The 245,697-nt window shown below is 50.3% G+C and overlaps 5 protein-coding genes, 1 long non-coding RNA gene, 1 other non-coding gene and 2 pseudogenes across 12 annotated transcripts; 5 read left to right on the top strand and 4 right to left on the bottom strand.

The window, feature by feature from the left end:
* Positions 1-3,613: 3,613 nt before the first annotated feature.
* On the top strand, positions 3,614-31,351 carry IP6K3 (inositol hexakisphosphate kinase 3). The gene is made up of 9 exons (XM_037052778.1): positions 3,614-3,708; positions 5,028-5,200; positions 7,265-7,382; positions 10,579-10,722; positions 19,932-20,271; positions 26,093-26,306; positions 27,448-27,623; positions 28,779-28,954; positions 30,843-31,351. The coding sequence occupies exons 5-9, from the start codon at positions 20,073-20,075 to the stop codon at positions 31,302-31,304; spliced, it is 1,227 nt and encodes a 408-aa protein (XP_036908673.1). The 5' UTR covers positions 3,614-3,708; positions 5,028-5,200; positions 7,265-7,382; positions 10,579-10,722; positions 19,932-20,072; the 3' UTR covers positions 31,305-31,351.
* On the bottom strand, positions 27,898-42,242 carry LOC118991503 (uncharacterized). 5 transcript variants are annotated; one of them, XR_005067431.1, is made up of 7 exons: positions 42,098-42,242; positions 37,026-37,077; positions 36,179-36,291; positions 33,888-33,922; positions 31,491-32,594; positions 28,640-28,871; positions 27,898-28,495 (listed from the first exon to the last, which is right to left on the bottom strand). It is a non-coding gene; the product is annotated as an uncharacterized LOC118991503 (long non-coding RNA). The 5 variants fall into 5 exon arrangements; XR_005067432.1 differs by lacking the exon at positions 27,898-28,495 and having other exon boundaries at positions 28,790-28,871; positions 31,798-32,594; XR_005067433.1 differs by lacking the exons at positions 27,898-28,495; positions 28,640-28,871 and having other exon boundaries at positions 31,347-31,660; positions 31,798-32,594.
* On the top strand, positions 41,961-55,755 carry UQCC2 (ubiquinol-cytochrome c reductase complex assembly factor 2). Its single transcript, XM_037052779.1, has 4 exons — positions 41,961-42,145; positions 51,123-51,197; positions 52,102-52,171; positions 54,805-55,755. The coding sequence occupies exons 1-4, from the start codon at positions 42,008-42,010 to the stop codon at positions 54,930-54,932; spliced, it is 411 nt and encodes a 136-aa protein (XP_036908674.1). The 5' UTR covers positions 41,961-42,007; the 3' UTR covers positions 54,933-55,755.
* Positions 55,756-55,921: 166 nt separating this feature from the next.
* ITPR3 (inositol 1,4,5-trisphosphate receptor type 3) lies at positions 55,922-127,019 on the bottom strand. Its single transcript, XM_037052781.1, has 58 exons — positions 126,624-127,019; positions 111,786-111,856; positions 96,656-96,777; positions 94,864-94,950; positions 94,161-94,319; positions 93,872-93,970; positions 93,505-93,588; positions 91,139-91,285; positions 90,806-90,901; positions 90,283-90,333; positions 89,948-90,090; positions 87,041-87,140; positions 86,583-86,743; positions 85,804-85,945; positions 83,967-84,128; positions 82,828-83,000; positions 82,220-82,339; positions 81,616-81,798; positions 80,439-80,690; positions 80,209-80,353; positions 79,560-79,701; positions 78,685-78,884; positions 77,484-77,613; positions 76,923-76,980; positions 75,785-75,950; positions 74,722-74,886; positions 74,566-74,640; positions 74,041-74,166; positions 73,243-73,365; positions 72,958-73,158; positions 71,783-72,034; positions 71,391-71,516; positions 71,144-71,269; positions 69,723-69,843; positions 69,050-69,240; positions 68,278-68,426; positions 68,033-68,141; positions 67,842-67,932; positions 67,571-67,740; positions 66,237-66,411; positions 65,896-66,080; positions 65,615-65,815; positions 65,373-65,483; positions 64,853-64,948; positions 64,625-64,726; positions 64,449-64,535; positions 63,858-63,968; positions 63,568-63,760; positions 63,228-63,353; positions 62,625-62,797; positions 61,843-62,007; positions 60,998-61,190; positions 60,439-60,543; positions 60,222-60,349; positions 59,276-59,441; positions 58,472-58,632; positions 57,303-57,464; positions 55,922-56,766 (listed from the first exon to the last, which is right to left on the bottom strand). The coding sequence occupies exons 1-58, from the start codon at positions 126,710-126,712 to the stop codon at positions 56,698-56,700; spliced, it is 8,016 nt and encodes a 2,671-aa protein (XP_036908676.1). The 5' UTR covers positions 126,713-127,019; the 3' UTR covers positions 55,922-56,697.
* A 22,835-nt stretch (positions 127,020-149,854) lies between these two features.
* Positions 149,855-155,814, bottom strand: LOC118991498 (gametogenetin-binding protein 1-like). 2 transcript variants are annotated; one of them, XM_037052775.1, is made up of 7 exons: positions 154,444-155,814; positions 153,774-153,880; positions 153,197-153,291; positions 152,855-152,972; positions 151,751-151,890; positions 150,395-150,541; positions 149,855-150,119 (listed from the first exon to the last, which is right to left on the bottom strand). In XM_037052775.1, the coding sequence occupies exons 1-7, from the start codon at positions 154,830-154,832 to the stop codon at positions 150,069-150,071; spliced, it is 1,047 nt and encodes a 348-aa protein (XP_036908670.1). In that variant the 5' UTR covers positions 154,833-155,814; the 3' UTR covers positions 149,855-150,068. The 2 variants fall into 2 exon arrangements, with proteins under 2 accessions (XP_036908670.1, XP_036908671.1); XM_037052776.1 differs by lacking the exon at positions 151,751-151,890 and having other exon boundaries at positions 152,855-153,001.
* Positions 155,815-155,836: 22 nt separating this feature from the next.
* Positions 155,837-162,149, top strand: BAK1 (BCL2 antagonist/killer 1). The gene is made up of 6 exons (XM_037052777.1): positions 155,837-156,059; positions 157,921-158,021; positions 158,903-159,038; positions 159,354-159,497; positions 160,568-160,748; positions 160,881-162,149. The coding sequence occupies exons 2-6, from the start codon at positions 157,952-157,954 to the stop codon at positions 160,983-160,985; spliced, it is 636 nt and encodes a 211-aa protein (XP_036908672.1). The 5' UTR covers positions 155,837-156,059; positions 157,921-157,951; the 3' UTR covers positions 160,986-162,149.
* Positions 162,150-164,146: 1,997 nt separating this feature from the next.
* LOC118991562 (small nucleolar RNA U3) lies at positions 164,147-164,360 on the top strand. Its single transcript, XR_005067443.1, has one exon. It is a non-coding gene; the product is annotated as a small nucleolar RNA U3 (small nucleolar RNA).
* A 50,596-nt stretch (positions 164,361-214,956) lies between these two features.
* Positions 214,957-215,660, top strand: LOC118991559 (translationally-controlled tumor protein-like; annotated as a pseudogene).
* Positions 215,661-229,298: 13,638 nt separating this feature from the next.
* Positions 229,299-230,606, bottom strand: LOC118991558 (septin-10-like; annotated as a pseudogene).
* Between the last annotated feature and the right edge of the window lie 15,091 nt (positions 230,607-245,697).

The following is a 245,697-nucleotide window of genomic DNA, read 5'->3' as shown; positions in this document are numbered from 1 at the left end:
AGATGCAGCAACAGGACAGTGCCAGCCTGGGACCAGGCTGGGGAGGGGTGTGCCTGCACCTCCCCCTGGGTCAGGGTCAGACACCTCCCTGCTCCTAGAATCACGGACCACAGGCCCTCCCCCGAACGGAGGCAGCTGGGCGTCAGTGGGCTACCACTGTGCGTCTGCCAAAGCCGAGTGTCTTGCCTGCAGCGCCCTCCTCTCCCTCTTGTGTCCTGTGGACACGCACCTGTGACCCAGGGGGATCAGACACAGTGTTCACTCTACCACGTGGGTTAACTGGAAACCCATCTCCAACTCGTTTTTATAAATCATGTCAGACCCAGCCCAGTGCCTGGTACACAGCAGGTGCCATGTGCATAAATGGATGAGGGAAAGGAGACACGGTCCTCCCATCAGAGAGCTCACAGCCCAGGTGGCCGGAGGCTGCAGCTTGGAGGGAAAAGAAAGCAAGTATGTGCATACCTGCATCAGAACTCTGAATGAGGCAGTGCAGACAGCAGCAGGGCAGCCAACACCCAGCACAAGCATGGAGGGTGGGCGGACACAGGCCAGGTGTGGAGGGAGGCTGCACAGGCCATCTGGGCCATGTGGGAGCAGAGCCTGCCTGTGGAGTTCCAGTGTGAGATGGCGAGCCTGGAACTGCACCCGCCCTCTAACCCCCGACACCGGGCCCCGATACCGAGGCCCTGCCAGAGCCCGAGTGAGGATGTGAGGAGGGCTGTGTCTCGGGGGGCCAGGTGCACAGAGAGGATGGGGGTGTCCTCCACGTGAGAGGTGAGGGCTGATACCAGTGTGGGGGTGCAGGTTCAGCCAGGAGCAGGGAGGAGGCAGTAGTCAGGGGTTCCGGCAGCTGCTGAGAGCAGTGCAGTTAAACCAGGACAGAGGTTAGGGTGGGAGGCTTGCAGTGGCTTTCAGCTCTGACAGCTCCAGACACTAGTGGCTCCTGTGCTGGGGCCAAAGAGCCAGCAAGAAGCCCCCAGCGCCCTACGGTGGGCTGGCAGGCCAGAGACCTGTGTGGAGCAGAGCAGGGCTCCCACCTTTGGCTGGGTTCTCCTTTGGCTTGACCTCTTACTGGCTGTACAGTCGGGCTAGTTACTTACAGTCCCTCAGGCTCAGTTTCCCCACCTTCAAAATGGGGATAACTTGGCCTCCTCTCTCCACCTCCACTGCTTGCACCCCTGTCACCTCCAGCCTGACAACCTCCTGCTTTTGCCTGCAACCCCGGGGCCAGCTTGTTGCTACACGGCCCGAGTGGTCGGCGGCACAGGGCCCTGTGCTCGGCCTAATGCTCCGCCATTGCCGTCTTGAAATTCTTTTTCCTTTTTTTAAATCCTCACCCAAGGACATTTTCCACTGCTTTTTTTAGGAGAGAAAGGAAGGAAGAGAAAGGAAGGAAGAGAGGAAAGGAGAGAGGGAAACATCGATGTGAGAGAGAAACAGATTGGTTGCCTCCCATACATGCCTGGGCCCAGGATCAACCCGCAACCTTTCTATTACAGGACAATGCTCCAACCGAGACTCACTGGCCAGGGCTCTGTCTTGAAATTCCTAATAATTTAACAAGGGTCCCACTATTTCATTTTGCACTGGGCTTTGCAAATTATGTAGCTGATCCAGCCCCCAACTGCCGGTTCCCTACTCAGTCACAAAAGCAATCTTGTTAAAACCAAAGTCAGACCACATCCCTTCTGGATTAGGCTTGCCTCCCATCCACCCAAAGTAGAAGTCAAAATCTCTCTCTCTCCCTCTCTCTCTCCGCCCCCCTCACATAAACACACTTCTGACCACATTTCCTGTCACTCTCCCCTCTTCCCTCTGCTTGGCCTTCTCCTTCCTGCCCCTGGGCCTCTGCACTTGCCCTGCCTCTCCAGGGCATCCTCTCCCCCTGGGCCACACTGCAGCAAATCTCATCTCAAGTCTCTGCTCAGAAGACACCTTCTCAGCGAGGCCTTTCCTGACCTCTGTGTCTAAAATGGGAGTTCCCAATGCTCCCCAGCTGTCCCCGCTGTTTTTTTCTCCAGCACTCTCCATCCACCCTCTACTTCAGGGGGTCAAACTCATTTTCACAGGGGGCCACATCAGCCTCGCGGTTGCCTTCAAAGGACCGAATGTAATTTTCGGACTGTGTAAATGTAACTGCTCCTTAACAGTTGCCAGAGCTCAGCGCTGCCACTGGGTAGAAACAAGGTGGAGGGCCGGGTTCAGCCCACAGACCTTGTGTTTGCCACCTGTGTGATACTTGGTTTACGCATTTTACCTGAAGGTCCCCCAGGTAACATAAGGGATTCTTGTTGTGTGTGTTCCCTGCTCAGTCCCCACTGCCCAGATCTGCGCGCGGCACTCAACGAACTTGTTCAGAATCAACAACTGACTGAACCATAGCCCATCAGTCCCTTGTGAGCCTTTGTCGGCATCACAGATCCAGAACACTTAGCGCGCAGTGGGTGCTCAGGAAAGAGGAGCCCCTCTTGACTCTGAAGCCCCTCCCTACGGGGCACCCAGTGAGTGTGTCAGGGAGCATTCACATTGGTGTGACAGCACAAAAGTGAGGCCCAGGGCCACAGGAAGCCCGGGAAGTGCCCGAGCTCACCTGCACTTTGAGTCTAGATCCAGCCCCAGACTTGCTCTGGCCCCTCCGGTCAGCCTTCCTGGCATTGCCCTGGGGCCATCGTGACTGCCCAACCTGGGAAGATGAACTGGCTTCTCACATTCTGGGCCTAATTTTATCTGCCTCCTCAGAGGGACTTTAAAGGGCACCAGAGGAGCCAGGGCCAGAGCTCTGGGGACTGAGGTGGACAAGCCTGACGGGCCTCCTCCCCGCTCTGAACTTAGGTCTTGCGTGGAGGGGCAGGTAGTGGTGCCAGCGAGGCTGAAATGGCACAGGAGGTGAGGACGCTTGCAGGGCCAGGTCCTAACTGCGTCTCTCTGCTGCAGCGCCTGGGGAGCCCCACAGATGCTCAGCCTTCCCGGGCTTCTCAATCCAGTGCCAGCAGTTAGAGCCCTACCTCAGTTTCTTTGGCTGTGAAACCAGGGGTAATAAAAGCACTCCGCTCAGCAGGGTGATTGGAAGGTTCACTGAGCTGATACAGTTAGTGACTAAAACAGCTCCTGGCACATGAAGGGCTTTTGTGTGACTCTGGTTCCAATTGTTGTGACCTGAGCCCCTGCCTCTGTGGCCAAGGCCCGGGCACCCCTTGTGCCCCAGGTTCCTCATAGTGCCCTCACTGTCCGGTACAGCCTCCAAGGGCCTTCCTGCAGCAGAGAATGGGGCATGGGGCGTGCGCTCCAGAGAACAAACTCCTTGACCACTGACCTTCTCAGGCCCTGCCAGCATGGGAAGGGCGGTTGGGGCGCAGGGTGTGGCAGGCCAAGGATAGATGGCCACTCCAGCCCCAATCACCCAGCTCAGCAGAAAGCGGGGCCAGTGGTAATGGGCTGGCAGCCCCCAGCTGCAACCAACTTAATTTTCTGCCACAATTAAATGATCACCTGCATTTGCTCATACTCACTTATTCAATTACCTTTTGGGCCCTGAAGGACTCACAGAGAAGCAGGCATAAATAACTTGTCAGTGCCCCCAGGCTGTCATCCCTGCCCACCCCTCCCCCAGGCCCAGCCCAGAGCTTCCTGTGAGCACAGGAGCACCGCCTGTGTATCCAGTTCCCCATGGAAACCCTCCCTGGCTCCCACCACCCACGCCTGAAGGTCAGTCTCTAGCCTAAGAGTCAGCAGGACAGGCTGGCTCCACCTGCCCCGCTGAGGGTGTCTGGGGAGCCACCCCCTCTGCAGGCCTGTGGCTCCTCCTCTGTGAAATGAAAGGAAAGTCTGTGTGAGCTATCAGGTGTTGCTTTTGCAAGAGGCCATGGTCCTGGCTTCACAGTCAAAATGTGAGCATTTCTGAAAGGGAGGAGAGATGAGTGTCCCCTCCCCACCTGCCTGCACACCCACCCCTTCTGCAGCCACCTGCGTTTCCAGAAATGCCATGTCCTCCTATGCCTCTCTCTGTGCCATTGCAATGCTGTTTCCTTCCTTCACTCCACTGCCCGGGGACTCCTCTGCACCTTCAAGGCCCACCCTGGAAGCCACCTCCCCTGGGAAGCCCGCAGCCCAGCCCCCATGGCAGGCAGGTTGACCTCTCCCTCTTTATGTTCCCACTGAGCCCTGCATGTGCCTCTGTGGTACCTGAGGGTCCTGCATCGGGGGGACAGTCCCAGACTTAAATCCTGTGGGCCACTGTCGCCATAGCCATGTGAAGGTATGAATCTGAGTTCAAGGTTGGCAAGTATAGCAGCCACTGTGGCTCCCTCCTGGCCTGAGGCCCATCCCGTGAGGCCTTGCTACGCACTAATAGCTATCACAACAATAGCCAACATTTCGAAGTCCTGTGTCAGACACTGTGCTAAATGGTTTTAACTTTCATTATGTCATTGAAATGTCACAATAACCCTAAGAAAATTATCCCCATCGTATAGATGAGGAAACTGAGGCTCAGTGAGGTTAAGATGCTTGTCCAAAGTCACAGCACCAGGAAATGGCAGGGCTAGGCCTCAAACCAGGTGTGCCCACACCCACGCCCCACGCCCTCGCCAGCCCCCGTCCTGTGCAGCAGAAACATCGGCAGTCCCGGAATTGGGTTCAAGTGCAGCTCTTTCCACTGGAGCTGTGCCACTGAGTAGGTCCTGTCCTCTCTTGGAAGCCTGTTGGTCTCTCCTTTCCTTTAAAATGAAAAGATTGCAGTAGGCAGCCTCCGAGGGACCCTCTACTCTGATATTCTGGGATTTCTTTCATTTTGTAAAGCACCGCTCCGACCGGTGGGACTGGCAAAGCTGTGAAAACTAGAGACAGGAGCGGTGGGTTTTCCCCTGGGTGGATGCTCTGTGGCAGGGCCCTCTCCATGCCTCGCCCCTCATGCCAGAAAGACAGGTGGCAGTCTGTTCCCTTGAGGAGATCGGGGTGGCCATGTTCTCTGGAGATTCACAGGCAGGGCAGGGCCTTCCTCTGACAGCCTTTATTGTCAGCCACAGGGGAGCCCTCAGAAATGTCACCCACAGATCGCTGAAAGAGATGCACACAAGACTGATGGCCTGTGACTGGGGTCTCAGTCTGCACACTGGCTCTTCCTCAGATTAACAGCCGTAGATGCCTGCCCTCCTGAGAGCTATGTTGGGGTGGTGTCCTCTCTGAGCTTTAGCCAGAGGTGAGCTGGGGGACGGGGCTCAGAACCTAGCCCTGCTGGGAGCACCAGCCCATGCCAAGTCTCCTACCTCTATTCATTTCTCATGTGGGGACCAGCCAACACCTCCGCCCCCCACCACCCATCCCCCACCCCTGGGCTTGGCTGGGGAAGGGAGGGCTGACCCCTGCTTTCCCCTGGCGCACATGTGTTCTTGCACTGGTGTGTAACCTGGGGCAGAGGCACTGCCTGGTGAATGATAATGGTTGAAAGGGGGCCCAGGTCTGAATCCCAGCTCTGCCACCTACTAGCCGTGTAACCTGAGGCCTGTCTGGGCCTCCGTTTCTCAGCTATAATATGAGGATAGTGTCCCAACCTCACATTTGAGTCAGGATCAGATCAGGAATTGTGTGCCTGTGAAGAGTCCCTGCTGGACGGTGGCCGTGCTGGCACTGTGGCTGTGGTGGCTCCCTGAGCGCCTCCCCCCCGCCCCTACCCAGTCCCACCAGCACCTGGCCAGAGTGTCCGGTGCCCCTGACTTGGCTCCCAGGGCTGGCTGATGACATCCTGTGGCTTCTTCCTCAAGGGAGCCCTGTTCATCAACAGAGGGCCTAACACCTGCCCCTGGGCACAGTCTCCCCAGATTTTGGGGCAGGCTGAAGCTGAGGAGTGGGGAGTGGCTTCCATAGCCTGGGGCCCCCCCTCCCCTGGGGGAGCCCAACATGAGCCCACTGACCCTGGGGCAGAGGCCTGGCAGGGATCCAGGCCAGAGGTTCCCAGGCAGGGTCCGGAACTGGGAGCTGGGTCAGGCTGGCACAACCACAATTCTGGGGAGCTGCCAGCTGGCAGGCCGAGAGCCTCCTCTCTGACTGCAAGGGACTGGACTGCAACCGGCCTCAGCCTACGCTCCATCCTGGCTTTTTAGAGAGCGGGTGGCTGCCGATGGAGGAGGTGGCTGACCACCAGATGGCCCAGGGCACTGCCATCCAGGGAGAGGCTCAGGGGGAACTGGGAAGGCAGGTGAGTGAGATCAGTGTGTCACCCATTTCTCGGACCTTGCTCTGGGAGTCAGTTTGGGTCACCCAGTGCTTGTGTGAGGTCCCTCAGTGCCCAAGTCTCTGGGCAGTACCCCATGCCCTGCCCCCCACAGTCCCCATCCCCAAGGGCTCACTAATTAAGACACTCCTGTTCAGCTCAACACCCTCCCTGCATCAGGCACTCTCATGATTCAATGCACACTCACACACACTTTGCACTTGTGCACACATGCACATGTGCACACACACACTTGCACTCACATCCACACATACACTTGCATACATACTTGTGCACACACATACAAACATGCAGGCACACTCACACACATGCACACTAGCACTCGTGCACACATGTACACTCAAACCACACTCACATGTGGCTGGACACAGCAGAATGAGAACAAGAAACATCAGCAAAACAGAAAAGGTGGTAAGAGAATGTGAGAGAGAGAAGAGCAATCAGAGAAAAGCCAAGACCACAGAGGACATGATGAACAGGCAGGGAAGGAGTGGGCAGAGAGAACTCTTGGGTGTCACTGGACGGTGCTTTCCCTTTGAGCCATCCTAGGGGAGGGGCTAGTGGATGGGCCCCTCTGCACACTGGTCTTGGAGGTATTCACACAGCCAGGAAAGAGAGAGGGGAGGGCTGTATGCCCAGCTGGGATGCAGCAAGAGGGAGCCTCACCAGGGAAGGAGGGGCTTGTGCTGGAATGGAACCTGGACGGTTTGGCAACAGCAGGGTGGCCACACTGTTTACACCAGGGGAAGGGGGTGATGACAAGTCCTGGAACACAGAGGGTTGTTGTGGTCTCTGGAGTGGAAAAACCGGGTTATGAGGGCAGTTGTGTGGGGAGGAGAGCAGCTAAGAAGGTTTCACAGGGTGGCTGCAATCAGGCCAAGGTCTGGAAGAGGGAAGGAAATCCGAGGACCCCAGCTACAGGTGGCTTCTGACTCTATACACCCTTGGTTGCCAAAGCCACAGCATGGAGATGATGGGAGGGGACGCCAGAAACCCAGAATAAGTCTACACATTTATTCATTCACCAAACAGGTACTGGGAAGCTGGCTTTGTGCTACATGCTGGGGATACATTGTGGAGCAAAATAAGCGAGTCACCATCCTTGAGGAAGGAAAACACTCAAGGAGCAAATAATGCAACTGTGTCTGGGGTAAGTGCTTCTAAAGAAGGGTGCTGGAGGCAGACATGCCAGTAAAATCAAGGAGGACTTCTTGAAGGAGGTGATGCTTGAGCTGGCATTTGAAAGAGGAAGAGGAATTAGCCAGGTGGAAGGGTGAGGGCAAGGCATCCCAGGTGGAAAGGACAGCCAGCATAAAGGCCCGTGCAAGCTGTGGCTGGACCACAGAGGCCAGGAAACATCCAGTGAGATGGGGCTGAGGAGGTGGGCAGGGCTCAGCCCTGGGGAGAGCTTTGGATTATATTCTAAGGACAAGGAGTCACTGAAGAATATTAAGAAGGTAAGTGCCATGACCCAAATTATTTGAAAACATCACTCTGGGGAGAATGGAGTGTAGGAGCAGGGGCGTGGGGAGAAGGGAGGACACCACGGGAAATCATCCAAGGTGCAGAAGGTGGAGGTGGTGGGACAGGGTGGTGGCTGGGGGGATGGAGAGCATTTGGAGCATGAAATCCACAGGGTGGACGTATGACGAATGAACTGCCAGGGAAGGCAGTAGTGAAGGGGCAGGTCCTAGATGGTCAGTCAGGCTGGGGTGGGAGAGGAAAAGGGGAGCCCCCAGCGGGGAACCAGTCCACTCCTCATCCTCAAGTAGCTGGTGTGCTTATGAGCCCCAAGCATTTTCTGCCCCCAAGTGGTGGTATCTAAGAGCTGGTCTGAAATGCTGCCCACAAAAGAGCCAATCTGGTCAGGGCTGATTTCCAGGTGGAAGGACAGGGGCCAGGCCCAGGTGGGCCGCAGGTGGTCATGGGGCAGAGGCGGGTCAAAGACACGGCTGTGGAAAGAGGATTCACAGCAGGCATCTTGCACACAAAGCTGGGTTTCGGAAAATGACCATGGAGGGAACTTGGCTGCAGCCAGGAAACAGAAATAAAGTATCCTGTTTGCGTAATGGGAAACACGAGATCCCAGGCTCTGGGGCAGCTGGGCCTGTGTGTTTTATTTACTGCCATGCATCATGGGTCACAGACTAGGGGCTCAGAACTGCTGATAAATGAATGGATGAATAAGAAGGCAGTATGGAGTCTTGCTCCTTACAGCAACCAAACAAAAACAGAAACCAGGCACTGGTATGTGGACTGACCCTCCCTGAACCCCGATTCACTCAGGCTCAGCCCTCACTGGCCACCCATCTTAGGTGAAGGTCCCATCCCCTTTACACCCCTAAAGGTCTCGCAGCTCAGCCCAGAGGTGGCTCTAGGGCTCCCAGGTCAGCGACTTTCCAGGCCAGGTGGGAAAGGGGAGGTAAGTGGGTGAGGGCTGGGGGGGGGAAGGAGCTCACGCATTCTTTTCCAGGGCCAGGTAACCGGAGCCCAGCACAGGGCTGGGCAGTGTGAGGGGCCAAGCAGGTTGGAGGCTCCCAGGGCAGCCTGGCCTCTGCCTTCCCGGTGAAATGCGATCCTCTGCCCTGGGCTGGGGAGTGAGAGGGGAACTATGCATGGGATCCTCAACCCACTTTATATCAGACCTCTGGACACCAGGAATCCCTGTCATGCCTGCAGACTCTACCCTGTCTGGGCGTGCAGAGGGGACAGGATGTTCGCCACAGGAAGGGAGCTGGGCTGGCAGGTGGGCGGACCTCAAATCTGCTGTGGCCACCCCAGGACACCTTGTACTTTGCCACTATGACAGCCGGCGGGGGCCGGGGCGGGGGGTGCAGGGCACGCCAAGCAGACAGTGTCAGAGTACCTCTGGGACAAGGGCCAGGAGACCTGCATGCTTGTCCCACACTCAGAACCCGGGCTCCCTGCTCGGCAATGAGCAGAGACAGGGAAGGGCTGTCTGTGAAGTGAGCTCTCCATGGACACATGGAATTGCCAAGAGGGGACATAGAAATTGCAGTGTGACTTGGTGCTGAAGCAACAGGTCTGGGGGGTGCCGTTGGAACGAGCAGATGGGGAAGTGGACCCTGAAATCAAGGATGTGGGGGCATGGCCCAGAGTCAGAGGCTGGACCAGAACAGGGGGCAAATGGGGGCTGAGCCTCTGGGGGCGGAACACCCACGCAGAGAAGCCCAGGAAGGGACAGCTGGGCCCCAAGCAAGCAGGGTGCCCGGTGCCAAGGGGAACTGAAGCCATAGGCCCAGGTAACCCGAGTTTCCTAAAGGGCAGACTTCAGACCTTCCTAGTGTTTGTCCAGGCTCACTCAGACCTGAAGCCTGTCCCTGGACAACTCCTGTCCTTCGTGTTTATTACATCTGTCCCTGTCCAGTGTCACCAGACCTAATCAAGGCTGACTCCTCAATATCTCCCTCCTACCCCACTACCCTCTTCCCCCTCAGGCCAGATTCACCTGGAGGTCAGAACCTGGGGTCTTACTACCTACCTGATCCATGGTATCCAATGGGGTACCGCGAAGTAGGGAGCTCGGAACCAAACCTGGGTAGGCCTGAAGCTTCCTGGCAGGAAGAGCTGAGGAGAGTTCTGGGAGGCCCGCCTTCCTCATCCCCTCCGCCCCTGCCCTTGTCTGTCATCGCTGCCCCCTCCTTGCATGCTCCAGCTGCTCTGAGTGCCTATGCCTCTCTGCCCCACCCCCATCACTGCCTCTGGGCGTTTGGGAGCTCTTCCCTTACCTGGACCACTCTTCTCACTCCCCCACCCAAACCCAACGGGGGTGCGTTTCCTCCAGGATGCCTTCTCTGCTCCCCCCACAGCAGGTGAGGAGACCCACTAAGCCCAATTGTCTTTTGACTTGCTGAACACCCTCACCCCACCCCCTACGCACATCCCTGACAGCAGACACTGGTCTGGCAGGTCCCAGGGTCAGCCTGTCTTCAAGCAGATTGTTGATCGGCTGTCCTGTTGCACAACTTTCCCTCCCTCAGGTGGCCACAGCCTGGGGAAAATGGAGAGTGAGGTGGTGGGGAATGGGGTGCAGGCAGGGAGACTAGGGGAAGGGGAATATGAACAAGGGGTCAAAAAATAACCAGGCGCCTTTGGCAATGGCCCTTAGTGGCCAGGGCCTGACATCTATCTCCAGGCATAGAGCAGAACTCTTCCCTGCTGGTCCACTCCTCCTCTTCCTCCTCGTCCTTCCCCTCCCTGCCCAGAGCAGCAAATACCAATGGACAGCTGGACAGGCCAGCCCCTGCCAGCCCGTCCCCAGGGTCAGGTGACCTCCCCTCCCCAGGCCACTATAGCCTGGCCTTCTGGGCAGCCCTCTCCCCCAGTGCCACAGTGCACAGTGACTTCTCCACACTGGGACTCCAGAAAGGCCTTCACCCAGCACCTGTGGTCGGCAGACACTGAGAGGGTTACTTCCCCTGGACCCTCCCATCTACACACTCCTGGGACCCACCAGGGAGGAGGCCCTGGTGAGTGCTTCCCTGGGGGACAGGGACGGGGGTGGGCTTGCTGAACCCCGGTGGTGCCACAGAGCTGGAAGGGTGGGCCCCATCTCCATCCCGTGCTGGTTAAGGACCTGCCTGGGGAGGTGTCTGTCTGAATGTATGAGGGGCAAGTCACAACAGTTCAGCAACATAGAAATTCTGTCATTTGCTCCTCTCCCCTCCACTAGAGAAATTCCACCCCTCTGCTCCTCATGGCCCCTAAAGGCAAGCAGGGCCCTGGGGGTGTTGGGGTGAGCTAGAGCGACAGAGGAAGCTGTAGGGACAGGTGCAGGCATTGGAGCTGATGTTTCATACCCCACACTGTCCCAGGAGAAGCAGCTGTCCCAGGACTAGTGGGTCCCACCCGCTGAGCCCAGGAATGTCCTGTCCCAGCATGTCCTGTCCCAGCAGCCTCACCTTCCACCCAGCAGGACCACAGGGTGAGGATGACATCAGTGCCTGTGGGCAGTGGCCTGGGCACTGGGTGCCCCATGGATTGGGGTGTAGTGGGCCCTGGGCATCAGAGACGTGTCACCACCAGGGCCCCCTGTCCTGGGCAGTGGCAGAGTCTTTGGGTCGCCTCTCCCATGGGCTCTACTGGACTCTCCATGCACCTGAGACCCGAGCCTGAGTCTGCCACGTTCTTCAGAATCTCTGGGGATGTAAACACATCCATGCCAAGCCCCTTCCCCAGAGACTCGGACCTGGGGGTCAGGACCCAGGCTTCTACAGCTCTTAAAAGCTACCAGTTTATTTTTGACCTGATACTATGAAAAACTTTCAGCCTACGGGAAAAGGCCGAGGGACTGATATAAGCCTGCATCTGGGTCTAAGCAGTTGTTCGAGGTTTGCCTATGCGCTTCATCAGCTACACTCAGATAGCCCTGCAATCCCCACCCCAGGCCGGTTCTTACAGAGCCCTACCTCCATCATCCCACTGACAGAATTAACAACTCTCTGAGAATGTCTATATCTAGCCCATACTCACATTTCCCCAGTTGCCCTCTAAATGTTTTTAAGGCTTTGTTTAGACCAGGATCAAAGTGCATCTATCTGGTCAGTATGCCTTCTGACTCTCAATCTGGAAGGATCTCAGCCGACCACCCCCACCTGATTTTCCCCACATCAACTTGCTGAACTAAGGGGCCAGTTGTCCCATAGGAGAGTAAGAACATGGCTGAGTCAGAGAACTCTCAGTACAGATAAGGAAACTGAGGCCCAGAGAGGAAAGGGCTGGGACGCTAGGGCAGAACGAGGTCTCCTGGCCCCGCTCCCCCACCGTGCTCCCCCAGAGCCAGCTCCTTATCAGGGATCTGAGAAACCCCTGTGAAGGGCCTGTGGCCCTGGGACCCTCCTGGTCTTCCTCCCCAGGGTACTCTGGGGGTGCAAGTCACACTGAGCCCAGCCAGTGGCCAGCAGCTTGCCCCTGCTTTCTCCCGCTCTGAGCAGGGCACAGGGACAGACCCTCCCCAAGCCGGAACCTGGGCGTTACTGCCTTGCGGACCAGCAGCCATGGGAGCACCAATTAACTTTACAGCGTGAGTGCTATCACAAAGGGACATTCAGAGCAGCGGCTGCAGTGAGAGGTGGGGAGGGCAGGGTGGCCCACACCAGCGCCACATTGGCAGCCCCTACATGTCATGCTGGTTTCTCCTCCTCCTCCAGCCCTGGGTGCACCTGGCCTAGGAGGGACCTGTTGGGTGGAGGTGCTGAAGATCGTGGTCCACTCTGCTCACATGTGTCTCCAGCACCCTCAGCTCTCCACACCCTCTCCAGCCAGCCCTGTCCCCGGTTTTTGGGTCCCTCCCCCATGAATCTAGCCAGGCACTGCTCTTCTCAGAATGTGCCTCATCCAGGGCAAGAAGCTTCCCAGTGAGACAACCTTTAGAAAAATAAGAGGGTGGCAAAAAGGGAATGTGGGGTGACCAATCTTGATAACTTCTGAGGCAAAAACAGTTGTCTGCAAAGGCAGAGACCCTTCGCTCTCTGGGCTGAGGACAGGCCTGGCAAACCCAGGGTGGCTCAGGATGTGTATCCCCTGGTAACCAGGCCAGGAAGGGCTTGCTGGCTGTAGGTTTTGGCCCCTCTGGGTGGCTGTGTGTGCCTGCTGCTGCCCTCTGCCGGGCTTGCTCACTCCCATTCTTCCAGAAGACGATCTCTCTTCAGTTGGCCAGTCTGCTCTGTGGCCTCAAGAACCATGATACCACACACACACACACACACACGCACACTCGCACCCTCATTCACACACTTGCTCACACACTTGCTCCATCCCACTATTTTGTTTTGACCCTAAAAGAATGGTTTCTTCTTGTAGTCATAAAGTTGCCATACTAACCATGGGCCAGACCTTCCATCTCTGGCTCAGAAGTCTCTTCCACAAGGCAGGTGACTGGTCATATTCCTTGGAGAAAGGGGAAGGTGTATTGCAGGGTGTCTGAGGCTGGGACATGTGCGGGTCTGAGTCTGGCAATATCTAAGATCCTGGCTGCAGCCTCAAGGGATGTGCCTTGGAGGGGCCAGTGGAATGGTTACTGGTACCCAAGGACCCAGGGCACTGTCCTGAGGTCGGAATCTGTTAGGGCCTGGGAAGGCTGGAACCCCTGCCAGCCTCTGCCCTCTGCAGAGCAGCCTTTCCAGCGGCTCGGCTTTCTGAGTCATCTCCGCCCCATGCGTCTCCTGCCCCGACAGCACGCTCAAAACAGTGCCACCGCTGCTGAGGACATCTGGCTGTGGTCGAAGGGCTTCTAAACTAATAATCACTGTATTTAAATCACATTTGGTGCTCAGGCTGGAGGAACATTGGGAGATTTTAAATGTTAAGAGAAAAGAACAGGAAAAAAAATCTTCCCTCAAAGGATAAAATCAGCCTCTAAATAAGTTGCTGCAACTGAGGAATATGAAGCATTGCTCTGTGATTCTGGAGCTCAAGCCTTCCCGGAAAACAGACACTCCAAAGCCACGTGTCTCAGCCACAGCTGGAAGGTGATGTGTCAAGCCCCCTAGCATTCAGTATTGACCCCACCAGGCTGGGGGCCATGCGGACAGAGGACACATGGGCCTATAGCCCTTGAGTCATTTTAGAATGGATTTTAACATGTGATTTTTCTCCAGAAAATAACCTTGTGTTTTCCCAACCTGGATGACCCCAGATGATACACAGTCCTCCACCACACGAGAACCACAAAATCCTGCCCATAACAACCTAAGTGCCTTTAAATGGTTTTCTGGTCCTTTCTTCTCTAACAGATTAAATCAACGCTCCCCTTGGCCTTGCAAAGACGTGGAGTGGTGCTTGTGCCAGGCCCCTGGCTCCCAGAGGCCTGCAAATGGACGTTAGAGTTTCAGAGGCGAGAGGGCAGGCCATCTCCATGCTGCCCTTCAATCTCTGGTCTGCAGCCTGACACGCTTTGTATCGGGCTTCTTTGGATTACCTCCCTGCAGACTGCCTGCTCTCCCCAGACCTCCTAGGAGGTGGCCGCAAAGGCTTCCACGCCCCAGTGATCTCAGGTGATTCCCTCTTCCCTACAGTGAGCTGGAACCAGAGAGTCACCCCCCATCAGCATGGCCAGGTGCCCTCTCTGTCCCCTCCATGCCGAGGCCCCAGCCCAGTGTGGGGCACATGAACCTGGGCCAGGCCCACCCAGCATCCTGCCTCTGCCTCCCCATGCTGCCCTCCCTCTTGCCTATGGCTCCCTCACACACACTCCTCAGGCAGGCCCTCCTCAGGGTGCCCCAAGCCAGGCTGCCATCCCTCCCCCCTCACATGCCCTGCCAGCCCCCTCATACCACCACCGTCTCAGGGACAGCACTCTTTATCCTCACCTTCTCAACTAGAACCCATTTGTTCAACATGATTTCTCCCTATGAGTCCCACTGTGATACTCATTATATTTTTAGTATCTGTTGATTGAGAAAACAGATGATGATAAAAACTACTAGGAACACACGTAATGCCTTTAAATGAATTTGTTTTCAGTAACCACCGAAGTGTCTGCATACACTTAAGAAATGATTGTGTTCCGTGGGTGTTTCGTTTGGAGTCTGCAGAGAATGCTGGTGTTGGTGTGATCTGGGTAAGATCACACCCAGCGGCCCTCGAGGGCGCCCTTCACCCAGGGCGCCATTACCCGCCTCCTGTGCAGCGCCTGGTTGAGCCACCACTGCAGCTGCCCCTGGCTGTTGTGCCCTCACAGCTAGCTGAGGCACAGGACTCTGGCCTGAGAGCCTGACATGGGTCTCAAGACCCAGAGGAAGACTGCTGTGGGGCAGGCCCAGCAGCAGCCTGAGAGAATCCCAGCTCCAGCACTTAAGCTCTGGACCTTGGGAAAGCTCTTCTTCCCTCCTCTCTGCCTGAAAGGGATTCTCTTGAAAAACAGAGGTGGGAACTAAGCCAGTGGACCGCAGTGAATGCTCAACAGGAGTGGCCATTATTGCACAGGTGTCTTTGTGCAATGAAATCTCTGAGTGTCTCACTCCAATGAGGTTGCTTTCAACCTAAGAACCCTGTACTGGGTATGTGGCTGTGAGCCGGTGACAGGCCAGGCTGTGCTGCATAACAAACCATCCCCAAATCTTAGTGGCCTGGGATGACAAAGATCGAGTTTTTGGTCACACTACGTATTCAACATGCAGTCCATCAGGGAGCCACTGTGCTTCCGGGGTGACCGCAGCCAGGGAAGGAGAAGGTGGGAACTGCTTGCTCTAAGAGCTCCCAGTGGAAGTGACCCATCACTCTCACACACACTAGGCCAGCCACAGCAGACCACGTGGCCGCACTCACCTTCTACGTGCAAGGGAGGAGCAGCAGGGCCGTGTTCCCGAGAGGGACACCAGGAACCAGGCATTTGTGAGTTGCCCGACAATGGCCATAGCCAGCCACCTTGTTCCCGGAACTGACAGGCTTTAATAAGAGACAGTCCATGGCTGATTTAGTCCCAGTTTAAACCTTGACAAGCTTGATTTGTAGTTTCGCCTGCCATCTTTCCTGAAATGGGAGTAGCAAGTTTGAAACAGAAACCAAAGATGTTCTGCAGCTTCAATGAACTTGGGTCTAGCGTGTGGCTGGGGTCAAGTGCACACAGGCCCTCAGGGAGGAAGGCGTGCCAGCTGGTCGTGCAGCCACGAGGCACTCACCTGCCTCGGTGAGACGATGGCATCTGTCATTGTACCTGGCACCCTTGGTGTTGTCGTCCATCCCCACTCTGGCAGCCAAATATAACTGCAGACCTGTTGCTCGTGACCCTGAGTGTCCTGCAACCCCACGGCAGACTGGTTGTCACTCAGGCCTCACAGGCTCTGCTGACACAGGCCGCCCAGAAACTCTTTTAACAGCCAGCTCAGTGACCGGGCCCCCCAAAGAAATCAGCCCTTGAATCTCCTGGAGTGAGGCCCAGAGTTATGCCACTCAGGACATGACCCAGTGACAGGCCAGGAAGACACCAACCTGGGGCCATCTGTCCATCCTTCATGGGGGCAAGGGGCTTTAAGCTGAACTCTGGCTGGGGCATCGTGCCGCTTACCTCCCTCCCTCATCCTAACTCCCTCTTGTCCCTCTACAAGGAACACTAGGAGGACAGTGGGCACCACATCTGGGCTGTGAGACTGTGAGAGGGAGCATGGACTGGAAAGAGGGATATTTGTCTCCCTTCAAAGCAATAAAGGGAACCCAGGGTACTCAGCAAATGTGTCAGAGGGGGTATGATGTCCTACCTCAGGCAAGAACCTCACCTGCCTTCCCAGCACCCAAGCTGAGTCAGTCTTGAGAATCACCCACGCAGTGACAAACCTGACGGGGGAGATGCTTGGGAAGAGGCCTCCACAAAGGAATGCTGTGTCTTTTGTCTTTTGAGCATCATGACAAGCCTGTGGCAGTGGGTGGGAAATCAAGCTCAGGGTCCTTGTTCAGTGTGTCTGGGGGCTTTGGCAAGCTGGTGGGAACACCTGCAACAGAGCTGGACTCCTGTCTCCTTGCCCAGCGCTGTTAGGAAATAGACACGGACTCAGAGGCCAAGGCCCATGCCAGTGACAGAAGTGACTGCTTGTGGCAAAAGGAAGGTCTGGGTTGAGAAATGTCTGTGGAGTTTAATTACCTATGCGGGACTTCCAAGATAGGAACAGAAGAACGGAACTTCCTAGCTCTGTCCCACAGAGCGGGAGGCTGCACAGACAGAGACGGAAAACCTCAAGCTTCCAGGGTAGGCGTCGGTGCCAACTCGAGGCCACAGAACGCCTCCCTGAGCAACAGCAAAGCCCACCTGCCCAGCTCAGTCAGGCGCTCTGGTGCTGATGCCCCTGCCCATCTGCCCTCCCTCCACCCCTTCCCACCAAACTGTCAGAACCACAGCCACACAGCCCAGGAGCAGGGGGAGTCTGAGGAGATGTCGCCTAATATAGCCCCTAAGATGACCCTTGAGGAAAAGAGCCTGTTTCTCCACCTGTTAAGCCCAGCTTTTTGAAAAGCTCAGGTGACTATGCAATAGACCTCCCATTGCTACCAACCCATCCCAAATTAAGGGTGAGAGTTTGTGTCTCATGCTGAGGGCTGTCTTGGAGACCCGGGGCCATCCTGGCTCAGTCTGTGCTCTCGAAGTGCGAAGGTTCAGCCAGGGCTCCTGAGAATGGGAATGACAGTGTCTCTCGGGTCTGGCTGGTACCTGCAGATACCTGGTCAATACCACGCCCAGCTCTACATGGACTGAACCCTTCTGATGGTTTCTGAGGTGTGGAGCCCTAGGGCATGTACTCACTATTGTTAGGGTTGGAGAGACCAGGGCTGGGGGACAAGAAAACCTGGGTTCTGTCCCAGCACAGCCAGTGACTTGTAGGTGGCTTTGGTCAAGTCCCAGCCTCCTTGGGGCTCAAATTCCTGACTCTCAAAGTCAATAAACAAGAGCCCTCAGGCTCCCCGCAGTGTGGCAGGTAAGTATACTCTGGGGCTAATGTTCAAATCCCTGCTCTCCCCACATTAGGTGGGTGCACACAGGCAAGTTATTAACCTCTCTGTGCATTTTCCTCATCTGTAAAATGGGCTGACAACACCACCTCCTAGAGTAGGTGTGAAGCTTTATTGGGTTCATCTATATAAAACACCTAGAACACTGCCTGACACATGGCAAGCACTACATGTGTTAGTATTTATTATTAATTCCTTCTTATGCTGCCACTGTGAGGCGACATCCGTGTCCTCAGAGCTCCTTAGGGAGATGAAGGCATGAGGAAAGAAAGGCAGTGGACAGCCCAGCGTGGGACACATGCTGCTGCTGGGACATTGCCTGGGTGCTTGGGGAGTGGGCGCACTGAGCTGGGCCAGCTCTGTGCCTGGGCCAGGGAGCTGGTGTGAAGGACAGGGCCCAGGATCCTTCCAGGAGCGGTTATGAATAAATTTTACAGCATGCTGTCCCTGTGGTTACCGGGAGAGTCTCTGTCTCCCTTTCCCCAGGGACAGGTCAGCAGCTGGTAAACAGTGACGTATAAGTGAACCCAGAGGGGGAAGCCATGTTGGGCCACCTTGATTTTTCTTTCTTCCTTCTGGCCTTCACAAAATTTGCAAGTAGGACTGGGTTTGCCAAGTATTGGGGACATCAACTTATTCCTGGGCCAACTGCTGATTTCCCTCCCAATCTAGATGTCTCCCACCAGCTTCTTTTCTCAGTGCCCAGAACAGGCTCCCAGGAGGGCTCACCTCTGTGCAGTCTTGGAGCAGAGCTGGGAAAGGCTGGGACTGTGGTCTCAGGCACAACCCCAGCACTATCAGGCCTTGGCAACCCCGTCCTCCCCAGCCAGGCTCCAGCCACACAGGCAGCTCCTGAAGCTATACCCTGCACACCTTGAAGCAAATGCACAAACCAGAGGGAACACCCCTTCCCCTTCCTGAAGGGCGGAGTGCTCTGTGGCCTGCACAAGTAAACAAAGCAGGAGAGGCTGCCTGACGGGGAAGGGCTGAGCTAGACTGAGGATTTCAATGCACCCTGGTGCTGGAGGTCTGGACTGGTGGCAGGAGCCTCTCTGAGCCAGGATGCTGAACAAATTGACAGGCACTGCTGTGCCTGGGGCCGGACAACTATGTCCACGGTCTGGACTGAAGGTCACATAGAGGGTTCATCGTGCCTGGCGCTGCCCAGCCTGATCACATCCTCCACTGGGAGTCCAGCAGAGGAGAGTATTAATAACTCGGCAGTGACGAGCACTGCTGTGAGAATGTCCTCTCAGACACGATATGGCTGGCAGAGCTTCTCTCGAAGTGTCTCTTCGGCACTCTCCTGACACGAAGTCAGGACATCTCTGGGAGCTAGATTTCCAGCCCAGAGTCCTAGCATTTGCCTGCTATCCAGCAAGCTGGCCCTTGGGAAGAAGAGAGAGTAGCAGGCAGCGGGGGATGAGGCCCAGAGACAGGGAGCCCGCTTTACTTCCATCTCTGCTCCTGGACCCCACTGGCCCATAGGCAAGGTGTTTCAGGCCTTGCTTTCCTCCTTTGCAAGGTGGTGGTGAGAGAGCCTGCCTTCCCCACAACCCAGGTGGGAAAATGTGACCCACCAAGGCAATAATGCTAGAAGTGATAATGATTAATCACATTTATTAAGCACTCAGCTCTGGGCCCTGGGCTAACCTTTTCACAGGCTTTATCGCAATTCTGTCCTTAACTCCACGAGGCAGGCACCCTTATCGTCCCATTCCAAAGACGGGAACACTGAGGCCAAAGAGGTTCAGGAACTCCCCAAGGTCACAAAGCCGTGATGAAAATCAGTGGAGCACAGCTATGCTATACAAAAGGGAAGCACCCCTGCACCCCAAGCCCTGCTAGATGCTGAGTGCCCCAATGACAGAGATTGCTCTCTTCTTGGGCCTGGAATCAATGTTCCCCAAGGCAGGCACGCAACACGGCATGAGAATTCAGGACACAGTCCCCCACCATGGAAGCCTATGTTTGTGTGTATTGTTTGATTTTTTAAAAAGTGTTTGAATATTTAAATGTGCAAGGTACAAAACTCTACTTGGAGAAGTCCTCCTTTCAGCCCTGCTCCCTGGGGGCAACCACTGTCAGTGGTTTTGTGTAACAGACACCGCAGCAGTGACCCATGCCTGTTTAGAGTCTGGTTTAGCCCCGTGGCTGGGGGCCGGGGGCCATGGCGCGTCTGAGCACTGCCGCCACCACTGCCTCGTTCACGTCATTTCCACCCACCTCTGCTTTCCAGGGACCCTGCTGAGAGCCCACAGCTAGAAAGAAAATTATGCTATGACAACAACAAACGACAAGGAGAAAGTTGAGGACCTCTGACAGCCCTGCCTCTTGTCTACCTCTACCAAGTGGAGCTGCCACTTGTCTACCTCAGGCCATGGTTGTGCAGGACAGTGTGGAAGGTGGGGACACCAGGATGGGTGTGCAACTGGAGCCCTTCCTCCACCAGGTCGGGGGACACCTGAGTGTGATGAAGTATGACGAGGACACAGTGTGCAAGCCTCTCGTGTCCCAGGAGCAGAGGTTCTATGAATCCCTGCCACTGGCCATGAAGCAGTTCACCCCACAGTACAAAGGTGAGTGTCTAGGCAGCAGACGTGACCCAGGCCACCACACAGGGCCAGGCTTGTCTGCACGCACCCACTGCTTCCTCAAGCACTGTGGTATGTGTGGTGGTTGCCATGGAGACATGCCCCTCTTCTGCAGCCCAGCTGGCCTTCGCTGTCCTAGTTTCTCTGAACTCTTCATGTCCCCAGGTCTGCAGTATAATAGCATTTGGAGTCCTTCCAAATTAGCTCAAGCCACCCAGCTTTGAGGAATTAAGAACAGAATAAAATGGGGCATCCTGGCCTGTGCTTTAGGAGCACATGGCTGGGTTCTGTGACCACGGCTGGTAAACACAGGACAAGCGGAGGTTTCCTTTACCTCATGCTAGAGACTCAGGTGGGTGGCAGGAGTCTTCCTTGGGCCTAGGACATGACAGAGAAGAGCTGGGCCACAGCAGATTGAGGAAACCAGAATTCCTGCCCTCTCACCCAGTGGCACAGCCAGAGGCATTGGCTGCCTTGCAGGGGGACCCAGGGAAATTGGGCATGAAACAGTGTGCGTCCTGATCTGAGCTCGAGGGGGGTTCTACGGGAAGAAGGCTGTGGGGAGGCCGCCTATTCTGGCCCTTCAGGAAGGGCCTCTGGACTGTTCTGTTCACGCCCAGCCTTCTGTGGACAGCTCTGCCAGCCACAAGCCCAAGTGGCATGGGTGTTCAGAGAAAAGACCTCCTCTAAAGGATTTTAGATGTTGTGACTGCAAGCTTCTGTCCTCCTTGCCCAAGTATCTATAGTGAAGGCAACGATAACACCCAAAGCAGTCAGTCAAAACTCACTTGCATTGCAATGACTGACATAACTGGGAAGGCTGGAGCTTGTCTACATCAGCGTTTCTCAGTGTGATCTGAGATCGACCAACTTGACCAGACTCACTGGAAAGTGTGTGAGTGTGTGTGTGTTTGTGTGTACATATATGCAGGTTCCCAGGCCCCATCCTAGACCTGGCAATCAGAATCCCTGGATTTAGGGCCCAGGAATCGGTACTCAACATGTTACAAATTAAGACCCACTGGTAGGGGGCCAAGGCCAGAGCCCTAGGAGGCATCCTTCAGTCCTGGTCTGCTGGGCCCCCCCAAGAATCTGAAACAGGACAGATGAGCATCATACACCAAGACAGGGGTGCACAGCTGGACTGCAGCCTGAACAGGACTCCCCTGGGGCCCTCTGGGGCTCAGGCAGTGTTGACCATGGCTTGTGGGTCACTGCTCATCTTGTCAGAGCACCCACTGGAATTAACGTCTATCCTTTCAACTGATCTCACCCTGACAAAAGGGTGGCAGGTCCTTGTGTGGAGTGGCCTCCTGCCTGCGGCATTTCACGCTTCCCTGACACAGCTCTGGAGCTGAGAGACTGCCAGGGCCGGCACAGACAAAGCAGCAGAGTGAGGGAGGCTGCTCGGTCTCCAGACCTGATCCTGCCGCTCCCCTGCACCCTGTCCGCACGTGCCCATTCCTCCCGGGGTAAGACCGCATCACACTCGGGCCCTCTCGGGCACAGGCTTACTGTCTAGACCCTTCCTCAGCCCTGCTTCCCCCTTCAGGATGGGCCATCCCCAGAACCAACCACCCTGAGGCTCTGCTAAGGTAGGAGATTAATTTGAACCGAGGCTGATAGCCACGCACATCACTGGCCATGGAGAATGCTTCAGTCTCTGCCTTGGGCTTCACTCGGGAGGTGGTGTTTGCAAACTGCATCAGGGTACTGCAGATACCCCCAGGTGAGACCATGTGGTCCTGCTGAGGGTGAGGCAGAGTCCCTGGGCTCCAATAACTTCCAAATATGAGGTTCCAGTGACACAGAAATGAATCCACTCACTAGCCACAGTGCAGGCCCACTAAGGAAATGCAAGTCTAAGACACTGGAATACCAGACACCAGGGCAGGACACTCACTCTCAGACACTTGGGGCAGGAAGCTAAGGTAAGGTTTTAGTGGGAAAGAGACCCTCAAAGGGCCCTTAGACTGTGTAGCCGCCTGGTCTCACATGGTAAGAAAAGTAACATTGCCTAACCCTTAGAGCTCCCTCACTGCCCAGATGCCTATAAGTAGTTTGCAGGTGCCACAGCCCTCTGAGATGGGGACTATTATTATCCCCATTTCACAGGTAAGGAAACTGAGGCACAGAGAGGTTACCTAATTTGTCAGGGCACACAGCCAGTGAGGGGAGGAGCTAGGGTTCAAAGCTCCCAGCTCTGAGTCCCAAGTGTGGCTTTTGGCTCCACCAGCTACTCATAGTGGAGATGGACTGCTTGGATGCCAGTGCCCAGGGGCTCATCTAGGCCAGTGCGGAAGGGCCACTGAGCTGAGACTTCAGGTCAAGGGCACTCGAGTACCTACAAGGCTGCCACAGGGATCTCTTTTTTCTCTGCATGGGAACAGCTCCAGAGCTATTCTGAAGTGGTCACTACATACCATGGTGCACACCTCTCTCCCTGTCACCACCCAGCACTGGGATGGCCTCAGGGGATGCTGGGCAGTTATATCATTCCCAAGGACAACCTCCCTGAGCCAGGAACTCACCCTGGACTTTCTCCAGGACTGCTCAGGTATGACAGCATCTTGGGCTGCGTCCCTCTGCCTCCCAGTCTGCCTGCCTGTTGGCTTTGGGTGAGGATATGCTCCTAGGTCTAGTGGGTTAATGGAGGAGCCAGATTCATATTATAAACAGCAACAGATAAACTCTCCCATGAGCTTAAAAATAAACACTTAACAGAATATTCAGAGGCTGAGGAAGCTGCTTGGCCAAGCTAAAATTGCTGAGATGCTCTGGGAGTGTCAATTGTGGTAGTAAGCGCTCGCCCTGGCACAGTGGCAGGTTGAGGTGCCTGAGGAGGGCTGGCAAGCAGGCAGCCAGGGCTCCCACTCTACAGGCAGGGACGGCGGAGTTCTGGGGACCCATGAGCCTCTGAGGCCTAGTCCCCACGGACACACACAGTGAGCTGGAGACCAGGTAAGGGCACTTGACAAAAAGAACAATCCAAGTCCCTAGCAGTCTGGATTCCACTGATGTGCTGCTCTTGTCAGAGACGGGCTGCTCGAGACTTTGCAAGGCCCTGTGTGTGCTGGATACCAGGCTTCCTGAGGGCTGGGCTGAACCACAGAGGGGTGTGCGAGAGGGAGAGGAGACAGATAAGTGGAGACAGAGCCAGAGATGTGCAGGAAGATGGAGCGAGAAAGCAGAGACATGGAGCCTGGCTGTGTAGCTCTGACATATGAGAAAAAGAAATGACTTTTGGATTTTATTGGCTTGGGGGTTTTTGCACCTCCGCTCATCTCCATTTATTTAGACACTCGAAATGGAAGAGATCAGACAAAAGCTGGAGCCTGGAAAAGTGGGTGAAGGTCACATTTCTTGCCTCTCAGACCCAGGCTTCCTGAGAGCATGGTTTCTGGTATGGCCATCACCACAGCCTCAGGAGTGGGAAAGGCCAGGGGCCATCGGACGGTAACTCGGACATTACAAGAAGCAGAAGGGCCCACGTAGCCAGGGGGTCCTGAGCAGCCCAAGGACGATCACAGAGGCCAGTGAGGTCTTCCCTTCTCACACAGGAGGGTGGGCCTGGAGCCTGAGGTGGTTTCCAGGTCAGTGCCCCTCCCTAGAACAAGCACAGGGACTCTACCCCTACCCCCGAGGAAACAGGGCTGGCAATATAAACCCCACGTCTGTGGGCTTCCTGGGCTCCCAGCACCTGCACTGATGGCCCCCACAGGATGGTGGGATCATAGCTTCTCTGCTCCATAGGACAGAATGACTGAAACAAACACAACTGAGGACACAGCAAGGGTGTTCTCATCCACATGTGGGTAAACACAGTGTGACAACCCAGAGTCTCCCTATGAAGTCCTCAGTTCCATGTCACAGCTTGTTCCTTCTTCCACATCTAGATCTGGTGTGGCCTTCTCAGAGCACTACACCTGTGTGACCTGGGGCAACGTATTCATTCTCTCTGAACCCCAATGGCCAGAGTCAGGCTGCTACAGCACAGTGACAACAAATGAAAAGCACACGGCGCTGGTGCACAGTAGGCGTGGAGGTCATGGCAGTGACTATCACTATGCAGTCACCTCCCTTGCCTGCTGCCAACCCTGCTCTCATGAGCAGGCTGCTTCGATGAGCTTGCTTTAGGGATGCGCACTGGTCTTCAGATAAACTACAAATGTTAGGTCCAGGAGCAGCATTACAGGTGTATCATCGTTACTTTACAGGGTGCAGGGCCCTGGCATGAGTGAGGAAATGCAGAGTTTTAGGAGCTGGCGAAAGCTGAATATCACTCTCAGGCTACAAAATTAGGACACTGGGAATCTGAGATGACAGGACCGGCCTGGGGAGACCGCTGAGCTAGGCACAGATGGCTCTGAAGAGCAGCTTGCTGAATTACAGAGCAGGTGGAAAACAGGTGTCTGCACTGACCAGCCCTGGAGGGCCGGGCAGGATGCAGACAGGAACTCAGCTGCCTGAGAGCTTATTCAGCAGAAATTACCACTTATGCTGAGAAGGTGATCAAGTGGCCAGGGAAGGAAATAAATATCTTGGAGGACAGAATCACATGCAACCCACCCTCTCAGTTGGGGGCCCAGCAGACAGGTTCAAATGAAGAAGGCTTTCTAAAGGACCTGTTAGCATAAGGGTTGAGGAAACAACTGGGGACGCGAGGTACCAGGGACCAGCAGCACTGAAAAGCTGCCACCCCCCAGGCCTGAAGGGCCAATGTGAGGGGACAGTGGAACTGACTGGGTGAGAGGGAAGCCACAAGCACTCAGAAACCTGGTTCTCTCAGAACATTTGTGAGGTGGTCTCCTGTGCCACTGCCAGGAGGATCGTTCCCTCTCTGCCAGGACTTTGGGGAGACAGGGTGCCCACTGGCTGCCCAGCCCAGAGAGGAAGTCCTGGACTCTGCCTTCCTCATGCACCCTGAGTGAAGAATACAAAGGGAGCAGCCACAGAGCAGTGAACGGACATGCCAGGACTGATACCAGGTCTGGCCACCGTCCTGGAGGAGGAGCCCTAGTAGCACATGTTCATGGGGTGTCCTCACACTCTTCCCTTTTACTGTGGAGAAGGAGGTCCTGGAAGTTGAGGAAATCTCACAAGTCATCTTTTTATGTCAGAGAGCCACGTTCCACCAACAGTCTTAATGTGCTATGTGTCTAACCAAAGCAGACAGCAAGCACCATTGTCAAAGCCAGAGGGCGGGGATGGGGAGGGCAGATGAAGGCGTGACAGGAGTCCAGAGCCCCTGCAGGCTGTCTGAGGAGGCTTCCTGGGAGCAACTGGTCAGATAGAGACAAATGGAGGGGAGAGAAAGCATGACGATGGAGACAGACAATGGAAGGAATGTGTGGGCCCCCACTTCCATAACTGCTGCTCTGGGAGGGAACCCTTCTTTGCAAACCAGTTCTGATGCCCCAAGCTTGGGCCAGTTGGTGCAGCTGTGGTGTGACTGGGAAGGTGTGACTGTGCACAAAGGAACTGGAATGCAAGCACAGAATGTACAGGCGGGCTTTGTTAAAGCACGAAGGGGCAGAGAAGTGCCACAAAGCAGAGACTGTGCCAAGATCAGCCCAACGCTATTTTCTGCAGGCTCCACAGCCTTGGGCTCATTCTGGAACAGGTTGGGTTCAGGCTAAGCCAGGACAGTCCCCACAGCTTCCTTGAGAGAGGAGTTGGGGAAAAGAAAACATTGACCATTGCCATTAAACTATATTTCAAAAGGGTATCACCCATTGTGACATGTCCATTCAGGTAAATTCCACCTGGTTTCTCCACCCCTTGCCCTCCTTCATGTGCTCCGCAGGTACCATCACAGTTCACCTCCGGAAAGACAGCCTAGGCCATCTCAGCTTGGTTGCCAACCCACTGAAGGAGAACCTGGGACCCTTAAATGTCCCCTCAGAGTCAGCAGCGGTGGTGATGTGGCAGAAGCTCCAGCAGACCACGAGCAGCAGTGGCGGCGCAGGTCCCCTCTCACAGTGGCAGCACGCCCAGCTGGCACACTCGCTCAAGGAGAGGTGAGGGCCACTTGGCAGCATGACAGAAGCTGGAGCCCATCCCTAGCAGGGACCAGCACTACTCCCAGTGGGGCCAAGGCCCACGGCTCCCCGTGAAGGCCAGAGCGGAGAAAATGAGAAATTCAGATGAAGGTTCTGTCTAGAATAACTAATGTGAACAGAGAAAGGAATACATCTTCTTCATGCCTCTCCGGAGGGAGCGATGCAATGCCTTCATCGAAGATGCCGATGAACATGGCAGAGTCCTATATAGAGCAGGCATTCGGCACATATTTGTTTAGTAAATACCTGTTTCACTGAGACCATGAAGTCTCTGGGGGGAAATGTGCAGAGCAGAAACCCCAGAGTAGTTGACATGAAGGAAAAATGTGGCTAATGTCTCTCAGAAATCATCTTTCCTTAGCAGTCGAGAAGGGATGAGAAGCCAACACAACACTCAGTGGGGCCTCGGAGGCACAGGTGGTTCGGGACACCAAGGTCCCTGGAGAGGTCTCCAAAAACCTCTGATAACATCAGCTGACCTTTCTCATTTGAGAAGGATCCCTGGGGATTTTTTAACATTTATGGGAAAACAAAAGGGAGCTAATGCAATGAAAGTACCTCCCTTCCCCAAGGAGCACAGATCTAATTAAGTCTCTTGGCTCAGCATCAGGAATTGGGTGTCCATTATCTCCACTTCACAGCTAGGGAAGCGGAGACACAGAGGACAGGAGACAGAGGCACCAAGGATGCACAATTCCCACCCCCTATGGCACTTTGGGGTCTCGAGGGTAACAGACTAACCCCCAACTTCTGATTTCCTGTGAGACTGTTGCACCCATAGTGTAGGGCCTCAACAGTGGGATAATAATCCAGATCACTGACAAGTGACTTTAAACTACCTTAGTCCTCCGAGGGGGTGACATGTTCTAATGAGTTAATGTGACTATAGAATCCCTGCAAGGGGGCTGCAGTGTGGCCAGACCTGGTGCTAGGGACTGATGGGCAGAAAGGGCATTCTGAGGCCCTGCAGTGTCCTAGAGAGTAGCCAAGGACAGTCTGTGTCAGAGTTCAGCTCAGGAGAACAGTCACAGAAAAGGGTCCCTTGTCCCGGACCTGGGGACTGGCTGCCTTGACTGTCCTGTGCTTCCCTCACCTGCAGCCCGGCCACGGGGTACCTCAGGTCCGAGTTCCACCTCAGCACCCATGTATCTTCCCTGGTGGAAGATGCTAAAGGGAACCAGGACGAGAGGAGGAGCTTTAACCCATGGGGTCTGCACTGCCACCAGGCCCACCTGACCCGGCTCTGCACCGAATACCCAGAGAACAAGCCATACCGTATCCTTGCCAGCTTCTCCGCCACATGGTCCCAAGGGCAGGGGGGTTCACCTATTCGGGAGTGGGGGCAGGGATGGGAGTGGGAGGGTCAAGTGAGGGGGAAGTGAAGGAGAGTTGGAGGCAGGAGCCCTCAAACTTGGGACATAGAAGAAATCAGTTCTCTCCAAGAGAGAACTCAGAGATTATGGGAGAGCCAGACTGGGAATGAAACGGAACACAGTGCAGTTTCATTCCCAGAAACTGAACACAGAATCTGGAACAGGTGGGCCCCCTGGTGGGCCACTGCTGCCTCTCTGCCACAGGGGCTGGGCCTCTGTGGATGGATAGGAATACTGACTGCCACCCTATCCCTCCAAATCCACCCCATAGGGGTCTTCCTTCAGAGCTGATGGGGAGGAAGGGGTGTGGCTCCTCCCTTAGGGAAGTGCCCGCTGGTGAACCCCAGGAGAGGTAGTCCCCTTCCCCCTTAGGCTGCCATGTTCTCAAGGAGCAAATTCAGGCTTGAAATGTCCCTTCATCACCACTGGCTCCTTCCTGCAAAGGGTGGCTGGTCTCACAGTATTTACTAAGCCACATCTGCAATCCTAATCCCTAAGAAGTTTTTGCAGGATAATTACTCCACTGAAATTAATATTCCTGCCACTCATCTCCAAAGCTAACATCAACCCACTTCTCCCAAAAGGTATAGGCCCATTTAACGACTAGAGGTTTTAGCCTTATGACTTTCTACTATAAAATGTAAACTGAGCAAGGCCTGCCAGGGATTTCAGACCTGCATTTAAATTTCAACCTCATGGGGGTTGGGGGAGACTGAATGTGGGAGGTAGGGGGTGGGCATGGCAGGGGAGAGTAATGGGGGGAAATGGAGACAACTGTAATTAAAAACAATTAAAAATTAAAAAATAATACATTGCAACATCAGAGCAAAAAGGAAAAGCAGGTTGCATGCTCGTAAATTCCCTCTAGACAAAAGGACTTAATAAAGCAGCTTCAAAGCTACCACCTGGAATTCTTACTAGTGGTGGTGGGCTTGTCTGGAATGCAAGAACAGCACTCAGGGCAGGAATCTCCAGCCAGCTTTGGAGAGGTGCTGCCGACCTCCAGTGAGGCTGCAGCCTAATGTCCTCAGACTCTTCCTTAACTTAGAGCGACCAGGGTTCCTCTTGCTGGAAAACGTTGTGTCACAGTATAAGCATCCCTGTGTCTTGGACCTGAAGATGGGGACTCGGCAGCACGGGGACGATGCATCTGAGGAGAAGAAGGCCCGCCAGATGACAAAGTGTGCACAGAGCACTTCAGCCTGCCTGGGTGTGCGTGTCTGCGGCATGCAGGTGGGTGGCAGAGGACCCGCCCTGCATCTTGGCATGCCCACTGTGGGGCAGGATGCCTCCCATCCAGACCCCACTGCCCCCTGCAGAGCTCCTCACTTTGGGGGAGCATCAGAGGAGGCAGCCAGGTGCCCCTCTTCCCCCAAGAAAATGCACATCCTGGTCTACGACACACTGGGTCTTTTAAAGAGCACCTTTCAGGATAGTGGTGTCAACACTCCACCATTTTTTCAATTGCTCTCAGGGTCTTTGGCAATTGAAAGGTTCCACAGCAGCCACAAGACCTGCCCAGGCTGAGAGCAGAGCTCTGACGACAGTATGTGAGCAAGGGCTGGGCAAAGAACTCAGAGGGAGAGCTTATCTGTGCGCTCTGTTGACCCCCTTTCTCTGAGTGATAAAGCTGAACTCCTTCTCAGATGCTGTAAGGCAGTCTGTCTCTGCATTATTAGCTGCTCTCTTCTTATTCTATCTTTTCTGCCTCTTTCTACCTGTTCTGATTAACAAAGTGGGAAGGTTATATAACCTGCTAAGCCCAAGCAAGTGAACAGTTAAATTTTTATTGCCCAGACTCCTCACTTTATTTTTGCTGCTCTGATGTGGCTCATGGCAGAGGCTGCAGAGCAGGAGGAAATAAACTCTCTCATAGCCTAGCTACTCAAAGTAAAACCAGACACTGATTCGCTGGTAAATGTTATAGCTTTCCTTAATTGAAACTGCCACCCCTTGAAGCTGCAAGTTGAGTCTATAAATTTGTTGCACAGATGTCCCTTGAAAGGCTTGGAATGCAGTCCTCAAGAGAATGGTGTGTGATGATTTGTGGTGTAAATGGAATCTCTCTCTGGACCTCAAACCTTCTGAAATTGATCTGATTTATTTAGAAAGTGATGCCTGTCATGTATTTATGATGGTTAATTTAGCAGCTGATCTCCAACTCTCCAAAGGCAACACCAAGTCTATCATATCTATCACTGGTTTTCTATAAACATATCATGTAATCTGAAGGCAGGAAAGGCCCAAGAAACTGTCCTGGCCAGGTGCTGGCAGCCCTTCCCAGGTGTACCAGGCAGGGGCATGCTAAGTCATTCTCTAGCCGTGCCAGCTGTTGGCCTCTGTTCAGCCTCTGCTGCTGCCTGTGCCATCTCAATGAAATGGGGGTGGCTGCCACTATCCCCCATCAGTATCTCTCTTCCATCTGCTCCCTCTGGTGGCCAAGACGTGATTAGGAAAGGGGAGGGGAGAAGAGCTGGTGCCAAGGAGAGGAGCCACCGAGCCCCACAGAGCTGCTAGGAACCACCCTCCTCTAGCTAGGCTCCCCTCAGCTGCATGGGTTGCCCCCAAACCCCATCCACACCTGATCTAGCCTGTCCTTTCTCTTCAAAAGATTCACCCCACTGTACCCCAAAGGCCATTATTGTTTCCTTAGAATCTGCAGAGAAAGGACTTTATAAACTTTGTTGGGGAAATTTTAATCAAATTGGCTTTCTAAGGCCATTGGCTGCGATTTCAGATTCCTATTAAAGCTTTCTAGCTTGAGTTTGCTAGTATTTAAGAGGGGCCAGAAGCCAGGGTTTAAGTCATGGTTTGGAGGTTGGCATTGGAAATTCACAAGAAAGGAGATCCAGTCCTTTTCTGTGTGTGAGGAGGGTGACCTCTGTAGGGTGAAGGTTCTTTGGACCTCAGATTCCTATTAGAGGCTCACACAGAATGCATGTTAGATGCAGAACTAAACAATGCACGGTTGAAAACACATCGTCTGTTTCTTTCAGCCATTCTTGCTTATGCTGCATCCCTGCAACTGCTTATGCCTATCATATTAGCTTGTGACTCTGCAACTGCTACAGGTTTTTGTTTGTAATTCTTTGCATTTTCTCTTTCTTCTCCTTAATGTAAGGTTTACCAAACGGATAAGAAGCACTTTCTCTGCAAAGACAAGTACTATGGGAGAAAACTCTCAGTTGAGGGGTTCAGACAAGCCCTCTATCAGTTCCTGCACGACGGAACCCGCCTTCGAACAGAGCTGCTGGGGCCCATCCAGCGCCAGCTCCAGGCCCTCCTCTTGGTCATTAGGAGTCAGAGTTCATACCGCTTCTACTCCAGCTCTCTCCTCATCATCTACGATGGGCAGGAGCCGCTGGAAAGAGCCCCGGGTGGCCTGCATCCCCAGGAGGCTCCTCAGACTACGCACGGCAGCTCTCCCAGAGGTTTCCCTAAAGTTGACATCCGGATGATCGACTTTGCTCACACGACATACAATGGCTCCCGGAATGAGCACACCACCTATGACGGACCAGATCCGGGCTACATTTTTGGCCTGCAAAACCTCATCCAGATCCTGCAGGATATCCAGAAGTGAGAATAAGGCTTGTTGGGCCCATCCAGATTTTTCTGCAGTATAAATCTTAAAAGGGACCCACTGACCCCCTAGACACCCCTTAGATGTCTTTGTAATAATCATATCTACATCCAAAAGCCATCACTATACATGGCAGGCTATGTTAACAGCTGCTAAAGAAATCATCTCTGGAGATAATTCACACACCTGGCATCTTGTGCTAATGCTGGTCACTGAAGACTGGGCAGTCAGTGCAAAACGACAGCACTTTGGAGCAACCTGCAGGGGCACATGAGTCAGAGGCAGCATTATAGTGAGACCCTGCAGTGTTTGCATTTAAAAATGCTTTCTTGCTGTCATGCTGCAGTCCTTCCTAGCTGTAAAGCAAAAAACCTTACTTGAAAAGTTGAAGAGAGCTGCTTGCTCCCAGGGCAAGGAAGACAAGGGTAATGAATGCCTCTTACCACCCTAAGAGGCACTGTAGGTGGCATAGGATAAAGTGGGACAGACCTACCATCTCACCAGCTTTGTACCCAGGTTCGGAGTGGGCAAGGACAATCCCAGACACAACACTGGCAAACCAACACCCCAGGGTCTCAATTTTTGCCTGTGGAGAGAAAGGTCTCTTTATAGACTTCCAAGTACCTGCTGAAGCAATGATTCTGCCAGAACCTGACCTCAAAAAGGCTTTGAATCTAACCATGAAATACAATTTCCAGTGGAGGTGGAATGTGTATGAGGAGGAGCCACTGATGTTAAACTACACTCTTAGCTTTCTATTTATTTATTGGGGGACAGGGGGGGCAGAAGTGAGGAAGGAACCTGGACTGAGGAAACCAGGTGCAATGTTTACAAGACCAGGAGACAAGAGTAAGTATGGAACAAAGAGCAAACGGTTCTAATTAATTCCTTGTTCTACAGTGCGGAAACCTATTACAATGCCCTTGAGTTAAGCACTGAGACACGTTACCCAATTAGGAAAATAAATTTGTTAATAAAATTGCTGAGGTCAACAGTGATTATTTGGTGTGCCTTATTACCCTTTCTGTTTATTTATTCTGCATATCACACTATACAGTAGCTCCAATTGATGGGTGACTAGAGAATGCAGCAAGAACAGCTAACTGATTTCCTTCAATTCTTCAGAGAACCCAGTGGGGAATGGTGGCAAATAAAGTATTTGCATGTATCTACAAGGCAGGCACCAGACCTGAGAAGTCAGTAGTCCTTTCATTTGAACCTTATATAATTTCTGGATTCTCATGGCTAAACCATCAACTTTCCAAAATCCACACTATTGGAAAGAGTCACCTGGATAACAAAAAACTTCTGTTTAATTTTGCAATACATTATGTGGACTTCAAAGCAAGTTAACTTCCCTAATGATGTTTGGCCAAGGTAACGACACAATTAATTTGCACGCTCTGTGCCCCTGGTGGGAGAGCTAAGTCAAAGCCTGCTGGGTGGCAAAAGGGAGTCAGCTGAAAAATATTTGCCAATAACAAAATGGAACCCTAAATATTGCTTTTTCTGAGTTTATTTGTCTTCTTCTTCTTCTTCTTCTTCTTTTTTACTTTTAGAGAAGGGGGAAGGGAGGGAGAAAGAGAGGAAGAGAAACATCAATGTGTGAGAGATTCGGTTGTCTCTCACATGCCCCCAACTGGGACCTGTCCCACAACCCAGGCATGTGCCCTGATTGAAAATCAATCCGGCAACCTTTCAGTTTTCAGGCTGGTGCTCAATCCACTGAGGCACACCAGCCAGGGCCTCACTTTCTTGCTTAAGAACTTGGTCCCACATCAACCAAGTCCAAAGTTTCCTGGATTAGCTTCTGATTCCTCTACCATTAGCAGCCCTCCCAATTATTGCAAATCAAGGCAGAGGGAGAACAACAGAAAGATACAGAAAGAAGAGACAATGGGTATGCATGTATTTGACCTCCAATCTGAGTTTACTTAAAAATGACAAAAGGGATGAGAAATCCCAGATATCCAGCCATCAGCAAGTGTCCTAGTGCTGAACGGTTATTTCCAGCTGATCTCTTTGCTCAGCACTGTGGAAGATCCAGCTCTTGGGAGCTTGGATTGTAGTTGAAGAAGAATCACACACATGAACTGACAACAAAGTACACAAGATAGTCCTCAGTGGACAGAGGATGGATCTGATAAGCAACCCTAAAATTTAAAGTTGAAGGCATTTGCCGAGAGCAGAGTTGTCACAGAAACTATTAGAGGAGGTTAGACTTCATCTAGACCCTGAAGAGTGACAGGAGTGGGGAAGGTGCTGGGGGATTGGTGGGGGTGGGGAGTGAAGGGACAGAAAAGTCTGGCATATTCATGAGTCTATGGACAGACCAACCCATTCAGAATTGGGTTTTTGTGGTTGGGGGTAGTAAAAATGAAGAGTAAAAAAAATAGAGTGAACCCAATGAGCAGAGACACTTAAAAATCTAGCCAAGTAGCTCATTCATTTATGATTTCATTAATCTGTTCTTCCTTTTCACCCATCCAACAAATATTTTCTGAGTGCCTGGTACATACAGCTCATACAGCTAGGGCCTGTGCAGGAAACAAGGAAATGTGAAGATCAAGATGTTTTGCTTACCCTGGCTGGCATGGCTCAGTTGGTTGGGTGTCATCCTGCAAAATGAAAGGTCACTGATTCAATTCCCAGTCAGGGCATATGCCTAGGTTGTGGGTTCAGTCCCCAGTTGAGGAGCATGCAAGAAGCAACCAACTGATGTCTTTTTCACATTGATGTTTCTCCCCCTCCCTCCCTCCCCTCTGTCTAAAAATAAATAAATAAAATCTTTTTTTAAAAGATGTTTTCCCTTAAGCACCTCATGACTTAATATGAGAGTAAAGACTCTCATATGAAAGTATTATCACGGGTGCTTCCCCAGGGTGGAGGGGCTGTTAGTTCAGCTTTGCCAAGTGCTACCAGGAGGCTCATTGGCACATGGAGTGATCATAGAAGTGGTTTTTGAGCAGTGCCTTGAAAGGGAGTCAAGTCTGAAAAGTGACTAAAAAAAAAAAGGGCAAATGGTCCAGGGAAAGGATTTATGAGCATGGAAGGAGAATCCTGTTCAGGCATGTGGTCTGTGTTGGCCATAGGAGGTTGAGGTACAGGGTACCAAGAGACAGTAAGATGGCAATGCAGAAACTTCAGAACATGAGAACAAAAAAACCTCGGAACCTTCCATTTCTACAGCTCCTTCATGCCTGGAACACTGTTAAGAGCCCCCTGGCTGGCCCCCCTTATTCAGACTGGAGAGGTCTCTTCTTTTTCAACTGAATATCACACAGATATCAGGGTAGGCTAACTGTTACAACAAACAATCCCCAAATATCAGTAGCTTAACATTGCAATCCAATGTAGCTGGCAGAGAGCCTCTGCTCTACACAGTCATTCAGGGGTCCAAGCTCCTTCCTTTTTGTGACACCACCATCTTCAACCACAAGCCTAAAATTAGATGACAGCACAGAGAAGGCACACCCACATCCCATGGGCGAGAACTAGTCATATGACCTTACCTGGAAGCCAAGGGGCTAACTTTATTTGTGTGCCTAGAAGAAGTGGGTTTGATGAGAACCCAGCCTCTAGTATAACCTCTATATCCTCACATTAAAGTGATACCTAACTTAAGAAGGGAGAAACAGAGACAAAAAGAGCAAGTGGGAAGTATGAGGGGACAGCAGGGGCCTGGTAGTGCCAGAGCTGCAGATTCTGATCCAGATCCTTCCTCTAGTCATGACCTCATACACCAAGCGTGCCCAGAGTGCCGGTAGATCAACAGCATCTCCCCTACCTCAGTTTTCTTATCTGTCCCACAGGAACTATAATTTGGTCCTTAAGGCAGGTGATGTTGAAGAGTGACCTACTCCTGACCTCCCCACTACAGGGCGGGACAAGGGCAGCCTGCAGCCTGGGAGACAGTCACTCAGCCCCACCTCTAACCCTCTGGTATCCCCTGTGCAATTGGAAAGGAGGCTAAAGAACAGAATGTTATTACCGCTTCTCCATACTGCAATGTCATTGGGAAGCCCTGGGCCTTTGGGCAGCACCCTGGCAGACCCATCACTCTTCCCAGCTGCATGGGGCCTTAAATCTAGACCATGATGGAAAGGGCAGGAAGCAGTCTAATAAAACAAATGGCAAGGCAGGGCCATGCATCTGCAGCACTTCAAAATGATCTAAACCTCTGACTTTTGATTTAAATCTGCATCAGATGTGGCCAAAAAACATAAAACACAAGATGAAGGAAAAACTAAAATGAAGGCATGGGTACCAAGAATTAGAGGAGAGGGAGAAACGGACAATACCAAACTGAGCACCAGCTAGGTAGGCTGATCTGCAGCCAGGCTGGGTCCTTCTCATTATGCATTGCTCAGAACTTCTCCCTTCCATCACTAAACTGCCCTGAAATGAGACATGAAGTTTGACAGCTAACGCAAGAACAAAACCGAGAAGTCTACCTGCTCCTGCTTGTTCATCTTCACTACTTCAAAGATGAGTATAGTAGAGACAGGGATGTGGGTGGCGGACAAATGGCTGAGGAGACCTGGCTTTATATTCTGATGTTCTCTTCCAATTCTTTTAGTTAGAGACTACCATGGGCCAGGGTCTGTTGTCAAATAGCGACTGGTACTGTGAGGCAAAAGGGAACCAGGAGTGGTGGGGCTGCTACTTTAGCTCTGGGCCAGGGGCCACAGAGGCTTCCCTGGGGTGACATGACCAGAGAGCAGAGTGAAGGGAGAGAGGCAGATCCATGAGTCAGATGACAAAGTGTGTCAACAGAGCTGAGGGGCCTTGGAGACATTAGGGTACAGTACAGGACCCACTGAGGCCTATCCTGACACACCTCAAACACCTGTGTGTCTTGAAAAAGAGCTCACCTCCAGGTAAGCTAGCAGTCACCTTTACATGGGGCATCGTATGACCAACAGCTTTGATGCAGGCCCAGACCCACTTTTTATGGTAATTCATGGGTGTTGTGGCCAATCATTTCCTCTGGGTAAGTTAAAAGAAGAAAAATGAGGCAACCTTGCCCTACAATATGCTAAGTATTTAATTCCTTTTTAATGTTTGCATTATTAACACCAGCATTTCAAAACAATATTTTTACTTTCAAGCAATTTAAATGTGCAATTTGGTGTCTCAATTACTGGGATCATTGTAATTGAAAAACTGAAGCCGCTCTTCTGCCTCCCCGCCCCCCCCCCACAGTGCCTCCTTTACATAAAGATTCTACAAAGAGTGATCTACAAACAGTTCCAGGAGGCCCAAATACCCATTCCAATGGCTCAGGGGTGAGGCCCTGGTGGAGTTTTCAAGCAGCTGTAAGGGCCGCTGCAATCTTCATTTGGTGTGGAATGAATGACAGCTGGCAGGTGGGTGTTAAGAGGGTCATCAATGCCCTGGGGAATGGCACTAGCCAAGCCACATCCCAAGTAGTACCTATTAATGTGCCCGGAATGGCACTGGGTGACCCCCAAGCCAGTGAGCACAGACTCTGGCTCCAACCACCCAGAGGCACAGGGGCGTGGGGAATAGGAGGGCTAGGTGTAACAAGCCAGAGAAGACCCTAGAGCCCCTCAGGAAACCCCAACGTGTACAGAAGCACATCATGCACACAGTTCACAACCATAACACTTCGAGGAGGCCAGAAGAGGCATCAAGTGGGCAGAAGCATGGACTCTGAAGCCAGTCAGCTGGGGTTCAAGTCCAGGATCTGCCACTTACCAATAGGTAATCTTGGTAAATCCTTATCCTCCCTGTGCCTCAGTTTCCATTTCTGTAAAATGGGGATAGTAGGGGTACTTATCTCAGAAAGCCACTGTGAGGACTAAATGAGTCAAGGTGCATAAGACATTTAGAATAGCGCCTGGCACACAACAAATACTCAGTAAGTGATAATTTATCACTATGATTCCATTTTAAGATGAAGGACTGAAGCTCAAAGCAATTAACCCACCCAAAATTGGCTTCCCCTCTGCCCAGAAGCCACCCTTGCCCCTCAGGTGACTCAGATCTCTCTCAAACACAAGCCCCTCCAGCCACCCAGACCCCACTCCCAGCCCAGTCATGGTGGACCCAGTACCCTGACTTTCTCTCTGGCACTTATCACATCTGAAACTATTTTGTTCATTTAGTATATGAATTCATAAATAGAAAACACTAGCATTATTCTTATGTGTATGCTTTCTTGGTTGTTATCGGTCTCCCTGCACTTAAAGGTAAAACTCCCAAAACCAGGGCTCGCAGCAGTCTTGTCCACCGCAGCTGAGGGCTGGCTTCCTGGGTGTGTGACCCGTGCAGTCACACACTATATTTGTTTAATGCTCTGCTGTTATGAATGAATGAATGAATGAATGAATGAGCAAGCCCACATTCCAACCCAGATCTGTCAGACTCCAAAGCCTCACCAGTGAACCACTAAACAAAAACACGCCTCCAGTGAGGGAAAGAGCATTGGGTAGGGGAGTCTGGACCAGTGACAACCCCAACCTGCCCCAGAAGATGCTGTGCTGGGGAAGGGAAAGCCTTCGAAGGAGATTTGGGTTCCCCTGACATCCAATTTTTCTTCTCAACCTGTCATTGCACTTGTGCCTCAAGTTGGGTGAAAACCATTTGCTGTTATTCTTCCTCTTGCTGAAGACAGAAGGACCTCAGTTACTGCCTCCCAGGACAGCTGTCTTCTGCTAGCCCGGTACTCTTCAAAGTCACAGCTATGGCAGAATGACAAGGCAAAATGACAAGTCTTCAAAACACCCACCACATCCCTAGGTGCCTGGAGCTTGACAGTAAATAGATAAAACCCTGGCCTTTTGGGCATGGGGCAGCTATCAAAATGATCTCTGCAAAAACAATAAGGATGGGACAGGGATGTAATACTGGGCTGGAACATGGTGGCAATGCCCTTGAGTGCATTTTCCACTCCCCCTGAACTGTCATCTCAAGTGGGCACTCCCCACCCCAAATTCACTTACTTCAAGTGGACATTGAACACCTTGGGTCCCCAGAGGTTTTCATTTGATAGATCTTCACTCTTAACACCTCCAAAATAGTTCAAAGCTGGTCTGTGGTAAAACCACCCATTGATCTTTCCTCAAATTAGTCTCCTCCCTCTTTCTTCTCTGTCCCATTCCTGCAGCAGTGCTGGCTCTTGAGGCTCAGGGTCCTTGCACTCCCACTTACCCAAATCCTAACTATTCTTCAAGGCCCAGGCAAATGTCATTGCCTTCAGACGCCACCCCTGATCTTTCTCCCCCACTCCCCTGAACAGCTAGAAGTACTGTTTCTTTCTCCAAACTCCCTAGCATTCTCTAACACTTCAATATAAGCCACTGTTGCTTTTAACCTTGTGTTTTGGTTGTATATTCAATTTCCTACTCCTGGAGGTAAGGTAACAGTCTCCTGGACAACCCTTGACAAAGTAGGTGGGGCAAGAAAAAAGAAGTTTGGAGGCAGTCAAGCGTAGTCTGCATGGGACAGTCTGGGCTAAATGCAGGTCAGTGAAGATGCAGAGGGGGCTTTCTTAAGGAAAATCTGGAATGTGAGGGTATCTTTTGAAAAGAAAAATCAGGACACTCCACATAATGATGCAGATGGAGATGTGTAGGTGAAGGATTGGTTTTTTAAAAAAGGAATTTCCGATCAAGACAGTGGCATAGAGAGACATGGCTCGCCTCTTCACACAACCACATCAAAATTACAACTGAAATACAGAACCACAATCACGCAAGAACATCAGAAATCAAGATGAATGGAAGTCTGACAACTACAGAATTAAAGAAACTACAACCACCCAGAATGGTAGGAGGGGCACAGACACGCAACAGGCTTGTCTGTCACATGTGTGGTGAATAAAAATTCGAGAGGGTTATTGGGGAGTGAGGAATCCCAAACCCACTCCAGGCCCCACAGTCCAGCATTCCAGTGCCAGGAAGATAAGTCCCCACAACTTCGGGCTGTAAAAATCAGTGGGGATTGAGTCAGTGAAAGAAACTGTTGGAGCCCCAAGCAGTTCCTCTTAAAGAATCCACAGACTCACCTACTCAGACTCACTCCCTCTGAGCTCCAGCACCAAGGAGCAGCTTGAAAGGCACCAGTGGCATACGGGGAGAAACTGAAGTGTCTGGCATCAAGGTGAGAGAGACCATTGTCCATTTTCTAAACCTCCCAACACAAAGCCAGAAAGCTGGTGCCATGTCTGAGACTCCACCAACCTGGTTAGCACTGTCTGACCTGCCTTGGAGATTCCCAGAGACTCTACTCCTCAACTTACAGGCCCACTCAAGCTGGTTTTCCATATGAATGGCTGGTCTTGGCTCATGCTTCACAACTTCCTAAGTCCTATCAAACAAGCAATGGCTGGCCTCAGTAAGCCTCAGGCCCAGAACTAGCAGCAGCCAGCCTAGATTCACAGCTTGGCTTGGCCTGGGAATCTCCAAACCCACAGCATAAGCAGCAGTCATCTTAGATTGCTTTATAGCTCAGGCAGGGTGGCCCCAGACAAAATATAGGTGGGGGCTGACTTTGGCCTGCACCACCTGAGAAAACCCAGGGCCAGTGCACCCAGTGGACAGCTCCAGACCATGTCAGAGCACCACCACCCTGCTCCTGCACAGCTGATCCTGCACAGAGGGTGGAGGTTGGTGGTCAGTGGTCACAGCCAGTCCTTACAGCTGACTGGCCTGGGTAAATCTCTCCCATTGACCTGCCAACAGCAACCAAGGCTCAACTACAAGAGGAGGGTGTACTCAGCCGATTCAAAGGGTGCACCTTGAGTACCCAGTTTGGGTGATAGGGGAGGCTGAGCCACTGGACCCTACAGGACACCTACTATATTAGGCCACACAACTAAGACACGGAGTCAAAGTAGCTCTATTTAATACAGAGAAACAAACACAGGAAGGCTGCCAAAATGAGGAGACAAAGAAACATGGGCCAAATGAAAGAACAGATCAAACTCCAGAAAAAGAACTGAACAAAATGGAGGTAAGCAATCTATCAGATGTAGAGTTCAAAACACTGGTTTATAGGGATGCTCAAGGAACTTAGGACCTCGACAGCATAAAAAGACCCAGTGAGAAATGAAGGATATATTAATTGAGATAAAGAACAATTTACAGGGAAGCAACAGTCAAGTGGATAAGAGCAAGAATCAAGTCAATGATTTGGAACATAAGGAAGGAAAAAACAACCAATCAGAACAAGAAGTAAAGAGAATCCAAAAAAAATAAAATGAGGATAGTGTAAGCAGCCTGTGGGACAACTTTAAGCATTCCAACATTTGTTTCATGGGGTGCCAGAAGAAAAGAAAGAGCAAGAAATTGAAAATGTTTCAAAAAATAATGAAAGAAAACTAATTTGGTGAAGGAAGCATGACCCATGGACATAAGCAGTGGTGGGGAGATTGAGGGAGTGGGAGGTACTGGGTGAAAAGGAACAAAAGGGGGAAAATGAGGACAACTGTAAGAGCATAATCAATAAAACATAATTTTTTTAAAGATTTTATTTATTTATCTTTAGAGGGGAAGGGAAGGAGAGAAGGAGAGAAGTACCAATGTATGGTTGCCTCTCCTGAGTCCCCTGCTGGGAACTGGCCTGCAACCCAGGCATGTGCCCTGACTGGGAATCGAACCTCGATCGTGTGGTTCGCAGGCCCAGGCTCAATCCACTGAGCTACGCCAGCCAGGGCTAATAAAACATAATTTTAAAAGTTTATAAAATAAAAACAAATTAAGCAAACAAGAACAGCGACAGAATCATGGGAACGGAGTGTTTTGATGGTTGCCGGATGGAAGGGGAGTATGGGAGAATGGGTGAAGAGGCAAATGGGTAACCTTCCTAAGGTTACCTAAGAGGTAACTTCCCAATTAGGTAGTTACAGAATAGCCATGGGGATATAAAGTACAGCATAGAAAATGGAGTAGCCAAAGAACTTATAAGAATGACCCATGGACATTAACAATGGTGAGGGAATTGCCTGACGGAGTCGGGGGTGTTGGGTGGAGGGGGGCAAAGAGGGAAAAAATCAGGACAACTATAACAGTATAATCAATAAAACATAATAAATTAAAATTAAAATTCAAAAATGTTTTTCCAAATATTTCTGCCCCAGCTAGGAAACCTGTGCCTCCCAAGGAAACATGTCTGGCTTGCGGAAGAGGCACTCATAAGGGATTTAAAAGGGCTGGGGAGACAGTAGGAGAGCGCTGAATGAGGAACCGTAGCAGAGCACCAAGTGGTAGTGACAGGTGCCCGACTATAAAGAGTGAGAATGCAGCAGAGCATAGGGTGAGAACCACCTGTGCGAGCTCCGTGGTTAAGTTCAAATACACCTTCACCAAATATCAACCAGTATTTACATGCCAATGTATTCATTTACACAAATTACCGTACACAGTTCTCCGGGGAGGGTTTTTTAGTCCACAGCTTGTGCAGTTATTTAAAAAGATAAGTAAGTAAAGCTGTCCCTGGGGTTTTCACGTCGGATTTGCCCTGGTTGCTTGGCGGGTTCCAGGACAACCGCGGCTAAATTAACTCCCCTCAGAGACAAGGCAGCAGCGCCCCTACTCGGGGAGCGACGCCGCGCCCGCGAAATCGCGCATGCCCACTCCTCCCCGGCCCCCTCTACAGGAAGCCTGGGAGCCTTACTGCGCAAGCGCCATAGGCACGGCTGACTCCTCCCTCAAGGGCGGGCAGAAGCGGGGCTCAAAATGGCGGCCGGCCGCTATCGGCGTTTTCTTAAACTCTGTGAGGAATGGCCAGTGGACGACACCAAACGGGGCCGAGACTTGGGCGCTTACCTTCGGCAGCGGGTAGCACAGGCCTTTCGGGAGGGAGAGAACACCCAGGTGACTGGACTGTGGGGTCCGCCTTCGGCGGGGAGATGGTTGGGACAACGGGAGAGGGAAAAAACGAGGCAGGGCGGAGTCAGCTAGCGGGCTAGTGGCGACGCTGTTGCGCATGCGTGCACCTTCCCTCCCTGCTCGGACGTGCGTGCTGACCTTAGTGTTCCCTGGGGAACTTCGTAGAGCGACGGTCCTACGTTATATTCAGTGCTGTCATCTGGCTGCACATTGGAGTTATTGGAGAACCTTTTAAAAAACATGGCTGTCTGGACCATTCCGCCTTATTAAATCAGAATATCTGGAAGTGGTGTCTCGGCCCTAGTTTTTTAAAAAGCTCTCCAGATAATTCAAAGTCCAGCCAGGGTTGGTGGTCTACCACCATACCGGTCGTAGATAGTGACATTTCTAGGCTTATTTATTCCCTAACACAATCCCATTACCTCCCAGTGTTGTGCACTGACTAAGCTGATTGCTAAGAACCTCTTCAGGGCCCCTGCTAAGCTCTTAAATGCCCCCTAGGCCCCTGTAGCAGGTTTGGGTTCTCACCCATACCCCTTTGTGTGAGTTCGAGACGTAATGTTCTTGTCCTTCGCAGGTTGGTTCAGTGGTGGGATTCATTCATTTGTACATGGTGTATTTTTTGAGCATCCGCCATGTTCCAGGAACTAGGCTAGGTGCTGGGGAGACAGCAGTGAATTAGACAGTTGAGATTTCACCGAATGAAGATTAAGTTCACATTTTAGTTCAGGACACAATAAAGCAAGTAGACATACATAAGACCGTACAGGTAAGTACATTTGACCCTTGAACAGTGTGGGGGCTAGGGGCAAGAAAACTACCCCCAGCAGTCAAAAATCCATATATAGCTTTTGGTCCCTCAAAAAAACTACTACTAGTAGCTTACTGTTGTCCAGAAGCCTTACTGATAACATAATCAACATATTTTGTCTATATGTAGCATAGACATATGTAACATAGTTTTGTCTATATGTCATGTATAGACAAAAAGACATCATCTATATATCATGTCATTTATTGTGTTCTTACAATAAAGTAAGCTAGATAAAAGAAAAACTCATAAGAGAAAATACATTTACAGTACTGTACATGTTTATTGAAAAAAATCTGTGTATAAGTGGACCTATGCAGTTCAGACCTGTGGTGTTCAAGGGTCAACTGTACTATGATAGATGTAAAATAGAGTAATATAATAAAGGGGTAATATTAGTTATGATAGGTAAGGCCATACTGATGAGGTGACACATAGATGAGACCTGAGGAAAGAGTAGTCAACAATGTACCTTTGGTGGGAAAGGAATTTCAGGCAGTGCAAAGGTCCCGAGGCCGGAAGCCATTTGGCAAGTTAGAGGACAGAAAGAAAGCGACAGTGACTGGAGAGTAGTGTGGGAAACGGAGTTTGCTAAGAACTGAGGTCAGAAGAGAATAGAGGAACCAGGCACAGTTGGGTCTTAGAGGTACTGGTTGGGAGTTAGATTTTATCATAAGGCCAGTGAAAAGCCATTGGGTGTTTTAGTCAGGGGCTTGATGTGACCTGATTTACTCCTTAAAAACGATTACTCCGGTTGTATGTAGTGAATGGATTACGAGGGACAAGAGTAAAACGAGACGAGAAAAGGCCATCATGGTATCTCAGGCAAGAAAAGGAGGTGACTTAAATGAGGTTGGCAGCACAGATGGAGTGGGCTGCATTTGGGTTGCAGTGGAAAGGGTGCATCACAGAACTTACTGATATATTGGATGTGGGTAAAGAGAGAAGAACCAAGGCTAACACCTAGGTTTTTTTGGCCTGAGCAACTAGGTGGAAGGTGGTACCATCTACTAAGATGGGAAACACTAGATGAGGAATAGGTGGGGTATGGAAAAAACATCTTCAGTTTAGTGTTAGACACATTAAACTTGAGATGCTGATTGCACTTGCTTCCAAGGGGAAATGTCAAGTAGGCAGTGTGATATTTGAGCCTGGGGTGCAGGCAAGAGGTCAGAGATACAAAATGTAATACATACATGAAGTCTGAAGAAATGACTTTTGCTCAATTTAGCCATAACCCGTCAAAGCAGGAACTTGGTTTTTTCCAACTTAGCCCAATACAGAGCCAAGCCAGCCCACTTACTGGAGCAAGAACATGCCCAGTGGCATCACTGAAACTGATCACTGAGTGGGTGGTGGGCATGGATGGAGTGTCTGGCTCAGAGCTTTGAGGGGCGGGGGTTATACTACACTGAAGACCCTCTCACCTCTTGGTCTTCACCAGCCCAAAGCATAAAGATCTTTAAGGCAAGAATCCTATCTCATCCCAACTCTGCAAACCTCTAGGGCTCTGCTCCCTACATAGTTTTGGTGTGAGCTTCCTGACAATAGAGATGTTGCCATTTTACCCACCCCACATAAAAGACATTGGGTAAATGTCTGAATGAATAGACAAAAGAAATGGTTGTGGCTCATGAGGCATATCATTGGGGTCTAGTTGCATGTGTAGAGGAACTAGATGGAGGGAGTGAGGAGTAAGAAGGGAATATTTGTATGTTCTGTGAGGTTGAGTGGTGAGAATTGATATGAGAGCTCACTGTGTAGGGAGTTTCAGGAGCCACAGACAAGGGACAGAACCTGACCCTTAACCACCAAGAAGCAGACATTTGAGCAGATACATGACTTACTCTGTCTGCTGAGAGAGGCCAACATAGGCGAGATCCTTGGGGAGTAAGAGAGTATGACATTCACCTACTAAACTGTAAATGTAAGACAAGCCAGAAAAGGAGGATAGAGCTTTCTCTTTCGGAGTTGTCATCCTTTGTCATTACCTAGGGAGACAGTTCTGATCAATAGAAGACCACACAGGTTTGAGTCATAACCACAGATACAAGTCCTGACTCAGTTGATGGCTTGGTGGCCAGCTGCACAGCAGCCAATACATGCATCCCTGGTAGGGTGAACCAGTGCATCATGGTGGTAGCAGGCACATTACTCAGGACCACTGTCATAGTACATCATTCTGATGTCCTTGAAAGAACCTTGAAAGGTGGTCTGGTAGACTCTTTATTAAGCCAGCAGCAGGCATTAGACCTGGTTAGCTGATCAGTGTATAGCTCCCCCTTGGTTATGCCAGTTGCCAGAAAGAAAGGACTGGAGGGGAGACAGCTCTGCTCCACAGCCTTTTTGTTCCTCTAGAGGAGGGGGACAGGCAGCCGCATGGCCTTCTACATTGACAGTAACACTGAACACATGCTCGCACACATTTACTGGCATGATCTCATTAATTTAATCCTTCATGCAGTTGAGTCAAGTAGCCATCACTATTTCCATTTTATAGGTGAGGAAACAAAATAACACAACTTACTTAGGGCCCTTTGGGAGTTAAGAGGCAGGAGAAGATAAGTAGAGACAAGCCCCACTTTCTGTCCTGGCCCCATCTGGTGTGGCCTTCCTTGGTGCCTGATCTTTCCTTAGCTGCCAGTCCACCTGAGTTATTTATTCTTGTTAGAAAGGCCTCTTGTTCCATGAACTTGAAGCTACTTCTTCCCCTCATTCCATGCCCAAATTTTTTTGACCATAGACAGTTTGGGCAAACTATTAAACATCTCATGTGTTTACCCACCTACTTTTCTTTGGCCCAGCCACTGTCTTCCCTGGGGAGGATGGGAAGTAAGATGGTCCTCAGGTGGGACACAGCGGCAAAACGCAGAACTCACCAGGAAACAAGTTCATCATTCAGATGCAAAACCAGAGTCCAAACACCACTGCCTCCATTTATTTCACCTCAGGCTGCACTTTGGGGAGTCACGGTCCCTGCCAAACCCAACAAGAGGGAGGGGTGGTGAGAAGCAGGAACACCCCTGACACCTCTTACACCTACTGTCCTGTTGTGCAGTGATGTTTATGGGGTTTGCCCCATCTACAGCTTCCTTAAGAGCACATGTGTTCCCTACAGCACTGAGAACTTAATATGAGAATCACAACGCTGGGGAAGGTGGCAAAACAACTGTCATTGTTGTCTTAAGAATAGGGAACTCAAGACCTTTGTGGCTGCACCCGTCCTGTTAGCCAGGCCTGGTGACCAGCTCCCCTCTGTGATGTCCTGTAACTGGCGCTCAGTTGCGTGCTGTGCTGGGCCATGTTTGATTTTTTTATTTCGATCCTGTCTTGTCTCATCAATTGCCAGCTTCTCCAGTGCTGAGGCTGGGTCTTTATTTCCTCCCACAGCCTCCTAACAGAGCACTGTACATAGTAGGTGCTCAAGAAATACATTTTCTATTGAATTAAGGGAATTGGTTTCCATAACAAAATGAACTCATTTCAGAAGTTCATTACCAAGTCATGAAAGCCTTTTTTCATAGATCCTCCTGGACTGAATCCAGCTCTACCTTAATTAGCAAAACAATTTGTGGCACCCTTTCCCAAAAGTGCTTATGGGTCCCTCTGTGTGACTAGAATAGGGGCCACTGTACCAATTGCTGTCACCACCCAAAATTCAATTTTGAAAATCCAAGTCAGTGCCTGTGGCACCAACGTATATGTATATGTATAAAAGTTTAATAAGGAAACGAAATTTACTGATGGCTGAGCAGGCGAAATGCAAAAGAACAAAAGTAGAGCCATAAAGGACACTGTCAGTTGAACATCTATTTTATTCACATTTAGCGAGCAGAGCTGAATTTTTCATAACGTCCCACTGCTGCATTTTTCAGACCCAGCATCGCCATTAGTCCTCAAGTGTCTCTAATCTCATTAGGTGTGAATGCAAAATCAGGTAATTTAAAGCCTGTATATAAGAACATTTCTTTAAAAAACAACATTCTTTAAGGGCATGGTACATTTCATCAGGAAAACTGTGTTTAAAAATTCAGGAATGTTCATGCCAGTGTCTGTGAATGAAGTGTAGTAAGCAAGACTTTTTTTAATTGTGGGGCTCGGTTTGGGTGTTGCGAGCGGCTAGGGCTCGGTCTCCTTAGGTCACAGTGACTAGGATAGTAGGTGTTGGCATGCGCGGCTCATGTCACCTCCACAGAACCACCACCACAGCCTTCTGTTCTGACCTCAAATGGGAAGTTGAGTGACGAGTTCATTTTTTGGTGATCGGTTATTTATAGGTGTTTAGGTGTTCAATTCCTTGGTTCCTCCTGGGATTGTTAATTGAGCTCCAGGCATTATGTGAAATATGTAGCACTGTCTCTTTGTTACTGAAGGAATTTTAAGAGGTTGAGGGAGCCCAAAGGGTCGCTGTTTTTTGTTTTGTTTTGTTTTGTTTTTTCACTCAAATCCTCTGTCTTTGCTCTTCTGGGAGAAATGCTCTGGGAGGGTGAGCCTGCCCTTTCTGCCCTCCTTGCCCCCTTCTCACTGTCCTGCTCACACGCTTAGGGTACTGTAGGAGGTGGCTGAGCAGCCCTCTGAGAAACTAATTCTCGCCATTAGAGAAGTTAGAGAAGAAGCAGGAGGAAAACTGGCATTGGCAAGATTTCTGAGGGTGATGGGGGGTCGACGAGGGAGTGCTGTCTCAGTGATCCAGCAGCAGGAGCCCCAGAGAGAGACGCTGGGAGGAAGGCAGGTCAGCCTTCTGGTGCCTTTCCTAAGAGCGTGGTCAGATGGTGGTAGGAGGGGGTGGTCCTGAAGAGCAGTGATCAGGTGAAAACAAGTGCAGCCAACAGCTGCTCACTTGGCAAAGATCAGAGGCCCCGCTGAACCAGCCCTGGAGTACTTGGTGACCGCTGAGAGCTCTCACAGTCTGGGCTGCAGGTGTGGGTAGGTACAAAGTGAGGGTCAGTGACTTTCCGTCCCTTCCTCACTTTCATTTCCAGCCACACCCCAGCAGTCACAGAGGCAGCACTGATCCCCGACCATATCCTAACTGCTGTTCCCTGGGCATGTGCTTGCACTGGTTTTGTGCCTGGAGAGCCCTGCTCTGTCCTAGCAAACCCCACTCATTCTCCACTGGGACCCTGTGGCAGGTCCTCCCCGGCCCCTGGGCAGTGTAGATGCCTCCGTGCGCCCGCAGCACCCTTCATTCCACCATCACCCGGAACGGCCCGAACTGCCCTCAGTTTATGAGATAGAGGCCTGTGCTTATACAACCGTTTCCTACTAATAATAGTAACAAAACTGGGCCCTCACACTCATCAGTGTTCCTGGCCCCAAGTTCAGAGCAGCCCAGGCATTACCTTAGTTACCCTCACACTGCTCTGAGAAATAGGGGCTATTATTAACTTCTCTGTCAAAAGAAAGGTTAAGTTGGCCAGTAGCTTCAAAAATACTAGTACTTGAAAGACAAAGAAAGGCCCCGGAATTGTTTGTACATGACAGATAAATGCAACAGGGGATCCTGGGCCAAGAGGGGTTTTTTTGTCCTGTAAAGAGTCCTACTGAGACAGAATTGGAGTATGGATGATGGACTAGATGAAAGTGTATCAGTGTGAAATTTCCTGAAGTCAGTCGTTGAACTGTGGTTATATAAGAGAATGTTCTTGTTCTTAGAAAACATGCTGAAATCTTACAGAGCAAAGGGACTTTGTGTTTTACCTTATTCTCAAATGCATCAGGAGAAAAATATGTATATGCACATATACAGAATAATAAAGCGAATGTGGCAAAAAATTTTTGAGAGTTGGGGGCAGGAGGAGATTGAGGGATTGGCCCAACATTCCAGAGCTGGTTGGTGATGATGCCAGGATTCAGACCCAGGCGATCTGACGCCACTGCTCTCCACAGCCGTGGAGACTGCTCACTCTGGGGACCAGCACACTGTAGGTCCTCAGGGCATGTCTCTGAAATTTATAAGTAAACACATTTCTACAGGTGTGTAGAGAGCAAGCAACAGATTAAAAATGCACAATTATCTTTTCATAACCTACATAATAGTCTTTAAAACTTTGTGCTGGTGTTGTTCTCTTTTCCCTTTGTGTCTTGTACCTTCTGTTCCTCTATCTCCCACGGAAGCTCTTACGCATGCCCTGCTGAAGACTTATATTCACTCAGCTCTTCCTGAGTGGGCACTGCAAAATTCTGTCCCAGCTGGGCTTTCCCTGGAAATGCAGCCCGCCTGGCAGGGACTCCAAACTCAGTCACAGTCTCACAGTTTTCCATCAGTTCTGTGTTTTCATCCCTTATCCCCAATCCACTCAGATAATGCCTTTGATTATTATTCAGCAAACACTGGCTACCTCCTCAGCCCATAATCCTTTCTGTTCTGATGTGCTCCCAGGCTATTTTGATGAGTGGGCCGAACCCAGTGATGGATCAAGTAGAACTAAATGAGTTAAATACAGGGAGGCAGAAGCAGAGCTGCCTTAGTAAAACGCTTAACTGATTTATTTGTGCTCTGCCTTCAAGAAAGGATTTATTGGGCAAAAAGTCTGTTTAGTTTTGTCCATAAAAGACACATTTTTCATTTTCACCAATAACTTTATTGATTTCGATATTTTGAGTACGGCTATCTCCCACGTGGTGTAACGTGGGTCGTTCTCAGTTAATGTCGTAGTTTCACCACTGTCAACCCCAGCTGGTCTACCTGACCCTGGAACATCTTCCAGCGCGAAATCTCCAGCACGAAACTTCACAAACCACTTTTGACACATTCGATCCGTCACAGCACCTTCTCCATACACTGCACAAATCTTTTTTTTTTCGCATTTCTGTTGTTTTTTTTTTACACTTCTTGAAATAATAAAGCATAATATTCTGAAAATGTATCTTTTCTTCCATCTTCAGTATTAAAATGGGTACAGAAAATTCACCAATTTGGGTAAGATTTTTTTAAGTGCATGCTGATACGACAGCTGTCACAATATAGTCTAACAAAATTGTTTCAAATGAAGTTAAAGACAACTAAGAGCTACTAGAACCATCTTACAGAAAAAAACAAAAGGAACTTTTTAGCCAACCCAAATAAGTTGGAAAAATGCATCATTCGAATTCTGGGGGAAAAAAACATAAAAGAGAAAGTTTTGTTCTGGGGAGCTTTCAGAATCTTGGCTGAATAATGTAAGGGACTACAAATAAATTATAGCAGGGGCAGAGGGAAGGGCTAGAGTTTAAACTAAGAAGAGGTATGAAGGATGAATAACCACCTCTCGTCTGTGTCTTCCCTTGAATTCCCAGCAGAGATATCAGTGTCTTGGGGACCCAGAATATTTCCCCACTTCCCTGTTTCTCTTCGCACAGCCTCTGTGTTTGGGGCCTTGTCCTTTTTAGCAGGACCTAACAGAACTCTCTTGGTTCTCTTCAACTCAGCTCATCCTAATGTACGTACTTCATGTTCTTTCCTTGCAAATTACAAGAGCTCTCCACTTAACACAGCTGAAGGCTTAGATGATTTTTTGACTTTCATAAAAGAATATTTAATACATTTCAAAATTTAGCTCAAAAGCTCTTTTCTTTTGCTCCAGCTCAGGTTCTTTTATCTGCATATTCAAGCCCTTGGCCACAAGTGCTGGTCTGAAGCATAGATAGTATCCCTGCCTCCTCTGCCTTGCTCATGCCAACTCCTCTGCCAGGAAGGCTGACTCCCATGTGTCCTTCAGAACCCAGCTTAGTCTCACTTCAGCCATACACTGACCATGTGCACATGGGGACACCTCCTGGGAGCCCACACTGCCCTTAGCATTCTCTGTGAGGTATGCCCTTCTGGCATTGCATTTTCACTGTGATATCTCCCGCTGAGCTGCTGCCCGTGCGGTGGTTCACAAGGCACAGACATGCTCAACAAATGTTTGCCAGTTGATATGACTTTTTCTGCAGGTCAGAGACTTGAGGTGGAGCCATTACTCCAAAAAGGTGATTTCTGTTGCATAATAGTGGGGAGTTAGGGGGCTTAGGCCAGGTTTGCTTCCTGTGGAGCAGAGAGGCCAGTGCTGAGCTCTTGCCCTGCTTCCCGTGAATGTCTGATTTTAGGAGGGTGCTCCGTGGAGGTATAGTCTGGTGTAGGAGGCAGGGCTTGTTTGCTCACTGCCATGGGGGTTCTTTGTTTTTCAGATTGCAGAGCCTGAGGCCTGCGAGCAGATGTACCAGAGTTTAGCACGAATCCATTCAAACTATTATAAACACAAGGTGAGTGGGCCAGTCTTTTATATCCCCAGCCCTCTGACTGAAGAGGACCTATAAGAACAAGTGAAAATCTGATTATACAGTGTTTTGTAAAGACTTGTGATTTTGCTACTTTCAAATGTAACCAGTAATTTCATCCAAGCCAACAAAGGGACCTGGTGGAGGCATTTAGGTCACTTAAATAAAAGCTATTTATAATCTTGAACAAAAGCCATGCATTATATATGCCAAATGTGTGCTTCTGGGTGTATCTGACAACCAACTGCTGGGTCCTAGATTTTCCCATCTACTCTGATGGAAGTGGCATTTCCCCACACTGGTGACAAAGAAGGGGTGACTGGGGAAGACAGACCAAATTACATGGAATGTAGTTTATCCTAGGCTTTAAAAGTGTGTTCAGTAATTACCCAAGTACACAGGGTGGGGCCAAAGTGGGTTTACAGTTGTGAGTATGCAAAAGAGTTTATTCCTGCATGATTATTGATTAATTATTGTATTATTTTCTATATGAACAACTATAAACCTATTTTGGCCCCACCCTGTACATGGCCAAATGCCTATCCTACATGGAAAAGGATTTCTTCTGAATCCTCACAACTCAAATGTGGTTCAACAACAGCAGTGGGGCATTGCCTAGGAGCTGGATAGAAATGAGAGTCGTGGGCCCACCCATCCTTCTGAGTCAGTCTACCATTTACGGAGAGGGATTCCCCTGCATGTTTAAGTTGGGGCTGCCTGCCGCTCTCTGACCCCCAGGTGGCGCTGCTCTTCTCCTTGCAGGGCTTCTTGTTTCAACACTGGAGGCCCTGGCAGTGCGGTTAGAGAACCAGGCTTCTGGTTGCAGGCAGTGCTGCAGAACTAATCCTCTCTCTCCTCCCTTTTCTTCCTGTCTGCCCCACATGACCAGTACCCTCGCCCCAGAGACACCAGCTTCAGTGGCCTGTCGTTGGAAGAGTACAAATTGATCCTCTCCACAGGTATTGAAAGCACAGCTCTCCTTTCTGGTTGGTTTGCAAATGATTCTTTGAGTGCCATAGGGAATTGTTTAATAAGACAGATATGCTAGATGGAAAGTCTTGTGGAATAGCCCAGAGGAAATTCTGAGGCTACAGGGCCTATACTTTGGCCATAGAATATGGGGGTGGTCAAAGGCATTATTTGAAAAAAGAAAACCCATTTTTAGAGCTTTTAAATTCAAGGCTGGGCAGCAGGAAACGGGGAATACGTATTTGCCGAATGGAAGTAGTTGAAATCAGGCTGCAAGGAAAATAATTTTCTTTTTATGATCCTGAGGGGGCTTTATAGCGAAGGTTTTAATTACAACAAAAGGCTATTCAGTAAACATGTATGGGGGTATCCACTAAGAGTTATCTGGCCCAGTCTGTGGGTTAGAAGTGGATTTAAATAGGTATGTTTGGGAGTCATTGATAAACCATGATTAAACCAGAAAGGAAATACCCTGCCTAGCCCACCCCTCTACTTCCCGTCTCCATTGTCACTGATGAGGGGAGCCTGGGTTGAAGTAGGCAGGTTCTGGAAAATTACTATTTTTATTGCCAAGGATATCATATACAAAAATAGGCTAACCTTTTCTGAGAGGGCATGGCCCTGAAACATCCGCCTTCTGGTGGTACTCTAGAAGTTTCTCTTTCTTATTCCTCTGGCAGCCCTCAACAACTACATTTTAGGGTTTTGGCTTTCCAGAAAACTCCTATCCGCTGAGCAGACGCACACCCGGTGGTGTCACCTGCTATCATGTCACCTGATCCTATTTTCATTACAGGACCTGGAAAACTGGGTAAAGATATTTTTGCTCTGCAGGATTACCTTATTGTCAATGTTTCAAAAATACGTACACATATATAAATTTATTCCTATGTCCCTGGGTCCATGAAATTACCAACATTGATGCAGTGTCATTGTGAGGACCCGAGAGTTTGAGCAAAGTTTGAACTTGAAATTAGAATGGAAATAAGTTCTGGAGGGACGTCTCTGAGTAGGGAGGGGTCGGGCCGAAGTGCAGGAGACCAGCTGTAGACCCCCAGCCCCCGACCTGTGCCACTGCTTGTTCTGGCCTAGAGATCGGCTCCAGGAAACTTGCTGATGATTAATTCGTCTTCACAACAGGCCTCATATTTCTGTTGTGACTGTGTGGAGTAAGCTTACCAAACGTTTCCTCTGACAAGCCAGGAAAATACCTGGCAGTGTGTGTAGTGAGAGGATTTGAGGCTTGGGGCCTTGGTCTGGGTTCCAGGTGTGACCATCCTGGACTTGGGGTCACTGGAGGCTAAAAAGGCCTCACGGCTTGTTAAGTAGTCAGGGGTCCATCCCTCAGCATCCTGCTTTGTGCCCACAGTGGAATCTGGCCTTGTGGGAAGTCCCAGGGCGGGATGCTGGGCTCGTGGCTGAGGGAGGGCATGTGTCTTAATTTAGTCAGGAAACCACTAACAGTCAAGTTAATAAATGGCAAGTCACCTTTTTGTTCAGAAAAGCTATTCTCTTTCTCTAGAACTTCTGTTAACATAAAAATCCAGGCTATGAAATTTAGACATTAGGGGAAAATCTAAATGTAATATACAGGTAAAATGAGGTGTAGAATTTTAGCCCTGGAGAGACTTTAGACCAGTGGTTCTTGACTGGGGCCATGTCCCAAGGGACATGTGGCAACGTCTAGACACATTTTCAGCTGGGAGTGGGGTCAGGGTTCTGCTACTGACATCTAATGGGTAGAGGCCAAGATGCTGTCAAACAGCCTACAGCCCCACAACAAAGAATCATCTGGTCCAAAATGTCAGTGGTACCACGACAGAGAAACCCAGCTTTGGGTCCGTGTGTGTGCACACGTGCTTAGTTAGATAAGGGCCCCACCGCCTTTCACGAGCCCCCTGCTGCCTTCATAGCTATGAAGATGGCCACCTTTTCTTGGGTGCAGGCCAGACGCCAGGCAAGCTACCTCCGTGATTTCCTTTAATCCCTACAACTTTTGAGGCAGGTATTTTTATCTCTACCTTGCCAATGAGGAACCTGAGGCTCAGTGGGTAATTTGTTTGAGAGGACCCAGTCAGGAAATGATAGGTGGAGATGATGGCTCAGATCCGTCCCCTTCCCTGGTGCCTGTTCAACTCCACAGCATGTGGTAGACCCACACCACCCAGGTTCAAGTCCCAGCTCTCCCACTTCCTAGCTGTGTGACCTGAGCAACTTACTTAACTGTCCCTGTGCCTCAGTCTCTATGTCTGAAAAATGCAGACAGTAAGGCATGTGTGGCATAGGCCATGCCTTGAGTTGCATGGCTGACAGCAGTGTGTTTCTTTGCCCGTGCATGTGGGGCTGGCATAGAGGGTGCAGCGGAGACACTGATGGCATGAGGGCACCGAGGGTGCCGTGTGCTGGGTACACGCCTGGTGTGCAAGTGCTCAGTCCACGCTGCTGGTTACATTTCCCTGTGGCCTATCTGCCTTGCTTTTCAGAAACTAGGTCCACACTTCCCTTTTTCCAGGAGTACACTGTGAGAAAGACAAAGCGTGCTCATGCGAAGGCCTATGGGGCCAACATGTGTAATCAAATTTGAGACTCAGTCTCTTTTCTGTTTGGTCTTACCCTTTTGCAGACACCCTGGGAGAGTTCAAGGAAATGAATAAAGGCATGTGGAAGAAACTACAGGAGAAGTTCGCCCCCAGGAGTCCTGAGGAGAAGCATAAGGCCTGGGCGCAGGTTTTATCTCGCCCGCGAACCTAAGCATGGAGTCTTGTATGTCGTCGTCATAAATAAAACTGCCCTGGTTCCCCTCACTCCTTGGGGGTCTCATCTAGCCTCCACAGAGAGGACGCCCTATGGTTCCGGAGAAAGCTTCAGCCTAAGAGGGATGCCCTTGAGCATCTGCCCTGCCCATGGTCAGGATCAGGGTCGGGAAATGTCTGGGAAAGAGGAAACAAAAGACTCTTTCGGGGCCTCTGGGCAAGGTACTTCCAGTGCAGCCATAGGAGCCCCACCTGTCAACAGGGGTCTGGCTGGTTTCTGGCAAGGTTCTCCAGTTCCCTTCTGTTGTAGGAGCTCTGGTAGATAGCCAAAAACAGCAGTAAACGTGGAAAAAGGCATCCTGTCACAAACAGCAGGAAGTGGTCAGCAGAGATGAGAATAGCCTGCTCAGCCCCCATTTCCATGACTCAGATAGACAGCGTGGTCCTCTGCTGCTGGCCTTGCAGAAAGCCCATGTTCCAGGTTGGTTTAAGGGACAGAGTGGAGCTAGAGGGGCCTTGGCCAGCAGGGTCTTGGGCTGTGGTAGCTTCAGCCCTCTGGGCAGGTTCTGTGGGAGGCCACAGGGCAGGGGCACCCTGGCAGGGACACGTGCGTCAGTCACTTTATTGCTTATGGAACCTTAGCTCTTACTAGCAGCCTTTGTACCTGAGCTTTTGTCTGTTAAAAAGCAAGCCGAGAAGGGTTAGGGCAGGACCAGCAGTCTTGTGGGGATATGGAAGTGAGCTCTTCAGCATGTTTGCACCTGGACTCTTCAATGTGTTTTGGAATGCACACAATAAAATGTGTAGGATTATGACCAAAACCAGTTATACTGCAATACAGTTGTAGTTCTGTCCAGGGACCCCTGTTAGGAATCACTGCGAGACAGTGTCACTCACCATCTCCAGGGAGCCCAAGGTCAGGCCCAGCCAGCAGGCCACATTAGCCCCCTATAGCCCCAGGGGTATAGGAAACAGCATCCCTTTCTGTAGTTTTATTAATTTATTAAGGCAATTAACATATTAGTTCTCAGGCCAAAGATTTGTAAAACATTACACCAAAAGAAGAAAAAACAAGGGGTCAAAAACCAGCCACTCTGTCACACCCCAGCCCTGTCACTGCGGCCTGTGCCTCTTTCCCAGGAGCAAGGCTCTCCATTCTGGAGTCAGCAGTCCACCTTGGGCTGTGCTGAGGGGTGGCCCGGACACACAGTGAGGTCTACACTGTCTACAGCAGATCTGAGGCATGGAGGGAGCTGTGTGGGTGGGGGCAGGGCTGTGCACAGCCTGGGAATAAGTTAAGTAACAAAGCCCTAGAATCCCTAGCAACAGCATTTCTGCACCTCCCTCAGAGGCAGCAGCAACCAATATGTAGTGCTTGGAATACAGAGGTGACCCCAGTCCTAATCACCCACAAGAGGAAAATAAAGGAATGTCAGTTATTGCTTTAAGAGACAAAACAACAGTCCTTTAAAGAGGACTTATCTTTCTTTAAAACATTAAGGTAAACTGACTCCTGGTGAGTTTCTGAATCTTAAGGGCTCTAGGCAGAGCTGTCAGCTCTGTGGCTCCCCACTCCATGCTGGTCAGAGCCTGGGTTGGCTTGGCTGGCAGAGTAGGAGCTAGAGGCTGGGTGAGCACCTAGCCTTGAGAGGTGGTGGGCTGGCTGGGCCACCCAACCCGAGGGAAGGGGCAGTATTTCCAGTCACAGCTCTAGGTACAAGCAGCACCTGTCTGGGCCTTTGATGGGGCCTTTGTGGCTCTCCTCAGCGGCTCATGCAGTTCTGGACATCCACGAAGCCCAGGCGTTGCCTGCGTTTCCGCTGCTCCGTCATCTATGGTTAAACAGATGCCAACAGGTCAGGCTGCCCAACGCCCTCTCCACAGGCACTGCTGGCCCAGACCTGCACCCACCCTCCCACTGTGGACCCAGCTGCCTTTCAGCACTGGTGGCAGGCCAGAGCCCTCAGGGTGCAGTGAGGATGTCAGCCCCAAACACTTGTCCTCAATTAGCATGTCACAGGCCCCTGATTTGGTGCAGCTGGGAAACCACCCCACCTGAAAAGGGCTGCCTAACCTCTCTGTCACTGCCAGATGGAGAGGAGGATGTGCCAAGGTTCTGCTTGGCTGTATCCTTCAGAGGCTCAAGGATGGGAGTCGGCCACCCGCACTCTAGCTTTCCTCGGAGGGGAGTGTGGGTTTGAGACCTTTGAGACCCAAGAATGGGGACTAGGGAGAAAGGAGACACCTGAACGCCCCAGCACCTACTCCCTCCACCCCCATGGCAGGCTGGACCGTGCCCTCTCAGCGACAGTCGGAGGCTGCCCAGTGGGTCCCCAACGGTGGTGCCTAGATCAGGCTGGGCACACACCTGCTCCTTGAGCTCGTTGAGCTGGGCGGTGAGGTGGGACACCAGCTTCATGGTGGAATTAAGCTTGTCCTGAAGGATCCGGATCTCATTCTGCTCCCCCTCCCCTTCGTTGCTCACCAGGGACATGGCCCTCATCCGGGGGAACCAGTCCAGGTTCTTGTTCTGAAAAAAGATCACCAGTGGGGTGAGCAAGCTTGGGCCCAGCCCAGAGAAGCCACACTGAGAAAAGCAGTGCTGCCCCGCCCTCAACAAAGCACTCCCCAGGGATGTGTCATGGGAAAGTCTGAGCTGACTAGGTCCTCCCCGGGGCCAGAGCGAGCTGGCAGTGAACCTACTGCGGTTAAGGCCCAGCACCATGACAGGCTGACTTCCGTTAGGCTGCCGCAGTCTTCCACTGCTATCAGCACCATCTGTTCACTCACAACACCCCTGGAGTTGGGGGGGGGGCTCTGCACCAGACCCTGAACCTCCTTCCTTCCTTCTCTCCTCCCCACAACACACATGCCCCACGCCCCAGGAAGATTTGAGTCAAACAGATGGCACGATCCGGGAGCAGGAAGCCTGCTGAGGATGCTGGATCCAACACATGTCTGAGAGGCAAAGCCATGGTCCCCAGGACAGAAGGGGTGGGAGGGGGCACCAGGCAGCTTTCTGGTTCCTTGTGGCAAGCTGTGAATTCTCAGACCAGCTGAGAAACCCGTACTCAAAGATCAATTCAAATTACAGACTTAAACACATAGAACTCTTTTCTCCCCACCTCAATACATCTTTGAGCCTGCAATGTATATGCTGTGTGGCAACTTGAAGAGGCACCACATCAGTTACCCAAAAGCAATATATATATTCTCTCGGAATGGTCCACAGCGGCGGCCAGAGCAGGGTCTTCCCTGCTCCCACGCCACCGCAGCATCATGCACCCATGCCCAGGGCCACCACACCCATCCTTTGGGGCCGATGGGTTTGCCATGGCTTTTTCTTGACAACAGAGCCCAAGCAGGACCATCTGCAACACAGACAGCTGGCCGGGCTCTGAGTCCTCAGGGGTTGGCTCCAGCTGCTCCTGTGCTCCCCTCCTGGCCTTTCAACAAGTGTCCACTGCTGTCCTGCATCACTCCTGGGCCTCCCCAGTCAGGGCAGGTGGCCGTAGCCACCCTTCCCAGGGCTCACACCTTGATCATCTGGGCCACGTAGCTCTCAGGCCCCGTGTAGTCCGTCTTGTTTTTCACACGGACCAGCACAATGAAGTACAAGTAGTTCCACATGTTGTGCTCGAACTTGATGTGCTCCTCAAATGACACCGTCTTGTTATCAAACTTGTCTCTCTCTAGACCTGAGGATGCAGAGAGTGAGGATGAAGCCACCCGCCTCCAAGAGCCCCTGTGGGCCGGTGGGGCTGCACGCACCACCTCCACGGCAGGCACATCTGTTCTCAGGCTAGGTGTGGTGAGTGCAGCCCTCTCTAGGCTATTAGGTCACTTCTGTTAGCCACTTAATGTGGAGACTCTGCCCTGCCTCAGCTGCAGCCCTCCAAAACAGCAGCTAAGGACCATGGGAACAAATATCTGAGTTCCTTGAACCCAGAGAAGCAGGATTTGTCCTATAGGTGACCTGTTCCTTAGTGTGAGGTGGCTGGAAAGGGGACTAGCACTTCATACCAGGGATGGGAAAAGCCCTGGACTGAGACCAGAGGCTTGAGGCTGCTGACTGTGCTTTGGTGTCCTCTGCAAACAGAGGGTTTAAAGGGATAGTTTGAGGCCCTTTCCCACTCCCTCTTACTCCAAGTTCAGGCAGGGGCCTATTGTCCCAATTCTGAGTTGAGCAGCCATCAGCCTGAGGGCAGCCCCAGGGCAGCCCCAGTGGCCACAGAACCCAGGGGAGGGCCAAATTGAGGCTGCCACTGGTCTAGATAATGTCCCAGCCCACAGGTACCCCAGCCCCGCTGTGACCTCTGCAGGATAGAAACAAGGCCTCACCACAGATGAAGCACGTGGTCTTAAGAATCTCCTCCTTCTTCTGCTTCTCACTGCGCAGGTCAGCAAATGTGTCAATGATCACCCCAAAGATGAGATTCAGCACAATGATGATGACAATGAAGAAGAAGAGGAGGTCGTACACCACTCGGGCTGGGAACAGAGACTCCTGCAGGGCAGGGCAGAGAGGCTGAGCCCAGGAGTCCCCAGGTCACCTGGCAGGCAGGGCTCTAGTGGGGTCGGGGCTATTGATAGAGGGGCCCAGTCCACAGCAGAAGGAAGATGGCAAAAGTGGGTTAAACAGCAGACTCAGAAAGGAGGCCAGCAGGGACAAAGCCCTGAAGGAGCTGGGCTAGAGGGTAGGCCGGTCCCCGCCCCTAACTTCTGGTTAGGGGAAGAGCCAGAGTTGAACTCCTTGGCCCCACTCTCAATACCCCAGGCCTCACATGTTCTAGAAACCCTCTGTCTGATGAGGGAGAGGGCTTCTCACCCCTATGAGACTGGGGACAGGATGCTGTTCTGGGAAGGCTGGGCTGCCCAAGCCAAACCCTGAGGCCTCTCTATGAAGCCCAATTCAGCTCCCCTGCTGTGGGCTGGGGCTCCGCCTCGTAGATGAAGCCAATGCGGCCCAGAGACCTGCCCACCAGCTGACTCAGGCCTTCCCCAGTCTGGGCAAGGCTTGGTCACCAAGGTCTTCCCTTGGTGACAGCATCCACAGGGAGCTAGCTGGCAGGGTGTCCGCGCAGACTGGGCTGAGGATGGCTCAAGAATGTAACTGCATACCAACTGAGTGTGGGAAAGCACAGAAGGTACAAACGGGGCTTATGACACTGAAAACTGAAGGGCCAAGCTGCTCTGTCTGGCTATGGCCTGAGGGTGGGACACTCACAGCGGCCCACCTGGCCAGGGCTTAAGCCAATTGGATTTGGCAGTGGGGGGTGATGCTCACATCTTTGGAGGGCTTGCGGAGAATGTCACCGACGCCGCCACCATTGCGCAGCCCATGGTTCATGACAGTGACGATGCACATCAGCAGGGTGTCACAGGCTCGCTCTGTGTGGCCCAGCTCCCCGTCCTCTGTAAGCAGAGTGTGTGCTCACGCTCAGGCCAGGCCACCTGCCTCCACCCCGCCCCACCCCACCCAGAGTGCCGACACATGCCCTCACCTTCCAGGCCCTCGGGCACTGTGACCTCTGAGACACAGCCTATACCGTCCCCACCGCATGTGTCCATGAATGTGGCGGCTCCATGTGGCATCCCCAAGGGGCTGGCTGGAGGGGACATGAACAAGGTCATTAGGAGGTCAAATGCCTGGCCTTACCCTCCCCCTGGTTCACAACCTCCCCAGCATCACAATCCCCAGGAAGTCTTCCCTGATCCTGCCAGCTCCCCACTCTGTCTGGCTGCAACAGAAGGGCCTTCACGTGCCTGCCCCCACTGGGTTGTGCAACCCCGGCCTGGCACAGGGGCAGCCCCTGCAAATACTGAGTTTAACACGAGTGATAAGGTCTCCAAGCCAAGTGGCTCCTCAGGCAGCCGGAGACCCAAGACTCCCACCCCACAGTCTGTACCAGGGAAGAAGGAGGTGTAAGCTAGAACCCCCTAGAACCCAGTACAAGAAACTGAGGCAGGGGGTTAAGCAGTCCCAGGCCCTGGTCCTGGTCCTGGTGTCAGCCACCTGGAAAGGCCCTCTCATCCCACACCACCCAGCGAGGGGCCCCAGACCTCTGGAATGGTTGCTGGGCAGCTGGTCAACCTCGAGGATGAAGTCATCCTTGAGGAAGAGGAAGCCGACGATGGAGAAGAGGTAGACGAGAATGAGGGCCAGCAGGGCAGTCAGCAGAATGGAGCGGCCGTTCCGGGTCACGCTCTTAATGACGTTGAACAGAGTCTCCTCGCGGTAAATAAGGTCAAAGAGCTGCAGGGCAAAGACGAAGCCTTGAGGGCCTGGGGATGCCGCTGGGCCTGCGGGCTGCGTGGCTGCCTGTGGTTTCCCAAGGCCTCCCCAGTGGTCTGCTCTTGAGCAGGCATAGCCCCGCCTGTGGGCCCAGTATGGAGGCTTCTCAAGGAACCTGGGGTTCTCAGTCCAAGGAAAGGGATGGACCAGGGGGCAGGCAGGTGCCACAAACAGAGGGAAGGCATGGCCAACTCTGACGGTGAGCTTGCTGTGTGTGATTGATGTGCCTTAGCTCGTGTCATCCTCGTAGTTATTCTAGAAGGTAGGTGCTGTTAAATATCCCTGTTTTACAGATGGGGAAACTGAGGCATAGAGCTGTGAAGAATCTTGTCCAAAGTCACATAGCTAGTAGTAGCTAAACTAGGATGGCCTGGTGCCAGAGTCCAGGCTTAAACCAGCACCACATAGGGGTGAGGGGTCAGACAGAGGCCAGGAGTGGCCATCAGAGCCTTGAAGGCCAGTTTGGGGTCAAGCTGAGGACCAGAAATCTACTCCTTCAGGCCCAGCAGCAGGCCATGACAGAGACTGATGCTACAGAACCACGAGCAACTCGCCCTGCACGGCCCCAACTGCCCCTGCACCCCACCCAGCCCGACCCCTCCACAGGTCTCACCAGGATGCTGTAGAAGAGCTCATGGGCAAAGAGGCCCAGGACACTAGTCAGGATGTAGCCCACGTGGTAGAGGAACTCCATGTCCATGACCATGGCCTTATAGCCCCGGATGAAGGTGCCACGGTTGCCCACGAAGCTCACCACGAACACAATCTTGTTGGTCAGCTGGAGGCGAGTACAGGGCATGGGGGTCAGGCCCTGCTGCCCACCCTGAATCTCTATCCCCACAGCCCTGCCCACTGTCCAGCTCAGCGGCCACACCTCCTGTGGAGAGGATCTGAGCTGCTCCTGCTCAGCTAGGCAGACACGGTATTAATGAAAATGCCGCCAGAAATGTACCTGGGCTCCTAGGACTAAAATAAAGGAGAAGCCACCTGGGTCCCCCAGTTCCAGAGAGAAAGTAATATAAGTAAAAGGAGAAGACCACCCTCAGCCTTCACAGTGACTAAGTTAGGAAAAGACAGCCCCCTTGCTCAGTGTCTGTCAGGAAATTGCCATAACATACAAATCCTTGCTATATATAAATTTTTGCTGTCCTCAATGCAAACAGTGCATGTGGGCGGGGTAGCAAACACCGTATGCACAGCAGCCCTGGAGCTGGGGCTCTGATCTCTAGTGCCAGCTTTCCAGGTTGTCCAGGGAGACAGAGGAGGCACAGAGGGGTCCCCACTGCAGGTCCATAATGAATTTGGGCTCCCAACCCAGGGACAAGGGGGTGGGGCAGAGCAGTGCCTGCTGGGAGGTGGCCGGCTGGTTTGGGGTGGGAGCTCCCCCGCACTCACATTGAGGGCGCCCAGGATGTTGAGTGTGGGCCCAATGCCCAGGTAGTAGATGGAGCGCAGGATGAGCGCCACGATGAGCGGGCGGACACTGTAGCGCTTGGTGAACAGGGCGGTGATGGAGAAGCAGATAAGAATCCAGAAGAGCAGCGCGATGAGTGGGGAGTCCAGCACTCCTGGGGCCAGAAGCGGGGCTAAGAATGACATGCTCAAGCCCCCCACACCCCAATGAGCCCCAAGGAACACCCCTTCCGAGAAGCCTTCCTACTAAGTTCCTAATCACCTGGTTTTAGGGAACCCCATCACACCCGCATCACTAGGCCTAAGGTGGGAGATACTCTCCAGCTGCTGCCACCAGGTGGTCTCTGGCTCATGTGTGTGTATGTATGAGCTGTCTCCAGAGGTCAAGGACCCTGTCCATCCCACTGGACCACACCTGTGTCTCCTCACAATGGAGTGTGCAGCCCAGAGGGCAATGCATGGAAGTGCTTCTCTCCAGTCTACACCTGGTCCCCTCATAGCTTAGCTGGCCCCCAGGCTCTCCCCAATCCCGGGGAGGAGGCCCGTGAGCTCCAAGTTCCCTGCCTGCTAGCCCCCTATCCCAACCTGTGGATGCACCCTCCACGTAGGGGTAAAAGAAGGCAATGATGATGTTGATAAACACGGCCAGGTTGAAGGAGATGCTGCCCCACAGGGTCATGCGGCGAGAGAACCAGTAGATCAGCGGCATGCCTGAAGGAGGAGGCTGGTGTGAGGGGGTCCACGATCAACACCATCTGCTCACCCATCATGGGCCCACTGCCCACACAAGCTCCAGCCCCCACTTCAGAGGAAAACCCTGGAGCCCTACTAGGAGTGAGGATGCGGCAACGACCAGCAGGTAAGGGAGGCACTGGGGAGCAGCGTCAGGCCCAGCCCTGCCCTCCCGCCCCCCTGGGGTCCTCACTGCGGAGCTTGCGCTGCCACTCCATCTCGTTGTGCAGGAAGGAGGACTGGTCGAAGAAGTCGCTCACTTTGCTGCCCTGCTCGTCCTGCTCTGTGGTGGTGAAGAGCCGGTGCTTGGTCTCCTCTGTCAGGAACTGGCAGATGCCAGGCACCGGAAACACAATCTGCTCCATGCTGCGGTCCTGCCGCACGATCTGGCACATACAGGCACATGGTCGCACCTGGGCTGAGGCCTCCAGGGCCGAGCTCATGGCCCTCACCCCCTGTGCCCCTGCCACTGTTAGTCTCCACCTCAATCTGGGACGTGTGGTTCTCGTAGTAGGCCAGCGGGTCCTCTTCCTCCTCCTGCGCAGGTGCTGAGGACTTGAGCATCTGCGACAGCTGCTTATTGTTGAGGCTGAGCTGGGGGTGGTGAAGGCACTGAGGTCCAGTGGGGCCCACAAGGCCTGAGCCCAGGCCCAGCCCCAGCACCAAAAGGGTAGGAGGGAGTGGAAGAGCCATGTCCAGACAATCCTATGATAGTGCCCTCAGTCCTGCCCAGGTGCACCCTCGGTCCTGCTCCTGGCTTGCAGATCCTGCACAGACCCACCCACCTGCTCCAGCCCTGTTCCCCCTTCTAAGTCCTGGTTTCGCCCCTGAGCCTCAGGCCCCAAATCTAGCTTGGTTCACAGATCCTTACTTTAACTTAGATCCATGCCACGCCCCCTGGCCACAGCGCCGCCCTGAGTGTCTGGCCTCACCCCCCAGCCAGACCTTCCCTTGGGCATGGCCCCGCCCTCAAATCCCAGCCTCCCAGCCCCATAACTGCCCACCCACTCTCCTGCTAGCCCCGCCCCTAGACCTAAGCCCCACCCCCATGTCCAGCTCTGTCGGGACCCCTACCATGGAAGAGATGCCCTCAGCCTCCTCCTCTTGGATGCGCTTCACAGGCTTCAGCAGGTGCTGCAGCTGTTTGTTGTGTCTGGAGAGCTGAACGAGAGGGCGGTGCACAGTCACTGCAGTGTAGTTGCTGGGAGACAGGGTCGCCAGGGGCTGGGCCCACGGGGTGGGGCTGGTACCTGCAGTGCCAGGATATAGATGTTGTGGCCCACTTCACGTGGGCTCACCTCTGAATTCTCACGCTCCTCCTCCTGCAGGTAGGCCTTCTTGATGACGTCCACCTGGTGGGGCAGTGCCTGCTCGAATGCTCTCTTCTGGGATTTAGGGCAGGCTGGGCCCTAATCCCCATGCCCATATATCCCATCAGGGACCCCTTCCCACCCGCCCACCCACCAGTCCAGCCTCACCAGCTCCTGGGGCCGCAGGCTAATGAGGATGCGCTCGGCATTCTCACTGTCATGCCGGCTCTCCATCAGAGCCAGGAGCAGCTTGGAGGCATTGTCCTAGGGGGAGAAGGGAGATAGGCCACAGTCTGAGGGCCCCTGCCCCTACTGCTGAGTACTCTGTAACAGCCCTTCCCAGCCTCCCTATCCCCCACCAACCCAAAGCTTGCTGAGAGGTGTCCTGCACATCCAGGCCACCCACAGGCCACCTTCGCCCCCGCACTATGGCAGGCACACTCAACCCCCCAGGCAGCAGGCACATACACAAACATACAAATGTTTGCTTCTAGAGTAACTTCTCATGCATTCACTCATGTGAACAAATAAACACACATATTACACGCGTGCAAGTGGCACATATCACCACATGCTTGTACATGTGCCCATACCACACATACCAGCATGCATGTTGCATGTCACCTGCATGTGTGAAGGCACGCCTCATGCACCCCTATGCACTCACATGGGCTACCACGGGCCCCACCTTGAGCTGCAGCACCAGATCCATTCGGTACTTGCACAGGGGACTGATGTCGTTGAGAATCAGTGCAGTGATGATGTCTATGCCGTTGGACTCATGCGTCACAATGCAGGTCTGGCAGAAGCAGTGTGGGGACACAGGGCCCAAGTCCCTCAGAACTGTGGTGGCTCCAGGGGCCACAGCCCCTCCCCTCCCGGCCTGCTCCATCTTCCTGCACATCCATGCGGCCACCGGCTGCTGCTCACCTGGTTTTCGTGGCAGGGGCCCTGGCAGTACTCGGTGAGGGTCTCCAGGGTCTGAATGACGAGGCCCACATTGTCCTCGTTGATGTAGAGCCCCAGCAGCCCCAGGCCTCCGGTGGTGCTGCCGCACATGATGTCCAGGAACTGCAGTGTTTCGCACACCAGGTTGTAGTTGGTCTTGTTGTTCTGACAGCGCAGGAAGTTCTGCAGAACAGATGAGGTGGGCATGGCACGGCTGGGGACAGGGAAGCAAGGAAGGGGTGGGTGCGTGACAAGGGGCTCACCTGCAGGTCCCGGTTGTGGTTCTCACACAGCAGCTGCAGGAAGCGCAGGATGGGCTGCATGATGAGTACGGATGTACCCATCTCGTTGCTCTGCGTACGCTCACCCACCTCATGCCCCCGATGCAGGCTGGGGCCCAGCGAATAGCGGGATGAGGAGCCAGGCATGGAGAAGGAGGCCACGCGGCCTGCAGGGCAAGGCCTGGTGAGGCTGGGGCTGCTGCAGTGCCAGACCCTCACCCTCACCCTGTGTTCCCACCCCGAGCCCTTATCCCTGCCTGTGATGCTCTGCCCCTGTACCCTCTGACCCCCACCGGTCCCTGTGTCCCTGGCCCAACCCTGACCTTTGGTGGTGGGGTCTGCTGGCTCCCGGTCCTCTCGGGGCTGGCTACCCAGGTCACTCATGTTGACGGCCACTGTGGATTTGGTCTCCTGCTGGGCCCGCTTCATGCGGTCATGCAGCACCTTGAAGAAGCGCTCTGACTTCTTATCGCTCGTCATCAGGTTGTAGAAGGATTTCTAGGGGTGGATGGTTACATGGCGGCAGTTGGGGGCAGGCCCAACACTGGGCCTGGCTCTAAGCAACTCTTAGTGAAGCCCTAGAGGCCTCTGTCCTGTGCTGCAGGGACAGGGATGGGGCACAGATGGGAGCCCCCAGACATGCCCAAACCAGACTGAGGATGGGGAGCCAGAGACACTCCTGCACCCTGAGACTAAGGCTGGGTGGGGGATGGTGGAAGGGCAAGGGCCTGTAACTGCTGTAACTGTGATGCTAGAAGCTGGCACTAGCTTCCTGACCACCCTCTGTCTCTGCCCTTGGCCCTCACCTGTGCCCACACAGCAACCAAGGAGTCCCTCTGACATCTAAGTCATGTCCCTTCTCTGCTCCAAACCCTGCAGTGGCCCCATCTTACTCAAAGGAAAAGCCAGGCCTACCAGTGCCCTCAAGGCCGTGTAATGGCCTGCCACCTCTCCGACCCCAGGTTCTTCCATGCACACCACCTCCACCCCTTCCAGCCACACAAGCCACCTCCTATTCACGACCTTTGTGCCAGCTGCCTGCTCTGTCTGGCGCACCCCGCCCACCGTCAACACGCTCACCCCGGGGCCTTTCCGAGAACCCCGCTAAGGTACCCCTGCCCCAGTAACCTCCGTCTGACACACCCTCTGTGTTATGCGGGGATCACAGTCACGGACTGTTGTCACCACTGGGATGTAAGTGCCAAGAGCATGTGGGTTTTGTCTTGTTTACTGCTGAATATTTACACTTCCTCAAACATTTCCAGGCACACAGAAGGCACTGGACGCAGACTTACTGAAAGAATGGAAGAATGACTGGGGAGAAAGCAACCTGAGAGGGCTTTTCGGAGGAGGTAGGGCTCTAGCTGGGCACCAAAGGCGGAGGAGGATGTGGGAGAGGTGGGATGGAAGCCTGGGCAGAGGCTGAGAGGCAAGAACGGTGGACATAATGGAAGGCAGGATGGTGGGGAGACAGGCTCGGACCTGGCTGGAGCAGAGAAAAGTGACCACATGACACAGGGGGCAGGTGTGGGTGGTGGAGGTGCCCAAAGGTACTCAGCCCAGGAGCCAAGACCCCATAAATAAGCAACTTGGCACACTGTCCTCCCGAGTGGGATTCACTGACAAAAGGCGGTGAGTCCCCGGCCCCGCCCCCCACCTGGATCTCAGTGTTGCCGCCATCCAGCAGACGGATGGCCAGGCCGATGCTCTCCTGGAAGATCTTCTCGTTCTTGGTACTGGTGATAAGGTCACACACCAACTTGGTGGCCCCCTCCTTGTCCAGACGGCACTGGGTGGCTGCGATTGCTGACCAGTCTTGGTCTAGGCCTGGAATGGGGAGATATGCTTGAGGGGAAGCTAATGGGTGGGAGGGCCCAGGGATGGGCATACAGGACCCCCAGAGGCACAGTGGAGGCGGCAGCACTGACCGATGCCCATGGGGTCGGGAAGGTCTCCCCGAGAGCTGAACTTGCGGTGCTGGAGGTAGTTTTGCAGCAGCATCTTGCGTAGCTGGTTGCCCTGGGGGAGGAGCAAGGCCCCGCAGTGTACTTCATGCCTTCGAACCGCTGGCCCGACAGTCCTGGCCCATGCACCCTGCTGTGGGCTACCTGGCACTCACCCGGTCCCCGTACTTGGCCTTCTTGAGCAGCATCTGTTGCAGGGTCCGCAGCACCTTGACGCACAGCTTCTCCTCCGATGCCATGAGGTCCTGTGTGTGCTGGATCAGCCTGGCAGCATGAGGGAGGTCACACTGGGGCATCCCCAATGCCTCCCTCCAGACACGGCCCCCGCCCCATCCTAGTTCCTGCTGGGCCCCTCCCGTCTCAGGCTCCCACCCCGCATCCCCCCAAGCATCCCCCTCACTTGGACAGGAAGCCCCCACTCTCGCAGCGCTGGTGGGCCTCACTGCCCTCCAGGAAGAGCAGCTCGGGCAAGTGCAGGACGTCCACCAGCACAGACAGCTCAGCCTGCACCAGGGGCCTCAGGCGCTCCTCCAGGGCCGTGATGATGTCCTGCAGCAAGCCAGACTGGGTCATCACCAGGCCTGAGAGATGGTGGCAGCTTGACTGCCACTCCTGTATCCCAACACTAAATAGCGCCACAGATTGCCCTGCACAGGTCTGGGGGTCCCGGGCCTACACAGCCACCCTGCACAAAGCATGACATCTGTCTGCTCAAGGGCCCATGGCTTGGGAGCGGCAGGCTCTCCTCTAGCCCTGTGACTTTGGGCAAACCCCTTGCCCTCTCTGGGCCTGTCTCCTGCCACGTGGGGATAATAAAGCCACCACACCCTTTACAGGCCAACGAGACCGTGGCCACAGGTATGCAGCACACACAACAAGGTGCTGCCAAGACTGGGGTGTCCTGACCCTCTCTGAGTGCCAGTGACACTAGGGGATCCCTGGGTTCTCCTGGCTCCCCTAGAATGAGGGAGCAGGCCTGGCTCTCCCCCTTCCAGGCCTAAGTGCAGGCCTGGCTCTCCTGGCTCACCTCTGCCCAGGCCTGCACTTAGCAGCCCCCAAGGAGGGGCCAAGCTGAGCAGCCCTTTCCCAGGGAGTGTGGGCAGCACAGGAAGGGACGCTCCTCAGGAACAGCCCTTTCACAGCCGCCCCTGTGCTGGACAGCCCACACCCACCTGCAGCTTCTCGATGATGTTCTTGTAGTCCCACTGGTTGGCAGTGGGGGTGACTCGAGGGAAGGTCCGAGTGGCCGCCTTGTAGTTGGAAGCGGTCCGCTGGGCGGCAGCCACAGAGCTGGCACCACTGCTGAGCAGCAAGCTAATGTGGGCGTCCAAGTCCATGGGCAGCGAGATGCCCCGGGCCTTGGCTGGTTGGGGAGAGGGTGGAGAGGCTCAGCCAGCCAGAGGGGCCAGGCCCAGGGCTGCCACACTGGGGAACAAGGTGAACTACGCTGAGGCACTGGGTGCAGGGACTTGGACTGAGGTACCCTCTTCCCCTTTTGGGGTAAAAAGAGGGAGTTTTTGCCTCTTCAATTTCATGCCAGAGCCACCCTGACCCCTCCCCTTCCCCACTCTCCCTAACGACCTGCAGCCCTCCCTCCTGCCTGAGGCCACAGGCTAGCACAGCACTCTGGCTGAGGAACATCACCCAGCACTCTCCTCCAGGGAACTGACTTAGGGGAGAAAACAGCTTCTCAATTGCCAAGATGCCAGTTAGACACCAAGAAGGACTTACTGAGAAGTAGAGGATGGGCGAACTTAGGGATAATTGTTTGCTGTGAGGCAGGTGTCCCTGTGGAACAGGGTGAGGAGGGGTGGTGGGAGCCAGCCGGCGCCCTGGCACACTCACCCACCATGGCGAGGGTCCGGATGCAGGCCTCCACCGAGCCCTTGTGCTGCTGCTGCAGCCACGGACACTCAAGCAGCCGCGCAGTGGACTGCAGCAGCTGTACCACGATCGTCTGGTGTGTCTGCAAGAAGCAACAGTTACTGCAGCCTGACCCGCCCCCTCCACCCTGGGCAGCCGGCCCAGGGACCTGAGCCCACTGAGAAGGGCATGGGTGGAGGGGGAGGCTCCAACAGCTACCACATGCTCGGTGCCAGCTGGAAAAAGGTGCCCCTCTCTGTGCCCAACCCACCAACTATCCACAGCAGCCCTGGGAGAGCTCCCAAGGTCCAGGTCTAGGGCTTCCAGCTCTACTGTTGACCCTTTCTTCCTTTAAAAGATCTTTAAATAAATTAATGTTATGAAGAGGTAATATATGTACATGGTTCAAAAACCAAAAGGTAGCCATGGCTGGTGTGGCTCAGTGGATTGAGTACTGGCCTGTGAACCAAAGGGTCACCAGTTCGATTCCCAATCAGGGCACATGCCTGAGTTGCAGCCAGGTCCCCAATATGGGGTGTGCAAAAGGCAACCACACATTGATGTTTCTCTTTCTCTCTTTTTCCCTCCCTTCCCCTCCCTAGAAATAAATAAATAAAATCTTTTTTTTTTTTTAAAGGCACACTTTAAGAAGTTTCACCACTATCTTTGACCCCACCCGCATTCTCCCACATTCTGCCCCTGGGCAGATGAGAAGTAGGGAATGCTGATACAAATGGCCAGAGTCCCACCCTCCCAAAGGGGTCCCAGGGCCCAAACACATGGGTATCAAAATAAACCCATCCTTGCCCACATTCCCACTCTCAGCCACATTATCCCCTATGCATCCCCATCTCTCCACCTGTAGGCAGCCCCTTCCATTGGGTTCCTGCAGGGGGTGTGGCTCCTCGCCCAAGGGAACCTGGCTCTCTTTCATTCCAGAGCTTTGGGGCTGTGAAGTCTGAGCATCGGCTGCGAGGCTGTGACCCCTTCGGTGAGTGGAGTCAGAGCCCCGCTCACTGGCCAGCCTGCCTGTTTCTGTCCTAGGGACACCAAGACCAACACATAGCTTCTCTGTGTGCCACCTTCCCGATTTTGGCTTTGGCTCTGCTGTCCACCGTGGTGAGCATGCCCACCTTGACTTTGGTGAGCCAGTACAGCCGGGCATCCCCGGCCCCCCCAGACCTATCACACCAGGTGAACTTAGGAATTGCTGCTCTGTGGTACAGTACAGCTTTCACCTCTGTCCTGATCTTAAGAAACTGTTTAAAGTTAACTAAAGTTAGCTCTTGTATGGCCTTCTGCAATGTCTTTATGCAAATGTCTTCCCCAGACCAGCAAACATGAATACACGCTCTGATTTCCCCACTTCCCTGTGCAAAGCTGTCAGGGACAGGAAAGCTTACCTGCAGGGAGGTGCTGTTCTCAGAAAACGGGGAGCTGAAGAAGGCGTTGACGGTGTCCAGCACGACGGTCAGCACATACTTCTCCAGGGTGGGGTCAGCCCCACGTTTCTCCCGCTTACTGCAGACCTGGGGCAGGAGAGACGAATGCTTGGGCCTGTTGTCCAGCACACTGGCCCCTCCACGGCCACCCCTGGAAGGCTTCCTGGGCCACCAGCCACCACAGGCCCACGCCACCACGGGGACGGACCCGAGCCATGTCCAGGGTGAAGTTCTCAAAGAGTGTCCAGATGTGGTTGCTGGTGTAGATCTCCTTCATCTCCACCTCTGTGTCCACGTAACAGTGGTTCACGAAGTTCACGTAGGCCATTTTCACCTGGGAGGCCAGGCGAGAGGTCAGGGGCACACACAGGGCCCCCCCGGCCCAGGCCCTGTCTCTGCACTCTGCCGCCCCCCAGCCGCCCCCTTGGTTTCTGCCCATAGCCCCACCACCCTCCCAGGTCCTACCCACCACCACACCTCCCTTTACCTGCTAGGGCCAAAAGGCTGCTCGGCCTGGATCAAGCACCCATCCCCCACAGCCCTCCTCCACATGCAGCCACTTCTCCCCATCCCCACTGTCCCCGTGTGGACACGGCCCACCTCAGTGATGCAGTCCTCATGTGTCACCACAGACACCACGTCCTCCAGGGGCAGCAGGGAGGTGCACTTGATTTCAGTGTAGACGTTCTTGCCCTCTGCGCAGGCGGCCAGCAGGTCCACCAGGGAGATGTGGTACATGAGGGGGCTGTGGTCCTCCACGCCGTCTCGGGCAGCCTTCATCATGTCCAGCAGGTGGGCCAGCGAGGCCTTGTCATTGTAGAACACGACCACGTCGTCACCTGCGTTGGTCAACTGCAGGCAGGAGGGGACACATGTCAGGCCCCTCGGTCAAGCGCTTCCCAGGGGGAGATCGGGGCTCTGACCCCTGCCCTCACCCAACACTCAGGAAACCCTCCCCTACCTGACTTTTTGGGGCTGCCTGGCCCTCAGGGCCCTCTGCCATCAGAGACACCAAACCCTGGACCCAGAAAGTACCCCCTCTCCCACTAGGGAAAGAAGTCCCACTTGGGCTTGTCTCAGAGGCACCTTCTCCAAGGAGCCCTGTCTAATGCCAGCCCCGCCCAGCTCACCCCCTCCCTTCTGTGTTCTCACAGCATGTCATTTGAACCATCAAGGGGCACAAACGTGTCTCCTCCTGTCAGGGACTGTGCTGTCCACATGACATTACAGCAGTGAGCAGCCAACATGCACAGCACTTCCAGCCCACAGTGAGTCGTTTGTGAGTCCCCTCAGCTGATGTCAATGCTGGCTCCCTCCTCTGCTGCCCACCCCATGCTGGGAGACGCTCAGCCAGAGACCACCTTTGCTCCGGAATGAAACTCAGCCCCTACCCTTCATGCCTTTGGCCATCAGGTGTTTACTGAGCACCTATTATGTGCTACATGCAGGGGCCTTGGCAATGAGCACAAAGGGCATGGTCCCTCTATCTCCCACCCCCAAGCTTATACTCGACTGACCTCCCCAGGTACACTGGTCATTGGCACCAGGCAGGCACTTCTAAGTCAGTGACAATAAATGAGAAATGAAGGAATACATGTTTGGGTTCTTCCAGGCCCTTGTCTGAGTTCTGTTCAGCTGAAGCCCCTCCACAACCCAGTATTCCCTCCATGGCCCGCTAACTCTGGGCCTGGCCACCCAGGTTCTGTGTTCTGCCACCCAAGCCCCTCTCTGTGGCCACCACCCGAGTCCCAGGAGACTCCCAGCCCCGCCCTCACCTCAGTCATGATCATGTCCTGGCACTTCTTGACGTACTTGCCCTCGGCCTTGATGACGGTGTGCAGGAAGTCCAGGTACTGCACGTGGCGCCCGTGGGTGGCCAGCAGGTGCACGAAGTGCTGCAGCACGGGCTCGCCGACCTCGGAACAGAGCTGGTAGTTGTTCAGGAAGATGTGCTGCATGGTCTCTGCCTCCAGCAGCTGGGTAGCAGGCGTCCATCAGAGAGTAGGTCAGGGCCGCCCCGCCCGCCACCTGCCCGCCCCACGCCCCACACCACCCCTCACCCCTGGCGTGAGGAAGAGGTGCAGGTGCTTGTGCAGCAGGGCCTGGTTGCCGGGGTTCCCTGCACAGAACTTCTGCAGGAACTGGTGTGTGTAGCGTAGGATCTCCATCATCTTGGCATCGCCCTGGGCACAGAGGGGAGAGGGTGCTGGGCTCCCCGCAGGAAGAAAGGTGTGGGGGTGGATCAGGGCTTGGGTTCAAGGTAAAAGATGCACCTCCAAGTCAGGATATGGCAGTGTGAGGGGCTGAGGGTCAGAGGACAAGATGAAGCTGGAGTGGGAGAGCACAGGTTAGGGGTCGGGGTCCTGCAGGCATTGGGATGATGTCAGGGTCAAGAGTCAGGGTAAACATTGGGACATTTCAAGACCAAGGTCAGCCAAGGTGAGGGGTGAAAAGGTCAGAGGTTGAGTGAGGCTAAATTTGGAATCAGAGGCCAGGTGAGGAACTGAAGTCAGGGGTCAGGATGAGGCCAGAGTTGACATTACAGGTCAGGGAGAGGCTGAGGGTCAATGGTTAAGATGAAGCTGAATGGTCTATCAGGATTAGACCACAGAATAAGACAGAAGCTGGGGTCTGGGTCAAGAATCCAAGTGCGGCTGGGGTCAAATACAGGTCCAAGTGGGTCAGGATGATGGGCAAAGGATCAAAGGTTGAGATGATATTAAGGTTGTATTGAGGAGTCAGGGTAAAAGGTCCGGGTGAGCACGGGTTAGGTCAGCATTAGGTATTGTGGTTTGGGTCGAGTTACAGTGGAGGGTGAGGCTGCTCTGGGCGGTCAGAGGCTAGCAGTCAAGGGTCACCTTGTCATAGGGGATCTGCAGCAGGTCCAGCATGACCTTGTGGGCATCCATGTTCTTGAGCAGCCGCTGCTGCTTCTTCCTCATCTGCTCCCCAACGCCACACATCTTGTTCAGCCGCTCCAGGATCTGCGGGGAGAGCAGTGAGCCCAGGGCTCCCTCCCTCCTCGTCAGGCTTCCCCTGCCCCCAGCCCCCCACAGCCTGGTCCCAGCTCACACGGGGACAGGAAGGGGGAAGGAGCCGTGGCCACTGAGTCAGATCACCGTAACAAGGCAGGGAGCACGAAAAACCCAATTCCACCCGTGAAAGTAAGTACAACAGTATGACTGTGAAATGGAATTTCATTAAATTCCTTCAGCTCTAAAATAATTCCATCTGGACCTTGGCAGGGTTGTTTTTCACTTTCGGGGAAAGCTGGAAGATGTCCGCTTTAAGGGCCAGTGGCCGGCAGAGCTGGGAGGAGGAAGAGGCCAGGCCCCGAAGCCTCTGGGCAGGCAGACCCAACCCTGACGACCCCCACCACTCACGCCCTTGACGATCCGATAGTTCTCACTGCTCTTCTCCCCTGGTGGGGGCAGAAAGCTTTCCTCGTCCGTGGGTCGCTAGGGACACAGGGGGTTGGAGTCAGCCAGCCCCAGCCCCACCCCCCAGGGCCGGTCCCACCTCTCCACAATGCCACACACCTCCTTCTTGTCCTTGGCAGTGCCGGCCTCCACCTCCTCGCCCTTGCCACTGCCCTTCTTGTCCACCCACAGCTCCGACTTCTCCACCATGGTCCGCAGCCGGTCCAATTCCGACTTGATCACCTTGTAGTTCTCCACGTCCTGGGCTGAGATCAGCAGCTGCACCTGAAGGTGGAGGATGGGCTTGCCTGGGGAGACGGGCACCCGGGGACTGCTGCCTCCGAGAGTCCCAGAGCCTGTTCTGTTCAGGCCTCTGCGCCCGGCATCTCCACTCCACCATTCCTCTGCACTGAGTCAAATCCCGCTCTGTTTGTAAGCCCGGGGCCTCCAGGAAGCCCTGCCTCATGGCTACAGCCCTCCTCGCACTCCCTGCCATGAGCTGCCTCATCACCTGGCTTCAGTCCCTCACTGCCTCGTGTCCCATGCTGCTGTGGCCTGTCATTTGTTCACTCGGACCCTGACCAGGGCAGGGCAGAACATACTGGCACCACTGAGAGCTGGCTGAAAGAGGGGCCTGGACCCCGACTCCCTCAGCCTGCCCCTCTGTCAGACAGCCGTGAGCAGTAACCACGTTGTCAGGGCTGTTGCAGGAACTCACAAATGCAAGTCCAACGTCCAGTGCCTGGTACACAGCAAGCACTTGTTAAATGCCAGTCCGATTTCTTAGGGAGCCGCCGAGACCACATGACACCACAATAACAAAACCCTAGCGAGGACTGACTGCATGCCAGGTGTGATTTGAAGCACTTGGCAGAGATGCAAGGAATAGAGCTTGCAAATGGTCCAGGGCTGTCCACACCATAAGAGATGAGAAGTCTTGAGCCAGAATGAGAAGAGATGAAAGTACCCAAGACTCGGCCCTCACCTCTAAAGAGCTCGGCAAGGCCAAAAACCCCAAATGTGCTGTGAATGTGAGCTCCTCCTCCATTACTGCGAACCCTCAGTGCCCAGCACAGGCCAGTGCGTGGCCAGGGCAGCCTGTCTGCTCGGTGCAGGGGCCAGGTGGTCCTCCGGCCTCCCTCCCGACTCCCTGAGGGCCAGGGTGCTGAGGCGGGGGCAGCACCTGCTTGAAGGTGTGCACGGCCTCCTGGCGCTGGCTGAAGTGCTTGAAGAGCAGCTGCAGGGCTCCCGAGACCAGCGGCGCGTAGTCGTGCATGGTGAGGTGGATGAGCACTCGCAGGAACATGCGGCCGCCCTCGTCGTCCACCTCCAGCATGCTGCTTGTCTTCCTGCGGCACCGGGCGGGCGGGGGCTGCACTCCCTGACACCCACTCGGCAGACCCGCGCCCGGTGTGACGGTTACTAAAACTACCGGTGTTTTCTCACCAGTTTATAAACAGCCATGGCCCTGAGCTCCCAAAGCGACCCCACCCCCGCTCAGGTCCCACAGGACTCCCCTTGATTAAGCAGCTGAAGCAGAGATCCAAGAGGATTCATGGACAGAGCTGGGGCCATGAACACATAGGAGAAAAAGCTACATCTTTATGTTTATCAACCTCTAACCAAAACATAGTGCTTTCTTCAATGAGAAAAATTTACCGGTACCTGTGACACTGAAACTTCACAGACGTTTTCACGTCACTACAGAGTTGTTACAGAAATTGTGAAGTACTGTTTACGTCCGTCACCACTTCAAAGTAATGGCACGAACCACACCCCGGCCCAACTCGTTACTCAATGTGTTAACAAACAGTCACTCCAAATTTGTTTTCTTTAATATTTGGTAACTGTATTTCAAGCCACAGGTTTCCTTTGTAACTTTATGTAATTTATGTTCTGAATTTTAAAATGCCATCTCAGAAGGGGTCCAAAGCCCTCGCGTGAGGCAAAGGCATGTCACAGAAGTGGTGAGGAGTGGCATGTCCCCAGCTCCTGACCCTCTCCCCACTCCAGCGCTCTGAAGAGCAGGCCGCACATCCCCAAGGTGGGGGCTGGGGACATCCTTCCAGCTACCTGGCCAAGTCCTGATGCACAGAGGCACAAGCGCCCTGCGTGGAAGCTGGGCAATGACCACGATGTCGATGGGGCCCAAGTGTCCCCTCTATCACTGGACAAGGGAGGTTCAGAGCACACCGCTGGGGAACGACTGAGGAGGCAGAGGCCGGCGCAGACTCGGGAAATGCGGGCCATCCTGAGGGGGTCTCAAGCCTGTGTCTGTACCAGCTACGCAACCCTACACCAGCCCCCACCTCAACCCTTACCCCACTCCAAACATGGCCTCTGCCTGCTCCCCGATGCGATCCAGGTTCATGTTGGCAGCTGTGGGGAGCAAGAGGGGCAGATGGGCACAGGTGGGGGCCGTGTGCAGGAAGGATGGGGACCACAGGCGTGTGAGAGCAGGGAGACACCCAGACCACCCTCTCCTACACCTGGCTGGGTGGCAGCCGTCCGCCTGCCCCTTCCTGGGGTGGAGATGGAACTAACCAAGGCAGGGGCCAGGGCAGCCCCACTGTCCTGCAGGGGCGAGCAGAGGTCTGGGCTGGAGGTCCTGGTCTGGCTCAGCTCCTGACTGGCTAGGACCTTGGGCAAATCCCTGCTGCTCCATGGGCCTCAGTTTCCCCACTTAGGAAATGAAGGGAATGATTCCTGCCCTCCCCCCTCACTATGTCAATTCTGTGAGACAACGGAAAGACCTTTGCAGGCTGGGAAACAGGGCAGGGAGCCCACGTGTCCCCCCAGCCTCCTCCCATGGCTGTTGTCCCCCCCCCCCTCCGTGAGTCAGCCTCAGCCTCGGGCAGGGTGAAGGCAGGGGTGGGGCTCACTGGTGGAGTCGAAGGCAGGGGCTGTGCCATCGGCCCCACTGTCCTGCATGGGAAACACCTCCACAAACTCCTTCTTGAAGACGGACAGCAGGTAGGAGATGCGGTAGTCCAGGCGGACGTTGAGGATAAACTGGAGAATGGGGAGGACAGGGGAGGACGGGTCTGAAGACAGGAAGCCGATCCTGCTCCTGGGGGGGTGGGGGTGGGGCAGGCACCCCGGGGGAGCTCCAGTGTTCAGCACAGCTCTTTGTGCTCTGGGACATCATAACCAAAACAGCCAAGGCCCTTCTCCCCAGGGATGCTAGGGAGCCCCCTCCCCCGCCAGCTCCTGTACCTCCTCTCAGAATGAGGCAAGACCACTCCCCACGAAGACCACTTAGCCTCTTTCCCAGGCTGGATGCTGACAGGAAAGGGAAGCTCCCCAGATCCAAAGGCCCACGCTTACCCTCCCATCCTGTCCTGCCAAATGGATCCTAAGGCTCCCAGGGGCGGGAGGGAGGAAACCGAGGGCTGTGCAGATTGTGAGGCCATTGTGGGCAAGGAGCAAGGACATGGGGTTTGCACGCAGCCTTGACTGGCCTGCATCCTCATGGGGCACAGAGCCTCTAACCACACCCAGGACTCAGACCTGGAAGCCCCAGGCCCTGGAATGAGTCAGAAGCCCCCTCCTCTGGCAGAAGTCACTGCAGCAAGCCAAAAAAGCAAGGGTTCTCATCCCTCCTCAAGACCCTACCAGCCCCTTCCCAAGAGTTGCTGGGGGGACTCAAGAGACCCAGAAGAGGAAAGACTGCATCTGCCCTGCCACGAAAACGGCTCTCAGATCCCTAGCTCTGCTTCAAAATCTGTGTGTCCGTGAAAAAGCCCCCTCCCCTGTTCCTCTCCTCGCCTGGACAGTGGGGGAACGGAGCCAGAATCACCGGCAGGGCTTGTCGCAACACAGACTGGGCCCCGCCTCCAGTGTTTGCAGTCCGTAAGTGTGGGGCAGGGCCCGTGAACATGCATTTCTAAGCCCGAAGAGAGGCTGATGCTGCTGGTCAGAGGACCGCACACTGAGAACCGCTGGACTGAACTGCCAACAACTGTGCAGCCTCCCAGTACCAGAGACTGTGATCTCAGAAGAACCACCCTACCCAAGCTCCCCATGCCTGCCCCATTCTCCCACCCGGTCCCCACACCCCCGCCATGCTCCTGGCCTGGCCACCTGCAGGATTTCCAGGATCTTCAGCTTGGTCTCCATCACCACGATGTCTTCATTTTCCTCAAACTTGTTTCTGTCCAGTGGCTCGGCAGCCCCGGCATCGGCAGGCAGGTTGGGGCCACCAAAGACAGACTGCTTGCGGTTCAGCACCATGGTGGACATCATGTGTCCCACACCCTGGATGGACCGCCGCACGTTCTTGCCTGAGGAGAGAGAGCAGGGGTCGGGGGGTCACAGAAGGTGATTCTGTCTTCCTCAGCTGCAGGGCAAAGCCACACTCAGGGGCAAGGCTAACCCAGGAAGGTTTTCTGGGGGTGGTAAGCCCTCAGCCAAACCTGAGATAAGGGAGGGCCAGGGCAAAGGTGAAATGTGTAGGGAAATCAGTGAGATTTCTCACGTGGGACATCATGACAGCTGCTACAGAGCATGGGGTGCTGAGGGGACATTGTGAGAGCACTAAAAGCAAGGTGTCAATCTCTATGCACTTTCTGCTTAGACGAGCTGATGCCACCCGGAGGTGTCCAGGGCTGGGCTGCAGCTCCGTCCCTCAGGCCGTCCTCCTCACACTCCCCAGTGGTAGGACTAGTCTCCCCATCAAACCAGGAGCTCCCCAGGCAGGGCCTGTGTCTGCCCTCCTCCCTCCTCACTCCCTCAAGACAAAGCTGCACTGGAAGACATCTCACCCAGACCCTGGGGTCTCCACAGTGCCTGGGTAGGAGGCCCCCATAGGTCCAGCCTAGACTGGAGGGGATTGGGCCGAAAGACACCTTCTCACAACAGAGCCAGGCGGCAGGCTGCACAGGGGGTGGTTAGACAGCACAAAGAGGTGACGGAGAAACTGAGGGAGGGTGGTGGATGGCCTGGGTGCAAAGCCTCACCACCTGAGTCCTCGTAGGCCTGCAGAATGGCGGGGGGCCCCTGCACGCAGTCAATGATGCTGAGCAGCGTGCGTGTGAGCCGCAGCAGCTCGCTGAAGCTGTAGAAGCCGAAGTAGATGAGATTGTGCGCCAGGCTGACCACCTGCGGAGACGGGGTGGGGCCGGATGAGAGTGGGCCCTGCAAAAGCGTTTAAGGTGGGGCCTCATGACAGGCGGGGCTGGCTTCAGAAACCAGGGCTAAGAAGGTGTAATGAGGGTAAGGTTCCTCTAAGATAGTGGGGCTTTGTGGACATGGAACCAAGGGTCCCAGACAAGGACTGCCTGTCCCTAGTGGGTTACTGAGGAAGAGAGGCCTGCAAAGGAAGCTACTGTGGAGGAGATGGAACAGAAATTCGGGGACAAGAGGATGGCTCCCGGCAGTGGCCTGTGACTTATGGGGGGCAGGGGGCAGATACGGTGAGAGCACAAGGGGGAGGCAGAGCTCTCCAGGGTTGGGAGAGAAGTCTCTCTCTCGGAGATCTCAGCAGTCTGCGCCCCTGCACTGGCCGGGGCGACTGGGGGAAGTGAGGTCCTGGACCCCGCCCCCCACCCCAGGGATCACCTGAAGCCCAGTGAGGGAGCAAGCTGGAGCCCACAGAGTCCCATGCACCTCAAAGGTGAGCTTGTTCTTGTCCTCATTAGCAAAAGGCACAGCCTCGCTGACCACGTTGTTGAGGTAGTCTTCCACGAACTCCATGGTGCTGGCAAATTTGTTCTTCTTGTCATCTCGGGCAGCATTGAGGTTGGAATCGTAGCTGGGGGTGGGGGCAGCGTGGTGTGAGAATCCCTGGGACCCCCCCCCTTGGCCTTGCCCGACCCACCCTCCCTCGCCCCTCTCACTCCTTGATGGTGATGGCCGTGGGGATCTCAGTCCAGAGGCGGGCAAACTTGACGGGCGTGACCAGCTCCTGGGGGTCACGGTCCACGTGCACATGCAGCATCAGGTGGCAGAAGGAGGCGCGAAGGTCAAAGGGCAGCATCTCGTCCGCCATGCACAGGAAGATCAGGTCAACACCCAGCTGCTGGGAGATCTCGTGGATGGCCAGGTACTGCCGGTCCAGGCACATTCGGGCAAAGAGCTTCAGCTGGTACCTTCGGGGCAGGGAGGATGGTGAGGACCTGGCAGGTGGGCTACCAAGAGCTATTAGCACAGCCTGGGCTTGTTGAGCAGTCAAGAAAGTGACAAAGGGACTTAGGCTAAACTGCCCAGGCCACTGTCACAGAAAGGACACAACTCCGAGTAAGAGAGGTGAAAGAAAAAAGTCTAGATTTATGAGTATTTGCAAATTTGTCCCAACTTGCTAAGGATGAAAGTGCTTTCTGGCTTAGCTGGGGCAGGTCTTCGTGGGAAGACAGGTGGCTGAGAGAAAAGTAGGGACAAGAAAAGGAGAGAGTGCAATGAGGGGAGCCAGCCTCGGGTGGGGGCGTGAGGGCAGAACTGGGAGAGGAGGGGCAGGGGTGGAGGGGCTGTGGAGATGCGGGCTGTGAGCAGCTCTGTTCTGCACGGGGTGATGTCATGCCCTCTGCTTCCAGCACAGCCCTGCATTACCTGCCACGGGCTCCGGAGCCAGAACTGCGACTTACCACTCACAGCTCTGTAACCCTGGGCAAGTTCTTTTATCTGTCTGTGCCCATCTCCTCAACTTCACACAGGGCCATGACAGTCCCTACCTCTCAGGGTAGTTGAGGCTTAGGTGTGTGATGGGGTGAAAGGCTTTGAACAGTGCCTGGTATATAGTGAATATTTGATAAGTGTTATGTAGTACTCTTGTTTGTGAAATATGCGTGTGGAGACAGGTTTGGGTTTCCTTCAGGCCTGTCACTGAGCTAAGCCTGGCCTCAAGGCTGCCCAGTGCTCCTCCAGCCCCAGGGTCATCCTTCAGGTAGCCTCCCCAGTGAAGGCTGTGCTGCGGCAGCCACTGAGGCTGTGGAAGCTCATAGCTCAGCAAGGACTGGCTGAGGCCTCCTGAGAAGGCCACAGGGCACAGAAGCACTGAGGGCGACGGGGTCAGGGCACCTGTAGTAGCTGAGTACGTTCTCGTCGTGGGCATTGCCGGCCCGCGCCTCCTGGGCCAGCTGCCTCACACTCTTCTCGTGGTGCTCGTTATTCTTGTCGGTCCAAGTGAGCCATACTTCCTCCTCTGAGTACTCAATGGTCAGATACTCGTGGGCCTGGGCCATCTCCTTCACCGGCCGAAGCCTACAGACCAAGGCCACCCATCACAGGGAGCGGGGCCAAGGCAGGACTCCAGGCCCAGAGCCCTCCCAAGCATGCACGGCCACATCACCCTAACCTCCCAGAGCTTGACTGAGAGCCAGCCGGACTCCTCTGCTGCCTCCCATGGGGACCCACCTGCAGCTCGGGACCCCAACAAAACCACGAGCTTCTCCAGGGCAGGGGGCCTTGGCTCCTTCTCCTGTGCTCCCTCCTCCCCCGACCCCACACCAGCACAGAACTAGGCACACAGCAAGTACTGGGTATGTATCTGTGGGGAACGCAGATGCCAATTCTAGCCTGAACCCAGATGGGGCCCAAGCTCTGAGGCAGCTGGGGAGCCAGGCAGGGTGCAAGCCAGGTTGTAGGACACAGGGCGTGGGTGGGAGACATCACGCCTGCTCACTCAGTCTGGATGAGAATGTCACTGTTCTTGGGGTCCAGCACACACTTGCAGATGAGCTCCTGGGTGACGGGGATGGCGATGTGGTTGGACACACACAGGTCGGACAGGTAGTCCAGGAACCTGAGGTGGTGACAGCAGGGGTAGGGGAGGGATCTCAAGAGGCTGGCCTGGAGGACGGAGCCCACCCTCTCCTTCCCCAGCCGGCTGCTACAGGCTCCCTCCCCAAAGCTTGGAGATGGACTCTCGGGGACAGCCAGGGGCACCACCCCGGGGAGCGAGGAAGCTAGGCAGGGTTCAGGGGACCAGGATAAAGGAGGCACAAGGACAGGAGTGATGTTCAAAATATTTAACAACTGATTCAACACAGGCACTGACTTTGCAGCCAGAGGATGGTCTAAGGGCCTCAGGCCGCCCCAGGCAGCAACCAACCCTCTTGCAGACAGATTGGGCCCAATTTGGGAGGGGCTCTGGGAGAGGCTGGGGAGGCCAGGGCCTCAGAAAGGAGGCAATTTGCCAACAGAGGCAGATGTCAGTATTTTAACAACCAGCAGAGGCTGACTTTCTGCCCTGGGCAGGTGGAGGCAGTGGGCGCAGAGGGGCAGGCCCACCTGGGCTCCCGGTTCTTGCGCACCAGGCTGACAAAGGTCTCCACCTCGGTCTTAGTGATGTGCTTCTCTAGGAGCTTTCGGTTGTTGTGCAGCAGGGCGGTGATGGTGTCCTCGGCCAGGATGTCGTAGCCGATCTGGGACTGCATCATCCCAAACTGCTTGGCGATGTGCTCCTGCAGGGCGGACAGACCGGCATCAGGGCAGACAAACCGGCATCAGGGCATGTGGCTCTCCTCCAGACACCCTGGCACTGGCAGGGGACCCCGACCCTAGAAAGGTGGGGGTCCAGGAGAGGAAGCCCACACTGGGCACAAGAGGGGGCTGTACAATATAGCTACTCGGTGCACAATCTGTCTCCCTGCCAGACTGAAACCTCCACAAGGGAGGGACCTTGCCTGTCTGGCAGGACCAGCTATGTAATTTGTGGGGCCCAGTGCAAAATTAAACAGCAGGACTCCTGTTCAAAAATTAAGAATTTCAAGACAGCGCCCTGGCTGGTGTGGCTCAGGGGATTGAGCTCTGGCCTGTGAACTGAAAGGCTGCGGTTCAATTCCCAGTCAGGGCACACGCCTGGGTTGCAGGCCAGGTCCCCACTTGGGAGCATGTGAGAGGCAATCAATCGACCTTTCTCTCCCTTTCTTCCCCCCTTCTCTTCTCTCTAAAAAAGTAAATAAAATCTCTCTTTTTTAAGATTTTATTTATTTATCTTTAGAGGGGAAGGGAAGGAGAGAAGGAGAGACATATCAATGTGTGGTTGCCTCTCATGCGTCCCCTGCTGGGAAATGGCCTGCAAACCAGGCATGTGCCCTGACTGGGAATCGAACCGTGGTCATTTGGTTTGCAGGCCCGCATTCAATCCACTGAGCTATGCCAGCCAGGGCTCTTTTTTTTTTTTTTTTAAGATAAAGGGGGGTTGGTTTCAACTGTTAAAAAAGTAAGAATTTCAGGCAGCAAAAGAGCACTAAAGCCCGCGCAAGGCCCTCCGAACAGGGTGAGGTCACACGCCCATGGGGCCAGCCCTGTTACACCCCAGGGCCTGAAGCGGTGTCCAGCACACAGTGTGCACCTCAGCAAGTATTTGCTGAATGAAGGAAAGGGCCAGTGAGGGAGTGAGCAAGCATTGGAGGGCGGGCGGGCACCTGGTTTTTGCGGTAGTCCTCCTGGGAATGTCGCAGCACCCGGTAGCACAGGCGGAACATGTGTTGGTAGGGGCCATTTTTCTGGTCCGACAGCTCCTCCAGCCGCACCAGGGGGCCCTCACCCCCCTTGTCGCAGAAGGGAGCCTTCAGAATGCCAAAGATCTGGGGGAACAGGGAGAGTGAGGAGGGATACCTCACACTGGCCTGCACCCCTAATTATCCCAGGAACCCTCACCCCTAAATTGACCCTGCCCCAAAGCCACTCCACATTTACCCAAAGCTGATTCTACGATGGACCATGACCTCAGCCCACCCACCATCAGCCCCAGTTCCAGCCCTCACTCTCTCCTCCTGGCCTCAGCCCACTCTGGGCCTGGCTCAGTGCTTGCAAGGGGGTCTGAGGCAAAGGGAGAAGGCAGGCCAAGCCAGAGCCTAAAAGACGAGACACAGGCCTATCTCGTTTCTTAAAAAATGTAATTATAAACATTTTAAAAGGTTGGGGTGAAAAACTGTTCTTAGCATAGAGACCAAAGAGACAGAAATGAATGGAGTGAGGAAACCTTAGTTGGATATCCTAGTTTAAAAAACAAAACAAAACATCAAAAACCAAAAAAACTCACAAGCTTTAAAGACATTTTGAGAAAATAGAGAAATTTGTTACAGATTTGGTATTACTGGTAATTTTCTTAGATGTCATAACAGCACCGTGTCTTCACCCTCAGAAGGTGCTCACTGAGAACTTTAAGGTGAGGTGCACTGATTTTGGAATTTGTGCATGGAGGATGGACGCTGAGGGGATGGACACTGAGGGGATGGACGCGGGAGGAATGGATGCTGTGAGGATGGACACTGGGGGGACGGATGTTGGGGGGGATGGATGCCGGGGGGATGGACGCTGGGGGAATGGATGCAGAGGGAATGGACGCTGGGGGGATGGACACTGAGGGGGATGGACACTGGGGGGATGGACACTGCGGGGGATAGATGCTGGGAGAATGGATGCAGAGGGGATGGACGCTGGGGGGATGGATGTTGGGGGGATGGATGCTGTGAGGATGGACGCTGGGGGGACGGATGTTGGGGGAATGGATGCAGAGGGGATGGACGCTGGGGAGGATGGACGCTGGGGCACAGAGCTGCACACAGCCAGACTGGCCGATGGTAAAGGCGCATTCAGGCAGTGGATGTACAGTGTTCACTTTACTAGTTTTTCAGTACTGTCTCAATATTGACAACTTTCATAATAAAAATTTAGAAAAATAATTTCAAAGCACAAGTTCTGGACCAATATCCTGAGTCCAAATGCTGGCCCTGCTGCTTCCTAGCTGTGTATTCCACCCTCTGCTTGCCTCAGTTTCTCCACGGGTAAAATGGGATGATGCTAGGCCTCCCTCGGGTTGCTACGACCACATGGGCCAATGCATGTGGGGCACTTTGGGCAGCGCATGGCACATGGCAAGTGCTCGATAAATATTCTTTTTAGTAAAAGGTGCTGGTGACTAACCCCAAAGGGGTAGCTCTGTTGGTTACAGTGTCATCCTGATACGCCAAGGTTATAGGTTTGATCTCCAGTCAGGACACATACAAGAAACAACCAATGAGTGCAAAAATAAGTGGAACAACAAATTGATGTTTCTCCCTCTCTTTCTCCCCCTGTCTCTCTCTCAAACTAATAAATAAAATGAAAAAATAAAAGGGGGTAATGAGAAACTGCAGGGAGACTGCAGCTCAACCGGAGGCGGGAAGCCGCAGATTGGTGGTAAAAGGCCCTGTTTCCTGTCACCCAGCCCCGCCCCCAACGCCTGCTGCTGCAGGTCCCACACTTGGTCACAGCCACCTGCTTAAGGATATTCTGCTCCCTCATCAGCTTCTGCCTTTCCCGGTTGGGCTTGGTGACCATGATGTCCAGGACACTCTGCCCATTGTTGGGGACATCGCTGACAAAGAACACCAGGTCCTCCAGCAGCTGGATGACAAACCTTCACAAAAGGACAGGAGAGGTGACAAGTGTGAGGTGCCGACCCTGTGAAAGCACCCCAGACCCACCCATCTCATGCTCTCTGCGCTACCTCCATGGGCAACCAGCCCTTCCCCAAACACTGCTCTCCAAAGCACAGAGCCCGTCAGTGGCCTTTGACCTCTTTCCCCAGCTTTACCCTGACCTGCTCTCAAAACACACCCCTCACCCACCCACCCAGGAGTCCGAGGAGCCCCATAAGACTAAGACCTCAGTACACACCAATCCAAAAGGAAACAGCAGGGCACAAGGCAAGGCGTTTGGTGCGAGGGACTCTGCATCTCCATTCTGCCACTTACTAGCTGTGTGCCCTTGGACAAGTCTCTGAACTTCTCTGGACCTCAGATCCATCGTCGTAAAACAGAGGTAACAACAGCTCTATCACAGGGTTAGTTTGGGGAGCACATAAACAGTAAGGCAGGGGCACGGGGCCAGTCAGGACCCCACAATGGCCAGCCCTCACCTCTGTCTCTGCCATCCCAACCCAGCCTGCCTAGCTTCTGCTTTGTGACTCCTTCGTTCATGAAATGCGGACCCTGTCCTGAACAAAGATTTTCTGTCCTCTCAGAAAATCTCGGTAACCCTCCCCTGTGGCCCACCTGCGGTCATTCTGGCTGATGAAGCCCTCGTTCATTTTCTCCACCGCACTGGCCAGCATGGAGCTGGCGTCGTTGGCAAAGTCCAGGTCTCGGATCTCAGACACAGGAACTGACACGATGGCAAAGGCCTCCTTGTCCTCCTTGGTGGGGCAGGTACCCAGCTGCCAGGACAGGGGTCAGCTCAGGTGCTCAGGGACGTCCTTGGGACCCAGCCCCAGCCCCCCAGCCCTAGGCGGCCCTCACCATGAGCCGAATGGGCCGCTCTTCCTCAATGNGAGCTGGCGTCGTTGGCAAAGTCCAGGTCTCGGATCTCAGACACAGGAACTGACACGATGGCAAAGGCCTCCTTGTCCTCCTTGGTGGGGCAGGTACCCAGCTGCCAGGACAGGGGTCAGCTCGGGTGCTCAGGGACGTCCTTGGGACCCAGCCCCAGCCCCCCAGCCCTAGGCGGCCCTCACCATGAGCCGAATGGGCCGCTCTTCCTCAATGTCAATGGGCACATTGGTGCTCTGGATCCACGTGTTGGTGCAGAGGTGCCGCAGCCGGACATACGAGTTCCTGCAGGCAGAGCACGTCCTGGCCACCGGCCCTTCATCCCCCAGTGGCTTCACGTCACCCAACTGACTCCACACCCCGCAACCTCAGGACAGGGGTGCGTCCCCTCCAGGTGAGGAGCCAGAGAGGAGAGACCAGCCAACACCCCAGGCCTTGTGCTGACTGCTGTTTCCCATCCACACTCCCCAAACCCAAAGCCAAGGCTTGTTTGTAAACTTGGGACCAAAATTCTTTTGGACAAACGAGGCTGTCCAGACTACCTATCCCCCTCAGTGTCCACGTGCACGCGGTTCACAGCAGAAACGCTCATGCCTCTGATTGTGAAATACAGTTACCTTTCTGAAATGAAAAGCAGTCTGCATCTCCCAATACATCTGGCCCCAAGAGGTTCATATAAGGGATTATGGGCCTATAGTGACTCAATTTATTCTCCCATCAGCAAGGTGACGGGTGGACTTGATATTCCCACTTGACAGGGCATAATAATTGACCAAGGTCAACTCAGCTGCCCAACATCATAGGCTGGTGCCTGATTGATACCTGGGAAGTTTCCTCATGTTACTTGCCTCCTAGCATCTTAGGGTTAGGGACCCTAGCATCTACAGGTCAGGGACCCCAGCCCTCCACCCAGTGTACCTGGAACAAACTCATGAGGCCTGTGCCTGAGCACCCAGACCCACTGGGGCAAGCAGGTGATACAGAACCCTGGAGACTTCCGGGCAAGATGGAGGCATAGGTAGACACACTGTGCCTCCTCACACAACCAAAATAAGGACAACAAAAATTTAGAAACAAAAAACAACCAGTACTGACAGAAAATTGAACTGTATAGCAGCCTGATAACCACACCAAGGAGTTAAGGTAGACACATTCATCCAGATTGGTAGGAAGGGAGGAGTTGGGCAGCCGGGTGGAGAGGGGTTGCGGCAAAAAAAGCAGCAGCTGGTGGACCCAGCGAGGTGGTGGACTGTGGAACGGGGCACAGCGCACAAGGCGGCTGGCGGACTAGGCTGTCCCACACTCACACCCAGATAAACCAGGTGAAACTGGGGAGCAAGACAGACCGTGCAACCCAGGTTCCCAGCACCATGAAATAAAGCCTCAAAACACCAACTGAAAACACCAGTGGGGGTTGAGGTGCTGAGAGAGACTCCCAGCCTCACAGGAGAGTTCATTGGTGAGACCCACGGGGTCTTAGAACATACACAAACCCATCCACACGGGAAGGGCAGCACCAGAAGGGCCCAATTTGCTTGTTTGTGGGAGCAGGGGAAGGGACTGAAATCGCCAGAGAGCGGAGCAAGCCCCACTGTTTCCTCTCAGACCCCTGCCCCCCACACAGCGTCACAATGCAGCCACGGGGTTGCCCCGCCCTGGTGAACACCCAAGGCTCCGCCCCTCACACGTAACAGGTGCATCAAGACAAAAATTTTTAAAAAGGCCCAAATGAAAGAACAGATCAAAGCTCCAGAAAAAATACAACTAAGCAACGATGAGACAGCCAACCTATCAGATGCACAGTTCAAAGCACTGGTGATCAGGATGCTCACAGAATTGGTTGAATTTGGTCTCAAATTAGATGAAAAAATGAAGGCTACGCTAAGTGAAATAAAGGAAAATGCACAGGGAACTAACAGTGATGAGAAGGAAACTGGGACTCAAATCAATGGAGTGGACCAGAAGAGAGAAAGAAACATCCAGCCAGAAAAGAATGAAGAAATAAGAATTCAAAAAAATGAGGAGAGGCTTAGTGACCTTCAGGACATCTTTAAATGTTCCAACATCTGAATTATATGGGTATCAGAAGGGGAAGAGGAACAGCCACGAGTGGAAAACTTATTTGAACAAATAATAAAGGAAAACTTCCCCAGTCTGGGAAAGGCAATAGACTTCCAGGAAGTCCAGGAAGCTCAGAGAGTCCCAAAGAAGGTGGACCCAAGGAGGAACATACCAAGGCACATCATAATTACATTAGCCAAGATTAAAATGAAGGAAAGAATCCTAGAAGCAGCAAGAGATAAGGGGACAGTTACCTACAAAGGAGCTCCCATCAGACTGTCAGCGGATTTCTCAAAAGAGACCTTACAGGCAAGAAGGGGCTGGAAAGAAGTATTCCAAGTCACGAAAGGCAAGGGCCTACATCCAAGACTGCTCTATCCAGCAAAGCTTTCATTTAGAATGGAAGGGCAGATAAAGTGCTTCTCAGATAAGGTCAAATTCAAGGAATTCATCATCACCAAGCCCTTATTATATGAAATGTTAAAGGGGCTTATCTAAGAAAAAGAAGATGAAAAACATGTACAGTAAAATGACAGCAAACTCACAATTATTAACTAAAACAAAAAACAAAAACAAACTAAGCAAACAACTAGAATAGGAACAGAACCATAAAAATGGAGATCACATGGAGGGTTTGCAACAGGGGAGTGGGAGGAGGAGAAGGGGGGAGAAGGTACAGAAAATAAGTAGCATAGATGGTAGGTAGAAAATAGGGGGAGGGCAAGTGTGGGAAACGTAGAAGCTAAAGAACTTATGAACATGGACATGAACTAAAAGGGGAGGAATGTGGATGGGAAAGGGTGTGCAGGGTGGAGGGGAGTGAAGGGGGGAAATGGGACAACTATAATAGCATAATCAATAAAATGTACTTAAAAAAAAAGAACCCTGGAGAGGGGGGCGGCACCCAGGGCTGGGCACACAGCAGGGGTTCAGTGGTGCATAGCTGCCCACGTGCCTCAGAGCTCCATCCCCAGATGGAGGTCCTAAGGTCACGCAGGTCCTAAGGCCAAAGGCACATGGCGCCTACCCACCGGGGCACGAAGGAGTCAGTTTTCTGTAGCGTGGTGGGGTCCAGCTCAAAGAGCGAGGCGATGTCATTGCCATGGGGCACGGCCACAAGGCGGTACTTGATCTTCTCCCCAGCATTGCGGCGACCAGTGCGGCCCTGCGCACCCTGGGGTAAAGACCCCGACTCAGGCAGGAGCCCTTCCCTCCTCTCAGGCCCCCTGAAGCCAGCGGCAACCCACTTGAGAGGCCTTCTCCCTCCTCCTCACCTCCCAGGGTTCCATGGCCCCCTGCTGCCCCCACCCCCAAGGCGATGCACGCCCATGCTTCCCTGGCCCTGGAGCCTTGCTCTGATCCTCACCACTCCTGCTGCCTTGGGGTCAGAGGCATCGCCCTTGTAGCTGGGGTTCTCCTAGGAAGAGAAACAAGATGGGGGAGCTATTAGACACCAGGCCATACCTGCATGACCCCCACCGCAAGGTGAAGTCCAAGTATGGAGCTGGGACGGAGCAGGCAGCCCACCCTGCCCTCCATGGCCCCTCTCCGCACACCCACAGATGAGTGGGCACACACACGCAAAGCCCCAACACACACATGCCTGTGCACTATGGACAGACACGGACTTCAAAGTGCTGCAGGACTGGGAGTCGTGCTCCCCACTGTAGCCCAGTGCCTGGATGGTTCCTGACACATAGTGGGAACAGTAATATTTATTAGGCTTATTTACAGTCATGCATTTATTTGATAATATTCATTAAATCAATGCACAACTGCAGATAAGCCCGGGCCCACAGACACATGCATGCACAAGGCGCACACGCTCGTGCATATCCATGAGCACACACAGCCTGAGCTCCCAGGATGCCACCTGCCTCTCTGCTCACCTCAGCAGCCAGGTAGTTGCCTGTGGCCAGGTGCTTGAAGCGGTACAGGCCATTCCAGTGGCCAGCTCCTCCGCGGCAAGGGTCATGGTGGACCACCTGAGGGGGTGCAGGGGTGAGGCTCTCCAGGAAGGGGGTGCTCACAGGGGGAAGCGTGGACAGGGGGCCTGGAGAGCTCCTGGACCTTTCCTGGCCCCTTGGCTCCAGAGGGTCTCAGAGGACAGACGGGGGCAACCACCCACCACACGCCCCCAGGGATGGAGGAAGAGGGAGGGGTGAGGCCCAGAACTGGAGAAGAGGAGGACCGGGGCTGGGCACCAGAAGCAAGGCGCTGACCTCCACCTCCCAGAGGGCGTTGGAGCTGGTGGCCGAGGTGGCAGACTGGCGCAGCGTGGTGCGAAGAAACACCTGCAGCTTGCCCTTGTACTCGTCACACGTCAGGAACTTCTCCTGCTCTGCGTGGAACAGCCGCACCACATCTCCCTGCAGGCAGCAGAGTGCAGGCTCAGGAGGTACAGGGACCCTCCCAGGGCCAGCAGCACAGGAGCAGGCACAGGTGGCTGAGCCCCACTTGTTCCTTGCAGAGCCAGCAAGAAGGCAGCTGGGATCCTCAGCCAGACCCCAAATGCAGGGCCCCAGCTGGGGTGGACACGCTCTCCCCCAGAGCCCTGCCAGCCTTCCACATTCAAACCTGCCCTCCCCAGCCAGCACCTCTAGAAACCCCACCTGCCCTCTGAAGGCCAGTCTCAAGTCTCCCCTCAGTGAAGGCAGGAGGGATCTGCCAGGTCTGGAGGCACCCAGCCCGCCCGGAACCCTTTCTGCCTGGCTATTGGGACGTTGTGCCCACTTCTTTTGTTCCCTGCTGGACTGAAGCAACCGGAGTGCAGGGACCGTGGCCTGCTCCCCTCCACCTCCAAGACCTCGGACACTGTGACCAAGTTTGGGTCCTGGCTCTGCTGTGTGACCTTGGGAAAGTTCCTTCCTATCGCTGGGCCTCAGTTTCCTCTTTTGTAAAATGGGAATTCTATGACCCCCTTGAAGAAATTGTTAAGGATTCTAGTTTGTGTAACAAAGTAACACACACTCTGATCACGTGCCAGCTATTGTGTGAACGCCTTACATGAACTTCCCCCTAACGGACGCACCAACCCTGAGCACGTACATCACCATCCCCAGTTTACAGGTGGAGAAACTCAGTGACACAGAAGGTAAGTGTCCCATCGACAGTCACGTGCTAGTGACAAATGAGACATGAATCCGTGCCCTCATCTCTCCACCGCACGTCCTCCCGCAGTGAGCCTGCCACCCAGCAGGCTCTCAGGGTGCGGCCGCCCCTCCGACTGTTATCACTAAGTGGTGTTCTCTGTCTTCCCCACACTGTGCTGGACGCAAGTTCTCAGCCAGCATCTGTGGTGTAAGTGCATGAGTGGGTCAGTGAAGGAGTGGATGGATATACAAAGACTGGGCCGTCACTACGGCAGACCTGGTGACTTCTGCGCCCAGGCAGTGCACGGTGGCAGCAAACAAGGGGCAGGCTTTGTTAGCTCGGGTCTCACTTCCAAGTTGCATGGAGTGTGCCATCGGAGCCGTGACAGATTCACCGAAACCACTCTGGCCAGCACCTCAGGGTTCAGCCCAGTTCTGTTTCCTTTTCTACACAGATTTAGAGCTGGAATGTGTAATCAGGAAAGGCTTCTGGGAGAAGGTGGCACACAGGCTGAGCCTTGACTGATGTGTGTGGAGGATGCACAGGTTTTAAGGGAGGGAAAGGCACAGAGCATGTGTAGATGGGAAACAGCCCGGGAGATGTGAGGGAGGAGGAGGGTGAGACAGCCTGAGGGGGACAGGAAAGTTGACAGAGCAGCCTGGCACGGGGAGGAGGGCAAAGGGAGCAGCGCAGGCTTCAGGGTGGCCTCCTGAGGTAGCTGCTGCAGACCTGTCACCTGTCTCTTTAACAGGTGCCACCGCCATGTGGCCCTGCTCCTACCTGAGGAGCTCAACCCTTTTTGCTGCCTCGAAGTCTGCCGCTCCCACCTTCCCCTCCACACACTACTCGTACCAATAGCCTGCGTCTGTCCCCTACAACTCCTCAAGAGCCTCTGAGCCCTCCTCTTTCAGGCCCCATGTCTGGTTTTCAGGGTTACTCTAATGGTCTCTCCAGCCCTCCTTCCAACCTTGGCCCTGGTCCCTCCCAGAGCTTTTACTGCAGTATTTCCCAGTACAGTCCCCCCCGAAATCTCATCCCCTCCCAGCCTGCCGATCCCTTTGTTCCAGCCACCACACCAGCAGGTCTGGAACCAGGGCACAGGGCACAGGGCAGGGGGCCTGGCGAGGATCCGTGCAGCAGGTGTGGGGAGGAGACGGAGTGCTCTAAAGACCGGGCCCACCCCAATGTGGGTGATGGAGAGCCCAGTCTGGTCACACCCCCTTAGCAAGAGAGCAAACTGAGGCCAGGCAGGACTCAGAGAATGCAGAGGCGGTTGTGAGGCCAGGGATAAAAAAAGGGGTGGTCTAGGTGGGGCTGGTGGGCAGGCCCCTGGTTGTCGGGGGAGAGGCTGGAGGGGCTGCAGAGCCCAAGCAGGGGTGCGCAGAGGAGGGTCAGACAGGGAGCAGCTGGCTACAGGGCAGGAGGTGAGACCTGTGGGGCAGGGGCTGGGCAGCCAGCAGGCAGGGCAGCAGTGGTGGGGGCTCCCTGATCTTACCCCTTTCAACACCTCATCCAGGTGGTCTCGAAACTGCATAAACAAGTTGATTTTCCAGCTGGTGTTGCAATTTACAGAATTGACCTGGGGAAGGGCAGAGAGACCCCTGACGTCAAGCAGACTCCCAGCCTTTGGGGAGTGGGCAGCACTGAAGGCCTGGAGAGGGGTGAGGGGAGGACCAGCCCAGCCTGCCCCCACTAGAGCACAGGAGTGGGTGTCCTCTCCCAGCCCAGCTGCCCTGGGGCTACCAACCTGTGGGGTGAAGAATGGGGGCAATTCCAGGAGACAGGTGGGGAAGGGGGGCTGTATCCTGAAGAGGTGTGGGGTCACCTCCCCCCCACAGGGCTGGCCCCACCACCCCACTCACCTCTTTGCAGCCAGCATTGTCGCTGAGCTCATAGTTGCTGGCATGCAGAGGCTGCCCAGCGTTGACGGGATTCAGGATCACCTTGTCCCCCACGACCACCTATGGGGACAGGTGGGCCATGGTGAGGGTGGGAAGGGCCAGGCCTCCTGGCCTCTCTCTGGTCTCAGTCTGCCCTTCTAAGAAGTGCACGTGACCTTATTCACTCCCCACATCAAAGAACCTACAGAAGCCCCTCTGGAGCTGTGGCCTGCTCCTCCCACCAGGCCCCCCAGCCCAGCACCATCCTCACATTGTCCCCATTGCTCCGCAGCTTCCAGAAGGGCTGGATGAAGAGCCAGGAGCCCTCGTTGCCCGTGGCATCCAGTGTCACCCGCATGGCGTTCTTCTCCAGCAGGGCCGGCAGCCGCTTGTTCACTGTCAAGTACTTGTTGCTCTTCATGTGCAGGAGCTGGAGGCAGGTGAGGCCAGCCCATCAGAGAGGGGGCCCTGCAGGACCCGCTGGACCCCAAGGCACAGCTGGAGGCACACAGTGCCAGACACACACAGACCGAGACACATGCAGTCCCACACACAAACGCACACCAGTTGGGCACCGGGCGATCACAAAGACAGAAGCTGGCACTGTGCTAAACACCTAATAAGCGTTATTGCATATGATCTTACAGCAGCCGGGGGGGCGGGGGGGAGTGCTGTCACTGGCCTAACTGTACAGATGGAGAAACAGAGGCACCGGGAAGTTCAAGAACCTGTCCAAGTCACAGGGCCACAATCTGAACCCAGACCACGTGGCTCCAAGATCTGTGCTGGTGGCCGCCACACTGAAAATGCACCCTTGAACACTGCTACTCTTGCCTTGCACAGAAGCAGATATGCAGCCACAGAGACAGTCCCAGAGCCACCCATTGGGGACGAAACCCCCAGAGGGCATGTCAGCTGGCACCCCTCACCCAAGAGCAGGCAGGCATCCTCAGGGGGAGATGCAGGGGTCTCACCTGGATCACGCTGCCGTACTTGACAATGTCCCCGTGCACCTTCTTGTTCTCAGTGTCGTTCTGCTTCTGCTCCATCTGGGCTGCGTGCTGCGCAGACATATACACAGTGAACACACGCAGACCCGGACACCGCACCCAGAGTGGTGCACAGAGGCCGCCTGGCCCGTTCCCTCCCACTACTGAGAGCAAGTGAGGCTCCCGGTGTGGAGGGGCAGCCTAGGGTCTGCCATCACCTCCCTCTGGAGAGGGCATGCCGGCCAGCCCAGCCACCCCGGCACACACCGAAGCCGAGCCTCACTACCCCCACCTCACCAGGCTCCTGATGCCCCAACACGAGGCCCTTGCCCCAGCCCCAGTGCTGGCAGGCATGTTTGGTGCCACTGCTTCCTCCTCCTCCACTGTGACCCTCCCACTCAACACTGTGTGTGCTCCCAGGCCACTGCCTCCAGGGAGCCTTCTCAGACTGACCACACCCAACTCGGATGGATCCAACTCTTGACGGCCTTGAGGAGTTGGTTTGCATCCCACTAAGGACGCCTTTTTAGGCACTTCTGTCACATTCGACTGAAGCTGCCCGAGGACAGGCTCTGTCACCTCGATCTGATGAGGTTCCTGGAGGCAGGGGCTCTGCCCCCTTCACCAGACTGGCACTCGCCAAGAGCTCTGGCCCCTCTGCCCCTTTCTTCTCCTCAGTCCCATTACCCGGTTCTTGCAACCGGGCGAGGGTGGCTGCTGGGGAGCCTTGCTGTGTATGTGTGACTTTTCGCAGACCCACAGTGTGTGGCTGTGACGTGTGGCTCTGTGTGTTAGGGCACATGTGCGGACCCCGTGCTCAGGCCAGATCCCCAGTTCAGACTCGGGCTGTGTCAGCAGCAGGGAGAAGCCTGTGACAGCCCCCAGCTCAGGGAGGGAGATGGGGGACTCATAACAGAGCTCAGGCAGCCCACGCCAGCATCCCCTCCAGCCCAGTTCACAGCTGTGGGGCAGGGCCACCCTTCCCCATCTCACACCTACTCCTCAGGACAAGGGACACAGATAAGCAGGGTCTGCATGGGGTGGAGGCACCAGGGCAAAGGGGGGTCCCAAAAGCAAGCTGCTAAGGTGCTGACCCAGACAAAGCCTCTTGCTCTCTGTTCCACGGGGCCTAGGCTCTGGGCTCCGAGTCCTGCCCAGAGAGGACCGCGCAGATTGTGCACTGGGTCACTGCCCCGAGAGGCCCACGAGCAGCCACAGGGCCTCACACCAGGCACCATCCATGTGTCCAAGCAACCCAAGGTGGCTCAGAGATCCAGGTGCTGTCTAGTCCCTATTGCAAACTCACAAAATGACCATGGACAGCCCAGGCCCCTCTAAGGACTCCAGGCCCCCACTCTATAAAACAAGGAGAGGAGTTAAGACTAGTTCTCAAATAAGGTTCCCTGGAGCCAGTGGAACTCCGTGCCCAGCAGCACAGGTTGTTCGCTGCACCGTGGTGTCTGGCTGAAGGGCTGGTGCGAGCTGAGCTCCAGTCTGCCTTCCACTTGCTGAACCACGTGCCCTGGCACAGGGCCGGGCCAGCCTGAAGGTGGGGACACCTTCTTCCAAGGGGCACAAAGGGGTCACGTAGATGAGCGGGTCACTGAGAGGACACTACTGCCCCCCACCTCACCTGGTTGCGAACACCTATCTTTTGTATGTTGGGGCTTTAAAACCACTGAACTCCGCATGGGGCCCATCAACTCTGGCGAGCAGAGGCCCTACGTGCCGTGCCCTGGGTCTTGATGCACACGCGGGCGCACACCTGCACACACACCTGCAACTTCTGCAGCAGCACCACATCGGCAATCTTCTCCTTGTCCTGCTTGGTCTGCTTGGCCTTCCAGTACTGCTTCTGGGCCGAATAGCGGTTCATGGGACACACCTTGAAGAGGCAGTCTGTGGCAGGGCAAGAGCAGGGTAGGTGGGTTCACGCAGGGCTCAGGGCTCCCCCTCTGGAAACCCCAGCCTGCAGCCCCGCCCTCAAATCCCACCTCCGCTCCCTAGTGCGGAGGCGGAAGAGGCAGGACCCCCAAGAACCTGGAGCCTCCTGNCTTCTGCAGCAGCACCACATCGGCAATCTTCTCCTTGTCCTGCTTGGTCTGCTTGGCCTTCCAGTACTGCTTCTGGGCCGAATAGCGGTTCATGGGACACACCTTGAAGAGGCAGTCTGTGGCAGGGCAAGAGCAGGGCAGGCGGGTTCACGCAGGGCTCAGGGCTCCCCCTCTGGAAACCCCAGCCTGCAGCCCCGCCCTCAAATCCCACCTCCGCTCCCTAGTGGGGAGGCGGAAGAGGCAGGACCCCCAAGAACCTGGAGCCTTCTGTACTGAGGAGAATGGAAAGTCCCAGGTGCAGATTTGAAAGCAGGGTCTCAGCTAGGATGTGGACACCTGCCCTCTGCCCCACAGGAGATTATCAGAAGCTCTTGGACCCCCACCTCCCCGCCCTGTCTGTGCCCAGCTTTCGTGGACACTGGCAGCTGACAGCTCACACCTGCATCTTTCTCTGGCCAGCTGCCATCCTGCCCACAGATGACTGAGAAGTTACATTCTCCAGCCCCTCCCAAAGGGCAGCTCACCCAGTGGCTGATGTGAGGAGGTAACAGCCCAGCCTCGGGGAGACTGTCTGTGTGCCAGTTGCCCCCAGCTCCCAGTGGCATCAGGCTGAGGTCTCTCTTCCCCCGAAACCACCCCCTTCCCCTGTGGTCCCCTGCCCTGCGTGAGCAAGGCACCTTCACCCTCCAGAGACCTCTCCTCAATGACTCTCCCATCCCAGAGAACTTGACCTAAGACAGGGCCAATCGAGCTTCCAGGACCAAACCGGGAAGCTGCTCACTTAGCAGCCTCGGTCTTCAAAGGACAGACAAGGATAGGGTGGGAATTCTGGGTGCTGTTTTGGGCTTTGGCATTTGGGGGAAGAGCTAGTTTTTGTTTGTGTTTTGCAGAAGAGATGAGCCTCTCAAATAGTGCAACACTTTAATAAAGACTTCTTTCCTTTCCCACCAAAAAAAAATTCCAGGAACAAATTCACCATTATAATTTTTATTGTGGAAAGCACACTAAACACTAATGGTTTTCATAAGCCCAAATTCCAGAAAGGGTGTCAGAGTTTTCTGCTTATCAGAAGGAGGCCTGAGCTGGACAACCCTACATTAAAGTGTGGTGGGAGGGGATGGAGGACGCGGGGCCCTGGTGAAACGCGGGCACAGGAGACCGCGCCTCTCTGACGAGAGCATGGGCTGTGCTCTAAGGCAGTGAGCTCCCTGTCACGGGAAGAAATCACACCCTGGGCAAGGGGGTGGGCTCACAGCCTGGAGGCTGTGCCTCCTCAATAGCACAGTGGCCCAGCAGCGTGGACACAGGAGAGAGATGGTGTGCCGGGACCTGGAAGGCGGCCGCTCTGAGACCAGATCAGTGCAGGGAGCCGTCTCCTTCAGCCCCACTCACCTACCCTCTAAAAGGAGGGCTGTGTCCCTGCTCTGGCAAAACTGGTCATCCAGCCCCTGGGAACTAAAAGTGAAACTGGATTTTCTGTCTAGCCCACAAGCAGGCAGAGGCCCCCTAGTGCCATCAGGAGGAGAAACCAAGTGCAGTGAAGTTCAGAGAAGACAGAACTTCCACAAGGGAGGGAGAAACGGCCATTCCGAAGCAGATGGGGCCGCCCAGGGCTGCGCTGCCCCTCCCACCTCAGCACCACCAGCACAAGGGAGCCTCACTCCCAGAAGCACACACTCAGCTTGTCAGACAGTATGTCTTTGTGTGGTTCTGCTGAGCCCTCCCCACTGCAGGAGGTCCTCCCACTTCTGGCTGAGTTGGAGCCCCCAGGTCCCCCGGTCACTACATACATCTCACTGCCTCGTCGGAGACCGCTGGCCCCCAGCAGGAGCTGGGGGAGTGGGGCCACACCAGGGGGAGTTTTGAAAATGGTGGGTTGGGGTGTGATTTTGATGGTCAGAGTGATAAGTTCACAGCTGGCATTCAGTGGTCAGAACAGAGTTGCTGGACGCCCGTGGCATAAAGACTGTTGGGTGTGACACCTGCTGGGAATGCCCTCTGCGTACTCACAGGTGGACAGCAGCGGGCAGTGCCCTGGGCCAGGAGTGGTGCACTCGCACACACACACAGTCATTTTTGCACAGAGTTTTCCCAGGATGCAACTCTAATATAAACTGAGGGAGGACCGCCATACGTTGTACTGTTCAAACTTTAGCAGGAGATTTTTGCGGTTTCAGAACGTGCGTCGCTCACGGCCATGCCCAGCACCAGTGCTGCCTCTGTGGCTGCAACTGTGGCTGCGAGGCCGGCCTCCCTGGGTCTTCTGGTTGGCCCAACATTTACTTCCAAAATACGCATCTACACTGTAGTTTTTGTTAACTTTACTATATATAAATGTATATAGACACACACACACACACATTTATAAATAAATAAAGAGAGAGAGAGAGACAGAGAGAGGGACTGTGTCATACACTACTTTCCTTTTGTCTTTTCCTTTCACGCTTAGAGCACAACACTGGCCCTATCACCTCCCCCCAGCTCCGGGCTCACTCAGTCCCTGGACCCCGCCCCATTTTATATTATATAAATAGGGATGTGGATAGACTGCATTACTTTTGGATTCCACTTCATAATATTCAAGGAGCTAGCTCTGGGCCCGACAGGCCGCTCTGCTTGTGTCTCCCACCCTCAGCAGGCTCGGAGGGGCAGGGCTGAGTGGAGCCCATGACTGTGTCCCCAGCCCCTGGACCAGGGCTCAGGGACGTCTGCCACACAAACACACGAATCTAGAATGACTCCCTCACAACAGCAACAAAAATATAAGAATGGAGAACAGAATGACTCCCTCGTGTGCGATGAGGGGCTCGAACTCAGCGTCGAAGGGAGGAAAAGGATAAGGGGAGCGGAGAAGGCGAGAGACGGGTGGAGAGGTGGTGAGACTCGCAGTCTCTCGACAGGCCTTCGAGCCGAGGCGCAGAGGAGGGCCCCCAGGCCGGGAGGGAGCCCACAGGCCTTGGCGATCTGAGCTCCCTGGTCTCCCACAGCCCACCTCCCTGCACTACGGGTCCAGACAGGACAAAAGGAGGAAAGAGAGATGACGCCCCAGGTCACTCAGCTCACCTAGTCAACATATATGCCGGTCACCACCTCATGAAACAATGTGGGGCTTCTGTTCTACGCCACTATGGAACAGAAAACAACTTGACAACTGATTTTTTCAAACAGATGTTGTTTGAAGACTTCTTAAAGAACTGGCGAGACAGTAAGGAACTATCTGGCCAGGGACAGAAGATCAAAGGGGAAACCGGGAGATACACCCCCAAGCTACTCTCACCCTGAGACTATTTGCTGATTCCAGAAGACATTAATTTTTATTAGGACAGCGTCATCAGTGACAGGGACAGGAATCTGAGCCCAGGCCCAAGGAAGCTGGGAAATCCTCCCCTCAGAACAGTTCCTTCCGCCCTGCTGGAACCCCCTGCTGGAGCAAAACCCCAGACTTGAGCATGGCTTTGATGGTCTTGCACCAGGGGTGACCTTAGGAATCTGGCAGCACGCCCTCTCTGGAGGAGGGTACTTCCTCCCACTCCACAGTCACTCAGTACTAATGTTTCAAACGCAACAAGGCGCAGTCAACGATAACCAGGAACTCCAGAGAGCTTAGATGCCACAAGAGAGAACGAACTCACAACACAGACGCCAGAGCCAGACGTGAAGAGACACCAGACAGACATCACCAGTAAACCAGAAATGCCTACTCCGCTTAAATCAATTTAAAAAAGAAAACCATTTGAGGATCCCTGGAGAGAATAGAAAACTACACAGAGTGACACAGCAGACTGAAAAAAGAACCAAAATGGAACTTCTATAAATTAAAAGCTTCAATAACCAAATCTAAAACTCATTGAACATACTTAACAGCATAGACAGAGCTTAAGAAAAAAGTAATGAAATGCTAGCCACCCTTACTATGGGTGATGCATTCTAATTCTATCCTACCCAATTCCTTAAAAGTTGGTTCAGCCCCGTTTGAGGGACTTTTCTGCCCAACGGTGCATCACGCTGGAAGCCATGTCTGAAAGAAACACACTGCGCCGGGATCCCAAGAGAGGGCTGAAGCCAGTCCTCTCTAGCTTTCTTGGAAACTTACTAGGTTGTCCAATTAATCCTTTTCTCTTACATACCCCTCCCTTAGAGCCCTACACAAACATGTCAGAAAATGCTTGTTGGGTGGATAAATAATTAGAACCCTCTGAAATGTTTGCGGACCAGCCCACACACATCTCCACACTTTTACTATGCTGTGCTTTTCACCCAAAAGCAGCCCTGTCAGAACTGCACAGGGGCCACATCTTCCTTCTCACCAAACCACAGAGCAGCAGCACAGAGGAGGAAGGCTGAGCCCACACAAGAGCCCAGCATCAAAGGCCAGGAGAAAAGTCTAGGTCCAGCCCTGGCTGGTGTAGCTCAGTGGGTTGAGTGCGGGCCTGCGAACCACATGATCACGGTTCGATTCCCAGTCAGTGTACATGCCTGGGTTGCAGGCCAGTTCTCAGCAGGGGACTCACGAAAGGCAACCATACACTGATATTTCGCTCCTTCTCTCCTTCCCTTCCCCTCTAAAGATAAATAAATAAAATCTTTTTTAAAAAGTCTGCGTCCAGGGGTTCCTATGGCAAAGACTTTTAGGAACCCCCACCTATGGGGGGCACGTGCCCATGGGTGAGGAGGGCACCTGGCTTGCAAGGCTGCAGACAAGAGGATCTTTATTTACTGAAGAAAATCAAATGCCATTCCCTGAAACAGGTAGCTAACTCTCCAAAAGCCACTGCTACTATCATTGGGTGGGAAGTCCTAGGTCCCTGGGTGGGGGCGGGGCTTGGCAGGTCTGGGTGAAGCCTGGAAACATGCCTTTTAAAGGCATTCCCCCCACCCCGCCACTCACACCCAAAATGGTTCTGATATTCAGGAAAGTTTGAAAAGCACCGGTAGGAGCTTTCAAGACCAGAAGAGCACAGAGAATACAGTTCCACAGTCACAATAACGTATAAGCCCCATACAAATCATGCAAATAGCAGTTTTTAATTTTTCACCATTTAGACTCCACTTATAGAACAAGACAACCAAGACTCCAGGATGGTTATGGAAGAGAACGCGAAGCTTATTCTGTCTCGATGCTATAAAACTGAGCGTGTGTGTGGCAGTGACGGGAAGGAGACAAGGGCAGCGTGCTTGCGGAGTGGACAGAATCAGAAACAGGTGAACTATGATACTCGGGTCTACAGAGGTGACGGTGGAAATGCTACAACAGCCACGGGGGCTATTGGGAGGTCAGGGGAGAGAATAGTGGAGGATCAGGCCAAGGGAGCGAAATTCTGGAATAAGCCGAACATGTGGAGACCTGGACGCAGCTGGCAGAAGAAACAGTGGAAAGAGCTCAGTGGAACTGCTCTCCCTGCCGCACTGCCCGAGGGGCCGCAAAACCATGCAGCTCCAACAGGGGCAAATGGCGGGCTTGCTCCGTATCACTGGGGCTCCCACCCTTGGACTCGGCAGCCTCCATTCTAAGAGCACACCTGCACTCATACAAAATGACAAGGGACAAGGATCCTCCATGCAGCACTGGCAGGAACGACAAAGATTAGCAACAGCCCAGGTGTCCCTCAGAGGGACGGGTTACATCACACGGTACAGCCATGTAGTGGAACGCACCGGGGATGTGAGAGAGCGATCAGGAAGGGACGGGGGCCCAGTGTGTGCAGCCTGAGGCCCTCCTGCTATGGGGAAGAAGCCAGTCACAGAAAGGCGAATACGGCATGATTCTGCCCACATGGCGTCCTTTTTTTTCAAATATATTCTATTGATTATACCATTACAGTTGTTCTATTTCCCCCCTTCATCCCCTCCACCCTGCACACCCCCTCCCGACCACCACCCCCTTTAGTTTATGACCACGTGTCTCAAGTTCTTTAGATTCTATATTTCCCCTACTATTCTTGCCCTCCCCACTATCTATTTTCGATCTACCGCCTATGCCACTTATTCTCTGTACCTTCTCCCCTCTCCTTCTCCTCCTCCTCCCCTGTTGCTAACCCTCCATGTGATCTCCATTTCTATGGTTCCTCTCCTGATCTAGCTGTCCTCTTAGTTTGCTTTTGTTTTAGGTGTGGTTGTTAATAACTGTGTGTTTGCTGTCCTTTCACTGTTCATATTTTTCATCTTCTTTTTCTTATATAAGTCCCTTTAGCATTTCATATAATAAGGGCTTGGTGATGATGAACTCCTTGAACTTGACCTTATCTGAGAAGCACTTTATCTGTCCTTCCATTCTAAATGAAAGTTTTGCTGGATAAAGCAATCTTGGCTGTAGGTCTTTGGATTTCATGACTTGGAATACTTCTTTCCAGCCCCTTCTTGCCTGTAAGGTCTCTTTTGAGAAATCCGCTGACAGTCTGATGGGTACTCCTTTGTAGGTGACTGTCCCCTTATCCCTTGCTGCTTCTAGGATTCTCTCCTTCATTTTAGTCTTGGCTAATGTAATTATGATGTGCCTTGGTGTGTTCCTTCTTGGGTCCAACTTCTTTGGAACTCTCTGAGCTTCCTGGATTTCCTGGAAGTCTATTTCCTTTGCCAGACTGGGGAAGTTCTCCTTTATTATTTGTTCAAATAAGTTTTCCACTCATGGCTGTTTCTTTTCCCCTTCTGGTACCCCTATAATTCGGATGTTGGAACGTTTAAAGATGTCCTGGAGGTTCCTAAGCCTCTCCTCATTTTGAATTCTTGTAACTTCACTTTTTCTGTTTGGTCATTTCTTCCTTCCTCTGGTCCACCTCCTTGATTTGAGTCCCAGTTTCCTTTCCATCACTATTGGTTTCCTGTGCATTTCCCTTCATTTCAATTAGTTTAGCCTTTGTTTGTTCCTCTAATTTGTGACTAAAATTGACCAGTTCTGTGAGCATCCTGATGACCAGTGTTTTGAACTGTGCATCTGAGAGGTTGGCTATTTCTTGGTCATTTAGAGTTATTGGCTCTGGGGCTTTGAGTTCTTCTTGAGCCATAACGTTTTGGCCTGTTTGTGCCTGTTACTTATGAGGGGCAGAGCCCTAGGTGTTCACCAGGGCCAGGCCACTCAGTCACTGGGTTGTGATGCTGTATGTGGGGGCGGGGCCAAAGGAAAGCAATGGTGGCCCCCTCTGCTGCCTCCCACCACCACCGCAGACCACGTGGTCTGTCCCACTGCTCGCGAACGTGCAACCGTGGTCAGCCCGCCACTGTGTTCGCCCATTTCGGCCTGCGCGGTCCGTCTCACTGCTCACTCCTTTGCTGGTTTATCTGCGTGTGAATGCGTGACCACAGCCACCCCCCACCCCAAGCCCTCACTGGGTCAGCCCGATGTGGAGCTGCCTGGGCACCTGGGATTGGGGGATCTTTCTTGCCAGTCCCTGCTCCACTTCTGGCTCCACCTTTTACCGGTCTGGTTGAATGGTTCATTGTTGTTGGACTTCCGTATAGTTCAATTTTCTGTTATTTGGCTGTGTCTTTGTTCTCCAAACCTTTGTTGTATTCAAACTTGGTTGTGGGAGAAGGCATAGTGTTTCCACCTACGCCTCCATCTTGGCGGAAGTCCCCACATGGCGTTCTTAGAAAAGTAAAATTCAGAGACAAAAAGTAGGATGTTGGGTGGCGGGGCAGGGGTGGAGGAAACAGACAGGGAGTTACCATTTCATGGATACGGAGTTTCAGTTTTGCGGGGATGGGCGGTAGCGACGGCTGCACAGCAGTGAGAACGTGCTTAATGCCACTCAGCTGTACACTCAGAAATGGCCAAGACGGTAAACTTTATATTAAAAATATTTACCACAATTTTTAAAAAATATTTTGAATTTCTCTTTTTTTAAAGATTTTTTTATTAATTTATCTTTAGAGGGGAAGGGAAGGAGAGAGGGAGAGAAATATCAATGTACGGTTGCCTCTCGTGGGTCCCCTGCTGGGAACTGGCCTGCAACCCAGGCATGTGCCCTGACTGGGAATCGAACCACGATCGTCTGGTTCGCAGGCCCACACTCAATCCACTGAGCTATACCAGCCAGGGCAATTTGCCACAATTTAAAAAAAAACACTTTTTAAATGCTTAAAACTATAATCGATAGACATACTAGTTTCAGGACTTCCGGCCAAGATGGAGGTGTATGTGGAAACACTGTGCCTCTTCGCACAACCAAGTTTAAAGATAACAAAGTTTTAGTAACAAAAATGCAACCAAAACACAGAAAATTGAACTATACGGAAGTCCGACAACAATGAACCATTCATCCAGACCGGTAAGAGGGGCAGAGCCAGCGGCTGGCAGAGCGGGGTTGTGCAAGAAAACTCGGCCAGACTGACCCAGGTGCGCAGACAGCAGTTGGCAGATCCCAGGCGCCAGGTGGCAAAGGGCAGACCCAGTGGGGACCCAGGGCAGCTGGCTGACCTCGGTCGCACATTCGCGCTCAGGTAGACCAGGCAACAGAGCAAGCAGTGAGACAGACCACGCGGGACGCAGCGGCAGGAAGTACCAGAGGGAACTGCCATTGCCCCTCTTTGACCCCGCCCCCACATGCCGCATCACAACCCAGTGACTAAGTTGCGCGCTCTGGTGAACACCTAGGGCTCTGCCCCTCATAAGTAACAGGCACAAACAGGCCAAAACGTTATGGCTCAAGAAGAACTTAAAGCCCCAGAGCCCATAACTCTAAGTGACCAAGAAATAGCCAACCTCTCAGATGCACAGTTCAAAACACTGGTCATCAGGATGCTCACAGAACTGGTCAATTTTAGTCACAAATTAGAGGAACAAACAAAGGTTAAACTAATTGAAATGAAAGGAAATGCACAGGAAACCAATAGTGATGGGAAGGAAACTGGGACTCAAATCAATGGAGTGGACCAGAAGGAAGAAAAAAGTGACCAAACAGAAAAGTATGAAAAAACAAGAATTCAAAATGAGGAGAGGCTTAGGAACCTCCAGAACATCTTTAAACGTTCCAACATCCGAATTATAGGGGTACCAGAAGGGGAAAAGAAACAGCCACGAGTGGAAAACTTATTTGAACAAATAATAAAGGAGAACTTCCCCAATCTGGCAAAGGAAATAGACTTCCAGGAAATCCAGGAAGCTCAGAGAGTTCCAAAGAAGTTGGACCCAAGAAGGAACACACCAAGGCACATCATCATTACATTAGCCAAGAATAAAAGGAAGGAGAGAATCCTAGAAGCAGCAAGAGATAAGGGGACAGTCACCTACAAAGGAGTTCCCATCAGACTGTCAGCTGATGTCTCAAAAGAGACCTTACAGGCAAGAAGGGGCTGCAAAGAAGTATTCCAAGTCATGAAATCCAAAGACCTACAGCCAAGATCGCTCTGTCCAGTGAAGCTTTCATTTAGAATGGAAGGGCAGATAAAGTGCTTCTCAGATAAGGTCAAGTTCAAGGAGTTCATCATCACCAAGCCCTTATTATATGAAATGTTAAAGGGACTTATCTAAGGAAAAGAAGATGAAAAATATGAACAGTGAAAGGACAGCAAACTCACAGTTATTAACAACCACACCTAAAACAAAAGCAAACTAAGAGGACAGCTAGATCAGGAGAGGAACCATAGAAATGGAGATCACATGGAGGGTTAGCAACAGGGGAGGAGGAGGAGAGGGGAGAAGGTACAGAGAATAAGTGGCATAGACAGTAGGTAAAAAATAGGGGGAGGGCAAGAATAGTAGGGGAAATATAGAATCTAAAGAACTTGAGACACGTGGTCATAAACTAAAGGGGGGGAGGGGTGTGCAGGGTGGAGGGGAATGAAGGGGGGGAATAGAACAACTGTAATTGTATAATCAACAAAATATATTTAAAAAAAGAGAGAAATACTAGTTTCAATTGGTCCAAGATGTGGAACAAAAATGAGTTCTTAAATGAAAAAAAAAGAGGAAGAGGTCTGGCTGGGTGGCTTAGGTGGCTTTGGGTTCAATCCCTGGTAAGGGCACATACCTGAGTTGTGGGTTTGATCCCCGGTCAGGGCATGTACAGAAGGCAACCGATCAATATTTCTTTCTCTCTCTCCCCCTCCTTTCTCTCTAAAATCAGTAAAAATATCCTCGGGTGAGGGTTAAAAAAAATACAGAAATGCAGTCCTGCAAGGACCATGAATTAAACCCAGTGAGACCTGTGTCGAACTTCTGACCTACCATGAGACAATAAATTTGTAAAAAAAAAAAAGGAAGAGTTCAAGATTTCTATATGCAAATATAGAAAGATCTCCAATGAATACACGCATAGTTTATAAAGTAAAAACAGCAAAGAATAGCAAAGAATAGAACAGTGCACACAGAATGCTACCTCTGTGTAAGGAGAGACGGACCATCTGACTATACGTTTGTATTTGCATAAAGGACCACGGAGGGGCACAGGGGAAACCAACGGAAGTGACTACCTGAAGGGACAACAGGGAGGGGGGCAGACTCTTTAGCTACATTTGCATGATGTTTTGAGGTTTTAACTGTATGAATAAATTACCTAGCCAGATTTTCTAACACGGTTGTCCCAGGAGACAGGACAGGAGGGAGGCGAGTGAGGGTGGGGTGGGCCACCATTGCTTCCATCTCCATCCTAGAACTGGTCTTTGTATTACTTTCATAAAAGGGGGTGGCCCCGACTAGCGTGGCTCAGTTGGTTGGGCATCATGCCAAAAAGCAAAAGGTTGCTGGTTCAGTCCTCGGTCAGGGCACAAGCCCAGGTTGCCAGATGAGTCTCTGGTCAGGATACGTGTGAGAGGCAACTGATGGATGTTTATCTCTCTCCCATCAATGTTTCTCCTCCTCTCTTTCTCCCTCCCTTCCCCTCTCTCTAAAAATAATAATTAAAAATTTTTAAAGGAAAAAAGATTAAGAACAAATTTTTAAGTGGCCAATAAACATATGAAAAGATGCCCCATCTCACTAGTAGTCAGAGGAATAGAAATTAAAACCACAGTAAGATGGCACTCCACACCCAGGGGGCTGGAAGAAGCATAAGCGGGACAAAGCCAAGTGAGCGAGAGTGGAGGTGGAGCAAGTGGCCGAACCCACAGGCTGTCGGGGTGAGGGAGGTAGCGAGCAGGGTGAGGGGTGAGTGGACACAGCCCGCATGGAAGGCAGCAGGGCCTTTCATCCCACCCAGGACGCCCCACCCTCAGGACGCGTGAGCCCAAGGAGATGCACACACGTGCACAGACGCTTGATCGCCGCAGCAGAGTGGACAATGACCAAAACTGGAAATTTGCTGAGTGGCCATCAATAGGAGAACTGATAAACGGATTGTCGTTTGCTCACCAGTGGAATATTATTACATAACAATTAAACAGATGAACTAGAGCCACAATCACCAACACAGATAAACCTCAAATACAGTACAAAATGAAAAAGTGCAGAAAGCCCGAACGGACGGCACCTTTAACATACAGCTGTGTCAAAGCAGAAAGCAGTTCCCATAACAGTCTAGGATACAGCCTTCTGTATTATCAGCAAAAGCAGAAAAACAGGCCCCTGAGTGGTGCACCCCAGTTTCTGAGAGGGTTTGCCTGTGGAGAGGGAGGGAAGGGGGGTGGTCAGGGGGGCAACACAGAAGGCTTAGGTCACTGGCACAACGGTTATGATTTTAAAGATGCAAGGATCTGAAATAAACATGGTTAAAGGGATTTGATAGAGCACAGTGGTGAGTACATAGGTGTGCGTTATTTTTCTCTTTTGTGTAGAGTTGATGTCTTAATAATAATAAAAATACCAATAAACGGGGCTTGGAAGGCAGACAGGTAGAGCAGAGGCATAAGGATGGGGGGACCCCTGCACAGGGAGGCCACCTCATCAACCGCTCCCAGCACTTGCCCCCACCAGTCTGGGAGGGCAAGTGACCCCTGAACATTTTTCTGGTCTTTCTCACAGCTGGGGCTGTGAGCTCTGACTTCGCCTAGGTAGAGGGGGAGGCACGGGTCACCTGAGGCCCCAGCCTGGAGGTGGACAAGAAGAAGGAGCTCATGGGAGGAACATACCCAGACCCTGGGCCAGCCAGCAGCACCCGATTCAGAGCAGCCACACTCGAAGACCCCTACAGAGAACCAGAGTTCCGGGAGCCTGGGCTGGCATCAGGTGCTCTGCACATGGGGATGTCAGCAGCTTGGGCCTCTCAGGGCTCTGCAAACTCTGGAAAGAATTCCCAGAACATGCTGGGGCTCGGGTGGCCTTGAAAGATGGCTAACACTGAAAACACCAACAAGGTGCCAGTCAGGGCCAGAAGGAGGCCGGGTGGGGGCTTCATGCAGCAGGTGAAGGAGAGTCAGCCTGGAATGGCTGGAGGTCACTGGGGGAAGAGGGACAGCCAACAGGCCCAGCAATGGCCAGCCCACCCCAGGGTGGCCTTGTGACATAACCATTCCTGACCACCTCTAGCCACCTTCTTAAATGCCTGCCACCACCCCACATCCTTGCTGGGACCTCCCCAGAGGCCGGGTGTTTGCAGGAATCAGGGGACAAAGAGTAGAACTCTCCCTCCACCTTTCTCTTCTCTGGGCTTCAGTGTCAAATCTGAAGAGGCTGGAGTCCATCTCTCGTCCCAAGTTCTAATGCTCCAACTTGGACCCACCAGCCAAGAGAGACCTCTGCCTGCCTCCCTCCAACACCACAGGCCAGGGTCTGGGGCTGAGAAGCAGGAGGAGGTGGGAGGCTGAGTCAAAGAGCTGGCTGGGCCCAATGAGTTGGCGCTGCTTCTGGACCGTAGGGAGGGCCCTGCTCACAGGCTTTGGGAGAAGGAGGAGGAAGAGAAAGGCAGGAGCGGGAAGGAGTGATAGGAGAAGGGCAGGGAGTCAAAGAAGCATTTCTCCTCCTAAGTGGCATTTTTGTCATCAGAAACTGGCCTCAACCTCCATCCACTGAAACTGTAAGGGAAATCCTCTGCCACATCAACTCCTGTCACCACCTGTCACACCACAAAGCTGACCGCACACACGTTCTCCTCTCAGCTCCAGTCCCTCCCTGACCTGGGGGAACTTCACCCTTGCGGCCCTCACCACTCACTCTCTTACTAAGTTCTTCCCCGGATTTACCTAGATTCCTAGCTGGAGAGGACACCCGCCCCCCTCCAGCAGCAGCTTCAAAGCCCTCCGGATTCTGGCTGCAGGAGAGCCCAGAGCCCCGGCTCTATCCACTCATAACCTTCAGGACCCAGGGGCAGGTGTGGTCAGAGCATCGCTAAAGCTGCAGGCTTGCACCAGCACCCCTTAGCCCCCAGAACCTGGGCCCAGTGCCTTTGTGTTTGGGCTCAACCAGGGACTCTGGTGGGTCATGTCTCCAGGACCCAGAACAGCCAGGCCTGAGAGAGGCAGCACAGGCAAAGGCAGCCAGGAGAGGGGCTAGTACGTGATTTTATTCTTCACATGTGTACTGGGCACTCACTATGTGGCAGACACCGCAAATAAAACAGTGAATAAAACAGACAGAAATCCCTGCCTTGGTGGAGCTGATACTCTAGTGGAGGAGACAGATGATAAACAAATCACTAAAATACATGGAGTATGCAGATTCATGCTATGGAGAAAAAAAGCAGAGAAGGGAGACTGGGGAGGAGGGACAACTTTACATCGAGTGGTCAGAGAACGCCCCACTGAGGATAGGAGACCTGAAGCTGCGGAGGGCATGAGCCACGTGGGTATTTGGGTAAGAGCCTTGCAGGCAGAGGGAACAGCAGGTGCAAAGGTGCAGAGGTGGAGGCATGGCTGGTACACGTGAGGAACAGCAGAGGCTGGTGTGACTGGAAGAAGAAAGATCAATGCGGGGAAGAGGATGAGAGGAGAGGATGCAGGGCAGAGGGGTCTATGGTGGTGAGGAAAGTCCAGTGCCACAGGCAGTTCCCACATATCCAGACATGTCCCCTAAGAAAGACCCCCCCAAGCAAAGCCCCCACTCACAGGCCCACGTTGGAAGCAGGAGCTGAAGAGTAGACATGGGGACCCTCTGTAGGCTGGAAGGAACCCCCTCCCCATCTTCTCTGCACTACAATGGATGGGCAAGGCCCAAGGCAGACAGCCAAGGATGACACAGTATCACCTTGAATCCTGCTCCCCCCACAGCATCCCTCTCCAGGATAATTGCAGCTAATCTCTCCCCAGAGGAGCAGCCACGTGGGCAGACAAGGCAGCAGTGGCCTGGCATGTTCCTACCCGCTCCCAACCTGCCCTTCATGCACAGGATGCATCTGTCTTGCTGTCTCTGCCTCACAGGTACTCACAATAACACCTTACCCTGGCTGGGCACAGTGACAGCAGGGTATTTTTTAATCCTCACAAGGGCCCTAGGGCCTTCGGGGTGGAGCTGAGGAGCAGCCCACTGACCACCAAGAACACAGAGGCCCGGAGGGAAGGCAGTGCCCAGGGTTACTCAGCAGGGTCAGGTCTGGGCTCCTCAAGCTCCCTAGGGCAGGAGTCATCCACACCACATGGGGCTGAGGACACAGCCAGGGTCAGGCGAAGGAACCTGGAGACTATCAGGTCCAATGAGATGAGGAGACTCAGCACAGAGAAGGGCTCTCACCCTGGGCCTCCTAATGCCTGGGGAAATTCGCTCTCCCTCCCCTTTCCCTCAGAAAACGCCCAGCCAAGCAGACAAAGAAAGCCCTGTGGCTGGTGGAGAGCTGGAGGTGGAGGGGCAGACCTCGCCAGGAGTGGGTGTGCTCTGAGAAGNGGGTCGGGGTGGGCAGCAGTGCAGGCCCTGGGGCTCCTCAGACAGCAGCCGGAGGCCTGGGCAGCCTCCTCTGACCGGCACTTGGGGCTGAATGGGGCTGAATGACTCAGTCCCAGGTCTGTGACTCAGCAGCCTGAGAGGCGAGTTTGCATCGGGAGTGGAAGTCTTACCTCGAAACTTCTTGGGGGGGTTGTCCAGGTCCCCAGCCGCAGGCTCCACCACACAGCGGTCATCCACCAGCCTGGGGGACAAGGCAGCTGGGTCAACGGGAGAAAAGAAGCCCATCTCCCCACAGCATCGCTCCCTCAGGGAGGGGATTCCAGGGCACCGGGGAGGCCTCCAAAGAAACCTCTCCACCACAGACAACCCCTCACCATCAAGTCATTCTCTTTCCTGGTGAAAAGGCAAAATCTCTGGGAGTGGGGGTGGGAGAGCCCCCCGGAATAAGCACAGAGCCACATGCCACCCCTCCACCCCCACTGCAGCTAGAGCTGTCCTGTGAGGTCGGTCCTGCTGCCCATCTGGGCTGTCACACTCTGGGGGTACAACTCTTGCCATAACCTGGACACCCTGCTTTCCAGATCTGAAAGGGCAGTGGGCGATGCAGGAAGGAGAGAGAAAGGAACCAAGAGAGAGGAAGACAAAATCAGAAAGAGGAACAGAGAGCAAGAGAGAGAGAGTCAGAGGGAGGGAGGGAGGGGCAGAGAGAGAAGGAAGAGACAAAAAGATAAACAGGCTAAGAAACGGAGGCAGAGAGAGACCAGAGGCAGATGGACAGATGAGAAGCTCATGAGACACCACACTAGGTGACAAGCCTTTGGGTCTCAAAGACAGGACAATACATCTTGCACCCTCCCGACCTCAGTCAGGCCCCATTTCTCACCCTCTTCTTTACCCCTTTACCACCATGGCCAGGGTTAATCCCAAATCTCTGCAGGACATCCACCCACACACTCATTCGCTTCCATGTGTAAAAGTCTTCAATGCCATCCCAGCCTTGACAATAAAGTAATGATGAGAACCCACCATCTCAGCACCTCACCAGTGTTACCTCTGAATTCTCAACCTCCCCACAAGGGGCAAGTCGTTCACACCATTTTACAAAGAAAACTGAAAACCGGGTTTGAATGTTGAATATGCAGAATGGGCATTATGTAATCTCTGTGTACATTAGGGCCAGAAATAGGTGCTCCGAAGCATGTTTATTTTTCTGGATATTGTGTAGGACCTGGATACTGTGTGGGGAAGTCACGGTGAGAGGGCAGCTTGCACTAGGTGGACACTAGGTGGACACTCTAGGTGTCCCTCCCTGTCCCCAGCCTCCAGCATGGCTCAGCCCTTGGCTCCCGCCCCTTCTCCATTCGAACTTACGCCCTTGGTCATTTCAGCCACACTTATGGGTTCCAAGCACGACTTACACTCACTGATGACTCCCCACAACCCCCCACTTCCACCCATTCCTCTTCCCCCAAAGTCCAGACTTGGAAATCTCACAGCCCACATTGTGTCTCCACTTGGACATCCACGGGCACTGCAAACTAGGTAGTTCCAAACTGAGCCTCTGGTCTTCCACCTAAAGGTGCTCCTCTTAAAGTCCTCCCCATCCCAGCCCATCCTTCCTTCCTCACTTGGGCCAAAAACCACCGGCCAGTCCGTGGGTCCTATCTTCCACTTGCACCGACTGTCAGGAAACCCTGTGGGCTCTACAAGATACATGCACAACCTGACCTCTTATCACCGCTGCCGCCGCCGCCGCCACCACATCCAGGCCCCACCATCCCTCACCTGGATTTCTGTAACTGCCTTTTCCTTGGTCTCCTGCTGCATCCTCTCCCCTCCCCCCTCCCCAGACTGTTCCCCACCCAGCTCCAGAAGGATCACTTCAAAAAGCAGGTCAAATCAGGGCTCTAGACCCACTCATCTCAGAGTAAAGCCAAGAATTCACGATGGCCTGAGAGACCCCTCTCACCTCTCTGACTTCACCCCCTCCCGCTTCCCACTTGCCCTCCCTGCTCCAGCCACAGCCCTCCCCCGGGCCCCTCACACTTTCCCAGACATCTGGCACTGCCTCTTCCCTCTGCCTGAAACCCACTGCCCCCAGATGGGTTTGAGGGTGTGCTCAAATGGCCCTGCACAGCCTCCCTCCTCCTCCTCCTTTTTAAAATTGTAAATGGCTCTTTTCTATGCTCCTCATCCACCTGCCTGCCTCACTGTTCTCCACAGCACTCATCCCCCCTGGACCTGCTATACGCTCTACTTACTTCTTTTGGTTACTGTCACCCCAGCCTCGTGGGGTGGAACGTACATGAGGACAAGGATGTGTCCATTTTGCTCCTTTCCGTACTCCCAGCATCTAGACCACTGCCTGGCCCAGAGCAGGTGCACACGAAGTACACACTGAGTGAATTAATTTATTTTACCAGCTGCTGAGGAAAGTACATAAAAAGCAAAAAATAAGGTCCTTGACTTGGGGAGTTTAAATCTTATTAGGAAGACAAGTCACATACCCAGAAATGTTAATGATATAAGCAATAATGCATAGGTGCCAACTGGTGGGACCAGCTGTGAATTTTGTGGGAATTCAGGGGAGGAAGAGGTCAGGGCCTAGCCAATCAGCGAAGGCATGAAAGAACAGACAGGAACTGTGCAGAGCCTTGAATAATTCATAGAATTTCTTGTTAAGACATTAGTGAATCAGATTAGCTGGTTGTCTCTTAGCAAAGCCCTGAGGGGAGGGGACCTAGGTGGATAAATTTTGGTGGGGGAGGGGAAAGAGCATTGGCTAGGGCCTGGGACAGTGCCAGGGTTGCTGACCAGCCCCAGGGAAGAATGGAGAGGCTGGGACAGCCCCCGTCTTGACCAGTGCACAAGCCTTGTGGGGGTCCCTCCCAGAGACTCCCTCGGACCCCTCTCCTCCCTTGGGAGCTCCCTGTCTGGCTCACATGTGCCCTGAAAAAAGACGTACAAATTCACATGCTTGGCTTGCTTTTTGTAATCTTCCTGGCACAAATCCACCTGGCCATTATGTGGGTGTACATCTGTCCCCACCCACTCTGGCACAGCTTCTGAAGCCCTGATGTCTCCAACTCAGCCCCTCCCCAGAGCCCAGGGGTCTAGAACGCATTGGGAGTGCACGTTGAAGCCATTTAGAGAAGGGGAGGGAGAGGGACTGGGCAGGAGGAGAATTTTTTAATTATTTATTTACTTATCTTTAGATGGGAAGGAGAGAGGGAGAGAAACATCAATGTATGGTTGCCTTTCGTGAGTCCCCTGCTGGGAGTTGGCCTGCAGGGAACCGGCCTGCAACCCCCGCATGTGCCCTGACTGGGAATCGAACCGCCATCCTCTGGTTCGCAGGCCTGTGCTCAACCCACTGAGCTACACCAGCCAGGGCCGGCAGGAGGAGAATTTCAAACAAGGTTGGGAACATCCCAAACCTGCCCAGAAATGATCTGTAACAGGGACCACAACGGAGGAGCAAGCCATGCGGGGGCTTCCTAAGATATCAGGAAAACAAGGTCAGCGGATGGGACTTTCAGAGGTTCCTCCCAGCTGACATTCCACACTCCGTCCTTCACGCCTTCACCTGCCCGTCCCAGACTCGCAGAATCAACCCGGCCCCGGGGAACTCTGGGCTACTGCTCTGCACCCCTCCCGGGAACCTCTAGGGGTGGCACCTTGCACTCTTCATCTTTTCATTTTTCATTTGGTACTTAGGGCAGCCCCCAACCTAGCCTGCAGGCAAAAAAAAAAGGCCTCCATCTGCAACAGGTTGAGAAAGTTCCAAATGTCCCCAAGCGCCCCAGCAGGGCCTCCTCCCCTCCATTCCTCACTAGGGCTGAGGCTTCCTATGAAGGTGCTATTAGGCGGTGCGCAGTGGAGGGGGTGGCGTGGGCCAAAAGGGTGTTGCGTGAAGCCATTTAACTGGTAAGCAGGAAAGTCCTTATCAGATGGGCTGCGGAGAGCCCTGAGTCCGACTGGAGGCCCGTGCTGGGGACACCAGATGGGTACGTTTTTGATGAAGAGCTGATTCAGAGTGCAAGGCAGACCCAGATGCAGGGAGCAGCTTCGTGGGAGTCGCTGTGCACGAGGTCCCCACCAGGCCCCGCCCTCTGACACACTCTAGCGCCGGCAGAGGCCTCCGGCCCCGCCCTCGCCCCAGCCCCCAACAACGGAGCGAAACTCGCCGCCAGACAGCCTGCCTCTGACTGCAAGTTGCAGCCAGGACGCTGGGCCTCCGCCCCGGCGCGCGCCCAAGCTGGCGACGCGCCGTCTGCGCTCGCGCTTTCCTTCCCTCCCGCGCTCGGCTGGCCACGGAGGGCCGCCTTGAGGGGCCCCTCTCTATTCTGGTGGCACCTGCTTCCCGGTCCGTAACTCCCCCCTTCACAGGGGCATTTGTGTTTATTAAACTAGTTCCTCACAGGTGTCGGGCTTCCCTTACACACTTGGAGCTGTAAACAGAGCCGAGCTCTCCAGGGGGAGGTGGCCCTGTTCCTTCATCATCCCACTCCGGAGCGCTGTACTGAAAGTCCTGGGAAGGGCCTACTCCCAACCTCCGCCAGCCCACTGATCAAACTGTCCCACCTGCCTACAGAAGCCCGGTCCAGTCTGGCCAATTTCAAGGCTGCACTTAGAGCTCCTGCAGAGATCCCGGCCCATTCCTACCACAGGTATTGCCCCTCCTCTAAAGGTAGGCAGGTGGCACCCCATCCTCAATCACGTTAGAAACACTATTCCTGCAAGTGTGGAACACGTTCTAATTTAGAAGTCGTTTTTACACCTAATACCTCAGGGCATTCTTACCACCATCCGGCGTGAGGGTCAGAGAGAAGAGGGCCCCAGGCCACATATACAACTCCAGACCCGATCCATTCAGCAAAACCTCACTCAGAGCAGATTATGCACTGGGTGTGGTCCCTACACTCTAGAAGCTCATACCCACCACGCCAGTGCCCTGAAGACAGAAGCCAAGTCCCATTCCCTTGCACTGTCCCCACCCCTTGCAGGACCCTCAGAGGAGCTGGTTGACAACTCTGCTTTAGAAAGGCTTGGAGGAGGGCACTGTCCCCAGAACGTTCATGGGGTGAGAGGAAAGTAGATGTATGCAGGGACCTGGGTGGCCCCATTCTGCCCGGGGTGGACTTTGAGATCCGTGGTAGGCACCACCGAAAAGGCAGTGGGGCGAGTCAATGCTAACTGGAAAGATTAGATAAGGAGGAGGAAGGAATAGCTAGGAGTGGGATGAGTGATTATCCCAGAGTGGGTCTGAATCAGACCCACTGATTCAAAGGCCTGAATCAAAGCCCTACCTGCCAAGGTCCCGAACAAACAACCACTGGAGGAGGAACTGCGGACTGGGCAAAGGCCCACGGGACCCTAGACAGCCCCTCCCCAATCCAGCTCAGAGCCTACGGCGTGGAGGGGCACTGAGTAGTACTTGTCACACAATAAGGAAAGGGAACAGACAGCTCCAGACCCTAGGTCTCCTGACTGTCAGTCCAGGGCACGGGCCACCACCCCACAGGTCTAGGCCAGAGCCAAGGAAGGCCACTCCCTCTGCAGGCACTAGCAGAATACTGGGATTGGCTGGTGGTGGATGGGGAGCCTTGGGGTCCCCTTCTCGGGATACCCGAAGTCACGCCCATAGGCGGGGATGGGAAGGAATATTGGGTCAGGAGTCCAGGTTCACTGGCTGCGGTCCCTGGCTCATCAAAGAAGAGAAACTGACTTCTACAGCCCTGCACAAACATCCATTTACTTAACCTCTACTATTTTTCTTTACGGAGGATCTGCCCTGTGCCACATGAGGGGCCAGATTGCACAAGCATGCAATTGCTGTGTTGAAATCGTGCAATTTCAACACAAGCATGCCTCAGCCCTTCAAAGAGTTTAAGCCTAGAAAGGATAGAAAGCCACCAACTCAGAGAACCCCAAGAGTCTTGCCAGCCCTGGCTGGTGTAGCTCAGTGCATTGAGCACGGGCCTGTGAAGCAAAGGGTCGCCGGTTCGATTTCCAGTCAGGGCACACACCTGGGTTGCAGGCCAGGTCCCCATTAAGGGACACATGAGAGGCAACCACACATTGATGTTTCTCTCCCACTCTTTCTCCTTCCCATCCCCTCTCTCTAAAAATAAATAAAATATTTTATAAAAAAGAGTCTTGCCGGTGAGGAATAGAGGTAGCAAAAATGACTAAAGTTGGCCCAATAGAAATAAAGTTCCCTGGCTAGTACGCAGGTCTTCAGGGCGCTGCCTCTGCTTGAGGCTGCATTTCTGACTCTCAGGACTCAGTGAACTCTGGCAAGTCCTGGGGTCTCAAAAGGGCTGCTGGGAGCATGGAAACATGTATCTGTTAGGCCAAGGGGAAGAGAGTCAGGGAGCAGCAGAGACAAGAGGGAAAGCTGAGACAGAGAAGGGGCGCCACCAGGAGTCACCCAGCCAGTACCGCCCCCCACCACACACACACACACACACACACACACACACACACAAGCCTCCGGGCCAGGGCCTTTCTTTCTCCTGCTCTCCATAAGCAGGAACCGGACCCAGCCAGTTGGGGTCCGGTCAAGCCCCGGCTGACAGGCGTGCCCCGCCCAGCCCAGACCTCCACAGAGCTCTCTGAGACAGGCAGCAAAGCAGCCCTGACAAACCCAGAATGTGAGACAGGCTACAGCACAACCAACCTGCCTCAGGAACTCGGTACCTTGGTGGGGGGAAAAAGAGGTGGAGCCCTAGCCAGGTGGCTCAATTGGTTGGAATGTTGTCCCCATACACCAAAAGGTTGCGGGTTCGATCCTGGTCAGGGCATGTACCTAGGTTACAGGGTTCCATCAGTCAGCATGTTCAGATAGCAACCAATCAATTTCTTTTCTCTCACATCAGTGTTTCTCTCTCTCTCCCTTCCTCTTTCTCCAAAGTCAATAAACGTGCCCTCAGGTGACGATTTAAAAAAAAAGAGGCGGAGGTCAGCACTCTGTTTTAGATTAAAGGAGATTTAAGAGGCGTAAGAGTTAAATGTAACAAGTATACCTCAACCAGACCCAGAATTAAAGAAACTAGTGGTCAAAGCCAGAGGACAAGGGGGCACATCTGACTGTGGACTGCACACAGGGAGCTGTTAGGGAGTTATAGGTTGCTGGGATGGCTGTATGACGGAAATAGGAACGAACAATAAAAGAAAGAAGAAGTGGGCCCTGGGTGGTGTGGCTCAGTGGACTGAGTACCAGCCTGAGAACGAAAGGGTCACTCGTTCGATTCCCAGTCAGGGGACATGTCTGGGTTGCAGGCCAGGTGCCCAGTGGAGGGTGTGTGAGAGGCAACCCCATGTTGATGTTTCTCTCCCTCTCTTTCTCCTTCCCTTCCACTCTCTATAAATAAATAAATAAAATATTTTTAAAAAGAAGTGGGATTATATCCTCATTTCTTAGAGATGTACAGTGAAGTATTTAGGGGTGAAAACATGTAATGTATATAATTTACCATAAAACACTTCAGCAAAAAAGAGACGCGGCAAACATGCCAAATTATAGACAATTTTTAAGTCTAAGATGTGGGTAGACGGGTGTTCTGAATTGTCCTTTCTGACCTCAGGCTCAGAGAATAGTTCAGTGGACTGAGCACTGATCTGAGAACCAGTTCAACTGCCCAGCAGGGCACATGCCTGGGTTGCGGGCTGGGTCTCACAGCCGAGAGGTAACGGAGGCAACTAACCGATGTTTCTCTCCCTCTCTTTCTCCTTCCCTTCTCCTCTCTCTAAAAATAAATGTAAATCTTTTTAAGAAATAGGTTGTTCTCTCTTCTTTTCCTGAATTATGAAGAGACAAAGTGACAGTGAAGGCTCAAGCCACCAACTATAAAAGCTCTGTGAATTCTGCCCATTGCCATCAGCAGCATCCCTCATAAGCGACCCAGACTTAACTCTCCTCCCGGTGAGCAGTATCACCCATTTGTAGACCGGCCTCCCAGAGGAGAAGGCTGGAGCGAGGGGGCGACAGCTGGCTGGCTGGCTGGCTGGCTGGCAGTGATTTGCAAACCAAAGGTGCACAGGTGTCACCCAGAGCACCTGCAGCTGCCCCAGGCTGAGATTTGTGATCCCTGCCTCTCCCGGCTCTGCCCACCTACCAGCCAAAAAAATACCTTACACACCTTCACAGCCCACTGTAATTATTCTACTCCCCTACTTAATCCCCTGCAAGGAGTTGCTCTAGCCTATCTGCCCAAGTGGATACCGCTCTGCTGTCCTCACCCAGCCCAGCCCACACCCTGGGCTCACTGTAGTGTCAAGGCCCAGCCTCATTTCTGCACCACGGTCCTGGGTGTAAAAGGCCCTTAGCCTTCACTCCAAAGATGCCTGCTGTGTGACCCTGCTCATCTAGGGTCCCCCTCATCCCATTTAGGACCCCCCTCACTAAGCCAGGGGTCCTCACTGTGGGTAAAATGCTGGGTACTGTTGCCACTCCTGGCATGACCAGCGTGACGCCCTCAGGGTGTTAGGGCTCAGGGCTCCCAAGTGAGGAGATTACTGGAGATTTGGGTTCCGCTCTCCTCCCCTTCCACCAGACCTTCTTCCCGCCTCTCTCACAGCCTGGCTTCCTGGGAGGAGCACCCAGCTCCACATGGAATGAAGTAGGGAGAGCAGGCCTAGGGATGGATCGCAGGGACTCCAGACGTGGGCTCAGGGGTAATGGAAACCCAGAAACCTCCCCCGAAGCTGAGAGCAGAACACTGGTGTGGCCCCGCCCTAAAATTCAGCACCTCATCCCACCACCAGTCCTAGGCACTGGCCCACCCACCCCACAGCCCAGCTGGGCTGAGCCAGGAGAGTATATGGGCTCAGGAATTTAGAGTATGGCAGCGTGAGCAAGAGGTGTACAGCAGCGTTGCTTTGGCCGACTAGGAGTCGTACAAGGCCTAGGTCCCTAAAGCTCTGTGGTGGAAATGGGACCGATTCTGACCCGCAAGGCCCTTTCCCATTACGGGCACCACACCCAACCTCCAGGGCAGAGGCTGGTCTTACTCTCCACACCCCCAGTACAAGATTCTCAAACTTGTGGCACGAAGAGAGCCACACCTGTGGGCACAGCACCCCCATGTCCACGCCTCTGCCACCAGAGAGAGCCTCTGAAAAAAGACATATGCCTTCCCTCTGGTCTCAGAATTCCACTTCTAGGAATTTATCCTGAGAGAACAATTGGGCAAGTGTCCCAGCATGTTCGGACTGAGATGTTCGGTGCTGATTGTCTGTAATGGCAAAAACTGAGAAGCAACCTCATGGGGCACTCAAGAGTCGGGAAATTTTAGTTTAAGTTAATAGTTAATAAACCTAGTAGTTAATGCATGTGAAAAGCTATTGTTTCAGGAACTGCAGATACGGCCCACCCTGACTCCAGGAGACCACAGGCGACTGACCTTCGTGCTCCAGAAGAGACCACAGGGATCAAGGTGGTATCCAGCCAGTCCACCGCCCAGGACACAGAAAGAAAACCACCGGTCAGCAGCTGAAGGAATGTTAGGGGAATTGCCGGGCTGCAACTTTTAACCTCTTTCCCGAATCCCAGGTCCCTTACCTGTACTTTTTCCCCTTGAATTCCAAACCCCTTTCCTACACTTTTCTTCTCCTTATAAAAAGGGCTGTTTAACATGGAATTTAAGACAGTCCGTTAGGGTGCAAACCCGCCATCTTCTCAGATCACCGGCCATCTGAATACGGTGCCCGCAAAGACGGAACCCCTGTCTCTGCTTACTGGGTCTGGTGGCGACAGGCCGACTTTCTGGTTTCCAACCTGAGTGCCCGACACTAGAGTTACTTAAATCAGTGCAGGTTCATCATACCGTGGGATGCCAGGCAGCCCTGACGGGGGTGTGCTGGCATGGGAAATACACCTCAGCCTGTCCCCGAAAATACAGGGTATGAAGACCTGTGTGCAGTTTCATATCCTTTCGTAATTGTTTATCTGTGTAGGTGAAAAGGCTGGGTTCACATACAGAATGTGAATATCAGACGCAATGGTATTATTACAGGTCATTTTTGAGTTTTTCAGGGTTACTCCATGCAGCATATATTGCATTTTAATCAGAAAAAAATAGGTTATTTTCAAAAAACTAGTTGCATGGATTGGCCCAGCTGAGGCCAAGCCTCTGCCTTAGGACAGGATACATCATCTCGTTCCAGTGAAATCGCCATTACATGAAAACCAAGGACAGGTCTGGCATCTGCCCCATAGGAATGCGGTCTGCCCAGGGCGGGGCCCCCTCCTGGAATTATGTGGTCTCGGAGACAGAAGGCTCAAAAGGCTCTTAAGGACCATCTCCCCACTGTGCAGACCAGAACAGGCTGAAACTCTGGTGCAGATACTACTGATTCCCTGGTGACTAGAACAGTGCCCCAACACACAGTAGGTGCTCAGTAAATGTTTGTTGAATGACTTAATGAAGTCTGATGAAGGCTAAGAGATGGACTCTTTGGACCAAGAGGCAGGCAGACCCAACACGCAGACCTCCTCACAGCCTGTAGTCTAGGGGGGCCTCAGATTAGGGATCCCAGCCCCTGGTAGGCATTAAAACCACCAGAGGAGACTTTAAAGAATCCAACCCTCAGACACCAGCCCTAGAAGTGGCAATACAGTTGGTATGACATGGGACTTGGGAGCTGGAATTTTTTTTTAATATTTTATTTATTTATCTTTCGAGGGGAAGGGAAGAAGAGAGGGAGAGAAACATCAATGTATGGTTGCCTTTCGTGCGTCCCCTGCTGGGAGTTGGCCTGCAGGGAACTGGACTACAACCCAGGCATGTGCCCTGACTGAGAATCGAACCGCGATCGTCTGGTTCGCAGGTCCGCACTCAATCCACTGAGCTACACCAGCCAGGGCTGGAATTTTTTGAAATAACTCCAGGGGATTCTCAGGTGCAAAAAAACCAACACAGACGACATCCAGACTGAAGGAAACACACTCTGAGAAATTACCAGAATCACCCAGAGTTAGTGAAAAAGCAGGAGAGCCATGCCCCTGGGCTCCAGACTCAAGGGTCCCAACCCTGCTGACCTGGGGCTTCCTCCACGTTTGCTGAGGTTTCCTCACACTGAGTCAGTTCCTCCCCGAAATGACTATGAAGGAGGGTGTTCATGCTGTCCTGTCCTCTGCAGCCCTGCTCAGCTCATGTAGACTCATGTCCATGGCTTTTATGCAATCAGCCCCCCTCACAGTTAGTCTTCTTCTTTTCCAGCTGCCTTCCATTTTCCCCAGCATCATTGTCTTTCCCAAAGAACCCTGCCTCCTCCACGTTTTCTGGGTCCTGACCTCCAGTGCCAACCCTCCCGGGGAAGTGGATCAGGCTACAAGGCAGACACAGAGCCCCAAGTGGGGACACTTATGACCCTACTCCCTGTGATCATCTGGCCCTGATGACGCAGGTCCAGGAGCCCTGAGAGCCTCCAAACTGTGCTCCAGCACCCAGGTGTGGGTACGCAGAGGCACTGTGACAAGTGTTGAGAGCTCAGCCTCAAGAACAAGGTCACCTGCACTCCCCTGTGGTCTGGGGGCCATGCCTCGGAGGAATCAAATGAGGTCTTCGAGGTCTTCAAATGTTAAGACTCCAAGGAGCCCATACTGCACACTCAGGGCCAGGTCCCCGCAGCCACTGGCTGGAAGCCACATTAAATCCTTCACCTTTCACTAGCCCCACTCAGCCTCTCCAGCCCTGGTATCTGCGCCACAGCAGGGGTCAGGAGTCAGACAGTGGCCCTGGCCATGCTCTCCTGCCCAGAACAGGCATGGGCCTGCTTTCCCTTCCCAGCCAAGACCTTGACAGAGTATCCACTCCCTAGACCCCTCCCACGCTCCCTTCTGAGAGTTAATGTACAGTTTTCACTGGAAGCTCTCTTTATCCAAGCCGATCTAGTTGGCTTCCTCCACTTGACCCTGCAGAGCCCGGCTGAAATCTGAAGGCTGCCTCCTCTAACATTTCCCCCCTTCTTATCTGCCAGCTGAGCCAGCCTCTCTGCTCTCCAAGGCCATCCCCATCTCCAAAAAATTCATTTCATCTAGCCCTTAGTGGGGACCTCTTGGACATCAAGCAGTGGGCTGGCCTGGGGACTCAGTCAAATCGGCCTCCAGGGTTCAGAGACACGGACACCCACAGCCAGAGTGGAGGCTAAAGGGGGTCAGAGCTGAGGACAGAGGCAGAAGGATCCTGGTGAGGGTGCAGCAGACTCACTTCAGTGTGCTTCTCTCGCTTTAAGGCACCAAATCTCCTGGTGACCAGCGTGCAGATTCTGATTTAGCAGCATTGGCAGAGGTCTGAGACTCTGTTTTTCTAACAAGCTTCTAGGTGATGCTGATGCAGCTTGACCAAGGAGTAGACTTTGAGTAGCAATGACTTACAGTGCTTAGAAATGTTCTTTCATTGACTCTGAGTTCCAAGAACATGAGACACACAGCTCCCTCATCAGACAGAGTCCCCTGTGCCCAGCACAGTGCCTGTGGGCATGCTGAATGGACAAACGGTGTAATTTATCAGTTAATGCTGGCAAAGTGCCCAGCATTAGGTGACCAGACAAAGAAACTTCCAACTAATTGCAAAATAAAACAATTAACACCAGAGAGGAGTTTGTACAAAGCACAGAGGAAAAGGGGATAATTCTGCTGGTTTGGGGAAGAGGGGATGAACCTCTCAAAAGAGGCCACTTTGCACTAGATCTTGGAGAGTGGATCAGATTTACCCAGGCGGAGACTTGCTGAAGGTGGGGCCACACAGAAGCAAACATAAAGAGACCATGGGTAGGTTCCAGGTCCTGGAAGCAGTGTGGTACACCTCTGGGAAGGTCTGAGGGGTAGGTGAACAATGCCAGAAAACTAAGTTGGTGCTAGCATATGCAGGCATCGGAATGCCAGGCTGGGAGGGTGGGCGTCCATCCGTAGAAAGTTGGGAGTTATAGGAGGCGTTTGCAGAGGGCACCTGCGCCCTGGAGTACAGGGGCACTTGCAAGTTACCAGGCCCTGCCCAGGCTCAAAGTGGACTGGAGAAAGCAGCTTCCTAGGCAGGAAGGACCAAGGCAAGAGGGAACTATCAGGAAGCAACAGAGAATCTCTTGTGAGGGGAAGAAACCTGCAGGGAGGGCGGAAGATGATTCTGCTAGATCTCACAGGTACTTAAAAACACCCACGGTATGCCTTGGCCGGGTGGCTCAGTTGGTTGGAATGTCATCCCATACACCAAAAGGTTGTGGGTTTGATTCCCAGTCAGAACATATACCTAGGTTTCTGGTTTGATGCCTGTTGGGACATGTATGGGAGGCAACCAATTGATGTTTCTCTCTCATATCTCCCTTTCTCTCTCTCTTTCTCTCCCCACCCCCTTCCTCTTTCCCTCTCTCTCTAAAACTGATGGACATATCCTTAAGTGAGGATTAAAAAAAAACAAACAAAAACCAAAATCACCCACTGGATGCTCAGCCCTGAGCCAAGTTCAAAGCAAAAGAGAAGATGGAAGATGGGCATTTCCCCAAAGCCTCCAGTGCTGTTTAGATACTAGAACGAGGGCCTCCACCATCTGCCCCACGCCCCCCACAGCCCTCACCTTCTCCCCTTCTCTTAGCATTAGCAGGGGTGTTTACTGTGTGCCTACCAAGGGGTAGGTCTTGGCCTCAATCAGCAGCCCTGACCTGAGGGGCAGCCTGGTCATTGCAGGGGGCTGGGCGATACAGGCCCAGGTGTGCCTCCATCCTCATCCTCAGGGGAACTGGGCAGAAGTCAGATCTAGTGAGGGAGGGGACCAAGAGAGTCCTGGAGTGTGCTGAGATAAGGAGAGCAGGATCTGCTGGAACTCCTAGTCAGTGCCTTGCCAACAGAGCCAGCCCTCCAACCCCACAGTCCTGTTTGACTCCCTTTACTACCGGACTAAAGCTAAACTCCCAACAACCCCGGGAAACACCAAGGGAGTCAGGTGCCTCCCACCCCCCAGTTCAGGGTGAGCAAGGCCAGGCCCAGAGCCAGCGGGGCTGCGGTGCTATGGCTGTCCTCCAAAGCCCCCAGAGAGGAGGCACCTGGTGGCTGGCTGGTGTCCAGAGAAGCAGGGTTAGCAAAGGAGAGTGGCTTTATCCGAAAGGGGAGCTGGGGGTGGTGGGGAGCATAAGACAACACAGGTCCCCTGACTGAAAATGGGACAAAGGTAGCAGACCCTGACCTAAGGCCTGGGAGGAGAGCAGAAGAATACACTCCTCCATGCCCCCCCCCCGCCCCCATCCCACTCCCGACTCACCCAACTGCTCTCTGAAGTGACCCACCCATTCCCTCCGCCTAAATCCTCTCCCTCCCTTGGCCTGCTTTAGGCCTGACCCTCCCCGGGGGAGCTTGAATTGATTTCTTGCTTGTCCATCCCAGACCCCGGGGGGTGGCGGCCAGGATTAATTAATATTTGTAAAGTGTTCCAGAGATCCTGGGACCAGGGACCCAGGGGCGCCAGATGAGCTGAGCAGGAAATTGACAGGGAGAGGCAGAGAGAAGGTGGGCAGCCGCCTCGGACGCCTGGAAGGGGAGGAGGCAGGACAGGAGAGAGCTGTGAGGAAAAGGTGCGATTTCTCAAAGGGGCAACAGGTCTCGAAGTAGAGGATTACGGGCTCAAGGCAGAGCCCACCCCACCCCCCACAGCCCCGCCCTACGCCCGGGGCCTGTCACGTCCAGCCCCGAGGCCTTTCCCCAGCTCCCGCCCCAGGCCCCCGCCAGCCCCCGCCCCGGGACCACCTGCAAAGGAAGTTTCTGGGCCCGTCAGAGGAGCTGCGTGCACTCGAGGGTGGAGGCTTCTCGGAGGAAGGCACCTCCTGCCAACTCCGGCAGGGCACCGACTCCTACCTGGGCAAACATTTAACTTCCTTTCTCTAAAAGCAGGAGGCGAGTCGTTCCCCTGCTCCTTGAAGCTGGGGACGTCCCGGTGGTTTGTCGGAGGCAGGACGCAGGCAACTGGCACCAGGGCCAGCCGCGCCAGCCCCCGTCCGTGCCCCCTCTAACTCACCCCAAAGTGCTGATGAAGCCATTGACAGAGCCCTCGGCGTACAGAGAGACGATGTCTCCTATGTGGAGAAAGCTGGACATCTCGCTCATGGTCGCGGCCCTCGGGGTAGCCGAAGCCCTGGGGGCGCCTGGGGGCGCGAGGCGAGGCTCTGCGTGGAGGACAGAGACGACCAACGGGGTGGGGAGCGGCGCGTCCCCACCTAGGAGCAGGCAGCTTCGCGGGGCCGGGGCGAGCCAGCGGCTACCGGAGCGGAAGGCGGCGCGGCGTGGCCGGGAGCCGGCGGTGGCGTCCGGGTGAGGAGGTGCCGGGTCTGGCGCGCCCGCCGCCCGCCCGCCGGCCGACCCGGCCCGCGCGTACCTGCGGCGCAGAAGGAGCAGGAAGTCTGGGGCCGCCACACACACACATGCAAACCCCGCCCGGGAGGCGGGGAGGCCACACCCCGGACCCCCCCACCGCGGCCCGCCCCCCGACACCCACGTGCGCCGGCCGGCCTCCCGCGCCCTACACCCCGCGCATCGGCGAAACTCCGAGGCGTGTTGGCTTCCAGCAGCGTCTCTGGGATGGATCTTCCGTTCCAGAAAGTCCCCAGACAGACTCGCGGAACCGCCACCTCTCGAAACCCAGCCTTTGCCGGGGCGGTCCGCCCTCTGGGTTCCCTGAACCATCCGCTTTTCCGTCCTCAGGTCACTGGAGCCAGTATGGGCGCCCGGGGAAAGGGCAGCCAGCCGGCCCGTGAGTCGCCCACGGAGGACCCGGGAGAGCGCCCTGGCTGCGGCTGGCTGCCCCTCGGCCCCTCGCCGTCTTTGCACCCAGCAGAGTGCCGTCTCGCGCCCAGAGGCGCTCGCATTCCTTCACAGCGCAAACTGGGATTCATTTTTCTCAACGTGAACAGCCTTTTCATTGCACAATAGAAAGTGCTCGGGCTTGGAGGGGAAATGAAGCAATGGGGTGGGTTTTGTTTTTTCTCTCCACATTCCTGTGTACAAAGAGATCCAACTTCCGAATCAGTTCAGCCGCTCCCTCCCGAGAAGTTGGCTCCAAAACTCTTGGCTCTTTCCGTCTTCTTTAAAGAGGAGGAGGCGGGGGAGAAAGCTACCTTCGCTAGTTAATAGCGCACCACGCCAACAATGACAAGGCCAGTTGCCGGCCTCTGGAAGTGACCCGCTGCGCTGTCGCCGCCTTCAGACTCACGACCCCAGCTCCCCTACTTTCTGATCAGTTCCCGGGTGCTCGGGTGTTTGCTTCCTAGTACATTTATTTGAAGTCGTGGCAGGGAGTGCCCCCTGCCACCCGCATCCCATCACACTTCCTTCTGAACCACCTCCTCTTCACCCGACTTCCTGGGGAGGGGAGGCTTGTCCCTGGGAGAAAGGGAGGAGGGGACTGGAATACTGAAGGAAGAAGAGAGACCGGGGGCGCTGAGGCAGCTAAGAGCAGCGAGAAGGCTGCTGACTCAGGGGGAGGGAGAGGAGTCCCTGGGTGTGTGGGGAGGAAGGACACCTCTAGGATTGTGAGTTCGGTGTCTCACAGCTTTTCTCCAGGACCCGCAGTTACAAAGAATTTAACATCAGACCAGTCCATACCAGACCAGTCCAGACCAGTTCATCTGTGTATAAGCAAAACAATAGTTTCTCAAAACAATAGTCGCCCTATGACCTGTGATACACTCTGATATTTTGTTCTAGTTCAGTGTTTTTTGTTTCTTAACAGAGATTGTGACCCACTAAATTGCTTCTTCAAATGTACCAAATGGGTTGCAAACTGCAGTTTGAAAAACCCCACCCTGCCAAGAAGGAATGGCCGAAGCCTGCAGAAGGAGCACCGACCTCAAGGTCATACGGCAGCAAGTTCAACTGGAACCTGAAGACCAGTCCCTGAGTCCTAGCCTTCTGCGTATTCTCCTCTCCACAGCCTGGCACTGCACTAAACTGCAGCTGTCTACTCTTGGAGCCCTCTGGGAAGGGCCAGCCCCTGGAACAAGCACACTAGCTTCCAGAAGTCAGGCCTCCACTGACTTCCTGCAATAAAAACATATACATTCATTCCATAAGCATATATTGGTGCCAGGCCTCTGCTGGGCACCAGGCTCTGATCAAGCTGCCAGCCCCAGACCAATCTTCCTTTCCTCTTCCTCAGGCAGTGAAAATGAAGAGGGGCATTCTAGCAACATTCTCCAATGGCTGCACTCAGGACACATGACTTTCTTGCTCCAGCCACATCTAGAAATCATGCCCTTCCTCTCCCAGTTCTTAAAAAATGGTTCTAGAACCCAGCAAGGTCTCTTGGCCAGAAAGAGGTCAGGCCTATCTCACCCAAAGACATTCATGCCCTGACTGGTGTGGCTCAGTGGGTTGGGCGTCATCCCACAAAGCAAAACTTCACTGGTTCTTTTCCGGGTCAGGGCACATACCTGGGTTGCAGGCCAGGCCCCCAGTTGGGGGTGTGCAAGAGGCAACACGTTGATGTTTCTCTTCCTCTCCTCCCTTCCTTCCCCTCCCTCTAAAAATAAGTAAATAAAATCTTTTTTTTTTTTAAGCACATGCAACCCTCCCCTGGGAGCACTCTGAGCCTCTGTCCCTCCACCAACCAAGACTCAGAGCAGGGAGCGCAATTCCCATCTGACTGAGGAGTCCCCATCAAGACATCAGCGCCTGTCTTCCACCACCACGCTGCTTCTAGGTATCTTTCAGGAAAGTGAGGTTCATGTTGCATGCCCAAAGGAGCCACCCCTGGTTCACCTGCTTCTGCAAATCACCTTCACTGTAAGCTCATTTATAGACAGGGTCCCGCAGAAGTAAGGCTTGCTTGAGTGTGGTTGGTAGGGTAATAATATGAGTGTAATAATTTAGTTTTAATTTGAACATTTTGCCTAAAATGTCATATGTTGTACTTGAATGTGATACTGTTATGTTACAGAATTACATGCTTATGATTTTGTTATAAAAGATTTTGTAAGAAAAAGGGGGCTTTATTTGTGCCAGACCCTGTATCTGGGTTCTAAGTTAGATTTTGTTTAATGAAAGGTTCGGTGGATTAGAAAAAATATTTGAGACAGATGATACAGCTCCAATGAGTTCACTTCCTGCTCCCTTGCTTGAAATCCTCCTGTATCTCTTCATCACCCACAGAATAAAGTCTACATGCCTTAGCTCAGCACTCCAGGCCCCATCGGTCCCCACCCTCCCCACTCCTGCACCCTCGGCAGATATGAAGGTTGCTGCTCCAGGAGGACCCATGCTGTCGTTAACCTAAAAATAAAAGGCCTTTCAAAGTGAGAAGCAACGAGCCTTGATTTGAGATCAGTAAGAGTAGCTAGTCGGGTTCATGCAGAAGACCAAGTAACGTTCTGATTAGGAGACAAGGATAATGGCATTTATGAGAAGTGAAGGGGAGCAACTACGTCCATAGAAGGAAGGCATTTCTATCGGTTTAGATAAGATAATATGGTGCTATTAATTCTAAACAGTGTCTTTATGTTTCAGTCCAGAAGTCCTATCTGCTTTATTTTTATCTTTGCAAAACTGTTCTTTGAGGAAACAAGGGTGTTTAGGCCCAGGCTATAGGTTATTTTGCCTTGGTTTTGTTCTAAGATTTTATTTTTTTGTTTTTAGAGAGTGAGGAAGGGAGGGGTGAAAGAAAGGGAAAGAAACATCAACGTGTGGTTGCCTCTCACACGCCCCCCACTGGGGATGCAGCCTGCAAGCCAGACATGTGCCCTGACTGGGAATTGACCTGGCAACCCTTTTGTTCACAGGCTGGTACTCAATCCACTAAGCCACACCAGCCAGGGCTATTTTACCTTGTTTTAACATACAAAGTTTTGACACATAATACATGTAAGGCAGTTCCTCTGGCCTGGCAGCTGAAGCTCCATGTCAAGGTGGCTCCATTGATAATACTGTTTTCCCTGTCAATAGCTCGAGAGCGCAGGCTCCGACTCCCACAGGCCTGGGTTTGAGTCCCAGACCTGCCACTTTCCAGCAACAGTTCTCAGCTTGTTTTCTCGTATGTTAAACAGGGAGAGCATGGTACTGACATGTAAGGGACATGGACAAAGTCATCAGCACAGCATCCCCGGCTAAGAAGGTCTGGGTGCGTTCACTCTCATTTCCCCAGCATCTCCTGCCCCGTCCCTGTCCCCGGGCTGACGTGGAGGAAGGAGGTAGAATAGAAACGAGGAAGTCCCGAGACACTGCAGCTGTTGTCAGTCAGCATCCTCACTTTCAAACTTGCACGCCAGAGCTCTGTTTCACCTTTGCCTCATTATAATAATTAGCATTGTGGTTTCCTTCCCTCCCAGGAGTAGAAGCTTAGGTAAAACCTATAAAGCCTGTGACCATTCAATAGAAGAGAGCCATTCCCCAGCCTGAGATGGCCCATTCCCATGTCTTGGGATGACAAAGCCAAGAGAACCAAGGCTGAAGCTACGATCCCTTTGTTTTCTGGAAGAAATGAGGATTTTGTGAGTCAGGATGGTTTTGACTTTGGAAGTTGTAAGATATGTGTTTACTTTGGAATTAAATATTTTAGTGTAACTTTATAACTGCATTTCTGCTCACAATTCTTAATTGGTAAAATGCAGTTCTTGACTGTAATGATGTGCTTTCTGCCAAGTGGTTACTCACCTTGGTTTGCTGTGTTGAACTGTGAGTACAACAGATCACGGCATTCCTCTTTAACCTCATTGGGTTCTTCCTGCCTCTTTGCCTGACCACTTCAGCTGCAGGGAGGTGTGGGGCCATTTCGGGATTTGGTCTCTAATTTACTGGCTCCTGATTGTCAGGTTTTCCACTTATTTCCTCAGATATTTTGATAGTATTGGCTCTGGTGGGCGTTCCTGGTTTTAGGCTGTCTCCTGTTTCTCAGAGGATTTATCAACTATGATGCCAGAAAATTTTTCTCACTTGCTTCACTTACCTTTGTGTGGTCCATTCAGTTCTTTGTGGCCACCAAGAGCCCGGACCCCATCTCCCTCTGCAGCAACGTGGTTCCCTCCACACGTCTCCCTTTTATTTCCCATGGTCAGGATAAAGTTTCCTTCCCTGAAGTACCAGAACACCAATAAATATGTTTTAAATTTTTTATTGATTTTTAGAGTGAGACACATCAATTTGTTGTCCCATTTATTGATGCATTCATTGATTGATTCTTTTTTTTTAATTTATTTAACTTTTGTTCAAGTACAGTTTTCTTTCTTGTATTCCCAGCCCTGCACCCCCCAGTGCTCCCCACCCCCCTCCCATCTCCGCCCCCCGTCTTAGTCATTGTCCATGTGTCTTTCATACTTATTCATGTGAGTCCACCCCCTTTTACTCTGTGCTTCTCTCCCCTCTACCCTCTGGACCCTGTCAGCACGTTCTGTATTTCACTGTCTTTGGTTACATTTTGCTTGCTTGTTTGCTTTGTTGTTTACATTGCTGTTAAAGGTGATATATGGTATTTGTCTTTTGATTGATTCTTTTTAAGTATTTTTATTGATTATGCTATTACAGTTTTTCTAATTTTTCCCCTTTATTCCCCCTCCACCCTGTCCCCCCAACCCTCCAGCATTCCCCCACCCTTACTTCATCTCCATTGGTTGTACGTATAAGTTCTTTGAGTCCTCTGTTTCCTATACCATTTTTTATCTCTTCCCATCCATTTTATGCCTATTAATTATGCTTCTTCTTCCCTGTCCCTTCCCCGCCCCCATTCCTCCCGTCCCCTCTCCACTGAAATCCCTCCATGTAATCTCCATTTCTCTGATTCTGTTCCTGTTCTGGTTGTTTGCTTAGTTTTTGTTTTCGTTGTTTTTCTTTTCTTTTAGGTTCATTTGTTGATAGTTGTGAGTTTGTTGTTATTTTTCTGTTCATATTTTTATCTTCTTTTTCTTAGATAAGTCCCTTTAACATTTCATATAATAAGGGCTTGGTGATGATGAACTCCTTTCACTTGACCTTCTCTGGGAAGCACTTTATCTGCCCTTCCATTCTAAATGAAAGCTTTGCTGGGTAGAGAAATCTTGGTTGTAGGTCTTTGCCTTTCATGACTTCAAATACTTCTTTCCAGTCCCTTCTTGCCTGTAAGGTTTCTTTTGAGAAATCAGCTGATAGTCTAATGGACACTTCTTTGTCGGTAACTGTCTCCTTTCCTCTTGCTGCTTCTAGGATTCTCTCCTTATCTTTAATCTTGAGTAATTTAATGATGATGTGCCTTGGTGTATTCCTCTTTGAGTCCAACTTCTTTGTGACTGTTTGGGCTCCCTGGACTTCCTGTAAGTCTATTTCCTTTGCCTGATTGGGGAAGTTTTCCTTCATTATTTGTCAAATAAGTTTTCAATTTCTTGCTGCTGTTCTTCTCCTTCTGGCACCCCTATGATTTGGATATTGGAACATTTCAAGTTGTCCTAGAGGTTCCTAAGTTTCTCTTCATTTTGGGGGAGGAGGGATTCTTGTTTCTTTCTTTTCTTCTGGATGGATGTTTATTTCTTTCCTTTGTACCAAATCGTTGCTCTGAGTCCTGGTTTCCTTCCTGTCACTATTGGTTCCCTGAATATTTTGCTTTATTTTACTTTGGGTATCCTTCATTTGTTTTTTCATTTTTCAACCCAGCTCAATCAGATCTGTGAGCATTTTGATTACCAGGACTTTAAGTTCTTCATCAGATAGGTTGGCCATCTCCTCATCACTTAGTTCTCTTTCTGAGGTTTTGCTCTGTTCTTTCATTTGGGCCATATTTCTTTGCCTTGGCTCAGCTGATAGGTTGTAAGGGGGTGGGGCCTTAGGTGTTCACCAGGGCAGGGCAACCCCCTTTGCTGCAGTTGGGTGCTGCCTGTGGGGGAGGGACCAAAGAGGGAACAGTGCAGCCTGCCTGCTTGTCTCTCGCCCACTTTTCAACTCCTGTGTGAGGCTAGGAGTATCTCCCACCAGGACAACCCAAGCCATTGCCCACAGTCAGCTCTGAGTCTCAGTTTTCCCCTGAAGTCAGCCCGTCCTGCGCAGCCCTTGGAGCTCAGCACCCAGCCCCACCCCCACAGTCTGGGTGCTGCACCCCCAAGGTTCTTCTGAGTCGGCCCACGTGGTCCACTGCCTTACCAGTCTGGTTGTTCTGGTCAATTTTTTCTTTAATTTCTTGATTGTTGGAGTTCCATGCAGTTTGATTTCCTGGCAGTTTGGTTGTTTATTGATTTTAGATTGGTTGTTATCTACCTTTTGGTTGTGTGAGGAAGTGAAGGGTTTCTACCTATACCTCCATCTTGGCCAGGACTTCATTGGTTGATTCTTGTATGTGCCCTGAGTGGGGATCAAATGGGCAACTTTGGTGTATCAGGATGATGCTTTAGCCAACTGAGCTACTGGGTCAGAGCCTTGTAAATATTTTTATTAAATATTTTAACAAATAATAATGTTAAATAAATATATCAGAAATATAGTGAGTGCCCTGTACCTTTCCTCCAGCTTTGTCAAATCTTAATATTTTGCAAAATTTGTTTCAATATATTTTTAAAGAATGAAACCTTAAGGATTCAGTTGAAGTTCCTTAGGAACTGCTCCCCAATGGTATTCTCCAAACCCCCCCCCACCCAGAGTTGACCCTTGCCCTGATTTGGGTGGGTCAACACAGTGGACGGGTGCCATATGGGTATGTCCCTAGACAGTGCATGCTCTCACTCCAGGGTTTTACATTTTACATAAATGGCATCTCCCCACGTGTATCCTTTGATACACGGAGCTGCCATGTGATAGTTCACTTCCTGACCACATCACAATTTGTTTATCCATTTTGTGGGTAACCATTAAAGCCCTATCTAAGTTTTTGCTATCACAACTATGTTGCAATAAACATTCTTGTCTCTGTGCATACATGTGACTATATCTAGGGCAGCATTGTTCAGACTATGTATTGAGATGTATTAATGAGTCATGAAATTAATTTAGTGGGTGAAGATTAGCATTTTTAATACTCAGAATTGATTAGAAAATATCAACATGCATCACACATCCTCAGTAACATTAGAGTAAAAGTGTGTGTGAGGCAAGTGTGTGGTATGTGCCTTCTGGAACACAGTGTGTGCTTCTTGAGGGTACTTGTCAACAAGTTTGAAAAACTTTCTTCTAGGGTGAGAACTCAGAAAGTGGGTTTGCTGGGTAATAGAGAAGGTGTATTGCCAACTTCCTATAATTGACAAACTCTCTCCCAAGTGGCTTTTCTAATTCACCTTCTTGCCAGCCCCTAGGAGTGTGCCCCTGACCCACACCCTTACCAACACTGGTGTTGTCAGGCTTTTTAACATGGAATGTCTTATTCTGAACTAGCAGAGAATGTACCATGGGCCATCTTGAAATGTAACGATCTCTCTCCTATTTGGCCTCCACAGTAAACTCTGAGCTCCTGGACCAGGAAGCTGTGTCCACTTCACTTCTTATCTCCAGGCCAGGCTGGGCGTGGTACAAATGCTAAATAATCCTGAGTGGAACTGAACTATCAGGGGAAGGAGGGTGGGGAAAATATATATATAAATTATACCAAGAGGCCAAGGGACACTGTGGGAGTCACGGCATCAGTATCAGGCACCTGGTCCCCCAAGTGGGAAGAGGAGCTTCCAGAAATGCTCCAAATAGTGGGAAAGGAGAAACTGATGGGCCCCACCCCTCCTGAGTGGCTTGAGTGGGGTACTGCTATGCTGGGGCCAAGTTTAAGCCCAGGAATGAGGCTTCCACAATCTCCATAACAGGCAGTCTGCCTGGTCCAGGCCCCAGCTCATGTCTGGGTGCCTCCCAGCACCCAGCAGTCCCACCTCCACAAAGGCAGCCTCTCCTAGACGGGACGGGGAGCTTCGGTCGGGAACCCCAGACTCAGAATTTACAGGAGCCAGTGCTTTCAAGGGGCTTCTGGAAGGGGGAACTGAGGGGCAGGAGCTGGATTAGGGGAAATTTTTTTTTATCATATCTCTTGTTTAAACATTTGAATTTTGGACTATGTGGAAATATAACCTCTAACCAAAAAGAAAGAAGAATAAAGATGTCCACAGCATCACACCCAAATTCCAAGAGCCAGCAGGAAGACCTCCTCCAGGAAAGGCACGTGCTCTGGTCTTCATCCAAGCTGGGCCTGAGCAGACCCTGGACTCAGAAGATAACAGTGTGTGTGGAGGGGGCGGGGCATATCGATGATTGAATTGGAGTATGAGGAGGGGCCCCCAGCCCAGAACCCTAGGCCCCCTCCACCAGCATGCTCCCATACCACCACCACAGCTGCCTTCTGGAGACTTAACTCCCAGCTCTTCTGTGTGACTTTGCATAAGGTACAGACCTCTCTGGTCTCAGGCTCCTCCTTATAGAGAATTCACATCAGCTTCCCAGATTTCAGCCTTGGTTCTGACTATTCTTTAAGCTCCTTCTGGCCAGCCCTGGCTATGACTGGGAGGATAGGACCTGCCCCCGCCATGCCATCCTGTGGTTTGGGGCAGATAACAAACAGGGAGTTCTCAAGGCCTTTTTCTGCTCCTTACATCCAATAAGAGGGCAGAGCCAGAATCAGTGGGGCGGAGCCAGGCCAGAAGGACTGACTCAGTGCAGTAGCCACCCAGCCAGGCCACCTGATGTGGGTGCGGTGCCAGCCCAGGCCCACTGGGGTTCCCAGAGAATTCCTTCCCCATGCCATAAACAGCCCTGGGCCTGGGCGGGCACCCCAGCCTGCAGTAACTACTTATCCACAGCCAGGGCCGCCGCCCCAGGAGCCATCGGTAACGCTCACAAACATTCTCCCTCACACACTCTCACCCTTCCTGATACACTCTCACTCACACATTCTCACTCTCCCTCACATACTCACACTCACTCATACACTTTTTTGCAGACTCACACACTCATCCTCTGGGGAGCCTGGAAGGGGACAGACTTGTTCTGGCGACCTCCACCTCACCTCCACCAGTCATCAATATCTTCTCTATTTCAGATAGTGCTGACCTCCCACCACATGCAAGGGACAGGAGAGGACGCCCACTAGGAATGGGACCAGCTGAGCCTAACATGTGGTCCTGGCTGGTGGAGGAAAAGGTAAAAGAATAAGTTGCTGGGGTTCCCTCTGGTCACAGAAGAAGGTGTTGTCCTCCCCACCTTCTAACGTTAGCCTCTTGAGAGAGAAGTTCCTCGGTTCTGGAGTCCTGAAACCAAGGCCCCTGCTCCTGGTTGTGCCCCTCCTTTGCCCAGAGGTCCTGGCTGGCAGGGAACGTGTGACCCTTCCCGGGGCACCTTCACGATCAGTAAAAAGCCAAGTCCTAGAGCAAGACCCCTGAGTCCTGCTCAGCCACTGGCCAGCTGTACAGTGAAGCTGCCCAGCTTCTTGCACGTCAGTGTTCTGGGTGAAAAATCAGAATACAGGCCTGGTGCTGACCATGTGAGGTGCAGCTGATCAATGTATCTCTCACACATTGGTGTTTCTCTTCCTTTTTTTTTTCAGTTAAGATTTTTTATTTATTTGGTTTTAGAGAGAAGGGAAGGAAAGGAGAAAGAGAGGGAGAAAAACATAAATGTGGAAGAGATACATTGATCTGCTTTTTTTCGTGCACCCCAACTGGGGACCTGGACTGAAACCCAGGCATGTGCCCTGACTAGGAATCGAACCGGCGACCTTTTGGCTCTCAGGCCTGCACTCAATCCACTGAGCCTCACCAGCCGGGCAAATAAAATCTTAAAACAATTAACAACAACAACAACAAAAGACAGAACTGAGCCCTGGCTGGTGTAGCTCAGTGGATTGAGCGCGGACCTGTAAACCAGGCGATCGTGGTTCGATTCCCAGTCAGGGCACATGCCTGGGTTGTAGTCCAGTTCCCTGCAGGCCAACTCCCAGCAGGGGACGCACGAAAGGCAACCATACATTGATGTTTCTCTCCCTCTCTCCTTCCCTTCCCCTCTAAAGATAAATAAATAAAAATATTTAAAATAAAAAAAAAAAAAGACAGAACTGTATTAGTGAGATCCTGGCAGGTGACTAAAGGAAGGGTAATGCATGGATGGACTTGCCCAGGTGCGGGCAGGGGCAAGGGCCCTGGAGCTAGCAGCTGCTGGATTCATACCACCCCAGCCTGAAAGGGGATCAGCAGAACAAATGAACCCCACACCTCTCTCTCCTCCTGCCCTCCTGTCTCTTATCAGCACCTCCCATTGGCTCAGAGGATAAGGAACCCGGGGATTCAGGTGTCTCAGGACACAGAGCCAGGAGAGAAGGGAGGACAGTGGATTTGGAGGGCTGAATGGAGACTATCCAGCATAAGTAACTACTTTGTCAAACATTCAGCTCAGACAGCAAACATTCTCTGTAATTGTCTTTGCTTTCATAGTCTTCAGGGTTCTTAGTAAAGAGAAGTGCTTGAGATCTAAAGAAATGAACCTCTAATGGTGGAATTTTGTTTTATAGGATGACCAAGGAGGGGACATTCATGAGACAGAAGATTTTATTGAGTTCTCCACAAACCAGGCCTCTGAGTTCCATCCCCAAATGAATAATCAGTTGTTGAGTGTCCGTTACACCCACTGGCCAGGAGGGTACAGGGGTTGGGCTGGGCTGCAGACCCCCCTGAGTTCTGAGCCTCAGCTGGGGGGCAGTGGAGGCTGTTTGATTAGTTTCCAGTTGCCTTGTGAGCTGCCATCACCCACTCCTGATGCCCAGGTCAGGACCTTGGCTGGAGGCCCCAAGAAAAGAGGAGGCCTCAGGCAATTCCTTCTCTTTCCAGACTGGGGAAAGGTGCCCCACACCATGAGGGGAAGCTGCCCTAGCCTCAGTGAGTGTGTCCAGACCTCTAAACCTCACCTGGCAACAAGGAAGGCAGGTGAGGGGCAGGACCAACATCAGCCCTGTGATCCTTTAGCAAAGAGACCAGCATGAAAGGCCTCCCTGAGGCCAGGGCCAGGGCCAGGGCCAGGTGGGAGCAGCCTTTGTCTGGCAGGAGACAACAGGATGACATCAAGTGCACCTGGGCTGGGCCCTGGGCTCCAGCTGCATCCCACACCCACCTTGGCAGGATTGAGGCCCTGTGAGCTGGCCCCTGCCCAGGCTGCCTAGCCAAAGTTTGAACTGGCCAAAATAAAGGGGTTCAGCCACCAAACAGGACCTGCTCCTACACCAGGTTTGCCAGCCTCTGTTTCTAAAACATTCAGAAGGAAGAGATCATGCAGCAAGGGGTGTGCTATGCCCTTCTAAGAGGGCAGGGAGGGGTCAGGGCCGAAGCACTCTGGAGGGAAGAGGGAGAGAAAGGCCTGCTGTTTGCCCAAGAGCTGAGCAGACACTGGGGCCCTTGTCCTGGGGCAGTGGGGGAGGCTGCTGGCCAGATGGAAAGCAGCAGGGGAGAGAAGGGAGTCATGGGCTGAGAAATCAGCCTCTTCCTTCCCACCCCCCAACTTCCCCACCAGCTCCCAGGCTAGATTGAAAGGAAGACAGAGGCCACACTGAGGCCTGGTGAGGTGAAACCCCCACTCCCACCCAGACAGCAGAACTGCAGCAGGCAGCCTGGGGTTCCTCAGAAGCACCTTAAGGTGCGAAGCAAGGTGCTGCTTTCCTGGGGTGGAGATGCTGCAGAAACCCTCAGGGTCTGCACCTGCAAAGCTGGGCTAGCTTTTCTCTGGAAGGGGTGCTCCTGGTCTGAAGAGAACAAACCCAGCCTTGCACCTTGTGGGGAAAGCAGTCTGGTGAGGAGGTCTGCGTCCAGCCACTTGACAAATATCAATTGAGTCTGTGCTGGGTACAGGGCACTACACAGGACAGTAGGGTGAGGGCTCCCGGAGGGCCTAAGTGCCCCAGCCGCCATGGCGACTGCCCAGCCCAGCCCAGCCCCCGCCCCTCAGCAGGCCTTCTACAAACCTCAGCAGCTGCTTCCTTTGGTTGGCATTGATGTCATTCTACACCCTCTTTCCAAATGTAGCCTCTCCCAGAGCAGCCCCCAGTACATCAACCAACCTTGGCAGCAAAGAAGAGTCCCCAAGACAAGGCACTTGGGACTGGAGCCAGAGGGTAAACAATATTAATTAAACCATTGCCCACACCTGCTGCTGACCCCTAGGTGGCGCTATGGCTGCATTAGTGCACTTTGCCTCAACCCCACCATCATTTTACAGATGAGGAAATCGAGGCTCCCAGGGTTGAGGGGACATGACTGCAATGGAGCAGCAAGTTGATTGCTCCCACTATACAGACGGGAACAAACTTAGCCATCTAACAGGCTGGCGGAGCTTGTATAACTGGCAACATGTCCCTGTTTTGCAAATAAGTAAAACTCAGGGCTGGGGGGTGGTGGGATGGGGGGGCAGTGGTGCAGGGCAGTAGGGATTTGCTTAATGTCACACAGCTAGTGCATTACAGAGATGGAACTCAAACTCAGACCTGAGCCCAGAGCCTGCAGGCTTGATCTTCACTCTGCAGAGTCACACACAGGAAACCTGGGGGTGGGGTCTTTGTTCACTCAGAGGTTAGGCACCGGGCAGAGGGCTGTTCTTTGCCCTCAGAGACCCTGCCCTGTGTCTGGGAGGAGCCTCCCCAGTGGGACAGTAACCCCACCAAGGCCTATGCTTCCATCCTCCACTGACAGTTGCCACCTAGAGCTCTCCTCTGAGTGCATCCTCCCGGCCCCCTCTGACTTGAGCCAGGCGGACATCCACACCCAGGGTAGATTGTCCTGGGTGCCATGGTCTGTGGGCCACACAAAGCTACACCTGCCCCGACGCAACGCCACTGTGACCCATTAGCAGTCTCTTTGTCCCAACAGATAAAATGTACTGCAGGAGGAAAAGAGGTTAGACGGCAGGGAGAACTACCTGGTTGGCCAGCACAGGAGATTCAGGGATTGGTCGGCGAGGGTTGGGGACTTCATCAGGAGAGGAATATTCCAGGCTGTCAGAGTAAAAATACAAATTCTGGAGTTCCAGACGAATGAGGTTCTTAAGCTTGTCCAGCCCCCTCCCCTCAGGGCCTGAATACCGGGAGCAGGAAGGTGGCCTCCAGACTAGTTCACCCCCCCCCCCCCCCCCCCCCGACCACATCCACCAGCTCACACTGTTCCCATTCACACCAGGAGGAATTAGCACTGACGTGGGTTTCCTACTGTTCCTTCGTTTTTGTTGATCACTCACTCTTCACTCCAGCCCTCTGAGAGGGCTGCTGTTATTATGTCCACTTGACAGACAAGGAAACCATGGCCCAAGGGCTTCTCCAGGTCTCTCCACCTTCCCAACATCTGTGCACCCTTGAAGGCTCAGCTCAAACGTCCTCTACCCCAAGTGCTCCTGCCAAGGAACTCTGCTCCTCCCCAAGCAATCAACACACAAAGGCCACTCCTTTTTGGAGCCCGGGCTCTCCAAACTGACTTGCCACTTTCTAGCTCTTGACCTTGAACAAAGGCCTTCCTCACACCTCAGTTTCCTTACCAGTTAAATGGAGATGATGCAATACCAACCATAGGTCGTGGTGAGTATTTGGCACGATGGCAGACAGACATCACGCCCCGCCACCGTTGCCTGACGCAGAGTAGGCACTTAACAGGGGCCGTTGTCATTGCTAAACCTGTTACATACACTCTCTGATGGCACCTCAGCACCCAGACTCTGCGGATGTCATCCCAGGCCTGAACTTACAAGTTCACTGAGGACTCCTCCTGATATCTCTGCCTTGGTCTGGGTCCCCCAGGATGCAGTCCCTGAGACAGAGACTCAAGGACATGTAAATTAGTGGAGGGGACCACTGTAAATGTCAGCAGAGGAGTAGGAGGCAGGGAATGGGTGGATGTCAACAATGGATGTAATACCCACCCAGTTGCCACTCCCAGTCACTACCCGGAGCTGGACAGCTGGGTCAGTCTCTGATGTGCCCTCCCCGCACCAGCCAGTAGTCCTAGTATTAACCAAGGCCTCAGCTGCCCACAGCTCTGTGCTCTGGTGACAGACTATCCTGTCCTCGCCCAGCTCCAGCCCCGCTCAGCCAACAGACTTGGGGATGGAAGGCCAGGCCTTGGAGGCATGGGCACCAGGGGCCGAGGGTAGGGCCTGGCTCAGGGCCAGCAAGAGGACCAGGTGGGAACCAGGGATACCTTAGTCCTGGCCAAACAGAAGGGACCAGAATGGAGGTGCCAGCTAGCAGCTCGTCGATCAGGTGACTGGCTGGTCCCTGCCAGCAGGGTAAGCCAAGCACTTCCTAGGGGCAGGTGGGCAAGCTCCCCTTTTGGATTTTCAGAGCCCATGGGGCCACTCTAGGCTTGGTCCAGCCCAGGAGGGTTTAGCCGGGGACACAAGAGGGAAGGGGACCACAAGAAAAATCAGGAAAGGTGTGGGGGCGGTGTTCCAATTGCTATTGCTGCAGAACAAATCCCGAACTCAGCAGTGTGAAAAAAAATAGCCATTTAGTTTTGATCAAAGTTTCACGGGGAAGGGCCTGGCTAGGCCGGCCTCACTCAGGGTCTCATGTGATTGCTGTCAGATGTTGTCTGAGCCGGAGTCATCTGGAAGGCTCCGGGCGGGATGTGCAGGAAGCTCCCTCCCGGGGCTGGCAGGTGGCACTGACTCAGGGAGGCTCAGTGGGTGCTGCGGATCAGAGCGATGCTACGTGGTCCCTCCAGCTGGGCAATCTCAGGGCAGCCTGACTTCTGACACAGGTGTAAGAACAAGTGTTAGAAGCACGTGGTACCTGGGTGGCCTCCACAGCCACATGGTCTCACTGCCACTGTGCTTCACTGACAGAGGCAGGCATGGCCCCCTCGGATTCCAGGGCAGGAGGACAAGAAACCCACCCCTGCCCGGGAAGTGTGCCAAAGGATGCTGAGCTTTTAAACTATGGTAACATCTCAGAATGGGGCTCTCTGCCTGTGCTAAGAGGAACCTCACAGGTCATAGGCCCTGGAATGACACCCAGAGACCTAGCTGGCACCCACTCTACACACTTGAAGACTGGCACCTGAAGAATTCAAAGCTCTGCCCCATCATGCCTGTCTGTCCCAATGAAGACTGAAGAGTCCTCAGGCCCTGAGGAGTCAGGGCCGTCAGCAAGCTGGTGAGGTATGTGGTGGGGCTGGGGGTGTGTCCCAGGGGCATTTGAATGTGTACATGTGTGCACATAAGCACTTGAGAGTGTGGACGGATGTGAGAAGGTTACTGTACACTCCAGAAGATGTGGTCCCCTGTGACCAAACTCTCCTCCCCTGGAACACAGGTTTTGCAGGTACCATGGGAAAGCTGAGGCAGGACCATGGGGAGGAATGGGCTTCGGGAGGGTGGAGGTGAGTCAAGAGTGTGTCCTGTGGCAGGGTGGGGGGTGGCGCTGGTTCTCTGATCCTGGGGTCTTGCGGCTTAGGGCTTGTGAGAAGCTGAGCTATGGCCGATCAATAAAAACGATTGACAGCTTCCTGGCAGCACTCTGTCAACCAGCGAAATACCTGTGGAGAGGCGGTGGGGCTGGGTGGGGTGTCAGGGAAGCCAGGATAAGTCCATGGTCCCCCCAAATCCTCCCTAAGGCCAGGGGGTGTGACGCCCCTTTGGTACCCTGCCTGTCCCTGTGATCCCAGAAGCTGGGATCCGGCCCACCCCGTACCACAGCGTCCCAGGGCAAAGTGCCCAAGGCGTGGCAACCTGTTACCCAGTCCCCCTCATCCCCAGGGACTGTCGCAGCTGTACTCCTGACAGGCTGTCAATTGAGATTGGTTCAGTGAGTGAGGGATGGGTGTATGTTGAGTTGGTGGTGGGCAAGGGTCTGCCTTGGCCCCCAGTCTCGGCCCCTTGCTCCTCTGCTGGGTCTCGGGGTAGGGTGGCTGACCAGCCTTGTGCCCTCTCCAGAGCCCACCCAGGCCCTCAGGCACTTCCTGAGCAGCAGGACACTTACTGTCCTGCCTGGCCCTGGAAGGGGACAGCTTATCAAGGGGAAAGGACACTTTGCTCAGGCCTGGCCATTTGCCTGGGCCAGGGGTGCCATGCACAAGGCTGGGCAGGCAGAGCAGGAAAACCCTGTGAGCAGATGGGGGTGGAAGGTCCGGGGAGGGCAGGTGAGCAAGGCTCTGTGCCTGGCCTGGCCCCTCTCAGAGGCCCCCTCAGGCCCTCTCTTCCTCCACAAGTATACCTGCTCTCCACTCCCCTCCTGCTTCTCTGACTCCTGGCAGAGCTTCTCATTCACTCTCTTCATTTATTCCCTCATTCAGTCATTGAAGCAATGCTTACGTGACACTTGGCATGCGCTGGTGAGGCCCTAGGCCCTGAGGACACAGCAGCAAACAGGACAAGCAACAACCTGACCTCATGAAGCTTATATTCCAGTTGGGAGACAACAGGCACTTACGTAAGTTAAATTCATGATAATTTATTTATGATATGATGAAAACGCTCTGAAGAAAAATAAAGCAGGGCCAGAGTACAGGGAGAGAGACAGTGGTAGGGAAGAGGGAAGATGGATGGTTTTTAAAAGTGGTTAATAAATAACCCTCAGAGAAAGTGGCAGCTAAACAAAGACCTAGAGGAGGTAAGGAAATAAATCACATAAATTACTGGGCGCAAAGACTCAAGGTAGAGGAAACAGCAAGTGCAAGAGCCCTGAGGCAGGAGTGGGCTGTGTGTCCAAGTAGCGACAGAGAGGCCAGGTGACCAGGCACACAGAGCAAGAAGGGCAGCAGGAGAGGGGACGGAGACAGAGGGAGCAGGACGCTGGGGCCTTGTCAGCCCTGGAGACAGAGGGAGCAGGATGCTGGGGCCTTGTCAGCCCTGGAAAGGACTTAGCTCTCACCTGGACAGTGGGGAGGCGAAGCAGGACTTTGAACAGAGGATTTGTGTTTTAGAATAACAGTAGCTCCTGTCACCTAGTGCTTAATATTTCTAAATATTTTTTAAACACTGATCATGTATTAACCCATTTAACCCTCCCAATAACCTTTACTAAAGATAAGGAAACCCACACTAGACAGGTCTCTGCCTAAGTTATGACAGACCAAAAAATGTCTCCAGATTTTTCCAGTGTCTCTTGGTGACAGACCTGCTCCTGGCTGAGAACCACTGCCCAAGTGTTCTCCTCTTTACCCGATCTGCCATTGTCCCAGCTCAGGCCCACGCCTCTCTCACTATGACACTTGTGACAGCCTCCTGAATGGCCCCATCCCCGCTACTCCATCCTCCACTGCACACCCTAACGTGCCACTGTCCCCAGCATACAGCCCTCTGCGGCTCCCACTACCCTGAGGATAAATGCCAGGCCTCTCGGGTTGGCATCCATGGCCCCCTGCGGTCTGGCCCCTAACCGTCTCTCCAGCTCATCCTTGATCCCCTCCTACAGCCTTCCCTCCCTCGCTCACTCCGTGTTGAGTGGCTCTGTGTCAGCCACCATGCTGGACATTTCAGACTTGCTGGCCTTCACGGTGTGTTCCTCTGTCCGCGGCAGGGACAGTGAGTCCCATTAGTCCCGTAACCATAGAACTGTGAGAGCTCCTGGAAGAGGCTGAACTCTGCTGAATGCGTGGGGCAGTGGAGGGCAGCAGGGAGACTGGCAGCGGCGGGCAGAGGTCTGAGAGGACCGGGGAGCTGTGGCTATGATTTGGGCCCAAGTAAAGGTACTGAGAATGCAGTGTGAAGAGGGGTGGGTGGCAGGGAGCACAGGGTTTTAAACGTGAGGAGGTGGAGTGAACAAGGAGGCCCAGGAAAGAGGAGTCCGGGACGGTCCTTGCGTGGGCAGAGAGGTGGAAAGTGGGCTCATCAGAGACTGTGTTGTTAGCAGGTGTGGCCTCTCTCTTCCCTTCCCCTGTCAGAGTCTTCCTCCTCCTGCCAGCCCGAATCCCAAATGGTGCCTCCTCTCTGAAGCCCAAGGGACTTTTCCTCTGCGGTCTCCAAACCCAAGTTGCAGCAGCAGCAGCAGCAGCAGCAGCAGCAGCAGCCGCCGATTTTGGTTGTTGCAGTCTGTTGTCACCCCGCAGCCCTGACTGCGAATTTCATGAGACAGGAGTCTTTGGTCTTTGATCCAGGGGCAGATGAGATCTGCAAATAAAGGCCCAGCTCCAGCCGGGGCCATCGGGGGCGCAGGGAGTGGACACACCCTCCGGCTCGGTGGCTGGGCGCGGAGTCAGCGGGGCCATCCTCAACACAGCGGCGGCGCTGGCCTCGTCAGGATGCATTTGCTGAGCCTCGGAGAGCACACACCCTCCCAGCACCACCGTCCTGCCAGCCTCCCACCACAGTTGCCCCTGCGTGACCAGGATGCCTGCTTGCCTTCAGTGCGACGACCTTCCTGGGCCCCAAGCCCCAAGGTTGTCCCCCTTTCTCTCCAGCCTCTAGGGCGGGGATGGGAGATTCCACGGTACAGAGGTACAAGGGGTGCACCCCAGTGCTAAAGACATGCCTCCAGTAACCTCACAGGCTTTTGATAGTAATGACAGCAGCCAGTGAGGCCTCCGGCACCACAAAGCCAGCAGCCTCCCAAGCGGCCTCCCAGCTTTGGCCCAGCCCTTTTGGTCTCTTCCCTGCTCAGCAGCCAAGGAAGACTTTTTTTTTTGAGAGACAGAGTGAGACATCAATTTGTTGTTCGCTTGTCTACGCACTCACTGGTTGGTTCTTATGTGTGCCCTGAGTGAGATTGAACCTGCAACCCTGGCGTATCAGGATGCTCTAACCAACTGAGCTGCCCAGCCAGGACCCAAGGCAGACTTTTGGAGCATAAACTACATGGTGTCACACCTCACTGACAAGATAACCCCTCAAAAAATCCAGATCCGCTGCTACAGGATCTCCTCCTTCCTTTCTGACCTCACTTCCTATTACTCCCCCTCCCACTCACTCCCTTCCAGCCACACCCACCCACCAGGCACTCCTGCAGGGCATTTGCCCAGGCTAAGCTTGCAGCTGTCAGGCCCTTCCCCAACACCCCCAGGCTCCCTGCCTCACTTTCTGGTGGTCCTGCCTGCACCAGCCTCCTCAGAAAGGCCTTCCCCATCCCATCCCTCTGTGTAAAACAGCGCTCCATCACCCTCTCTCATCTTTCTGCACAGTGCATGTCACTCCCCGCTATGTTATGTGTTCATTGTTTATTCTATAGGCAATAATAAATGCCCCCAAAATGACAGTTTTGTATGTTCTGTTCCCTGCTCTATTCCTTAGTGTGTAGAACAGGAATGGCATGTGGTAGATGCTTAATAAACATTTGTTCCATGCCAAACAGCACTTCCTTCAGCCCACATGAGACGCCCACGATTCCCCCATTTCTCAGGTGTAGAAACAGACCCAGAAAGGTGTGGGACCGTCTGCAGTCACATGAGTTTGTCAGAGTTGGAGCTGGGGCTCAGACCCAGCCCCGCCCCGCCCCGCCCCTCTGCCTGTCCATCATCTCATTTCCCACCTGAAAAAGAATACAGCTGGCTTTGCCCTTTCCTCCCCCTGGGACAGGCAAGACTGACAACTGCCGACTCTCAGCAGAGCCAGAGGCGGCACCTTCCTCAAAGGTCCCACCCAGGAGTCCACAGGAGGCAGCCCCTCGCCACCCCCTGCCCCCCTCCCCGCCCCTGGCAGGCCCCACTTTGACACTGCCCACATTTCCCTGGGACCCACCCCCTGCTCCCCGACCCCCTTCCCATGATCTGCAGGGAGGAAGGTCTGTGCAGCTGGGGGCGCAGCTGCTGGTGCGGGGGCAGGAGCAGGCACCAGCGCAATGGCCTTTCGCAGCGCCTCAGGGCCCTGGGCTGGCCTCTGGGGATGGTGGCAAAGGCAGTGGGGACAGGGCCCAAGGACCTGCTGTGGGAGGAGGCCTGGCAGGTAAGTGCAGAGGGCGGGGCTCGGGCTCAAGCCGCACCCACACGGAGAGGGCCCCTGAGTTTCCCCGAAAGGTTTCAAGGGAGCCACAGATGCATCTGTGGGTCAGTCCGGAGGACTGGGTGGCATTTAAAATTGCCGTCCCCCCCTGGGTGCACAGGTAGGTACAAGGAGGACTGCCATGCCCTGCTAGGTAGGTGGGCCCTGCATCGGGGCGCTTGGCTCAGGGTGACAGGACTCTGAAATCCAGCAAAGGTGCCTCCTTTTCATTGTCTCTGAAGGGCCACGGGGATGGCAGGGGCCGTGCTCAGGCTGTGGGTTTACGTCCAGCTGTGGGTTGGAACCTGCCAAGTCTCACTGCCCCGCCAGTTCCCATCTCCCTCATTTCCTGCCTCTGTTCCTACCTGTCTGTGTGTGTCTCTCTCTCATTCTCTATAAGCCACCCCCTCTCCCGCCTGCCTTTCCTTGCCTCTCTCTCCATTACATAAAATGTTTCAGGATGGAGAGAGGTGGAAGGGAGGTCCTGCTCGAGGCTTGTCTCTGTGGCAGCAAGGTGACAGGGGTGTCCTCTGCGCCACATGGCAGGTGCTAAGGGGCTGTACAAAACAGGGCAGGATGAATGGGAGGCTCGGGTGTGACCCGCCCCAGACAGTGGAGGGGCACAAGCCAGCCGTCTGTGGGGCAGAGGGCAGGGTGGGTCGGATGCACAGTCTGTGCAGGCGTTTGGGGGATGACCGCTGCTGTGCGGGGTCGAGCTGCACTGAGCTCCAGGGCCTGGCAGCGGCCACGTCATTGCACAGTGTCCCTTCACTCTGTCTCTTGTCTTTTTCCCACTGGGCCTCTGGTGGGGTAGAGGCCAGAAAAGCACTCCCCAAACCCATTCTGAGTGGTTTTGGGGGACAGTGGTAGCTGAAAACCACTGTCAGTGGGGTGGGCACAGAGGCGGCATGACCCTCACTTGACTAAGAGGGAGGGAAAGGAGCGGAGCCCCTCTTACTGAAGCAAGGACGCTGCCCCTCACTCCTCACAGCCTTAGTCTGAGCAGGCCTGGCCCACCCTAACCCACTGCCCCACTGGCCAGCCACACCCCAGGCAACAGGGGCAGGGGCTGAGCTCCGTCCTGTTGTGCCCTGGGCCCAGGATTCCCTACTCAAGCAGGCATTGCTGCCACCAAGTTTGGGTCCTCTCAGGAAGGAGGAGAAATACCCTCAGGGGGTAAATGCAGGGGAGAGCAGCGGTCTAGGTGCAGCCAGGGAGCCCACAGGCTGCCCTCCAAGGCCCTCGCCCCACCCCACAGCCGACACTCAGGGAAGATGTGATTAGGGCACAGGTGAGTCATGTGGTCACAAGGCCGTTTCCTGTCTGACTCAGGACGGCAGTCTGCATGGGCCCTTCCACCAGCCTCCAGCTGAGAGCCTGAGTCAGGGATTCCAGGTGCTGTGGCCAGGAAGCACAGCAGAAAGCCCCCATCCCACTTGTGGGCCACCTGCTCTCTCCAAGGGTGGGGGATGGGAGGCAGGGACATCACCTTTCCCTGGGCTGAGTGGGGACAGGCCAGTCACTGTAGTCTCCCTCCCCCTCCTCTAAGCACATGCCTTAATCATGTGATTAAGAGAGGCCGCCACGTCTGTTCTGACACTGAACTTCAGCTCAGCAACAGGCCCCAGGCTAGACACAGAGTGGGCCACAGAGAAGGCCACACAGCGTCTGTAAACAGCAGTTGTGGGTTTTGAGAAGAGCTGGGGGAGGGGGGCAACGTGAGATCCCTCTCTCCCGTATGCTACAGCCTCAGAGGCTGGACCTGTCCAGGGAAGGGAGGAACCCTGGTTCTACCCGAGCCCACAGCACCATACAGAGTGCAAAGTGGGCTGGCCCTGCCTCCCACTGGATCACTGGTATGAGGGTGTGCCCTTTCATGGACAGTAAGGTCACAGCTTCGTGAGCCCCCAGCTCAAGCCCAACCTTGCTACCTGGCCTTCTAGATGTCTGGACCTCCTTTGCCCACCATGTGCAGGGCACCTGGCGCTGAGCATGGGAAGGCGGGCTGCAACCAGGGGCAGTAAGACAGGGCCTGCTTGCTGCCCCTGCATTGGCCCCAGGGACCCGTCGCCTGCCCCCAGCCCAGCGCCTGAGGCAGTCCCCATGGTCCCAGGGCTGCTTTCCTGGCTTTGTCCCTGTGCTGGCTGGGCAGGAACTTCCTGCTGGAGAATTACCGGATCCTCCCTGTGAGGCCACAAGCCGGGCCTGGGAACTTAGGCCGAGGGAAGTCAGGGTTGCTCCTGCTGACGGGGACAGGTCTGGGCCGGGGGCCTTCCCATCCCTGGTCAGATGTGCGCATCTCCAGTCCTCCTGCTCAGATGCCCCACTGCCCCCACTGGAGCCCAGGGCTCTGCAGCCCCAGAGGTGCAGACTGGGGACTAGACTGAGAGCCCAGACGAACTGAGCTTGTTCACGGTTGAAGATGAGGGGCAGGACCCACAGGCAGACAGCCAAGGAGGCCAGAGTCAAACAGGGCTTTATTAATAACATCACAGGCCTGAGTCTGATTGGTGGGGACAATCTGCTGGGCAGGCCCACCCTGCAGACGCATGGACACCACTTATCCCAAGACCCCCTGGTCCTGGAACTCCTTGGATATTCCCTAAAAAGAGGGGCTATGTCCCTGTGCAGGTTCCAGGGACGGGGGCAGGGGAGACTCGGGCCAGCACCAGCTTCACTCTGGAGGCCAGTTTCCCATCTCATCCATCTCCTCAAGGAGCAGGTGCTGGGGGCAGAAGTGGGTGGAGGAAAATGCCTCAGCGTCTTCGGGCTTTCCGGTCCTGGCTCTGCAGCCCAGAACCTCCCCACCCACCCCGCAGAGACAAGCACCCTGGGCCCACTTTTTCCAGACCTTCTACCATGTCCCCGCAGCTGACCCAGACCCCTGACTCTGGTCCACCTCCCTCTAACAAAATGGAGGGAACTTTCTCTCTCCAACTTGGGGTGTTCCTTCAAAGCCTCAAAAGTCCAGCACCCCAGCCAGCCCCCCCCTGTCCTCACCTCTGGGCTATACACCACACCAGGGGGGCTCTGCACCCTTCTCTCCAGCCTAGGGTGGTGCTTCAGCTGCCTCAGTGCCTCTCTCCCAGGTCCCCAGCATTCCCCACAGGCTGGGTGGTGGCTTCCTTCCCCATCAGCTTGATGTCCCTGAGGGTGGACAAGGAGAGAGTGGAGCATGGTAGTGAGGACAAGACCTCTGAAACCCCCGCAGGAGGAAGATATTCCTGAGCCAGCTGTGGCCCCCAAGTAAGGACCGAGCTGGACCCCCACTGGTCACCCCCCAGAAATTCTGTCCAATGCTGTTCAGGCTACTCCAGGACTCTAACCCCCGGGTAGGGGCAGACTAGCTCAGGGGGTGGTTCTGGAGGGGAGAAAGGGAGGAAAGGTAACAGTGGGGCCCTGCCAAAGCTGACTGCCTGTGTGGGTGAGGGGCCCACAGCGCAGCCCTGCTCTGCAGGGCACAGAGGGGTGCCCTGTGACAGGGGCTGTGGGCCCAGGACAACGAGAAGCAAGTCAGAGCCACGCAGAGGGCGTTGTGTCCCTAATACCGGAGTGCCCTCCCTGTGCAGGTGAGGGGTGTGCATTCTCCAGCTCATCTGACCCTCCTGGCAGTCCCCCTTCACAGGCAGAGGAGCCAAGGCCTACATGCAAAGTCACAGAGCAAGCCAGTGCCAGAGCAGGCACTTGGACTAAAGACTGGCCCTGAATCCTGTGCTCCTTCCTTTTGTAAACCAATAGACCGACTGGGCACGTGTCCACCGAGTGAAGGAGTGAGCTGATGAATGACTAGGAATTAACTCGGAAAGGACACCAACAGATGCATCAATGGGCAGTCAGAGAAGCTAGGACAGGCATAACACTTAACACTGATGTCCAGGAGGGAGAGCAGCGCATGACCCAGCGGGGTAACTGCCCCGCACCTGTGTGTGTTTGTGAGCGTAGGTACAGGTGTGAATGGGAGAGGAAATAAACAATGAGCAACATTTTGGGAGTTACAGATGTACTGGAAAGCCTTAAAGCCACCTAGACAAGTCCCCTCATTGTACAGATGAGGAAACTGAGGCCCAGAGATGGAAAAGGACCTGCCCAGGCCACACAGCGAGTAAATGGCAAAGTTGAGCCTCAAAAGTAGACATTTGGACTCCGGGACAAACGCAAGACCAACAGACTGTGGGAGAAGTGTGTGTGAGTGCGGGATCATGGTCCTGCCCTCAGGAGAACCACCCCCAAGAAGGGGTTTTGCTTCCCCTACCCAGGCAGAGGGGGAGGGGACTGGGACTGGAGCCAGGCCAGCGCTGGTGGAGATGGCCGTCTCCAGACGCACTTTTGCCGGTGTCCTCGGGCAGAACAGCGCACCTGGTGGTCCACAATGCCTGCCTCCTCCGGGGAGATCTCGGGATGGATCAGTGGCTCCTGGCCCTCGTGGCCTCCCATCCTCCAGAGGCAGGACTCCTGCTGTACTACCAGAAGCTTCTCTAACTCTGACTCCATGAAGCCTGAGAGCCAGAGAGATGGGCAAGGGACAGGCAGGAATAGGGGAAGCGAACTGCTTGCTGGAGGTTGCAGGAAGAGGTGGCGGCACTGGCTCTCCAAACCTCATCGTGGCTGGCCCTGCGCACTCTCCTGTCACCCCAAACCTCATCCTGGCTGGCCCTGAGCACTCTCCTGTCACCCCAGCCGTAGGGCTTTCTTCATCTATTCCCTGCAGCCAGACAGACACCACCTCCCCAAGACACTCACTTTCCATGGGCTCCCATCTGAAAGCATGAGTGTGAGTCTCATCACCTCCTGGGGACGGCATGCAAGGGGCAGGTTATCTGCGCCCCCTCCAGCCACCAACTCAGAAGCATAGGTCTAGAACCATCCAAACAGCCTGGGATCAAATCTCAGCTCTGCCACTTTACTTACTAGCAGTGTGATCTTGGGCAAGTTACTTAACTCGCTGTGTCTAGTTTCCTCACTGTGAATTGGAGAGTAAATAGGACCTACCTCAGAATCATAATAAGTTATTTTGTGAAAGGTGCTTAGAGGACGATATGGCCCATAGAAATGACTATGTGAATGTCAACAATGATTTTACATTATCGCCATCCCCCATTCTCTCATCTGCCCTCAGGGACACCCTCTGGTCACAGCAGTGCATATGTGATGGGAAAACCACAGAGGGAGGTGGACACTGAAAAAGAATTCCAGGCCGGGGAAGAGTGGTGCTTGAGGAGCCACAGCCCCAGTCACAACCTTCACGTTGCTGTCTCCCAAACCCTGAAGGAGGGGGACCCTAGCCAGACGGAGTGTGGCCTCCTGCCCAGCCAAACCCTGGCCCCCTTCTCCAGAGGCCATCTTATGTCCTATAGTACCACCTAGTGGTAAGAACTGGTATTACATCCAAGCACAGATACCAAACTGGGACTCCCTGGGCCTGGGGCATGTTGGGAGAGGATGTGAGGACGCTGCACTTACCCACTGTATCAGTTGACCTAAATGTCTTCTGCAATGGCGACTGGAGGGTGACAATGCCTGGAACACAGAGCTGGAATGAGCTGTCCTCTTCCTCCATTTCCTCTTCCTCACCTTCCTCCTGTGGGGTGAGCCTTCCTTTATAGGAAACTGAGAGTGTGTCTTTCTGAGCAGGTAAGAAAGGCCCCAAGCCTGCAGCCCCATCCCTTTGCAAAACAAAAAGCAGGAGGGAACAGCTCCCAAAAGGTTAAGGAAGGCGACTGCTCCCACCACATATCCCAGCCAGGTGTGGGGAGGGGCTCACCCAGACCTCCCCCACTACTACCCCAGCTTGGCGCCACAGACCTTGGCCATGGCCAGTTTCTGAAGTTGCTTGTACAAGGTGAGGAGGTGGTTCCAGGGAGTTGCCCCCACGTTCAAAGAGGCCAGCCTGAGGTCTCCTGTGAACAGCAGTGTCACCAACCATCCGATAGCAATAACAGGGGCGGGGGTGGGGGGGGTGCCAGGCCAGGCCCAGGCCCAACAGGGCAGGGACCCCTGGAGAGTTGAGCTGAGGGTAAGTTTTCCTGGTTTTCTTTAGCAAATACCTATCAGATGGTATTTGTGAAGTGCCCAGGTACAGTTCTGGGTACTTCGCAAAGGACATTTCGTTTAATCCTTGCTACTGTCTTCTGAGATAGGTACTACTGCATTCTAATTTAAATGGATGAGAAAACCAAGACACGAAAGGGTTGAGCAATTTGCCACCATCACACCATTCTGCACAGTGGCATTGGGGCTGGACCCCAGGCAGCCTTCCTCCAGCATTCCCCACGCCCCTGCAGAGTCCTGGAGGGAGAGGCTGGCGCCTGCCCCCCCCCCNGGCGTGGTGGGTCCCTGCCCCCCCCCCCCCCCCCCCCGCCATCTGTGGCACCACACTCACCGTCCAGCAGCCACTCCTTCTTCTCCTCCCTGGTGGAGACCTCAGGGCTGACCTCCAGTGGTCCTGTGGCCCTCTGCTTCACCTCCAGGGCTTGGGGAAAGTGGGCCCTGATCCCAAAGCATAGCCAGATGGGAGTGGCAGGTGGGGCCTGACACCCCCCACAACCCCCAAGGCTCTCCCACAGGCCCTGCTCAGCCCCTCTATTCTCCTGCTCCCCAGAGCTCCCTCTGGGGGCTTCATCCTGGAGGTAGAGTGTTGGCGGTGGGAACCAGGAGGCAGAGAGTGGGGAAGGAAGGCAGGGTGGAGAGGGGCCAGGAAAGGACCCGGGAAGCAGTGGCAGCCAGCTCACCCTGGCACGCTCCTTTCTGACCCCCAGCTGGTCTCCTTTTCCTTTTGGAGCCTCCCACACCCCCTTATTTGTGAGAGGACCCTCATCTCTGCTTCCTCTGTTCCTCGTCCCCCTCCACACACACACACCCCATCTTCAGATGCCTCCTCACCCTTGATTGGTCCATTCTTCCCATCCAGGTGCTCTGGTCTAGTCCTCGACCCATTCCTGGTATCACCCCAGTAGGTGCTCTGCCATACCCTTCCCCGAGCTTACATCCAGGCTTTGTTCTAATACCTCTACCCCAGGCCCCTTCCCACCACCCACAGCCCAGTCCCTCACCTGTCTGAGGTCCCTGTATCCCCGGAGGGCTCCTCTGCAGCCTCTTCCTCCTCCTCTTCCTCCCTCTCCTTCTCAGACAGATTGCCTAGAACCTCCAGGCTTTCTCTGGGCTGAACCGACTTTACCTCTACACCTGGGGCTGTGATGCCCAAGACCCCAACCCCCATCCCCAGCCCCGAGGGACTGTGCTGTGGCAGGGCCATAGTGAGGGTGTGGGGCACTGAGGCTTGCAGCTTGGGATCCTTCTTCCCCACTCCCCTCTGGCCGGCTGTCACTAAGGACGCAGCAGCCAGCTCTCTCAAGGGGCACTGCTGATCTCCCAACAGGGCCTTGTCAGAGCTCTTCGGGCTGCCCTTGCTCCCCACCAGGCTACGAAAAAAGTGGAGCATGGAGGAGCGGCGCAAAATTTGCGATCCAGGGGTTGGAGGAGCAACTCCACCCAAGACCAACTGCTTAAGAACAGGATGAGTTTTCAAATGAAAAGCAACAGTTGGAAACTTCTAGGAGTTCTAGAAGGCAAAGGTCAGGCAGGTGGGAGGTGGGGAGTGATGGGGGAACATAGTGGGGGGATTAATTAGGGGCAGAAAGGACAGGAGGCTTATAAGGCAGGGGAGGAGGCATAGGGAGCCAGTTTGGGAGTAGGTGGTGAGGAAGTGTGTGGATGGGGAGGGGAAGAGGGAGCTGGGGGCAGCCCGCCCCACACCCTGCCCGGAGAATGGAGAAAGGGCTCTTGAAGACTCCGCCCATCCTCTCTACCTGGCTGGTCCCGCCCCAGGCTGTGGCTGCTTCTGTCCTTGAGAACCACTGCTGGCAGCTCGACACCATCCGTCCTCCTCGCCCTCTCCCCTCCCAGCACTCAGCCTGCATGTGCCCAGGTGGGAGCACAGACCTCAGTGTGTTTTTGTCTGTTTGCCTGCCTATCACCGTCAGGATTTCTATCTCCAGTGACCACTGAGGTGCCTGGTACACAACATGCCTAGTTGCATGTTGAATCTCAATTTTGTATTATTATTCCCCATGGAACCTCCAGAGTTGATTATAAACCCCGCTCAGATTTTGGGAGAGTGCCTTAAACCAGCTGAGCCTCAGCTGGTTTATCTGTACAGGGCGTGAAGTTGAGGGCACCACTTCCAAGGGTCCTCGGGAAGATTCAATGAGACAATGCTTGCTGAAGTGCACGGCACTGGTGGGGCTTAAGAAACGTCACCACTGGGGCTTTTTTACTGGTATTGACTGATGGGAGGGAGAAAAGACGATCAAGGGTGGGAAAGCAGTAGGGGAGGAGTCACTTGGAGGCCGGGCTTTGGGTTGAGGCGGGGGCAAGCCGAGCCCACCCCCTGGCTGGGAGACCGTACATCCGCATCCGGCGGCCGAAGAGCAACTTCCTCTAGAGGGAGCTGATCGGAGCCGGGAGTTGCCAGCACCTCTATGATCGTCGAAGCCTCTTGGGTCTCCAGGCCCTGCTGGGATGAGCAGAGGCTGAGTCCAGACACCAGGAATTCACTGACACCTGTTCTGAGAAGCTGGGCCTGGGAACCTACCCCTGGAGCAGCCCCTTGGTATCTCCAGCCTCGGTCCCGCTGAGCCATCCCTGGCCTAGGCCAGGGTCCGGGCAGGTAAGCAGGGAGGGTCCCGCCCATCCTCTCCATTCTCGGCAACTCTAGGACAACCCCAGGTTCGGGGCGGGGCAGGAAGCCCCCTGGGAGCCTGGTGGGGAAGGGGAGGCTTCCCGGACACCTTCGCCAACTCCTGCTGGGCGCCTGATCCAGCCAGGGCTCCCTCTGGCTGCTCCTCATGCCCCGGCCCTGGGTACCTGAGAATGTAGTGCCAAAGAACCAAGTCATTCAGCGGTCTGGGGGAGGCGGATGGAGGACAGAGCCAAGGTCGAGCAAGGGCTTGAGGAGAACTCTTAACTGCACTTCCTGCCGCCCCAGGAGCCCTAGACTGGGTCTGCAGCCCAACCAGGCACTTCCACTGGGGAACATTCTGAGCTCAGCAAGCCCAGTAGGTGAGGTGCAGGAGGCTCCCCTTACCAGGAAGTCTTGCCAATTGGATGGGGCAGGACCAGGTTGGGGGAGGCTGCTGGCCCTGGGGCTGTGGTGAGGCTCCACCCGCTCTCCGGCGGTGATCCCCAGGGTAATGGGAAAGGGAGTTGCCTGTGTGGTCAGCATCCTCTGGCCCTGTTGTCCTGGGGTGCCGGGTTTTGGGGACCAGGGGAGAGACAAGGGCATCTTCCAGAAAGAGCTACGGGGATGGGTGAGGGTGTGCCAGGCAAAAAGGCCTGTTCTGAGGAGCCCAGGGATGGAGGAGAAAGGGTCTGCCTTCTCCCAGGCCCCACCCTGGGAAAGGAGGAGTATAGAGCCGAGTGCAGGGTGGTCTAGCCCTCCCCGACCTGCTCTGAAAGAGTCCGTGGGGCACTTTCAAAAATGGCCCTGGCCTGAGAGAAAGGGGGTGAGGGAGGGTATCCCTGTCTCGCAGGGAGAAGGGGTGGCTCTCCCTGGCCTGGTTGGGGTGTACCCTCCCCAGGAATGAAGGGAGGGGCACCCCTGCAGCAGCTCGGTGGTGGGGGGAAATGAGGGGGTGCGAAACTGAAAGTGAAACAGCTCACATCCAGGAACTGCTCTGGTGCTGCCGGTGCACAGAGCGGGTCTGGGCCATGGCCCGCAGGGCAGGGGGGCAAGTGTGGGGTAAGAGGGCACCAGTGTGAGGCCGGCTGAGGGCCTGGAAAAGACCCCGAGGCTTCCTCGGCTAACTGCAAGGTGAGAATGAGAAGGCACAGGCCAGCTGTAACTAGGAAGAATTGCCCTGCAAAGAACATCCTCTGAGATCCACAAACTGGAAAATAAGTCTTAAATGAAAGTTGAGTATACAGACTCGTGGAGATTCAGATAACCAGCCTCACTCCCTGGTTCTCAGCCGTGTGGCCTTGGGCAGTAACCCCTCTGTGCCTCGCTTCTCCCAGCTGTGAAGTGGGCATGACAATGCTTACCTTGCTACGTTAATGTGTGATTTTGTTGTCTGACAGCCCCTGGGGGTGCTAATACGTGGTAGAAGTATACCATAGGCACTCAGAAATGTTGTGACTAACAGGCCTGAGTTGGAAAACAGGTGCACTCTCACCAGCCTAGGGGGAGCAGGACCTTTGAGGCCGGCCTCCATGGGTCACTGGCTGGAAGGTGGCAAGTCAGTGGTAAACATGTGCTGGGCAGGGTACCGGAGGCTCCAAGGGGTGAGGTGAAATGGGACTTGAGAAGCACTAGGGCACTGCTGTGGCCCTGGATGCCAGGGTGCAGGTCCCCTGGTGTGAATCTTGGCTGCCTTGCTTTTCTTACCCCTGGGCTCCCCTGAAGAGGTGCCAGTAAAATACAAGTAGTTGAAACTTGGACTGTGCCCCCTCACTCCCATGTGGCTGTGGAAACCTCTCGTCAGTGGTCCCTGCTTGTCCCCATCTCGGCCTCTTCTCACTCATCCCCACAGACTAACACTGCTGTCCCCTGAGACCTGAAAAATGGCGTCTGGGCAAGGACCAGGCCCTCCCGGGCAGGGTTGTGAAGAGCCTGCCCCATCTTCCACTTCAGGTAAGGGTCTTTCCGCCCCCTCACCCCACCCATGACCACCAGGGCTATCTGTGAGGCAGAGAGAACAGAAGTGGACAGGGCCAGGAAGAGCTTATGGTCAGGCTCTCCTGCCTCAGTTTGCTCACCTTGGATATAGGAGAAAATATCTCCCCACACAATGCAAGTGGCCTTTGGGCTCAGGCTAGAGTGAGGTCAAGTTTAAGCCCTGGGAGCAGGGAGGAGCCCAGGCCAGGGTTGCTGCAGAGACTGGGCACAGCGCCATCCCAGCGTGGGCAGGGGGCGGGAGGGGGTGAGCAGAAGGAAGAGTGGGGAGTGGCCAGCAGGAGGAATAAGGAAGTAGTTGGCTTAGCATGGAGTCAGGTCTGTTCAACAGGGAAAATATTGCTATGACTTTGGGGAGGAAGTAAGCTGGCTGCTGTTCCTTCTTCCAAGGGGACCATCAGAGAAGCCTGCATCTTGCAGTCACAGGCTGTTCCCTGGACTTTGGGTTCAGTCCCAGGTCTGTCACTGTTTTCCTATGTAGTGTTTATGGCCCCACATTCCCTAAGTCGTATGGGCTGGGTCCCCTGTGCACGTTAAACTCAGGGCCCAAATACCTGGGGTTATATCCTGGCTCCACCGCTCATTCTAGCTGTGTGACCTTGTGCAAGTTACATTCCTGCCGCTCTGCCCCGAGGCTCAGTTTCCCCATATGTAACATGGGTATCGCCTACTTCACAAGGCTGTTATGAGGATTAAACGGGACTAACTCACGCAGAGTAAGCACTAGGTGTTAACTAAGGTGCAAGGAGAGCTACGGCCTTGAGAGAGAGTAACCATATCCACACCATGGGGCCACCAGGTCCAACGCTCCCTCCCTGACTCCCGGCTTTGATCCTCAGAGGAGCAGGTAGCCCGGGACACAGAGGAGGTTTTCCACAACTACGTTTTTTACCGCCATCAGCAGGAGCAGGAGGCTGAGGGGGCGGCTGCCCCTGCTGACCCCGAGATGGTCACCTTGCCCCTAGAACCTGCCAGGTGAGCAGCAGTCCCACGGGGATGTCTTCAGGGAGGTGGAGGTTCACAGTGGTCACCATGCAGATCCTGGGAGCTAGGAGACCTGGGAGCAGGGAGGGTCTTGCCTTTCTTTTGTTGTTCCTTTTTCATCTTGGGCTCCCACCCCTACAGGGACCTCTGTTCCTGGGCCTGGCCCTTGTGTCTGAGAACACTGTCAGAACCTCCAAGGAGGGGTGCACAAGGCCAGGGGCATTTCGGGCAGAAGCCCTAGCTGTAAGTCTGGGCCCCGGGCCTGAGTACTGTCCGTCACTTACCTGCTGCCTCCTGCTCCTCCAGCATAATGGGGCAGGTGGGTCGGCAGCTCGCCCTCATCGGGGACGCCATCAACCAGCGCTATGATGAGGAGTTCCAGACCATGCTGCATCGCCTGCAGCCGACTGCAGAGAACGCCTATGAGTATTTCACCAAGATCGCCTCCAGGTAGCCCCGGCTACTACCTCTCTGCTGTGCATCACCACTGTGCTGTGCCCTGCCCAACTGATGGGAGACACACGCTTCTCTGTCAGTGTTAGGAGACATGTTTGCTGTCCCATGTCTGCGTTAACTCACAGGTCTTTGCTCACTGGGTCCCAGACTCATCTCTGGTACAGGAACTCAAAGTCTGTGAGCTCTGGCTCCGGGCACTTGACTGGTTAGATCAGGACTGCAGAAGGGCCCTGGATGGGGATGTTCCCGAGCCCCACCCCGGCTAGGACACAGCTGTCCTTCTGATGTAGAACCACATTTCACACCAGAGATGGTAAGGCAGCCACCTGCTACCAGATCCCGGAAATGGCTTCCATATGCTGTAGCCACATGGACAGGCAGGCGATGTGGTAGTTAAAGAGACCAAATACCAGGGTCATAGCTCAGCTTTGCCACTTACTGGCTTTGTGAAACTTTCTAGCTCTCTCTCTCCTCCTCTCTAAGATGGGGGAAATATGCTTAGTACAATCTCCACACCTACAAGGTGCTAGCTAGTGTTACCATCAGGGTCAGAGAGGTCAGCCTCAGGGCAGATTTGCAGCTGGAGCTGAGAGCAGGACTAGGCAGTAGACTTAGAAGAGATGAAACATCCTGCCCATGTCCTTAGAGGCCACCCTCCACCCCACTGTGATTCCAGGATTTGTCCTAACCTCCTCTTCTGTCCTTTTGTCTCTGCTGTCCCTCAGGCTGCCAGGCCAGCAGCAACGCCCACAGGTAACCTCCCTGCTGCCTCCGTCTGCTCTCTCTGTACCATGCCCTGTCTGGGCCCTTTGCGCCCCTAGCAGTGGGGCCCTAGGGCAGCAGCAGCCCCTTCCTGTGCCCTCTAAGCTCTCTCCTTTCACAGAGACACAGGCTCTTCTCAAACAGCAGCCGGGCTGGGGCAGCCTCTGCCACTCTGATTCACACCTAAGCCATTTTGCTTTCCAGCTGGGAGAGGGGTGGGGGGACAGGAGGTGGGAAGGGGAAAGCAGGCTGAAGGGCCTCCTGGGGGGCTTCCACTGATGGCCTCCATGCTCTGCCTGCAGCCTGTTTGAGAGTGGCATCAACTGGGGCCGAGTGGTGGCTCTCTTAGGCTTTGGCTACCGCCTGGCCTTGTATGTCTACCAGCGTGGACTGACTGGCTTCCTGGGACAGGTGACCCACTTCGTGGTCGACTTCATGCGGCATCACTGCATTGCCCGGTGGATCGCGCAAAGGGGAGGCTGGGTGAGTGCCCAGCACTGGCAGCCTTGTGTGTGCTGCTGGGGCTGCCCCTGTCCCAGCCCCTCCCACCCCCTCCAGTCCCTCGGTGCCTGCATACACTGCCAGCTCCTCTGACCACTCTGTCTCGCCTGGCAGGTGGCAGCCCTGGACTTGGCCAACGGCCCTATCAGGAACGTGCTGGTTGTTCTGGCTGTGGTTCTGTTGGGCCAGTTTGTGGTACGAAGATTCTTCAAGTCATGACCCCAGGAGGGGCTCTTTGGGGTCCCAGCTGAGACCCCTACCTGGACTTCAGCTAAGCCTTCTTCCCTTGCCACTTCCCCTCAAGAATACAGAAGCTTTAGCAAGTGGGCACTCCAGTTTTGAAGTGCCCCTGCTCAGGGGTCAGTCAGGCCTCAGGGGCACCCCAACATTTCATGGTGCTAATGGGCCCCATCTCTGAGCTCAGCTCTGTCTGCTGGGCTTTGGGGAGGATGATAACTTTAAGGAAGGAAGAAGCTGGGAGGCACTTTCCCCCAAGAAGTCCTTAATGGTTTTAGCTTTTTATAATACCCTTAGAAGGACACCTCCCCCACCCCATTTCTACCACTCTGCCCCAAGCCAGGACGTCTGAGGTGCAGGGGTTAGTGGGCCTGCCCTGTGTTGCCCAGGAACACATTCGGCTGTTCTGGGAGATCAGAGCTTTAGAGCTGGGCCTGGAGCCCAGTCCTGGCCCTTCCAAAGCATCATGTCCCCCAGGAACAGGACTGGCTGGGGTTGGGGAACAAGGACCTGCTCGACTGTCCCCCCATCCCATACTGCCTTGGCAGTTGGACTCTCAGGGATTCAGGGTCTGAGGTGTGGAGTGAGGGTGCAGACTGGAGCTGTCTAAATTTATCCATCCGGTGCCTCCAAACCTGCCTCCTAAGGTCCTTGGTCCTCTCCCTTCCCCTCACCACTGGCTCCCGATGCTGTCATTACTAGTGAAGGCTGCCTGTCCCATCACTCCATGTAAGGATGGCAGAGGCCTTGGCAGAGTGGAGTGCTGAGGACCCCGCCTTGTGCAGACTCCAGGGTTTAGGGCTATGGTTTGTTATTGTCAGGGAAGGGCTAGTGAGCTCACCTTGAGGTTCCTGAGTGAGAGAAGGGCTATTAACATCACTAGGAACCCCAAGGTTGGAATCCTCCCTCATGGGCTGGGCACAGTGTAATCTGGGGGTGTGGAGGGGAACTGTGAATATTTGACCTCTATCCCCAGACCCCCATCCCCTATACTCATGGCCTAAGCCCCTCCTGTGGGTAGGGAGTAACTCATCTACCTTGTACAGTCCAGGGAATTGGGAAGAGAAGTTGCTGATTAAGCCAAATGCAGGGAGCCCACTGGCCACCCCCACCCTTTGAGAGTGAAAATAAACTGCCATCCCCCCATTCCTACCGGTAATTTTTGTATCCTTGACGACCCCTCTTTCCATCAAGATGAACTGAAGGGAACCTGGGCATACCTGGCATTCACCTGGTTTATTACTGAATAAGGTCTCATCTTAGGCTTCCAGAATCCCATAAAGGGCTGGTTGTGGTTCTCTACACCCCTAGAATGCCTTGGGCCCTCCCCACTCTCTAGCCCCTTTTCTAGCCACTTCTGCCATCTGAGTTCCAGGTAAGTTTTCTACCCTCTACGAGAGGTTGGGGAACCCCGAACCAGTGGCCTCTGGCTGTGGAGCTGGTGAAGCAGCTGCACCTGTCTGGGGACCCCCACAGGACACCTCAGGCCTGGATTGAATTCCTCACCCTTCCTGGGGCCACCACCCATACTTGGCTCCTGTTTCCCCATGTCCCCAAGCTAGCACACACACAGCTCTTCGTTCTAGCACCTTTGTGCTGCATGGGAGTCCCAATGGGGAGGTAGCCAGAGTTGGTAAAAATAACAAGCATGGGGGTGTTTAAATGTTCCACAATCTACAGTCTTTCCAGTCCGGGGCATCCTAGTCTGTTTCTGATACCCATTCAAAATGGTAACATGCAAGTCCTAAAGGACCCAGGTGCTTCACTTTCATTCCTGAGGGAGTCTTGCCAATCCCAAGCCCATCCAACTTGGCCTTCAAAGAGTCATCAGACAGATGCAGTCATGGAGAGGGCCCTCCCTTCCCCTCTCCCACAGCAATGGTGGCTGGAAGGGTGGTGGCTACAAGGCACCACGCAATTTCCTGCAAGAAAACCCCAGACATTTACGAAACACTATGTATGGGAGCTTCATACTGAGAACTTATCATCTCCCAATCAGTTATAGCTAGCGACCTGGGGGGAGGGGATCTCAGGCACCAGTAGCTAGTGCTTGCCACCCATAATACTGATCTGAGGTTTTTACACGGAAGCCGGAGTGGTGAGCGCTGGAGCACAGGTCAGCCAAGAAGTTAGGTGGGGAGGGGGTTGTCCGTCTGGTCTCGCTACCCTTGCACGAAGCTGCGGCGCCACCAACTACAGCCTCCGAAGACAGCGTAGGTTGGGCAGGCTGCCCGAGTCCAAGATGGCCCCCGCTTCCTCGAGCACGCAGGCGTGTCCTCTTGTGGGCGGGGCCTCTGGGCGCACCTTCCCTTTGCGGTGTTTTGAGGCCAATGTGAGGGTCTTGAAAGAAACAGTGGTTCTGCAGCTGTGAGGAAGGCAGTGGGGCCCTGGCAGGGGCTGTGGACTCTACCCCCATAACAAAGGAGTTGAGACGCTGTCCTATAAGGCACGGAGAGCCCCAAAAGATCCGGGCCTGTGTCTAGCCTGGCCTCTCCCATTCTATTCTGCCAGGAGGAAGTTTCCAAAATCTAAACCCAGACGTCCAGGAGAGGCTGAAATCTGAGACCCAGAAGTTAGGAGTGACAGAACAGGGCAGCAACCTGCGGGGGGCGGGGGGGGGGGCGGGGTACAGGGAAGCAGATGGGTTCTGCATGTGTTAAGGAAGTTAAATTCTCCTCAAAATGCCCTTATGTTTTGTGTTTCTGAAATTGTACAATAGTTTTTTTCCACCAAAGGTCTTCAGTCTGGTGCCACTGCACTGGAGCAGGGCAGCCATGGGACAAGAGCACGTTCAGGTGGCAGCCGCTCAGTGGTGCAGTGTCAGTATAAGCACCTGCCCTGCCCTGCGCCCACTGCCCCTTGCCCCCACCCCACACGACGTGCATGTGTTGCTGTTTCACCTCCTCTGAAGAGTGTGTTTTACGTCACTGAGTGTCCAACTAAATCCTTTAATTCAAGAAAATCCTACTTTGGCAAAACCACTCAGTAAATTGTTTTGAACAAGTTTTTATTACCTAACCATCCGAATAGCATTAAAATAAATTAAAATTAATTTATTAGGTAATTAAAATGATGACACCACCATATCATGCTCTAGTTGTACATGCCTCAGACACAAATGTCCCCAACCAAACACACTTGCAAAGATTATACTTTCAGGGACCATTTCTGTAGTTGTTACTACAGAAGCTTCTCTGAACGTGGAGAGCACCCGAAACCACAGGGATGAGGCACAGCATTCTCTCCTGAGCATGATGCAGGCTTTGGTGTTGCTTTTGCAACTGCTAATGGCCATTGATGATCATTCTTCTCTTCCTTTGGGAGGGTGAGAGAGAGACAGGATGCAGTCTAAATGGCTTCTTTAAAAAAAAAAAAAACATAAAATAGGGGTTTAGTTCAATCTAGCCAGAACAGATGTTCATAATCCCATGTGTGTGTTGAGGGTGGGGGAGACAGAGGCAGAGAATGGAGTTACCAGAGTTTCCTGGAGGTTAGGGGCCAGAAAATTGGCAAAATCCAACTTCTGACTCATGTTCACCATGCTGGATATGTTTAAAAAGGTGACCATCACACTACTGGGTTGTAAAGGATGTGGGGGCATTGAGCCTGCCAGATGGTAGTGTAATGGGGTATAGCCAGGGCCCTCCCCCAGAAAGATTTGTAACAGGGTACAGAACTCTGGGTGTCCAGGAAATATTAAAAGTAGGATACCCTCACCCCCACAAGTCTGAACTGGGGGATGGGACACATGGAGCAGGGCCATTGAGAATTATTTTGCATATCAACAGTTTTGCAAATAACTGCAAAAATGGTCATTTGACATATCTTTAATTTTTGGTTAGTTTCATAGTATGTTAAGTAGCTGTGCCCAAACTTTGAGCCAGGGAGAAGGGAGTGACTTTGACGCATGGGGTAACTGGGAGGCAGCTCCCCCTGGTTATGGGTCCTGTGTGAGAGCTTGGAGATAGTTTGCTCAGTGCCATGGGGCCATGCCTGCCAGGACTTACTATGGCAGCCCAGAAAAGCTGGAAAAATGGAATGCTGGCAGGAATGTAGCAGATTTTAGCAGGAGTTGGAAATGGGGATGCAGAGGGAGATTTATACCAGGATTTAAACCCAGGCATGGCAACCATGCAGATTGGAACCACACGGTTTGGGGGCTCCCTTAGCCAGGCAGCTCAGGGAGCAGGAAAGACAATGCAGGACTAGGGACAACACAAGACCTTGCAAGGAAGGAAACGGGATGGGGTGAAAGGACTCTCTTGGTGGGCCAGGAGAAGGCACCACGTGCTTTTGGATTAACTGGAGATCCACAGCGACACAACTAATGTTGCTGGAACTGCGGGAGGCCTGCCCAGCCAAGCTCAGATTACTGAGAGGAACTGGGATCCAGCTGAGCCACAGACTTCTATTTTTTTCTGAGATATGGAACCCCTGACTGGGCAAGGGAGTGGAAGGAAGTATAGCTCTCAGCTCCACTCACCTCAATTTTTCCTTTACAGTCTTGAGTCATTCCCAGTGCCCAATGTTTCAACTTATTTTCTTGTTGTTAATGAAAATAAAATTTGACTTCTGGCCAAGATGGAGGCATAGGTGGAAACACTGTGCATCCTCGCACAACCAAGTTTAAAGACAACAAAGTTTTAGTAACAAAAATGCAAAAAAATGAACTGTACAGAAGTTGGACAATGAACCATTCAGCCAGACTGGTGAGAGGGGCGGAGTCAGCGGCAGAGCGGGGTCAGGTAGGAAAGATCCGCAGCACCGACCCAGGTGCGCAAACGGTGGTTGGCGGATCCCAGATGTGGGGTGGCAACGGGCGGACCCAGTGAGGGCATAGGGCAGCTAGCTGACCATGGTCACACATTCGAGCACAGGTAAACCAAGCGAAGGAGTGAACAGTGAGACAGACCACTCAGGCTAGGGCCCCAGCAATGGGAATTAGATCCTGAAAGTACCAGTTGGAAAGACGCTCAGGGTCGAAGTGCTGGGAAAGTTCATTGGAGAGACCCACAGGGTCCTGGAGGGTACACAAGCCCACACACCAGGGAACCAGCACCAGAAGGGTCCAATTTGCCTGTGCAAAGCAGCAGAGGGGACAGAAATCTGAGAGAGCGGAACAAACGCCATTGCCCCTCTCTGACCCTGCCGCCACATATAGCGTCACAACCCAGCCACTGGGTGGCCCCACCCCTCATACGTAACAGGTGTGAACAGACCAAAACATTATGGCTCAAGAAGAACTCAAAGCCCCAGAGCCAATAATTCTAAGTGACCAAGAGATAGCCAACCTGCCCTGGCTAGTATAGCTCAGTGGATTGGGTGTGGGCCTACAAACCACACGATTGCAGTTCAACTCCCAGTCAGGGCACATTCCTGGGTTGCAGGCCAGTTCCCAGTTCCCAGCAGGGGGCACATGAGAGGCAACCATACATCTCTCCCTCTCTCCTTCCTTTCCCCTCTAAATATAAATAAATAAAATAAAAATTTTAAAAAGAGATAGCCAACCTATCAAATGCACAATTCAAAATACTGGTGAGCAGGATGCTCACAGAACTGGTTGATTTTAGAGGAACAAATGAAGGCTAAACTAATTGAAATGAAGGGAAATGCACAGGAAACCAATAGTGATGGAAAGAAAACTGGGACTCAAATCAAGGGAGTGAACCAGAAGGAAGAAAAAAATGACAAACAGAAAAGTATGAAGAAACAAGAATTCAAAAAAATGAGCAGAGGCTTAGGAACCTCCAGGACATCTTTAAACATTCCAACATCTGAATTATAGGGTACCAGAAGGGGAAGAGGAGGAACAACAAGTGGAAAACTTATTTGAACAAATAATAAAGGAGAACTTTCCCAGTCTGGGAAAGGAAATAGACTTCCAGGAAATTCAGGAAGCTCAGAGAGTCCCAAAGAAGTTGGACCCAAGAAGGAACACACTAAGGCACATCATAATTACATTAGCCAAGATTAAAATGAATGAGAGAATCCTAGAAGCAGCAATGAATAAGGGGACAGTCACCTACAAAGGCGTGCCCATCAGACTGTCAGCTGATTTCTCAAAAGAGACCTTCCAGGCAAGAAGGGGCTGGAAAGAAGTATTCCAAGTCATGAAATCCAAAGACCTACAACCAAGATTTGCTCTATCCAGCAAAGCTTTCATTTAGAATGGAAGGGCAGAAAAAGTACTTCCCAGATAAGGTCAAATTCAAGGAGTTCATCATCAACAAGCCCTTATTATATGAAATGTTAAAGGGACTTATCTAAGAAAAAGAAGATGAAAAATATGAACAGTGAAAGGACAGCAAACTCACAGTTATTAACAACGCGCCTAAAACAAAAGCAAACTAAGAGGACAGCTAGATCAGGAGTGGAACCATAGAAATGGAGATCACATGGAGGGTTAGCAACAGGGCAGTGGGAGGAGGAGAAGGAGGGAGAAGGTACAGAGAACATGTAGCATAGACAGTAGGTAGAAAATAGATAGGGGGGAGGGCAAGAATAGTATGGGAAATATAGAATCTAAAGAACTTGTGACACATGGACATAAACTAAATGGGAGGGAATGGTGGGGGAGGGGTGTGCAGGGTGGAGGGGAATGAAGGGGGGAATAGGACAACTGTAATGGCATAATCAATAAAATATATTTAAACAAAAAATAAGATTTATTGCATCAAGTAATAAATACATTCAAAGATGCAAACTGTTAGTTATTTTCTTCCAGATATTTGGATCAACTTATGGGAAAGTTGCTCTTTCTTCTGTATTTATAACTTATGCATTTTTAAATTTGACTCTGAAACACAAATAGTCATGCAAATGCTTAAGCAAAAAAGAAGTTACTGTGTGGCAAACGGGGACCTGATACTAGTACAGCATGCTGCGGTCAGTATGCACTAAAAACAAAACCCTTAGGGCTACATTAGCCTATGAAGAAAGACAAAGAAAAATTTGAGTAACATAAATGAATTCAGAAGAGGAACACTGGTATCTTGGAAGCAAACTACAGTTTGCTGTGAGATAGGCAACTCTGATTTTAAATCAATGCCTTAAAAAACCCAAGCATCCTGGGTAGTGTCTAACTAATATGAAAACCCTAATCAACTGTAAAGTCTCTTCTCCATTTTGGGGGCTATATGTTCAGGGCTATAGTCCATGGGAGGGGCAAGGGAGGGGCAAGAAAAAACCAAACTTACCATTTTGAAAACAAGTTTTGTGTGAACAGGGGAGATGAACTGTAACCTTGGAAGACAGAAAGCCTTCCAGCCGACAAGGCAGCTAGGACCTGGTGAACCTTCCTGTTTCAACCAGGCACTCCCAAACCAGTTCTCTACATAGATTTCTCATTTTTTAAAAAAGATTTTTATTTATTTATTTATTTATTTATCTTTAGAGGGGAAGGGAAGGAAAGGAGGAGAGAAATATCAATGTATGGTTGCCTCTTATGCATCCCCTGCTGGGAACCAGCCTGCAGGAAACCGGCCTGCAACCCAAGCATGTGCCCTGACTGGGAATCGAACCGCGATAGTGTGGTTCGCAGGCCCGAGCTCAATCCACTGAGCTACACCAGCCAGGGCTAGATTTCTCATTTTTGTCTATTGAGTGCCTGTGTAAGTGGGTCAGATGTCTCCCCAACTCTCCCATGACAGCCAGCAGCTCAGTGTGCTTGCTCTGAGGCACCTGGCTGTTCCCAGTTCCCTGGGTGTAACCTAGAGGTGGTGGCTTGTAATCACTCAGCAGCTCCAATGCCTCAACTTTTTGCAGTGCGGGCTAAGAACACAGCACAAAAACGGTTCTTCAGAACTGCCCCACTGCATCCGGCAGTGCACCTATTTTGCAGGGTTCATGGCACAGGCTTTTGTGATGATTGGCTGGATGGAAGATGGCCTCACTAACCTTCTCACGTTGTGACCTGACTTCTCTTTCACCTGATCTCTGAAGCAAAGGAGAGGAAATCCTACTCATTTCCTGCAGTTGGTTGGGCTGACAAGAGTGGTAACATTTTCTTGCTGGAGGAGGACCACGCCATGGAAAGGCAGGTGTGTTTGGTTTGTCCAGCATCTCTGAATTGTGCATGTGAATCAGACTGCAAAGAAGGCACTAGGCTGGGCTTGGGGATATGGTTCCCATGTCTGCTGACAAAGAGTGAGGTTTCCAGGCTACCAGGAATAACACTGCTACCAGGCTATGTGGAAGAGGGGATGTGTGAGGCTAAAACTGAGTGCTGTTCTGGAGGGAGGGTGGGGAGATGACCCTGGGTGTGATGTGTAACTATAACAGGGAATATAAAGATCCCCAAAATGGAGAAGTCCCCTACTAACCTGGCTTGAGGGAGGGAGAATCAGAGGACAGCCATGGAGAGGTACTTTGAATGTCAGTAAAAGCTGCCTAGATTCATAGGTATTTTAAGTTGCTTTGGCAGACCTAGAGCCAGGGAAATGGGCATGAACTTGACTTCAGTTGTAGCTGGAGAAGTTTGCTGTGCCTGCTGAAGAGGCTTGGAAGTGGTTCCTATGTCCAGGGCCACACTTGCCCAGACTACCAATGGCAGCCAAGAAAGGCAGAAGAGACTAAAGTACTGGCAGACATAGCCAAATGTGGGAGGAGCCAGAAATAGGGTCATAGAGGAAGAGCAGGGTTAGGATTTAAATTCACATGCAGGGCAGCCATCCTCTCTTAGCCTTGTAGGGCCTCTGGACCATGCAGTTTGGGAAGGAGAAGTGGCCTGGACCACGTGGCTTGGAAGGAGTAGGAGAGCCATGAGAGATGCTCGTGCGCTCGAGCTCTCTCTCTCTCCCTCTTTCTCTCTCTCTCTCTATCTATCTCTCTGCCACTTGGCTTAGAAAGAAGAAAAGAAGGATGCATTTTATAGTGAGAAAGGAGGCCAGGCAGCCTGGGAGCTGCAAAGGACTTCTTTGCAACATCCTGTCCTGCTACACCTGATTTTGACCTGAATTATTAAGACTTTTGCCTTTCTATCACTGGCTGGTAGAGCGCAGTAGATTGAGTGCTGGCCTGTGAACCAAAGAGTTGCTGGTTCAATTCCCAGTCAGGGCACAAGCTTGGGCTGCAGGCCAGGTTCCCAGTAGGGGGCACATGAAGGGCAACCATGCATTGTTTCTCTCTCTCTCTCTTCCCCTCTCTAAAAATAAATAAATAAAATCTTAAAGACTCGTGCCTTTCCTGAGTTTCACCATGATCCAGAGTAACACAAAACACGCTTTCCTGGACTAAAACGGAGGCTGATGAACACGTACCCCAGATCCTGAAGGAAAGAGCTGCTGCGTGAGGATGGTGACTCTGATCCAGAGAGACTGGAGAACTGTTTGCGCAGCCAATGTAAGATAAGGACATGGGAACGTTTGGGGGTTTCTGGTTTCTGGCTAGTAGCCTTGTGGGGAGTATGGGAAATGCTGGGTCTTGTGGGAAAGGAGGGCTCCGTGCTGAGGCTCTGAACCACCCCCAAGGTTGGAGTGTTATAAATAGAGGTGTGCTCCTTCCAGCATTAATTGTTGGGTCTTACACCAAGGCGACTCATGGACAGGCCCCAGTCTGCTCACTTACAGTTTTGGCGAATTCAGTAACAACATCTTGGATAAGATTGTCTTCACATGACCTTGATTTATTCTGGGTAGCCTGAACATGGGCTAGCTAGGAGTCTCCCCTCTTCCTTCTCTAGATGAGAGGAGCCACACCCAACCTCAGCTTAGTATGAGACCAGGGGCTATTCCAAGTATTCTGTGACCCCCTCCTTGCCCAGCTGTGGACACAATAATATTCAGAAGCCTGAGGTGTCTGGTGCTGACATCCTCAGATAACTCCTGTAGTGGGCTGGCACCCTAAATCCAGACTGTGGTGCCAACGAGCCTGGTGTTCCTCCGTTGTCAAGGCTGCTTTCTCATGCCAGCTTCATACAGAGGTGGAGTGATGGCAGGAAGGCGCTGCCGGAATGCATGCTACAGAGCCGGCCCAGCCTCCACCGCCCTGGCTCAAGTCCCCCGGGGTGAGAGGATGGCCAGGGAGCCCTCTTATTGACCTCTTGCTTTCTCTTCCCCCAGTACAGCTGTAAAGGAAAAACCACTTCTGTCTTCTATGTACTCACAGCACTACTGTCACTACTGACACTTCTTCCCACACCAAGCAATTCTGTGACACGGAGTGTCACACAATTTAGCTCAGTTCTTAGTTAAACACCAAGTACCTGCTGTTAGAGTCAGGTCCCACAGGTTAAAGGCTCAGTCCCACAACACTACAATCCCCGCTCCCTCTCCCCTGACTTCCTAACCACCAGTTTCAAATCCTGTGCTTCTAACCTGCTGGCTATAAATCAAAGGTCCCCACAGTCCCCACCCCTGGTTCGATTAATTTGCTACAGCCATGCACAGAACTCAGGAAAACTGTTTACTCACTAGATTAACTGGTTCATTATAAAAGAGATGAGTGAACCACCTGATGCAGAGATGCCTAGAGTGAGGTCTGGAAAGGTTCTGAGCAGAGGAGCTTCTGTCCACACGGAGTTTGGGGTGTGCCACCCCCTGACATGTGGATGTATTCCTGTTCACTTAGCCCAAAGCTCCCCCAGACCCCACACTGAGAGACTGCAAAGGGAGCTCCATTGCATAGGCATGGTCGAGTGGGGCGGTGGGGCTGAAGTTCCAACCCTGTAATCAAGGTTGGGTCTTTTTTTAAAAATATATTTTCTTGATTATGCTATTACAGTTGTCCCATTTCCCCCTTCATTCCCCTCCACCCTGCACACCCTCTCCCACCCACATTCCCCCCTTTTAGTTCATGTCCGTGTGTCTTAAGTTCTTTAGCTTCTACATTTCCCACACTACTCTTGCCCTCCCCCTGTCTATTTTCTCCCCACCATTTATACTACTAATTCTCTGTACCTTCTCCCCCCTTCTCCCCCTCCCACTCCCCTGTTGCTAACCCTCCACGTGATCTCCATTTCTGTGACTCCGCTCCTGTTTTAGGTGTCTGCTTAGTTTGCTTTTGTTTTAGGTGTGGTTGTTAATAACTGTGAGTTTGCTGTCCTTTCACTGTTCATCTTTTTTTATCTTCTTTTTCTTAGATAAGTCCCTTTAACATCTTAAGGTTGGGTCTTTTGGTAGCCAGTCCCCACCCATCCCTAGGGGCTTTCCAAAAGTTGCCTCATTGTCATAAACTGTGGAGTGGTTGAAGGGAGCTTGTTATGAATAACAAAAGGCACCATGTTATAGATCACTCTTATAACTTAGAAAATTCCAAGAAGCTCTGTGCCAGGACCAAGGATAAAGATCAGATACATATTTCTCATTCTAAAGTACAATATCAGAAAAGCCTGTTCCTGAATCACGTAAGTAAGAAACTAGTAAAATTCTTTGGCAAATGGAATAGGGAAACAGACAGATAGCTGGGGGGGAAAATGGCCAAGCAAATTTACAGCCAGGTACAGAAGTTCACCAGCACCAGGTACCTAGCAGGGGTCAAAGCTGGGAAAGGGGACTCACCCCCTGTGCAACCTTTCCTTCCTGACCTTTTTTTTTTTAAGATTTTATTTTATTTTTAGAGGAAGAGGAGGTTAGGGAGAAAGAGGGGGAGAAACATCAATGTGTGGTTGCCTCTACAGCGCCCCCTACTGGTTGTGGGCCTGGCCCACAACCCCGGCAGGTGCCCTGGCTGGGAACTGAACCAGCTACCCTTTGGTTCCCAGGCTGGCATTCAATCCACTGAGCCAACCAGGACCTTCCCCTGACCTTTTCTTATGGCTGATCATGCATTTTAGACTCTCTGGCATTTCCTCTCTAGAGATAACATCTATGCCTCAGTTGTGTTTCAACCCTGGGCCCAGAAAAGCAGCAAAACCAGGCAAGCTATGTCAAGGATAATCTCAGGACTAGCTGCATTGACTAACCACCTCCTGGCACTGACAAATCAGTGGAGACCATGACCCTGAAAGGACATACCTGGAAAGCTGATGAATATTCTATTGAGATGCTCCCCCTGGGACCTCCCCTAAGATGTCTATGCTAAAAGACCTTAGGGTAGAGGACCCAAAGTGTTCTCCCTTCCAGTAGTACCTTTCCCCTCCCCCTCCTCCTCTTCCCCTACAACCAACCCTGTATCTCCTGAACTCTAGGGACCCCATGAGACTTGCCACCAGGGAGCAATGGGTAGCAGTAGCTCATTCCAGGCTGATCCTCTGACCCTATGCCTAAGTCTCTCTTTTCTCTGATTTCTTAGGGAGCCAAAGCATCCCAGCTCAGACTCCTTTCCCCACCTAGTACCTCTCCTGTTGCTTCTTCTATCCCAGGCCCTTCCTTGTTTCACTCTCCCCAGTTTTAATAAACAACTGCTCAAAATCACCTGATCTTATGTTGTGAAATCTTTCCTACATGAAGTCAAGAACCCACACACTAATGGCCAGACCTAGGCAGACCCGCTCAGGGCCAGGTTCCCTGTCCGAAAACATTCCCATGCTATATGATGCTGCAGAATTTTTCTCGAACCTAAGTGTCAGACGGGGAGATTCAGAAGGGTTTTGTCTAATGGGAGAGGTAACTGGGAGAGGGTGAAGGAAGGAGAGCTGATGGTAGGAGTGTTCAGGTAGAGTCTCAAATGAACTTCTCTTCCTTGCTGCTCTGGGCCATCCCAGGCACCACACTTTGTGCCTCGGTACTGCCCTCTGCTCACAGCTGCCCTGGGTCAGACACTACTACTGCACGCTCTTCAGTTCTCACTTCCTCATTTCTGATTCCCCGTTCCCACTGACAAGAACGTGGGGTGTGTTCTCAACGTTCTAGATTTTGGAGATGGTCCTTCCTCAGGTCCTGTCAGCTTAAATCGTATCTCCATTTTAAATCTGTGACTACCCCTCCAACTGTGGGTCAGTCTCTCCCTCTTCTCATCTCCAGTGCCCCTTGGGATCTGATCCACTCCTTTGGTCATTGATAACCTTGTCCAGTTAGGAAGAATATTTTACTTTAAGTTTTGGGACCTCATATAAATATGAGGTCTGCTTATTACATAGTTTTTAGGCCAGTCCCTCTATATATGAAATGAAATGAGAGTTTATGCTTTCTTTGATTCATTCAACCAACATTTGTTGTATACCATGAAGCCTCTATAAAGCTAAATCAAATGGAAGCTCTTAGAAATTAGTTCTAGTATTTGTGCTTGTCATATGTGTATAGATGGAGAAGGGGTTCTACAAAAAGTAATCTCACAGAGTGATCTGATCATAATTCCTAACTGGGTGGTCATACCCCAGACATCAACTTCTTTAGTAAAAAGTTTATCTTTGCCTTAAGCAAACCCATCCATGCTTCTGTGTATCTAGGTTAACACATCTTTGAAATGCCTCTTCAGACCCCTCCTTCTAAAGCACATAATCTTAATTATCCTGTAATCCAATCTGGCCTTGCTTTTTCATGAGTTCATGTAATTTTCCGTATTTTCTCTCCTTGATTCCTAATGCATAACAGAAGCTGCAACGTACAATTCTGTGGAGCATTTGAGATCTTGCTTCCAGGGAACAGTAATCAGTTTTGGCTCAAATAAACTTTCATATAAATTCCCTACAAGTACATACATTTCTTACATCAACATATGTAATTTGAGGGTAGAAATTCTGAGTTACACCTATTGTATTTTATTGATCAGCACTGCCAATCAAATAATAGGCCCCCATTAAAATATTTCATTATTAGTCTTGGCTGGTGTGGCTCAGTGGATTGAGTCCCAGCCTGTGAACTGAAGGGTTGCCAATTCAGTTTCTGGTCCAGGTGCATGCCTGGATTGTGGGTTCAGTCTCTATTTGGGGTGCATGCTACTGATGATGCTTCTCTCCCCCTCTTTCTCCCCTCCTTCCTATCTGTCTAAAATAAATAAAATCTTTGAAAAATATGTTATTAATATAGTTAGAAGTTGTTGAGTTTTTACTATGTGCCCAGTACTGTACTATACCCTTTATATATTTTACTTAATTGTCATAAGTTTATGAATTTCTGAAGTGTCCCAACTTAGCAGATAAATGAATTGAGATTTAGTCCTGGTTGGGTGGTTCAGTTGGTTGGAGCACATTCTGTACACCAAAGGTTTGTGGGTTTGATTCCCAGTCAGGACACACACCTACACTGCAAGTTTGATGACATCAGGGTGCATATGGGAGGCAACTGATCGATGTTTCTCTCTCACATCAAGGTTTCTCTTACTCCCTCTTTAAAATCAATAAACAGAGTAAAGAGGATTTCCACCAAGATGGAGGCGTAGGTGGAAACACTGTGCCTTCTTCCACAACCAAGTTTGAATACAACAAAGGTTTAGTGAACAAAGACGCAGCCAAAGAATAGAAAATTGAACTATACGGAAGTCCAACAACAACCAACTGTTCAACTGGGACAGTAAGAGGGGCGGAGCCAGCAGTGGAGCAGGGTTGGGCAGGAAAGATCCCCCAACCCAGGCGCAGGCAGCCGGGGTAGCAGCATGGACCCAGTGAGGGTGCGGGACAGGCTGACTTCGGTCACACATTAGTGTGCAGATAAACCAGCAGAGGAGTGAGCAGTGAGACAGACCCTGCAGGCCCCAGCGGGTGAACCCAGTGAGTGTGCAAGGCGGCGGACTGCGTGGCCCCGGGGGCGGGAGGCGGCAGAGGGGGCCGCCATTGCTTTCCTTTGATCCTGCTCCTACACACAGTGTCACAACCCAGCCACTGAGTTGCCCCACCCTGGTGAACACCTAGGGCTTGTTCCTCATACATAACAGGCATGAACAGTCCAAAATATGGCTCAAGAAGAACTCAAAGCCCCAGAGCCGATAACCCTAAGTGACTGAGAAATAGTGAACCTCTCAGATGCATAATTCAAAATACTGGTGATCAGGATGCTCACAGAACTGGTTGATTTTAGTCACAAATTAGAGGAACATATGAAGGCTAAATTAATTGAAATGAAGAGAAATGCACAGGAAACCAATAGTGATGGAAAGGAAACTGGGACTCAAATCAAGGGAGTGGACCAGAAGGAAGAATGAAACATCCAACCAGAAAAGAATGAAGAAACAAGAATTCAAAAAAATGAGGAGAGGCTTAGGAACCTCCAGGACATCTTTAAACATTCCAACATCCAATTTATAGGGGTACCAGAAGGGAAAAAGAAACAGCCACGAGTGGAAAATTTATGTGAACAAATAATAAAGGAGAACTTCCCCAATCTGGGAAAGGAAATAGACTTCCAGGAAATCCAGGAAGCTCAGAGAGTCCCAAAGAAGTTGGACCCAAGAAGGAACACACCAAAGCACATCATAATTACATTAGCTAAGATGAAAATGAAGGAGAGAATCCTAGAAGCAGCAAGAGATAAGGGGACAGTCATCTACAAAGGAGTTCCCATCAGACTGTCAGCTGATTTCTCAAAAGAGATCTTCCAGGCAAGAAGGGGCTGCAAAGAAGTATTCCAAGTCATGAAATCCAAAGACCTACATCCAAGATTGCTTTATCCAGCAAAACTTTCATTTAGAATGGAAGGACAGATAAAGTGCTTCTCAGATAAGGTCAAATTCAAGGAGTTCATCATCACCAAGCCCTTATTATATGAAATATTAAAGGGACTTATCTAAGAACAAGAAGATAAAAAAGATGAACAGTGAAAGGACAGCAAACTCAGTTATTAACAACCACACCTAAAACAAAAGCAAACTAAGAGGACAGCTAGATCAGGAGCAGAACCATAGAAATGGAGATCACATGGAGGGTTAGCAACAGGGGAATGGGAGAAGGAGGAAAAGGTACAGAGAATAAGTAGCATAGACAGTGGGTAGAAAATAGGGAGGAGGGCAAGAATAGTAGGGGAAATATAGAATCTAAAGAACTTGAGACACGTGGTCATAAACTAAAGGGGGGAATGGTGGGAGAGGGGATGTGCAGGGTGGAGGGGAGTGAAGGGGGAATAGGACAACTGTAATGGTATAATCAATAAAATATATTAAAAAATAAAATAAAATAAAATCAATAAACATATCTCCAGGTGAGGACTAAAATTTCTTTTTTTTTAAATTGAGGTTTAGAGGGGCTAAGTTACTCTCTTGGAGTGTAAGTGATGAGCTGGGATGTTAACCCAAATCTATTTTATTCTCTACCCTGTGCTTTTCTGTAGTCTATGACTCTATTTTCTTTTTATTCTAATGGTGTTGATGTAAGAAATGTCCAAACCTATAGGGAATTTTTATGACAATTATTAGGAAGCAAAATCTCAACAAATTGAGAATAGTAGCATTTCAGCTTATTTTATACATTAGAGTTAAGGAAGAGCTGCAAGAAGGGTTACATGAAACCCACTGGTGGTAGAATAAGGGGGTGTGAGAAATCAAAGTGGGGAGAAATCTCTGGATTGGATAAGACGTAAAATGGAGAGAGACAAACTTGTTTTGCATCGGTGGGTACAGAATAGTTAAGGTTAGGGTGGTCCATGACACGGGCTGTGAAAGAATTCGCGAAGAGAAGAAAATGCAGAGAGCAAAGTTTTTATTCACTTTCCGAGAGTGGAAAGGGGCCTGGTGTGGAGAGATACACCAGCACTGAGTGGTAGGGGCGTTGAGCTTTTATTGGATTGTAATTGGATTATAAAAGGGTTGTTGGGGAGTGCTGTTGTGCGGCAGCTGGGCTGATAGGGGTATTGGAACAAAAAAGGTTTTGGTTTGTTTTGCATAAGCTGTAGTTTGCTACAATGCTATCTTTTGCCTATGGCTGTGGCAGGGGGTTGCAAATAGTCATATTCTGTTCTTGCTTTCCAGTAATTTCTAGTCCTGGGGACATAAGCTCAAAAGAGTAAGATGGCAGTCATGTTCAACAAGGTCACAGGCCTGCTCAGCAAATGGCACCAGCTTTATCATTTCAGTTGACATTTATGGAGCATAGAGATGGTGTGCAGGGACCAAGACAACAATGAGAGATTCTTTGGTTTCTGCTCTGGTGTCTGCAGTTGTGCCTTGATGGGTCTGGAAAAGAAGATTCTCTGGCTTCTCTGACATTTCAAAGGTATGTTAGCTTAAATGCAACAAACAAATGAACAAACAAACAAAAAGCAATACACAGGCTCACTTGGGGTGAAAATTGACCTTTGTCTAGGAAGCTACAAGCCTAGGTTGTGACTACCTGCTATGACCCACTTTTAGTTAGGAATTTTTATGTTCATACCACCTTATGGGGTTAATTTCATTCTCTGAGATTGCAGGGCCCACCACACTGGCCTCCCCTTGAGCTTGCTATGTTTAGTAGGTGGCCCTTTTAATGCCCACAGTGGAAAACAGATTTATCGAGATAAGTAAAGGGAAACCCTAAAACTCATGATGATTCACTTTCTCAACATTTTGTGAAGTCCTTTTCCAATCTTTTAAGAATGGACATACATATCTAATAAGCACATATTATTTACTTATTGTGTTGTAACAAAACTATCCTAAAACCTAAGGGAGTAAAAACAACGACCATTTATTATTCATTACAGTCAGTGGTTCAAATTCTGCTGATTTGGGCTAGGCATGGGGGCCCTTGGCTGCTCTATGTTGTGATCTGCTAAAATCAGATCACATCAGCTAAAATCAGTTGGAAGGTCAACTAAAAGCTGGCTTGTCTAGGATAATCTCAGGTGGGACAACTCGGCTTCCCTCTATGTGTCATTCACAAGCCTCCAGCAGGTTAACCAGGGTATGTTTGGAGTATGTTCTTGTTAAAAAACCACAGGCCAAATGACATTACTCATATTAATAGCCCATGATACCAAACCTAGATTTAATAACTGATCTAATTGCAATTTCAATCTCTCCCAGAAACATAATCTTGATTAACCAGTCAGGAATTTTCTGGTCAAGAACAAGTGAGGTAATCTGTCACCTAGGCCTTCTCCATCCCCCATAGAAAGAAGAGGTAATCTACACAATAAAAACTCTTCTCTTTCTCTTTCCCTGAAGAAAAGATGTCCAGGCCCCCAAATTACCCATTCTTTTATTTTGTCAATAGCTCCCCTGCCCCACACTTATGTCTATAAAAACCTTCCATTTTGTACACCCCTTGGCACATGCTTCTAGTTGTTAGGTGAGGTGCTGCCTGATTCATGAATTAATTAATTAAACCCAATTAGACCTTCAGATTTACTCTGTTAAATTTTGTTTTTTAACATTCTCGGACTTCTGGCCAAGATGGAGGCGTAGGTGGAAACACTGTGCCTCCTTGCACAACTAAGTTTAAAAACAATGAAGTTTTAGTAACAAAAACATAGCCAAAACACAGAAAATTGAACTGTACGGAAGTCTGGCAACAACAACGAACAGTTCAACCAGGACTGGTAAGAGGGGTGGAGTCAGTGGCGGAGCGGGGTCGGGCAGGAAAGATTGTTTAGTCCCACCAACCCAGGAGCGTAGGCAGTGGCGGTTGGCAGATCCCAGGCGTGGGGTGGCAACAGGCGGATCCAGTGAGAACGTAGGGCGGCTGGCTGACCGCAGTCACACATTTGCGTGCGAATAGATAAACCAAGTGAAGGAGCAAACAGTGAGACAGACTGCTCAGGCAAGGGCACCAGCGACGGGAATGAGAGTCCGAAAGCACCAATTGGAAAGACTTTCAGGGTCAAGGTGCCCGAAGAGGCTCCCAGGCTCACAGTTCTTTGGAGAGACCCACAGGGTCCTTGAGGGTACACAAGCCCACACACTCAGGGACCAGCACCAGAAGGGCCCAGTTTACTTGTGGGAAGCTGCAAAGGGGACAGAAATTGAGAGAGAGCAGAGCAAAGCACCATTTTTTCCATCTCTGACCCTGCCCCCATGTATAGTGTCACAACCCAGCTACTGGGTCACCCCGCCCTGGTGAACACCTAAGGCTCTGTCCCTCATATATTACAGGTGCGAACAGACCAAAACATGGCTCAAGAACAGCTCAAAGCCCCACAGCCTATAATTCTAAGCAACCAAGAAATAGCCAACCTTTCAGATGCACAGTTCAAAACACTGGTGATCAGGATGCTCACAGAATTGGTTGATTTTAGTCACAAATTAGAGGAACAAATGAAGGCTAAATTAATTGAAATGAAGGGAAATACACAGGAAACCAATGCTGATGGAAAGGAAACTGGGACTCAAATCAAGGGAGTGGACCAGAAAGAAGAAAAAAAATGACCAAACAGAAAACAATGGAGAAACAAGAATTCAAAAAAATGAGCAGAGGCTTAGGAACCTCTGGGACATCTTTAAACATTCCAACATCCGATTTATAGGGGTACCAGAAGGGAAAGAGAAAGAGCAACAAGTGGAAAATTTATTTGAACAAATAATAAAGGAGAACTTCCCCAATCTGGGAAAGGAAATAGACTTCCAGGAAATCCAGGAAGCTCAGAGAGTCCCAAGAAGTTGGACCCAAGAAGGAACACACCAAGGCACATCATAATTACATTAGCCAACATTAAAATGAAGGAGAGAATTCTAGAAGCAGCAAGAGATAAGGGGACAGTCATCTACAAAGGAGTTCCCATCAGACTGTCAGCTGATTTCTCAAAAGAGACCTTACAGGCAAGAAGTATTCCAAGTCATGAAGTCCAAAGACCTACATCCAAGATGACACTATCCAGCAAAGCTTTCATTCAGAACAGAAGGGCAGATAAAGTGCTTCTCAGATAAGGTCAAATTCAAGGAGTTCATCGCCACCAAGCCCTTATTATATGAATTGTTAAAGGGACTTATCTAAGAACAAGAAGATAAAAAAGATGAACAGTGAAAGAACAGCAAACTCAGTTATTAACAACCACACCTAAAACAAAAGCAAACTAAGAGGACAGCTAGATCAGGAGCAGAACCATAGAAATGGAGATCACATGGAGGGTTAGCAACAGGGGAATGGGAGGAGGAGAAGGGGGAAAAGGTACAGAGAATAAATAGCATAGACAGTGGGTAGAAAATAGACAGGGAGGAGGGCAAGAATAGTAGGGGAAATATAGAATCTAAAGAACTTGAGACACATGGACATAAAATAAAGGGGGGATGATGGGGGAGGGGTGTGCAGGGGGGAGGGTAATGAAGCAGGGAATAGGACAACTGTAATAGCATAATCAATAAAATATATTTAAAAAAGCATTCTCATGATGATCACGGAGAAGAGAAGAAGCAGAAACACACAGACAATTTTCAAACCTCTACTTGTTTCAAGTCTGCTAATATCGTGATAACAGCCAAAAGAATTCACAGGGCCAAACTCAGATTCTTCAAGAGTGTGGGGATATGGACTCTGCTTCTGTTANTAGACAGTGGGTAGAAAATAGACAGGGAGGAGGGCAAGAATAGTATGGGAAATATAGAATCTAAAGAACTTATGACACATGGACTTAAACTAAAGGGGAGGGAATGGTGGGGGAGGGGTGTGCAGGGTGGAGGGGAATGAAGAGGGGAATAGGACAACTGTAATAGCATAATCAATAAAATATATTTAAAAAAGCATTCTCATGATGATCACAGAGAAGAGAAGAAGCAGAAACACACAGACAATTTTCAAACCTCTACTCGTTTCAAGTCTGCTAATATCATGATAACAGCCAAAAGAATTCACAGGGCCAAACTCAGATTCTTCAAGAGTGTGGGGATATGGACTCTGCTTCTGTTATGAAAACAATTGTAAGCTCACAAGACAGAGGGTGTGGATGTAGAGAAGGGTGAGGAATTGGAGCCATGAATGTTATCAATCTACCACGGTCTGCCAATAATTATTTATGTTTTCCTTCTATGTATCACATGCTCATCCATACTTCAGGAATTTACAGAATTCTCACCCAATCATGACATTAAGTTCAAAGTCCAGGAACTTGTAACCTACATCAGGTCTGGATGTGGCTCTTAAACAGAATACCTATGATCTTAGAAAATAAGGTATTTATCTCCTCCGGCCCCACACCCACCCATGCACACAAAATACAGTGTGAGTCAGAGACAGGGGAGGGATGACTCTCTGGAGGAGGGCTTTTTCTTCTTTTCTGCAAAACTGCCTCTCCTCCCCTTACATTTGGGAGAAGAGACCCTGTGGTTTTCAACATTAATACGAGTTTTGGTAAAAGGTTGTGGCACAAGGAGAGGAGAAATGAGGGCATGAACATGTGTTATATGTGACTGATATACGGCTGTACTGCTTTAGCTATAGGAATTATTATGCCTGTTTTATAGATAAAACAAAAGGAAAGTAAAGGTAAAAGCAAAAAGAAAAGTATGCTAAAGAAAGGAGGACATGATAGTGTTGGCGTAGGTAGCTAGATATTAAATAAAGGAAGGGTACAAGAGGAATCAGGCATATTTTTTAAGCCTAATAAAGTGAGAAACTGAATCAAACATTAGGCTTTCTTCACTAGGAAGTTACAGCTTCACGCACTCCCTAGAGCATCCTCCACCCTCAGTACCTAATCTCCCAAAGCCAGCAGGAAGGATGTTACCAAGGGAGAAATAAACAATAAAAAGGAAATTCTTCTGTTGGGCACATGCCCAATAGAAGCCAAGATAGCACAGGGGGAGGTGCTTCTACTATGAGCTGTAGAAGCCGAAAAGGTGATTATAGATGCCCGTCAATCTACCCTGGGAAAAGGATTGCATTGAGTAAGGGACACAGAATCCTGGAAGATCTAGGAAATAAATTGGTTAGGGTGAGGATCCAATACCAGCCTATGAAAGATTGGTTAGTTTGAAGGGCACTTGGTCCTTCCCAAGCCCAAGATAATATTCAATATAACCAAGCTTAACAAAGAGGCTCTCTCAGTAAAACATGCCGGCCCTGTTTGCCTGTACATTCTCTCAGTACCAGCCATGTAGCCCTAGCAGCTCTGTGGGGCCTGCAGCAGACTGTGTAGGTTGGGGCACAGTGCCAGCAGAGTGCAGCCAGGAAGACAAGAACTGAACCAATGGCACAAAATGTCTGGACACTGACTTTATTTCTGGGCCTAAGACAAAGCTAAACTTTTTTTCACAGCAGGGCGGACGGAGATGAGACACTGGGAACTCAGGGGCAGTCCTCCGATTTTGCTTCTACAATAAAACGTAACCATGCCACTACCTCCCATAGTGGGTCCTTGGAATGCTTTCCTTGTGACTCTGTGACAGGGCCCCATTTCCACCAGTAACAATAGTATAAGGTAATGGTTAGTTGCATCATTCACTCTAATAAGTGGTTACTTTTGTTTCTTTGCATAAACAATATAAATGTGGTTAAAAAACAAAATTCAACTAAGTGCATTTGTTTATTAAACATGGGGTAGCATCTCATCTAGTAAGCAGACAGCTACTCTAGGGGGTTATTTTAAAAATGAAACACTTTTGTAGAAAGAAGTATGGGCAAAAAAGTCAAAGGGAAAATGAAAGTTCATTGGAAAATAATAAAAGTTCAGGGTGATGACAACTTCTCTCTGGCTAAGTGGAGGAACTTTTCATTGGCTGGGCATGTCGCTGGGTAAGAAGGAAATCTTCCTACTGCAGAGGGTAGGTAAGAAAGAGAAACATCTTCCTGTTGGAGATGCAAGATGCAAAGCCTTCCCAAGTCCAATTTTAGTTGATGTTTTCTTTATTAATTTTCACATTGTATTAGTTTTATTTAAATCTAAGTTTGTACTTAGAAGGGTAATTATCAGATTTAGTTGTAGAGGCAAATCAATAAAATGATTGTAGAATCTTGTCAAAGAAAAATATGAACATAAAGTAATTTAACTGACCATCTTGGGAAGGAAAATAGAACCAACTGAAAATAAATCTATAATGTTATTTCATTAGTGTAAATGTTAGGGAAATATTTTGGAAGGTTGAGATATTCTGTGTTGTTGGGGTTTTTTAAACTTATTTTTAGAGACAGAGAGGAAGGGATGGGAAGAGAGAGAGGGAGAAAGAAAGAAAAAAGAAAGATCAATTTGCTGTTCCACTTATTTATGTATTCATTAGTTGATTCTTGTATGTGCTCTGACTAGGAATCAAACCTGAAACCTTGGTGTATTAGGATGATGCTCTTACAAGCTGAACTTCCTAGCCACAGCTGTATGTTTATTTTTTAATGCATCTATACTATTAAAGAGAATTTGGCATATTAGAAAATCTGACAGGCCAGTTTGTGATTTCAAATTGAATTGTGTAATTCATTTTAGACTTGTGATTTGAAGTTAAAAGTTATAAGATAATTTGATTACATTTGTAAACAGTATTGAAATCTTTAATATAACTTGATATGCCACATTTAAAAGCTTGAATTGTTAGGTTTATGAGGGTTATCTACATGCTTAAGAAAATTTTTTTTCTTGTTTGACTTGCAAATCTGCCCGATGAGGAATTTGGGGTGCTTGAAAAAAACAAGATAATTAAATTTGTAAATGTAGTTTAAAAATTAAGAGAATTTAGCCCTGGCTGGTGTGGCTCAGTGGACTGAGTGCTGGTCTATGAACCAAAGGGTTGCTGGTTTGATTCCCAGTCAGGGCACATACCTGGGTTGCAGGCCAGGTCCCCAGTTGGGGGTGTGTGAGAGGCAACCACACACTGATATTCCTCTCCCTCTCTTTCTCCCTCCTTTCCCCCCTTGTCTAAAAAATAAATATTTTTTAAAAATTAAGAGAATTTAATTAACTAACTTTGCAAGTGGCATGAGTACCATTCAAGCAAATTTAATGTTAAGCCCATGGACTGATTGAACATTAATAAAGGACCAATTTATTGCTCTTATTTTTATACAAAATTACAAGATTTCTAAATAGAACATCAAAGTTTTGTAAGTTAAACCTTAAAGTTTAATAAAATCTGTTTACAGCTTTAGTTAGTTGAAAATCAATTTAAACATGAGCAACTGCAAACAGTCCTTTCTGCTCTCAGATGTGTCCAACTTGGCAGCTGATTAGCTCCATTTCACAGTGTTCTTCCCCTGAGCCCCTGCAGCCCTCATTCCCGGGAACTCTTTCACTGGGCCCTGTCTTTTGTGGTTAGTTAGCTTTTATAAGAATGCACTTTTCAGACTTCTGGCCAAGATGGAGGCGTAGGTAGACACACTGTGCCTCCTCGAACAACCAAAATAAGGACAACAACAATTTAGAATAAAAAAAAACAACCAGTACTGACAGAAAATTGAACTACATGGCAGTCTGACAACCATGGAGTTAAAGTAAACACATTCATCCAGACTAGCAGGAGGGGCAGAGTCCAGTGGCTGGGGTGGAAAGGAGTTGCAGCAAGGCAGCTGGAGGACCCAGTGAGGCAGCAGATTGCGGGGGAGGGGGGTGCACAAGCTAGCTGGTGGACCGGGAGGTCCCACATTTACATGCAGATAAACCAGGCGAAACTGGGAAGTGAGAAGTCTCCCTTTAAACCAGATAAACTGGGAAACTGGGAAGTTTCTCTCTCTCTCCTTTTCTCTCTGCAAAACTCAGGGTCCCAGCTCGAAGAAATAAAGCCCCAAAACACCAATTGAAAACACCTGTGGGGGTTGAGGTGCCGGGAGAAACTCCTAGCCTCACAGGAGACTTCGTTGGGGAGACCCACAGGGTCCTATAATGTACACAAACTCACCCACACAGGAATCAGCACCAGAAGGGCCCAATTTGCTTTGGGGAAGCGGCAGAAGTGACTGAAATCTGGCAGAGAGTGGAGCAAGTGTTATTGTTCCCTCTTGGACCCCTGCCCCACATACAGCATCACAACAAAGTGACTGGGTTGCCCCACCCTGATTAACACCTAAGGCTCCACCTGTCTATGTAACAGGTGCATCAGGACAAAAGAAAAATTGCCCAAACGAAAGAACAGATCAAAGCTCCAGAACAAATACAACTAAGCAACGACGAGACAGACAACCTATCACATGCACAGTTCAAAACACTAGTAATCAAAATGCTCACAGACCTGGTTGATTTGGTCGTAAATTAGATAAAAAATGAAGGCTACACTAAGTGAAATAAAAGAAAATGCACAGGGAACCAATAGTGATGGGAAAGAAAGTGGGACTCAAATCAACGGAGTGGACCAAAAGGAAGAAAGAAACATCCAGCCAGAAAGGAATGAAGAAACAAGAATTCAAAAAAATGAGGAGAGGCTTAGGAACCTCCGGGACATGTGTAAATGTTCCAACATCCGAATTATAGGTGAACCAGAAGGGGAAGAGGAAGAGCAACAAGTGAAAAAAATATTTGAACAAATAATAAAGGAGAACTTCCCCAATCTGGCAAAGGAAATAGCCTTCCAGGAAGTCCAGGAAGCTCAGAGAGTCCCAAAGAAGTTGGACCCAAGAAGGAACACACCAAGGCACATCATAATTACATTAGCCAACATTAAAAATAAGGAGAGAATCCTAGAAGCAGCAAGAGATAAGGAGAGAGTTACCTACAAAGGAGTTCCCATCAGACTGTCAGTTGATTTCTCAAAGAGACCTTACAGGTAAGAAGAGGCTGGAAAGAAGTATTCCAAATCATGAAAGGCAAAGACCTACATCCAAGATTGCTCTATCCAGCAAAGCTTTCATTTAGAATGGAAGGGCAGATAAAGTATACTTCTCAGATAAGCTCAAGTTCAAGGAGTTCATCGTCACCAAGCCCTTATTATATGAAATGTTAAAGGGACTTACCTAAGAAAAAGAAGATGAAAAATATGAACAGTGAAAGGACAGCAAACTCACAGTTATTAACTAAAACAAAAAAACAAAAACAAACTAAGCAAACAAGTTGAGCAGGAACAGAATCACAGAAATGGAGATCACATGGAGGGTTAGCAACTGGGGAGTAGGAGGAGGAGAGAGGGGGAAAAGGTACAAGGAATAAGTAGCATAGACGGTAGGTAGAAAATAGACAGGGGGCCCTGGCTGGTGTAGTTCAGTGGACTGAGCACGGGCCTGTGAACCACAGGATCGCAGTTCAATTCCCAGTCAGGGCACACGTCTGGGTTGCAGGCTAGTTCACAGCAGGGGACTCACAAGAGGCAACCACACATTGATATTTCTCGCCTTCTCTTCCCCTCTCTCCAAAAATGAATAAATAAAATCTTTAAAAAAAATAGACGGGGAGGGTAAGAATAGTATGGGAAATGTAGAAGCTAAAGAACTTATAAGTATGACACATTGACATGAACTAAAGGGAGGGAATGTGGGTGGGAGACAGTATGCAGGGTAGAGGGGAGTGAAGAGGGGGGAATAGGACAACTGTAATAGCATAATCAATAAAATATATTAAAAACAAATTTTAAAAGAATGCACTTTTGAGCATATTGAGGGCAAGACCCATGTGGGGAGCTTAGGAAGTACCTGGTGTTGTATTCGAATGGCGAGAAACCAAATGTCCAGGCACTTGGAGCTCGTGATGTTATTTATTGGCCAAAAGCTTTACCTGCGCAGGGGCGAACTTCCCCAACTGTGACCGGAGTCACGTAGCTCCTCAGAGCTGCAATATGGAAGTCGCGCCTGGCTTACAGACTACAGGGGTTTTATAGAGCGCAGCAAGCAAGCAGTATCCAGAAGCAGATGTGGCTGTTAGCAATTGGTGCAATTGAACACAGCTTTTTCTTTTGATTGGCGGGGTTACTCGTTGGCGGGCAGATTCTGGCGGTCTGCCTTGCTCCACATATTTACCTTATTTGGCTATTTACTTGGCTAACCACTCATCCCATCTTTCTGGAACATTCTGGGGGCGGGGAGTACAGCCTTAAGCAATAACATCCTGCTTTACACCTTGTTGCATTTTCCATTTTGTCGTAACCTTACACTGGCATGGAGTAAACCTGCAATGAGTGTTAGCTATTCCCGTCTCCCCTGCTACCTATCTATATCCCACGGCACCCACAAACCTTGGTAAGTACTCATTAATATCCTTTCTCTTGATCCGGTATTTTCTAAAAGTTTGGCTAACAGAAAAACCTAAATAAAAAAAGTATTTTATGCTAAAAAATGTTCACCTGTGACAAAATTGCAAAGAACTAAAAATTAGGACTATTCCAACATTAGGGAAATGGTTGAGCAGTTTTTATTCCATTATATTACACCTTGATTCAAAAGGGATGCAGGGTGTTTTAGAGGCCTGAACCAAGAAGCTAGATAAAATCCATTTAAAACAAACAAGAAAGGTAGACAAAGGGAAAAACAAAGATGGCAAAGTGGGAGGGCCAGGAGTGGGTTTAGTAGTAGTAGTAGTAGTAGTAGTAGTAAATTCACATTCTAACATCGTGTATTTTGTCCTGTAAGATTTGCTCTGTTTTCTAGCAGCCAATTCAACTCAAATTAAAAACTTTCAAGGTCCGTAGGCCCAAAACTAAGCAATTGGTCTAGAACGGTTAAACTCTCCTTGAGAGCAAGACGGTAAGAACACCCTCTTTTGAGTAAATAGAGAGAGGGCTGCATCCTCAGCGAGCACCATCCTCCATGGCTGTTGGGAGAGAAAACATAGCATTTGGTCGAGGATATGCTGAGACACAATGCTGTCCCCATAATATGGAAGGGTCATTTTCCCAAGTTCAATCCATTTCAAATCCAAATTTGATATGAAATGAATAATTGGTGATAATCCAGTTAATGGACTATTACAACGCATGTCAGAGTATGGTGGGGACAGGAATCGGGCGCCTACGAGACAGCATTAAGTGGAAAAACTGGAGAAGACAACAACACAAACATAGCAAACTATGTGTAGGAAATTATCGGAGTAAAATTCACTACAATGTTAACAGATGTGATTGCTTTTTTTCTTTAGATTTTCTTTAGATGTCCAAGGGAAATACAATGGGGAAAAGTGTTATAAAAGATGATTCACACAAAATCTGAACTGGGTTTAAGCCAAGCCTCAGGTGAACGCCGCCTCGCATTTTCACCGGGGGAAAGCCTGGACCAGTGGGTACCCGCCGTCAAAGGGTGGCCCAGAGACTGAGTTCCCACTGGGCAGCCAGTAGAGTATGGAGTTCGCCAGGGGCGGGGCGGGGCTGACGCGTCCTCACGGTGTAGTCCGCGGGCGGGGCCGGATTCCGCTGCTTCTCGCGACTTGTTCCACTGTACGCGGTGGAGGGCGGGCGACCAGTACTGACAGAAAATTGAACTACATGGCAGTCTGACAATTGGTCTTCCCTCTCCGTTGCCGAGCCGTGTTGCAGCGCGTGAGGTGCCCGGCCGCGGCCCCGGGTTCCCGGCAGGGCGGACACCGACTGCGCATTTCCGCGTGGCCGGGTTGTCGGTTCCCCTCGACCGCCTCTTCCAGGTCCCTACGTCCCCCACTCTCAAGCTTTCACCCCTGTGTATACTTCAAGGAGAGGTGGTCGGTGGAGAAACCTCCTGTTCCCGGAGCAGATGACCCTCGAAGATTTGGACGTGGGCTTCAGATACGAAAAGTGGAAGGCCCTGGACCGCCTCGGAGGGCGTTACACGGACGTGATGCTAAAGGATTGTGGAAAAGTCGTCTCACCAACTAAGGACTTGTGTGTGACCCCAGTCCACCGGACTGGAAGGCTTAACCACAGTGTCTGCCTCACCAGCCTTCCTCCAGAGTCCCCTTCCGCTTTCCGGAGCGCCAGACTGGAGAGCAGAACGTGTGGGATAGACAAACCTCAAGTTTCTTGTCCGTGTTTCGTTTACTCGGTATCTCCTTAGTTCTTTATATTACGTTTTTAACTGTCAGGTACTCTTCTCTTTTTTATTTAATTTAATCTTAATTTTATTTTATTTTAGAGAGAGGGGAAGGGAGGGAGGGAGAAAGAGAGGGAAAGAAACATTGATGAAGAAAGGGAAAGAAACATTGATGTATGAGAAACCCACGGATGGGGTTGCCTTTCACACACTTCCAGCTGGGGATCTGCCCCACAACCCAGGCATATGCCCTGACTGGTTGAACTGGTGACCCTCAATCCACTAAGCCACACTATCCAGGGCCTATTTAATTTATAAATGTATCCAAAGTCTGAAAACTTGGGGAATCTCAGAAATTCCAGTAGTCAGTGAATGCACTTCTAAATATCCACTACATTTCCAGGCTTCCTACACGTCCACTCTGACTGCTTCTCCAAGGCGGGGAGGGTATGGGAGACGTTAGTAATTCTTTTTTTTTTTTAAGATTTTTATTTATTTACCTTTAGAGGGGAAGGGGAGAGGGAGAGAAACATGAAACATCAATGTATGGTTGCCTTTTGTGCGTCCCCTGCTGGGAGTTGGCCTGCAGGGAACCAGTCTGCAACCCAGGTATGTGCCCTGACTGGGAATCGAACCGCGTTCCTCTGGTTCGCAGGCCTGTGCTCAATCCACTGAGCTACACCAGCCAGGGCAGTAATTCTGTTTATGTTGGCTTCCTCTTTCTTAGCCTTCCCTCTCATATCTTCAGTCACCTCTGTCACAATGACACATATAACCAGTTGGGAAGTTTAAACTCTGACAATGAAGCAAAATTAGAGTTAAAGGCAAATGTTTGACCGAATGTGTTTAAATACAACCAAGTGAATGAAGAACTTTAGGTTCATATAGCCAAATATTCTGTATTTCTGAGAAATCTCAGTTTCTCATTCTGATGAGTATTTGCACATTGTATTTTGCTGTCACAAACCAAGTGGGTAAAAATATTTGAGTGTTGATCTATCACCAAAAGATTGGAATTGGATAGAAAAGGAGTCCCCCACCCCACCTGTTGAAGAAAGTATGTAAGAGTGAGATGGAATTGAACTCCATCCTTGATAAGACAGTGTGGTAGAAAAAAGATTCCAAGATATCTACAAAGGAAAACTGGAAATACAGACCAGGCTCTAATTCCCCATTGTATTTCTGTAGAGGTCAGCAGAAAAACCTACATTGGAGTGGGTGGCAAGAAAGTGGAAAGCTGTGAAATGTGCAGCTAGTCATGGGGATAATGGAAAGAATGAAGTGAATGGGGTATCTAGAGCCAGTTAGAAGGAGCCAAAGAGGATCACAGCTTACCTGGGGCTATGAAATTATGGGGAGTACCAGCAGAGAGTTGTCCTGATTCCTTAACGTGCTGACCCTGTGCCCACAAATAGGATGTTCAGTTTATAAAACTGAGGGGATAAGCCATTTGGAAAGAGGGAAGCTTTGTGTATCTGACCTGGATAAAAACTATAGCCAAATGCATGAGTGCAAGAGTGCCTTTGGGGCCCCTGTTCTGGTCTGCCTTCAACTTGTACTGATTATATTAAGTAATTTTAAAGGCTTATGAGTTATATTGTTGAGAATATAGGCTCTTTCTAATTCATTTTCTCCTGGTTGGACTTATTACCAATGTTTATCCAGCCCTTTTTTCTCAGGTCTTGCTCTGGTTCAGCATTCCTGTGAAGGAAGGCTTAAAATGGGGTTCTTTCCACTTTCATCAGTTACCATGGACTTAGGATTTCTAAGTGAGCAGATGTAGCACTTACAGTTCAAATGTGCTCTATTTAGCAACTGCATCTTCATTTTCATTTGGAAATGGAAGCAGAGTAGAGAATGGGACTTTGGATTCGGAACTCCCAAGTTCTCAGAACCCTCATGTTCAAATAAGCTTCACTGTGAATCCAGTGGCCCCTATTTTGACAATAGACTGAGACAAGGTGTCTGGGTGATGGCAATGGGGCCTACACCCTCCTTTCTCACCTCTGCCCTCTTAGTGAAATCATGGAGACTTCTCATCCACAGAAATGGGGGGAGGATCAGAAAGTTATCTTAACAGGAATGGCTGTTTTGCCCCTTAAAGGTAAAGACTTCCCCCAGCTGCTTGGAGGCCCAAGAGCCTGTGCCTATTCTATGCTTTCCTGGTTGCACCAACTGGGCCCTAGCCCTGCTGCAGCATGGTCGCACTCCCCCGTGGTCCACACAGCTCGAGCATCAGTCCTCTTCACGGGCTTGCTAAAGACAAAAGAGTATTGCCCTGGCTGGTGTAGCTCAGTGGATTGACTGTGGGCCTGCGAAGCACATGATCGAGGTTCGATTCCCAGTCAGGGCACATGCCTGGGTTGCAGGCCAGTTCCCGGCAGGGGACACACCAGAGGCAACCATACATTGATGTTTCTCTCCCTCTCTCCTTCCCTTCCCCTCTAAAGATAAATAAATAAAATCTTTTTAAAAAAAGACAAAAGAGTATCTTTAACCTCCAGATATTTAAACAGTTGGAACTTTATTGCTGATAAGATTAACTTAAACATTAAACTGTCAAATTCAATAAAGTTACAGATTTTTATTCACTTTTACCTCCATGCTCTTATGATTTTGGAGGTTGCTAATGACCCTCTCCTGGCTTAAGAATGAAGGATCACAGCTTCCAGAAAACCTAGCATATCTATTTAAATAGTGCTACCAGGACTACAGATTATTAAATAACCAGTTGGAATTATAGACTTTAAAGATCATTTTCCCAGGACATAGTAACAGTCTCTGAAGTCCAGAAGTCTTTTTTAAAAATATAGTTGATTGATTATGCCATTACAGTTGTCCTATTCCCCCCCTTCATTCCCCTCCACCATGCACCGCCCCCCCCACCATTCCCCCACTTTAGTTTATGTCCACGTGTCTCAACTTCTTTAGATTCTATATTTCCCATACTATTCTTGCCCTCCCCCTATCTATTTTCTACCTACCATCTATGCTACTTATTCTCTGTACCTTCTCCCCCCTTCTCTTCCCACTCCCCTGTTGCTAACCCTCCATGTGATCTCCATTTCTATGGCTCCTCTCCTGATCTAGCTGTCCTCTTAGTTTGCTTTTGTTTTAGATGTGGTTGTTAATAACTGTGAGTTTGCTGTCCTTTCACTGTTCATATTTTTTTATCTTCTTTTTCTAAGATAAGTCCCTTTAGCATTTCATATAATAAGGGCTCGGTGATGATGAACTCCTTGGATTTGATCTTATCTGAGAAGCACTTTATATGTGCTGAGAAGCACTTCCATTCTAAATGGAAGCTTTGCTGAGCAATCTTGGCTGTAGGTCTTTGGATTTCATGACTTTGAATACTTCTTTCCAGCCCCTTCTTGTCTGTAAGGTCTCTTTTGAAACATCAGCTGACAGTCTGATGGGAACTCCTTTGTAGGTGACTGTCCCCTTATCTCTTGCTGCTTCTAGGATTCATTCATTTGCATCTTGGCTAATGTAATTATGATGTGCCTTGGTGTGTTCCTTCTTGGGTCCAACTTCTTTGGGACTCTCTGAGCTTCCTGAATTTCCTGGAAGTCTATTTCCTTTGCCAGACTGGGGAAGTTCTCCTTTATTATTTGTTCAAATAAGTTTTCCACTTGTTGCTCCTCCTCTTCCCCTTCTGGTACGCCTATAATTAGATGAAAAAATGAACATTGAAATGATGGAAAAATGAAAAAATGATGTTGGAATGTTTAAAGATGTCCTGAAGGTTCCTAAGCCTCTGCTCATTTTTTTGAATTCTTGATTCTTCATACTTTTCTGTTTGTCATTTTTTTCTTCCTTCTGGTTCACTCCCTTGATCTGAGTCCCAGTTTCCTTTCCATCACTATTGCTTTCCTGTGCATTTCCCTTCATTTCAATTAATTTAGCCTTCATTTGTTCCTCTAATTTGTGACTAAAATCAACCAGTTCTGTGAGCATCCTGATCACCAGTGTTTTGTACTGTGCATCTGAAATGTTGGCTATTTCTTGGTCACTTATAATTATTGGCTGTGGGACTTTGAGTTCTTCTTGAGCCATAATGTTTTGGTCTGTTTGTGCCTGTTACATATGAGGGGCAGAGCCCTAGGTGTTCACCAGGGTGGGGCAACACAGGTGCTGGGTTGTAACGCTGTATATGGGGGTGGGGTCCAAGAGGGGCAATGACAGTCCGTCCCCTCTGCTGCTTTCCACCGCTGGGGCCCCTGTGGGCCATCTCACTGCTCACTCCTTCGACTGGTCTGCCTGCGCAAGAATGTGAGACTGCAGTCAGCCCTTCGCCTTGCGTCCCTACTGGGTCTGCCTGTTGCCACCCTGGGCCTGGGATCTGCCAACCGCTGTCTGTGTGCCTGGGTCGGTCTGGCCTAGTTTTCCTGCGCAACCCCACTCTGCCAGCCGCTGGCTCCACCCCTCTTACCAGTCTGGCTGAATGGTTCGTTGTTGTCGGACTTCCGTATAGTTCGATTTTCTGGGTTTTGGTTGCATTTTTGTTACTAAAACTTTGTTGTCTTTAAACTTGGTTGTGCAAGGAGGCACAGTGTTTCCACCTACGCCTCTATCTTGGCTGGAAGTCCCAGAAGTCTTGAAAGACTCATTAAAAATAACATTGGCAAGAGCATTTGTATGACATTGAATAGTATTTGCTTTTCAGCAGCTGAGACTTTTTTCACCAGCCGTTGGGAAGACCTTTTCAAAGCCAGACTTGAAATTTTGTTAGTATGGGAGGATGAAAAAGAGAAGCAAGTCTGAGAAGCTCAAAATTCACAACACAGAAGGGAAAAGAACTGAATAGGATAATTACCAAATAGAACATGAGGATAAAACAGTCCTGTTTCCCATCTGTACAATCTGAAGGACACTTGTTAGCTAGAACGCACATCAAATATAAGTCCCAGCTGGTCCCAGCAGCTCATGTGGCTTTTGAGCCATTGACCATCCTATAACCCCTGGGACCCAGTGAGGAAAGGGGAGAAGGCTGGCTGGTAGGACAGCCCCTGACCCCTGCTCAGACCACTTGTGAGTTTCTGAACTCTCACTTTCCCTTACTTTGTTACCTGTTGCTCATATTAGAATGGGATGGAGAAGCCTGCTAGCCCTTGGGGCTGCCTGTACAGTGGCTTGTACAAGTGGGGTCACCATAAGTGACACAAGGCCTGGCACTCAGGCTCACACGACGAAGTTCACAAAAAGTCCCGTGTAATAGCTAATCTGCACTGACCAGTACCGAACCAGCAACCCAGGCATGTGCCCTGACTGGAGATCAAACTGGCAACTGTTGGGAATCACCCTGCCTAGTTTCAGGAGCTATAAACCCCCCATGGCTAAGGCTGAGTGAGCAACCTTAAGACCATACGCCACTAAGGAGACAAAACTTATCTCCCTGACAGGAGCGCTGCTTCTGCTCCTTTTTCCATAACTGGCCCCCAATGCTTGATCAGTTAGCCAATGACAGGTAAGATTCCCCAAGGAGGGAAGGACCTAAGACAGGCATAATCACAGGGAGGCCCCAGGAAAGGACTTGGGGGGCTATGGAGAAACGGGGTGATGGACGCTCACCCCTCAGCTTTGAGAAGCCTGACTCCCTTGAGTCTGCGAGAGGTCTCCAAAAATTCCTTGGCTATCTGCCTCCTCTGCTTGACTTAAGCCTGAAACATGACAGAGGGGGGTGCAGCCCTGTGCTGGAAAGGGCAGGCTCCCTGGGTGATCAGGCCTGAGAAAGGATATGTAAAATCCTGTGAAGCCTACTTTTCTAAGAATGCTCTTAGTTAAATGATAAAGATCCGAGCAGGAAATGAGTTTGTTTCCCAAAGTTTTGTAGCCTTTTAGCTGATAGACCCTGACTCAGAAGAAGCCCTAATAGTTCTTTGTATGCGATCTACTGTTTGATCCTTACTGCCTGATGGTGATTAATGAGCTGTACCAGTATTCCTGCGCAAATTAAACCCAATAAAAGCCTATCTAGGCAAGGGTCACAGCGCATTCTCCCCTTCAGAGGGTGGCCAAGCTGCTCTGAGGCCGTCCCCCCCTTGAGGGAGTAGCCGTGCCATCCCTTTTCCTCCACAGGACTTGGTAGTCCGTGTGAATTTGTCTCATATCTCATCCATGATGCCATGGACACTGTGAGCTGGTGCACATGTCAGGCAAGCTTTCATTTGGTGGGATGTGCAGCCAACTAGCCATTCTGGTCAGGGCCTGAACGATAATTTAAAAAAAAATTACTTGCCCTGGCCAGGTGGCTCAGCTGCTTGGGGGATTGTCCTGTGCACCAAAAGTTTGCCCGTTTGATCTAGTCGGGATGCATACCTGGGTTGTGGGTTTGATCCCTGGTCGAGGTGTGTATGGGAGGTGACCAATCCATGTTTCTCACATCAATGTTTCTCTCAAATCAATAAATGTATCCTTGGGTGAGGATTAAAAAATTTAAACATTACTGCTTATTTTCTGATTATAGAAGTAATTATTGTTCATTATAGGAAATTTGGAAAATATAGAAAAATAAAACATTTACAAAAGTACAAATTAAAACAGTTCACTTCTAACTGCATCCTGAGACAACTTTATGCTTAGGGGTTCTGCCAGGCTTTTATTTTTCTTTTTCTGGAAAAAATATAAATAATCACAGCTGGGATCATATAATACATCTGTTTTGTAACCAAATTTTTTAAATGTCCTCTATTGTGTCCTGACCACAGTCGGTTGGGCCTTGTCCAGCAAAACAAAGGATCACCAGTTCGATTCCCAGTTGGGACATAGGCCTGGGTTTTGGGTTCAGTCACAGTCGGGGTGTATGTGGGAAGCAGCTGATTCACATTTATCTCCCATTGGTATTCCTCTCTCTCCCTCCTTTCCTCTCTATAAATAAATATGTAAAGTTTAAAATGTCCAATATTTTAAAAAGTTTAAAATATTGTGAACATTTTCCCATGGCAGTGTCTACTGTGTTACATCATGTTTCGTGATGGCCTCATAGTCTTCCACACTATAATGAATTTTGTTCTTAGCTGATTTTCCTATTATTGGACATTTATGTAACTTCCAAGCTATTATAATTACCCAGCATACCAGTTTACAATGAGAAATATGTCTGGCGAGCAAACGAGACTATTGCTGCAAGTGGGTCACACATCTCTTCCCTATAAGAAAGTATGTGGGAAATGAAACTATATCAATTCAAAAAAGGGGTGTCAGTCTTAATAACGGGTCAGCAAGCTATGTGATAGCTGTTAATGTGTATTTGGACATGTTTGAATACTGCAGCTTGCCGAGTTACATCAAAGATAGCGCTTGAATCATGTCTGTCAGGGTCTCCTTAGCTACTCCTGCAGAGATACCCTGAGGTGACTGGGTTCTGCAGGTGATTCATCTTGTTGCTCCTGCCACTCTCCTGAGTGCTGGTCGCCATCATCCCTCCATGGACTGACACCCCCAAAATCTTACGTGGTTGTCCATCATGTGTACATGCTACCTTGTAATCTCTCCCCCAAAACTGACATCTCATTTCCTTGTGTAGAGAGAATCCATATCTTTGTAAAATCTAAGTATTTAATTGACAAATGTGTATTAGCTTTACATACTGTTAATACATAAACTAGCAGAACACAGTATCTTTTTCTCATGGAGACATTTGCAAATTGATTTAATGTGTGTGCATAATTTTTTAAATTCAAGCAAAGACTTTGTTTATTGCTATATACAGCCATTCAGCTTTTGTGTATATACCTAGTGTGTATCAGGGACTGTTTTAGATGCTTCGGATCATCAATGAACAACAACAAAGACAAAAAACCCTTCTCTCATGAATTTATACACTAGTGGGGTGGGGCTTAGGTGTGACTGAATGTCACCGTACGGCATCACTGTACTAGCGCCTGTTCAGCTACTCTTGTTACAGTTCTAGTTTAGTGTGAGTCTGCCAGTTTGGATTGTTGTATAGACATTATCACTTCACTATGTTCAGAAGGCAAGTTAATGGTTTAAAAAATTTTTTTAATTTACTTTTTTTTTTAGATAGAGGTTAAGGGAGAGAGAGAGGGAGAGAAACATCAGTGTGTGGTTGCCTCTCACCAGCCCCCTACTGGGGGGACCTGCCCCAAAACCCAGGCATCTGCCATGACTGAAAATCAAACTGGTGACCCTCTGGTTTGCAGGCTGGCACTCAACCCACTGAGCCACTCCAACCAGAGCTTTAAAAGAATTTTTTTTGAAATGTTCTCATATATAGTGTGGAGAGTAGAGCAAGAAAGAAAATGAGAGAAGAAATTGTATGCAACAGGATGCTGAAGTGTTTCTTTCTTTTTTTTTTAGGATTTTATTCATTTATTTTTAGAGGAGAAGGGAAGGAGAGAGGGAGAGAAATATCAATGTATGGTTGCCTTTCGTGTGTCCCCTGCTGGGAACTGGCCTGCAACGCAGGCATGTGCCCTGACTGGGGATCGAACTGCGATTCTTTGGTTCGCAGGCCCCCACTCAATCCACTGAGCTATGCCAGCCAGGGCTTGAAGTGTTTCTTAAATGTGTGTGTGCAGGATTCTGGATATCTATATGCAGTTTCATTTTACTGTGCCTGCTTAAAGTGTTTCTAGAGTTGCCTTTGGAGCTGATACCTATATGTAGGCCTCAGGTGAGATAAGTCTTTACCTCCTGAGGATCTTTGAAATGTAGCCAAAAGTTGTTTAGTGGAGTCTGAAAACCAAAAGACTCATTGCTCAAGCTGGTGAATAGATATTTAATAAAAAATGTGGCACTAGCTGGTGTGGCTCAGTGGATTGAATGCTGGCCTGAGAACCAAAGGGTTGCCAGTTTGATTCCCAGTCAGGGCACATGCCTGGGTTGTGGGTCAGGTCCCCAGTAGGATGTGTGTGAGAGGTAACCACACATTGATATTTCTCTCCCTCTCTTTCTCCTTACCTTTCCCTCTGTCCAAAATAAATAAATAAATAAATAAATAAATAAAGTCTTTTAAAAAATGTATGTGGCCCTAGCTGAGTAGCTCAGTTGGTTAGAGTTTTGTCCCAACGTGCCAAGGTTGTGGGTTTGATACAGGAAGATCTGGCTAGACCACGGGGCTGAAGAGGGGCCAAGTGAGGGAGAGGTTGCAGGAAACGCTAAAGTCTGCAGGAGTGATGCTGGACTAGCATAGCTTGTGACAGATTTCTCCCGCTCTGACAGGGGGTGTCTGCACGCAGGCTGGTGAAAGTGATTGACAGAGGGAAAACCCCTCCTACTCCCTTCTGGAACTTGGCAGTGAGGGAGGTGCTGACCTGCCAGTCTAGCCTGGAAAAAGGATGAAATTGGCTGGGGAAGCTGGACGCTTCTGGAACACATGGAATTTGGGGCCCAGGTTTTAAACGGAAAGGAAGGGAGAAACGTGCTCTTTCCCCTCACTTGCCTGGTTGAAGGCCGGCTCATGTGGAAGCTGAGCCCTGCACGCCCTGGAGATGCATACCTAGGCAGCGGCCCAAAGGACACCACAGCATGTTCCGCGCTGTGTGGATGGCCTCGGACTGTGGCCTTCTCTCCTGGGATCTGTGCACAGATGCGTGGGCTGGAGAACTCACTGGCCCTGGGGCCTGGGGCATCCTCGGGTGCTGGGACCCACAGGAGAGAGCCCCTGCACGACTAGCTGCAGCAGTTGGCAGCCGCCGTGGGCCTGGGCACGGGAAGCTGTGGTGTTGATGTCCCACACACGTGCGGACTCCAGGGAGGGAGCTTGGAGCTGCAGTGCAGTCCCTCTAGCAGCCTTGGGTTCCAAAGAGGACAGATAATGCAACGGGGTTTCTGGACATTTTTTTGGTTCTGGGAGAGGCTGGGTTCTGTGTGAGAATGGCTTAGAGCTAGTGAGTCCCCCATTTCCCCAAGTGGTGCAGTGTTTTAATAAAGACCCTCTTCTTTCCCCACCAATCTTGGCCTTATTCCTGTGTTTGGCAGCGGGCAGTCAAACCCCACTTTTGTTTGGTAACAAGTTTGATCCCCTGTCAAGGCACCTACAACAAGCAACCAATGAATAGACGAATGGATGAAACAAGTTGACATTTCCTCTCCCCCTCCCTTATTAATGAAAAGGACAAAAGAAACCTTTTTTTATAATATATTTTATTAATTATGCCATTACTGTTGTCCCATTTTCCCCCTTCATTCCCCTCCACCCTGCACACCCCCTCCCACCCACATTCCCCACCTTTAGTTTATATCCATGTGTCACAAGTTCTTTAGATTCTATATTTCCCACACTACTCTTGCCCTCCCCCTGTCTATTTTCTCCCCACTGTCTATGCTACTTATTCTCTGTACCTTCTCCCCCACTCTCCTCCTCCCACTACCCTGTTGCTAACCCTCCATGTGATCTCCATTTCTGTGATTCTGTTCTTGATGTAGCTGTCCACTTGCTTAGTTTGCTTTTGTTTTAAGTGTAGCTGTTAATAACTGTGAGTTTGCTGTCCTTTCACTATTCATCTTTTTTATCTTCTTTTTCTTAGATAAGTCCCTTTAACATTTCATATAATAAGGGCTTGGTGATGAAGAACTCCTTGAACTTGACCTTATCTGAGAAGCACTTTATTTGCCCTTCCATTCTAAATGAAAGCTTTGCTGGATGGAGCAATCTTGGATGTAGGTCCTTGCCTTTCATAACTGTGAATACTTCTTTCCAGCCATTCTTGCCTGCAAGGTTTCTTTTGAGGGATCAGCTGATAGTCTTATGGGAAGTCCTTTCTAGGTAACTGTCTCTTATTCTCTTGCTGCTTTTAAGATTCTCTTCTTGTCTTTAATCTTGGGTAATGTAATTATGATGTGTCTTGGTGTGTGCTTCCTTGGGTCCAACTTCTTTGGGAATCTCAAAGGTTCCTGGAGTTCCTAGAAGTCTATTTCCTTTCCCAGATTTGGGGAGTTCTCCTTTATTATTCATTCAAATAAGTTTTTTATTTGTTGCTCTTCCTCCTCTCCTTCTGGCACCCCTATGATTTGGATGTTGGAGTGTTTAAAGTTGTCCCAGAAGGTCCCAAGCCTCTCTTCATTTTTTTGAATTCTTGTTTCTTCATTCTGTTCTGGTTGACTTTTCATTTCTTCCTTCTGGTCCAAACCATTGATTTGAGTCCTGGTTTTCTTCCTATCACAGTTGGTTCCCTGTACATTTTTATTTATTTCACTTTCTATGGCCTTCACTTCTTTTTTCATTTTGAGGCCATACTCAACCATTTCTGTGAGTATCTGATTACCAGTATTTTGAACTCTGTATCTGATAGGTTGCCTATCTCTTCATGGCTTGGTTCTGTTTGTGGAATTTTGATCTGTTCTTTCATTTGGGACATATTTCTTTCTTTCTTTCTTTTTTTTTTTGATGTACCTTTTGTAAGGGGTGGAGTCTTAGGTATTTGCTAGGGCAGGGCAGTCCACATGGCTGCATTGTGGTGCCATTGGGGGAGGGGTCAGAGTGGGAAGAATGCCACTTGCTTGGCTCTCGCACTGCTTCTAGTCACTTCCCCTACTACCCACAAGTGGAGGGCTCTTCTGGTGCTGATTCCTGAGTGAGTGGGTTTGTGTACATTCTAGGACCCTGTGGGTTTCTCCAGCGAACTCTCTTGTGAGGCTGGGAGTTTCTCCTGCTGCCACAATCCCCACAGGTTTTTATAGTGAGAGGTTATAAGATTTTATTTCCCAGTGCTGGAATCTTGGGTTCCGTGGTCTGTCTAGCTCCCTACTTGTTCCTCCCAGTTTATCTGCACACAAATGTGGGAATGCCCAGTCCCCCTGCCACTATGTTGCCCACCCAGTCCACCAGCCACTGCCTTGCTGCACATGATCTGTGCCCCAGCTGCCTGCCTCCGCCCCTCCTACCACTCTAGATGAATGTTTCTTCTTTAACTCCTTGGTTTTCAGATTCCCATACAGTTCAATTTTCTGGCAGTTCTGGTTGTTTTTTGTTTTTTAATTGGTTGTTGTCCTTCTTTCGGTTGTAGAGGAATCAAAGCATATCTACCTATGTCTCCACCTTGCCTGGAAGTCACCTTGTTTTATTTATTAATTTAAAACATTTTTTCCTTGATTGATTTTATAGAGAGGGGAAGGTAGGGAGAAAGAGAGAGAGAGAAACATCGATGTAAGAGAAACACTGATCAGTTGCCTCTTGCACATGCCCCGACTAAGGACAAATCCCGCAACCCAGGCATTTGAATTCAATTCCTGGTGTCCTGACCAGGAATTCAATTCCATTCCATTCAATTCCATTCCATTCCATTCAATTCCATTCCATTCCATTCAATTCCATTCAATTCCTGGTGTCCTGACCAGGAATTGAACCAATGACCTTTTGCTTTTCAGGACAGTGCTCAACCAACTGAGCCAATCAGTCAGGGCTCATTTATTAATTTTTAGAGTGAGAAGAAGGGAGAGAGAGAGGGAGACATCTATTTATTGTTCCACTTAGTTATGCATTCATTGATTGATTCTGATTGGGGATTGAACCTGCAACCTTGGCTATCAAGATGGCACTCTAACCAAGCTATGTGGCCAGAACAGGGATTTCTGATTTCCAGTTGTACATCTGATGTGGCTCCTTCTCAGTAGTAAATGCACATGGTAGACGTTGTTCTGTCATGTTAAAGAAGTCAGGAGGAAGTCAGTTCCAGGCAGTGTGTGGCTCCATGATGCCATCAGTGCCCCCAGGCTCCTTTTTCCCCACTGCCATTCTTAGCATGTGGCTTTCAGAGATCACTTTGTGGAGAAAAAGTGTCCACTGTAGCTCCAGCCATCATGTTCACATTCTAGACAGAAAGAAGTAGGAAGTTATCTAAGTCAACTCCCCTTAAAGCAGCATTTCTCAGAATCAACAGGGGATCTTGTTGAAAAGCAAATCCCAATTGTGTAGGTCTGGACTGTTGCCCAAGATTCTGCATTTCTAACAAAGTGCCATACTTTTAATAACAGGGTTTAAAGCACTTTCTGGAAGCCCTGTCCAGTGACTCCTGATTTCATTTCATTGGCTAGAATCATGTTGTATCAATGTATCATGAATCAATATACATGAATCAATGTATCATGTTGCTGGCCCTGACTGCAGGAGAGGCAGGAGATGTGGTCTTTATTCTGAGCACTTTGTCACTCTGAATACAAATGTGTTTCAGTAGGAAAAAAGAGAGTGGTGTTGGCAGGTTACTAGTAGCTTCTGACAGAGTGCTCAGGTCATACTGGAGAAGAATTTAATTTAATTTAATTTAATTTAATCTTTTTTTTTAAAAGCTTTCTAAAAAATCTGTCCCATTAATAGTTACAGTTCATTTTGGGTAGTAAGTATGATTTCCATTGCCTACCCTTTATGGAAATTTTTTTCTGGAGATGTTCTCAGTGAAACCAAAATAACGTTGTACTATACATAAAGTGATGGACCTTTCCAGATATAAATTCTCTCTACTATAGTTTTTCCACTCTGATTTGTGAAGTAGGTGGCCTTTGGGAGGAGCTGAGATGGACTAAAACAGACCAGCTCTCCTGCATGCCTTTCCCTCCCTGGTCATTGGGAGTCTGTCAGGGTGTTACCAAACTCAAGTCCGTGTGCCCAATGCCTTCAGAGCTCGGGGTAAGGGAAGGTACATTGATCAAGAAGGGGCCCATATAGAAGATAGGAGACCTAATGTGCCTCAAATCTATCCCACCTGTTGGACTTGGTTAAGGGTTTTTAAAGGGTTTGGGGGAACATATGTGTGGAAGTTCTGGCGGGGCAAGTTTTAATTGGAGGATCTTGGAACTTGACCATTTATGGTAAATTGTGTTAGCACTGGATCTTCCTGGAGAATGGACCCTTGGCTTCTGAATGGTTCCAGTGTTCAAGTTCAGTCATGTACAAGTGATGTGGTTCTGTGTGTGTGCAGGGGGAGGGGCAGGTGGTGGTGAGGCATCTAGACTTTGGTTCCAGGTGCAGCTGAAGGTTAAAGTTCTCTCCTGTGTATATGCTTCCAGGCTGCATAACATGCAGTTTTGGTCAGCTGTCTCTAAAAAACAACTCAGTATCTTTTTTTTTATTTTTTAATATATTTTATTGCTTATACCATTATAGTTGTTCTATTCCCCCCCTTCATTCCCCTCCACCTGCACACTCCCTCCCCCACCATTCTCCCCCCCTTAGTTTATAACCACGTGTCTCAAGTTCTTTAGATTCTATATTTCCCCCACTATTCTTGCCCTGCCCCCTGTCTATTTTCTACCTACCGGCTATGCTATTTATTCTCTGTAACTTCTCCCCCCTTCTCCTCCTCCCACTCCCCTGATGCTAACCCTCCATGCGTTCTTCATTTCTATGGTTCCACTCCTGATCTAGCTGTCCTCTAGGTTTGCTTTTGTTTTAGGTGTGGTTGTTAATAACTGTGAGTTTGCTGTCCTTTCACTGTTCATATTTTTATCTTCTTTTTCTTATATAAGTCCCTTTAGCATTTCATATAATAACGGCTTGGTAATGATGAACTCCTTGAACTTGACCTTATCTGAGAAGCACTTTATCTGTCCTTCCATTCTAAATGAAAGTTTTGCTGGATAAAGCAATCTTGGATGTAGGTCTTTGGATTTCATGACTTGGAATACTTCTTTCCAGCCCCTTCTTGCCTGTAAGGTCTCTTTTGAGAAATCAGCTGACAGTCTGATGGGTACTCCTTTGTAGGTGACTGTCCCCTTATCTCTTGCTGTTTCTAGGATTCTCTCCTTCATTTTGGTCTTGGCTAATGTAATTATGATGTGCCTTGGTGTGTTCCTTTTTGGGTCCAACTTCTTTGGGACTCTCTGAGCTTCCTGGATTTCCTGGTCTATTTCCTTTGCCAGACTGGGGAAGTTCTCCTTTATTATTTGTTCAAATAAGTTTTCCACTTGTGGCTGTTTATTTCCCCCTTCTGGTACCCCTATAATCCGGATGTTGGAACGTTTAAAGATGTCCTAGAGGTTCCTAAGCCTCTCCTCATTTTTTTGAATTCTCATTTCTTCATTCCTTTCTGGTTGGATGTTGTGTTCTTCCTTCTGGCCCATTCCATTGATTTGAGGCCCAGTTTCCTTTCCATCGCTATTGGTTTCCTGGACATCTCCCTTCATTTCAATTAGTTTAGCCTTCATATATTCCTCTAATTTGTGACTATAATCAACCAGTTCTGTGAGCATCCTGATAAACAGTGTCTTGAATTGTGCTTCTGAGAGGCTGGCAATTTCTCGGTCGCTTAGAGTTATTGGCTGTGGGACTTTGAGTTCTTCTTGCCCCATCTTTTGGGCTGTTTGTGCCTGTTATGTAGCAAGATCGGAGCCCTAGGTGTTCACCAGGGCAGGGCAACTCAGTTGCTGGGTTGTGACGCTGTATGTGGGGGCAGGGTCAAAGAGGAGCAATGGCGTCCCGTCTGCCTTCTCCTGCCACGGCCCCCACAGGTGCGTCAGCTGCCACCATCACCAGGCCCACGCGTTTCGCCCCACTGCACGCGAGTGTGCCACCACCGTCAGCCCTCACCCCCTGGGGCCTGCATGGTCCATCTCACTGTGTGGGAATGTGCGACCGCGGTCAGTCTGCCCCACACCCTGACTGGGTCTGGGCCACTAGTGAGCCTAGGTCTGAGGATCTTTCCTGCCCGACCCTGCTCCGCTGCTGGCTCTGCCCTTCTTACCGTCCCCGTTGAACGGTTAGTTGTTGTCGGACTTCCGTATAATTCAATTTTCTGTTTTTTGGCTGTGTCTTTGTTCTCCAAACCTTTGTTGTATTCAAACTTGGTTGTGGGAGAAGGCACAGTGTTTCCACCTATGCCTCCATCTTGGCGGAAGTCCCCACAACTCAGTATCTTGTTACACAGGATAGGACCATCTTCAGCAGGTCTATGGCTGCTGACAAGTGTACAGAGTAGGGGGACTACATTATTTTTTCTGTCTTAACTCAAACTTCCCCAGTCTAGACAGTCATGGCCCCACAATATCCACCCTCTGAAGAGGAAAGCCACAAGGCAGGCCAGGTCGTGGCAGCTGCAGCCCTAGTACTGGGGTCTGGTAAAACTAGCTTCCTTTGGCTGTCATTCACATGACCTTGCCTTGCCACCCAAATAAGGTTTGCATTTTTTTTCTGTGGTATAATAAATATATTGGGACTTTGTCCTGGACTCATGGCACAGAGCTCTTGGAATTTTCTGAGTGATAGGATTTTCTTGACTTCCACCAAGATGGAGGCATGGGTGGAAACACTGTGCCTCCTCGCATAACCAAGTTTAAAATCAACAAAGTTTCAGTAACAAAAACGCAGCCAAAACACAAAAAATTGAACTATATGGAAGTCCGACAACAATGAACTGTTCAGCCAGACCGATAAACCAGCGAAAGAGCGAGCAGTAAGACAGACTGCGCAGGCCCCAGCAGCGGGAAGCAGCAGAGGGGACTGCCATTGCCCCTCTTGGACCCCACCCCCACAAACAGTGTCACAACCCAGCAACTAAGTTGCCCCACCCTGATGAACACCTAGGGCTCTGCTCCTCATGCGTAACAGGTGCAAACAGACCAAAATATGGCTCAACTCAAAGCCCCAGAGCCGATACCTCTAAGTGATGAAGAAATAGCCAACCTATCAGATGCACAGTTCAAAACACTGGTAATCAGGATGCTCACAGAACTGGTCGATTTTAGTCACAAATTAGAGGAACATATGAAGGCTAAACTAATTGAAATGAAGGGAAATGCACAGGAAACCAATAGTGATGGAAAGGAAACAGGGACTCAAATCAAGGGAATGGACCAGAAGGAAGAAAAAAATGACCAAACAGAAAAATATGAAGAAACAAGAATTCAAAAAAATGAGGAGAGGCTTAGGAACCTCCAGGACATCTTTAAACGTTCCGACATCCGATTTATAGGGGTACCAGAAGGGTAAAAGAAAGAGCAGGTGGAAAACTTATTTGAACAAATAATAAAGGAGAACTTCCCCAATCTGGGAAAGAAAATAGACTTCCAGGAAATCCAGGAAGCTCAGAGAGTCCCAAAGAAGTTGGACCCAAAAAGGAACACACCAAGGCACATCATAACTACATTAGCCAAGATTAAAATGAATGAGAGAATCCTAGAAGCAGCAAGAGATAAGGGGACAATCACCTACAAAGGAGTTCCCATCAGACTGTCAGCTGATTTCTCAAAAGAGACCTTACAGGCAAGAAGGGGCTGGAAAGAAGTATTCTAAGTCGTGAAATCCAAAGATCTACATCCAAGATTGCTCTATCCAGCAAAACTTTCATTTAGAATGGAAGAACAGATAAAGTACTTCTCAGATAAGATCAGATTCAAGGGATTAACCGTCACCAAGCCGTTATTATATGAAATGCTAAAGGGACTTATCTAAGAAAAAGAAAATAAAAAATATGAACAGTGAAAGGACAGCAAACTCACAGTTATTAACAACCACACCTAAAACAAAAGCAAACCTAGAGGACAGCTAGATCAAGAGAGGAACCATAGAAATGGAGATCACATGGAAGGTTAGCAACAGGGGAGTGGGAGGAGGAGAAGGGGGGAGAAGTTACAGAGAATAAGTAGCATAGCTGGTAGGTAGAAAGTAGACAGGGGGCAGGGCAAGAATAGTAGGGGAAATATAGAATCTAAAGAACTTGAGACATGTGGACATAAACAGAAGGGGGGAGGGGGTGTGCATGGTGGAGGGGAATGAAGGGGACTTGGAACAACTGTAATGGCATAATCAATAAAATATTTAAAAAAAATTTTTTTAAATAAAAAAAAGGATTTTCTTGTTACTTATAATAATCCCCTTTTGAGTGTATGTGAGTTTATGCTAATGAGATGAGTTTGAGTGGGAACCCGGGGTAGACTCAGGATGGGGCTGGTCACCAGAAAGACCTAGTGATTGGAGGGTTGGAACTTCCCAGCTACCTGCTGACTTCTGGGAAGGGGAGGGGGCTGCATATTGAGCTCTATGAAAACAATGAGATTAGATGAGCTCTGGGTTGGTGAACAAGAATGCACCCATTTGCGAGGAGGGTGGCACCCCCTAAATCCACTGGGGACAGAAAGTTCCTGCCACTCTGCCTATGTATCTCTTCATCAGGCTGTTTATTTGTATTCTTTAATATCATTTGTGATAAGCTGGCAATAATAAGTAAACTGTTTTCCTAAGTTCTGTGCATGGCTGTAGCAAATTAATGGAACCTGAGGATGGGGTGATGGGAATCTCTGGTTTATAGCCAGTCAGTCAGAAGCACAGGTGACAACCGGGACTTGTGATTGGTGTCTGAAGTGAGAGAGTCTACAGGCCTGGGCCCTTAATCCCTGGAACCTGACGCTGTCTCCAGGTAGACAGTGTCAGAGTCGAGTTAAATTGTGGGGCACCCAGCTGGTGTCTGAGAATTGCTTGGTTTAAATGCCCCCACCCACACCCACTTGGTGACCAGAGGTATTGATGGTAGAAGAGGAAAATGGAGTTACTCCCTTGCACTTCCTCTGCTGTGGCATTTACTGAGCAAGGCAGCCCTGACTGTCTCCTTCCCTGCTAGAAGAGTCTTCCTAGACGTGGCCTTTGGCCTATTGCTCCATACTTTTCTTGCTCATCAGACACAAACACGTACTCAAAGTCTCCTCTTTACCCTGCTGAATCTGGTTGCCCCTCAGGGGTTATTCCTCTAGTGGCAGCAGGAATCATGTGTTTAAGGACTGGGTGACCTTAGAAGATGCATGAGGTCGTGGCCATACATGGGGTACTGGCACTGTCTGACCTCTCCAGGAGGCATTTCTGTTAGGATGTGATGATGGAGAATCTTGGGCACATGATCTGACTCAGTTCACCCATTGCTAACCAAGTTATTACTTCCGCCCATTTGTTTGTAGCCAGGGTCTAGCAGGGATGTCCAACCTTTTGGCATCTCTGGGCCACACTGGAAAAAGAGTTGTCTTGGGCCACGTATTAAATACATTGAGACTCGTAATCTCAAAAAAAACTCATAATATTTTAAGTAAACTTACGATTTTGTGTTGCGCTGCATTCATAGCCTTCCTGAGCCATATGCAGCCCATGGATTGCAGGCTGGACACCCCTGGAAAGAATTCAGTTCAGTTTTAGTCTCTGTGTCCTTGCAAGCTACATGCGCCCTCCTGATGATATGTGGACTATTTCTGCTTCCCATTAATGTTGGGTTCTGATATTTCCCTCTCTGGAGACAGGCAGCTTTCCTGTGCTCTGAGTCTGCCCTTGCCTCCCCAACCCAGAGGATCCACCTTTGTATTGAAGACCCTGCCCGTGGGATGGTTACTTTTGTCCTGAGATAGCCGAACCTTTACAGTGTAGCCCGGCCCATCTGCTTCCCCAGCAAGCTCTTCAGTTGTTTCCCCAGCTGTACCTGTTTCATGTTGACGCAAGGGCTTAGGCTCATTGCAGTCTCTGAAATGCTCTTTCCTGTTTTCGGTGCTATGAACAGAATTTCATTTTTTCCAACCTAATCTGATCATTATCAGATTAGGACAAGCCACTCATCCGTGCTTCGTAATGGAAAAGCCTCCATGAATGTAACAAGTGTAGGAGAACCTTCCAAGACGAGGCCCTTCCTTCCCATCAGCAGGCATACACGTGATGGAGGGAGTATATCTGGATATCCGCAAGGAGGGCGGAGAGGCCTCTGCTCAGCAGAGCACTTTTGTTATTGATCAAATGGTTGTTGACGTAAGAAATGTTCAAACCTGTAGAGAATTTTTATGAGTTTATTTGAGCCAAACTGATGATAATTGCCGGGAAGCAAAATCTCTTTGGATTAAGACAATGCTCTGGAGAATGGCAGTTTTTCAGCTTATTTTATACATTAGAATAAAGGAAGAGATGTAAAGGAGGTTACATGGAATCCACTGTGGGCAGATTTAATAAATTAAGGTGCAGAGCAAGAAAGCAAAGTGGGGAGAAAAATTCCCTGAGACTGGGTAAAGAGTAAAACAGAGACACATATTCTTTTCCATTGGTGGGTACAGAATACTTAATGGTTAACATTTACAGCACATGGAGAGGGTATGCAGGGAACAAGATAACAGTGAGGGGCTCTGTGGTCTCTACTCTGGTGCTGTGGTTGTGCCTTGAGGGGTCTGGAGAAGGAGGTCACTCTGACATTTCAAAGGTATGTTGGCTCAGATGTGAAAAGACAGGCTCAGTTGAGGTAAAGGCTGACCTTTTCCTGGAAGCTACAGTCCTAGGGCAGGACTCTCCACCACAATTTGCTTTTAGTTAGGAATTTTTATGTTCAGACCATCCTATGTGGTTACTTTCAGTCTCTGAGTTTGTAGGGCCCACCACGCTGGCCTCTGAGCTTGTCAGGTTTATGATGAGGCCCCCTTTTTTGTCCACTCAGTTGACACTAGAGAAAAGCTGAGTAGAACCTAAAGAATGTAGGAAAGAGTTCAGAGACAGGTCACACCTATTACATGCCAGCCAGTTCACAGCCTAAATAGGCCATGCGCATCGGGCGTAAGTGTGGAAGAGCTTTGACGTGTTACACTGTGAGGAAAGAGGGAGGGTTTCTCTACCCTCAAGGTTCTTTTCACTGGTCTGATAATCACATAGACATGAGACACGTTAGCAAGAGACAATAACCAAGTTTAATTACATACACATATATGGGAATCCAACATACTCGAGAAGTTCAAAGACAGAAAGGAACATGGGTTCTGCCATTCTGAGCTAAGGTGAGGTCCCTCGGGGGCTTCAAAGAGCCATCACAGGGAAAACATATGTTAGTAATTAGTAGTTTGCCCTGCCCTGTAGACAGGTCAAAAGAGGTTATTTCTGGCAATCCGTTCTTATGGGCTAGGCTCTTAACTCGAGTTCTAGGTAGTTAAGGAAGGGGCAGAAGTTTCTCTTGAGCCGGTAGGTGTTGCTTGTAGCATGAAACAATCTGCATACCACTGAGGCACATCTTGGTGGCCTGTTCTGAACCCCGCAGCATTAACTAGACTGTGAAGTTCACAGTGGTGAAGCCCGTGAGTGTAAAAGCTCCCAACCCTTGGCTCCTCTGCGGATTCACTCTGGAGAAAAGCCCCGCTTTCCTAGGCAAGAGTGCAGCAAAGCCTTCAGGGACCACCAGTCCCATGTCATCATCACCCATCACAGTATTCTTACCCTGAAGAAGCGTTAAGGATCCAGAGTGGGGATGCTGTCCGCCAAAACTGGACACTCAGGGCCCATCAGAGTCCACACAAGAGAGAAACCTGGGAGTGTCACGAATGTTGGGAGGCCCTCATGAAACATAGGAACTTTATTAATCAAAACCTCCTCTTGAGATCAGGAGGGAGGAGGAAGGTTGTTAATGATCTTGGAAACCTTCATGAATGTAATAGAATTTGCACACTTTCAAAGCCCTTGAGTGTGATAAGTGGGAAAGCAAAAAAAAAAAAATCACACTTTGCCCTGACTGGTGTGGCTCAGGTGGTTGGGCATTGTCCTGAAAAGCAAAAGGTTGCTGGTTCAATTCCCAGTTAGGGCACATGCCTAGTTGTGGGCTCAGTCCTGGTTGGGGCATGTATGAGGCAACCGATTGATATTTCTTTCACACACCCATTTCTCTCCCTCTCTTTCTCCCTCCCTTCCCCGCTAAATAAATTCTTAAAAAAAAAAAAGGTGACACCCTACTCTATTCCAGAATAGATTTAGAATAGACTGTGCAAAAAAACTAAGGAGGGACAAGCCTTCACTGTATCTTATTAAAATGTTCCAAAGCTGAGTTAGCAAGCTGTTTCTGTACAGGGCTAGAGAGCAAATAAGTTTTTCTCTATGGGCCCTCTGGTTTCTGTCATAGCTACTCAGCTCTGCTGTTGGTGCATGGACAGCCAGATAGTGGGGACACAAATGAGCATGGCTGTGTGCCCATGAAACTTTCTTTACAAAAACAGGTGGCTAGCCAGATTTGACCCAGGGGTCATACTTTGCCAACCCATTCTAGAGAGAAAGCCTTGCTAGAAGCCTTTCTAATCAAGGACAGAGTCACACTGACTGGATGTTTTCTGCAGAGAACTCCTAGGGGGAGCATGATCAGTGGAATGAGCCATCAGGGCCTTCCCACCTTGTCAGGGGGATTAGGAGGAGACACATGGAAGATCCAGAGACCAGGTTCTGCCATAAAAGAGCTGAGGGACTAGCACCCAGTCACTCAAAAGCCACAGGGCTTTATGAGAAGAGCAAGGAAGGAAATCTAAAAGTGATTTCGAAGTGAATATGGTAAACACATTTAAAATGGGGTTTCTCCCTTGGCTGGGTTGCTCAGTTAGTTGGAGCATTTTCCCCTACACCAAAAGGTTGTGGGTCTGATTCTCAGTCAGAGCACATACCTAAGTCACATGTTCGATCCCCAGTTGGGGCATTTATGGGAGAAAACTGATTGATAGTTCTCTCTCACATAGATGTTTCTTTCTCTCTTCTCTCTCTAAAAATCTATTTAAAAAATATCCTTTGGCCCTGGCTGGTGTAGCTCAGTGGATTGAGTGTGGGCCTGCGAACCATACGATTGCAGTTCGATTCCCAGTCAGGGCACATGCCTGGGTTGCAGGCCAGTTCCCAGCAGGGGACTCATGAGAGGCAACCATACATTGATATTTCTCTCCTTCTCTCCTTCTCTTCCTCTCTAAAGATAAATAAATAAAATCTTTAAAAATATATTTTTAAAAATCTTTAAAAAAATTTTTGGTGAGGATTAAAAAAAAGTAAAATAACCCTGGCTGGTGCAGCTCAGTGGATTGATAGCTGGCCTGGACCCAAAGGGTCTCTGGTTTGATTCCTAGTTAGGGCACATGCCTGGGTTGTAGGCCAGGTCTCTGGTAGGGGGCACTCAAGGCAATCACACATTGATGTTTCTCTCCTTCTCTTTCTCTATCCCTTCCCCTCTCTCTAAAAATAAGTAAAATAAAATCTTGTAAATAAATCGATAAAATAGGGATTCATGTAAAAAGATTTACTCTTTCTTCAAAGTTTTTGAGACCCCCTTGTGTGCCAGATCCCTGCAGAGGTCAGTCTCAGAGTGTCTACCATGTGGGTAGTGTTTACAGCCACGGGACTGGATGGTTTCACCAAGGGGATCCATGAAGGTTGAGCTGGGGCCTCTGTCATTTAGAAGTCGGGGAGAAGTGGCCGATCCAGCAGGAAAGACTGGGAACGCGTCCTGTGAGGCAGGAACACAGCGTGTGAAGTCAGGAAAGCAGAGAGGGAGGCATCTGAAGGATGGATGGCCACCTCCAAGTGCTGCTGTTGGGTGGGGTAGAGCAGGACTAGGCCTGGACCACTGGATTTGTCACAGTTGGTGTGTTAGTTCCGCTGGGGCCACTACAACAGATCACCACCAGCTAGGGGGCTTTATAGAACAAATCTGTTGTCTCACAGATCTGGAGGCCAAATGTCCAAAATCAGGATGCCTGCAGGGTTGTGCTCCCTCCAAGGGCTCCAGGGCCTAATCCTTTGCCTCTTCCAGCTCCTAGTGGCTCCAAGTGTTCTTTGGTTTGTGCCTCCATCTTCACAAGGCCCTCTATTCTGTTTTGGTGTCTCTTAGGACACTTGTCATTGGATTTAGGGCTCATCCACTAATCCAGAATGATCTCATCTCAAGATTCTTAATTACATCTGTAAGCACACTTTTTGAACTCAGTTCACAATCATAGATTCAGGGTTAGGAAGTGGGCACACCTTTTATAGGGGCACCATTCCACTTCAGATCTCGTTGGTTCTGGAGAGACTGGGGGCAGAGGGAGTGCAGACAGCAAGCATGTCTAGAGCTAGAGGGTAAGACTGAATCACATTTGCCTGCTGATAGCAAGGATCCTGCTATACTCAACTCTTCGAGTTGGATGCAGAATTCCACACACATTCTCAGAAGAGGGGAAGGAAGAGGTGGGGAGAAGATGTATCACAGTATTCCTGTTACACAGCCATGGCCTTTCTGGAATCAGCTGTTACAGTGGGTGCATTGCATCAGGGTCTCTAGAAGCCACACAAGCTTGCCTGGGGGTGGGAAGATAGCACTGTCAAGGCTGGTGGGCAGGAGGTAGAAGAGGTAAGTTCGAGCTGGCGTGGGCACCTCTGGCAGCCCTCAGCCTAAATCAGGGACTTGCAGAAATCAGATGCCCTCCAGTACTGAGGCAGCATCCACAAAACAAATGCATGTCCTCCCTGTAGCCACAAGAAACTTGGCCTCACATAGCAAATCCCACTTCCCAAGCTTCCATGGGAAAGAAGCAGTCTCCTTGTATGCAGGGCACTCACCTAGGCTTGGCATAAGGCCAGTGTCCAGATGGCCGGTGGTAAAGCCCACCCCAGCTCTTTTGCATATAATTTCTTAAACAGGGACACTGACAGTGGTGTGCTTTGAGGAATGGTGGGTTGAAGACATCTCAGCCTTGAACAAAAGAACTTAACAAGGTGTTAGGAAGGAGCCTAGGCCACAGGATGTGTAGCCAAAGATAGTGATGCCAGGATGAAATTACTCACTGGAAAGGTGTAGCACCTTTAGGCAGATGGCTTGGGGAGAGGATGCATTTCAAGTCTTGTTGAAACATACATTTATCAAACAGATTTTCTGAGACATCCTCCTAAGTAAGTTGGGTCCCCTGTTCTTTCAACCCACTTGTTCTAGGGGGAATGAACTGGAGGAAAAGGGGAGGGAGATATAGTCAGCTGTCTCCTGTATCTCCAGAAAGGGCTTTGCTCTGAGATGTCCAGGAGGACCACTGCCGTGTGCCACCCGCAGGAGCTGGTCCCTGAGCTCTGGCCCTGGCACCACACCAGTGGCGGTGGGAGTGGCAGTGGTGTGGGGAGAGGTTGGCTGGCCCTCTCCTGGAGTCACTGAGGGTGGGGTGTGTGCAGCCCTTCCCCACAGGTTTACCTCACTGGCCTCCTCTGTTGTTGCCACAACAATGACTTGCCACCTTCTAGCTCTTCCCCTTCTCTGCCCTCGTTCCCAACCTGAGGAAAGCCAACTTGAAGTGCTTTTTTTCCCTCTTTTTTTGCAGTTGCTTTCTGTCCCCTTTCGCCAACCCAAGCTAAAGAAACGTTGCAGGGGTGGCAGTGGGTCTCCCCCAGCACAACATAAGCCCCCTCATCCCACTCCATCCTCTGCAGGTCAGTGTGCTTCAAATCATGTGATGGCAGCAAACATGTCTACTTATTTTACACGTGCTGCTGGTAGTGTGTGTATACACCAGCATCCCACTACAGATAAGATGGACCAGGTACTCAACTGTTTCTGTGGTTTGTCGTCGGAAATGAAATTACTGGAGAGGCCCACTTTCTATATCATGTGCTTCTAATGTATTTTGTAATCAGAATGAGAAATTAAAGCTTTTTTCCTGCTCCCCAACCCAACCCAGTGCCACCCCTATATGAGCTCCAGGCTAAGCTGCTGTCATTTCCTTCCAAACTCCTTCATGATCATCTACCAGGACCTCACCAGGCACAAAGAGATGTCCTCCCACATCTACAACATCTGGGAGATCACAGTCAGATTGTGCCTAGAGGGGAAGATGGTCAGTAGGACAGAGGGTAACATGGATGACTCACTCAGTGGTGGAGATGCCTCCGCTAAGGACCCCAAGGGCACAGTAATCACTGGTGTTGGTATTGTCATGAACCATCATTTGCAGGAAACTAGCTTCACAAAAGAAGCCTACAGGAAGTACATCAAAGCCCTGGCCAGGTGGCTCAGCTGGTTGGAGTGTTGTCCCATATACCGAATGGTTGCAGGTTTGATCCCTGGCTGGGCATACTGGAGGCAGCCAATTGATGTTTCTCTCTCACACTGATGTCTCTTTCTCTATCTCTAAAATCCATAAACATATTAAACAATTATAAAGATAAAGAAGTACATCAAAGATTACATGAAATCAATCAAAGGGAAACATAAAGAGTCAAGACCAGAAAGAGTAAAGCCTTTTATGACAGGGGCTGTAGAACAAAGTAAGCATGCCATGCTAATTTCAAACATTACCAGCTCTTTAAAGGTGAAAACATGAATCCAGATGCCATGATTGTTCCACAGGACTATGGTTGAGCGTGGTGGGACTGCGTATATGATTAAGGATGGTTTAGAAATGGACAAATGTTAACGAATCTGGCAATTTGGATCTATCACCTGTCAGAACCTACTTTAAAAAAAGAACCCTTCCCTCACCCCCACTTCAATAACCAGAGGGATCAGGGAGCCCCATATCCCAATGCCGGTGGGTGTGAGGGGCTGGGCACACAGAACTGCCCTCAAACTGAAGGTGACGCTGGCATCCAGCAGTGGGAAAAACAGGTTTATGAGCCTTGAAACCCCTTGAAGGGGAGAAAGAATATCCATGAAATCCAGGGTTACTAGAAAGCCACAGACTTGCTTCTCCAAAGTATTGAACAGAGAATGGAGAATAGAGAATCAGAAGTACAATTCATAGCACTGGGAATGACAAAGGAACAGGCCATGTGTGCATATCTTGAAAGCTAGAAAATAACTATAAGTGTGTTATGTTCCAGGTGCTGAACTAGGCATTTTGCACTTATTATTTCATTTAATCCTCATAAAGACCCAAGGAGATAGGTATTACCACCTTGCTTTGTGGAAGAAATTCTTGGATGTTTAGCATGTGCCCCAAGTCACACAGCTGAACTGGGTTGTAGCTGACTCAGGAGGATGAACGTGACCACTATGTTGGCAGCTGACACGTACACTGGCTCACAGTACCCGTGGCGTCATGGCTGAGACATGAGACAAATTCACACAGACTACCAAGTCCTGTGGAGGAAAACGTACTGCACAGCTACTCCCTCAAGGGGGTAGAGCCTCAGAACAACCTGGCCACTCTCTCAAGGGGAGAGCGGCTTGGAGCACACTGACCCTTGCCTAGACAGGCTTTTATTGTTTTTTTTGCACAGGAGTTCAGGTACAACTCACTAATCATTGTCAGGCAGTAAACAGTAGATAGTATACAAAGAACCATTAGGGCTTCTTCTAAATCAGGGTCTATCAGCTAAAAGGCTACAGAACTTTGGGAACATAAACTCTTTTTCTGCTCAGGCCTTTGTCATTTAGCTAAAAACATTCTTAGCAAAGCAAGCCTCACAGGATTGTTAGGAATTCTTTCTCATGCCAGATCACCTGGGGAATCCGCCATTCCCAGCACAAGGATGCACCACCTTCTGTCATTGTTTTCAGGCTTAAGTCATGCAGAGGAGGCAGATAGCTGAGGAATTTAGGAGACCTCTCACAGACAGACTGAGGACTCAGGCTTCGTCAAAGCTAGAGGGCAAGGGTCCATCACCCGCTTTCTCCATAGCCCCCAAGTCCTTCCCTGGGGCCTCCACATGATCATGACTGTCTTAGGTCATTCCCCACTGGGGAATCCTACCATCACTGGCCAACTGATCACGCATTGGAGGCCAGTTATGGAAAAAGGAGCAGAAGTGGCACTCCTCCCAGAGAGAGAGAGGACCCCAACAAGGCAGCACCTGGAGAACTTGGCAGTCCCACATTTGCATGTGGATAAACCAGGAAGAACAACTGGGGAGCAAGACAGACAACACAACCCAGGGTTCCAGGACTGGAAAAGAAAGCCTCAAAATCTGTAGCTGTAAAAACCTGTGAGTGGGACTTCCAGCCAAGATGGAGGTATAGGTGGAAACACTGTTCCTCCTTGCACAACAAAGTTTAAAGACAACAAAGTTTTAATAACAAAAACACAACCAAAACACAGAAATTGAACTGTACAGAAGTCCAACAACAACGAACCATTCAGCCAGACTGATAAACCAGGCAGAGGAGCAAGCAGTGAGACAGACCACACAAACCAGGGCCCCTACGACAGAAATTAAAGCCTAAAAGCACCAATTGGGAAAACTTTCAGGGTGGAGGTGCCAGGAGAAGCTCCCAGATTCACAGAGAGTTCATTGGAGAGATCCACAGGGTCCTGGAGGGTGCACAAGCCCACACACCCGGGAACCAGCACCAGGAGGGCCCAATTTGCTTGTGGGAAGCAGCAGAGGGGACCAAAATCTGAGAGAGAACAGAACAAACGCCATTGCCCCTTTCTGGCCGCACCCCCACATACAGCGTCACAACCCAGCACCTGGGTTGCCCCACCCTGGTGAACACCTAAGGCTCTGCCCCTCATACATAACAGGTGCGAACAGACATTATGGCTCAAGAACAACAGCTCAAAGCCCCAGAGCCAATACTTCTAAGCGACCAAGAGATAGCCAACCTATCAGATGCACAGTTCAAAATACTGGTGATCAGGATACTCACAGAACTGGTTGATTTTAGTCACAAATTAGAGGAACAAATGAAAGCTAAACTAGGTGAAATGAAGGGAAATGCACAGAGAACCAATAGTAATGGAAAGGGAACTGAGACTCAAATAAAGGGAGTGGACGAGAAGAAAGAAAAAAATGACCAAACAGAAAACAATGGAGAAACAAGAATTCAAAAAAATGAGCAGAGGCTTAGGAACCTTCAGGACAACTAAACGTTCTAACATCTGAATTATAGGGGTACCAGAAGGGGAAAAGGAGGAGCAACAAGTGGAAAACTTATTTGAACAAATAATGAAGGAGAACTTCCCCAATCTGGGAAAGGAAATAGACTTCCAGGAAATCAGGAAGCTCGGAGAGTCCCAAAGAAGTTGGACCCAAGAAGGAACACACCAAGGCACATCATAATTACATTAGCCAAGATGCAAATGAATGAGAGAATCCTAGAAGCAGCAAGAGATAAGGGGACAGTCACCTACAAAGGAGTTCCCATCAGACTGTCAGCTGATTTCTCAAAAGAGACCTTGCAGGCAAGAAGGAGCTGGAAAGAAGTATTCCAAGTCACGAAATCCAAAGACCTACATCCAAGATTGCTCTATCCAGCATAGCTTTCATTTAGAATGGAAGGACAGATAAAGTACTTCTCAGATAAGATCAAATTCAAGGAGTTCATCATCACCAAGCCCTTATTATATGAAATGTTAAAGGGACTTATCTAAGAAAAAGAAGATGAAAAATATGAACAGTGAAAGGACAGCAAACTCACAATTATTAACAACCACACCTAGAACAAAACAAACTAAGAGGACAGCTAGATCAGGAGTGGAACCATAGAAATGAAGAACACATGGAGGGTTAGCAACAGGGGAGTGGGAGGAGGAGAAGCGGGGAGAAGATACAGAGAATAAGTAGCATAGGTGGTGTGTAGAAAATAGACAGGGAGGAGGACAAGAATAGTAGGGGAAATATAGAATCTAAAGAACTTGTGACACATGGTTATAAACTAAAGGGGGGAATGGTGGGAGAGGGGGTGTGCAGGGTGGAGGGGAATGAAGGGGGGAAATGGGACAACTGTAAATGGCATAATCAGTGAAATATATATATTTAAAAACCTGTGAGTATTGCAGCAATGATAAAAACTCCCAGCCTCACAGGAGAGTTTGTTGGAGAGACTCACAGGGTCCTAGAATATACACAAACCCAGCCAGCTGGGAATCAGCACCAGAAGGGCCCAAATTGCTTGTAGGTAGTGGGGGAAGTGACTGAAAACGGGACAAGAGCCGAGCAAGTGGCACTGTTCCCTCTCTGATACCTCCCCCACATACAGTGCCACAACACAGCAACGTGAGTTGCCCTGCCCTGGCTAATACCTAAGGCTCCACCCCTTACAATGTGAAAGATACACTGAGACAAAGAAATATGACCCAAATGAAAGAACAGAGGAAAACTCCAAAAGTAGAACTAAGTGATGAAGAGATAGCCAACTTATTAGATGCCGAGTTCAAAACACTAGTAATTGGGATGCTCACAGAAATGATCGAGTATGGTTACAAAACAGAGGGAAAAATAAAGCTATGCAAAGTGAAATAAAAAAATATATATAGGAAACCAATAGTGAAGGGAAGAAAATCAGGACTCAAATCAGTTATTAGGAACAGAAGGAAGAAATAAACATTTAAACAGAACAGAATAAAAAAATTAAGAATTTTTAAAATGAGGAGAGGCTTATAAACCTTGAGGATAGTATTAAACATTCCAACATCCAGAGCATAAGGGTGCCAGAAGGAGAAGAAGAGCAAGAAATTGAAAACGTATTTGAAAAAATAATAAAGAAAAACTTCCCCATCTGGCAAAGGAAATAGACTTCCAGGAAGTCCAGGAATCTCAAAGAATCCCAGAGAAGTTGGACTCAAGGAAGCACACACCGAGGCACATCATGATTACATTTCCCAAGATTAAAGATAAGGAGAGAACCTTAAGAGCAGCAAGAGAAAAGGAGACAGTTACCTACAAAGAAGTTCCCATAAGACTATCAGTTGAAAAGAAAGGTCTCAAAAGAAACATTGCAGGCAAGAAGGGGCTGGAAAGAAGTATTCACAGTCATGAAAGGCTAGGATCTACATCCAAGATTATTCTATCCAGCATAGCTATCATTTAGAATGGAAGGGCAGATAAAGTACTTCCCAGGTAAGGTCAAGTTAAAGGAGTTCATCATCACCAAGCCATTATTACATGAAATGTTAAAGGGACTTATCTAAGGAAAAGATCAAAACTATGAACAGTAAAATAACAACAAACTCACAATTATTAAACTGAATCTTAGTAATCAAAAACCCAAACAAACTAAGTGAACAACTAGAACAGGAACAGAATCACAAAAACGGAAATCACATGGAGGGTTATCAGCAGGGAGGGGGTGAGGGGAGAATGGGGGACAAGGTATAGGTAGTAAGAAACATAAATGGTAGGTACAAAATAGATATGGGGAGGTTAAGAATAGTATAGGAAATACAGGAGCCAAAGAACTTATATGTATGACCCATGGACATGAACTAAGGGGATTAGGAATGCTAGAGGGAGGTGGGTGCAGGGTGGAGGGGAATAAAGGGGAGGAAATATGGGGCAACTGTAATAGCATAATCAATAAAATATGCTTAAAAAGAAGAATGTTTGGTGTAATGTTATCACTAATTTATCAGTGTCTACCTGAATAAGGACTCTAGCCCAGGACACAATCCAGGGCTCTGGCCTTAGTCCTTTCATGTCCCACATTTTACCAGTTACTTGGACAGGAGAATGGATGGATGACATATTAGCCATCCAAGTTCTAGGTGGCAAACATTGGGACAGCCAAAGTGTTGGATGACAGAATCAGTGTCCAAAAATAACTTAGGAGACTGGCATGGCAGGCTGAAGCAAGATGAAGAATAATAGATCTGCACTCTGCCTGAAGATCTAAAACAACTTCATAAGCACAGAAGGAGGAGGTGTATGTTTAGCAGCAAGACATGCAAAGGACTTGTGGTTTTTTTGAGAATCTGGTAAATGAAGCTACCTGTGAAAACACAACCTGGTGAACAACAGAGGCATGTCAGAGACCCACTGCTTTGGGGGGGTCAAATGGTGCTGGAAGAACTGGCTTTGTCTGGACTGTTATTAAGGACGATATTGATACATTTCCAACTTTCCAGAGGAGAAAAATGTGTTGAATTTGCCTGCATCAAAGTCAAGGATTTATGTTCAGTAAAGATCACCATAAAAGTACTGACTGGATGAATAAAAGACTAGGAAAAGACATTATATAAAATTAACACAGAGCCCTGGCTGGTGTAGCTCAGTGGATTGAGCACAGACCTGCGAACCAGAGGATCGCGGTTTGATTCCCAGTCAGGGCACATGCCTGGGTTGCAGGCCAGTTCCCTGCAGGCCAACTCCCAGCAGGGGATGCACGAGAGGCAACCATACATTGATGTTTCTCTCCCTCTCTCCTTCCCCTCTAAAGATAAATAAATAAACAAAATCTTTAAAAAATTAACACAGAATTTGTAGCTAGAGTATTTAAGGAACACCTGCAAATCAACAAGAGAAAAGCAGGAAACTGCCAAGAGTTCACAGGGAACACATAGGCATTTCACACAAGAGGAAATGTGAAATGCTACCCCTATAAGAAGAAGTCCTGGGACTCACCACTAATCAAAGAAGTGCAAATTAAAACAACAGGACACCTCTTCCTGGTAGTAGCAAGAACACTCTCCAGCAACCTCCCTGCTGAAAACAAGAAATATGCTAGGAAAAATGTTGACAACATCCTCTGCATAGAACTGACAGGATGGGACAGCATCATTCTGTAGGTCACAGGAACCAAGGAGGGAGCAGATAGGGCCTCTCCCTCACATCTTCTGCCCAACAGGAAAGAGTGAAGTCACCTTTTCATAGTCTCTTCAGATGACCAGTTCTCCATCACAGCCCAGGGCCTGCCCAAAAGGCGATGGGAAGTCTACCAGGAGACCCACTCCCCCTAGTAAACTAGGATGAAGGTAAACTAGACGTGAATCAACCTGCCAACATTACAGCCTTCCCCTGCCTGGGTGACCTAGGGATTCCCAAGCCTTGACCTGGGCAACTCAGCATGGTCAGTGTTCCCAGGCTCCTGGAAGAAGCAAACACAAATTCTCTGTGGAGGAAATTACCTTCATTCTGGCCCTGAAATTATTTCTATAAATAATTTTTCAAATATAATGACCAGCATATGAGACACAATTTCCTTGTGTCTCAAGTCAAAGATAACTCAAGACTCAAGGAAATTAGGCTCCAGCCCACTGCCTCAGAAGCCTAATTTTAGGGGCTCCCAGACTCCAAATCTGACCCCTGGGGGCAGGGGTGGCACAGAGTGTAGCCATCAGCAGCTGTGTGTCCCAGGGAACAGGGCATAGTGTGGCTACATGTGGGTGACGCCAGAGTGCTGGAAAGTTCTCCCTGGCAGAGTTAGTCAGGTTTGGGGATAATATTCCAACTTTTTTTAAAAAAAATGTGCTTGAGTAAGAGCTCAAAAACTTTTTCTAATAACCCAACCTAAAGACTTTAGATATGGAGCTGTCTGATACAGATTATAAAATAATCAAATTTATTATTTTAAGGAAATAGGTTGAATATATCTTCAGTAAATAGGAAACTAGAAAAAGTAGTATGATAGATTTTTTTAAGAACCAAATTGAACCTCTAGAAATGATAAATGCAATAAATTAAATGAAAAACTCATGTCAATGAGATAACTACTTCATACCAATTAGAGAGACAAAAGGTGGGAAATACTCAACACTGTCCAGGATTCAGGCAGGTGGAGAGGCACCTGTAGTACTCTGTGTAATCGGCACATGTGTCCACTTGTCACCAAGCAGTCCTGACCCTGGGTCCTGACACGTGCACAAGCCTGTGCAAAAAGCAGTGTGAGAACTTTCATCCCAGGTTTGTAGTAGGTGAGCACCCTAGTGTAGGTGGCAGCGGCTTTTTTAAGACACATATAGAAGGAATGTTTTCATTTGAAATAATTCATGCTGTAACTTGTGGAAACTGAAAAAAAAGGAAAAAAGCTTCTCTCTCCTTTTTTAAAATTATATTTTACTGTTTATGCTATTACAGCTGTCCCAATTTTCTCCCTTCCCCCGCTCCACCCAGCCCCCCACTCCCTCAGACAATCTCCACATCATGCTTATCAGTCATGCATATATGTTCTTTGGCTACTCTTAGGTTGGCCAAGATGTTCATTTAGTTTTTTCTGTACAATGGCTCTAGTAGTGCTTAGTTGTCTTTAACTTCATTCAAAACAACTTTGTTAAATTCTATTGTGATAGTTTTCGTATCAGTGTGCATTTAAAAAAAGTTATCAAAATTGGTGAATTTTTGTGCAGCCATTTTAATATTGAAGATGAAAGAAAATGTGCAACATTTTTGGTGTATCATGCTTTATTATTTCAAGAAAGGCAAAAATGCAAAAAAAAAGATTTGTGCAGTGTATGGGGAAGGAGCTGTGACTGATTGAATGTGTCAAAAGTAGTTTGCGAAGTTTCTTGGTATTATTGACATTCTGGCCAAATAATTTTTTGCTTTGGGGCTGTCTTATCCATTGGAAGTTGTTTAGCAGCACCCCTGGCCTCTACCCACTAGAAGCCAATGGCAGGGGATAGCTGACATATTCAAAATACCCAAATCAATGAAGTTATTGGTGAAAATGAAAAATGTGCCTTTTATTTGATGGAAAAAACTAAACAGACTTTTTGGCCAACCCATTATATTCCCTATGCTGCACTTTACATCCTCCTGTATCTACCAATTTGTACTCCCTAATCCTGTCACCTTGTATGCCCATCTCACCGCCTCCCTCCCATCTGCCAACCACAAAAACTTTCTCTGTATCTATGCTGTTTCTGTTCTACTTGATTGTTTATTTTGTTTTTTAGATTTAATTTTTAAAAATATTTTATTTATTTATCTTTAGAGGGGAAGGGAAGGAGAGGAAGAGAAACATCAATGTATGGTTGCTTCTCGTGCATCCCCTGCTGGGAACTGGCTCCTGCTGGGAACTGGCCTGCAACCCAGGAATGTGCCCTGACTGGGAATCAAACCTCGAGAGTCTGGTAGATTTAATTTTTGATAGATATGTATTTATTGCCATTTTATTGTTCATATTTTTTTATATTCTTCTTAAAGAAGACCCTTTAACATTTCATATAATACTGGCTTTGTGGTGGTGAACTCCTTTAGCTTTTTTTGTCTGGGAAGTTCTTTATCTGTCCTTTGATTCTTAAATGATCATTTTACTGGGCAGAGTATATCTTGGTTGTTGGTCCTTGATTTTCATCACTTTGAATATTTTGTGCCAATCTCTTCTTGCTTGCAAAGTTTCTTTTGAGAAATCAACTGACAATCTTATGTGAGCTCCCTTGTATGTAATTAACTACTTTTCTCTTATTGCTTTTAAGATTCTCTGTCTTTAACCTTTGGCATTTTAATTATGATGTGTCTTGGTGTGGGCCTCTTTGAATTCATCTTTTTGGAATTCGCTGCACTTTCTGGACTTGTATATATTTCTTTCGCCAAGTTAGGGAAGTTTTCTGCCATTATGATTTCAACTTCTTGCACTCTCTCTTCTCTAGCACTCCCATGATGCAAACATTGGTATGCTCGAGGTTGACTCAGAGGATCTTAAATTATCTTCATTATTTTGGATTCTTTTTATTTCTTGCTGTTCTGATTGGATGTTTTTGCTTCCTTGTATTCCAGATAGCTAAGTTGATTCTCAGCTTCATCCACTCTACTGTTGATTCCTTGTAAATTGTTCTTTATTTCAATTCAATTAGTGTATCCTTTCTTTTATGATTGGATATCTTTAATACTGTAGCAGTTCACACTAAGTTCCTTGAGCATCTTTATAACCAGTGTTTTGAACTCTGCATCTATTAGATTGCTTATCTCCATTTTGTTTAGTTCTTCTTTTTTTTTTTTTTTGGAGTTCTGTCTGTGCTTTCATTTAGGCTATGTTTCTTTGTCTCCTCATGTTGGCAGCCTCCTTGATGTAGTAGGTGTCCTGTAGGGTCCAGTGGCACAGCCTCCCTCATCACTCAAGCTGGGTATGAGTGAGGTGCGCCTGCTCTTTGGGCTGTGTATACCCTCCTCTTATAGTTGAACATTGATTCCTGCTGGCATGTCCAAGGTTAGTTATTACCTGTGTTCTGTCCAGGGCCACTTGGGATGAGCTACAAAGCGATCTGCAGATGGCTGCTCCTCCTGCTGGGCTTGGAGGTGCCCAGGTTAGGCCAACCTGTGAAACAAAGCTGGCTGCTCCTAGTGTTAGGCCTGGGGCCACTCAGCAAGAGGTATGGGATTTGCTGAGGCCAGATGCTGCTTGTTTGAGAAAATTTAGGAAAATCTGAAACATGAGCCAAGACAAGCCATTCATATGGAAAAGCCACTGGAAACAGATTGGGTGGGCCCAGAAGTTGTGTGAGATCACCAGGGTGGCACAAACAGTATGAGCCAGGTTGATGAAGTGTCACATATGGTGCCCGCCTGCTCTTTCTCTGGGGAAAGGGGTCAAAAAAGGAACAACGGTCTTTGCCAGCACTTCTGTCTGAGAGAAAGCTGGCCCCCAGCTCTCACCCTGATGCTGGACAATTCAGTTCTTCCTCATATGTTCAGTTCTTCCTCTAGTGCCTTCTAATCTGCTGCCCCCATACTAGAGCTCAGAGGGAGTGACTCCGAGTAAGTCTGTGTGCAGGCCTTTTAAGATGAACTGCCTGGGACTCTAGAAGTTTCTGTTTTCCAGGGCTTTAATACCTGCCATTTTTTATAGCCAGAAGTTATGGTGACTTATCTTCCTGTCACTGGAATCTGGGCTGGGGGATCTGATGTGGGGCTGGGACCCCTTGCTCCTGAGATATCCCTCCACATTTTTTTTAAAAGATTTTATTTATTTATTTTTAGACAGAGGGGAGGGAGGGAGAAAGAGAGGGAGAGAAACATCAATGTGTGGCTGCCTCTTGCATGCCCTGCACTAGGGACCTGGCCCACAACCCAGGCATGTGCCCTGACTGGGAATTGAACTGGCGACCCTTTGCTTTGCAGTCTGGTGCTCAATTCACTGAGCCATACCAGCCAGGGCTCCCTCCCCATTTTCATCTGCCACATGTGGGTAGGGACCAGCCTATTTTCATGTGTCCTCCTCTCCTACCAGTCTTGATGTGGTTTCTTCTTTAATTCCATAGTTGTAGAACTTCTATTCAGCTCAATTTCTGGTGGCTCTGAATGATGGTTTTTCTGTAGTTTAGTTGTAATTTTGATGTGGTTGTGTGAGGGGGTGAGTTGTATTCACCCATGCTGCCATCTTGACTGGAATTAAAAGCTCCTCTTTAAGGGGCTCTAACTGAATAGGAATCCAAGGTGATTTTCTTCATGTTGAAATGATTATGAAATTAAATTTTAACAATATTTTATTTGTACTGTTGTCATGGTATTAAAATCATTTAGTTGGTCTTGTTAATATGATTATGCATTTGTTATAGAATACATAATACAGATTATATGACATGGCTATTTTAGAAAAATAAAATATTTTTATCATGTCAGTACTTTTTTTAATAATAGTGGTTGGTCTCTTCAGAGTCTGACAAAATAAACTTATGGTCAAAATGTAAAACTGACCAATTAGTTGGATAAAGTTACTCTCCCACTGATTCCAATTATTTGTACCATTTAGTTTTGCTAAATATATTAACAAAACCATCTTTTCATATTTCTGGTTAATGGTTAAATTTATTTCTTTATTTAATTATTTAGTGCTATGAAAAAAATTTAAGTCCACATAATAAAATGTAACCTAGAGCTAAATCTGAGATGTGAGGAGCATGTATCAAATATATATCAGGATGTGAGGGTGTTACAGTAGCATGAGTGGCCAGAGGGGAAATGAAGGCAGGGGCCTCATCACTTCAATCTAACAAAGAACTTAATACAGCAGGCTAAAAGCAAAAGCTTACACATTGACCCAGTAACCCTGAGCCCGGTCCAATAAAGCAGGCAGGTATTTCAAATAGCAAGTGAAACTATGATAGCACAGGAGCGGGGGAGCCCTTGAAAGTCTGCGTGCATCATCTCCACTAGCTGAGAAAAGGAAAACCTTGAGACTGTATTGGTCCCAAGGCCTGGAAGGGAGAAGGGGAGGGGGACTACAGGGCTCAAGGGAAAAAGCCATAAACCAACTTTCGTTAACTGCCTGTCTCTCATCATGTACAAAAATGAATAGAGTCTAGAGCAAGATAGGGATTCAGACTAACAGGCCCCCACACAAACCTATGTTTGGGTAGTCATGTCTCCTGGGAAAGCTGGCACCGCCTTTACCCAGCACTTAATATGTAACTCCCTCACCTCCATCCCACCAACTATATAAGTCCTCAGAACAAAGGACTCACTCTCTTGGCTTCCTGGTTCTTTTTGCCACATGGGGGGCCCTGGCCAGCCGGCCTCTGGCCACTGTCCTTTGGCCACTCAGCTCCTAGCTACCTGGCCTCTGGCCACTCTTGCTCTAGCCACACTTGGTTTTGCTTTCCTATTGGAACTTAGTATTAATAAACTTTGCTTGCACACTAATGGCTCCCTGACCTGTAATACTTCGCTGCACCAGTGAGGAGAACCTAGTTTCTGGGAGTTTCTCCTGTAACGAGGGCAATCTGGCTGTGACATCTGTTATACCATTGGTTGCCAGGTTTGATTTGGCTGATCTGGCTGGCTACACAGGTGTCCCCTTCCTCCCTCACCATTCCATGTGCATTCCTTCCGAAGCTGCGCACTTGGTTTAAGAGGATGACCTCCCCAAATGGAGGAGAGGACTGGCCCTCAGTCAGGGGCACATGAGTAGTTGTGCTCCCCTGCTAGAACCTCCAAGCAAGCTCTCAAATATATGTCAAATGACAAGCTCTAACTTCCGCCAGAAAGTTGATTAAACCAAGAGACCCAGACCAATACTTTTTAAATGAAATTATACCATATGTTTTTTAAAGTAAATATGTAGATATAGTTTATTTGTCAAGAGTAAATGACAGCTATATTTAGAATGTTCAAGTACAAAAAATGAAAAATTATATACCTATGGGTGTTAAGAAACATTTAGTTCTTCTGAGATTACTAAAGCATTGTATTCAATTATCCTTTAAGATATAAATTATCTAAATTTTTATATCTTTAACATTCAGATGTTTATAGCTATTTTCTTCAGAAATATTGTTAGTAACATGGCTCACTCTTCTTATTATTTTTTCCCCTGGAAGACGGAGTTTTCAGCACCAACTATATAACACATCATAATGAGCCTGGCTGGCATGGCTGAGTGGATTGAGTGCTGGCCTGCAAACCAAAGAGTCACAGGTTCAATCCCAAGTCAGGGCACATGCCTGGGTTGCGGGCCAGGTCCCCAGTATGGGACATGCAAGAGGCAACCACACATTGATATTTCTCTCCCTCCCTTTCTCCTTCCCTTCCACTCTCTCTAAAAATAAGTAAAAGTGAATTCTTTTATTTATTTATTTATTTAAAATATTTTATTTATTTATCTTTAGAAGGGAAGGGAAGGAGAGAGGGAGAGAGAAATATCAATATATTGTTGCTTCTTGTGTGTCCCCTGCTGGGAACTGGCCTGCAACCCAGGCATGTTCTCTGACTGGGAATCGAACCGCGATCTTTTGGTTCACAGGCCCGTGCTCAATCCACTGAGCTACACTAGCCAGGGCAGTCAAATTAAATTCTTTAAAAAATAATACACCATAATGAAAATATTGTGATAATACCTAGGTTTGAAAGTACTTATCACTAGAAAAAATAGTTTATATACTGAGATGTTTTTACTTTTAAACGTATCTTGTTTCATCAACCACAGTAAGGTGTGCTGAAGCATGGAAAGCCATCATGTTATAAAATTTGATATAAAAGCTTAGGATCATGTTATCCACTGAGTATTTATACCAAAAATAAAGAAGTTCCATAAGACTATTGAGAGGTTAGAGTTTCAGGTACATAATACATTTTAAAACATATTCCCAAAATTTTATCTTTATTACATATAAGAAAAGTTCACCTTGGAATATAAAAGCTATTGGACAGCCATGACATGGGTGAGTTTGGTGTTTTCAGTGGCGCTAACACTGCTCTGTGGCACAGCACTCTGCAGAGCGACCATAAGTGGGAGGCAGGAGAAATGATCTAGATTCATGACAAACCAGCACCTTAAAAACTTCCAACCACAGTGGATATGTTATATCATCCAATCTGGCGTATGCACTGACCTTATACTTAAAAGTATTTTTCCATGAATGGCAGTACTGACCACTGCCAGATACAGAATAAGCAATATAGCAAGTAAAAACAGCAAGATACTTCTAACATTTTAATAACTTCTGCTTGAGATGACCTTCTGTTATCTGGAAACTTTTTTTCTTTTTTACATAAAATCGAAGTTCTTATGGTCCTTGTCCTTCAGGTTCCTGTCAATTGCTATAAAGGTCTGGTTTTGGTATACCTTGGAAGTAGCTTTCTTTTTAGAGAAAGAGATTATTTCTTCTTCCAAAAGTCTTCTCTTTTCTTCAGGCTTCATTGTGTCTTCCTGGTAACTCTTTTAAGGTGCTCAAATTCAGCTTCTTTCAGTGTGGCTTCTTTCTCCTTTACTCGCCGTACAAACGTCTGCTTCATTTCTCCTTCCTTTCCCGGATGGGTGTTTCCCGTGAAATCTGTGTCTTTGGCACCGTGGGTCTCTTGAACACTGAGCAACTTACTCTCTGGGCCTACGGCCCTGAAGCCCATTTCCTCCCGTTTGCAGCACCTGTAAAGCTCGCAGGGCGGGGTGTGGGTCTGTCCTCGCAGACCCTTCATGTTTGTATGAATGAGCACCCCTGGGGCTTTACAAAGTAGCACTTTCTAAAACCACATGTCATGCACAAGTGGTTTTCGTTGTCTACTTGTACATAACCCGTACTTTCTACAGCTGCAAGTGGTAAGTGTCCATTTAGTGAAACACTGATTTTACAAATAGTTTCTTCATCTCTTGGGAATTGGTATAGTTGGGCATCATTTCTGACCAGTTCACTCGTGCACTTGATCTTAAAGTTCTGTAGTTCAGTTTTAGAAATTGCATCTGCTTTGGCAATCACTGGTATAATGTTCACTTTGTCAAGGCTCTTCGTGGTTAAGAGATCAAGTGTCTTCAGAGAGTAGAGAGGCACATGGGGGATATGAGAATCGTGGCAGTTAAAGAGAAAATGCTTAGTCTTCAGTTCTTAGACTTGGCCTCAGACTGAGCATCTATGTAGTCGACTGTTGGTTAGTAGCTCTCCTCTTTGTTTATTTGGTTATCGAATCCCACTCTATTCACAATGGTCAGTTTCAATCAAACAGTTCTTTTTTGGAGTTCATCTGTCTGAGCTTTAAGTCTAACATGTGGGTGAAAATGTGAGGATTTGCCCACGTGGTTGCACACCTGGTTGGTATGTCTCGGTGGATTGAGCGCCAGCCTGCGAACCAAAGGGTTGCCAGTTTGATTCCCAGTGGAGGCACATGCCTGGGTTGTGGGCCAGGTCCCCAGTGCAGGGCATGCAAGAGGCAACCACACATCGATGTTTCTCTCCCTCTCTTTCTCCCTCCCTTCTTCTCTCTCTAAATGTAAATAAATAAAATCTTTTAAAAAATAAAAATGTGAGTATTCATGGTCTTCAAAATTAGTATTAAACAGTGTATCCATTAGCATTGATTTTTCAATTCCAACCTCCTTAACACAGAGAATATTAGAACAGAAGCCTTGCTGAGTTCATCTGTTGACCAGCTGATTAGGCAAACTCTCAAAACCAAAATGGCCAGACACAGTTAAAAATTGAAGATTTTCTCTTGTCTCTGTTCATCGCCAGATACTTCTTAGGACATACAAGATTCTGTGAGACTGAAAGAGCCCAAGTCATACAAGCCAGTAAGCTACAGACACATGTCCAACCTGACTGCAAAGCTAGTGTTCCTTCGACTGTCCCAAGTTGTAAGCCAAATACATATTCACCGTGCAGGTGCCGTCCCACTTCAGAGGGCATGGTCCCAGTGGGAGCTGAGCACAGTGGGCTGAGGGCAGCAGACAATGGTCTCAGCCCTACCCTAGAGAGGCTGAGGGAGCTAGGGACAGGGAGGGTTTAGCGTGCAGGCCAGGCTCACATCATATGTTTTAAGTAGTGAATTTAATCCACCTTGTTAAAATCAGATTTCTTTACTCCAAACTCTAAATGCAATTTGTGCTGATAATATTTAAATTGTTGGCAATTCTTGAACACCCCTGGATGGTCCCTGGAAACTCATCCCTAGACAAGCTCAGTAGACACACCCCAGCAGCCTTTCTGTGGCTGGGTAACAGGACTTACTACTGAAATGTATTGCCACCAATCAGCCTTATTGTTTCTGGCTTGTTGGGTAAAATTGTACTGAGGCTACATGCACAAGCTCCTCATTAAGATATGGAATTTACATTGGTTTGCTGTGTTGGACTTGGAATGCTCATCTCGGAGACATTTTTATTAAATTCTGGAAACTCTAGGGCAAGGGTGTCCATCTGTGGCCCATGGGCCACATGCAGCCCAGGATGTCTATGAATGTGCCCTAACACAAAATTATAAATTTACTTAAAACATTATGAGATTTTTTTTTGTGATTATGTGTCATAATGTATTTAACATGCGGCCCAAGACAATTCTTCTTCTTCCATTGTGGCCCAGAGACACCAAAAGGTTGGACACCCCTGCAGGGATTTCTCATAAATATGATTCTTGTGATTGCCTTTTCTGTACACAAACAAAATCCCAAATTGGAAAAATGAAGGAAAATTGAAAACAAAAATTTCTCTACTTAAAATGCAATTATTTTGTAGTTTTATGAATTCCTTTTCCCTTTTTAAAAAAAAGATTTTATTTATTTATTTTTAGAGGGGAAAAGAGAGAGAAAGAGAAGGAGAGAAACATCAATGTGTGGTTGCCTCTCGCACAACGCCCACTGAGGACCTGGACTGCAACCCAGGCACGTGCCCTGACTGGGAATTGAACCAGTGACCCCTTGCTTTGCAGGCCAGCACTGAATCCACTGAGCTACACCAGCCAGGGTTCTTTTTCCTTTTTCATTACTTATTTAACACATTTTTATGATCCATTGGGGTAACTGCCCCGAATTAAAACTGAAACTGGGAAAAAAAATACATATATAGTGCAGGTGATGGTGTTTTTTCCCCCAAATAGTTTTGACAAACAATGCGGGGAATTTGCAAGAGCATGAGCTTTACATCATTCAGACCTGGGTTAACTGAGGCTCCCAAATTAATTGTAGATTAATAATCCTGTTGCAGTTTTCTTGTGTGAAACACACTGTCACTTCCCTTGTAGTTGTACAAAGTTTGAAGATAATGTAAGTAAAGTGTCTGGTCCATGGAAGAGAGTCTTTTGTTTTTTTTTAAAGATTCTATTTGTTGATTTTTAGAGAGAGGGGAAGGGAGGAGAAAGAGAGGGAGAGAAACATCAACATGTGGTTGCTTCTTGTGCAGCCCCCACTGGGAACCTGGCCTGCAACCCAGGCGTGTGCCCTTGACCAGGAATCAAACCAGTGACCCTTTGGTTCACAGGCCGGCACTCATCCACTGAACCACACCAGCCAGGGCGTAAGAGAATTTTTAATAGTATTTCCTTGTATGATTCTTGCCAGAGTTTGATAGTTAAGCATGTCACTCTTGTAGGTTTTTTGTTTTATTTGTTTGTTTTTATAATGGCATGAGCCGGTAGACTGCTCTTGGCCTTCTATGTATTCTTTTCACTGTGATTTGAGACATACTTTCTTATGAGTTAATTCAGCTGATCTTCAGCATAGCCTATGAAGGTCTGTCTCAACCCTCTGACATAACTCACCAACCAAAATTAGAAAGCCCACAAGGAATTACTCCACCATGAATAAGTTTGTCTTCAAAATAAAGAGCAGGACTAGGCCCTCAACCACTTCAGATAATGGAATTATAAGGTTCAAGCTATAAGTCATAAAACAAAGACTCAAAAGCATAAAAAATGAATGGGATGCAATAAAAAGGATTAGACAGGTATCAATTATTACAAATGATTATTATAAACTCAATGGATGGGTTGAACAGAAGATTAAAGGTAGCTGAGGTTAGAATTGGGCACTGGAAGATAAATCTAACAAAATGTAGCTCAGACCTGACTGATATGGTTTAGTTGGTTAGGCATCAATTTGCAAAGTAAAGGGTCACTGGTTCGATTCTTAGTCAGGGCACATGCCTGAGTTACAGGTTTGGTCCCCGGTTCTGTTGCATACAAGAGGCAACCAATCATTGTTTCTCTCCCTCTCTTTTCTCTTCCCTTCCCCTGTCTCTAAAAATAATAAATAAATAAAATATTTTTAAGTATAGCACAAAAGATAAAGAGATAAAAATGTGTGAAAGAGAGGAAGAGGTATGGTGAATAGAATATATTTTAACAGCCCTGGCTGGTGTAGCTCAGTGGATTGAGCTCAGGCCTGCAAACCACATGATCGCGGTTCAATTCTCAGTCAGGGCACATGCCTGGGTTGCAGGCCAGTTCCCAGCAGGGGACTCACGAGAGGCAACCATACATTGATATTTCTCTCCTTCTCTCCTTCCCTTCCTCTCTAAAGATAAGTAAATAAAATCTTGAAAAAAAGAATATGTTTTAATAAATGTTTGAAAATATTTGGCAGGAGGATAGAGAGAACGAGGCGGGATGGGGAAAATTCTGATTATTTACAAATTTATTCAACATCTATTTATAAGCCCCTAATGTGTGTCAGGTACTATTTTAGGCTCTTACAACAGATAATGCATGATGAGAAGAGATCATGGTTGACCATCTTCTGCAACTGATTTTGGACAAGAAATCTCGGTCTCAGGAAATGAATCTAATGATACACTCAGATCACAGACACATCAGAGAGAAACTAAAGAATTCAAAGATGGAGGAATATTTGAACAGAAATCAGAAAAGAAACAAATGTTTCCCACAAAGCAACAATAGCTGGACCAGTACCATATTTCTCAACAACTACAGCAATTAGAAAACACAGGAACATGGCCTTCATTGTCCTTAGAGGCAATACCCGGCAACTTAGAGGATGACACCCAGCTCTCCCACCATTCAGGCATGAAGACAACTTGAACAAACCAGCAGTACACAGTCTACTTCTGTTTAGAATTACCTAAATTCTTTTCAATTTTTGTTTGATAATTGGAGAAACATAAATAAAGACTGAGTATTAGATGGTATAAGAAATTATTTCATTATTTCATTTGATAGTGGTATTATGGTTAAATAGGATATGTCCTTATTTCCATAAAATGAATACTCAGGAATTAGAGATGAAATATCATGATATGTGTAATAACTTTTTAAAAATCACAATGAGATATTATTTTACATAATTACCTTGGAACTTTTTTTTAATCTGAAAATACCAAGTATTGGGGAAAACATATGAGCTGGTAGAGGCGTAAATTGGCTAATTGGAGCACGATTTGGTACCAAGTGGTAAAGTTGTAGATGCAAGTTCCTCCTACCCACCCACGCTACTTTCAAGGTTTATATCCTAGAAAAATTCTCCTACATGCTTGTTGGAAGTTGTGTATATGTGCCCCACTGACCTCAATGTGCATTTTTCCAACATTTCCCAGTCTCTTGTTTATTGGGTCACAGTACTGTCTATTACACAGAAATCTATCTTCCTGAAAACCATTAACAAAGGGCAAAATCTTAGCATAGAATTGGTACAAGAATGTTTAGATAACATATTACTGTGTTCTGACATGCATATGCATCACCTGTGATGTGGGCTGGCTAATAATGCTTGAATTACATCTATTCAAGCACTGGCATCTAACTTACAGTGTAAAGGAAATACAGAGGAAAGAGGACCATGTTAAATACCACCACACGGAAGCAGTCGGACCCAGAAAGCAGAATACTCCACAGGAAAACCAGTGTCATGGAAAAAGGGATTGTTCGACGTTAAAGGAAGCTTAAGGGACACAGTATGTAAGCTGATGCGTATGTGTTTTGGATTGGGTGTTATCTGGAAAGCCAGACACTATTGGAATAATTGGGAAAATATGAATATGGAATGAATGTCAGATGGTATTAAGAAATTATTGTTTATTTACTTAGGTTTATTCATGTTAATTTGGCTATGTGAGCAAAAGGTCTTTTTAAAATGTAGACACAAATATTTAAGATCAGCATACCAAGACATGTAAAATCCTGGATTTTAGAAATATAAAGTAAGTTAAATTTATAAAATGAGGGTGAAATAAAGTCATTTTTATTCTAAGAATAACTCAGAGTTTATCACGCATCCTCAGTGAAAGTTCCCTCAGGGATGTATTTCAGGAAGAAGGAAACTGAACACTTTGATGCAAGAGAGGCGGGTACAAACGAGGAGTTGCACATGTAAACAGCTGTTGACTGCATAAGGCAATAACAATAACATTAATACGGGGCATATAAACTAAGAGCCAACCGCAGGCTGGGCATTTACCACCAGATGGAAGAGAGGTATTCGGTGTTGTAGCAATCAGAGGCCGCTACTCTTCTGAAAGACGGTACAGAAGTTAACCACCTTTAGACTGTCAAGTATGCATGTTAAAATATCAAAGACATTTACTAAAAGAATAGAAATAGAAAGAATAACTTCTAAACCACAGAAGAGGAAATAAAGGAGAAAAAGAAAACATGATCATTCTAATTGCCAGCAGGAAAGGGAAAAAAACAGCATAGGAAAACCACTGAATGACACACCTGACCACAGTCACAAAGTCAAATATACCACTGGTCACAATAAGTATAATTTACCATCTCTCCAAGGATTGCTGGATTGGATGATTTTTAAATATCAAACTGTATGCTATTTACTATAGTGAATTTCAAACAGAGGCGCCAAAAAAGTGAAAATAAAGGGATGAACAAGACACAGCAGACAAAAAAACGAACCAAAAGAAAGCATTATTGGAAATGAAGAGAATCTCTACATAATCATAGATGAATAATTTACTGGGAAAAGTAAATAATTTTGATTACTTGATTTACAAAGTAATACAGCCTATAAACATAAAATCAAATACTGACAGAATTAAAAGAAGTTTATCATCCCCAATGACAATGGGAGATTTTAACATACATCTGGGATATTTCTAGATCAAACAGGCAAATTTGGTAAGAAATATATTAGCCCCCCATAAATAAGCAATCTTTTTTTAAATCTTCACCTGAGAACATGTATTTTTCTGATTGATTTTAGAGAGCGAGAAAGGAGAGAGAAGGAGAGAGACTGAGAGAGAAACATTGATTGGTTGCCTCCCCCACACTCCACAACTGCCATCGAATCCACACCCTAGGCATGTGCCCCAATCTGTAATCAAACCCCTAACATTTGATCTACAGGACAATTCTCCAACCTGGCCAGGGCATAAATAAGTAATCTTGCATACAATAATTGGAGAATTCATATGCCTGTCAAGTACATATCATGCATTTACAAAAATGGCAAAAATTGACTGTATACTAGGTCATAAAATAAGTCCTAACAAACCACAAAGGTTATCACACAAGACTGTATGCTTAAACCACAATGCAATTAAAGTAGAAGTTGATTTTTTAAAAAATTGTAAGACCCTGGCTGGTGTAGCTCAGTGGATTGAGCACAGGCCTGTGAACCAGAGGATTGAGGTTCAATTCCCAGTCAGGGCACATGCCTGGGTTGTAGGCCAGTTCCCTGCAGGCCAACTCCCAGCAGGGGATGCACGAAAGGCAACCATACACTGATCTTTCTCTCCCTCTCTCTTTCCCCTCTAAAGATAATAAATAAATAAAATCTTTAAAAAATAAAAATAAAAAATTGCAAGAGAGTGTATTTATTTTTTTCTTTTTATATATTTTTAATATTTTATTTATTTATTTTTAGACAGAGGGGAGGGAGGGAGGAAAAGAGGGAGAGAAACGTCAATGTGTGGTTGTCTTTCACTCACCCTCCACTGGGTACCTGGCCCGAAACGCAGGCATGTGCCCCGCGACCCTGATCCTTCGGGTCACAGGCTGGAGCTCAATCCACTGATCCACACCAACCAGGGTGACAAAGTGTATTTAGAAATTTACAGAGACAGTAGAAGTGAGTCAGGTGGGCTGTGTAGGCTCAAAGAACAAGTTACAGAGGCAGATAAAGGGCCCTCGGAGTTTAGGAGAGGGAAAGGCAAAAGTAATGCACCTGCAAGGGGCTGGGCATGAGAAGGGGAAGGCACGGTGGGCTCCCTAGGGGGAGAGTGTGCCAGAAATGGATTTGTCATAAAGATACTTCTAAGGCTCCATATTTTTATAAATTAAACACACACACATACTTCCACATGAATCATAGGTCCAGTAAAAGACATTGTGATAGAGAGACTACAGCTTGGGTGTGGACAGCAGCTGTAGTCAGTTGCCACCAGATAAGTTTACAATAGCCCACACTCATTTGTATAAGATCTACCTGACTTTCGTACAGTTCAAACTTGTGAATTAAATGTGAGGGGCTAGGAATCACTAGCCCTGCTTCTTTCAAGTCTTTGATGGGGCTATTAATGTCTGCATTTCCCCCAAGGATGCAGTATTGCTTCTGGTTTAATTATCTTGGCAATGGGTGGAAGTTCTAGAGGCTTCCACTTGGCCCTGCCTACCGTAGTGACCCCATAATGACCCCATAGGTCAGAGCCAATGTAGAGATTCTGTCCATTGCCAAGTATATCTATTCTAATTAGTTTCCAGTAACCAGGAAAATAACCACAGGATGAGTTTGTCAGCCAACTGGGCCCACTGTGACTCAAAATGAGTTGAGATTCGATCTATCCCCTGCACACCATATACCCCTACTTTGAGTGGTGGGCTACAGTGGCATTTTGAATCCCAAAGAACTGGCATCAATTCAGAGCCAATGTCTTGTAATTCTGACAGCTCTGGGTATTTCCTTTTCCCCAATGCCACTTACTCTAGTAAATGGCTGCAGATCCCTTTAGGGAATGCTGAAGGAAGATCGAAGTGTTTATTTGTGAAGGTGATGCAAGGTGCTCCTTCGAGGGAAGCTGACCTCTTCCAGACTTAAGTCTGGAAACCGGGTGAAAAGGCAGCATTCTCTCCTACGATGACTAAGTAGGATGTTTGGCACCAGCCCTAGACTTTTTCCTGGTATACAGATCAAGCGTTATTCTAGTGGGCCAATTCTCTAGTTCGTTCCTGGGGCACCAGGATCAGTTAGCTACCACTGAAGATCTATGCAGGGCAGGTGTTCTGATTACTGAAACTTCCCCGATGCCCTTTACGGTTGATGCGCCCACCCTGTCTTTGATGGTTAAATGCTTCCACCAGCCCAGCCTACAGTGGAATACCACCACCCTCGCTGAAATCAGCCCATCTTAAAGGTGGCACATACAGTCGTAGCTGGCCGATAACGGGAGCAACCACAGAACTTTCCAGAACGCAGGAGATCCCCTCACTAATATATTTGTCACTGCCTTAGTAAAGGGACTGTCTTCTCAGGCCTTCACACAGAACGTAGTTGGGGGAGAGGTCACACATGATGCACGCAGTCTAACACTGCAGTCTCCCCATGCCTTTGGCTGTCCTCCTCCACTTCATGCCGGAGAAGCTCTGGCATCTTTACCACATTAAATTTAACCTCATTAAACCTGAATATTGAATTCAGGTTTAGTTGAATTCAATATTGAATTCAAGTTTCAGCCAAACAACAAAATAAGCTAGAGACACCTCTAGCTACACGAGCTAACACATTAAGTGTTAGCATATCTAGTAAGCATATTAATATAAAAAATTTGGCCTGCTATAGTATTATATTTTTCCCTGCTTTATCTGCCAATCTTAGAATCCATTCTCACACACATTCCTCAGGTTACTGTGAATATATATTAGCAAAGTCCTCCTATTCTTTCGGTGACTAAGCTACTTCCTCCTGGCTCACACAGTGTTCCTGTTTCTCTAGACCATGCCAAGGTTTGACACTATGTGTGGGCCTAGTGGCAACAGGCAAGGGCTGTGGTGGATCCAAAGGCAAATGAGCATCCTCTCTCAAGGCATCTGCCTCAGATAAGATTGTAACAAGTTTTTCAAGTCCAGGAAACTTGGACACCAGAAGGCAAATTACTCCACTGATAAGGGGCCTCAGAATGACCTGACAGTTCAAGGCTTTCAAGATTATCAGTTTTAGGCCCTAGCTGGTGTAGCTCAGTGGATTATGCACAGGCCTGCAAACCAGAGGATCACAGTTCGATTCCCAGTCAGGGCACATGACTGGGTTGCAGGCCAGTTCCCAGCAGGGGATGCACAAAAGGCAACCATGCATTGATGTTTCTCTCCCTCTCTCCTTCCCCTCTAAAGATAAATAAATAAACAAAATCTTAAAAAAAGATTATCAGTCTTATTTGGACGTCTCAATTCACTTGAGATGTTTTAGTTTCAGAGTTCGGTATCCTATTCCTTCATGATCAATGTCCTAACTTCCACATGAAAACCTTTGCAAGCTTGTTAATTCAACAGTCATTATAATTCATCAACCAACACAATTAAATTTTGTTTTGATTTTCAGCATTATTTTGAAGCTACAAGAAATAAGAAATTCTTTTAGGGTTATCATGGAAGCTCTCTGGTTCTCATTCCAAGACTTGAGCTGAGAGTTAACAGGCCTGAGCTTGCCATTTTCTCCTTATAATCACTTGTCTTGTGCCATATGGTCATTATTACTGCCATAACAGGGAAAGGCAGCAGCCCGTGAGCTCCCCAGACATATGTGCCAACAGGCACTTAATCACACTAAACACAGGTGACAGTTCGATATATTGTGATGCCACTGATTGGTATGGGTTACTGATCCCCATTTCTAATTGACAAAGAGGTCAGCCCTGTGCTCAAATCCAAGGGCACAGACTAGTGCCCAAATCCTACCTTCATGGGTCTATTTCTTGGGACATTCAAGGTATCAATTCTTTTTTTTTCCTTATATTTTATTTATTTATTTTTAGAGGGGAAAGGAGGGAGAAAAAGAGGGAGAGAAATATCAGTGTGTGGTTGCCTCTTGCATTCCCCCAACTGGAGACCTGGCCTGCAACCCAGGCATGTGCCCTGACTGGGAATCAAACTGGTGACACTTTGGTTAGTGGGCTGGCACTCAATCCACTGAGCCACACCAGCCAAGGCCTGGTATCAGTTCTTTATTCATGTGTGTCCAATCAAGACACAGAAACCACATAGTAATTTAAACTGCATAGTTTAATATAAAGAATTACTAAACAATGATAGGAAAGTAACTATACAGATGTGTAGAAGATTCTAGAAAGTATCTTAGAGATGAGGAAGCATCCCCAAGGCTGCGGTTCAAGCCTTATTGGAGAACGTATGCTTGTAGGACCTAGACGGGAGAGCAGTTTGCTGGCTTTCCCAGACAGCTAGTCACCAATCACCAGGCAAGCAGGAAACAACCCTCCAGGGTGCAGGTGAGCTAAGGCTGGTAGGCAGGCATGCAGAGGCAACTAAGGTGCCTGGAGTATGTGGTGTTCACATCAGGAGGGTTGTGGGAAATAACTCTCTGGGGTGAAATGAGCTGAGGCTGGTGGGAGGGCATGCTGAGGGAGTCAGGGCTCCACCATGGGCATGAGGCTGGCAGTGTGCTGTGCCTACAATGGGAAGGCAGCAGCTAAGTGATCACTGGGCCCATGCTGGGGCTTCCTGGTAGCCGAGGGACTGCTTCGCCTGGGTACCTGGCTGGAGCAGAGCACTCCTGGTGGTTCCCCCTGCCTCCAAAAAAACATGTACACATTGCTGGTAGACCATGTAGCAGTAGCGAAAAAACAAAATGCATTGGAACTAGGGAGGAAAACTCCCTTCCTCCTGCACTGTTCCTCCTGTGCCCTCTCCATTATGCTCACTGTAGAGAAGAAATGCTTGAATAGTCTAGTGCATTACTACAGAGTAAGTACTAAAGAATAGTTTAGAGCTGAGAGTTAATAGATTAATAACTGGTATATGCTATCAATTCATTTGTAAGGAAAACTACTATAACATTTAAAAATATTTATTGATGCCCTACTATGTACCAGGCACTGTCATAGGCCTTGGCATAATAACAACATGCAAGACAGATCAACTGCCTCTTCTCACAGAGCTCATGTTGTAGTAAGGGAAGACAGACAATGAGCAAACACACACAAAGATGTCAATTGTACATAAGTGGTATACAAAATAAAGCAAGAAAAGGTGTGCAAAGTGCAGATACTCCCTGTCTTAGTTGTAATGGACAGGCTTATAGCAGGCTAGCCCTCCCACCAAGAACAAGAAGGACTAGATAAAAATAAAAACAAACAGCCCTGGCTGGCGTAGCTCAGTGGATTGAGCGCGGGCCTGCGAACCAAAGGAGCCTGGTTCGATTCCTAGTCAGGGCACATGCCTGGGTTGCAGGCCAGTTCCTGGCAGGGGACTCACGAGAGGCAACCATTCAGTGATACTTCTCTCCTTCTCTCCTTCCCTTCCCCTCTAAAAATAAATAAATAAAAACAAACAATTGTTTTATTTGAAGTCATCAAAGAGCTCCTAAGACAGCCAGAATTTGAGGGGCCAAGTTTCAAGAGAGAATGAAAAACCATTTAGGAGAGCCCAAATTCTACTCCACTTTTCATCTAGAAGGATTTGCCAGATTGTAAGTGGTATAGGGTGTGAGGCTAAGAAGTTTATCAGAAAGTGGCCACCAAGACTTCTGGCCTAGATGGAGACACAGGTAGATACATTTTGCCTCCTTGCACAACCACAAGAAGGGCAACAACAACTATAAAAGAATTACCAAAATTATCAGAAAAATCAGACAGTGCGAAAGTCCAACAACCAAGGAGTTAAACAAGAAACATTCATCCAGACTGGTGGGAGGGGTGAAGACAGGCAACCAGGGTGGAAAGGACTTGAGGAAGGAGGCAGCTGAGGACTAGGTGAGGTGGCAGCTGGCAGACTGGGTGGTCCCACATTTGCATGTGGATAAACCAGGAGGAGCAACTGGAGAGCGAGACAGACCATGCAACCCAGGGTTCCAGTGCAAGGAAATAAAGTCTCAAAACTTTTGGCTATAAACACCTGGGAGAGTTGCAGGAGCGGTATATACTCCCAGCCTCACAGGAGAGACCGTTGGAGAGACCCACAGGGTCTTAGAATATACACAAACCCACCCACCTGGAAATCAGCACCAGAAGGTCCCAATTTGCTTCGGGATAGTGGAGAAGTGACTGAAATCCAGCCCAAAGCCAAGTAAACCACATGGCTCCCTCTTAAAACCCTCCTTGCACCACAGCACCAAAATGCAGCAAGATGGGTTGCCCCACCCTGGCAAATACCTAAGGCTCCACCCCTTACTACATAACAGGCACACCCAGACAAAACAATATGATAAAAAAAAAAAGACCAAAGCTCCAAAAATAGGACTAATCAATAAGAGAGAGCGAACATATCAGGTGCAGAATTCAAAACATTGGTAATCAGGTTGCTCACAGAACTGGTTGAGTATGGTCACAAAATGGAGGAAAAAGTGAAGGCTATGCAAAGTTAAATAAAGGAAGATGTACAGGGAACCAATAGTGAAGGGAAGGAAACTGAGAATCAAATCAATGGTTTGGAGCAGAAGGAAGAAATAAACATTCAACCAGAACAGAATGAAGAAGTAAGAATTCAGAAAAATGAAGAGAGGCTTAGGAATTTCTGGGACAACTTTAAATGTTCCAACATCTGAATCATAGGGGTGCCAGAAGAAGAGGAGGAGCAAGAAATGGAAAATTTATCTGAAAAAATAATGAAAGAGAACTTACTCAGTCTGGCAAAGGAAATAGACTTCCAGGAAGCCCAGGAAGCTAAGGGAATCCTAAAGAAGCTGGACCCAGAGAAGCATATAGCAAGGCACAACAAAATTACATTTTCCAAGATCAAAGGTAAGAAGAGAACCTTTTAAAAATATATATGTTACTAATTATGCTATTACAATTGTCCCATTTCCCTCCACTTTATTTGCCTCTGCCCTGTACCTCACCCCCCACATTTCTTCCCTTTTAATACATGTCCATGGATCATACATATAAGTTCTTTGGCTTCTCCATTTCCCTTACTATTCTTTACCTCCCCCTGTCAAATTGGTACCTACCATTTACGCTTCTTATTCCCTGTACCTTCCCCCCTCCCCCTCCCTACTGATGACCCTCCATGTGATCTCCATTTCTGTGATTCTGTTCCTGTTCTAGTTGTTTGCTTAGTTTGTTTTCATTTCAGGTTCAGTTGTTCATAGTTGTGAGTTTGTTGTCATGTTGTTTTTCATATTTTTTATCTTTTTCTTTTTCTCAGATGAGTCCCTTTGACATTTCATATAATAAGGGTTTGGTGATGATAAACTCCTTTAACTTGACCTTATCTGGGAGGCACTTTATCTGCCCTTCCATTATAAATGATAGCTTTGCTTAATAGAGTAATCTTGGATGTAGTTCCTTACCTTTCATGACTGTGAATACTTCTTTCCAGCCCTTTCTTACCTATAAGGTTTATCTTGAGAAATCAGCTGAAAGTCTTATGGGAACTCCTTTGTATGTAACTCTCTCCTTTCCTCTTGCTGCTTTTAAGATTCACTCCTTATCTTTAATCTTGGCTAACTTAATGATGATGTGCCATGGTGTGTGCTTCCCTGGGTCCAACTTCTTTGGGACTCTTTGAGGTTCCTGGACTTCCTGGAAGTCTATTTCCTTTGCCAAATTGGGAAAGTTTTTTTTTATTTTTTTAAGTTTTTATTTTTCATTAAGTTTTTTAATAAAAAAAGTTTCATTATTTTTTCAAATACATTTTCAATTTCTTGCTCTTCCTCTTCTCCTCCTGGCACCTCTATGTTGAAATGCTTAAAGTTGTCCTGGAGGTTTGTAAGCCTCTCCTCATTTTTTAATTCTTATTTCTTTATTCTGTTCCACTTAAATGTTTAATTCTTCCTTCTGGTCCAAACCATTGATTTGATTCTCAGTTTCCTTCCCTTCACTGTTGGTTCCCCGCACATTTTCTTTTATTTCACTTTTCATAGCCTTCACTTTTCCCTCTATTTTGTGACCATACTCAACCAGTTCTGTGAGCATCCTGATTACCAGTGTTTTGAACTCTGCATCTGATAGATTGGCTATCTCTGCATCACTTAGTTGTATTTTTTTCTAGAGCTTTTACCTGTTCTTTCCTTTGGGCCTTGTTTCTTCTTGGTGCATCTGTTACATAGTAAGAGGTGGAACCTTAGGTATTTGCCAGGATGGGGCAACCCACATTGCTGCGTTGTGGTGCTGTGTATGTGGGGGAGGGGTCCAAATGGGAGCAATGCCTCTTGCTGGAGTCTCAGCCAGCTTTTAGTCAATTTCCCCACTATCCACAAGCAAATTGGCCCCTTCTGGTGTTGATTCCCAGGCGGGTTTGCATACATTCTAGGACCTGTCAGCCTCTCCAATGAACTCTTCTCTGAGGATGGGAGTTTCTCCTGACGTCTCAACCCCAGAGATTTTTTAAGTGAGAGGCTTTATTTCCCCACACTGGAACCCTGGGTTGTGTGGTCTGTCTTGCTCCCCATTTGTTCTTCTCAGTTTATCTGCACACAAATGTGGGACCACCTGGCCATCCAGCTGCTGCTTAGCCATGTATCCTCTCCACCCTGGCTGCCCGTCTCTGCTCCATCTACCGGTCTGGATGAATGTTTCTTCTTTAACTCCTTGGTTGTCAGGCTTCCATACAGTTTGATTTTCTGGAAGTTCTGGTTGTTTTTTGTTTTTTAAGCTTATTGTTGTCCTTCCTTTGGTTGTGCAAGGAGACCCAATGTATCTACCTGCATCATGGCTGGAAGTCAAAAGATAAGGAGGGAATCTTAAAAGCAGCAAGAGAAAAAGAGACAGCTATCTACAAAGGAGTTCCCATAAGACTATCAGCTGATTTCTCAAAAGAAATCTTGCAGGCAAGAAGGGCATGGAAAGAAGTATTCCAAGTCATGAAAGGCAAGGAACTACATACAAGATTACTCTGCTCAGCAAAGCTATCATTTAGAATGGAAGGGCAGATAAAATGCTTCCCAGATAAGGTCAAGTTAAAGGAGTTCATCATCATCAAACCATTATTATATGAAATGTTAAAGGGACTTATCTGAGAAAAAGAAGAAGATCTGAACAGCAAAATGACAACAAACTCACAATGATTAACAACCACACCTAGACTTCCAGCCAAGATGGAGGCGTAGGTGGAAACACTGTGCTTTCTCACACAACCAAGTTCAAAGACAACAAAGTTTTAGTAACAAAAATGCAACCAAAACACAGAAAATTGAACTATACGGAAGTCTGACAACAACGAACTATTCAGCTAGACCAGTAAGAGGGGCAGAGCCAGCGGCTGGCAGAGTGGGGTTGCACAGGAAAACTAGGCCAGACCAACCCAGGCACATAGACAGAGGTTGGCAGATCCCAGGCTCGGGGTGGCAACAGGCAGACCCAGTGGGGGCGCAAGGTGGCAGGCTGACCGAGGTTGCACATTTGCACGCAGGTAGACCAGGTGAAGGAGCAAGCAGTGAGATGGCCCACACGGGCCCCAGCGGTGGAAAGCTGCAGAGGGGGCCACCATTGCCCTCTTTGACCCCACCCCCACATACAGTGTCACAAACCAGCACCTGGATTGTCCTACCCTGGTGAACACCTAGGGCTCTGCCCCTCATACCTAACAGGTGCGAACAGACCAAAACATTAT

This window comes from Sturnira hondurensis, unplaced genomic scaffold (genome assembly GCF_014824575.4).
Source record: "Sturnira hondurensis isolate 20B ecotype Veracruz unplaced genomic scaffold, ASM1482457v3 Scaffold0007578, whole genome shotgun sequence".
NCBI classification, from domain to species: domain Eukaryota; kingdom Metazoa; phylum Chordata; class Mammalia; order Chiroptera; family Phyllostomidae; genus Sturnira; species Sturnira hondurensis.
Note: the sequence above shows the minus strand (reverse complement) of the source record. Positions and strands in the feature narration are given on the sequence as shown.

Bases quoted from the DNA above. Each gene is read 5' to 3' on its own strand.
- IP6K3 (XM_037052778.1), top strand. From the start codon at position 20,073: ATGGTTGTGCAGGACAGTGTGGAAGGTGGGGACACCAGGATGGGTGTG. The intron at 27,624-28,778 runs GTATCCTTGCCA...TAGAGCGACCAG, and splicing joins CCCAGAGAACAAGCCATACC to GGTTCCTCTTGCTGGAAAAC. The intron at 28,955-30,842 runs GTGGGTGGCAGA...CCTTAATGTAAG, and splicing joins TGCGTGTCTGCGGCATGCAG to GTTTACCAAACGGATAAGAA.
- UQCC2 (XM_037052779.1), top strand. From the start codon at position 42,008: ATGGCGGCCGGCCGCTATCGGCGTTTTCTTAAACTCTGTGAGGAATGG. The intron at 42,146-51,122 runs GTGACTGGACTG...TTTGTTTTTCAG, and splicing joins GGGAGGGAGAGAACACCCAG to ATTGCAGAGCCTGAGGCCTG. The intron at 52,172-54,804 runs GTATTGAAAGCA...ACCCTTTTGCAG, and splicing joins CAAATTGATCCTCTCCACAG to ACACCCTGGGAGAGTTCAAG.
- ITPR3 (XM_037052781.1), bottom strand. From the start codon at position 126,712: ATGAGCGAGATGTCCAGCTTTCTCCACATAGGAGACATCGTCTCTCTG. The intron at 94,951-96,655 runs GTGTGTGTGCAG...ATGTCTGCGCAG, and splicing joins TGCTGCTGCAGAAGTTGCAG to CACGCAGCCCAGATGGAGCA. The intron at 86,744-87,040 runs GTGAGGGCCGCC...CTGTCCTGGCAG, and splicing joins AGCGGCCCATTCGGCTCATG to CTGGGTACCTGCCCCACCAA.
- LOC118991498 (XM_037052775.1), bottom strand. From the start codon at position 154,832: ATGCTCCACTTTTTTCGTAGCCTGGTGGGGAGCAAGGGCAGCCCGAAG. The intron at 153,881-154,443 runs GTGAGGGACTGG...CTTTGGGATCAG, and splicing joins GATACAGGGACCTCAGACAG to GGCCCACTTTCCCCAAGCCC. The intron at 150,120-150,394 runs GTGAGGACAGGG...TTCTGCCCCCAG, and splicing joins GTGTGGTGTATAGCCCAGAG to CACCTGCTCCTTGAGGAGAT.
- BAK1 (XM_037052777.1), top strand. From the start codon at position 157,952: ATGGCGTCTGGGCAAGGACCAGGCCCTCCCGGGCAGGGTTGTGAAGAG. The intron at 159,498-160,567 runs GTAGCCCCGGCT...CTCTGCCTGCAG, and splicing joins TTCACCAAGATCGCCTCCAG to CCTGTTTGAGAGTGGCATCA. The intron at 160,749-160,880 runs GTGAGTGCCCAG...CTCGCCTGGCAG, and splicing joins TCGCGCAAAGGGGAGGCTGG to GTGGCAGCCCTGGACTTGGC.